Source organism: Barbatula barbatula (assembly GCF_947034865.1).
Source record: "Barbatula barbatula genome assembly, chromosome: 15".
Classification (NCBI taxonomy): Eukaryota; Metazoa; Chordata; class Actinopteri; order Cypriniformes; family Nemacheilidae; genus Barbatula; species Barbatula barbatula.
Window position 1 is genome coordinate 2,908,309 of NC_136778.1, and position 210,477 is coordinate 3,118,785.

General features: G+C 37.6%; 27 protein-coding genes and 1 long non-coding RNA gene across 36 annotated transcripts; 14 read left to right on the forward strand and 14 right to left on the reverse strand.

Moving 5' to 3' along the window:
* Nucleotides 1-9,524: 9,524 nt before the first annotated feature.
* Nucleotides 9,525-11,519, reverse strand: LOC306905054. Its single transcript, XR_013787690.1, has 5 exons — nt 11,497-11,519; nt 10,376-11,333; nt 10,128-10,273; nt 9,892-10,012; nt 9,525-9,784 (listed from the first exon to the last, which is right to left on the reverse strand). It is a non-coding gene; the product is annotated as an uncharacterized lncRNA (long non-coding RNA).
* Nucleotides 11,520-18,390: 6,871 nt separating this feature from the next.
* LOC306904612 (trace amine-associated receptor 4-like) lies at nt 18,391-19,425 on the reverse strand (the record flags this gene model as incomplete). The annotated part of the gene is made up of 1 exon (XM_079474603.1): nt 18,391-19,425. The coding sequence occupies one exon, from the start codon at nt 19,423-19,425 to the stop codon at nt 18,391-18,393; it is 1,035 nt and encodes a 344-aa protein (XP_079330729.1).
* A 2,108-nt stretch (nt 19,426-21,533) lies between these two features.
* On the reverse strand, nt 21,534-22,553 carry LOC306904613 (trace amine-associated receptor 4-like; the record flags this gene model as incomplete). The annotated part of the gene is made up of 1 exon (XM_079474604.1): nt 21,534-22,553. One exon carries the CDS (start codon nt 22,551-22,553, stop codon nt 21,534-21,536), a length of 1,020 nt encoding a protein of 339 aa, XP_079330730.1.
* A 2,628-nt stretch (nt 22,554-25,181) lies between these two features.
* Nucleotides 25,182-26,192, reverse strand: LOC306904552 (trace amine-associated receptor 4-like; the record flags this gene model as incomplete). The annotated part of the gene is made up of 1 exon (XM_079474540.1): nt 25,182-26,192. The coding sequence occupies one exon, from the start codon at nt 26,190-26,192 to the stop codon at nt 25,182-25,184; it is 1,011 nt and encodes a 336-aa protein (XP_079330666.1).
* A 1,926-nt stretch (nt 26,193-28,118) lies between these two features.
* Nucleotides 28,119-29,132, reverse strand: LOC306904553 (trace amine-associated receptor 4-like; the record flags this gene model as incomplete). The annotated part of the gene is made up of 1 exon (XM_079474541.1): nt 28,119-29,132. One exon carries the CDS (start codon nt 29,130-29,132, stop codon nt 28,119-28,121), a length of 1,014 nt encoding a protein of 337 aa, XP_079330667.1.
* Nucleotides 29,133-32,444: 3,312 nt separating this feature from the next.
* On the reverse strand, nt 32,445-33,452 carry LOC306904616 (trace amine-associated receptor 4-like; the record flags this gene model as incomplete). The annotated part of the gene is made up of 1 exon (XM_079474607.1): nt 32,445-33,452. The coding sequence occupies one exon, from the start codon at nt 33,450-33,452 to the stop codon at nt 32,445-32,447; it is 1,008 nt and encodes a 335-aa protein (XP_079330733.1).
* Nucleotides 33,453-37,180: 3,728 nt separating this feature from the next.
* On the reverse strand, nt 37,181-38,179 carry taar1b (trace amine associated receptor 1b; the record flags this gene model as incomplete). Its single annotated transcript, XM_079474542.1, has 1 exon — nt 37,181-38,179. One exon carries the CDS (start codon nt 38,177-38,179, stop codon nt 37,181-37,183), a length of 999 nt encoding a protein of 332 aa, XP_079330668.1.
* Nucleotides 38,180-40,538: 2,359 nt separating this feature from the next.
* taar11 (trace amine-associated receptor 11) lies at nt 40,539-41,534 on the forward strand (the record flags this gene model as incomplete). Its single annotated transcript, XM_079474543.1, has 1 exon — nt 40,539-41,534. The coding sequence occupies one exon, from the start codon at nt 40,539-40,541 to the stop codon at nt 41,532-41,534; it is 996 nt and encodes a 331-aa protein (XP_079330669.1).
* A 2,879-nt stretch (nt 41,535-44,413) lies between these two features.
* On the reverse strand, nt 44,414-45,421 carry LOC306904615 (trace amine-associated receptor 1-like; the record flags this gene model as incomplete). Its single annotated transcript, XM_079474606.1, has 2 exons — nt 44,414-45,024; nt 45,097-45,421. 2 exons carry the CDS (start codon nt 45,419-45,421, stop codon nt 44,414-44,416), a joined length of 936 nt encoding a protein of 311 aa, XP_079330732.1.
* A 3,458-nt stretch (nt 45,422-48,879) lies between these two features.
* On the reverse strand, nt 48,880-49,911 carry taar10 (trace amine-associated receptor 10; the record flags this gene model as incomplete). Its single annotated transcript, XM_079474544.1, has 1 exon — nt 48,880-49,911. The coding sequence occupies one exon, from the start codon at nt 49,909-49,911 to the stop codon at nt 48,880-48,882; it is 1,032 nt and encodes a 343-aa protein (XP_079330670.1).
* Nucleotides 49,912-52,791: 2,880 nt separating this feature from the next.
* Nucleotides 52,792-53,817, forward strand: LOC306904557 (trace amine-associated receptor 13c-like; the record flags this gene model as incomplete). Its single annotated transcript, XM_079474545.1, has 1 exon — nt 52,792-53,817. The coding sequence occupies one exon, from the start codon at nt 52,792-52,794 to the stop codon at nt 53,815-53,817; it is 1,026 nt and encodes a 341-aa protein (XP_079330671.1).
* A 1,866-nt stretch (nt 53,818-55,683) lies between these two features.
* Nucleotides 55,684-56,697, forward strand: LOC306904614 (trace amine-associated receptor 13c-like; the record flags this gene model as incomplete). Its single annotated transcript, XM_079474605.1, has 1 exon — nt 55,684-56,697. The coding sequence occupies one exon, from the start codon at nt 55,684-55,686 to the stop codon at nt 56,695-56,697; it is 1,014 nt and encodes a 337-aa protein (XP_079330731.1).
* A 2,618-nt stretch (nt 56,698-59,315) lies between these two features.
* Nucleotides 59,316-60,341, forward strand: LOC306904558 (trace amine-associated receptor 13c-like; the record flags this gene model as incomplete). The annotated part of the gene is made up of 1 exon (XM_079474546.1): nt 59,316-60,341. The coding sequence occupies one exon, from the start codon at nt 59,316-59,318 to the stop codon at nt 60,339-60,341; it is 1,026 nt and encodes a 341-aa protein (XP_079330672.1).
* A 4,527-nt stretch (nt 60,342-64,868) lies between these two features.
* LOC306904559 (trace amine-associated receptor 13c-like) lies at nt 64,869-65,888 on the forward strand (the record flags this gene model as incomplete). Its single annotated transcript, XM_079474547.1, has 1 exon — nt 64,869-65,888. The coding sequence occupies one exon, from the start codon at nt 64,869-64,871 to the stop codon at nt 65,886-65,888; it is 1,020 nt and encodes a 339-aa protein (XP_079330673.1).
* A 3,006-nt stretch (nt 65,889-68,894) lies between these two features.
* Nucleotides 68,895-80,887, forward strand: LOC306904560 (trace amine-associated receptor 13c-like; the record flags this gene model as incomplete). Its single annotated transcript, XM_079474548.1, has 2 exons — nt 68,895-69,655; nt 80,734-80,887. 2 exons carry the CDS (start codon nt 68,895-68,897, stop codon nt 80,885-80,887), a joined length of 915 nt encoding a protein of 304 aa, XP_079330674.1.
* stx7l (syntaxin 7-like) lies at nt 71,629-79,459 on the forward strand. 3 transcript variants are annotated; one of them, XM_079474609.1, is made up of 10 exons: nt 71,629-71,708; nt 72,398-72,508; nt 74,337-74,406; nt 74,577-74,667; nt 74,931-75,068; nt 75,147-75,196; nt 75,429-75,522; nt 75,636-75,708; nt 77,638-77,720; nt 78,014-79,459. In XM_079474609.1, the coding sequence occupies exons 2-10, from the start codon at nt 72,430-72,432 to the stop codon at nt 78,107-78,109; spliced, it is 774 nt and encodes a 257-aa protein (XP_079330735.1). In that variant the 5' UTR covers nt 71,629-71,708; nt 72,398-72,429; the 3' UTR covers nt 78,110-79,459. The 3 variants fall into 3 exon arrangements, with proteins under 3 accessions (XP_079330735.1, XP_079330736.1, XP_079330734.1); XM_079474610.1 differs by lacking the exon at nt 71,629-71,708 and adding an exon at nt 71,745-72,230; XM_079474608.1 differs by lacking the exon at nt 71,629-71,708 and adding an exon at nt 71,870-72,277.
* A 762-nt stretch (nt 80,888-81,649) lies between the features above and the next one.
* On the forward strand, nt 81,650-83,112 carry ttc32 (tetratricopeptide repeat domain 32). Its single transcript, XM_079474285.1, has 3 exons — nt 81,650-82,101; nt 82,244-82,410; nt 82,748-83,112. Exons 1-3 carry the CDS (start codon nt 81,989-81,991, stop codon nt 82,873-82,875), a joined length of 408 nt encoding a protein of 135 aa, XP_079330411.1. The 5' UTR covers nt 81,650-81,988; the 3' UTR covers nt 82,876-83,112.
* A 905-nt stretch (nt 83,113-84,017) lies between these two features.
* On the forward strand, nt 84,018-91,889 carry zpax1 (zona pellucida protein AX 1). 2 transcript variants are annotated; one of them, XM_079474066.1, is made up of 21 exons: nt 84,018-84,152; nt 84,465-84,568; nt 84,655-84,750; nt 84,833-84,957; nt 85,438-85,578; nt 85,651-85,755; nt 86,555-86,719; nt 86,852-86,948; nt 87,226-87,443; nt 87,506-87,659; nt 88,045-88,253; nt 88,319-88,436; nt 88,504-88,703; nt 89,191-89,305; nt 89,529-89,698; nt 89,768-89,874; nt 89,951-90,081; nt 90,195-90,384; nt 91,141-91,279; nt 91,400-91,496; nt 91,648-91,889. In XM_079474066.1, exons 1-21 carry the CDS (start codon nt 84,130-84,132, stop codon nt 91,722-91,724), a joined length of 2,781 nt encoding a protein of 926 aa, XP_079330192.1. In that variant the 5' UTR covers nt 84,018-84,129; the 3' UTR covers nt 91,725-91,889. The 2 variants fall into 2 exon arrangements, with proteins under 2 accessions (XP_079330192.1, XP_079330193.1); XM_079474067.1 differs by having other exon boundaries at nt 84,021-84,152; nt 84,449-84,568.
* A 2,444-nt stretch (nt 91,890-94,333) lies between these two features.
* Nucleotides 94,334-95,946, forward strand: mixl1 (Mix paired-like homeobox). The gene is made up of 3 exons (XM_079474520.1): nt 94,334-94,617; nt 94,706-94,920; nt 95,046-95,946. Exons 1-3 carry the CDS (start codon nt 94,518-94,520, stop codon nt 95,697-95,699), a joined length of 969 nt encoding a protein of 322 aa, XP_079330646.1. The 5' UTR covers nt 94,334-94,517; the 3' UTR covers nt 95,700-95,946.
* lin9 (lin-9 DREAM MuvB core complex component) lies at nt 95,748-101,258 on the reverse strand. The gene is made up of 15 exons (XM_079474519.1): nt 101,143-101,258; nt 100,046-100,078; nt 99,781-99,872; nt 99,347-99,451; nt 99,094-99,224; nt 98,874-98,999; nt 98,537-98,694; nt 98,231-98,364; nt 98,000-98,125; nt 97,743-97,844; nt 97,582-97,662; nt 97,367-97,492; nt 97,049-97,231; nt 96,848-96,945; nt 95,748-96,749 (listed from the first exon to the last, which is right to left on the reverse strand). The coding sequence occupies exons 1-15, from the start codon at nt 101,171-101,173 to the stop codon at nt 96,644-96,646; spliced, it is 1,632 nt and encodes a 543-aa protein (XP_079330645.1). The 5' UTR covers nt 101,174-101,258; the 3' UTR covers nt 95,748-96,643.
* A 916-nt stretch (nt 101,259-102,174) lies between these two features.
* On the reverse strand, nt 102,175-113,393 carry parp1 (poly (ADP-ribose) polymerase 1). Of its 4 annotated transcripts, XR_013787623.1 has the most exons (24): nt 113,288-113,393; nt 113,085-113,209; nt 112,227-112,389; nt 111,997-112,112; nt 111,300-111,514; nt 108,618-108,702; nt 108,430-108,546; nt 108,155-108,334; nt 107,895-108,072; nt 107,424-107,564; nt 106,477-106,719; nt 106,079-106,277; nt 105,382-105,577; nt 104,863-104,991; nt 104,676-104,759; nt 104,466-104,588; nt 104,266-104,394; nt 104,067-104,165; nt 103,797-103,949; nt 103,561-103,688; nt 103,425-103,486; nt 103,185-103,299; nt 102,790-103,034; nt 102,198-102,693 (listed from the first exon to the last, which is right to left on the reverse strand). XR_013787623.1 is itself a non-coding variant. In XM_079474184.1 (23 exons), the coding sequence occupies exons 2-23, from the start codon at nt 113,205-113,207 to the stop codon at nt 102,953-102,955; spliced, it is 3,060 nt and encodes a 1,019-aa protein (XP_079330310.1). In that variant the 5' UTR covers nt 113,208-113,209; nt 113,288-113,393; the 3' UTR covers nt 102,175-102,952. The 4 variants fall into 4 exon arrangements, 2 of the variants coding, with proteins under 2 accessions (XP_079330310.1, XP_079330309.1); XM_079474184.1 differs by having other exon boundaries at nt 102,175-103,034; XR_013787624.1 differs by having other exon boundaries at nt 113,085-113,331.
* Nucleotides 109,847-110,977, forward strand: adorb1a (adenosine receptor B1a; the record flags this gene model as incomplete). Its single annotated transcript, XM_079475643.1, has 1 exon — nt 109,847-110,977. One exon carries the CDS (start codon nt 109,847-109,849, stop codon nt 110,975-110,977), a length of 1,131 nt encoding a protein of 376 aa, XP_079331769.1.
* Nucleotides 113,394-113,666: 273 nt separating the features above from the next.
* On the reverse strand, nt 113,667-123,563 carry LOC306904265 (adenylate cyclase type 8; the record flags this gene model as incomplete). Its single annotated transcript, XM_079474063.1, has 18 exons — nt 113,667-115,283; nt 115,379-115,496; nt 115,600-115,689; nt 115,783-115,929; nt 116,226-116,384; nt 117,620-117,701; nt 117,787-117,959; nt 118,040-118,138; nt 118,785-118,989; nt 119,077-119,177; nt 119,325-119,510; nt 119,583-119,787; nt 120,288-120,446; nt 120,697-120,824; nt 120,904-121,015; nt 121,162-121,292; nt 121,420-121,569; nt 122,673-123,563. The coding sequence occupies 18 exons, from the start codon at nt 123,561-123,563 to the stop codon at nt 114,868-114,870; spliced, it is 3,552 nt and encodes a 1,183-aa protein (XP_079330189.1). The 3' UTR covers nt 113,667-114,867.
* A 3,877-nt stretch (nt 123,564-127,440) lies between these two features.
* Nucleotides 127,441-149,809, forward strand: efr3bb (EFR3 homolog Bb). Its single transcript, XM_079474521.1, has 24 exons — nt 127,441-127,577; nt 127,959-128,114; nt 138,317-138,393; nt 139,587-139,714; nt 139,937-140,087; nt 141,325-141,446; nt 141,789-141,938; nt 143,141-143,281; nt 143,538-143,616; nt 143,999-144,134; nt 144,454-144,612; nt 144,740-144,851; nt 145,145-145,196; nt 145,278-145,450; nt 145,725-145,800; nt 145,932-146,093; nt 146,215-146,346; nt 146,437-146,504; nt 146,585-146,712; nt 147,165-147,256; nt 147,425-147,473; nt 147,630-147,736; nt 147,840-147,889; nt 147,979-149,809. The coding sequence occupies exons 2-24, from the start codon at nt 128,108-128,110 to the stop codon at nt 148,082-148,084; spliced, it is 2,457 nt and encodes an 818-aa protein (XP_079330647.1). The 5' UTR covers nt 127,441-127,577; nt 127,959-128,107; the 3' UTR covers nt 148,085-149,809.
* A 1,177-nt stretch (nt 149,810-150,986) lies between these two features.
* On the reverse strand, nt 150,987-152,345 carry pomcb (proopiomelanocortin b; the record flags this gene model as incomplete). Its single annotated transcript, XM_079474549.1, has 2 exons — nt 150,987-151,502; nt 152,292-152,345. 2 exons carry the CDS (start codon nt 152,343-152,345, stop codon nt 150,987-150,989), a joined length of 570 nt encoding a protein of 189 aa, XP_079330675.1.
* Nucleotides 152,346-154,612: 2,267 nt separating this feature from the next.
* Nucleotides 154,613-165,549, forward strand: LOC306904478 (fibrinogen-like protein 1). Its single transcript, XM_079474420.1, has 7 exons — nt 154,613-154,828; nt 156,861-157,334; nt 159,721-159,955; nt 160,850-160,987; nt 162,181-162,397; nt 163,603-163,798; nt 164,899-165,549. Exons 2-7 carry the CDS (start codon nt 156,999-157,001, stop codon nt 165,043-165,045), a joined length of 1,269 nt encoding a protein of 422 aa, XP_079330546.1. The 5' UTR covers nt 154,613-154,828; nt 156,861-156,998; the 3' UTR covers nt 165,046-165,549.
* A 32-nt stretch (nt 165,550-165,581) lies between these two features.
* Nucleotides 165,582-183,565, reverse strand: snx9b (sorting nexin 9b). 3 transcript variants are annotated; one of them, XM_079474417.1, is made up of 19 exons: nt 182,938-183,552; nt 180,821-180,907; nt 180,638-180,712; nt 178,336-178,434; nt 176,876-177,013; nt 175,354-175,516; nt 172,955-173,093; nt 172,088-172,169; nt 171,854-171,979; nt 171,653-171,770; nt 171,436-171,566; nt 170,568-170,674; nt 170,387-170,490; nt 169,944-170,021; nt 169,483-169,559; nt 167,172-167,261; nt 166,946-167,060; nt 166,623-166,714; nt 165,582-166,534 (listed from the first exon to the last, which is right to left on the reverse strand). In XM_079474417.1, exons 1-19 carry the CDS (start codon nt 182,947-182,949, stop codon nt 166,487-166,489), a joined length of 1,881 nt encoding a protein of 626 aa, XP_079330543.1. In that variant the 5' UTR covers nt 182,950-183,552; the 3' UTR covers nt 165,582-166,486. The 3 variants fall into 3 exon arrangements, with proteins under 3 accessions (XP_079330543.1, XP_079330544.1, XP_079330545.1); XM_079474418.1 differs by having other exon boundaries at nt 176,951-177,013; nt 182,938-183,269; XM_079474419.1 differs by lacking the exon at nt 176,876-177,013 and having other exon boundaries at nt 182,938-183,565.
* Nucleotides 183,566-186,190: 2,625 nt separating this feature from the next.
* On the forward strand, nt 186,191-201,466 carry moxd1l (monooxygenase, DBH-like 1, like; the record flags this gene model as incomplete). The annotated part of the gene is made up of 24 exons (XM_079474550.1): nt 186,191-186,463; nt 186,807-186,953; nt 187,360-187,512; nt 187,807-187,890; nt 187,969-188,124; nt 188,279-188,381; nt 188,467-188,633; nt 188,767-188,858; nt 188,953-189,049; nt 189,192-189,251; nt 189,822-189,952; nt 190,042-190,150; nt 192,295-192,714; nt 194,739-194,885; nt 196,367-196,519; nt 197,215-197,298; nt 198,418-198,573; nt 198,660-199,001; nt 199,126-199,217; nt 199,938-200,034; nt 200,122-200,181; nt 200,304-200,434; nt 200,525-200,633; nt 201,452-201,466. 24 exons carry the CDS (start codon nt 186,191-186,193, stop codon nt 201,464-201,466), a joined length of 3,378 nt encoding a protein of 1,125 aa, XP_079330676.1.
* Nucleotides 201,467-210,477: the final 9,011 nt, after the last annotated feature.

Genomic DNA, 210,477 nt, shown 5'->3' on the forward strand with positions numbered 1-210,477 from the left:
ACTCACTCACTCACTCACTCATTCACTCACTCACTTACTCACTGACTTTCTCACTCACTCACTCACTCATTAACTATCACTCACTTACTCACTGACTTTCTCTCTCACTCACTCTCTCACTATCACTCACTTTCTCTCTCACTCTATCACTCTCTTTCTCTCTCACTCACTCTCTCTTTCTCTCTCAAAACCCCTCTGTTACTTTACATTACATAACATACATTTATTCACTGGGCAGATGCTTTTATCCAAAGCGACTTATAAGTAAAACATTGGTTACAGTTGGTAACTACCTGTAAATTGCTTTGGATAAAAGCGTCTGCCAAATGAATAAATGTAAATGTAGAGTTATTGGACAGTTATTGGTTAGTATATATGTGGAACAGGTATGTTTTGATGGGTTTTTGAAAGTTGTGGAGGATGCTGCAGCTCGGTTGGAGGTAGTTCATTCCACCACATGGGAACCGAATGAGTAAAGGTTTTTGCAACTGATATGGTTCCTCTGTTCTTTTTAATATACTGTACACAGGCACATGCACAGATAGGGCTTAACCTGTAAGCACATTGGTGGTTTGAATGTTTACAAATATTTAGCCAATAAACAATATTAAAAAGTGCTTGTGACTAAATCTTGTTGGATACGCGCAGACTGTTAATAAAATCTCATGACTCCACTTCCTCTATCTGGACTTAATGAAGTTCCACAGCAGCTGAACGTATTGCAAGGGTAAATAATTATCTCATTGTTTGAATAAGTACAGCATTTTCTAAACGCAAGAAACACTGTGTCTAAAATGTTCATATCTTATGCATTTAAGGTCTGAAAATGCAATGTGTTGTTATTAATTGTCAATTAATCTTAAACTTGTGAGACTATTATTTTGTTTTATTTGATTTGTCATTTAGATGTGACCACTTAAAAATAGGGGGGGGTGCCCCCTTTACAGTTTCAGCACAGGTCCTGGAAATAACTATTTCTGAAGAATTCCAAACAAAATCAATTTATTGTGTCAGGTAGGTTCAAACATCCATTCAGTTTCAATTCATAAAAAAAACAAAAAGTCATACCTGACAATATAGTCTAATAACAAAATCATGAAAACCAAATGCCAAAAAAGGAAAGAAAAGAAAACAGAATAAAAATTTTGTGAAGATTGCAGTGTACAATTGTGTTCCAAGATGCATTCCAAAACGAAACCTTCAGATCCAGGCGCGGACTAGGACTAAAAAGTCCCCCATCCATTCTGGTGGGGAGATGTGCCATTGGCAGGGGCAGTCCACATGAGCAGAGGTCTGCTGCAAAAAGCTCTAGGCTGCCTGAAGGCCAGTGTGTCCCTGTCCAGATCAACACCCGGCTTATAAGCAGAGGCTTGCTCGGAAAAGTCCACGTCATCCAGAATGCCAGTGTGCCCCTGTCCAGATCAACACACGGCATATAAGAAGAGGCATGCTGGGAAATGCTCTAGTCTTCCAGAATGCCAGTGTGCCCCTGTCCAGATCAACACACGGCATATAAGAAGAGGCATGCTGGGAAAAGCTCTAGTCTTCCAGAAGGCCAGTGTGCCCCTGTCCAGATCAACACACGGCAGATATAAACAGAGGCATGCTGGGAAAAGTCCACGTCATCCTGAAGGCCATGTGACCCTGTCCAGATCAACACACGGCACATTTGAAATGTAAATATGATTGTACTCTATACAGTTTATAGAACGATATTGTACATAAAGAATTTTGTAATATACATCTGCATATGGTGCTTTAGCAAGATTTATGCAAACTTACAAAATGGTGGGGCAGAAGGTCTCTCTTCGGAATGCTCCAGAAAATGGTCAGTTTTATGCAAACTTGCAAGCAGAACTGCAGAATTGAATTGCCTCAAATCAGCCTAATTTTGATGTGTTGCTGTCAGTTTATGAATAATACTAAAAGATTATGTTTATTTTGTATTATGAATTAAATATAATTTTTATTTTGAAAAAGTAAATATAATTTTTTATTTTGAAAAGTAAATGTAATTTTTATTTTGAAAAAGTAAATGTAATTTTTATTTTGAAAAAGTAGATGTAATTTTTATTTTGAAAAAGTCACAATCCGCCCATATATTTTGGATTGATATGTGTATGTCCTACGGTATATCCCAATATTCTGACAATTATGTTTATTTTTCAACATAACAGGGGTTCCAATGTCTACTTCAAACCCTGGTTCAGAAATCAGATATTCATTATCAAGCAAGTCAATACTGTTTGAAGGGCGTGGCAAAATTTTGCCCGTAATTACTTCAAAATCACCAGAGTACAGACTATAAAAATAAATGCTATCATTTTCGTCAAATTGATTTGTAAATGTTTTTACATTTATGAATTTAAGAGGATCAATGGAACCCTGCAGTTTAATTGTAGCCAAACCCTCGCTTGGAGTTGCTATGCATTGAGCTGAATACATCAGAGAATATTGATGCTTTAGAAAAATTACAAATATCTTACAACCATCAAGATTTTTTAAAAGATCACTTGTTGTAATTATGTTGCCACAGTCAACATAGCAACCTTGACCTATGCTTTGTACGTTTTCTTTTATTACTGACCAAATAATAATAACACATGGATTATTCCACATCAATGTTTGATTGTAAGGAGGTCTCATTTTTCCATTTTCAATACAAATTGGACCAGATTGAGATATTAACTGATAAATTACCTGTAACAACATTTCATAGCTTTTAAAATGTGAATTTAATCTATTAATAACAAATCCTAAACTAGTTGTTCTCTTTTTTTTAACAACACATGGACCGTTACATTTTGTTTCTATACGAGAATAGTTTTTCTTAACTTGAAAATATGTAGCAATTAGCTTACAAATTTTCATAAAAGTTATCATTTTCTAATTCATGAATGACAGAAAACAAAAAGAATTCACATTAGTATACATCACAGCAGTACCAGATATGGTAGGCAGCAGTCACAACTTTTATTCTAGTAAATAGTTTGTATGTAAAATGTATTGGTAATAATAGAAATACATTTAAAAAGTTATAAAGTCATACCTGGATCATCCTTGCTTTTTTTTATGGTTTAGCGACAGAAATCTGGGCAATTTATAGAAGCTATAGGTGTGGTGTGTGAGGGAGGTGCTGATACAGAGAAACGAAACCTGTATGCTTCTCCTTTACAAGAAAATAAATGAATATTCTTTTGCATTTAAGTATGATAGTAAAAATGCATGCTTTGTACAGATTAGTTTCTGTCCACACAATTTCTTGCAGTCCGGCAGGAGGAAGGGTTGGTTGGTTGGTTTCAATGTGTTGTGTTTTCATGTCATGTCACGTCAAGATTATCTATAAATGATAGAAACCACACGTTACAGTGATTTTATGACTTTTTTAATGTCAGAAATGAGAACAAATCAAAACTAGGACTTGTATTCAGATAAAAATTAAAGTCTGTCATATCTAAACTTAAATCAAATGAGGGGCTAGGGCCTGTGTCGATAACAGAATATCATTTATGTGAACAATGTACAGATTTGACCAGATAAAACAGGCATTTCTACAAACTCTGTTGAAAAGGCCATCATGTTTTCATAGAAGGGTAACTTGAAAATCTGAAAGTTCAACAGTGAAACAACAATAAACAAAAATAGAAAAAAATGAAATGAAATGAACTTGGAAGTCCGTGTATTGTATAGGCAAATTGTCGTTCTTGACATTTCACGTCTTTCAAACATGTCTGCAGCGTAAAAGCACATTTGGAACTCATTACAACGTCACTTTACAGTTTAGGGAAACTGAAATGGGCAAACAAGACACAAAAGAAAATAGGAAAAGATAATGGTTTTCCACATGAAAACCAATAAAAGACCACAAGACAACACAGACTGGGATCGTGACAGTGATCAAATTGGGACAACTGTACAACATTTTTTTTTATTAATAAAGAACAATTTGAACAAAATTATACAAATAAGAGTATATAAACCTAAAGTCAAGGATATCGAAAAAGGAATAAAACCTTAACTGAAAGGCATTTTACATAAAAAGCTTTGTATTTATTAAATAGCGCTATACTTTTCCTTGCTTTTACATTTACACTTGTTAGTATTGTTTGTCCAAATGTATTTTAACTTTATTTTTAAAATGCTCAAAGTGGGGTATTTTTTCTCACCGTTTAACTTTATGAATATGAAAAAGGGCAATTACAGTAATTAAATCAAATATAAACATCAAATCAACATCATCCTCCAATGAAAAACATTTAAGCAAAATATCAGATTCCACAAGTTTAACAAAACATATAGTTTTAATTTCAAAGTAATTATTGATTTCTGTCCAAAACATTTGTGTCAGGACACTCGCAAAAAAAATTATCTATAATCTCAGGGGATTTCTTGCAAAGATCTACAATATCCAATTTAAAACGTCACCAATGATTTAACTGGATAGACTCGATGGAACATTTTATATGACACTTTTTTGACCTTATTTGTGATGCAATAAAATGTAGGACAATTGCGTCCTGATGCATTAATTTTCACACTTTAAAAGCAAAGCATGTGTGGTATCATTATGTATCGGTCTTGCATTTGGTTGCAACACACAAAATGAAGAAAGGTTGTTGTCAATCATGTACATGTGACTTTATATACTGACAGAAAAAGTTTCATTATAGATTTAAAAGCATGGATGTTTATTACTTTATATTTACTTTTCAATAATTTACTGTATATGATTTTACAGTAGAAACTAAAAAATATGTGAATCAGAACAGAAGCAGGCGCAAAGACAAAATATATTTTTTATTAATTGGTTTGTGTGGTATTGTTAGTGGAAGCCTATGAATGTGTTTTGTTCTCATGTCAACTCATTCTTCATTGTCTGCGTTGGTAGAAATTCTGTTTGTTAGAAAACAAGGTTGTTTAAGAAAAAACTATTTACTGTGGATTTTAAATATAAATAAACAGCAAAAGTGAGTGTCAGAAATCTAGAAAACAGGAAAACCAAGGGATGTGTTCAGTTGAAAATCACATGAGGAAAGTAATTTTGCACTATAGGTCATGCAGAACAAAATGCTAAAAATGTTTATAATTTGCAGAAGAACTTGAAGAATAGGTTTGACAAGTTAAGACACAAGCGCTTCTCATACACAGATGAAAAAGTGACTCATGAACCTGTCAGTCTTCTCTGTTCTTTTCTATAAGTAGGTTCAGTGCTGCATATTTAAAATGTTTGGACTCTACATTCAATTTTCTTTTATGAATTAGTCCATTCATTGTTTTGTCTCAAGATGCACGCAGTAATGTTTGTTTGTAAAGTATGTTTTTTAAAACACCTTAAATATCCTTATTTAGTTAAAGCCTTGGCTAATCCCTGCGCAGGAAACCGCCCCGATATGTGATCAAATGAATCCATGTATGGTATTTGTACATTGTTGTTTCTTACATTGAAACTCTTTACAATCCTTTGGAACATTTAGAAACATACCACAAAGACACACACACAAAACTGTATCTACATTCACAAGGACAACAGGTGGGATTAATAGATGGGATTTTTAGTTGTCTATTAGATTTTGTTTGTGCTGTTTAGATAATATAAGACATAAAGCATTACACTTTTAACTTTAAATACATCCTATTTAAAATGTTTTGTTTATAAAAATGCTAAATGAATTTAAATACCTATAATAATATAAAGCCATATAATTTCATCAGACATGTAAAAGAAAATCTTTGTGATATCTAAAAGAGCAAATAATTCTGTAGGTTTGGTGTGAGGAAGATGCTCTTATAGAGAAATGAAACTCTTCAGCTTTCCATTTACAAGAACAGCATGAATGAAAATCTTTGGGTGGAGTGCCTGTTCATTTCTATCCACAGTCCTTCACATCTACTGTATATCAACGTATATGGAGTATATAGTGTTTCACTTTATGTTCCTTTTATATATTACTATTTTATTTGATCATTATATTACTCTAAACTACTTTATATTCAATCGTTTAAGGTTGTTACAGATTAAAGAAAATTATTTTATAGTATCGCCCTAGCGTGATTACTACAGTACAGAAACACACATACACGGACTGAGATTTTCTAACCGGATGAATCAGACAACAAGGCGGTACTGTAAAAGGTGCAAAGACATAGTCCAGATTAAACAAAATTTAGAAAACTATTTTTGTAACTAAAATGTTAAGAATTTGCAGAAGAACTTGAAGAACAGGTTTGACAAGTTAAGACACAAGTGCTTCTCATACACTGATGAAACAGTGACTCATGAACCTGTCAGTCTTCTCTGTTCTTTTCTATTAGTAGGTTCAGTACTGCATATTTAAAATGTTTGGACTGTACATTCAATTTGCTTTCATGAATTAGTCCATTTACTGTTCATTGAGAATGTTGTTGTTACTGACATTTAAAGATTTAAAGTGAAATGTACGGGAGGAAACATACAGCAAAGAAAAAAATCTAAATACACAAAGGGATCTATTAGGATTTATTTTTGTCAGATATATGTGAAGTTTTGCTTCTGGTGGTTTGTTGAATTTATTGGGTATATGCTATTTTCTGACAAATTTCTGTACAGTTATCTTTTCTTATCCTACCATGAGGTTATTGATTGACTTTCACAGTTGTCTTTTCAATAATGATCTACCACAGGGAGACACATTTTTTTGTCTTTTGTAAAGTTCATAGAAAGTGTTTTACAGTGGTCATTCTAAACAAACTCCATACAAATTAATAATTTATTGATTTCTTAATGTACTGATACTTAAAAAAACATCTTTAAAGGCACAGATAATACGTTTGACATACTGTATGTTTTTTAAATAGACGATGATCTCTAAGATTTTGATTAGAATTATGCTGTCCTGTTTCTCCAGTTCAAGGTAAAAATGCGAAGTTGTACAGCCTTGCATGAAGGTAATGTCATTGAAGCCACTTATATAAGTCACTAAAAAGTGCCTTGGTGGCCTTCTGAAACCAGCGTTTGGATTTAAGATCCAGAACAGATGGAATGTTTTCTGTAGATAAAGAGCAGCATGACAAATTTCTGTGACTCTGACTTTTAGTGAAATGTTGAATACAAATGCAATTACAGTATTTCGCAATTGCTAAAACACTAAACCCCATTCTCTGAACCCAATGCTCGGTAGCCTGAACCCATTTGTCGAATCAGTCACTTCGTAGGCAAAACCTTAAACAAGTTCAGGTAGTTAAGACACTGTTTGCAAATCTCATCCACTCTTTTTGCAAAACTCTAAAGACATTCTTACTCACTGAAACACATTTTGCACTGTGTTGCAAAATGGTAATTACATGTGGCAAAAGTTAAACACAACTACAACACAGCTGTCATCGTTTACACACAACAACTCAAAATGTTCACACTTCTTTCTAATGATGTGATCAAATCAGTTGTCTAGAATATAAGACAGTACAGGTGGCCCAGATACATTGAGTGTTGATACCACAATGGATGGAAACAATGTGAGAGGCAGAGGAGGAAGAGGATGAAGAGTTCATGGACAACGAAGAGCAAGATCAAGAATAGTAATTTCAGATCAAATTTGGGCAACAGTAATAGACCATCTTTTTGTTCATGGAATAACAATGAGGGAAGCAGGACAAAGCGTACAACCCAATTTGTCCAGATTCTCTGTGGCCACCATAATCAGGACATTCAGAGAAGAGAACAGGTAAATGTATTGTTTTTCTAATTTGTGCGATGTATGTACATACACTTTTGCAGAAATATGTCTTTTTGTAACACTTGCAAAACTATTTATTTATCTCTTTTATATATAGAGGGTGTTTGAAATGGATTCCATGAAAAGGCCCCATAATTATATTTTTGTAGATGAAGCAGGGTTCAATCTGGCGAAGAGGAGAAGGAGAGGCTGGAACATAATTGGCCAACGTGCCATTGTGGAAGTCCCTGGCCAGCGCGGTGGCAATGTCACCCTATGTGCAGCCGTAAGCAATGGGGGGGTTCTCCACCGTCATGCAACCCTGGGGCCATATAACACTGACCATCTTCTTACATTTCTGGGTGGTCTTCGGGATGCTTTGTTTGAACATGAGCAGGATCATCAGCAGGCAGTGCATCCTGTCTATGTTGTGGTTTGGGACACTGTCAGCTTTCACCGTGGTGTCCGAATACATGAGTGGTTCAACATCAAGCAGCGATTCGTGATTCTTTGCCTTCCACCATAAAGCCCTTTCCTCAACCCAATAGATTCTTTGCCTTCCACCATAAAGCCCTTTCCTCAACCCAATAGAAGAGTTTTTCTCTGCGTGGCGATGGAAGGTCTATGACTGTAACCCATATACAAGGGTAAATCTTTCGTGATGACAAAGGTGTGGAGTGTTGTCAATGCTGGATCCGACACACGAGAGGGTTCTTCCCCCATTGCCTAGGAAGGGACAACATTGCATGTGATGTGGACGAAGTCCTCTGGCCGGACCCAGCACGAAGACGGAATGCTGAGGCAGGAGGAGTCTCTCATTGACTTTGATTTTGCAATTGCACAATATTTTGTGTGATACGCTTTTCATTTAGAGTTGTCTTTGTTCTTTGGGCTTACTTTATTTTTATGCTGAAAATACAGAAATTCAATACTGTATTACTTGCAGTACTTACAGTATGCAATATATTTGTTAGAGTTGTTAATTATTTACTTTTATTTGTCAAAATTATTTTCTATATGCAATAAACATTTTTTATCTGTAACTACATTCCCTGGACGCTGTGTTGTCAATTTTTTGATGTAGTGTCTAATGAATGCTGATAAGTGTTTATATATTGACTGGCTGTGTTTGTTTTGAAAGCATTCTTTGATTTTTGAGCACCGATCAAATGGTTTTGAGGCAAGTGCTTGATTTTGCCAGAAGAGTCAGGGGTTTTGTGAATGTAGTTTAAAGACTGGGTTTTGTGTTAAAAGTTTTGAGAATATGGGTGAAGCTTTCAAGAAATGTGTTTTAGCAATTGTAAAATACTGTAATATGATCTGCTATCAAGAGAGTTCATTAAATAAGGCACTTTCACATTTCCATTCTGGCAAACGTCTTTAAATTAATCTAAATCTAACTCGATTCAGATATTATCTTGTTATCATATTTATATTTGGGTAACTATCCAATTGTCCTGTGTTAGTTGAGTACATCCTTGCAAACATGTAACCTTCATCCTACCACAGTAAACTTCAAATTGCTGCTGATTCAAGGCAAAAATTTAATCTAGATTATCTGTTTGAGTTTGTGAAAACTGTATCCAACAATGCAATGTGCTGAATGAGTGATCAATAATTTTAGTTTTTCAAGAACAGAAAATGTATCTAATATATCTACTTAAAAATAATTTAGTCAATGATGATAATTTTACTTGCATATACAGTCTCCAAGTGACTATAGACATAAATGACAAAAAGCCAAAAAGCATTTAAATTTCACATAAATTAAATATATTCAACTATATCTTTTTGTGGACGAGCATTGTGCAATAATGACTCAACTGTCAAGACATGTGTTCTTTGCTCTTTAATAACAACAACAACGTTCTTCAAAAACAAAGATTTTTATATTATATTATACGAAGAGAGAGGGAGAGGGAGACAGTACGCTTGACTGGTCCAAGGCTGGACCCGTAGTGCCATTCATAGTGCAGTGTGGAGGATTGGATTGGATTCAATTTTTTGTCATTACACACATACAAGTACAATGTAACGAAATGTATTGTAGGATGTTCGGCTGTAGGTGTTTTCAGCATGATGAGACGCATTTCCTACACAGAAAGACAATAATAAATATCAATTGAAACTTATTTCTATTTTATTGCTACCAAACTACAAGAAGAATAAGTTAGTTGACAGTGACCGTCATGTAACAAACCTTGAAACATTGATGTTTGTGTCCAAGATGCATTTCAGACCTACTTTTGTCCAAGATTAATTTCAATGTCACTTCCGCAAGGCTGCAACACACAAAACATCTCCAGACCAACACAAGACCCCTGTGACATTTGGAATATGAAAATTAGATCGTTTACACAACTAAAAAAAAAACTTAACACATAAGTATTCAAAGCATCTGCATATGGAGCATCAACAATATTTTGAAGAACTTACATGTTGTTTTGGGTAAGGCACAAGATCTCTCTTCGGGACACTGCCAGACATGGAGCGTTTTTACAAGTACTGACTTTTACAATTACAGAACTGCAACATTGTCATGTATTATGGGTGTCAAGCTCTGTTGCTGGAGGGCCGCTGTCCTGCAGAGTTTAGCCTTGACACCGCCTGAAAGTTTCTAGTTACCCTGAAGACTTGCATGCAGGTGTTTTGAGGCTGGTTGGAGCCAAACTCTGCAGGATTACGGCCCTCAGGAACGGAGTTTGACACTCCTGTTTTAAAGACTCCAATGAAAGTCAGATGATGGTGGTTTGGGGGACTATAGTGGTGTAGGAATTCTCATTTAAATTATACAAAAATCAGTAACTAATTATTTTTATATTCATTGATTTGTACTTTTTTTTGTTCAATATTTTTATTGCAAAATTTTTTTTAACTACAATTTTAAAAAAGACTCATCAAATTGAATAAAACGGCCAAATATGTCTAATTCGGATGTGGAAGCCCCTCTAAATAGCCCAGCCACCTGCAGTTTCCCGTCCTTTTCTAAATAAACAGGACCTCCACTGTCCCCTTCAATCCCTGCTTTAGAAATCAGAATTTCTTTTTTTAGCATGTCTTTTATGCCGGGATGATGCGGTTTAATTTTGGCGTGCATTTCTTTAAAGCCTTCTTTAAGGTTCAGAGTAAAAAATTTAACGCTGTCGTTTATGTCAATTTGATTTGATATTTGTATATTTTCGAATTGTATAGGATCCATACAACCTTGCAATTTAATTATAGCCAAATCCTTGTCTTGATTCGTTTTTATACATTGACCCACATAAGTGAGAGTATATTCACCATTAAGAAACACTACGTCTATACTACAATTATCAAGTTTCTCAAAAACATGATAAGTGGTTACTATTAATCCAGTACTATAATACAAACCAAGCCCTCGACTAGAGAATTTCTCTTCATTGTCGCGATAAATAAATATACCACATGGAAAATAACTATTAAATTTAACATTGTTGTATGGTATAATTTCTCTGTTTTTTTTAAATATTGGACTAGATCTATATTTTAACTCTGTTATAAAACATGTTATATCATACTCTCTAAATATCGAAAAGAACCATTTAAAATTATCTAAAAAAGTGAAACAATTATTTGCGGTTTCATCATTTGTAAAAGCCATACTTGTAAAATCGTCCTTGTCTGAATCGTATGTGGATCATAGGAAAACAAAAATATTTAACATTATTAGCAAATATTGCAGCATACCAAATATGGGAGGTAGCTCCAACTAGTGGATATTCGGTATTTAAAACATATTTAACTACAATAATAATTGTATTATTTAAATAATATAAAGCCATACCTTTTAATGCAGTCAACAGTGCCAAAGCACACCCGGAAATCTGGGCATTTTATAGAAGCTAATGAAGGTGTGGTCGAGGGAGGTGCTGTTAGAAATGAAACCTTTATGCTTCCCATTTCAAAGAACAGAAAACAGAATACGGGTATTGTTTCAACAAACACTCTAGACACAGACGAAAGTTTCATATTATATTATTTTAAATCCCGTACTTAATCATTTGACATGTTATAATATTACAACTTTGTGGTATGACAACTACACTGCAATTGTTACGATCCCAGTCCGTGTTTCCCCTGTGTTTGTGAACTTTTATGTTACTTCCTGTTCTGTGCCAAGTTTTTTCCTTTGTAATTTTTTAGTGTTAATACGTTACTCCAGGGGTGTATTCCAGAAAGCAGGTTATGTGACTTACCCGGGTAAGTTTAGGAGTAAGTACGCGTATAACCTCTGCTTTCGGTTCCAAAAACGGAGGTAATTTTCGGGTTAGGTAAGTAACCATAGCAACTGACTCTCTAAGGCTAACCTGCTCCGGAGCAGGTTATGTTGCAGGGTTAGTTTGTTTCAGAGAGGTTTCCGAGCATGGCGTGCCTTTTTGATGAGGATCCTGTGGACGTAGAGGCACATGTTATACGGGTTTTTTCTCGCCGTCTTTTCTTATCCTAAATGAAATATTGAAGTATGTAACGAACGAAACTGTGTATTTACATGCATTACATTATTGTGCGGTGTGCCCTTTAAGAGACTGATCACGTCATTCCTGACGCGCGCTATGCGTGATGACGTTGTTGAGTTGAGAGTGTAGATGCTAAGCGTGCTCTACCATCTTTCTATACTTTTTTTTTGTTAGTTTTTTTTTGTGACGCTGGGAAAGAGTAATCTCTCATGTATGAGAGGATTGCGTTGCTTGTGTTACCTGCCGTTAAATGTGCGTGATACAGCCTTTACGCCTCTAACCTCTTTCTTCTATTGACTTTGTGAGTGCTATCCTGGTCAAAGCGTTACAAGAAACAGGGTGGAGTGCCTGTTCAGTTGATCATTTTAAGGTTGTTAAAGAATATAATGTTACATTATTCCCCAAGACCACTAAAGATAGGCTATAACTGTCAGATAAGAGTTTTTTTGTATTTGATATCAGTTATGAAACAGTAACTTTATAACAGTGTCAAAAATGTGTTTTCTGATGAAAGTCGCAGTCTGTCATATCTACAACCAGCAATGCTTAGAAATATACAGGAGATGCAGGACCAATGAGAGATCTCATTTACGGGAACAACGTACAGGTTTAACAAGTTGGATCACGGGCGAGAGCAGTAAAAAATGCTGTCACACTTCTCATAAAGGTGACCTGAAAATTTGACACGGGATGAAACAAATACTAAAATCAAACAAGATGTCTAAAAACGAAACATAAAGGGGCGATTTCACAGACAGGGCTAACAGGTTGAATGTGTCTTGATCGAAAACAACTTACACTGACATATCTTAAAAAATATAATTGGCATTGTTTTGTCTCGAGATGCACACCAGTTATGTTTTTTGTAAGGTACGTTTTTTTAAAACAATCGAAAAATATTCCATTTTAACGAAACCCTAATCGAAGTCCATTCTTTGTTTTGTCTCAAGATGCACGCAGTAATGTTTGTTTGTAAAGTATGTTTTTAAAACGCCTTAAATATCCTTATTTAGTTAAAGCCTTGTCTAATCCCTGCGCAGGAAACCACCCCAAAATGTGATCATATGAATCCATGTATGGTATTAGTAGGCTACATTGTTGTAATTTACATTGAAACTCTTTACAATCCTTTGGAACATTTAGAAACATACCACAAAGACACACACACAAAACTGTATCTACATTCACAACGTTTATCAACATTAACGTTGATAAAATACTAATTGTCGGAGATTTTAATATCCACGTAGATAGCGCTAACAATGCATTAGTGGCGTTTACAGAACTACTAAAATCTTTTGGAGTAATAAAACACATTAAAGGACCCACTCATCGATTTAATCAGACACTAGACCTGATTATATCTCACGGAGCCGATCTAACCAATATAGATATTATGCCTCAAAGCGACGATCTCACCGAACACTATCTTAACAGGTAGCTACTTTGCGCACGTCAGGAATCAGCCCTTTAACTCGTTATCGACAGGATAGAACAATTACCTCCACTACTAAAGATAGTTTCGCAAAGAGCTTGCCAGATCTGACTCCTTATAACCATACCAATAAATAAAGAATCGCTCGATGACATGACCAGCAAATTGGGCACTATTTTCTCTAATACATTAGAAGCTGTCGCACATATGAAGTAAAAAAAGATCAATGAGAAAAATATTGCACCATGGTACAATAGCACCACTCGCGCCCTTAAAAGAGAAACTCGCAAACTAGAGCGCAAATGGATAAAATCGCAATTAGAGGTCTTTAAAATGGCGTGGAAAGAGAGTGCACAATGTTCAAAAGGGAGAGTGCAAAAAGGCACTAAAAGCAGCAAAGGCTGAGCACCTAAGTAACCTCATAGAAACCATCAAAAACAATCCAAGGTTTTTATTTAGCACAGTCGCTAAATTAACAAGTAAACAGACACCACCTGACCTGGCTATTCCGCCGCACCTCGGTAGCAATGAATTCATCATATTTTTTATGTCTAATGGTTAGAGCGTTGGTCTTGTGATCAGAAGGTTGCCGGTTCTAATCTCAGTACCAGCAGGTCATGACTGAAGGGCCCTTGAGCAAGGCACCTTACCCCTGATTGCTCTGCAGTAATGTGCCACTGTATAAAAAAAGACTACTTGTAAGTCGCTTTTAAAGCGTCTGCCAAATGAATACGTGTAAATGTAAGACCCAGGGCCCAGTTTTTCAAAAGTAATCCACTAGGATTTTGGATAACGGATTGGATCAAATCTTGAAAATGTGTTTTTCAAAAGAAAAAATGGATCACATAATCGGATTAGATCACGTAATCCAATCTTGGTTTTGATCCGGATCAAACCTTTAGTTTGGGTTTTTCTGAACTTTTTTGTAGGATTTGGATCACTTTGATCCAAAATATCTGGATTAAACTGATCCCATCAGAAGGGTGGATTCAGCGTGGATTTCATGCCCAAAATGTAATGAAAACTTAAAAAATGTATCAAATAATACTATATTTGGATCGTGCAGTATCTTACAAGATATCCTATTTAGTCATAAGGTTTTAATTGTATTTGTTCATCCGTCAGGCTACAGTGATTAAACTTATTCAGCCTTTCAGTATAGGCCTAAAGCAAAGTAGAAAAAGTTTGGCCTCATAAAATAATTATCCAAACCAAAAACAATACATTTTATTCTGTCACTAATTGATATATATATTCATCACAATCGAAAATATTTTTGATTTTAGAATATTTATTAGTGATGCATGCAAGGATTACAGAATAACCAAAAAAATGCAAAGAATGGCAATCACTGATGTTTGAAATCCGATACAAAACCAAATCAGAAATAGTGTCTAACTATTGTGTCCCTTGTTGCACGTCCTGTTTGCTCGTTCTGGCAGAGGAACAACTGACTCTGACCAAACTGCAGCAAACCAAGGCCAGACTTGAGATACGCCTCCTAAAGGCTACGCTCAGACAAGCTGGTCTCTCCACATCAGATGAGCAAGTCTGAAATTATTGTGGAGTATTTGACATTAACTCTTTTTTTAATTCAATATATCTATACTTGATGCTTATTATAAATATCCTCAATGTACAGTGTTTGTATTGTAGGTCTCAGATGAGCGGACTGCAGGAAGAGGATGGGGTGGGGTTTTTCTTCTTTTTAGTTTTTTTTAAATGTGTGTGTTTTCATTTCAAATAAAAATAAACTTATATTGACCCCACATTAGCTATTCCACTTGTTGCTCTTTACATATCTATAGTTCTACATTGTGATTTCCTATCCTGTTTGAGCACTGGTTATCCAGCACTGGTTATCCAGATTTAGTGATCCTGAAAAGTTCCTATCCGGATCAGATTGATCCAATCCGATGTTGCTTTAAAAAACTGGCTCCAAAAGTAAGATGGATTACGTGATCACGGATCGCAAAAAAAGGATTACTAAATCCGGATCAATTTTATCCGGATTAAACCTTTTGAAAATCCGGGCCCAGATGATTCCTCCCAGCTATCCAAATTGGCAGAGTGCATTGAAGATATAAAACATTGGAGGGCCTGTAATTTCCTTCTTTTAAATTCTAATAAAACAGAAATATTACTTATCGGACCAAAGACACACAAACCGAATATTTCGGATTATAAACTGCAAGTTGAAGGATGTAATGTTACTCTAACAAATACAGTAAAAGCCTAGGCGTTATATTAGACAGCAACCTATCATTTCGAAATCACATCTCAAATGTCACAAAAACAGCTTTTTCCACCTAAGAAATGTTGCCAAGTTACGAAATATTCTATGTGATTTTAGAAGTTTATTCATGCATTTAGGACCTCAAGACTTGACTGCTGTAATGATCTACTTAGTGGTTGTCCTGCATCATCAATAAACAAACTACAGTTAGTTCAGAATGCAGCTGCCAGAGTTCTAACCAGGTCCAGAAAATACGATCACATAACCCCAATTTTATCAACCCTTCACTGGCTAACCATTAAGTATCGTATTGACTTTAAAGTTCTTTTAATCACTTAGAAGCTCTGTTAGGTAGGTAGGGGCTAAACCCTTCAAGGCTTTATCCCCTACCTACCTAACAGAGCTTCTATCACACTACAACCCATCACGCTCTCTAAGATCTCAAAACTCAGGACTTTTGATAACACCTAGAATAACTAAATCCACCAAAGGGGGTCGAGCTTTCTCATACGTAGCACCTAAACTCTGGAATAGCCTTCCTGACACTATTCGAGGATCAGACACACTCGCCCAATTTAAATCTACATTAAAGACGCATCTTTTCAGCCAAACATTCACTTAATGCAAAATATGCAAAGTAAACCACCAGGAGATGCTGACATTAGATATTATTTACTAGGTCTTTTTTATAACAAGTTAAACTATTCATGTACTGTGTTTTACCCTTTTTTGGGGGGTTTTCCGTTTTTTCCCCTGTAAAGCTGCTTTGGAACATTGCAAATTGTGAAAAGCGCTATATAAATAAAATTGAATTGAATTGAAAGGACAACAGGTGGGATTACAGTTTTTCTCAATTGCTAAAACACAATTTCTGAAACCTTGCTCCATTTTCTGAAAACATTGAACACAAAACCTCATCTTCAAGCACTATTTACAAAACCTCTGACTCCTCTTGCAAAATGAAACTTTCGACTCAAAACAGTTTTACCTGTGTTCAAAATCAAACACTGCTCTCAAATCATAAACAAAGTGATCAAAATGAAATACACTATCAAGCAGTCAGTAAACAATTCACCAATAAATAGAAAATACATTGTTCAAAACATAGTTCTCAGGGAGAAGTACATTTTTTATCTCAAAACTATTTTTATCTTGAATGCTTTCTAGTTACAAGAAAAGAAAATCTCTGCTTGTATGAAAACATGATGGAGTGCCTGTTCATGTCTGTCCACATTCCTGTATTTTCATATTAATTTATGTACTGACTGAAGAAATTTCAACCATGTTTCTGTTTATATTACTTTAGGTTTTACATTCAAATTGCCCATGATCACTACAAAGAAATAGTTCAGATATGGGTGTAAAATGATCTCAAGTACGAAACATTTAAAAAATGTTTAATAGAAATCGTGATCATAGGAACTCTGTGTAGAAAGTCATAGTGTGAAAAGGCATAGTCATCTATCACAAGTTTTGCATACTGCACAACATGGTTATGCAAATAAAATGCAGACGTACTTTAAGAACAGGTTTGACAAGATAACACAAAAGCTTTTCTCATCAAACAAACGGGAATTATGAATTTGTCAATCTTTTTTGTTCACCTATCAGTGGGTTTAAACAGACAAAATGCACATGTGTCAGTCCTTATATTGTGGAGGCAGGTTTAGACAAACATTAACCTGCAATTATATAATTGCACATACATTTAGCATTTTAAAAAGTCACTGTCAGGCATTACCCTCTCTCTCTCTCTCTCTCTCTCTCTCTCTCTCTCTCTCTCTCTCTCAAACACACATACACAAAAACACAATCTCACTGTCATCTCCCTTTCTTTCTCATAAACATACTTCTCTAAATGAATAAATATATTATTGATATGGACATAAAGATCCTTTAATAATCACCATCTCAACAAAAGTGATTTCAGACCTGCAATGTTTTGTTGATTTATTATGCTATTTTATTATATGCAGTAGGCCAAAATATCTGTGTCCAATGCTCTTGCTCCCTGAGGCAATGGATTGATTTCTAAACAGTTCATTCATATGATTTTTACAATGATTTTACAGCAGTGATCCACCAGATGGAGACAAAAGTTTAGAGATTCTTTATAAAACAAAGGTCATTTTTATTTCTTAAAGTACTAGAGCTAATGGAGTTTGTGCTTACAAAACAAAAACATATTTTAAAGCTAAGCCATTGTATGTTTCTATACATGGATGATTATATTAATATACAATAGTTATTATTGAATCTTGCTGTCCTGTTTCTCCAGTACAAGTAAAACAGTTAAAACCCTTTAAATGAGACCATAGCAGTGTTATTTAAACATGAGAGACATCAGCAATGGTCATACTTTCATTTTAACATGTAAAGAGCAAACTGGAATTTCCATACATTTTCTGTCAGACATAAATGTATTAATAGTCTTGTCCTGATTCGCTGTTAAGACATTTAGGTAACCATGTCAACCATGCAGTCTAAATCTTCAGTTGGAAATGCATCCCTGATCAAATAATGTCTTACATAAAGGCAATGATATCATATTCATTCAAGTGTCAAGGTGTTAAAATCATCGAAGCCACAGATATAAGTGGATATGAGAATCTTAAAGGCCTTCTGGAAACGAGGATAGAAAAATCCATAGATTAAAGGATTACTAGTTGAATTAAAATAGCCAAACCAAACCAAAGCATCAAAAACATCCACCGGGGTTGAAAAATTAAGGAAAGGATCGACAGCCGTGGCAGTAAAAAAAGGCAGCCAGCAGACATAAAACACCCCCATCACAATGGCAAGAGTTTTAGCTGCTTTTCCTTCTCTCTGTACAGAGCTTTGAGTTTTTAACCCGCCTGTAGCCCCCACCGTGACACTTTCTGACATAACTCGTGCATGTTTTCTCGCCACATGGAAGATTTTCATATACAGAGAGCTCATGATAGTGCCGGGAAGAAAGAATGTGAAAAGTGAACAAATGAGACCCCACTCTTTGTTAAAAAACAGAACACAGCTTCCCACGCAATACACTTGCAAGATAAACGTTTCCAAACCCACTTTGTTGATCCCGGAAAACACAACAGAAAAGCTGTACATAAATGAAAAGATCCACGTGAAGGTGGTAAAAACAGTCACAGTGTTGTTTGTGATTCTCATTTTGTATCTTAGTGGGTCACAGATGGCCCAGTATCTGTCTATAGATATTAAACTGAGATGGATTAAGGAAGAGATACTGAAAGTCATGTCCAAACTAGAATGCACTTTACAAACAACATCTCCCAGAAACCAGCAGCCCTCGACAGATCGCACCATGCTGTAGGGCATGACAAGAGCCCCCAGCAGACAGTCACTGGCAGCCAAAGAACGAACGATCAGATGAGTCGGAGACTGAAGCTGTTTGAAGTGAGAGATGGAGATGATGATCAGCAGATTCCCAAAAATTGTGGTGAGGATCATGAGGGACATAAAAGCGTACATTGCCACTTTAACTACAGTGAGACGATGAGCTCTAGGACACGAGTCTGGCAGGAGCGGATAACAGAGGAGATTATTCTCATCATAAATCTCAGTCTCATTCGTAGACATGCCGAATCAAAACGCAGTAGACTACTTTTGTAAATGAAGAGAGAAACGTCTTGACTGAACTTTGAAGAGAACCAAGCACAGTAAATCAAATATTCAAAACAATATGAGCATTTATACACCGTTCACAAAATGACATCTAAATGGGTTTTGCGCGGCACATTTGGACATATATTTGCTCATGTTTGCCTAAAGGTAACGCCCCGACTCTCGTACAAACATTTGAATATGTAAATGCTTGTAAAACGGATGCTATGTGGCCTTCGCTTCTATAAAATAAATGACATTTTTACTCTGTGGAATTGTAATTCGATGATGCGCTTCTGGGGATGTCCGGGTGCGTGTAATTCTTTTAGTCCGCGCGCCTACTGTAAATAAGAGCGCTAGCTGAAAAAGTGTGTCATTTTATAATAACGAGATGAGATGTCCAACATATTATTTCGTTTTAACGACATATCATCTCGTTTTAACGACATATCATCTCGTTATTATGACGTGATTGAGAGGAAAAAACGAGTTGATCAACCAAATACCTAATTTGAGGCCAATATGGGCCTACATCACTGAAGTCTTTTGTATATTGTCAGTAGTCATTTTGCACCATATGGTTTATTTGATCTGAGGTGAAAGAGGTACTTCGTGTCAAACTTGGCCTGTGAACCGTCATAAATATTACCTGTGGAAAATGGTGTCTTGACCGGAGGATTTTTGTCTCGTATGATAAAGTGGTCCAACTGAATAAAGATTTTTATGAAAATTAGAACAATTATTCATAATTTATATTAGATAAAAAGACACAAATTTGAATGTTCATAGAAAATAAAAGTTGACATGTAGAGCCAAGTCTAAAGACAATAACATTTTAAATGTTTCACTTTTGAACACAAATTAATACTAAAATGTATATTTAGTTATAAATGTAACTCTTGTCATTGTTTGATCTTTCAACACCGTTACAAATGTCACTCATTCATACAAATAGCTCATGATGCAATGTCTCTGTTTATCACACACACACAGCAGCACTCAGGAGCCTTATTTTTTCACACTTTTAATGACTTCACTTCTCAAGTGTGATCTTGACTTATTCAGGTGTTGTAGTTGTGAAGTCCCACCGGGTCAGCTCTCACATCTCAGATCAAATATTTGTTAAGGATTATGTAGTTTTTCAAAAAAATCTTTAGTCATTAAAAATTCACATTTGACTATTTATATAATTTAATGTATAAAAAAATCAGACACTTATAATTTACTTGTAAACAAAAAGTTGTCTTTTCTCCTATAGACATTTGCATTGAACATATTTGGGGGATTTAAAATCTTCTATAACTGAAAGTACAGTATACTTAGGTCAGGACTTTAACAGACAACACAACATAAATAAAACCATTTGCCATACATTTCCCAACGAAAACTGTGTGAAACTTCCAATTCAAGATGTTGTTTGACCTCTGCTGTCTTATATATCAGATGTTCATATCAAGATGATTACATGCCTGCAGGCCTCTTTGGGTACATTATATTTGATATGTATTCAGCAAAAATGTATTAAAAATAAATTAATAATAACAATCATAAACTAGCATGTGTAACTATACTTAACTTGAAAACAAAGCAAAGGATAAACTCTAAACTATTAAAAGAATGAAATATTGACATTAAACACTATCGTTTTTTATTATATTCATTCTAATTTTAGAGTGATTGAAGTCGCAGTTAGGTATGAAATTCGTGGTTATATAAATATAAATATAACGGTAAACCATAATGTAAACTAATGCACACATATATGACTACTGTGTTTTTATATTTCTGGATTCAAATCAACTTTTTATTTTACAATAAAATCCAGGCGATACAATTTTATTTGGATGTATGAACAGATTCAGTAGAGACATATCTCTCGCACAATGGTTTAAGATTATAAAAACTATTCACAAAATTTAGTTTTTAGTTTCAAACCTGTATTAAGATATGGGTGAGTTAATGATAACAGATTTCTTTTTTTAAGGGGTCAAGTAGGTTTGTCTAACATTAGTACTACACATACAGTACTACATTATTAATATATGTGTGAGCAAATGAAAACTGTTCATTTATAGAAATCATATTTATTCAAATGTCAGGGTGTGTGAGTGACTGAAGCCACAGATAGTGGATATGAGAATCTTAAAGGCCTTCTGAAAGCGAGGATAGAAAAATCCATAGATTATAGGATTACATGTTGAATTCAAATAGCCAAACCAAACCAAGGCGTCAAAAACATCCGATGGAGTTACAAAATTGATGAAAGGATCGACGGCAGTGGCAATAAAGAACGGCAGCCAGCAGAGAAAGAAAACGCCCATCACAAGAGCCAGAGTTTTAGCTGCTTTTCTTTCTCTCTGTGCGGAGCTTTGAGTCTGAACACCTGCGGTGCCCTTCTCTGACAAAACCTTTGCATGCTTTTTTACGATATTGAATATGCTGATGTACAGACAGCTCATTATAGTTCCCGGAATAAGAAAGACCAAAATGACACAGGTCAAGCCCAATTCTTTGTTAAAAAGCAGAACACAGCCACCAGAACAAGATATCTGCATAATAAGAGTTTCCAAACCAACTGCATTCACCCCTGAAAACACAATGCTAAAGCTGTACGTAAATGAAAAGAGCCACGTGAGGACGATGAATACAGTCACTTTGTTGTTTGTGACTCTCATTTTGTATCTCAAAGGGTCACATATGGCCCAGTATCTGTCAATAGATATTAAACTGAGATGCAGTAATGAGGAGATGCTAAAAGTCATGTCCAAACTAGAATGCACTTTACAAAAATGATGTCCCAGAAACCAGCAGCCCTCGACAGATCGCATCATGCTGTAGGGCATGACCAAAGAGCCTAGCAGACAGTCACAAGCAGCCAATGACTGAACGATCAGATGAGTCGGAGACTGAAGCTGTTTGAAGTGAGAGATGGAGATGATGATCAGCAGGTTCCCAAAAACTGTTGTGAGGATCATAAGGGACATAAAAGCGTACATTGCCACTTTAACTACAGTGAGACGATTAGCTCTAGGACACGAGTCTGGCAGGAGCGGATAACAGAGGAGAAAATGCTCAGTGTAAATCTCAGTCTCATTTGACATCATCACGTCTGCCCGAAGCTCTGACTTAAATGCAGACTTGAAAAACGTGGTAAACGTAAAAGTCCACAAACTTGTGAACTGAATTATTTCATGAATTATAAAACAATGAAGACCAACATCAAAAGAAAGATGAATATACAAACAGTGCATGACCATTCAATACAACATTTCAAATAGACTCGTCTTTGTAGCTACGTCTCTTTGTTTATATACTCTCTGATTTAAGGTACCTCCCACTTAAATGTAACCCATAGTTACAAAAGTATCTCTCTTGGTATTGAATTCATTTCCTTTCTGCTAATTTTACTTTAATTTTAGAATGTATCCAAACAGAGATTGTTTCCTAGCTATATTAACCATGTGCTCACCTCCTTTTTTTCCATATTCTCCGCACTCACAAATGTTAAATGACAGAGGCTGTGATGTTGTACGGGGCATCTTACTGTCCAACATGATGCCTGTTGTCAGTGGTAATGAATGTTTTTGCAAAGTTATTATTCAAAGTTTATTTGTTATTCAATCATTTAAATGTGTAATGTATGGGACGCCTGATAACAAATAATTGTTAACTGTATCACAACAAAAACGAATGAAAAATGACGATTCCATGGACTTTTGTAACGGGCTGCCGCGCACTTTTAAAATATACAAACTGATGTTGCACAAATGACTTACTCATAAAAGCCAGAGAAAACTGTTACATCCATGATGTATTGTTGGGTTTACTCTAATTCCAGGTTTTACATAATAGCAAACACATGATGTGTTTTCCACGTGTGCCTGAAGGCAGTATAGCCTCAATGAACCGAAGAGAGCGCATGTAACTCCGCTCTTCAAAAGGCTACACTGGCTCCCTGTTGCCGCCCGCATAAAGTTCAAAGCTATGCTCCTCGCCTACAAGACCACCAACAGGTCCGCACCATCATATCTCCACTCGCTAATGCAGATCTATGTTCCTGACAGATCACTGCGGTCTGCAAAGGAACAACGACTAGAGGTACCATCCCAAAAAGGAAAAAAGTCACTCTCCCGTACCTTCTCTGGATCTGTTCCACATTGGTGGAACGATCTACCTGCTGCTACAAGATCAGCAGACTCTGTTGCCATCTTTAAAAAACGCCTAAAAACGCATCTCTTCCGTCAACACGTCTCTGATTGATTTATCCTAATTCTTTTCCCTTTCCTTCATAAAAAAAATACTAACCTCACTATTCTTAGCTTTGTATACTGTCCTAGGCTTTAATGGACTAGTTTGATGCACTTATATTTTGTTGCCTATGTTGTTATAATTGCTTCCAATGTTTCCTCATCTGTAAGTCGCTTTGGATAAAAGAGTCTGCCAAATGACTAAATGTAAATGTAAGTATAGAGCCAGCTGAATGCACACAGTTATGTCTTAGAGCACTGCCTGAAAGCACAATCTCACATATTCCATAACATGGGCTGTTGCGCAAAACTCTGGTTAATAAAGTTTCAAAAATTACATCTGTAAATCAAACCACACCATGTCTGGGAGACAGTTAAGCAGCTCTCACATAGTACAAAAACATATCTGTATATCAGCTTTCCATTGATGTATAGTTTATTAGGATAGGACAATATTCGACCAAAATACAACTATTTGAAAATGTGGAAGTGCTATAGCAGGCCGTTGCTAAGAAAAAAAGGGATTGTTTTAACACTTATTGGCTTACCGCTGAAATGACGTTGTGAAGAGTAGTTGAACTCGGTAGCAGAAATTCCAAACTTCATATATACCAAACTTGAATGGATATTTCCCAAAGAGTTTGTAGGATTGTTTCCGGCCATTTTTGTTTGAGATTTTGCTGCATCCACTCACAAAAATAAAGTTTATATAAATTTACAGTAGGAAATTTACAAGATATCTTCATGGAACATGATTTTTATTTAATATCCTATTGATTTTGGCATAAAATAAATGTCAATAAATTGACCCTGACACTGCAAATATACCCGTGTTACTTAAGACTTTTGTGGTCTAGGGTCACATTTGGAATCTGAAACTCTAGAAATTCGTGTAGGTATGAAATTACATTTGGCTTCTGACATATTTAAATGATGAGGCTAATAAATGACGTTTGGAAGGGTAAGTAACAATCCAATCAAAAAACTGTATCTAATCCTATGATAATTCCTGTGTTTTTATAGAATGACTATACGTAAAAAAAATGATAAATCTAGTTAATGGATGCATTTTTAAAGAAAAATTTAATATTGATAAAAAAAACGACAGGTTAAACTGGTGATATCGAAACTGATGAAATAAAAAATCCATACTGAGAATGATTTAAAGTCAAATCCGCGTATTCTTCTAAACATATAAAACACATATCAGCATTATTTTATTAAACAGTCAACTTGTATTAAAAACAGTCTTCTTTCCCCATAAAAGGCACATGAAAAACACTGTTAACCCCCCAAAAATGTCACAATTTGTTGCCTAAATTACATTAAAGACAAATTTGCTCAGATAAATAATGTTGTAAAGGTGTTAAAATAACTCGTTTTAACAGTGACATGCTACATTATTGTTTATACAAGAATTGGCAGATAAACATTTTCATTTAGAGCATACAAACTTCTAAAGAACAAATATAAAGCTGATCATTTTTATACGATCGAGCGGCCTGAATCTTGGAGGCCCCTGATGAAAGTGATAATCAAACTCTTAAAAGCTTTCTGAAAACAGGGATAGAACAAACCATAGATCAGAGGGTTACAGGTGGCATTAAAATATGCAAACCAAATCAGAGCCTCATAAACATCAGCTGGAGTTATAAAATTGAGAAACGGGTCGACAACAGTACAGATAAAAAAAGGCAACCAACAGAGATAAAACACCCCCATCACAATAGCAAGAGTTTTAGCAGCTTTTCCTTCTCTCTGTACAGAGTGTTGACTCTTCAAACCCCCTGTCACTCTTTCTGACATAACTCGTGCATGTTTTCTTGCCACATGGAAGATTTTTATATACAGAGAGCTCATGACAGTGCCGGGAAGAAAGACTGTGAGAAGTGAACAAATGAGACCCCACTCTTTGTTTAAAAACAGAACACAGCTTCCCACACAATACACTTGCATGATAAATGTTTCCAAACCAACTGCATTTACCCCTGAAAACACAATGCTAAAGCTGTACATAAATGAAAAGATCCACGTGAAGGTGATGAATACAGTCACAGTGTTGTTTGTGATTCTCATTTTGTATCTTAGTGGGTCACAGATGGCCCAGTATCTGTCTATAGATATTAAACTGAGATGTATTAAAGAAGATATACAGAAAGTCATGTCCAAACTAGAATTCACTTTACAAACAAAATCTCCCAGAAACCAGCAGCCCTCGACAGATCGCACCATGCTGTAGGGCATGACAAGAGCCCCCAGCAGACAGTCACTGGCAGCCAAAGAACGAACGATCAGATGAGTCGGAGACTGAAGCTCTTTAAAGTGAGAGATGGAGATGATGATCAGCAGGTTCCCAAAAATTGTGGCGAGAATCAAGAACAACATGAAAGCGTATATTGCCACTTTAACTACAGTGAGACGATGAGCTCTAGGACACGAGTCTGGCAGGAGCGGATAACAGAGGAGAATATTCTCATTAGTCTCATTTGATGACATCACGACGTTGGTAAATGTAAAAGGCCACACAAATATTGACCAAATTGTGAACAGAATTATTTTAAAAATGGTCAGATGATAAAAACTAATATCAAAAGAAATGCAAATATACAAACCATACATGCCAATACAATATTACATCATAAATGAACTTGTCTCTGTAGCTACGCCTCTATATGTACCCTAAGATTTAAGGTGCCTCCCATTTGTAACCAATGGTTACAAAAATGTCTGTTTCTGATCTGTAATATTTAATGCATTCAAATTTGTCCTCTATAGATATTTTTATAATTTAGTATTTTCAGAATCAGAAAGAGCTTTATTGCCAAGTATGTTTGCACATACTATAAAAATTATCATATTTGTTTCATTTATTTTAAATACTTTTTGTTTTAAAGGAAGTGATGCTTAATTTTCTCCATGTAGATGGCACAATAGCCTGTGCCAGGATGAAAAGAATACAAAAACGAGATTAATAAATGTATTTGCATTTGTTAATTTGGCAGACGCCTACAACCAGGTTTCAAGTAAAAAAGCATATAAACATTTTGTCAACACACTAAACAGTAGCGTTAGTTTACAGCGCCATGCTACTAGGAGGATTAAAGCTGGCGTAAGCAAAGGAAAGAAGAAACAATATTTTTATTTATTTAGACACAACACAGACAGTTATTGGTTAGTCACATAAATGCCGAACAGGTGTGCTTTGAGCTGTTTTTTTTAATTGTGAAGGATGCTGCAGTTCGGGTGGAGGCTGGCAGTTCATTCCATCAAAGGGGAATGAATAAAGGTTTTTGAAGCGATTTGGTGCCTCGCTGTGATGGAACACCCAGGCATCTCTCATTTTCATGACGTGATGGAGACCGAGAGCAGTTAGTTAGAACCCAGAAGTGTTGTTAGAAATGTTAGGAGGAGGATCCTTCGGGGTGTCATGGAGGGGCTCGCTGTCCACTGCTAACCACATGATCACTTGGGTCTCTCAGGGGTCGGTGTTTGGACCGCTGCTTTTTTCCATCTACACAACATCTTTGACATCCATCATACGGACATATGGCATCTCCTATCATAGTGACATATCTTAAAATACATCAGTACCTTTGATTTGTGTCATTTAGGCCATGTCCTAAATGGTGCACGTCATGTGAATTTGCGGTCTCGTGGAGTCCGTAGGGTGTCCCATTTCTCTTTTAAGCGTTCAGAAGTCAGCTGTTCAAGAACAAAAACTTTTAATGCTGTACATTTTCTTACTTAAGTTATAAGTTATGTTTTGTTATAGTTTTATATATGGTTGTCTCTGGACTCTGTAAAGCTGAACAACACAGCTTCTGTATTACAGAAATATATTAAATAACAACATATCTGCATATTAAGATCACATTTCGAATCTGAAACTCTAGAAATTCGTGTAGGTATGAAATTACATTTGGCATCTAACATATTTAAATGATGAGGCTAATAAATGACGTTTGGTAGGGTAAGTAACAAGCCAAACCAAAAACTGTATCTAATCCTATGATAATTCCTGTGTTTTTATAGAATGGGTATGAATAAAAATGAAAAATCTAGATTATGGATACATTTTTTTGAAGAAAAATTTAATATTATAAAAAAACTGACAGGTTAAACAAGTGAAATCGAAACTGTTGATATGAAAAATCCATACTGAGAATGAAATAAAGTCAAATCTGCCTATCCGTATTCTTAAAAACACATATCAGCATTATTTTATTAAGAAGTCAACTTGTATTCAAAAGAAGTAAAACTTTCTTTCCCCATAAAAGGGACATGAAACAAATTTTCACAGATAAGAAATGTTGTAAAGGTGTTCAAATAACACATTTTAACAATGACATGCTACATTATTGTTTATACATTTTCATTTAGAGCATACAAACTTCTAAAAAACAAATATAAAGCTGAACATTTTTATTCTACGATCGAGCGGCCTGAATCTTGGAAGCCCCTGATGAAAGTGATAATCAAACTCTTAAAAGCTTTCTGAAAACAGGGATAGAACAAACCATAGATCAGAGGGTTACAGGTGGCATTAAAATATGCAAACCAAATCAGAGCCTCATAAACATCAGCTGGAGTTATAAAATTAAGAAACGGGTCGACAACAGTACAGATAAAAAAAGGCAACCAACAGAGATAAAACACCCCCATCACAATAGCAAGAGTTTTAGCAGCTTTTCCTTCTCTCTGTACAGAGTGTTGACTCTTCAAACCCCCTGTCACTCTTTCTGACATAACTCGTGCATGTTTTCTTGCCACATGGAAGATTTTTATATACAGAGAGCTCATGATAGTGCCGGGAAGAAAGAATGTGAGAAGTGAACAAATGAGACCCCACTCTTTGTTGAAAAACAGAACACAGCTTCCCACACAATACACTTGCATGATAAATGTTTCCAAACCAACTGCATTTACCCCTGAAAACACAATGCTAAAGCTGTACATAAATGAAAAGATCCACGTGAAGGTGATGAATACAGTCACAGTGTTGTTTGTGATTCTCATTTTGTATCTTAGTGGGTCACAGATGGCCCAGTATCTGTCTATAGATATTAAACTGAGATGTATTAAAGAAGATATACAGAAAGTCATGTCCAAACTAGAATTCACTTTACAAACAAAATCTCCCAGAAACCAGCAGCCCTCGACAGATCGCACCATGCTGTAGGGCATGACAAGAGCCCCCAGCAGACAGTCACTGGCAGCCAAAGAACGAACGATCAGATGAGTCGGAGACTGAAGCTCTTTAAAGTGAGAGATGGAGATGATGATCAGCAGGTTCCCAAAAATTGTGGCGAGAATCAAGAACAACATGAAAGCGTATATTGCCACTTTAACTACAGTGAGACGATGAGCTCTAGGACACGAGTCTGGCAGGAGCGGATAACAGAGGAGAATATTCTCAATAGTCTCATTTGATGACATCACGACGTCGGTAAATGTAAAAGGCCACACAAATATTGACCAAATTGTGCACAGAATTATTTATAAACGTGTCAGATGATAAATACTAATATCAAAAGAAATGCAAATATACAAACCATACATGCCAATACAATATTACATCATAAATGAACTTGTCTCTGTAGCTACGCCTCTTTATGTACCCTAAGATTTAAGGTGCCTCCCATTTGTAACCAATGGTAACAAAAATATAATCTCTGATCTGTAATATTTAATGCATTAAAACTTTTCACCTATTGATATTTTTATATTTTGGAATACCAAATGAGATTATTGCATTTATTCACATTTGTTCATTTGGCAAACGCTTTAATCCCAGTTTTAAGTAGGAGAGCATATAAACATTTTGTCAACACGCTAAACAGTACCGTTAGTTTACAAGGCCATGCTTTGAGCGGTTTGTTGAAAGTTGTGAATCGTATGAGTATTTGGTGCCTCGCTGTGATGGAACAACCAGGCATCTAATTTTCAGACCAAAGATGACGGGAGGAGTTGTAGGCCGAAAGCAGTGAGTTAGAACCTAGAAGTGTTGTTAGAAATGTCAGGAGGAGGAATCTCAGGCCCTCCTCTCAGCTGTTTCACATCATACCTCTCCGGTAAAATGCTAAATGACTAAATGTTAATGTGAATCATGAACTGGTTTAGGACCAGTTTAAACCAGCTCAGGGCCATCTTAAACCAGCAAAAGGGTCCAGGAGATCTTACTCAGATGCATGGCATCACTGATTCTTTCAAATACCAACAGATAATTAATAATTTTGAGTTTAGCAACCTGCTGTACAGCAGTGAAAACACAGATTTCAGGAAAATTCTTTGTTTGGGAGTGAAGTGTTTTCTCATTTAACCTGGATTATTTGTTGTCAGCCGGGAAAGAGTCAAGAACAGTGAGACGATGAGCTCTAGGATACGAGTCTGACAGGAGCAGATAACAGAGGATCATAAATCTTATCTTAGTCTCATTTGATGTAATTATGTCTGCCAATGAGGCTAAGAGAACTTCCCTTGTGATTGTAAAACAGCAGACAATTATATCAAAAGCATAAAAATGTAAATTTGAAATATAGTTGAGGCCAACAAACTATAAATACAGTACATGCCCATTCAATCTAACTCCTTTAAATAAATCATTAATGATTTGAACATATATAATGTCAAATCTCACCCCCCCTCCTATGCATAACTAACATCGCACAAACATTGTGTCTCGTGAGAAAATAATAAAAAAATGTATACTTCAGCGATCTAATGAATTATAGGTCAATGGTTGAATAAGGCCTGATGGAGTCTACATTTTCATTTATGCATTTGACAGAAGCTTTTATCCAAAGCGACTTACATTGCATTATCCTATACATGTTACATAGGTATCTGCGTGCAATCCCCTGGGATCGAACCCACAAACTTGCGTTGTTAATGCAATTCTCTTACCACTGAGCTATAGGAAAACTACATGGTAACAATAATAAAAAAGGTTTTTGAATAAAGTCAAAGATTATGGGGCAGTTTCCTGGACAAAGCTTAACAATAGTCCTAGACTAAAATAAATGTTAGAGCTGTCTTAACTGAAAACAGTTAGCAGTGACATATCATAAAATACATCAGTGCCTTTTATTTGTGTCATTTAGGCCATGTCCCAAATGACGCACTTCATGTGGACTTAAATCTGTAGGGTGTCCCATTTCGCTTTTACGCATTCAGAAGTCAGCTATTCAAGAATAAAACTTTTAATGCAGTGCATTTTCTTACTTAAGGTAATAAGCCATGTTTTGTTATAGATTTATATATGGTTGTGGGCTCTGTTAAGCTGAACAACACAGCTTCTGTATTACAAATATATATATTAAATAACAACGTATATGCATATTAAGAACACATTATGCACATTAAGTATAGTGTATATACAAATAAAATAAAATACACATAAGCAGTTGCATTTACGTCATTTACGCGGCGCTGCGCAGACTGATCAGCGAATGACAACAAAGTATCGCAAGAGTGATTAGAAAGCACCGCTTGCTCTTTCTGGTGTGATGAGCTCAAGTTATCCATAAATGCACTCCCACGTGGACTTGTGCTGAGTGCCCTATAGGTCTGCACTTCATGAATTTACCAAGTGTGGACTCAGAGGAGGTCCACAAGAACAGAGTGCACCATTTAAGACAGGGTCTTAAAGTCCCCATGAACCGGAAGTTGTGATTGTTTTTACTTCCGTATTTTGATGCAATTTCCAAGTGAAATAGATGTAATGTATGGTCAAATAGTGGGGGTGGCGTTCTCTGCAATTTGAATAAAGATATAAAAATAGCTGTTGCATTTTGAAATGGAACTGGCAGCGGACTGACAGTTAAAAGGGAGGGGTTAACGGAAGCTCCACCCAAGCCATCTAACATATGTCATTTACAGTAAGATGTATAGTCAATATAGGAAGGAAGTGCATTTTTAGATTTGATCTAAAGATTATGAGAGCATATGAAAAGAGAATGACCCACGTTGCTAAACTATTTTCAATAAACACTGCAACATTAAAAGAAAACTTTTTTTATTTCACTGGGACTTTAAACATAGCAAACCAAATTTATGGTACAGTCTATGTCAGGTTTAATTACTAATCGGATATATGCTATTTTGATTGTGCTAATGTGCCAGACCGTTCAACAAACACAGACCGAAAGTTAACTTCGGGCAAGGAGCATGTGTTTGATGCCATCTACAGTATATATTCCGATCAAATCTTCCCTGGTAGTGTTGAGCATGTGTGTGTCAAATATGTAGGGCTGTGTTTTTATGGTGCATTTACACGAAACAGGTTAACTAAACATAAACAAGTTATTTATGCATTTTCCCTGCTCAATTACATGAGAATAGCATTTTGGGGGCCAAAAATCCAAATATTTGAAAACAGCTTTATAACATGCAGGTTTGCATAAACAATAAAATTGTCGTGCTCTAAAACTACAAAGGCGTGTATTTGTAACAATATCATGCATACGTTTTACATGTACAACCAAAATGTCAATGCTGTATTACACAAAAAAGCTTTAGCTGGGTTTTAAAGATCTGTGGAACAGGTGATTTTTTAACACTTTTGTTGTAATCTGCCGTATAGATGGATTTAGTCTGGAATGGTCTAAAACTTGTGTCTTGTTTTTATATAATATTTTGCCTGTTCTGTTCACTGTATTATGTGTGTACGGACAAGCAGAGAAATTGGATTATAAAAGCCTTTAAAATAAAAGCCAAAATTAAACATTGCTTCAAAGATTAGTGTTTCATTTATTCAAATGTTGCAGTGTTTGAGTCACTGATGCCGCAGGTATAAGAGAAAACAAGAATCTTGAAAGCCTTCTGAAAGCGAGAGTAGAAGTAGCCATAAATCATAGGATTACATGTAGAATTTAAATAACCAAACCAAATCAGAGCCTCAAAAACATCTGCTGGCGTCACAAAATTGAGAACGGAGTCAACAACAGTGGCCATAAAAATAGGCAGCCAGCAGAGCAAAAACACCCCCATCACAATGGCAAGAGTTTTAGCTGCTTTTCTTTCTCTCTGTGCAGAGATTTGACCTTTTTGATTGGCAATAACTCGTGCATGTTTTTTTGCGACATAAAAAATCCTCATATACAAAGAACTCATGATAGTGCCGGGAAGAAAGAATGTCAGAATTGGACAAATAATACCCCACTGTTTGTTAAAAAGCAGAACACAGCTTCCGACACAGTAAAAATGCATGATAAGAGTTTCCAAACCAATGTTGTTCACCCCTAAAAACACAATGCTAAAACTGTACATAAATGAGAAGATCCACGTAAAGGTGATGAATACAGTCACAGTGTTGTTTGTGATTCTCATTTTGTATCTTAGTGGGTCACAGATGGCCCAGTATCTGTCTATAGATATTAAACTAAGATGTAGTATAGAAGATATACAGAAAGTCATGTCCAAACTAGAATGCACTTTACAAACAAAATCTCCCAGAAACCAGCAGCCCTCGACAGATCGCACCATGCTGTAGGGCATGACAAGAGCCCCCAGAAGACAGTCACTGGCAGACAAAGAACTAACGATCAGATGAGTCGGAGACTGAAGCTGTTTGAAGTGAGAGATGGAGATGATGATCAGCAGGTTCCCAAAAATTGTTGTGAGGATCATGAGGGACATAAAAGCGTACATTGCCACTTTAACTACAGTGAGACGATGAGCTCTAGGACACGAGTCTGGCTGGAGCGGATAACACAGGAGGAAATTCTCAGTGTAAATCTCACTCGCATTTACAGTCATCCCGAGAAGCTGCGAGGACTTCCTTTGTCGCTGTGAAAAGACAGACAGAACAATTCATAAATGACAGTTTGGTAAAGATCAATACTCAGAGAATGCCAAGCATGTTTGTAGTATGATTTATATTCTCAGATTCAAGACCCCCTCCCACACACACCTGTAAATGTGACCCATGGCTACTGAAATATTTCATGTACACTCGAGAGATTTTAAGATTTGTGAAATAGACTGCACTGAATTTTGTAGTCTACTTAAAATAGCCTCAAAGTAACAATCCGTGGCATGCCGTCAATGACCATAAAGCAACAATTTTTTCATTAATAACTATTAAGAAGAATCATGCACATAGCAATTCTCTTACCATTAAAGCATCCGTGTGGCAAAAGTTTTGCATTGTGAAAAGAACATTTTCATTTCTCATGGTCACACAATTGTGGTTTAACTATAACATACCAATAGCACTCAAGTAAACAATGCCCCTCGTGGATATCCAAGACATAACAAAACAAAGTTGAAAAGGCATCTGCCAGCCTCCACACAACCAGTGTAAAAACACAATTGGTGCCTCTCTCAAGGCTGGGCATGGGACACTGACTGTCCCAACTTTCTGAAGGCCCTGGCACAACTTTAGGTTTATTAATAGAGCAAATCATGCTACACAGCATAAATTATCTTCTGTAATTAAAAAATATGAATGACGAATTTATCTTGTTTATCTGAAAAAACATTGCTTTTATAGTTTCGACTTTTCTGTCAATAACTCTGACAGACAAATGATACAACACAAAACTGTAAAAGATTGATATTCTACTGATCTATAGTTGTAAGTCAAACACAAATGAGTAATGATGAAATATTTGTGTCTTACACCCGTGAGACTCGTTATTAGTTCTCAATTTTATTGCAGTGACTCTCACAGGAATCTGACCAATCAAAGGTGTTAATATTAGCGTTCGCTCTCTTAGCACTTTTGAGCCCTATGTGCATTATTTAATCACACTCACTAGCTGTTTTTTCTCAAATTAGTATTACAGTCAACTTGTTTACTTAATGAGCCAAACAGAGATGAGCTTGACATCATTTGCTAAACCAACAATGCAGAGAACAATATAGAAATAATTTCTAATGCATTATTAAAATAAATAAATGAAGCTAACAAAAAGTAAAACAAAGATTTACCTGCTTTAAACAGCTTTGCTTAGTCTGTGAGCACAGCAGTGAAAGTCTGGGTTTGGGTAAATCTCTGTATCAAATAGCTGTAAAGATATAACCAATACAAGTATTTCTGAAAACGTATGACAATTTAATTGGGTGTGAAGATTCAGGTAAATATCTCATAATTGTATGACTACAGTATACAATGCAAAGCATCCGGTATCTGGTAAGCATCACCAACAAGGTTGTGAAGATGCAAAGAGTAATAATAAAGCTATAGTTTACTCTAAAATAAAATGTATGTCATTATTTATTCACCCTCATGTCATTCAAAACCTGTATGATTTTCTTTTTCTTGAGAAATGTTGCAGTGGTATAGTGTCCATATAAGGGAAGTCAATGGGGGTCAATGTTGGTTGGTTACCTGTTCGTCAGAATATATTTTTTGTGTTATCATAAATGTTTGGAATGGCATGAGGGTGCTTAAATGATGAATCATAATATAAATATAGTAGCCATTGTACTATGTGTGTTTTTTAATATCCCCAAACTCATTAAACAGCGTAGATTATTTAATTTGACCAATTTAGAAATGACTGCACATGTTCAAGACAACAGAACACTTGAGCTAAACTTTGTAAACAGTATCACAAGAATTTGTGAAAAATAAATTTAAAAAGCAGGAGTTGATCTGAAGACTTGAAAACAAATTGGGCCTACATTGAAAAATAAAGGCCTATGGCTGTTGGGGCTCTTATTATGTCTGTCACTGGATAGAAAGATGCTTTTACATGTCAGGTCATTTTGCACTTGAACATCCAAATGTAACTCATGTCAAAACTAAGAGAGATTGTTCCACTGTCTTCAACACAAACATTTACATTATGCTACGTACACAATTTCATAAAGACCCAACAAAACATTAAAAGAACCACTAAATATTTCAACATACAACGTGCATACTCCAATCCAAACTAAAGCCATATTTAAATAAAGTTTAGTCAGTTCAGACTCACTTTAGAAATGTTTATTTGATTTAACATTTACATTACATAATAATGCCTTCATACAAACAAACTACAGTAAAAGTACAAACACACTCCTCTATAATGATGTAATGTTTTTTGTCACGACCCTTGAGACCTTATGAAGTGCCTCTCAGAAGTGTGAAAATCGCAACTCCCAGTTTTAACACCATCAGTCATTAAAACAAACACAAGAAGGCTCCTTCAAGTAAATAATCCATCAGGTGCATCGTGACATCAGAGTGTTTACCCATAATTCCCTCCTGACATTTAAGACTGGTGTATGATGAGATTCCATTCATCCAGACCTTTGACCCTTGCAGATCAGAAAAACTCGTTAGTACAATAAACACATGTAAGTGATCTTTAAATGTCTTTAGATTTCTTGCAAAGTAGGAAATCATTTTTTTAAGCCAAACCCCATCATAACTCAATGCACTCGATGCACGGAGTGCTTGCCTACATATTTCTGGTAAAATCTCAAGGGGGCGAACATAATATAGATTAGTGAAATACATTGTTGTAAGGAAGATCCATAAATGGAGGGAAGGAGGCGGGAACCGGCAAATGTACAACAAACTTTGAACAAAATAAACAAACAATAACACGGAAGTAAAATGCCACAAGAACATAAAATCCCCATAATGATGAATTAAGTGAAGTCGTAAGCACACTTTGCAGCAGAACAATGCAAGCATTTGTGTTTATAAACTATATATATATTTTTTTAAATGGCTGATCGTTTCGCTAGATTAGACCCTTATTCATCATTGTTTAAAGCCCTTTGAATCTGCACTGAAACTGTAATTTTGACCTTCAACCATTTGGAGTCCATTGTAGTCCACTATATGGAGAATAATCCGGGAATGTTTTCACCAAAAACATTCATTTCTTTTCGACTAAAGAAAAATCTTGGATGTCAACAAGGGTGAGTAAATTATCATGAAAATGTATGTTGAAAGTGAACAATTCCTTTAACATTAAAAATCTTAAAAATTTAAGTTATTTTAATCAACATAAGGTGAATTATGTAACCGATTATAAACCAATTCAGTATTTAAATTATATTTATACCTTTTAAAAGCCAAGATATGTCTGTTTCTTTACAGCAATGAAGAGCCATATGACAGATGTAAACAAATGTGTCTTACCAGGAACTGTGTTATATCTGGTCAGATTCATACAAATTTGTTGTTTAAAGGTAAATGTATTTAAGGGCTGAAAAAAGTTGATAAACTCTGTGTAAAGATGATGTCATTCAGTGTTATCCCGCCTTAACGTTATGTGCTACATGCTAAAAGCAATAGCATCCAAGCTGTCCATGTAATTTTAAAAGAATAGTTAAAGTACTTCTCTATGACGGGGGGCAGCTGACAGTCTCACAATGCTGACAATGCAAACTTTATGTATGTAAACTACAATTATTAATCCTCTCCTCTGTCATGTTCACAGCTCTAGGTAGAGATGAATGGCTTCCAGTGGGGTAGCGAATGTGTTTTCGCACCTGAGCGTAAATGCAGAAGTGAACATGCATCGAATGCATTGGCCAATTTATAAATAGAGCTGTTCTCTACTACTGTTGTTCTGGAATATCTTTCCAGTTACTACTATTCTCACAGCCTTCCTGAACCAAGAATACAGAAATGCATAAATAAATGGATTTAACGTGGAATTGGCATACCCAAACCAAACAAGAGCATCAATCAGCATCGGAGGGATGGTGTACCAAATAAAAGGATCCATGATGTTACAAAAAAAAAATGGGGTCCAGCAAATAAGGAAAACACCAACCACGATAGCGATGGTTATCGTAGCCTTATGCGTTTTGTGTTGTACGTCTCCCAACGGATAATCTCTCCTCAACTGATTTAACAGACGACTAATGGATCTCGCTTGGTTCAAAGCAACCGCGTAGATTCTTGAATATATTCCAATTATGATCATGCCAGGAACGTAGAACGAAACCATGGAGGAGACCACCGCCGAACCACGTCCGAAGAAAACGTGACACCCTCCCACGCATTTCACATGTGCATCATAGAAGCCCCTGCTGCCCTTGAGATTGAGTTCACCAAAGATCATTGTAACGGCAAAAACGACAGGGACCAGCCAGCTGACGGCAATCATGAAAAGCACTGTCGAAAATCGAATGCAGGTACTGTATGTCAACGGCCGGCACACGGCAATGTAACGCTCGGTCGACACACACACGAGGTGGAAAATGGAAGCCGTGCTGAGTGTGATGTCACAGCATGTGTGTATCTTGCAGACGATGTCACCGAAGTACCAACAACCCTGCATCGAACGGATGGCACTCAATGGCATGACAAACAGTCCGAGAAGAAAGTCGCAAACTGCGAGAGATAGAATGAGCTGGTTTGTTGGCGTGTGGAGTTGCTTGAAATGTCCGATGGAGATAATGACCAGTAGATTCCCAACAACCGTTATGAAAGTGGTCAACATCATGGTGATAAACATTGGAACATAGACGTCAGAGGGTCGGCCGTACTTCCCACAGGATCCATTCAAAGTGTCATAACAGAGATCCATTTTAGTGTGGTTGGAGAGGTCTCGATAATCCATTTAGTTCAATGCTGATGAACGCCCATCGTTAGAGAAATCTGGAATTTGAAACAGACACAAACTTTCAGAGAATCTTGTATGGGCTGGTTTTGGTCAATAAAATACATGTTTTTAAAAACATTAGTATCATCTCTACAGCATTCCATAATGGCGAATTTTGTCCCTTGGGTGTTTTCCTCTGTCCTTGAATTGTCCTTTTAAGGAATTTGGATAGGAAGAGAAACTATAAACATAAGTCCCAAAGAAACAATAACAATGTTTCTCATACAGTAGCGCTAATTCAGCAGACCACACCGCAGAGTCTCAGGAAGAACTGAATAAATCCCACCAACTGCTATCAGTATATAAAACAGATTTATTCTGCATGCTTTAAACAAACCCAAAGGGCAAAGTTCCATCAATAGCATATATATCTATTTATCCACATGAGTCACGTAAAACAGGGAACAATGCAACTCATTTGTGTGCTTCTGAGGAATTGTTCATCATGTGGCAAACACAGAAAACAAACCAATAATATCACGGATGTCCTCCACCACCTCGACAAAATATGCAATTATGAACACATGCCCAATATTGACAATTACAGAGCAGATAAGAAATTCAAAAGCACAGGAACAATTGACTGGAAGCTGATGCTGTGTATCGTAGAGAACACCATCAATTATTTATATTTGATTTGCAGGAAGAAAAAGAGGAGGAAATTATTTTATAGATAGCACGGCTTGAAAATGCGTCATAAGCCTTTTTTTATCAGCCAACTGTAGAGGTTTAAAGCTGAATGAAGAGAATCTTACCGTGACTAAACACTGTAAACCTTCTCATGATTATAGTTATTATCGGAAGTTCTGTTTCACTCGGATATTTTGAATTTCCATCCACTTACTTGGAAAAGTAAAGGAGAATGCTACTAAAGTCTAATGTCCACCTAAAAACAAGCATATAAAAACAACGTTTACAAAGATGTGGAAGCTAAAAAAAATATGTACAAAGTAAAGCAATGGTGTTTGATAAGATTCTACAGTAAGTGGAAACCCAACATCGTATAGTAAAATAGGAAGCAAAATGTCATTAAATCTAACTGCAATCCATAACTTTTGCCTCTCTAGCGCCATCTATTGCGAATCGTGTTAAGGAGCCCATTTTTAAACACAGATTTATTATTTTTAACCCCCAAAAAGTTGAAGGATTAAGCATTAACACAAAAAATGAATACAGACAAAAATTGTTGTGCACATCCAAACCTCTAACTGGGCCAGATGTACCACAGAACAATCACTGGACTAAATGTTATAGAGTACCACAGAAACGACGTATTATTTTATGCAAAACCCGGAGGCGAGCAAGCATTGTAGTACTTTTGGTTCCATTGGGTTTTTCCGAGGCTTGATTGTGGTGACATTGATGTCGAGCGGCCAATCACGCAAGCTGAAAATACCATGTATTTTCCACTCCGGAGACAGGAAAAAAATGATGACATAGCTGATTGGCTGCATGATGTCACCATGTACAAACATAGTTACGGCAAAAAACACCGTTGCATCGATAGGTCAATGGCACTGGTGGCTTTCACAAACTTTAACTTGGAGAGGGAAGAGCCCCAGACTTAGTCCATTTCATACTTTTAAGAGCCCCCCCCAAAAGCCATTGGTTAGACATCCAATTAAAAATTTGGATTTATACATGGCAAATATTTGATTAGCATTAACCTGCAGGGGTTAACAATGTCAGAAAAAACTGTGGTTTATTCTTGAACATCCCTAGAGGAAAATAGCAACCAAGAATGCCTTGTGGTCACATGACAACAAGAGGTCCTGTTTGATTGGTTCAGAGAAACGTAAATTCCCTGTGAAAGCATTCAAATGGATAGAAAATTCACATGGCACAGGACAGACTGTAGGAAGTTTGTTTGTGGTAAGATGTGAAACATTTTAAATTATAAATTTAACACTCACTTCTGAAATACTAATGACATAGCATACAATATAATATGATATAATATTAATATAATGTACTGTGCAATGTTAAAATTTGGCAAAGATTAACAGTTTTACAAGATATTCTGTATATTAAATATATGAGTTCATATTTAGTTAATTCTTCCTGATAAAATGTTTCTGTAACAATATAAAGGTTGGTTTACATTTGACAAGAATCAGACTTGTTTTTTAAACCTCAATCTTACAAAACTATGTTAGATTTATAGGCAAAACAAGACAAGACTTTTTATCATAGGTTTTGCAGTGTTGGCCATATTCAATAGAAAACGGGGAAAATGTTGTCATTCATTTTGTTTTCTCATGCTAGGTTTTTACAGGCCTGCACAATGAACCCGAGTCAACCGTGGACACCAGTGGAGTCTCTCAGCCTCTGTTATGAATCTGTGAACGGTTCCTGTGTGAAGACTGTTTACTCCAATGTCTTGAAAGTCCCACTCTACCTCGTCTTTGCCATAACCATCATCCTGATCCTGTTCGGCAACCTACTGGTCATCTGCACCATCGTCAGTTTCCAGCAGTTACACACCCCTACCAACTACTTGATACTCTCCATGGCCATAGCAGACCTTCTCCTGGGCAGCTTTGTCATGCCCCCCAGCATGGTGAGGTCTTTAGAAACATGCTGGTACTTTGGAGACTTCTTCTGTAAATTCCACTCCAGCGCCGATTTTACCTTGTGTAACACCTCGGTAATGCATCTCATGTTCATCTCGATCGATCGATACTACGCCGTGTGTCAGCCGCTCCAGTACCACAGGAAAATGACCACGCGTGTGAGTGTCGCCATGATCCTGGTGAGCTGGGGCTTCTCTGCTCTTTTTGGATTTGGCATCACGTTCTCAGAGCTGAAAATCGAAAAATCAACAGCCGAGGAGGTGCACGTTATTTGCAAGGGAGGGTGTTTAGCATTGCACGGAAGAGAAATCGGAGTGACATATTCACTTGTTTTCTACTTCTTCCCCATGTTTCTAATTTTCAGCATTTATAGCAAGGTTTTCTTTATTACCCTGAAACATATTCGGGCCATAAATAACTACCCCACGGGCTCATCGGTTAATAAAATGGATATGAAGGCCACTAAGACGCTTGCCATTGTCATTGGAGTTTATATGTGCTGTTGGACGCCTTATTTCATGTGTAACATCATAGATCCTGTTGTTGGCCATACCATACCAGCTCTGTTATATGAGGTGCTTATGTGGGTGGCTTATTTAAATGCTGTGTTTAACCCCATGATTTATGCTTTATTTTACAGTTATTTTAGAGAAAAATCAAAACTCCTATATGAAAAACTATACAAGTTGTGTAAAAGGGCCTATTAATGTAGTCTAGATGTTGTGCTATTTGCTATACTTAAGACGATACTGTTATTTCATCCTTCACTGTAAATATTTATTGATAACTTTTTATAATTTGTTCTTAGAAAAACATAGGTTGGGCTGTTTTGTGGTTACATTGAATATTTCAGTGAGCCAAAACTGTAAAAAAGTCACATAATTGTTTCATATATTATACAATTTATTTCTGTTTGCCGTACGTTCTGTCTTGTGCATATGAAACTTGCAGTTCAGTTGTTTGGCCCCTGTTATTAAACTGGTAAAATGTGTATAATTTCATTTGTTTTCTTTGTACTATGTGTAATTTACATTGTAATGTCCATGTTGCACTTTCCATTTTTTCTAATTTTAAAACATCTTGAGCATTTTGTATGTCCTTGTATCATTGATGTCTGACAAACAAAACAGATATTTATAAATGAATGCAACATTCTTTTTATAGCACAGTATGCTTCCATGCTCCATCATAATAGTTAGTTTATACGTACAGTACATATATATAACGATATTAATAAATATCAAGCTTGTATTACAATGGCGGCCTCTCTAGCTACTGTCTTAAGAACAGCATTTCCCATAATGCACTAACTTATCAGAGCAGCTGGCCTCAGGAACTCTTGTGGTTAATCTGTTAGGAGGAGCAGTGCATAAACTGACTTCAAAACATCTAATAAAACACCTGAGACCAGCTGTACAGTCAGGTCTCCAAAAATGTCCTTTATATCAAAGAGACTATTAACACCGAAGTAGATTTATTCAGGCTATTCTTAAAGGTTATGTACTGACATTTTACGAGAGAGAATGATCATTTACGTTAAAACTAAAAAAAGAAAGATTCAATACGGGCTTGGGGCCCCACGACCATGCGAGGGGCCTCAAAGCTTAATTGAATTGTGCTATTGCACCAACCGCGCTGATCTTATTGATTAACAAAGGAATCAAAGGAAACGGTAAGTGAAAAACCCCACAGGAATTAAATAACAGAATAAACTCCAGACACGACAATCAACAGTAAATGAAAATAAATACAAAACATCAGTATAAATAAAGACAGAAAACATTCGAAAATAGGAGCAGAGTAGCAACCTGCATAATGTTTATGACGCAGGTGCGTTAGGTGATGTCAAATACGTCTTATTGCGCATGCATTCATTTAAAATATATAATAACCTATTCAAAATATTTTAATCTATATGGACATTTTTGAGCAGTTAATATATATCACTGTCTCTCATATGCTCTTACGTTTCCCTCCACAAAGCAGTAAAGTTTATGGGAGTAGAGTACACTCTACATTTATAGGCCAAGAGTTTCATAGCAACCATGGTAACCTCCTTAATAGTATCAATAATATTAGTTTTAATGCCCTCCCAGGTTAGAATAAACCGTCCAAGTTTAAGGTGTAAAGTACCAAAAAGACAACTTTAGACTTATTAGAGTTTAAAAATATCCATTTATATTTTAGGCGTAATTTTTGTATAAAAATATTTGGTTACTACAAGCTTTACGGGAATATGGCTTTTGTCGGTATATACAAAAATACCTGTAAAAAGAACAATCTTAAAGCACACTCCCTACAGTTTCACCCGTTATAGTCTTGACTTAATAAGCTTTTTTATGCATGTCGTTGAATAAGTTAAATTCTTAAAGCTTTTCAAAACTTACAGAGAGACATGGCACTATAACGTTCAGGGGTCAGGGTTTTCTGGTTAGCTGGTATGACAGAACTATGTCATTCTGTGAGCAAGCATCATGACTTTCCCAGATGCTTTAATCCAGAGAAACTATCAGTACATTCAATCCATACATTGCAATTTGCAGTTTTTTATACTGCAGGGACACTAGCGTTGTTATGACATAATTTTCCTGTAATTTAAGAGTGATATGCTACATGGCATTTACAACTCATGTGATTGCCTCAAAAACCTCTGTGCCCATGCTTGAGTTATGACCATAAACTATTGAAGAACAGTAAGCAGGTTGTGTACTTTGAGGGGTAGTATGCCAAGCGGCTGCTCTTGAGATTAATGTGAATGTTTTTTTATTTGAACAAGTAGTCTGTGGGTGCAACAGGGCTTAATTTGCTTGTATCATTTGTAATGATGGTACAATGACCAAAAGGTTCAAATTTGGCATAGCTGCAGGATGCACAGCCCTGCTGATGCACCTTTGGTCTTTTTTTATTAAGTTAAAAACATTCTTATAGTAAAACAGTACTTTGGGTTGTGTTCATGTTTAATTCATTTTGTATTGACATATTATTGAGCTGAACAAAATCTGCAATTATATAAAAAAGAAGCAATATGTGTCAATGGCAATGTCATCTTTTTTCGTATATTTTTTTAAACTGTACATATACTTGAGAGATACTCTATGTCTAGAAATGTAAAGAAATTATGGTTTTTATTGTGCATTCCAAGTAATAACAAAAAAAGCAAACTATTTCTATAAAACATAATAAAAATATGACAACGCAATACAAATATTATTAAAAAGTAATATACAGAGGTATCTATTTTTGCAAATTAATTCTTCACTTCTTTTTGAAAGAAAGATATATTTAGCACAGAAAATAAACATAATTAAAATGTAATTGATAAGGATCCTTTGGAGGGAAAAATAACCCAGAAGCAACACTGGTTATTCAGAGGCGCTCTGAATAAAATAAAAAGCACTCATTTATACAAGCATAAAAAGTTTAAATTGTCTTAAAAGTAGTTTAATCTTTCTCTTTATACAGTATAAGAAGACTTGGCTAAGAAAGCAAAAATAACATACACGATTGTTAAAATGATTAAAAAATATTTCAAATGAAGCCAGTGATGAACCCAACAAAGTCATAAAAACAAATATCCGTGTCATCATTACAACAGGATTGTTCTTGACGAATCATTCTGAAATACTTGTTTGGATAGAATGATTCTGAATGCTTGTCTGAACCAGCTGTAAAATAAAGCATAAACTATAGGATTACAGGTGGAATTGTAGTACCCAACCCATAGGAACAAATCAAACAACAGTGATGGTACAGCGTATCCAATGAAGGGATCAATAATATTACAAAGGAAAAAGGGAATCCAGCAGGTCAGAAACACACCCATGATGATCGCTAAAGTCTTAGTAGCCTTTCCTTCTTTTTTTTGTTGACTGTTAGTGCTCTGGATGGCCTGCACTTGCCTTTGAGCAACGTGTAATATTTTCAGGTACACGCAGAGCATAAGAAACGCAGGAATGTAAAAACAGATCATTGAGAATACAGACGCACCAGCTTTACTCTGAAATACCATACAGGCTCCATCACAGTAAATATTCTCATAGTAAAAATGTTCGATGCCTAGAATATTAAGCTCCAGAAATATCATGCCGAAGCCCAAAGCAGCTGAAACAGTCCAGCAAATGATAATCATCACCAGAGTAGCAAGTGAAGTCATTTTACTGTGATATTGTAGAGGATGACATATGGCATAATATCTGTCTAAAGCAATAATACAGAGATTAAGTATTGATGCTGTGCACAATGTCACATCGAGACTGCTGTGTATTTTACAGATCAGATCACCCAAATACCAGCAAGTCTCGATCGAGCGCAGCATGCTGGGCGGCATCACCAGTCCTCCTACAAGCAGATCGGCTACAGCCAGAGACAGGATGAGGTAGTTGGTTGGTGTGTGTAGCTGTTTGAAGTGAATTACAGTGATGATGACCAACAGGTTTCCTGTGATGGTGACAATTGAGCACAAACTGAAAAGAAAGTAGAGCAATATTCGGGTTTGCAGGGGGTAGACAAGCTTCTGACAAGAGCTGTTACTGAACTCAAAACAAAGAAATGGCTTTTCCGAAAGTCCATGACTGATGTTGATTTTGATGTCCATTTAAAATGTGTTGCTCTGTAATACAAGAGAGAAAGGGTTTTAAGATAATGTTTACAAAGTTCTTTGACATTAATTAAACAAAGCATTGTCTCTAAAAAATCAACAACTCAGTCACTAGTTAAGAAATTTTTAGAAATACCTTATAAAAATGAAAATAATGCCTGCTTATTTTACCATTACCGACTTCTCTTCTCTTCTTAAAATGGTAAAGACACCCTATTGCGCAGAGAGCTCAATTTATAGATGACAAACCCCCTGTAGAACCTCCCTTTCTTTAACCTGTCAGGTGGCCTTTTCTATCTGATGGACAAAGGCTGTCAAAAAAACTAAATGTATTTGTCATTTACATTTATGCATTTGGCAGACATTTTTATCCAAAGCGACTTACATAGCATTATACTATACATTTTTTCCTCGAACCCACAACTTTGGAGTTGTTAGCGCCACACTCTTACCACTGAGCTACAGGAAATTGGGTCATCCGCTTGTTTGTATCCTTCAAACTGGAGGGGCGCATGGTCCGAACAGAGATTGAACTCCAGTCCCAGGAGATAAAAGCGGAGAACGAGGATGGCCCACCATATTCTCTAGGCATTCTTTCTCAATGGTGCTGTACCTCGTCTCTCTCCTTGACAGCTTGCGACTGATGTACAGCACCAGACATTTTTCACTCTCTACCTCCTGGGACAAGACCGCCCCCCTCTGTCCAACGCCTTGGTCTGCAAAAGAAAGGGGAGAACAAAGTCAGGAGTGTACAATAACGGGCAAACACACAGAGCAGCCTTCACTTGGGTGAAAGCCTTCTGGATCTGGATCTGGTCTCCTTTTTAGTGAGGTCAGTTAGTGGGCTGGTGTGGTCCAAGTAATTAGGTACAAACCTCATACAACTCAGGACCGCCCTCAGGTGCTGCATATGCCGCTGCCAGTCAATACTATAGATGATGATGCCATCCAAAGAAGCAGCGGCAATAATCCACGTGCGGCTGAAGTATGCGGCCCATGAGACGCTGGAAGGTGGCCGGAGATCCAAATATGCTGAAAGGAAGGGTGGCAAATTGGTGCACGGCATGGTGAAGGCCATCTTTTCTTTAGATAAAGGAGATAAGGAGATCTTTCAATAGGTCTTTGTTTAGTCCAGTCTTGATTAAAAACAAGCTGAACAGAGCCAATCAAGCAATTCGTCAATCCACAGCATTGGATATGCATCAACGCAACATTCACCATGACCATGTGACCACAAAGGGCCCTTGCCACTTGACGAGTAATTTAGAACTCGATGTTGGGAGCAATACGAGAACTTTCTCTCCCGGTGCAAGTTGCGTAATCTGGCACCCCTGTTATATTGCAGGCTTTGTTTGTCCTAGGCCTGTAACAAATTCTCCATAGAGAGCCTCCCCAACGTGTGGAGTTTTGTTCTCAGGTCCATGACTTACTGAAGTAATTTTTTGCAGGCAGAATGTCCTTCCTACCTAGTTTCCCTTAGGATGTCCAGCAACCCACAAGGCTGATGTCCATAGAGAAGCTCAAAGAGAGAAAACCCTGTGACCCTGTGGACACGGGATAGCATTCCCGTGGCTTGCTCCCCTCGGGTAATCCAGCTCCAGAACAACTCAAGGTCTTCCTTCTGGGCCTGGACTAGGGCCTGGAACCACCTTTACTGCTCTTCGCGGAGGCCCAGAAGGGCTTGATGGTTTACCTGATGAAGACCAGCGAGAGATTGGATTACCTCCGCAAATGGTGATCTGGCAGAGACTGCATACTGGTGGTGGCGTTCTCCTCCCTTCCCAGGTTTCGGCAGTGTAGCAAGGTTCAAAGGAAGGACGGAAGGAGGGAGACAGGGTCAGCATGGCTAGGACTTAGAGATTTATTGAAAGAAAACACAAATAAAACACGGCACCAATGCGCTTTCACTCGACAATAACTCAGAATACTCTTCAGTGTCCGATTCTTGCACTTCGGTTCGCTCTGTAGCGCCAAATTTGCAGCCGCTCTTTTGTGAATTACATACATATTTAACTAAAGTTTTGAATGATTATTTAAAATTTTCAACCCGTGGAAATTAGGTCACATTTTGGGGCTGCTTTTGAAACAACCTTTGAACAGCCTTACCAGCCATCACTCGCATTGCTGTGACGCAATCATTCTTAAAATGCAGCCTTCAAAGGATGCAGCCCCCGAATTGGGACACAGTTTATGCTTCTGACACTCGTTTTTTCACTCGGAAGAAGGATTCATCCTGCCTCTTCCACTTCATTGGTGATATCAATGTGTGCTCGGCAAGACCGTTTTGTGCTTGAGTGCCACCAAGTCGTGTTTTACTGTAACCTCAGCAGCTCCAGGCAAGCAAACAAAAGCGTTAATCTCATTGGTTGGCCTGTCCTTAACAAGGTGCACCAAACCAAAAAAACGTGCCCAAGGCGTTTAAAAAAATACCTTAGAAATTATGTCTAGTGTTATAATTATGTTAGTGCTATATACTCTTTATATGGACTTTAAAACTAGACTGTCTATGTGTATTATATTTGTGTGTAATATATACATAAATGTACGTATATAAATATAAATTGAATGCAAAAATTTGACAAATATGCTGCTTCTTTGCTAGGGGGTTTCTTTTTACACATGGGCTAGTAACACTACACTATTGTGTTTCTTGGGTCTGCACTATTACCTTTAAAGCAAACATGCCAGTGCTCATTTTTATGTGCACTAGATGCTTCGCCAAAATGCTGTTCTTGTATCGGTGGGTAAATCAGTGTAGATTTCAAACCCTTAACTATAGCTGTAACAAACGATATGACCCACACGTACGTCTGATATCATTACCATCAGTCAAGGTTTATATAAAGAGACAGAAAAAACTGAGACCAAATCTAAAACTATAGTGGCAACATGCTTGAACCTACCTGCAAAGCTGCTTTTCAAACTTTAACAAAAGCTGCTTGAAGGTTAAGCATGGACAAATCAAATATTGATTTAATTTAGTTCAATAGCATTTAACTGACAACAAATATATAAAGTAAACCTACCTTTGGGCATATGTTTTGATGGTTACAATTTAGGTGGTATTTGTCAACGTTTGTAAATGCATTAGTTATGCTGTATAAGTATTTTTCATTGATAGTTCATGTTAGCTGATACAATAACTAGTTGTAAACAAAGAGAAAAATATAGTAAAGCATTACTGTTTTGATTCAATTTTTCTGTGGTGGAGTGTTACAGAACATTAGAGCGTCTCAGTATACACTAAAGTAGCATGAGAAAATGATGTCCATTCATATCACTTTCTGTGACAAAATGGGCTGAACCAAATTCTGTTAGCATTGAACAGGATGTTTTCATTTCAGTCAGTCAGAAACATACAAACATACATCGATTTATTAACATTTATTATGTTTGGGCATCCAGTTATTCTGATATTACACACGTATACAGATGTACATGGAATTCTGTCATTCCTAGGTATCTTTTACCATCAAGTCTAACTGTGAAGAATTAGCTTGGAATATTTTGGCCAAAAGAATGATTCTCAGAGCTTTTCTAAACCACCTATAGAAGAAGGCGTAGACAAAAGGATTACACAGAGAATTCAGATATCCAATCCACAAAAAAACATCAAACAAAGCCAGCGGTATTGCATGGTTAAGGAACGGACTTATTAGGTTGCAGAAAAAAAAGGGTGAAATGCTCACAAAAAATACCCCCATGATGATAGCCAGCGTTTTTGTGGCCTTTACCTCCGTTTTGTTTAAAGATGTGTTGGTTTTCTGGCTCACGTGTGCTGACTGTTGTATGGATTTGGATTGTTTTCGTGCAACAATGAGAATTTTTGTATAAATGCTAACAGCAATTATGCTGGGAAGGCCAAAGGCGATAAATGAGGAGATTGTGCTGGCGGCGGCCGTTTGAAAGATAATACACGCTCCCTTACAAGCAAAGTTATCAGAATAATACTCCTTGGCACCCAGAATGTTAAGTTCTAGAAATATCATAGCGAACCCAACAAAGGCTGCCAAACCCCAGCTTAAAACAATCATAAGGGTGGTAACAGGAGGTGTGATTTTGTTAAGGTACTGAAGCGGGTGACATACAGCATAATATCGATCTATAGAGATGAAGGATATGTGTAACAGAGATGTGATGCATAACATAACGTCAGCACTGCTGTGTATTTTACAAAACACATCCCCCAGATACCAGCAGGTCTCGACAGATCGTATCATGCTGGGGGGCATCACAAACCCCCCGATTAGCAGATCGGCCACGGCAAGAGACAAGATTAAATAGTTGGTTGGAGTGTGTAGCTGTTTGAAATGAATGATGGCGATGATGACCAGGAGGTTTCCACATACTGTTGTAAGCGCTATGGCGCTGAAGAACAAATAGAGCAAAATCTGAGTCTCGGAGGGGTAGACAAACTTCTCACACGAGTTGTTGTATGTTTCAAAGCAGAGCGCAGGCCCAGGTTCCGTTCTGTTCATTCGGTACATCTCCAGCTGGGCTGTCTGGAAATGGAAAATGGCCTATTCAAGAAAAATAATTTGAGTATTACATATGAGCACAGAACATTATTTCATAGCTGTTTTACCATAAAAACATTATTCACCTTTTACTGGAACAAGAATTGTACCGTTACTCATTCATGGCACCTGTCCACATTGAGGTCAGAGGAGCCGGAAGCACTCGTTTATATGTGCTACCCCTTCAGCATTGCGTCAGTACTACAACCATATACCAACTTTGTCAACACTGGATCTAACGTTTCTCAGGAGACCCTCTTGAGAACTTTCTTTCTGCTGCAAAACACAAAAGAAGATATTTTGAAAAAATTCTCAGTGGTTATCTGTCCATTCAAAGGAAGTCAATTGAGCACATTGTTATTTGTTAAACCACATAAAAAATCTGTGTGTTTCAGAGATACAAAGAGGATATACAAACATGCACAGTATAAGGAAAATACAGCGTTTTTTAACCTTAAATCTTGTATACACATTGCATTACATCCAAAACAAACAATAATATTTGTTTGAGCGTGTCAAATGACCCCTTTAACATCCGGAAGACCACCACAAAGAATAGAAAACTTAGGCCGTGTTCACACTTGACTTCTTTTTTGACAGGAAAAAGTTGACAATTTATTCGACCTTGAGCCTTCTCCACCGATCACATGCATGTTCTAAAGGAGACGACAGGTCTCTGTCAATGGGTGGCTGTGAAAAAGCTGCTTGACGTAGAGCGCTTTTATTAAGAAAAGTAGAATTCCTTTCAACCTCCCAACCTTCAAAAGACGCATGCGTTTAAAAAAGCTCAGGTCTTTTTTGATAACATGGTTTACACCATAGGATTATAATGTAAACAGACGCTAGCAGCTTCAAAAAAGAAGTCAATTAACTTCGAGAATTAACTTCGGGCCAGGCCGTGCCTCCAATGAAACCGCCTATAGATAAATAAATGTATAACTTGAACATAAGTAATTGTATTCTTATGAATGGTTTTATGTTTTAACTGTGAAACAAGACAAATCGAGGTCGAACTATAGGGGAACAAGTATTGAATGATACAGGAAACGTGCATCTGTCTAGCATTGAAACTGACGTGCATAATGTAAAATGGTTTATTTCTTGACACAAAACTCTTATAGATCATTGTTAAAATAAAGTCTTATTTAAATTATTGATGATACATTGCAATATGAAATCGTGGAAATATTCTTTGGGCCTTTCCAGAGCAACAATGACATAATAGCATTTAATTTCTGTTTGCAATAAGTATATGGAAATATATCAAGTGTTTGGTGTTATTGTCTCTTTGCAAGCAAAGGGACCAATTAAACGTGTTAAACATGTTTGCAAGTAATTCTGACATTTATAGATGCATTCACACCTTTCCTCATTAAACTGTGAAGGACTCACACTTCACATTGATTGATCCCTGCAGGAGAAAAAACAGAGATTATCTGGAGTTGCATCATTGCGATTGTGCAAATAAGATGCATTAAACAAACAAATGTGTTGTTAACTGACAGGGCAGTATGTCAACATGCACCTGCAGTGTTTAAACAATCACATTTAACCTTATTTCATACAAAATTTAGAAAAATTAATTACAGTTTATATTTTCTTACAGAAAAGTGTAAGGGGTTAAACTCCAGTGATTTGCAAACATTACATGCGTTCCTCACACAATGTCACCAGTAAGGTATCCAAACGGTTCTGTCAGGCTGCACGGTCTCATAAAGAATCCACAGAAGCTTTCAATTGCACAAAAGGTTATTTGTTGTGAATTGTTTTTCCAAAAATGTCTGACTTTGGTTTTCCAGTACAATCAAATTGGCTTTTTAAGTCATTTTGACTTACTTTATAGTGTACAGTGATTCTTTGGAGTCTTCTCTTAAAAATAAAACCATTTTTGGTTCTACAAAGAGTTAGTTCTTCAAAGAACCATTTCTTTATCTAAAGAACCCTTTATCACATCCAAAAACCTTATATGCCAATTCTACAAAAGGTTATTCAGATGTTTAATGTTATTGATCCCTAACGCCAAAAATAGAAGAGTTCAGTATATGATACTCAAATAATTTTGCTTCAAAACCTGCTAAATACCAAACTCGGCCTGGTCTGAAATATCTGATATTGCTAAAAATCAATATAAATGATGATATATAAACGGTGTCTGGATTTAGAGGGTTTTGCATCTGAACTGAAAGTTTTTTTGTGGCATCGCGAAGTGCCTTCATTTTTAAGTGTGCGTGTGAAAAGGTGATATACAGTATATTCTGGTGAGATATGGATGATGTGTAGTACACCCCAAAAGAAAAGGTGCTTCACCTGTCTAAATTATACAATAAAGAACCTTTAACATCCATATAACCTTTTTTTGTTTTACAAGCGGTTCTTTGTTGTGAAAAAAGGTTCTTCAGATAATAAGAAGTTAAGAAAGAGATGGTTCTGAATGGTTCTTTGTGGAAACAAAAATGCTTGTTACACGGGATCGCTGTGTATTGTTGGCTGTGACATTGCTATGGTGCAAAGTGTCAAAAGCAAAACACAGAAGTCTTTATTGCAAAAATATTTTTTTCTAATAGTAACTAAGAATTCAAGTTAACATGGTTTAACTTTTGTAATGCTAAAAAAATTTATCAAGATTTTTGAGCAATTGCTAAACCTGAAAGTTGCGATAATTTAATTCCAGTTTGCATAATTTAAATTTATGATTAATGAGGGCTTGATTGTTATTTGCTGCTTTGCCATGTGGGTGGGTCGGACAGGACAGTTAGGATTATTTAAGGGCCTGTTGATGTTAGTGTCACATAGTTGATGTCACCGCATTTATTTATTTAATTGTTTTGAGAATAAGGAACAAAATTCTGAATGGATTTCTCACTGCAAGAATATGATTCCACACAATTTTGTTTTCCTGCAATAAACAATTCTTGCATGGCAGGCACACACAGCATAGTCACACAGACAGTGTTGTATCTCATTTTGTTGTCAGCGATGATTGTGACCATTCTTGGAAACTCAGTGGTCATCATCTCCATAGCTCACTTCAGACAGCTCCAAACACCCACCAACATACTGGTGATGTCTCTGGCTCTTGCGGATCTGCTGCTGGGAGTGATGGTCATGCCGTTAAGTATCATTCGCTCTGTTACTGGCTGCTGGTATTACGGAGATGCCGTCTGTCTGCTCCACTCCAGTTTTGACTTGTTTCTCACATCTGTGTCTATTCTTCATCTTGTTTGTATTGCTTTTGACCGATATCAAGCTGTATGTCATCCACTTCAGTACCCTACACGAGTCACCATACCTATTGCGTGGATCATGATGCTGTTGAGCTGGTGTGTGATTGCTTTGTATTCTTACGGTCTATTGTACTCAAAAGCAAATTTGGAAGGAATGGATGAATTTCTAAAATCCCGATACTGTGTGGGAAGTTGTAGTTTGTATTTCAATGCATTGTGGTCAGTTTTAGACACATTAATAACTTTCTTCTTGCCCTGTTCTTTCATGATTGGACTGTATGTGAGGATTTTTGTAGTTGCCCAAAAGCATTTAAAAGAAATTGGTGAATCCAACCTGAAGGAACATGAGAGCAGGTTAAAGGGTTCTCGGCGATCTGAGCGCAAAGCTGCAAAAACTCTCGGTGTGGTCATGGGAGCTTTTATCCTTTGCTGGTCGCCATTTTTTGTTAACTCTTTGATTGACCCCTACATTAACTTTTCCACCCCACCTGTGCTCTTTGAAACATTTCTCTGGCTTGGTTACTTGAATTCAACCCTAAATCCCATTATATATGGGCTTTTTTATCCATGGTTTAGAAAAACCCTTTATCTTATTGTAACACTGCGGATATTTCAACCAAACTCTTCTGATATTCGTGTTTTTACTATTTGATTAAGCTGATTTCACTATGTGTGCAGAGTTTTTGTTTTGAACACTCTGAACAACATAGTGAGCAGTTTATTTATTGTTGACATTTTTTTAATAAGGTGCACAAATCGCATAACCGAAAATATTGTTAAATATATATTTCAGCATGCATATAATCAAAATGATTACATATAAACGAGCAAAACACATTATCTTTATCGATCAAAGGGGAAACAAAAATTATAAATCTGCCAAATAGTAAAGATAAAAAACAGTGTTAGTCCAGCTAGCCAGCAAAAAAAAAGAAATGTCCTCTAACATTAAACTGCTTTTATTTTCAGGAAATGTCTTTATTAAACTTAATTATTTTTATCATGTAAATGTATCTTTCCTCCCTGCAGCAGGCCTATGTAATGTTTATGCAGATGAGCATTTTATTCTGATGTTTTTGATGTTGTCAACCATAAATATTAAACATAATACCATATACATTATAAATCAGAATTATTTCTGTGAAACAAAAAAGTGTTTTTGTCTGGACTATAATTAAGCACTTAAATGAAGAAAGTGACATAAAAACATTCTTAAGAGCATTAAAAAGTCATTTTTCACTTTAATTGTTTCCTTCTTACCATACAATTGAAGTCAATTTTGACTGTGTGTATCAACTCCTTAAAGGGAACCCACTTTAAAGAGAGATGTGTGGCTTAACGCGTTGTAATAGCCTTACACTAATTGCATTTGTCGTTAGAACCACATTAAAAAATGTAATTATTAAAAAAAACGAATTGTAATACACATTTTAACCTAAGGGGGCAATGAGAGAGTCAATTACATAATACACCATTATAATTAAATACATGCATGAAGCAAAGTGCCGTATTGTACCAAATAAGCTCTTTCTCCTTTATGGAGGGTAGATGGGCTTAACAAGTTCTTTCTTTAGCAGTGTTGCAATATAGCACCTTAACCACCACAAAGAACCACAGAAGAACCATACAAGAGCTGAAGCAAAACTCTTTCTGTGTATTTACTCTTAAAAATAATTATTTTCAAAAGGTTTTTCACAGCGATGCCAAAGAAGAACTATTTCGGTTCCACAAAGAACCATTCAGTCAAAGGTTCTTTAAAGAACCACCTTTTGCTTACATTTTTATAATCTGTTTTTGGCCACAAAGTCTTTTTGTAAAACAGATAGGTTATTCAGATGTTAAAGTTTCTTTATGGAATCATTTAGAAAAAAAGGTTCATCTATAAAGCACCTTTATTTTAAAGAATGTAGATCTGGATCATTTTAGATATCCATGGAGACACATATCCGAAGATATCCAGATATCCGAAGATTAGCGACATGTGCATCAGCTCCATTTAGTCCACGGTGCGTTGCGCTGCCTGTGCTTGGCTGTTTTGCAATTTCTTGAATTGTTTAGACAGTAGGAAAGTATAGCTGCTCCCTGCTTTATTAAAGTGCACTGTAGTGGGTGTTGAATTATAGAGATATAGATAAGACTTAGTTAGTAGAAACATTTGTTTATAAAAATTCTACTGGTGCTGTGAGATAAAATTGCATAACTTTCATTATCACTGTCATAATTAGAGTTAAATCAAATAGGCACTTTAGATGCGTTTTATCCAAATCATGTAGAATTATTGAGACAAAATAGACAATAATTTCATATTAATCAGAATGATTTTAAATCTTAATTCTCAAAGAGGGCTTGACTGTTATTGGCTGCGTCTCTATGTGGGAGGGTCACAGAACACAATGAAGAATATTTAAGTTCAGCTTGGTCACTGTTAACATTACATCCTCACCAGGAAATCAAACTACGACAGCTTTAAATAGATTCTCATTTCTGAAACTGAGAAAAAGAAAACGCAACAAGCGGGATGGATTTATCACTGCAAGAATATGATTCCACTCAATTTTGTTTTCCTGCAGTGAACAATTCTTGCATTGAATACACATACAGTATATACACACAGACAGTGATTTATATCATATTGCTGTCAGGGATGATTTTGACCATTCTTGGAAACTCAGTGGTCATCATCTCCATAGCTCACTTCAAACAGCTCCAAACACCCACCAACATACTGGTGATGTCTCTGGCTCTGGCGGATCTGCTGCTGGGAGTGATGGTCTTCCCGTTAAGTATCATTCGCTCTGTGACTGGCTGCTGGTATTTTGGAGAAGCCGTCTGTCTGTTACACTCCAGTTTTGACTTGTTTCTCACGTCTGTGTCTATTTTTCATCTTATTTTTATTGCTTTTGATCGATATCAGGCCGTGTGTCATCCACTTCAATACCCTTCACGAATCACTATACCTGTGGCTTGGGTCATGGTGATGTTAAGCTGGAGCTTGGCTGCTTTGTATTCTTACGGCCTTGTGTACTCAAAGGCTAATATGGAAGGAATGGAAGTTGAATCTATGGACTGTATAGGAAGTTGCACTCTCTATTTCAATGCATTGTGGTCGGTTTTAGACACATTATTTACTTTCTTTGTGCCTTGTTCTTTCATGATTGGACTGTATGCCAGGATTTTTGTTGTGGCTAAAAAGCATGCAAGAAACATTGGTGACCAGCATGAACATGAAAACAAGTTCAAGACTTCTCGACGTTCTGAGCGCAAAGCTGCAAAAACTCTCGGGATCGTCGTGGGTACTTTTATCCTTTGCTGGTTGCCTTTTTTTCTAAACTCAATGTTGGACCCCTACATTAACTTTTCCACTCCATTTGAGCTTTTTGATGCATTTAGCTGGTTGGGCTACTTCAATTCTACCATAAACCCCGTCATATATGGACTTTTCTATCCATGGTTTAGAAAAACACTTTATCTTATTGTATCACTGCGAATATTTGAACCTAACTCTTGTGATATAATTGTTTTCAGTGTTTGATTTTTTATGGTTTTGATCTTTATTAAAAAAAATTCTTAGTTTTAGCTCTTTCACATGCTGTAACTATTCTGCTTTTTTAACTGTACAGACTCTCTTATGTTGTGATCTTTCTTGTGAAGCATATATTTTTCACATCACACATTAATTTAGTAAATGTTTGCGTATCTTAACATACATCAAATTAAAATTAAAAAGTATTTTTTCAAAATTTTGGTTCTATCACATGCAAACTGAAACTGTTCTGCTTTTTTAAATGTACAGACTCTTTTATGTGATCTGAATAAGGGAAATTGTTGATTTCATAAGAAAAAGAAAGCATGTAATATAAATTTACTGTTACATAAAGTTTTATTTTACATACAGTTATATAGCGTAAATTTGTATTGTTTATATTTATAGCAAATGTTTCCCTATAGAAATATTTTCTAAATAAAGTGCACAAATCACATAAACCAAAGTGAAAATCTTAATTTATACAGCACTTTTCACAATTTTGTGTTTTGTTTTACATGCAAAAAAGCAGTTGTCATGAAATCAATTCTATGTTGGATTGTCAACCCACTGATATTAACCTATTTACAAAATTCTATTTGATGTATGAACACGATATCAACATTTTGTTAGAATTTAGGTTTATTGTCAGTACTAGAAAAAAGTTTCCATTAACCTGAAAACATTCGAAAATTACCATAACGTGAAAATAGAATATATGTGTTTTTTTAATTTAAGTGCAGAATTAAAGTTAAATGTGGGATTTTTATGAGCTATAAAACCCAAGAAGCAATGTCAACAATCTCCCAGTGAGCCAGCCGCAAAACAACAGTCGCAAAGAACCAAAACTCTACTGGTGAATAAGGCCACGATTAAACGATAAAAGACCTGATCTCACAGGAATTCTATTTTATGAGGTGACTAATTCGTATGAATTTGTATGTGTAAATCGCACAAAAGCTTATGATTACTAAAAAAAGCAAAACTGAAGCCCCACCCCTAACCCAGCCTCGGAAGGGAACGTCAAAAATTCAAGAATGAGATTGTATGGAGGCGAACTAGGCAAAATTAGCCACCAATAGCCCCGTTTTTATGTGAGATTTTACGTCTGCATTGCCAGATTGATCTGCATATACACTGGGCAAACTAAATAAAAGGAGAAATGGGAAACTGATATTTGTTTTACATTTGGCAGATGCTGTACATTGCAGCACACCCGCCGCGTGCATATAGCACCATTGTTTCCCACGGTACTGGCACGTTTTTTTTTAATGTCAGCAGATATTGGTTTATTTCCCACTCTCAGTGCTGGCACCTGAGGTTTTTTTTCACGCTCATAGTTTCATAGTAACAAAACCACCTTGGTAAGATAAAATCCATGTTCCGGAGCCAGCATTTTCAGCATTTGCTTTTGTGTATCTGGAGCCTAAAGAATCAAGATGTTTCTGTGCGTGCACACAATTTTAAGCCAAAAGGGCTTTTTCAAACCCTTAGTCAAAGTATATTTGTGTTTAAAGTCTGGAGAATATAAATAATGTGTCTCCGCTGGTTTTAGTGGTGCAGTAAATCTGGCATTCAAATAAGGGTTAAATAAGTATTACGAGTATTTTCCCATTTTAACTGTAGCGACTTAAATGGTATAATGTGACTTCCTGCAGCAGGCCTATGGCATGTTTATGCAGATGAGCATTTTATTTTTAAGTTTAATGAATGGATGAGGCATTTAAATAGCGCGCTATTGTGTATTGCTGTACACTCAAACACAGTATGTACACTTTATAATCATATGGGGGTCTCTCCTCATCCACCACCACTGTGCACCATCCACCTGGATGATGTGACGGCAGCGTGCTCACCACACAACAGCTATAGGTGGAGAGGAGAGAGATATAGGACCAATTCAGAGGGTGGGGATTATTAGGAGGCCATGATTGAGGGAATCTGGCCAGGACACCAGGGTTACACCCCTACTCTTTACAAGAAGTGCTATGGTATCTTTAATGATCACAGGGAGTCAGGTCTTCAGTTTATCATCTGTGGGACGATGCTTTTTACAGTATTGTGTCCCCATCACTATACTGGGGCGTTAGGACCCATACAGACCACAGGGTGAGCACCAACCTAGCTTTTCCCAGGAGGTCTCCCATCCAGGTACTGACCAGGCTCACCCCTAGCTTAGCTTCAGTGGGCAACCAGTCTCGGGCTACATTGTGATATGGCTGCTAACTCTTTAAAAAGTTAAGAGTTAAAAATTGCATAACCTTCGACCTGACTTCAGATTCCAGTCTGTGGTCCATTCACGGCTCCTTTTCCCCTTTCATCCCGTAACTTCCTCTCTCTTGCTTTCTCCACTGTCCTATCAAAATAAAGCTATAAAGGCCAAAACAATTGCCAATAGATAATAATGTAATATTAATCAGTTTTTTTTTTACTTTTAATTTTTAAAGAGGGCTTGACTGTTATTTGTTGCTTCGCCACGTGGGAGTGTCAAAGGAGACCATGGAGAGTATTTAAGTGCTTGTTCTTTCACTTTTAACATTAGTTTAAAATTTTCTCAACGTAATCAAACTTAGATTAGAGTAGATTCTCTTTTCTGGAACTAAGAAAAGGAAAGCACAGCCGCCAGAATGGATTTATCACTGCAAAAATATGATTCCACACAATTTTGTTTTCCTGCACTGAACAACTCTTGCATTAAATTCACATACAGCATATTCTCACAGACAGTGTTGTATCTCATTTTGCTGTCGGCAATGGTTGTGACCATTCTAGGGAACTCTGTGGTCATCATCTCCATAGCTCACTTCAGACAGCTCCAAACACCCACCAACATACTGGTGATGTCTCTGGCTCTGGCGGATCTGCTGGTGGGAGTGATGGTCTTCCCGTTTAGTATGATTCGCTCTGTCGATGGCTGCTGGTATTTTGGAGAAGCCATCTGTTTTTTTCATTCCAGTTTTGACTTGTTTCTCACATCTGTTTCTATTTTTCATCTCATTTTTATTGCTATTGACCGATATCAGGCCGTGTGTCATCCGCTTCAGTACCCTACACGAGTCACTATACCTGTTGCGTGGGTCATGGTGCTGTTAAGCTGGAGCTTGGCTGCTTTGTATTCTTTCGGGGTTGTGTACTCAAAAGCCAACGTGAAAGGAATGGATGAATATTTTGCATCAATAGACTGTATAGGAGGTTGCAATCTCTATTTCAATGCACTGTGGTCGGTTTTAGACACATTATTTACTTTCTTTGTGCCTTGTTCTGTCATGGTCGGACTGTACGCTAGGATTTTTGTTGTGGCTAAAAAGCATGCAAGAAACATTGGTGATGGAAACCAGCCTGAACACGAGAACACGTTTAAGACTTCTCGACGGTCTGAGCGCAAAGCAGCAAAAACTCTCGGTATTGTCGTGGGTGCTTTTATCCTTTGCTGGTTGCCATATTTTATCAACTCCATGATGGACCCCTACCTGAACTTCTCCACTCCATTTGAGCTCTTTGATACATTTAGCTGGTTGGGCTACTTTAATTCTACCATTAACCCCATCATATATGGACTTTTCTATCCTTGGTTTAGAAAAACTCTTTATCTTATTGTAACGCTTCGAATAATTGAACCTAACTCTTCTGATATCAGTGTTTTCACTATTTGACTTTATTTGATGATCTTGATCTCTTTTTTCTTGTTGTTTAACCTTAATCAATTTTCTGCTTTTTTCACTGTGATTCTTATCTTGTGATCTTAGTTTGAAGCACCTATTTGACTTGATTTTGATAAGATCTCAACATGCAGCATTTTACTGTGTGTTTTTCTTGCAGATTGTCTCATATACATAAAGATCTTTCACATACGTAACATGTAAAAACGGCATACAGTTATGTATTTTTATCTAAATATGCTAAAGCTATTCTGTTCTTTTTACTGTACAGACTCTCCTAAGTTATGATCTGAATAAGGTACAAATTCTTGATTTAATTTAGTTTAGAAGAAAAAGAAAGCAGGGAATATAAATGTTATGTTGCTTCGAGTTTAATTTTACATATAGTTACATGCAGATTATTGTTTGATATTTAGTTAATGTTTCCCTACTGAATCTTTTTTAAATAAGGTGCACAAATCACATAGCCAAGTACAAATATTCTTAATTCATTTCAACTTTAATTATACAGCGCTTTTTTTCCATTTTGAATGGTTGCAAAGCAGCTGTAGGGTGTGATTATGAAATAAATACTATGGTGGATTGTCAACCCACTGACATTGGGCTATTTACAAAAAAGCAATGTTCAACACCATACCAGCATACATATAGTACTTAAAAAAATGCTATTATTGTCATGACTGGATACTTAAAATGACAAGAAACCTGAAAAATGTGCAATAATAACATATCGTGCGAATAGAATGTACATGTTAAAGTTTAATGCAGAATTAAAGTGAAATGTATGTCTATGAAGTATAAAACTCGAGACGCATTGTCAGCAGTCTCCCAGTGAGCAACCAGAGGCAACAGTGGAAAAGAACCAAAACTCCATTAGTGAATCAAATGTGGCAAGCTCGTCCACGAGCCACCATTCTTTTTTGTAAATAGCCCAATGTCATTGGGTTGACAATCCACCATATTAATTTATTTCATAATCACACCCTACAGCTGCTTTACATCTGTGGCTTTGTCTTGCGCAGATGAGCTGCGCCCAGAAGGCCCGCCTGCTGGATGCGCCCGTCTCGCAAGCAGGGCTGCTTGATGATACCGTAGAGGACGGCAGCAAGCTCTCCCCCGCACAGAGCACCTCTTACCTCAGTATGGAACTAGACTCTGTCCGTATGTCAGCACGTCTCACCAACGAAGGTGCACAGTCTGTGCTGAGCTTTGTGAGGTTGATCAGGCAGAATCCCTCGACGCCGCGGAAGAACTTTCAGCGGCTCCTGGGGCACATGGCATCCTCGACAGGGGTAATCCCTCTCGGGTTGATGCACATGCGCTATTTTAGCCTCCCTACTTTCCCTTCTCGCGGCGAAGTATAGGCATTCCATCCATCACTAAGCATTTGCACTTGGTAACAGACTGAGCAGAGCCGTCTGTTGGAACCAGGTCCAGTATAGGTAGAGTCATCCCTACTCAGGTAGACCCCTGTACTAGGGCTAGTCCCCTATACGTAGTGACTCCACTCTGGGTCATCCCGTGTGTTGAATTCCTCACTCATAATTTCCCGATTGGTGAATCTGTGACCTCCCCGCCGGTGGTTTCCCACCTGGATTTGTCCCCCTACTCGGGCTGACACCTTTTGTCGCATGTTGTTCTCCCCACCGGTGAGACCATGTTAGTGTCTCCACATGTAACCTCCACTCCGGGTAGGATGTGGCCTCCGTAACACACTCTTCAGAGGAGAGCAGTGTTTCCCCAGTATTCGGCTCCGGACAGCTCCTCGCTACTAGAGGCGTACGCCACTGTCTGTGATGCCGTCAGTACAGGGTTCTCAGTATGACCAATACTTTGTGACTGGAAGATTACATCTCGCGGTAGCACTCTTGTGACTCGCTAGACTAGTCAGGGTCGCTCCGCTGGAGGTCGTGATATCGGTGCAAGCGCTGTGGTCGAGAGACCGACTGAAGGGGAACGTCTCGGTTACGTCTGTAACCTCCGTTCCCTGATGGCCACAACACTGCGCCGAACCACTGCAGTGACCGGGAGTGCCCTCTCAGGTTCCTCAGTACAAAGGGTGAGTGAATGACCGCCGCCATCTTCCTTTATACCCGTTTGTACGGGGCGGAGACTGGTGTGCGCGTGCCATTCGCCAAGCCAATTGGCGTTTTATAATTAATTTTCTCGGGGAAGGTAGGTTCTCAAGATCAAACCCCAGTCAGTCTCTCAACACAACACAACGACGTAACCGAGACGTTCTCTTTTGGCACATTAACATAACACTGCCGCAACAAGAGAGATGTGCTGAACCGGTGATGTAGGCCAAGAGCAAAGCTTTGAATTTGATGCGAGCGACAATAGGGAGCCAATGTAACTTAATGAAGAGAGGAGTGACGTGTGCTCTCTTCGGTTCATTGAAGATCACTATTAAAATACTACATACACACATTTGTTTCATTTATATTAGGCTCAAATGGTTTAATGTGATTTATCATGCCTCCCTCCAGCAGGCCTATGGCATGTTTATGTATATGAGCATTTTTATTCTGATGATTTTTAGAGTCAGTAGAAAAGATATTATTATCACTGTTTTCAGTTGAATCAAATAGGCACTTTAGATGCTTCAACTAAATGATTATGGCCTAGTTTCACAGACACGGCTTATTAAGACATTTATGTCGCTTTTCTAAAAATGCATTAGAAGAATACATTACTGGCATGCATCTTGAAACAAAACAATGGCACTGATACAGTATATTTTCAGTTATATTCAGTTCAGACAGGTCACACATTCATTTTAGTCTGGGACTATCCTTAAGAGATATTGAGAGAAGCTTAAGAGAAGCTTTATCCTTAAGAGATATTGAGCTGTTGTGACAGTTGTTTTGCAACTGTATGTGTGTCATGAAACTGTAACCAAATTCACTAATTTTAACATTATATAAGGCATAAGTGAACATAAATTAACAAGAACCCATTACTGTCTAACATCACCCCCTTGGCACTTGTTATAGTAAATTACATCTTGTCCCTTCTGAGCACGTGATAATGGGTTAATTTGTACATAAAATATACATTGCCTTCCAAATGATGAAAGACAATTCTGTCTGAGCCGATGGCCTTTGGCGCTGGGCTTTGACATATGTGCCATGGTTGCTCTTCAGGCGATCTGAGTAAGAGTCTGTTTGTGGTCCTTTTCTGTCCCCTACTGTATTGTATAACTAAAGGCAAAAATAAATCTTCAAAAAATCAAATAATAAAGGATAAGATTAACTAGAGTTAAGTTTAAGGGTGCATTGCTTGTTTATTTCGTAAGTTTTCCAGTTTGCTCACAAAAAGACAAGATTTTTTGTGTTGCATTGTTTCAAAAGCAGCTTTTCAGAAAAGAGGTTGAATACAATACAATACATGGTATTATAGAAAGAGTTAGACCATTCTAATAAAGCAATGTTAATATATTTATTTGTAGAATTCTAGGCCAATATAATATCAGCTGTCTCCAGTGTCTCCTTGCCACCCATATCAGCAACCACTAAAAAACACCAGAAGCGTGTCAGAGCGACGTTACTGTTGATCTGATGTTAGGTTATATTAATATTAATATTGTATTGAATTGCGCATAATATTAGTGAAAAACAATTATGTACAGTCTGAACTGTATGATTGTGTTTAATCGTTCAGCCCCATGTTCATCATAGTGAATTTATTGCGTGTTGAATTTTAGAAAGTAGTAATATGAAAGCATAATTTTCATTATCACATTTACAGTTTAATTTCACATGCACATTAAATGCATTAACTAAATCATTAAGAACTACTGAGCCAAACTACACAATAATATTAAGTATGTTTTTACTCTTAGTCCCACTTTCACAGACAAGGTTTAAGGCTAGTCCCAGGCTAAAGTGTGATCTGCATGTCTTAACTGAATATAACTTGCCCAGAAATATCTTATATCAGTGCCATTGTTTTGTCTCGAGATGTACACCAGTAATGTATTCTTCTAAGGTATTTTTGAAAAAGCGACATAAATATCTTAATTAAACTTAGGCATAGTCCTGGTTTAAGCTAAGCCGTGTCTGTGAAACCGGGCCTTAATGCGATAGTTTACCCTAAAATCGATTCGCTTCACAAGATGTCAATCGTCACCAGAATTACGCTTGTGTTGGATATATGAGCTTTTAGAACTCTGAACCCTATAGACCCCATTCACATCCATTATATGAAAGACTAAGGGCTGCGGATTTACCTAAAAATCTTCTTTATTGTTCTACTCTACTCAGGTCATCCTACATCTCGGATGTCCTGAGGGTGAGTAAATAAACAACAAATTTGAATTCTAGGGTGAACTATCACTCTGATATTTTTTGAGGGCTTGACTATTATTGGCTGCTTCTCTATGTGGGAGTGTCAGATAACACAATGAAGAATATTTAAATGCTTGTTCAGTCTGTGTTAGCGGAACATAGTCACCAAGTAGTCAAACTTGTTATAGATTCTTGTTTCTGAAGCTGAGAGAAAGAAAACTCAATAGGCTGAATGGATTTATCACTGCAAGAATATGATTCCACACAATTTTGTTTTCCTGCCATGAACAATTCTTGCATGAAAGGCACACACAGCGTAGTCACACAGACAGTGTTGTATCTCATTTTGCTTTCAGCGACGATTGTGACCATTCTTGGAAACTCAGTGGTCATCATCTCCATAGCTCACTTCAAACAGCTCCAAACACCCACCAACATACTGGTGATGTCTCTGGCTCTTGCGGATCTGCTGCTGGGAGTGATGGTCATGCCGTTGGGTGTTGTTCGCTTTGTGTCTGGTTGCTGGTATTATGGTGATGCAATATGTTTGCTTCATTCAAGTTTTGACTTGTTTCTCACATCTGTTTCTATTTTTCATCTCATTTTTATTGCTATTGACCGATATCAGGCCGTGTGTCATCCGCTTCACTACCCTACACGAGTCACCATACCTGTGGCTTGGGTCATGGTGATGTTAAGCTGGAGCTTGGCTGCTTTGTATTCTTACGGCCTTTTGTACTCAAAAGCTAATATTAAGGGACTGGATGAATTCCTTGCATCTGTATACTGTATAGGAGGTTGCACTCTCTATTTCAATGCAATGTGGTCGGTTTTAGACACATTATTTACTTTCTTTGTGCCTTGTTCTGTCATGATTGGTCTGTACGCCAGGATTTTTGTTGTGGCTAAAAAGCATTTAAGAAACATTGGTGACCAGCATGAACATGAAAACAAGTTCAAGACTTCTCGACGTTCTGAGCGCAAAGCAGCAAAAACCCTTGGTATCGTTGTCGGTGCTTTTATTCTTTGCTGGCTGCCTTTTTTTATAAACTCCTTGATAGACCCCTACATTAACTTTTCCACTCCATTTGCGGTCTTTGAGGCATTTGTCTGGTTAGGCTACATCAACTCTACCATAAACCCCGTCATATATGGACTTTTTTATCCGTGGTTCAGAAAAACACTTTATCTTATGGTAACACTCCGAATATTGGAACCTAACTCTTCTGATATCAGAGTTTTCAATATTTGACTTCATTTCATTTTGATGTGATCTCAATGTGCAGCACTTTTCATGAGAAAGTTGTTTACTTACCATATTTTGTCACATGTAGAAAGATCTATCATGTATATTAAATGTGCATACAGCAAAACTACATTTAGGCTCTGTCACATGCTGAAACTTATTACTGTATGACTCTCTTAAGTTGTGATCTGTGTTGTGAAGCACTTATACTATTTTTACTGTATGACTGTATGTCATGGAATAAGTGTATGTCAGTGTCCTTATTCACTCATTTGTACTTTCTCTCCTTTCAATACAAAATGAATTATGTAGTGTTCATTGAAAAGTGAATGAGTACAGAAATACTGTACATATAGATGTGTAAATTACAGAAATCTTTATTCTTGTGTATTTACACTGTATTAATCTAAACACATCACATGCAGAAAAGAGTAAATAGTAAAAGTGGCTGATTTAGAAATAGCATACAGAATGTTCCAGAATTGCTTTTATAGTCAACCGTGTGGCTGCTATTGAGAATCACAAGTCAACATCAATGAATGAAGACCCATTGTTGTCTAACATCACCTACTGGTTGACTCATTAACTATATAATAAATGCCATGCAGTCCATTATAAGAGGTAAAAGTGTGCGATAATCAGTGAATTCGTACACAGGTGAACACTGTACGTTGTGAACAAAGATAAATACACATTGCTTTCCAAATGATAAAAATCAACCTCTGATCTTGCCGTTCAGATTAAAACACATTGACAATAAAGGCCTACGTGTGTGAAGCTTAAGAGTGTGTTTTTTCTGTGGGTTTGTTCATGTTCAGTTTGCTAAATGTCACATATGATATCACTGTTTTTCCCACAAGCCACCATGACATAAAGGAAAAAGGGCAAATACTAGAGAACAATGGTTTCAAAGACCAAACTTAAAATGTTCAAAATGTAAAAATTATCTTTTTTTATTTGTGATCTCAGTTGATCATTACAGTAATCAGTGTTGGCAGGAAATTAGTAATTAGTTATCAAGTAATAAGTAACTGTAATTTAATTCGTTTTAAAAGTAAATGAAGGGATTACTCAAATATTCCTCTGTAATTGAATTCCAGTTACTTCTGATGTAATGAAACTAAATATTTTGTGTAATATATGGGTGTGCAATAGTGGAATTGACATCAAAATGTAAAGTCTAACTTTAAAATCTGATGTTTTATTATATAATTCTCACATCCCTAGTACTTTGGTCAGTTAATGATAGTGCTTTATGTCTTTTTATAGTAGTTATTTGAGTGAATTAAAAGAGCCGTTTCATGTCTATGCTTGAATCACACAACTAATAAAGGTTGATATAGGATATGGAAAGTATAATTAGTAATATGTCATTAACAGTGTTGGGGAGTATCTAACTGTACCGACGCTACTAACTTAACTACATTTTCAGTAGCTTGACGGTAGCTCAATTACTTTTAATACAGTGTAGCTTATCCAGCATTTAAAAACGTTTTTAAGAAACTAGCGGAGTAGCGCGACCAAAAGCTACCCCGCGTGCCAATCCGCATACTATCCATCCTATTATTGAAAGTAGAATTAGTACGTCCCAAATCGTAGTATGTTGAAAATAGTATTCCAAAGATTTTCAGATGGTCTTCTACTTCCAGTAGAAAATCGAAGTGCAGAGGGATGCACACTCTGACGGCTGATCTTACCCACAACTCACCACGAGCAGGCGGAGTTTAGTTTCGTTTAGTTCTAACTATATTAAATTTATACACTTTAGAAATTCTGTAGTTTACTTTAATATTTACTAATAAAACGGTACTGTATATAGGAAATTTACTATACAGTTTGCTTTAATACATATTATACTCCTGTATTTTTAATGTGAGATTATATATTTTTTTAAAGTAGTTTCAAGGAAGCTAGCTACTTTTTTATAGTAACTTGTAGTGTAGCTAACTACTTTTTCAGATGGTTAGCTAAACTATAACTTAACTACTTTTACTAATGAGTAAGCTGAGCTTATCTTACAATTTCAAAGCAGCTTCCCCAACACTGGTAATTAAATACAATTTGGAGATAGTAATTTGTACAGTAACTAATTACACTATTGAATATGTAATTAGTAATTAGTAATTCATTACTTTTTCAGAGTAACTTGTTCAACACTTTTAATCAACTCTTCTAGCAACCATAGATAAGTTGAAGGGATAGTTTAGCCAAAAATGAAAATACTTCAATCATTTATTCACACTCATATCGTTCCAAGCTTGTATGACTTATTTGTTCTGCAGAACACAAATGATGAATAACATTGGTAACCGAATGACATTGACCCCCATAAACTTCCATTATTAACACAAAACCCCTGAGACATTCCCTTAAATATCTGCTTTTGTGATTAAAAAAAAGCGTCTCATTGCTGTCCCTCTGCCACCTTTATGTCCAAATTTCCGTTTTTTCAGGAAATTTAAAAAGCACTGAACTTTTTGCTGACAAGCACTTTTTTATACTTTTATTGATTAGATATTTGCAAAACCCAGTGACACACATAAAGGGCGACTTATTATAATGATTTATTATACAAAATATGAAGATACAAGGTTACAGAAGGACAGCAGCAATATGTTTTGATTAAAGTCCCTAAATTATGACATTTTTGGGTGATATCCAATTCACATTAATATTTGTATAAAATATATGAAAAAGTATTGAACCACAGCTAAGCAAGTAAGGAATGGGATTTCAGTATGTATTTTCAGTGTGTATTTAGACTGTTATTGGCTGCGTCGCCATGTGGGAGGGTCAGATAAGTCAATATTTAAGAACCAGTTCCCTCACAGTAAGACAGGATTTTTTAATTTTGCTTTTAAGAGAAGGATGAGCACAACAAGCAGGATGGATTTATCACTGCAAGAATATGATTCCACACAATTTTGTTTTCCTGCCATGAACAATTCTTGCATGAAAGGCACACACAGCGTAGTCACACAGACAGTGTTGTATCTCATTTTGTTGTCAGCGATGATTGTGACCATTCTTGGAAACTCAGTGGTCATCATCTCCATAGCTCACTTCAAACAGCTCCAAACACCCACCAACATACTGGTGATGTCTCTGGCTCTGGCGGATCTGCTGCTGGGAGTGATGGTCATGCCGTTAAGTATCATTCGCTCTGTTACTGGCTGCTGGTATTACGGAGAAGCCGTCTGTCTGCTCCACTCCAGTTTTGACATGTTTCTCACGTCTGTGTCTATTTTTCATCTCATTTTTATTGCTATTGACCGATATCAGGCCGTGTGTCATCCGCTTCGGTACCCTACACGAGTCACTGTACCTGTGGCTTGGGTCATGGTGTTGTTAAGCTGGAGCATAGCTGCAGGGTATTCTTACGGTCTACTGTACTCAAAAGCTAATGTCGAAGGACTGGATGAATTTCTTGCATCTGTATACTGTATGGGAAGTTGTAATCTATTTTTAAATGCATTGTGGGGAGCTATAGACACATTAATAGCTTTCTTTGTGCCTTGTTCTGTCATGACCGGACTGTACGCCAGGATTTTCATAATCGCGAGACAGCATGTAAGGAAAATTGGAGAATCAAACCAGCATGAAAAGCAAAGTATTGCAAAGAGTTCTCGTCGATCTGAGCACAAAGCTGCAAAAACTCTCGGTGTGGTTGTGGGTGCTTTTATTATTTGCTGGCTGCCGTATTTTGTTAACTCCTTGATAGATCCCTACATTAACTTTTCCACCCCACCTGCTCTCTTTGAAGTGTTTGTCTGGTTTGGTTACCTAAATTCAACCATAAATCCCATCATATATGGGCTTTTCTATCCATGGTTTAGGAAAACTCTTTTTCTTATTGTAACGATGAAAATATTTGAGCCTAACTCCTCTTATATCAATATTTTTACGGACTGACTATTTTTATTTTACTATATTTAACTTTGACTTAATCTCATTGTGCACATTGCTTGGGAAAATTTGTTGTCTTTTTATGCTGAAAAATGTATATTTTGCCCAATAAAAACTTGCGTTTTATGTTTATCAACAAATCTGGCAACCAAGATTACAATACTTGTGAGAAACCGTTTAGTTGTTTAGGGTTAATTGATTTCGCTTATTTGTGCATGAATTTATTTATGCCATAAGTGAGATTAAAGGAAAATATTAAGCTTGAAAGCTTTATGTAATTGTCAAAAATATGATCACTAACATATTTATGTCTATCACTATATAAAATCTACACTATACCAAGGACTGATATATTCTATGAATTATTTGTATAAATATATTTTTTTAGTTTATTAGGCCCTATTGGTTAACTTGACACACATATGAACATTAAAAAATCATGCAAAACGTTTGAATGAGCAAATAGGCCATTTTTAAGAACATGTCAAATCACGATATTTAGAAAATAAAGGGTGTACATACAGTGTCATCATTACTAAGAAAAGAAGAAATGTCTCTAAAGCGAGATCTGCCTAGGCAGGGCAATCTACACACATGTCAAGTTTCAATGAGCCACTTGTAGAAATGTCAATAAGAAGAAATCGCAGGTGCGGTACAGGTGTGACGCAAATCAGATTCTTTGTAAATAGGTGTGTTTGACTACAAGTGGTGCTCTGCAAACCGATCAGCGTATTATGTTCAAGTACTGTGAGAGCAATAAAGTAGGCATACACTATATAGAAACTTGAATAAAATACAAATAAACTTTACCGATAATGAATTTTACAAATAATTTTCATATTTGGTTGAACTGTTCGTTTGACATGTGCTAACATGCCAAAGGCCTGCCTCAGAGAGGTATGAGGAAGGCAGAACCTCATTTATATCCAGAGCAATAAAATGCAATCTACAGAAAGGATCGTCCGACCTGTGTCTTTTAGGACCATTCCTCAAGAAATGTCCAGGAGTTTCCACATACATTGCTGGAGAAATGGGTTAACATCTCCACACAAAAAACCTGCAAATAACGGCCATGTTCTCGAGATATATATATATATTATGAAAACAAATATAAAATGTTTATTTAACAATTTGTGTTTAAACAAACTGATGTAACTCATAATCAAGTAAGGATTTATTTGATTTATAAGTAAAAGAGAACCCTTAAATCCGCTCATTAGATCTGCTCTGGATTTTTGGTCCAGCAATGCTTTTCTAAACATCATGGGCATTGTAATCAGTGAAGACGTTCTCCATGGAGTTCATTGAGCATCACTGTCTACCCGCCTGGAATACACGCTGCTCTCCTAACTCTCATTCAAATGACGTCAACATATTGTTGTTTTTCTATATATCTGTAATGTCTGTGTTGACATACATTATTTCTCCATGTATAGTGATGGTAATTGTGTATGTCAAAATTCGCTCTGTCGCTTCAAGGCAAGCCGAATCAGTTTCCGACAAAACACAGGGTGACTGAATTATAAGCCATCGGGGATGAAGGCAACAAAGATACTTGCCTCAATAGTGCTTATGTGTTTAATTTGCTGGATTCCCTAGCTGGTACATGACCTCACCTAATTAGAAAAAATTAGAAAACTCAGAATTTCTGCTTTACTTTGTTTATATTGCACTAATGTGCCTCAACTCCATTATATATGCAATATCTTACCCCTCTATATCTATATTGCCAGTTTCTATAGACACATGAAAGCCCCAACGGGGTATGACATCAACGTATCGCGAGAGAGCAGATCTCTCGCGGTACTTGAGTCTCATACACCAACTGGTCTGCGCAGCTGACGATTGACGAGCGAAACCACGTGACAAATGCTTGGGGAAATCAGCTGAGAGCTCGGACTTTCACTCTGGGAAATCCAGGTAAACATATAGAAAGTCTAAATGCAGTTTGTCGTTAGACACACAGCAGTTCTGTACATTTATAACTCTGCGAAAAGTGTTAGTTGCGTCGTTAACGCAAGCGTTACTTTATTCACCGTCAAACACTTAACGATCAAGTTTGCTTGAGACAAACTTGCAGATTCAAACTCACGTTTTATAAGTGTTACTGTTTCACTTTCGGTGTTTTATTTGCTGTGTCAAAGAGAAATTAAAACATAAACGTTCTTATTTAATAAATGAATGTATTTGTCGGTCTGGTTTCCGCATTCTTGCTGCAGGTGCATTGGTGCGGAGGTTTGGTCACGTTGTTGAAAGACTACTGACTAGTTTCGCTAACTAATGAACTAGTTCGTGAAAGCTGATTATTTTGACGAATATTTTGCTTATTTACTTATCATTGGTGAACTGGGACGTAACGTATAACCGCCGGGGCAAGTTGTCACTCGGGGAAGCTGTCGTTTCAGCAACTGAGGCGTTTGCGTCAAAACTAAAATTGCAGAAGTGTGTGTTTATTTTTTGGCGTTTATGTTCGTATAATATGTATCTAGGTAAATGTATTTAGTGTCATATATTTGTCTTAAATGTCATGTTAGACTCGCGAGTTGTGAATGCATACTTCTGTTTTTACTTTTTGTTAGCCTGTGGTTTAACAGCTGTAATCTTTCTAGGTTCGGTTGGTTCTCCCTTGAAGATTTTCATCATGTCTGAATCAAGTAAAGTTGATGCAAATGCGCTGGCACAAACTATAAGTTCAAACATCCAGAGAATAACACTGCTAAGTAAGTGAAGACATTGTTTCATTCCTTATTCGTGTTATGAGGTCTCGGCCTTCAAATGTTTGCTGTAAATATTGTCAAATCACTGAATCGCTGGTATGACTGACAAGGACACATAATGCATTGCACCTCAAAATAATATTTTAAACAAACGGAATAAATCATTCATGATAATGAAATGCATGAACTGCACATATATATATTTTGTAGCTTTGCATTTGAAAATGGGCTTTTATGTACTATTACTGTAATCGTTTTGGACTCAAGCCCGTGGTATACTTGTTTTTGTACGTTTACACTTGCCTACGCACGTAAACTGCAATTCATTGACTAGCCGCTAGAGACCGGCTCCAAAAGTGAGCGGAATCTCCTTCGTTAAAATGCTTCTAGCGGAGAAAAAAATGTTTAACAGCCTAGTTTTGGTCTATATAGTTAAATGTGCTTTGAGGAGAATTCGTGTTTTTTAGAACACATCTATTTAAATTATATTGAGCCTTAAAATGATGCAGAATTAGGGGCGTGGCCACATGCGTGACACGTGGTTTAACCCATAGACATGTAGGCCTATATGAAGAGTTTGGTTCTAAAATGAGATAACTGATTTAGAAATCATGTTTTTATAATTTTATTTTGTAACATATAAATGTTATATATTATAATCATGGTGTAATGTTTTTATTGTGTTCGTTTTTTGTTATTATGGCTTACATAAAAACGAACCAACTGCAGTTTGATTGATATTAATTGGAATGCACAATATAAATCTTATCTCAGTTATCTCATTTTGGAACCAAACTCTTCATATATCACCTTGACGCGTCATTGTTTTCTGGATCGCACGTTAACGCCGCCGCCATATTGGTGAGGGCAAAAGCCGACTACAAATACATGCGAGTGAATGGTGGAGCTGCGGTGTTCTGGATAAAAACACAACATCATTTTCATTTCTCATCTAATTTCAATACTTCTCTTTTACGTGGCAGTTAAAGATTGTTAGAGACTTGAAAATGTATTTATTGTCATACGGAACTGTTAAAACTCAGGCCTGTCAAGCAATCATTTGGGTTTAATAATTGTGTACACATGGCTAATGTGAAATAATTTAAGGTAGATGATCAGAACACAGCTCGTTCACTTTAAAATTCTTGTATATAAAATATCACTGAACCATCTAGTGGATTCTCACGAATAACCAGCATAAATAGATTTCACATTTCCTTATGACAACCATTCATTTTAAAGTAAGCTATAACTATCGAGACATGAAGCAACTAGAGACATGATAAAGTTGTACTCTAGGTATATCGTAAACCATATGTTCAGAAATGTAAACGTGATTGTGCTTTCAATGCTGAAAAGCGAGGAACAACCTCCCAATGCATGCTAGATAAAAGGGGCGGATCAAGGACATATCCAGAGATTTTAACCGTTCTTGTCTAGATGTGAACTTTGAATTGGAAAACTATTTGAATTGATGACGATTCACAAGTCCACAAGAATGATATTAAGAAACTGCCACGGTCTTGAACATGGCAATACCGCATCGAAACAACTGACCGCTCGCTCCACACCACTGAAGTCTCTGTGCGAAGCTTAACTTAGTGGTTCCTAACTAGATTTTCACCATTCGCTATTTGCACTGTGTCAATCTTAAGTATTAAATTCATGCGGAAAGTTTAAAAAAGTGAGGGGGACATGCCCCCCGGGAATTGTGCCCCTGGGAACAACCAAATGCAAACCACAACATTCAAAAAAGTGTACTGTAAGTATGTAAATCCATAATGCTTGATATTACATCAAAAATCTTATCAGTTTCTTTTGTTTTCTTCAGCCAATGAAATCCAGCAAATTATAAATAATCTCGGAACGGAACAGGATACATATGAACTACGGCAGAGATTGTAAGTCTGAAACAAAGAACCAGTTCAATTCCAATAACTCTGTTTTAATTTGTCACAAACTGTCCATTTATGTTCACTATTTGCTGACAAAATGAAAACCAAACAGTTGTCAATGACACTTTGCAGTAAATCCAGCAAATATTTTTGTTTTCCTTTGTTTAAACATACAGACAGCAGAAACAGCAGAATGTCAATCAACTTGCAAAAGCAACAGATAAATGCTTGAAGGAGTTTAACTCTTTACCTGTGACCACAGAACAGGTACAGCATTATTTCACTGTCTCACAATATTACATCATATTACCAGACATGTAGTAATATATCGGCCGAAACTATCGGTTAACTGTTGCCTTTAATGGCTTCATCCCATTTGTCCATTTAGGGCATATTTAAGCAAATTGCGAAGCCAATGCTATATTAAATATACATAATAGCCTGTGAATAGAGGTGAGAGGTAGCAATCTCTATATCCACATTCATGTTTTGTGTGTTTAACTGTTTGATGTTCTTCTGTTCTTGAACAGCGTCAGAGGAAAATCCAGCGAGAACGTCTTATCAACGAGTTCTCAAACGCTCTGGGTGTCTTCCAGAGGACTCAGCGAGAAGCAGCAAAAAAAGAGAAGGAGTTTGTGGCACGTGTACGTGCGAGCTCAAGAGTTTCAGTAAGTCTTGTCATTCCTCATTGAGAAATGTAAGGGTTTTGTGTCACAACAAAAGTTTAAAACACTTTCTATTCACAGGCTGGCGGCACAGATGATCAATTTGGAGGAACCGCTTCCCCCTTTGGCAGGTCAGACACATAAAGAGAAAAGTTCACCCAGAAATTAAAATGAATGTTATAAAAGTAATGAAGCCTCATGTGCTTGAGGGTTTACTCGCCCTCATACCGTCCTGTCATGCCAGCTTAACACAAATGGAGTTCTTATCTAAGGAATATGCTGCATGGATTTGTGCATTTAAAATCCGTCCTGTTTTAAATGACAAAGGTTTATAGCTATTTCTGCTTCCCCGTGTGTTTCCAGTGAGGTTCAGGCTCAAACTCAGGGCTTAGTGGAGATCACAGAAGAAGATCTTCAGCTCATTCAGGAAAGAGAATCATCCATCAAACAACTGGAGGTAAGACATATTCAAACCCGAGACACCGAAGAACCAGAAGTACGTTACAAAATCTCAAGCATTGGATAGAAAACATAAAGGGCAAATGGTAAAGTTGTTTTCTTGTGTTTCAGTCGGACATTACAGACATAAATACAATATTTAAAGACTTGGCCGTGCTGGTGCATGAACAAGGAGACATGATTGGTAAGCTCTATTATTCTCAATGTGTTACTCTGGTCACACAGAAGTGTTTCTTTTTCGAAAAAGAATGAAAGTGATAAACACAACACACATCTTAACACACACAGGGCATTGCAACACATTTTAAAACATAATGTTTTTAATATTTTTACTTCTAAGACTGTGAAACGCAGTATGCCAAATGTAATCCAGGCCCGAGTTTCTACTGTTAACCAGTAAAAAACGGCCCATGAGTTTTGTGAAATTAGTAGATGTATTATGTGGGATTGTTTGTTTAGTGATGAAACCTCAGACGGAAAAGTGCAAAGGTGTTAAGCAGACGGTGATAATGAAGACCTGAGAGACATGCGCACACTCAGTGGAATTGTTTGATCAGTCTGTAAACTTTTAATGAGACAAACTTGTGTTGGTTAAAACATTTAACAGATAGCATCATTATCTGTCTATCAAATGAGTGTCATCAATAAAAAAAACATACCTGAATGCAGGCCCAGCTCCACAGGGGGGCCAGGGTGGGCTTTGCCCACCTCATAAAAAGCTTTGTCCACCCTGCCTTCACCCAGAACCGTTGAGAGAAAGGACCTGTGAACCGCCGTTGCTGTGAAAAACTGTTCCATTGCAGTGAACAGACTTGGCACGACTTTCTCTCTCAGCGACTCATCCTGCACGGGTCCTGTTGATGAACCCGCATTAATTTAAAGACTACTTTAATTCCATACCCGACCCTTCCCATTTGAACAAAAATTACACGCCCCGAACCGCACGTGAATAACATCAACATGATGTTGCGTGAGAAAATAAATGGTTTTGTCTACAAGTAGCAACATATTAGGAAGATCCTGGTTAATGCCTTTTTAAACATGTAGTTACTCAATATGGCAGAGCTTCGGGAGAGACAACCAAGAGTGAATCCACTTAAATATTGTCAGCTTATATTGGAGATATTCTACATTTGATTCGTGATTTATGAAATGTGTTTGATTTATGCAAAAAATAAAAATAGACTATATTGTTCATAGTTTCCATACCAAAGCCACTAAAGGCTAAGCTGCCATCAATGCTAAATAAAGCTTAACGCAGAAAAGGGACCAGGAGAATGATGAGCTAAAACGTTTATTTAAATTGTGATGATGTATCAAGTCCTCACTATAGCTGCACATCAGATGCACGCGATTGGCTACAATGCTTAACGCTGCAATTAGAAACAAGCTCTTCAGGCAAAGCTTGAACACAACTTTGCATTAGCTGAGATGAGTCGAGGTAGGTGCTGGTTCTGACACCATTCCACCGAACAATGATTCATGAGAGAGAAAAGCAATAACACAGACTGGACATTGATGAGTTTTTGACAGAATTCTCTAAAATGAGCTTAAGTTAATACTGTGAATATTATAGTGATCTAAATAGCTCTTATGTTTCATCAAATCAAAGGTTACTGGATTCAAAAACTTAAAATAAATGCAAATGTAACAAATATGTAGACATATACAATATTAATACTAGATGTAAGAATAATTCAAAAAGCTAAATAGTTATTTTGTAAATAGTTTGTTATAGTAAATAGTTTGGGGCAAAACATATATATTTAGATACCCGCCCATCTACGTGATCCACCTTTCGTCTCATATCTGGAGCCAGGCCTGCCTGAATGAATGATACATCTTTCCTGTAGCTCGGTGGTGAGAGCGTTGTGTTAACAACGCAAGGTTGTGGGTTCGATCCCAGGGCATTGCAAATACCTATATATAAATGTATAGGATAATGCAAAGTAAGTCGCTTTGGATAAAAGCGCTGCCAAAAGCCTAAATGTACAGTAATGCTTACTAAGGAAACCTTTAGATGCTCTGAATAAATTATATTTTAAAAGTAAAAATACATTTGTGGAACACGACTGCCTTTAATTTTTCTGTTTTATCTCAATCTTCTGGACAGACAGTATAGAGGCCAATGTAGAAAATGCAGATGTCAGCGTGCAGTCGGCCACACAGCAGCTGTCCAGAGCAGCGGACTACCAGGTACTTCCCTTATTTTAATATATATATTATTTATAACTAAACAGGTTTACTTAAAAGTGTATAGAACAATAATGATTATTTAAAGCTAATTGAATTTTTGGTCTAGAAGACATGCAACTTTATCTTTCACACTATAATAAACCCATTTAAAACATTACTAAATTGATTCTGTACTGTATGGCAGTAGAGTAGCTTTTATTTTCAGCGTTTGTAGAAACATGCACCCACACTGAATTCAGATATTATTATGATATTTTCTGGAGGCAATGATTTTTTTCTTTTCATCATTGCAGAGATCATCCCGCAAGAAGATTTGCATCTTGATCGGTATTGCAGTCGTGGTCGCCATCATTATTGGTTTGATTATCTGGGCTTCCGTCAAATCATGAGAACTCAGACTAACATCCCACTGAATCTCCACTTGAAAAAGTACTGGAGGTTTTCGACCATGTAAAGCCAAGATTTGTTTTCTAACTGTTGTACAATACAAGATTAGCTGTAGCATGCCGTCCGGTATCTTAGAAAATGATTTTTTATAGGTAATGGCACAGAACGCGCGAGGGTCCCCATTTCCAGATATCTGATATTGAGAATTTTTATAAACTGCCTAGAGAACATTTGTGCAAATTCTTGTCAAAAGGTGACAAAAACTACACTGAGGATGATCAAATGTAACAAGTTTTGATTTGTTTTGACATTTTTGTTAGTCTATGTTTTAATGAATTCCACTATAAAATGTGGTAAAGATCAATTAACTTTTAAATAGTGATGTATCATTTTAGGATTCAAATTAAATCAAAGTATTCATTATTATTTCACATAACAACTATATACTTGTAATTTCTGTCCGTAGAGAAAGATTCTTATAAAATATGATTTAGTTATCTATCAGTGGGGTTTAACTGGTTCATGCTAAATTCTAACCTCTTGGTTGCAAAGTGCCACAGATGCTTTTGAGATCTATATTGTATTTGAACTGGAACATTTGTTGGAATTTGTTATATTTCAGTTTACTGTAAACATATTACTCGTATATTATTCCTGATAGTAAAAGTGATTAAAGCAGAGAGTAGGTTAAAAATAGTCTTTAACAGTATAAAGTTGCTGCTAGAATGGTGTGTATAACGGACACGTTTCAAGCTGCTTGAATAAGAGAAGTAATAACTGGTATTTCTAGTTTTAGCTAGATTTAGGTTCAATGTGTAAATATTTTAATATATATTGCACTATATTTCTACAAATTTAACACTTAAACCAATGAACATAAACAAAGCAATAAAGCTGAATACAGCTCATGATGTTTATAGATGAAATCATAATTCTCAGGGTCAGTCTTTGTGTCAGTATTTATGTGCAAATGTGGTGTGCATGAGTTAAAGCTGTAATTATAGGTTTATTAATATATGACTAATACATATATTGGACATTTTAGTGCCATTATTTTTTTGACAATACTAAATGTTTGTCATCCTTCATGTGTACATGTCATGTGTATATCATATAACTTGATATGCTGTGTAACTTACCAAAGAAAATGGTTAATAACTTTTTATGAGAGACCGCTATGGAGACATACTCATATATACTGGAGCAATGAAAGTCAATTGTCATGCATTTTTTTATTTGTAACGTTCTTTGAAATCTGTAACTTCAGTAAACTTTTGTGACTAATGCTTACAAATCTTTTCCACAAAAAATGTAGAACTACTGTGAGGAGGAATAAAGACAAATGCTGTGTTTATTTGGTTCATGTGTGCTTTATATGTAATGTGTTCAGGGTAATAATGCCTTTCTTGGAAGACCATTTATTTGATCTTTTTGTTATAGGAAATGCTAATATTTGCTAGTTGGATGACTTTTATTAGAAACATAAAAATGATGAATGTGAAGTTTGAATGGCGGTGTAGTTTCAGCTGTAGCCGCATAATCCTATCACACTCAGAAGCACATTATAAGAATCTCATTTATGAGCATCTCCTGTAAAGGGGAGGGGCCGTTAACATCTATGCATAAACAAATCAATAAAAGCTCGATTTAACCTTTCACACGCAATCTGCAGGACACAATGCAGCCTGAAGGTCCAATCAAACTGCATGGCTGGAAACACAAATACTACATGAACAACCTTTGGCTTTGTTTATAAATCTACTTCGTAATCAAGTTTTGTTTGGATGCCTCTTCAAATTATGTCTCGTACAACAGAGAATCAAACTGCTGACTGTCTGGAATATTCCTGTCCAGAAAGATCACTTTCTTTTCCTGTCTATGTGTTTCTCTATGTGGCAGCAGCAGGTGTGGTTCTTCTGACCGTGTGTGGAAATCTTCTGGTCATCATCTCCATCGGTCACTTTAAACAGCTCCACACGCCTGCTAACATCCTGATCCTCTCTCTGGCCGTGTCCGATGTCCTTGTTGGAATGTTTGTAATGCCATTTCATTTGATCTGGCTGATCGAGTCGTGCTGGATTCCAGGGCCACTTTTCTGCTCTATTTTCAATTTTGTGACTTTTCAAGTGACGAGTGTTTCTGTTCACACTGTGGCTCTGATAGCAGTTGATCGGTTTTTGGCCTTAAATTATACTTTCATCTACACGGAAAAGATCACACTTACTGTTATCTACATAGCAACTTTTTTAAACTGGTTGTTTTCAGTCCTTTATAATTTCACTATTCTTTTTATAAATGGGAACTTCGTTGATTTTGTGTGTCCAGGAGAATGTCTTTATATTGTGGATGAGGTATCGTGCCTCATTGATCTCCTGGTTGTGTTTCTTTTGCCCTGTACTCTCATTATAATCTTATACTCGCATGTCTTTGTGATTGCTAAGAAACATGCCACTACTATAAGAGCACTTCAGAAACACAGAATCAGTGATTCTATGAAATCAGAGCGGAAAGCTGCATTAGTGCTGGGAATTCTGGTCTTTGTCTTTTTACTGTGTTTATTGCCATATTATATTTTCTCTTTGACTCGTTTCTTAAGGGGTGACTCGTTTCATAATGTCATCAACAGTGTTTTGATTCTGTTTTATCTTAATTCCTCGATAAATCCTCTTATTTATGCTTTGTTCTACCCTTGGTTTAAAAGAAGTTTAAAACTGATTGTAACTTTTAAAGTGTTTAACACAGATTCCTCACTCATAAATGTGCTCTCTTTGAGTTCTTGATAAGAAACCATGTCTGTTCGCTTTGTTTTATATTTTATGTGTAATTCCCCATTATTACAAATACACATTTTAAAATACATTTGTACGCTTTACTACTAATACAATATTATAACCTGCTTCACAAAGCATTTTTTGCATTTATCAATGGTAATCTGTTAGTTTTAGACATTTTAACACAACAATATATACCATGATGAGATAGGAGAGCTTCTATGCAGCTGTGTTTTATTATGTTAAAAATGTGTAGGACGTCATAAAACAAGCATCTGCCAAATACATGAATGTTAATTAAATATTACGTTGATAAATAGATTGGTTTAGAGTATTTTGATTTTAATTGCCGTGTCCCTAGAAACCTTGTAATACACAGTGTGTCCCAATAACAGGTTGTATTGTCAGGACCATCTCTCCACTGCGTCAGGAGTCAATCTGGCTAATCTATGGCTCCCTCTAGTGGATGTATGAGAGAGGCATTTGTCAAATGCCCACTTGACTCGAGGCTACTAATACAAACGCAAATGTAGTATTTAAAATACAACTTTGAGCAAATAACACTTTTTAAAATAACACTTTGAGCTAAATGTTCCAAAAAGTGTTAATTTGCAAGAACAACTCGGTTGTGTGCACAAAACTTCACCATTAACTGACGTTGACGAACCAGCAGAGGGCGCCGTCAGTAGCAATAGACACTCAATAGAAGCGCAAGAGGAAGTACAGCATCGCATTGGCCGCTGAATTGTAAGACAACGGTGCCGCCATATTGGGGAGGGCAACTATCCACAAACGCATGTGTAAGGAGAAGCTGAAGTTTTTCCCCCTTTTCTCTACGTGGAGTACAAACACGTTAAGTGTATATTTTCAAAATACGTTAATGATAATATTCCGAAAACTTGTTTGTCGAGCATTGAAATCGGTTTAGTAATGTAATCGTATTATAATTTTTTCCCGACATACAACAGCACCGCCGTTTAGTCATATTTGTTTAAGAGCAGTCCTGCCCTGTCCAATATGGCGGCGCGGTCCACAAGTGACAGCAAAGGTGCAAAGCGATCAATGCAGCGTCTGTTTACGCTTCTTGCGGGCAGCTGAAATACCCTCTTCATGGAGGACAGCGACCTTGTTTTGCAAAAAGCACACGATGAGTTCGACAATAAAAAATACAAGCGAGCGGAGGAATTATACACACAGTTCATCGAGTCCTGCGCTAAAACGAGGTATTTGTTTTATACACGCGAGAGTGTTAGCTGCCGGTAACACTAGCTGACAGCGACTGTGTGTCTATGTAATATATATAATGACGGTATCTTGTAACGGTGTTGATATACAACTCGTATAATGTGCTTTGTGTTTATCCAGAGAGTGCAATGCTCACAGTTTGGCCATCGCTTATAATAACCGCGGACAGATGAAGTATCTAAAGGTGGATTTCTATGAAGCTATGGACGATTACACTTCTGCCATTCGGATGAACAGTCAGTTTGAAGTTCCCTTTTATAACAGGGGATTAATACGTTACAGATTGGGTAGGTACAAAGTTTTAAAGCCCTTAAACTATATATATATGTGAATTTTTTAATAGTGTTTCTTTACATTTTCCTAATATTTCTTCAGATTTCGAAAGTTTTATAAAAGTAAAGTTTTGCCTCGTGTGTTGTATATTTATACACTTTGGAACTACAATGAAAGAATAATAAACAAGAACTAGTATGTACTACTGAGAGTAAGAAATAAAACATGTCAGCCTGTTGTGTTCCACAGGGTGGCGCTGTTTAGCACGAACAAAATCAACGTTAACTTGTTCTTTTGGTTGTGTCATTGCTTTATCACATACGTGTATTTTTGTTGTGTCTACATTCAAAGGCTTTTTCAAGGAGGCCGAGAGTGACTTTCGGAAAACTCTGGAGCTAAATCCTGATTTTCAAGACGCTAAAGAAAGTTTAAGACGGACACTGCTGGACAGCCAAGACAAATCAAACAGGGGCTACTGATGCACCTCTTATTTGGACGTCTTTATTAACAGTACAGTTAAACTGTACATGGTACATCATTTTGTGACTTGCTCTGTGTGGTTGTGTAGTTTCGAGTTGAACAATAAAATGGCAGACGTGATTACCTTTAAATGTGTTATTTTATCTATAAATACTTTTTAAATAGTATAAATTTACAAAACACTGTCGCGATGTGCTGTGCAGTCATTTTTCGTGTAATAATAAAAATTCTTAATCAATTCGTTTTTTTATTTGTGTTAGCTAAATTGTGCATCACATTCTTACTTGCAGACATTTCAAAAACGCTTTATTTAAAACCATATATTACAGTATAGAAATTATATTTTGTTTTAACGAAGAGCCATCTCATTTACTATATCATGTCTAAAGCACAACCTGTTCTCCCTGTATTAGGGTCTCTAGATCCATCAGTATATATAGGAGTAAATGCTCAATATTCAGTTTCTAGTCTATCCTCCAACACGGCCACAATGTTTCCAGGCTCTTTCATTTCCTCTAGCCTTTATGGCACTTTTTGGCATAACCTTTGAAAATTTACCCCTTAGTTCATCCTTAACTGCTAATCTTTTTACATTTAGTATCAATCTTTTGAATATGTTCATTCCATGTTAATTTTGCATGAAACCACACACCAAGAAACTTCAACTCTTTCTAGCGAACAGTATTGTTTTTGTTTTAATACCTGAATCTGCATGCCATTTTTCTACTACTTCAATTGCCTCTTGTATTTGTCTTGTAATATGATTTATATTCTTTCCTCTATTCCACAATACGCCATTGTCAGCAAATTATGATCGCCCAAGGTCTCTCTGAACTAGAGAAAAAGCATTATTTAACATAATGAAAAAGAGTATTGGATCTATGATGCTGCCATGTGGGGTGCCATTTTCTTCCAAATATCTACCAGATAATACTTTCCCAATTCTAACTTGAATACATCTGTTTATTGACAAAAACATATTTAATGCAATTATTTATTCTACCTGTAATTCCTATTTGATCATGTTTGATCATCAACCCCTCTCTACTCATTACACGAGCTATTCCAGTTAATAGGCCTAACTGCCATCAGCTGTGCAAACCAGCGTTTTCTCTATATTAGGCTACTTCTCAGGGAACACTTTCATTTATCTATCATTGCTTTGAGCTCTTGGGCTTGAAAGCTGGGCTTTTAGATTCTGGTGGTTTCTCTTGATCAGCACCATCTGGCCAGTTTTTTTTTTTTGAGGAAGGATGACTATGCTGCTTGGAATTTGGTGAGATGGGGTTGGTTTATTATCAGAGTGCAGTTATTTAGGGAAATTGATGCAATTTCTGCATACAATTTATATAATTTACATTGGAAACAACATAAATGTGGTTTTATCAAGGGTTTGGCTAGTAACCGAATACAAAAAAAGCTAGTAATTCTCTGCAGTAAGCCTATGTGACAACATGGTAGGACTTGATCATATTGGTTACATTTTGTAAAACAAAACTGTTATCCTCAAAGCATTCTACTTTATAAAACAAAAGTACTTTGGAAAAAATAAATTTCTTAATTTAATCCCAGGGCCTATTTCTTATAGGATTTCATGGTTGTTCATGCTTGTGGATTCAGCACAGAAGCAGTTTGACGTGGTGCCCGCTCCACAGATGTTAAATGTGGTACCGTCACAAAACATCAACCAAAGTGTGTAATCTTGCTGTATTGTCAAATTTGACCAGTCATTCCTGTTGCTTTGACGTGTCCCTCAATCTACACTTTTTTTTTTAAAGGATCAGGCCTGAAGACTGAGTGTCTGGGAAGTTTTTTCAAGCTGACTGTGGATAAATCTTTAGCTCTTGGAAGTCGGTTGGAATTTGATGCCATCAGTACGTTTCTGGCAATGTTATATCGTGTTTTGAGTACTGTTTTTTTTTTTGGCTCGTCTTGACCTTAAGCATTACTTTTCAGATGGCTCACAGATCGAAGCTTTGACTCCAAGCTTGTCAGTTAAATGTGGCTTTAGCGTTGACGCTGATCCCTGGGGTAACACCAAAGTCTATGCGTCTCTCCTGAACTGTTTTGCGGGGAATGAGGTATTGTTCAGTGCAAAAGAACTTTCGTAAGCTTTTTTGGTCTTGTTTTCTAAGATGTCAAATAAATGCATCTTGATTTAAAGAAACAAGCAAAGTCACAAAAGACATTTTAGTCGGTTTTGTGAGAAATTTTGCTTTGTTTAGAAGCAGAACATCTGCCAATGGAGTAACAAATGTACGCGGATTAGTTTTCCCATTTTCTTGTTTTAAAAACTTTCCTCCTGACCCCTAAACATATATTTTGATTTAAAATGTTTATTTATAATTTAGTTATTCAAAATAACTAGCTATATGCTTACTGATGATATTTGAGTTTGCAAACTCAATGAGGCAACTGCTTGGGTTTAGGCTGTATTTCATTAAACAAGACTATATGTATATTATATATCCTGATTTAGGCATTTAGATATTTGTACTACAAAACAGTCTTATGAATCCTATCTTGCTTTACAATGATTTAACGGCTGGTTTTGCTTTTAGAACGATGCTGTATTTGATATTGACATGCGTGTCCGGGTGCTTGGTGTCAAAGGAGGCCAAGATGTCTTTGAGGTGGAAAAGACCTGCAACTATGACAATTGGGCTCCTCGTGAAATTCTGTGCGATCGGAATTATATGGAGGTAATTTATTTCAGATTTCAAGGGCTCTGAAGTCTTCAAGTTGCTGAGAGAATTTATGGAATTTCTACCTAGGTTTCCGTTAACCGATTGCCTGGGGACATTACGGCCTTGCAAAGACAGGCTAAGCTTGGCCGTGGACCCATGTTTGATGACCAGTGGACCAACACAGTTTCAGAGGTATTGCGTCAACTATGCCTTTTAAGAACAGTTTACTCCTTTTTTTTCTCAAACCTGCGTAACTGATCTTTTGTGTTCTGCAAGATATTTAAGAAAGCTGGTTACCGAACAATGGGGTAACCATACTCTTCTATTGTATGACCTCAGAACCAATGCAAGTCAACACTGACATTGTTCGGTTAAAAGCAGAATACAATTTGTTCTGCAAAAGAAAAGCTTACAGGTTTAATATGACGAGGGTCAGTAAATAAGATTAGATTAGATTCAACTTTATTGTCATTACACATACAAGTACAGTGTAACGAAATGAAGTTTAGGTCTAACCAGAAGTGCAACTAGCAAGTGCAGAATATACAGTGAATAAATACAGAATACAATATTAGGAAAATACTATACAGTATGTATGTACTATATATACAGATGGCTATATACTATGAACATGTACAGCTAGCTATGAGCGGGTAATAAAACAGTAGTGCAAGTGGCTTAAGTGTGCATGAATTATAGACATCGGTATGAGTTAATGCAGTTAGTAAATGTGCAGCGCAGTAGATGAGTTAATGCAGCTATGAAAGTAGTCCATTAGTGCAAATGAGCATTCAGTATAATATTTCTGGTGTGCAAGAGAGTAGTATAGATACGTTTTCATATTTGTGTGAACTATCCCTTTTACTCTGACAGTAGACATTTTCAACACCACTTGTATTGACAACGGTAATGCTGTGTCATTTGTATGTTACTTAGCTTAAAATGGTCTGCTAAATGAATGTGTCCTAAAATTTGCACTGGTTCTTTACAGGCCATTACCTCCAGATACAACATCTGGAGGATTGTGTTCTTTACTCCTAACCAAAAACCAATGCTGTTGGAGGAAGCACTAAAGGCGGGATATGGAATAACAACGACAGGGTCTCGCTTGGTGATGCGAAGTGGCTATGACATGCCTGAGACCTATGTGGAAAATGTGATTGGTCAAACCCATTCGTTTGGTTTAAATGAACCAATGCTTATCCATATTGACCCAATTATTGGTTTGAGTACCATTTACAAGGTTAATGTATGCCAATTGTTTGACCACTTGTATTTGCCCTTACAGGTGAACGGTGTGCCGATGAAAATATTCAGGGTTACCACCTATTTCAAGAAACAGTGGTCCGTAACAATGTTGGACACCACCGCTGCATGTCCAACTGGTATTCTTGACTTTCATGAGTTCCACTCCATTCAACATGTACAACTTTCTTGAAGGGATAGTTCACCGAAAAATTAACTTGTGCACTCCAGACCTACATGACTGACCTTGGCAGATCACAAAAGATACTCATGAAAGCCGATTATCAAACATTATACAACTTTCATTGTATGGACATCCACTGACGTTTCAAGTGTTGCACAGCAGAAAGCATTCATGGTTTGAACCACATGAGGGTTAAGTGACAATTTGTTGTGAACTGTCCCTTTAACTTTCAGGTGGGCTTGTTTATACCGATGAAATGATCACCTGGAACTTCCCTCTGATTAACCCGCTCATGGATTCTACTGAAACTAAGATCCTCGGGATGTTCATGGGAATAGATGGGAAACAAATCGACTCCGCTCAAATGACTGCAAGAGGCTACTCCTTGATGATAAAAGATGCTGAAGTCGTAATGAAACTACCTGTGGGAGGGCCGGATGGATACTACAAGGTTTGTTTTCTTTGAAAAACGGCCAATAAACCATTCTTGGTCAAACTAATTCTGTGTTGCAGAGCCATGCTGTGAATGGCCAGTACCATATCAGATACAACATTGAGCCGATGCTGGAGTTATTGTGGAGCGAGGGTGGCAAGGATGCTACGAGATACAGGGTTCTCTTCCCGATCAAGACCCCGTTTATGCCTAGACCGCCCCAACTTGTTGACAGTGAGTTTCTTTTATAAAAGCCAAATATTCTGGAACTAGTTACTCTTCTGCTATTGGTTGGGCATGCAGCTTGACCCGCCCCCAAAGTTACCCTACTTAAAGGTGTATGACACTTAGTGGCACCCTGCAGTGAGGCTGTGACTTACAACCAGCAGTTAGCTGCACCCCGCTGCAGTGGCTGACACAGAACTAACATGTTTACGAAATCGTTCTGTGGTGTGTAGATAAAAATGGCTCATTCGAAGAACAAATGTACATAAGGGTCTTCAGAGATGTCCTTGCATAAAGCATCATGTTGAAATTGCACTTCTGTTGCTAGCGCCCAAAAATTACACTAAGCACCTTTAAAAATGCAATTCCTTGTCTTGCTGCTCTTCTTCCTCAGACACTGATGCACAACTGAAGATGTTTGATGTGCTCCTGGGTTCTTTTCTTTACGATGTCGATTTTGTGAACATCACCTTTTCCACCGGTGTTCTCACCGTGGCCGAAGCCACCGCAAGAGGCGTTATCATACAGGAACATCGCTTCCAAAATGGCTCCAAGGCCCTCAGGCTTCAAGTGCCCTTTTCAGATCTGTTTGTGATAAAAACTGTAAGTGTCTAATCATTAGTAGTTTGGTTTATCGACTTGATTGTTGATCCGAGGCCAACTTGCAGCAGGTGGATTTGATCATGACTGTCTATACACTCCCACTCGTCTTTGGTTTTATGATCCTGCCTGAAAACACTCCTTTCTCCTACTCTACCTCTGTTGAAGTGACTCTTCAAGATATCGGTAAGTGTTGCTCATTTGACTATTTCTTAATGAACTGCTTTAACATCCAGACTTGCTCCTCATTCAGTTCTCCCGACTATAAGTGGGAAATGCGATAAGGAAAAGTTCTACGTCCAGATTTCCTTTGGGAGTATGGGCAAGGATGTCACCGTTTTGCTGGGTAAAAGTGACCTGACTCCTGAGCGGAAGGTCGAGTATGGAGTGACGGAGAATGGCACACACATGAGTTTAGCTGTACCTTTCCTGGCCACTGAAGTTGCCTTTGAGGTCAGAATAATACAATTCTGCAAGACTATTTAAGTATAAAACTTTATCTAAATTCTCAAACCCTTGTCTGGCAATATTAGTATGCTTATGAAGAGAAATTTTGGGGTAACTTTGTTTTAGCTAGCAAATGCTTTAATCAAGTGACTTAAGTTGAAAGATTTTACCCATAGATTTTTATCGGCTATTCACATCTTGCGTCTTTTGCGCACGCAAGTTCGTTAATTTAAATGTATACACAAATGGGCTGCATGTACTGCTCCAGTTTTTTTAGGTGCATTTGTGCCACAGATGAAAATCGTTCAATTTCAGATAGCTGTATGACTACCGTGTGTTTTATAAGCGAAATGCGAATCGCCTTTTTTTACACTTGTACTGTTCATTTTAAGAAAACAAAATTTGCTTCAAATAAATGCAACTCTGCACATTTGTACTGGAGATTAAAATATGAATGTAGTGATTTTGCTTGTTATAACTTTGTACTTTGCAGCTGATGTACCCATCATCATTGAGGGCACGGCTTGACGTGTTTGTACAGGAGCCTGTCAACAACTGGAATCTTGGTGACTTTTCGCTGTCTTGCAACTTTCCCATGACAATGACTGGTATGTTTTGGGCTGTACATTTCTCACCAGTTTGCCCCATTGAGATTTTGGCACTTGAGCATGTTTCAGATTGCTTCTGCACCACAAAGTTGTGCTATTGGTTAACTGGTCATCCTAAATGGCTTGCTACACAAATAGCAATGATTCCAGTTTTATGTTTCTAGGGAATTGTTTAAATGAAACTACATCTTCACTTTTTTTCCCATCTAACCAACTTTTCCAGAGTGTTTCAGCAATGGTTCCATGTCAGCGCTGGCTGTAAAGGTTGAATCTGTGACCCAGCTCTCGCCCCGTCAGCTTACCCTCAGAGATCCCTCATGCAAACCCAAATTCAGCAATGACCGCTTTGCCTACTTCACATTTAACGCAAGCAGTTGCGGAACCACTAGAACGGTACATTGGTGACCCTTTGGCTTGTAGGCACATGTGAATGTGACTCTTCTGACGATGTCTTTCCATTAGTTTTATGATGGGGTAATGATGTATCAGAATGAAATCACGTTGAATGACCCACCAGCAGTGTACCAGCAGCCTAAAAAGGTGATGCCTACTCTGGATGCAGAATACCGGTGAGGTTTGTGCGTTTTTAAAATCCATCATGCCCACAGATTGACTTGTACGCTAATAGGCACCTTCTCTTTTTAGAGTGACTGTATCCTGCTTTTACACATTAAATGACACCCAGACGATTGCGTTCTTCACAAAGCCGCGAGAAAGCGAACCTCTTCCAGAAACTGGTTTTGGGGTGCTTAATGTTGTACTGCGACTTGCTTTGGGTATGTCAACTGTTTTGGCTAATAACTTCTGTAGCTCACTGGGTTTTGCAATGAAAATGTTATCCTCTAAAATGTAATGTCTCCCCTGTCACATTGCTTGTTTCTCTTTTCAGATGGCTCTTATAATGAGTTTTATGTAGAGGAGAATTACCCAGTTGTCCAGTACTTGAGGAGTCCTCTGTTCTTTGAGGTGGCGCTGCTTCAGTCCACTGACCCTCAGATAGAGCTCGTCTTGGAAAACTGTTGGGCTACTTTAAGAGATGACCGGAACTCTACTCCAAGATGGGACTTGCTTGTTGATGGGTAAATCTAAATTTGGTCGTGTGACTAATGACCTTTTGCTAAACTTTACCAATCTGAACTTTAAATACTTTAGGGATTTCAAAGCTAATATTTTGCCAGATCCAGCGTCCCAAAGTAAATGGGTTTTGGTTAAATGCCTAAATTAAGGTTTGTGGTTAACAAACCCTCTAAATAGTTACATTTTATTCTGACAAAATGCACCAGTTATATCCAGCTCATGGTTTAAGGCCATATTGTCTTAAAGTGCAGTTGCTAAGTGACTATGATTAATCGTAAGACTTATTTGCGATGCCATTTAAAGCAACATGGGCAAAACTTTGACTCAATCCACATCTTCAGTGTAATTACTTGCCAGGGAACACTATCTTAATAGTGTTTGATCTAGGTGTCAGTCTTGGTGGTGGCGACGTTGACAGCGCTACTGTAGTCTGTTTATAGCCTCATGTTAGCTTTTTACTTCTGCTGATTTTATTTAGGCTTCAGAGCTTACTGCTGATTTTATTTAGGCTTCAGAGATTATTGCATCTTCCTAAAGTCCATTGGAAAAATGCATAGGCTTTCGGTTAAGTGAACCATTGCGGTGTACAGCTAAAGGATGCTTTGCGGCATTACACCTCAATACAGGCAATGTGACTAATGCATCACTGCCCATAAGTAAACCAATGTCACTGGTGGGCTTGCTGTCTGTGTAACATCCTCTGACCAATGACCAGTTTCAAGTGTTTCTGCATCTCATTGACCAATTTGTCTTGACAGCTGCGTGAATCTGGCTGACCTACATGAAACAGTTCTCCATGCTGTGGCTTCTGACCATGTTCAGTTCCCATCTCACGTGAAGCGCTTTGAAATCCAGATGCTTGCTTTCGTGCAGCAGAACGTCATTCTCAAAGATCAGGTAATCCACTCATCCTGAAAGTACATTTAATACTTATCCTTTCACGCATTGTATTTTTCGTTAGCATGGTTCTCCCATGAATATACGTTGCTGCCATGCCCTAATGTGCTCTTTCTCCAGATTTTTGTCCACTGTGATGCTGTGCTTTGTGATATCAATCAGATTGATGCTATCTGCAAGAGACCATGTCCCATTCCATTAAAGACCAATCAAAAAGGTATTCACACCCCACACATTACGAGGCAACACTGCATTTTAAATCGCTTCATGACACTTTTGACGTCCCAATTTGCAACATTGTTGGCACTGTTCACAATTCCAAAACCTTTTTAATTCCTGCCTGTTTCTTGTTCTGTTTCTCCCACAAGTACGAAGAGATGCAGCAAGTGATCGATTGCAGAGAATGCAGCTGTCATCAGGAGAAATCGTACTCTCGCGCTCTTAGTCCATTTTGGTTTTGTCTTAATAAAATCTTTCAAAAAGCCTTCATCTTTCTGATCCTATTTGGCAATATAGCAGTCACTGCAGGTCTACCCCTACTTGGTTTAGTACAAAATCGCTGGTGGCTTATGAAACTTAGTTTATTGTATGTCTTGGACATAAGCAGTACTTTAGCTGTATTAAACTGTACCACTAGGTCATTACGGCAAATAAACAGTGACTTATTTCAGACTTTGGGGAAATATATAGTTCAGAGGACAGTAGCATTAAAGGGCCTAAGTCTGGTAGCTCAAAGCGCTCATTCAATCATGTCATGCGGCTTAGAACTTCAATTGAAATGGAAACCATTAGTTTTAAATCAATAACAATGCTTTACTTTGTTGTTTGGCTAATGTTACTGAATTTACGTTTTCATTGTTTCAAGCTCATTTGGAAAGGCTTGGTGTGTTCAGTGCAAAGGTTGAACTGTTTATTGCACTTGTGTATTGTAGTGTTTAATTTAGTTTGCCCTTCTACACTAGTTATGATGAGAAACGAGCATAAGATTTTTACTTTCTATTGCAGGTAACAAGACCTCTACACTTTATCTTTAGTGTTTATTTCTAATGACAACGGTTTAAATTGATAATCTTGAGCATTCAAAATCAAGCTGCAGTTGGTTCTTTTATTAAAGCCATAAATGCAGCTAAGTTCTTATTTTGGAAATAAACTCTTCATATGTGCTTTTCACGTTCAGCCTTCCAAACAGATGTCTTTGAAAAATCATATCCTAACTGTCAGAGGAAGTGATTGTTCACAAAAAAACAGATGTAGAGGAGATATTAGTCCTTGAAAAGGTGAAGTGTCTGTGTGTGGAGGGAGGAGTCCTTCACACCTGTCTTATCCTTAGTGAAGTGTGGTCTGGGTGTCTAGTCACTTCTACTTCCTATTGCAACTCGCTTAACTTATATTTTTGGCATTATGAACCTGAAAGTGTAAAGTACCGTGCTTTGTTTACATGTTTTTCTGGAACATGTTACTATAGTAGAAAAAGCTAGAAACTGAATGCAGTGACGTTTATGTAAAAAAATGCCACTCGAATACCTGAACGGTTGTTGGTCGGGTCGTATTTTGAATGGTTGCGTAAGTGAAATCATCTTGCATATAATGACCAATTGGAATTTTAGTACTTTCTTATAGGGTCAAGTAGGATAAGATTGTGGGGAGGTTTACAAAGGAAGTCATTAGTGAAAGCTGAATTGAACCCTTTATGTAGCCCGAGACACCCCAGACAACATTTGCCTCTATCGCTGCATGATCATTGCTAAAAGCTTTGGAGATTATACATGTTTTGTCTTAAAAATGCATTTTAAAGTTTGCAACATTTCTTGTTTTTGCTTTTTTGGAAAACTGAGTATTCATCCTGAATGACCCAAACGTTATTTGATATAATCATCTGATGCCGTTTTTTGACAAAGTATGTCTTTGGAATTTTATTGGTGATTATTTCTAAGATTGAAATATTAATATACCTATCTTAGAAATGGTAACATTAAGCTAGTGTTTGTGTCTTTGCATTAACATTGTTTTTCTTTAACACTTTTTTTACGACTAATGCAAAGATTGAATAACTTAGATGAACTACTACTTTTAAAATCTGTATTTATCACAAGTTTTTTTTTTTATCGACTTTTGCAATATAATGATTTCAGATGTAAAACGTTTTTTAATAGCGAGGGAGGAAAACCTGTAGACAAATGTCTAGACAAATGATGTCAACAATTCTGTACCATTAAGGGGAAAATGCCATTGACTAATCCCTCTGTCTATGGAGGTATATCAAGGTGAGAAAGCTTTGTCTATCAAAGATGGCATTTCATGTGTTAATGGCTGATCATTAGCTACAGCAGTTGTCTGCATCAAAAGACAAGACCTTATGTTTGATGTTTCCAGAAGGCTATTTTTGTGAATACGTGAGTTAATCATTGGGCCCATCGATCTGATCAAAGTAAAACTTTTTCATCTAGTGGATGCACTTAAAACCAAAATAATTTATCCACAGGGATTAGAGTACTGAATACATTTCAATTACTGCAAGAAGAGTTGTACATGCATTTCCTGAGAATTGATTCTGTTGCTATCTGACCACAAATGTGGAGTGAACTATTTCAAAACATCTGTAAAGTGATTGACAATGAACATTATAAATATCTGGGAAAAAACATTGCATCGCTGCATTTTTGGACTGTAGAATAGTTAGAAAAGTTTTGTTGTCCCAGACTTTTCATTGTTTAAAGCTCAACATATTGGAACGTAAATTGAACCATGTCTAACTGTCCTAAGGTCATCAAAAATAATCTATTCAATGCTGAAGATAAATACTGTTTCTAAACTCTCTTTTTGTAGTCTTTTCTTTGAAATCTTATATTCTTTGTAAATCTATTTTTTTAGAGGAAATTATTTTATTTTGCAAGGTTACAAACCAAGGGCGTTTTTCAGGATGCAAGGAAAACATCCCATCCAACAATACACGTAGATGTTTTTTCAAGTTATGTGTATTCGGGTGGAGATCCCATTAAACTCGCACACGAACCCTTAACAAATGCAAATGCTGCCCGAATGCCAAATATTCACACCTGAGCCCTACCTGACAGATCTGCGCTCGACGTCCTGCGTAAAGGCGCAGTGCCAGCCGGTGCACATTGACACCTTTCAGCTTTGATCACATCCACGCGAGGGCCGGGGAGGCTGGGTATAAAATGTCACTGGAAGGAAGTTCAAATCAGTCGTTGCTGAACGCCAGAAGGAATAAGTCACTATGGCAGTCGTGCACGGAAACCTCGGAGCATCACATTTAAAGCAATTCCAACTGTTTCCCACCACAGATTTGGAGAGAAGGATGCACATGCAAACAACAGGTGAGTGTTTCTTGCGTAATTGCTCTATTGAAATACATTTGAGAGTTACCTACTGATCAATAAAACGATTTTTTTTGTTTTCCATCAGATTACGCAGCACAGGTCAAATATATCGGCGGCGCGCATTCAGTCGGCACGAGAGTGGAAAGCATGTCCCTTTTTACGCACCGCAGAAAACGTACCAACTTTACACAGCAGCAGATCGACGTTTTGGAGAAAGTTTACTTGGACACCAAATACCCTGATATTTATCTAAGAGAGAAACTTGAGGCACTGACCGGCTTGCCAGAGTCAAGAATTCAGGTGAGACATTTGTTTGCAATTTTCTACTTAAATGTTCAAAACACCATTAATACCACATCAAAATATCTTTATGTATGCGAGACCATTATGACTGTTTTTGTAATGTATACGTTTATCCTCTACAGGTGTGGTTCCAGAATCGAAGAGCCAAGTCACGACGCCAGGTGGGCATCCCAGTGCCATGTAAAACCAGTGGAAACGTCCTGGCCTCCAACACTCACCTTATGAACCAGTTAATCACACATCCGAACCACACAACCCTGGAGACACAGAGAACTCCTAAGTTTGCCATGATGGACAATTTTAATCACCAAGTGATAAGCTCGAGAGATGAGAAGGGATGTACCTTAAAAGGGGATATTTACGATCCAACCATTCCATGCATGTTTGGTAGAACTGAGGAGATCCAGAACCATCTGAGCGTTGCGGTTCCACGCAGTTACGCACAACAGTATCCAAAAGGACCCGAACAGTTCACGGCTACAAGCCAGGCCAAATCTACAATGAAACAATTCTTGGTGGACTATGACAACTTTCCCCCAAACAAGACCATCGGGCCAGAGATGAAGGTTGTTATTCCTCCTCTCCCACCCCAGAATAACTTCATAATGTCTTCACCCGAACACGTCCCCTGCTCGATCCAGAGCGTGCCAGTCAGAGTCCAGCCGGGAAATTTTGGTACCTTCTCTCCCATCAGAGCAAGCGAAGCCGTAGAGTTTTCAGACTCCGATTCGGATTGGGAGAAAGAAGCCATGTGTGGTTTTAATGGGTTCATGTAGAGCTGTTTTTAAAATCTGCTCATGACTTTATCTGCAAGCCAAAACATTGACGGTTTGAAATTCAGATATTTATTGTATATTCCAGATATTATTGTATATAATGTACGTGTGATTTATCGCAATGTCTTTACCGGAAGGAGACATTTTACAGGCATAATAAAGATGTCTATTAAACATCAAAATGCAGACTCTGAGCCTTTATGAAGATAATAAAAATCAATTTATTTACAAACACTTTGTATCATGCATACACTTACAGGTTAAAAAAACTCCCACAAAACTCATTTAAAAACATACACCAGTGGGGCAGAATTAGTTTATTCTAAGGACAAGACAGACTGTTTTGATCCACAGTTGTCAATTTTAAGACTTGTTTAAACAGATTAGTGTCTTTGCAAAAATACCCAAATCTGGCAAGTCCACGTTACCCTATATATGATCATTTATTGATATATTTTGAATGAACTGTACAGTTATCTACAATGTACATATTTAAAACTTACAGGACATTTTGAAAACAAACAGAACAGCACCTCTGCTCCAAGTAGACTGAAAATTAAACAATCTTTTGAGAAAGTTCAGAGCGAGAGAATGAAATGTAATGCAAAAACAGTGACGAATGAGGAGTGTCGCTTGGTGTGCATCCTAGTTGAAAACGACTAAATAAAAACAAGGGAACTTGAAATTAATCATAAGTGTGAGCAACATTTGAAATGACAGTCAGAACAATTCTGTCTTCCCAAAACAAACATCACACTCTGTTTGCTAGCTAATCAAACATCACCCATGACACTCATGCCAGTGGACGTGGGATTGAAACGCTTTCGGTGCCGGAACGATTACAGAACAAATGTTGACCTCTTATAACATGAATATACATCAAGAACGATTGTTGGGAGAGATGAGCTGCTGATTGGATTCCCGGGTGTTGAGTTTTATTTCCGTCACGTTCCGTTAGTGTTGTTGGCAGAGAAAGCATGGAGGTTACCCAGCTGGCTCAGACCGCTCTGTATATGTGCTACATGGATCTCTACGTTATCCTGGAAACAGCTGTGGAAGACAGGGAGCGTTTTCATTTGAGTAAACCTGCATGTTCAATAGAAACCAGTGCAGGAAATGCATCAGAAAAAGAAGATAATATGTATTACCTCAGGTTGGAGTCGTCTATTGAACTCTTTATGTCATTCAGAGAGTCTGTCAACGATTTGAATTCAAATGAATTCAGGTCACTACCCTCAGCCAAACACTGTAAACCAAAGAAACAAGAATGAACTATATTTTTATTCATGTAATTGACACACACAAGCAAATAGGTTAGTATGATGTGTTTTAATGGATGTATCTCGCACCCTGATCTGCAAGAGCAGAGCTGTGAGACGGGAGACCAGCTGGGTGAGGCCCGGGCTCTGGACGCGCGGTTCTCCATCGGGCAATGTGTTAATCTGACGCACGACATCTTGAGACTCTTCTTCACATCGTCTTCTGAGCTCACTGGGCTGGTCTGCAGGCTGCATGCCCTGATCTGGAGCCAGCTGTACAAAAATCAGAGAAGAGTAAAGAAACATCAAGACCCTTTCAAATGATTTTGAGTGAATGTCTAGATTAATGGGCTGAGAATATTGTCAAATAGGCCTATAAACTCATTCCTGAATGTGGGTCACACATACCTCATAGCAAAACTGCTGGACTTCATGTAAGACCTTGTTGAGGTCCTTATTAAGCTGTTCCAGGTCCAGCACTGTCAAGGCATATCTCTTCTGTAAGTCCAACCCGATGGGCACTGAATAAGACTTCTGTAAAGGGAAAACAAAACCACTTTCAGTTCTGAATGGTTCTAGCTTAAACCTATTTGCCTTTTGAGTATAAATAATCAATATTTCACCAGTTTTTCCGCTTCTGCGTTCATCTCCTTCAAATGCTTTATGTGTTCTTTTTTAATCATGAGGATTTTGGACAAGCGAGTCTAGAGGGAAGGATACAACGACGTGTGAACCAAGATTCAGTCTGAGTTTAACGGCTTAAATCGGCAGACAAAATTCTCACCACTTGCACAAGAAATTTGACAGGAAATCCACCGAGCGTTTCTCCATCTGTTCCTGTTAGTTTACCTCTCCAGGGGGACTGACTGAACAGCGGGTCATTATCCTGGTGACGGAGCAAGAAGATCCTATAACTATGAATACTAATTATGTATAAAACATCTATCTTTGCTGGTTTTGTCGTTAGGACTGCAATTTTACATCAGACATAGTGGCAACCCAACACAGTTGACAATCAATAATTTACAGTGCAAATCCAACCATTAAGATGGACTGGGTCGAGCCGGGATAGGACCCACGTGGTGGGGTCAGAAAATTCTGGAAACGAGGCGGCCGCTGTTTCTGAGCAAAGGCAGATATGGGCATCGTCTCATGAGGTTCATTACTCTAGAGACAAAAAGAATAGGAGTTTTAGGGCTTGACATGTGAAAAATAAAAAAGATGTAGCAATGACTAGATTATGTGATTTTGACCGAATCATAAATTTCTTACAAGCACTTCATAGTCAGGAACCGTGTGTGTGCCGAGTCCGTTCCTGTCAAAGGTCACACGATACGTTGCTGCACTAGTATCTACTGCATCAATCTGACCGGTAAAAAGGCCATCATGAACCCCCCTCAGACGAGCTGCAGGCAAAACAAACAAAATGTTATTTATGCTAAAACTTGGCAATTGAATTTGAAACCTTTCTTGTACACAATAAATGAGTACACGTTATGGTTTTAAAGTGAAATTCAAAACCTGATCTTATCTGATCTTTTTAGATAAAGGCAGATATCAAAAGTGTACGATCTTCACCTGTAACTTTGGTGCCGATGACCAAGGGCAAAGGAATCTCATCTGGCAGGTCTTTGCATTGAGACATATCTGTGATTTTTCTCTGCTGCAGGTGACGCATCTTCTGTCTCTTCTGTTTAAGAGCCGTTCGCTCTTCGGCAAAGAACGCAGACGAACATCTGGAAACCAGAATAATTGTTAACACATTACTACAATACCACAATATTACAATTACGAATAAAAAATCAAGACATGATAATCTAGCAATACTGATTTAAACCTAGACGCTGCACTTTACATTTGTAAATACTAAATAATGCCAGTAATTGTATAAAGGCGAAAAGAGGCTTCAGTAAACCTTCGAGGTTTGCCCATAAGTCTTCTAATTGTTCCCCATTCCACTCTGGTCAACTTCCTGGTTTTTAAATTAGGGAAAGACTCCTTCAAACACAGGCAGAAGTCATTGTCACCTTCAAATAATGGCCTAAAAACAATAATAGGACAATAATATTAGACAAAAAATTCAATTACAAAATAATTTGTATACAATTACTGCACTTGCGTATAGGTACTCATACCTGTCGATATTTGAATAGAACCATTCGTAGATGCACCACTTGTGCGCTTTGGGTAATTTAAGCAGATTTCGTAATCTAAGCCCAATTTTCTGTGAAGCCTTTTTGTCTGGCGTTGCAACATTAGCAAGTTTCTGTACAGGCAAAACATTTTTATTTTGTAGTTCTTGTAACACAATTAGAATTCTGTGTCTAAATAGTTTTATGATTGGAATTGTATAAAACAAATGGGAAGATGTTTAGATGTCCATCGCACCTGAGGCACAGTGGTGACCCTCTGACTCCTCCTAGGAGATCTGGAGGCGAGCGGCCGCTCCTCATCCTCGCAGGACATCCGACTTCTCTTTGAGCTCCTTGTGGGCTGAAGAATAAACCAAACAGGAGACATTTAGGAAGAGTTGAGACATTTAGGAAGAGTTAAGGCATTAGGAAGCGAAACTGCAATCCCTTGTGTGAAGTGTTCCTCATTTCCCTAACCTTAAAATGGTAAAGCTAAACTTGAATGCATAATGAATAATATAACATACATATAACATAATGCAAATTGTGAAAAGCGCTATATAAATAAAATTGAATTGAACATAGTTTAAAATGAAAACAAAACACCAGAACAAGATCTGAAATGATGGCCAAGAACGAAAAATACTGAAAAACTAAAAGTGCAACGCATTATAAATAACATGGACTTACGGTTTCCATAGACGCGTAACTGCTCCTTCCCCTGGCAGTCTGAGATTTTGGTAAATTGTTCTTCTCATTTAGAGTATTAGACAAACTTCCCTCTGTGGAAAACAAATAATACAGCTTGTGTGAGAGGGATGTATGGAGAAACTGAAAACTACAATCAACACTATTTTAAAACCACTACATTTCAGATCTCATATCTTAAATTAAGCAACATATAAAGGGATTTATGTTTGCAGTGAAGATGCACAGTGCAACAAAAATGACCTACCTCTTAAACTTACAAGGGCTTTAGCTGATGAGCCTAAACGCACACAAAAAGAAATGATGATGAAGATATCTCTAAACATAACATTTACAAAGGTTACACATGGTTAAAACAGATTTAAAGAGAATAAAGCATGTAACAACCCAAGGGAAGTCACCGGTCACAAAAGCTATTTAGATTTTTAAAGTCAAACATTAATCTTTTAAAATCAAAGTCTTCCCACAGCCTCATTATTTGCTGTTTATATATACAACATGGTTAGACCTTTAAAATGGTCTTAAGGCCACTAAACAGGCTGATCCACTCAAACAATCTGATTTTAACCGTAAACTGCATATAGTACAGACACAATTACAATTCGACACAACTACAATTCATCAAATTACCTTTTATTTTAATTTAGTTAATATAGTTGTACCTTAAAACGATTTTAACAGTAATAACAACAGAATAATATAAAGAAAACACACATGCACAGTATACGTGAATAATGACTCTACTGCAATGAAAACAAAGCAGACGTTACGTTATATATGACAATGAAACAATAATAATTATTAATAATTATTATAAAGAACCAGACCAAACGTACACACGAATGCTGTATCATATGGACAGCGTATTGTTGTATAATTTAGACTGCGATTCCAGACATAAAATGTGTTTTAATCACATTAAGAGTGTTTCTACCACACAAACAAACTGACACTGACAAAAAACAACAAAACCCAGCAGCTGTCATCGGGTTGCGACCCTGTAAACGCCTGTATATGTTTCCACCATATCATTATTATTACCCCTGCACCACAGCATTGAACTAGAAGAGCAGTTTTGGTTCAACTTTAGCCATAAGAAATATCGTTGACCACGAAAATCTCCTCAGATATGATATTTGTTTATAGTAGTAGCCTTTCAAAGCTAACTATTAGCTCGTTAGCCTCACGGCTAATAACTTTACGTTTGTTTTAACTAACTTACAACTATTAAAAACAAATGAAATGTAGTGCGAATGACGTGCGTCGCAAAGCACTTTTAACGGCGCACGTCATCAAATGGGGAACGTTATAAGGATTTATTACGGAGTTAGTTTTATTACTCACTCTCGTCTAACAGCTGCTCGAGCTCCGCCATCTTGAATTAGCCGCGCCGGTTTTTCAAAGGCCGAGTGCCGCGCTGCATTGTGGGACGGAGAGGGCAGTTCAAACACTCCACACACACAGACAATCAAATATGTCGTATTTTATGCACAGTGCTTTACAAAAACGAAAATCCCACGACCAGTTTAGTGATCGGAGTATTCTTCTGATTCAGGCTTATTATTATGATAACCTTTTATTGAACCGGTCTTAATTACAGGTGATATTAGGGGATGCAGGTGGGTGAAACCATTCATGAATAGCTTTTCATGCCAGAAAAACATGGAAGGTGTAGTTCATTCAATTAGACATTTCTTTCATATTTTTATACTCACCCTCGTGAGTTTCTATACACAAAATAAGATGCGATCTTCTGTCCATACAATTGAAGTCAATGGATAACAATGAGGTTACCAAAAGAATACAAACATACAGATTTGGAATGACATGAACATTTCGTCATCTTCTCACCCTCATTTTTAGATAAACTATCCCTTTAAGATACCATTATAGCTTCAATAGAGATTACTATACGAATTAAATATGATATATTACAGTTGAGTGCGCTGTGGCTTTTTCCCCCGACATGTCAACGTACATTTTCTCCAAATGGTCAGCCAAACAAATTGGTCAAAACAATTGCAACCTGTACTTCATCATATGTTGTTAAGAAAAATGGCCCAATTCATAAATCCTTAAACTGGATCTCAAAATTGTAATTGTGGCGTATAAAATTATTTTGGGTAAGTAGCTTAACTAATAAAACAATATATAGAAATGTTGGTCTGGAACATCTTAAGTCAATATCTGTCATATATCTCTATCGTCAATCAACATGGTGACACAGGAACTAAGGAATACAAACTAGAAGTCCACAACAACAAGGCGAAACAGAAATGCATACACGACAATGTCAACTGACCTCTTATATCCCAAATGAATATATTGGTTAGTCATCTGCTTCTGTCGTAAACACATTCACAACATAATTATATAATAAACAAGTGCTCTACACACATTAACAAGCCAAAAAGGGTTTATTTATGATGCGAAGACGTTCCTTAGGACATAGTCAGCATCTTGCTAATGGAACATGTGGAGCGCAACATTTACGAAAAACAAACCAAAAACATCACAGGTGCATGAGAACAGCAGCAGCCATTGCGCATTGCCATTTTACTTGGCCAAAATAATTATAAAGAGAGACTGATAACTAAAAAGTAAACTGGGACAGTTCATATTTAACATACAAAACATTTGTCTATGTCAAAACATTGGTCAATATAGTAAAAGGTAACTCGTTTACAGGTCGTCTACATTCTAGCTTACAATTCTGAAACTGTACATTTTCTTATTTTAATACTGAAAGACAAACTAGATATAGCAGTCAACCTGACGCCAGGTTTAACAGAACCTATTAAGACAAAGGAAGTCTATAAATCCAAATGGAAGACGGTCTACCTAACATTGTTGGTAGCTTGCAAGAAAGATCTCCACAGGTCAGTTGAATGGTTTCTGTGAATGTGTCAAATAAACAATAAACATTTTTCCTCAGAAAGGGAAATAGAAATGATACATTTTGTGCCTGCAAGTAAACATTTGGCCACTTACTCCAAACTAACAGACAAGAGCATCTGGGACGGTGCTGCAGAAATGCTAAATAACCGATTTGCTTGTCAACCCATATGCTGCTTGGTCTCGGAGCTAAAGCTGTAGCAGTGAGCTCTAGTGGGGTTCAGCAGCCTGTCCAGATGGACAGAGATCATCCGTGGTCTCACCAGAGTGAGGTTTGGTAGTTAAAACGAATCTTCAGCAGGTATTTCAGGTTAACTTGATCAATATCGTACACAATGTACCTGGGGAAAACTGAGTTAAGGGCAACACAGTGGAAGTTTGAAAGTGAAGACAGACAGATATACCTGATACAAATGTTTATGTAAGATAATTGGTCTTTTATAAAGACAGCAAGGAGACAAATATTAAAATTTTGGAAATGTGAAGGATACTCGTTGTAGAGCAGACTTGTGTCATCAATGTTCGTATTGATGCCTTTGCCTAAGGGAACCTCCACGCCGTTGAAAGACGTAGTAGCCCTTGGGTCTGGAGCGGTTCTTCCCAAACCTTTAAACAGCCACAAATATACATTTAGACTCCTTTTATAGATTCTCATATCAGAACATGGAATGTGTTGCAAAGGATACATTTTATGTTTTTAAATCATTCCTCTCCATTTGCAGTTTGCTTACCTTTCACACTATGTTTACCCTTTGGAAGCTTTGAGATGTGTGATGCCTTCTTCAGTTCAAACCTGTTGACAAAAGTTGAGGTCAGAAAATATAAAAGAAGCACATAGCAGAAAAAAGATCTGCAAGAACCTCTTACATGTTTCCAAGCGCAACCTCTCCTAACAGAATCAACCCAACCGGATCAGCCTGGGAGGTGTGGCAGTAGTTTGCACTCTTCGACACCATGTCAGCAAAATAAACACCTTTGCCAAACATGTAACCTGTCTGTAACATAACACAGCAAGCTTCAATAAAACGCTCTTAAGAAATATTTCTGCACACTTATTTTTCCTCAAGGAGCAGCTCAAATCGGCAGAGGTTACAGGAACTCACCACAGGAGCCTCAGGTGGAGCGATTCGTAGACCCTGAGACATGATACCTGCGTAGTTGGTGGTGCGAGAGCCGTGCCACAACAGCTGCTTGTTAGGTAGCTCTTTAAACGGACGGTAACGCTGGTACTCGCCCTCCCTTTCGATTTTAAAGATCTGGTGGGGAAAAAACACGAAGATGGGAGAAACATCATTTCGCAGCAATGCTATACACATCTAAATGACAATCTACACTAGTTAATCTGGTGAAATAGTGGTGGGAAGAGATCTTACCTCCTCAACATCGAGCGTGTAGGTGTTATGGGTAGCTGCGTGTGTGTTCTTCACGTACTGCAGGATAAGCTGAGCCTCATCGGTAGACTTATCGACCACCTAGAAACACAAACAATTTGATAATAATAAAAATAGTAACAGCAGTTCGCATCACCTCAAAATCCTCGCAAAGATTTGTTAAAAAAAAAGCAGCCTTTACCTCAATTTTAGTTTTGAGTTTCTCATAATTAATGTCGATGGGATCTTTCTTATTGTCCTCGACTCCGCCCCGCAGCAGGCTGTATGCCACTTCGATGTCCAACAGGTTGTCCAGCATCTGCACCTTTTGCTACAATGTAAAGTACATTTAATAAGTGCAAGTTAGATGCAAACCCAGCGCTGGTTATGTTTAAGACGTACCTGTATGTAGTCCAGGTTACTTAACAGCGGCGGTTTCTTCATGCCGAAGTCGTGGGGTATCAGTGTGTAGAAACGATTGGACAGGTCTAAGATCATGGATTCGGAAGAGCTATCTGCCACAGCCTATAAAAATAAATATTTACATTGGTGTGAAAGAGGCCATTTAGAGCATAAATGCAGGTAAGATTGTGCACCAGAGACAACACCAACCTGCTGGACCTCATTCAGGAGGGAATAGGCACTCTGGATCTGTCGCTTACTCAGTTTTCCCAAAGGCATCTTCTGCAGGTCAATCTTAGGTAGGAAATAACATCATAGTTTTTATAGTTTGAAAACCAAATACACATGAGAGAGATTTCTCTCTATCTCTAGTGTTGTCGCTGAAAGTTCAACCCACCTCAAACTCAACCATGGCTTTCTTCATGCTCTCCACATCAAAGATCATTCGGATGAGGTCCTGGACGGGCTTGGCCAAATGGGACTTTGCACCTGCACTTGCAGTCAACTTCTTCACAGCCTCCTCGTCCTGTATTAATAAATATTCATAGGACTCATTTTTTTCAAACATTTTAACAACACTTTACGTTGTTATACTCTATAGACTTTTCAGTGGTAACAACAAACAAACGTTTCCTTCCCCAAGAATCAAGAACTGTTAAGTAGTTTTTATTTAACACAGTTAATATACGACAAAATGTTTTACGTTATATTATTAGCCACTAGCCAGACCATTAACCAAACAACGACCAGTAGTTAACTTTGGGTCAGGCGTCTGCGTCCGAATGAAACCCGTCTATAATAATGGAAATTTGTACATTGAAGCATTTATAGACAGCAAACAGAGATGTGATATAGAAGTTATTCTAATAATGCTTTTCCAATATACATTTTTCTAAAGAGTTCTTCCAGTTTTTACCTGTCCGTAGTCAATCTCCAGAGGGTAAAACTTATTGGGATATTTAGTGAAGCTGGTGGAGGCCCAGGCATTCCCCGTCTTCTCTTCATATACACTACAGAAGTTGTCCATAGCAGAGTTTCTGTCGTAAAATTTGTCCAGCTTGTTTCCTCCAATAGTTGTGCCGACTCGACCCCAAGACCTGAACACCCAGTACCTAGACGACCAAACAATAACATTGCAAACATCATTGTAAATAAAAAAAGTAGCCGTTCACTCTTAAAAATAAAGGTTTTTCACAGCGATGCCAAAGAAGAACGATTTATGGTTCCACAAAGAACCATTCAGTCAAAGGTTCTTTAAAGAACCATCGCTTTCTTACTTTTTTATAATCTGAAGAACCTTTTTTCGCAACAAAGAACGGTTTGTGAAACAGAAGAAGCTTTTGGTTTCATAAAGAACCTTTCTATGGCATCAAAAAACCTTTTGAAGCACCTTTTGTTTAAGGGTGTTGCATGGAATCATGGAACCCTGTTTCTACATTAGCCCTAAGGGGACAAACTGCTCTTCAGAACGTGTTTCGTAGATACGTTATCTCCTTCGTCGAAGAAGTGCAAAACGTGAGGACATCTTAGTCCTGTCTCAGCCACAGTAGTGCTTCGAAAGGGAATTTATATTGAGGGTGATTGGTATAGAAAGATGTGAGGTCAGATCTTACCGTTTCTGAACATCGTCTTCCAGTAGCTGTAGTTTGTAGTACGAGTTTGTGCCTCTGACGATGTCCACGAGTCCCAGTGTGGCGCTGTAAATCTTGCCGTTCTGATCCAGAACGTGAGCGCAGCTCTCCAGACCCGAGTCTGGATCAACCGCTGCTCCACCTTTCACTGTCAGCTTCATTGTCTTTGTTTTGCTTCCACCTGCATTATATACTAGTGTTATTTATTCACCAGGAGTGTGTGAATGTCGTTAAGGTATGAAGTGTCATTTTAAGGTCCAGTCGGTAATATCTAGCGGCAAGTTTGTGAATTGCAAAAAACCGTCGGACAAATATCAACATCGCAACTCTTGATCACATCACCATGATCAATGTCTCATTATAAATGTGATAAATATTACCTTCTTCCTCTTTGACTCTACCAGTGCTCTTTGAGGAATGAGCTCCGGTGGATTTGGAGGCCGCAGTTGCAGCCTGGGCCTCGACTTTAATTTCAGCCCCCCAGGGAGAGATAGCGTGCAAGGAGAGGAGCTCCTGAAGGGCCTTGCCAGACTCCTTGATGTCAGTGAGGAAGTCCTCGGCCACCACACGCACACCTGCGTCCCTCACCTCCTCCATCTTCTTAGTCATTTTTTCAATTTCCTCTGAGACACAAGAGGAACAGAGCAGGTTATTAATGACTTTCTCAGTAACACACGGCAACAAATAAACAGGCAGGTGAAAATTTAAAAGGGACATTTATTTTGACCAACAGGTCCAAGCAGAACTTTCATTCCTGTGAGAACATATTGATGCATATAGGACACCTAGTTAACATACAGCTACATAATTTTCGTATAAATGTAAAGTCAGCCAAAATAATCGTATAAAAATATACACAATGCAAATAAGACGAGACTTTTCAACCCTTAGGGAACAGAATTTTGATCAGCCCAACATCTAATCCAGATAATATTTATAATATTTTTAAGCGTAAAACTGCCTTCAGATTATAAGCGATTTTCTTGCTGCATGTCGCCAGGGGTGGTGGTTCACGTCACTAGTCTTTAATCTTTACGTCACTACAAGAGCTGTAGAGGCACCACGTCAGCTCTACCATATTCCTATTGGCTGTGGCTTCTGAAAGTCGCTCTTCATTTGAATGAATTTGAAGATTTCTTAACTTTGACGCGTCGCTGGACACACCCCATCCAGTCGCCAACAGTTGGGACTGCTGGTGTCGCCGGAAGTCGCCGACTCTCCATTGTAATGAATGGGATCATGACGCTTTACCACTTGTAATGGGAATGCAGCTTAAGGCATCCTAAATGGAGGACAGTACCAATAGAAAGCTCAGATTATCACTTACTTTTGGAGCTGAGGCAGAGAGTAGCTTTGTTGGCACTGCCTGTCATTTTTCCTCCAAGATCCTCTACGACAGCCTTCAGGTCATCTTTGTTCTTACGGAGTTTTCCCACTGCCAAAAGCTTTAGTCCTGTCAGAGGCTTATCTGCAGAATATACGTTAACACAACATCCTTCAGACCGCATTGCATATACTCTAGCATTGTTTCACTTCGGTTATTATTTTGTTAAAGAATTTACAACATTCTATGTTTGATTTAACAATTTTTATGTAAACTAATAAAACTGAAAAGATCGGTCACTGAAAAATAACACTAATAACATAATTTTATAAAAAATTATTTTTCCATAGCTCTACGATACATATCTCGATACATTTCCTAATGTTTTTGTATTGCGACATACGATACTTTGTTATATTGTAACACCCCTATTTTTGGGTGAATAATGTTTAAGAGCTTCTCTGAATCACTGACCTGCAGGCACCTCGGTAAGGTTATTGGTGGAAGCGGAGGACACATTGGGGGCAGCTGAGGTCGTAGCACCTGTAGAAGCGTTGGAGGGCGTCGGGGTCGCAGGAGGAGCGTCTTTGGGAAAGACACGGTCTTGCCGTTTAAACTTAAACTTCTTTAAAAAGGGGATCTCACAGAACTCCTGAGACAGATAATTATACAAGACATTGTGTTTAGAGTATTACACTTAATACACACTGAAATGGCTTCATTTATCTACTAACCTTAGGAGTGACCCAGTCTTTACGATCAGGCGTCTGGGTTTTGAATACACACTTGGTCCATGCAGAAATGTCTCCAGTGCAGTAGTATGCGTCGCTCTTGAACACAAGCTGACCTCCTTTGCACGTTTCGCAAGGTTTCAGCGACCCGAAAGCCATGCAGTCTGATAGACGATCCACTATCTGTTGACCACATTTGTCAATAACTCTTATAGAACAAAATGGGTAATTGGGAAAAGTAGACAAGGCGGTGCAATTTTTGCGGGCCGCAAACTTACATTCGACTCCCCGGAGGGAACTTCTTGATGGTTAGCAATGAGCAGTTCTTTCATGTCATTTACAGAGCAGTGTTTCTTCAGCTTGTCCTTAATGCTCCAGATCAGCTGGCTTTGCTCCTAGAACACAACAGATTATTTACAAAAGAATATATAATGACAGCGAATCACTAGAATGTTTGCGATCCCACCTTCAGCTTCATCTCCAGCTTCTCATCTTCTTTCTTCTGTTTCTTAGAAACAGATTCACCATCTACATCATCTGCCTTCCTCTTCCTGAGAAATGAAAACACACTATATCAACAAATTAAAAAACATTAACCAGTCTCAATCAACTCGAGCGTGGGAACCTCTCTGTGTCTTAACACAAAATAAACATACAAATATATATATATATATATATATATATATATATATATATCATATTTATTTACATTAATGCAGGTCTTAATTGTATACAGTGATATTTCTCTCGCAAATACAGTGATGAAATTATATCCACCCTGTGTATATGAGCTAATCCTAAAGAGAATGTGGTGACTCTACGGACATGTTTTAAACCCATCGGTTCACCGACAGCAGACCTCATTAGAAGACCATCGGTCCATCGAGTCCCCATCATGTCTGGACATGCTCCTCAATCCAGCGGTTGCCACAATACACGCATTAATTCATCACATTTATGACAGATGAGACACGTAAACTAATAACATCATCCTTCCCTTTGGCACCAATTTTTCCCACTAGAATGTAATTAAAGGCCATTCGGGTGCCGTAATGGACACCTGAGATCAAATCAATGACCTATAGTGAGGAAAACACACAAACAAGAACATCCCCCCCATTAGAATCAAAGGCTTATAAAAGCTCACATCAGAGCCACTAGTGGAAAAAAGAGGAGAGAGGCTAAGTAAATATGTCCCTCACTAATGGAATACATAACTTTAAGTAGATTTGGAGAAGCCAAATGCACTGGCAGAAAATAAGCAGAAGACGAGCGAGTGATCTCAAACAGCAATATTTCAGAAAGCACACGTCAGAGAATTGGTGAGTGCTTTGACAACTAATTCAAGCAAAAAGCATGAATATTATAATGATATATATCATACTTTTGAATTTATAAGCAAATTTTCAAATAATATAATATTAAATAAAATATTTTGTCTGTGCACTGTGCATTTTAATTTTGTGTTTATAGACATATGTAGACATACATGTAAAATTTGCATTTATATATTCATATATGATTTAAATTGTATATAAACATTTATTCATTTTATTCTGGATTCGATTAATTGTGATTAATCGTTGAACAGCCCAAATCACAGATGTGCTATTTTCTTGACAAAGTAATAATACATTAATTTACTTTTTATTATTATTAATTCCCTTTTCCTTGGTCTCTTACCCACAGCTCAAAATGAATGATTCCGTCGCCAACTTCACTTTTTCGCCATCTTTTATCTACACCAGCGCAACAACCTTCACAAACGTTACCTCATATGAAAACAGTACCTTCGTGCACTTCACCTCCGGTCGAACAACCAGCCCGACCACAACACAGACGCAAACGCAGATTAAACTAACCCAAGCCACCACTTCCACATCAGCTCCCGTGAGTATCCTGGCATCCATAAACCTGCCTTACATGATAGCCGAGCTGGTTATAGCCCTCTTGTCCATAGTGGGCAACCTGCTGGTGTGTGTCGCCGTGGGACTAAACAGAAAGCTCCAAACAGTTACAAACTACTTCCTGGTGTCACTGGCGATCGCAGACATCTGCGTCGGTTCCCTGGCGATCCCCTGCGCCATAATGACTGACCTCGGCATCCCACGACACAACCTCTACCTCTGTTTGCTCATGCTGTCTGTGCTCATCATGTTAACCCAAAGCTCCATCTTCAGTCTGCTAGCCGTTGCCGTGGAGCGCTACGTGGCCATATTCATGCCCTTCCAGTACCACAGGCTCATGACGCCTCGCAACGCATTGCTAGTTTTGTGCATCACCTGGACGCTGGCGTTCCTGATCGGTCTGGTACCGCTGATGGGCTGGCACAAGACTCCACCCGATTCAGGCTACTGCTTCTTCGTTCTGATTGTGGACATGACCTACATGGTGTACTTTAACTTCTTCGCGTGCGTGCTGACCCCGCTGGTGGTGATGTTCCTCATCTATGCGCAGATCTTTGTTACGGTCAAGAGGCAGATGAGAAGGATCGCGGCAGAACGGGGAGGCGCGGCCAACAATGAGGGAGCGGCAAAGATGAAGAAAGAGATGAAGATGGCCACGTCTCTCTTTCTGGTTCTATTTCTTTTCACGTCCTGCTGGATTCCGCTGCATATTATAAATTGCTTTCTGCTGCTGTGTCCGTCATGCCCCATGCCCCTCCCACTGCTGCTGACGGCCATCATTCTCTCTCATGCCAATTCGGCTGTGAACCCTTTTCTCTACGCCTACAAGATGAAAACTTTCAGGAAGGCTTTTAAAGCCATATTTATGTGTGGTAGAGGCATTACTGACATGGACGACCAACATGATGCTCATGCATAAAGACTGGACAAATTGATTTCTGATGAAAACATGTCATTTAAATGTAATTTTAAGATGACCTGGTGGGTGGGTGTAAAACATACCCTCTATTTTGTATATGATATTTTTGTCTAGATTTCGTGTAAGCATTCTACTGAACCTAAGACTACACCCGGTCATAATATGTGATTAATCTATAAGCAAATCTGCTGGTGGGTAAAAAGCTTCATACAGAGGCATCTACAATAACCGTGATTTTACGCAAGAAACGTGAATGTATAAATATACAATGGGTGGAATGTTTTCTGGTAAACAGTGAAACAGATTAAAATCCACCCCTCACCCTTCGTTCTTCACTGCAGGAAGTCTCTTCTTCAACTCTTCTTTGTCTTCATCTCGCAGAGCTGCGAAACCTTTGAGTTGGGCGGCACTGTACTCAGGTTTAAACAGCAGCTCCTCACGGCGACTCACGAAGCAGCTGGTGTGGTACCAGCGATCTATCAGACCCAGCTGAGGTTTCTCTGGGTCCACGGTCTTCTTTGACACACGGATGTGGTCCTGAACAATAATAGAAGAAAGATCTTAACAAAAATGTTTTTTTTAATTTTGCAGAAATGGAAAATCTATTCTAATTTAAATCTAAATTTGTGATTTGGTAACTGATCTGTGCTCAGATCACACAATGTTTCACACATCAAGCAGCAGGGCACATTTACTAAAAATATTGAGAAATTTTTTACATAGGCTATTATAAGACCACAAAAAAATGTGAGAACTATTTACCTGCTGTTTGGTGAAAAACACATGCAATGACAGAAGATTTCAATCCACACAAGGCATCTTATAGCTTAGGGGTTTGTGTAAATATTAACTATTTAAAATACCCTCTTCTTATTTCTTAATGCACATTGCTGATAACCATTGAATAGTTTAGGACCATTATTACGGAAACAATGTAATACCAAATAAACCATTTTACTTTAGGTAAACAGCCCCAGTGTTTACATGGCTGTGAAACATGCCAAATGTAATGCATGTACCTTTTCGATTTTCTGCTCGCACCCTTTACAGGTGCTTCTGTTGGATTTGGCGTACTCCACAGAAAAGTCATTGAGCGTCTTCTCGCCTTTAGCTGCTCCTTTCTGCCCACCTTTCCCTGTGAAGCAACATGGATTAATGAATTAGGACTTAATGACTTAAGACTAAATGCTTCGCAACCCACGTGACGCAGACTGCAAAGCAAATGCCTGCAATAAGGAAAACCAGTTACCTCCAGTAGCGCCTCCAGTTTCAATGGCCTTCTTGACCTTCTCCTGATCATCCCAGCGGAGGTCCGTAAATCCTGATATGTCAGCGGTTGATTGTACTGCCGCACGGAGCCAAAAGCAGGAGAAATGGTGCCAGTGTGGGACTTTTCCATCAAACATGGGTGACTGTGGTAAAAAGCAAAGATTAATATTTTGTTGTAGTGTGCAAACTCAACAATACATACGAAAAGAACAATTAATCATTGTGATCAAAACACTATCAAATGAAAAGTATGGAATTTGAAACTAAAAGTGCATCTGGACAGTTGAGAACTTGATTTAAAACATGACTTGTTTTGAATCTGCTGGCTGTTAAATCTACCTTCCACAATGTAAATATTTTTCCGGACTCAATAACAAAGCTATTAAATATGTGAAAATCTATGCAATTGGAATGGCATTTAAAGCGCAATTTAAAAACAGCCACGATTTAGACATTTTAAAACATGAACTTTGTGTGCAGATCACTTCACTACATTGAATACAATGTTTAATCAATAAAACAGTGCTTCTATTGTTTGTACATAGATTAAATAAACATTTATTTTGCACTTGTGCCTTCCTGTTTGTGTTCTTGTACATTTTTTTCCATGCACAGCTCAAAGTGAATGAAGGCTGATGCTCAGATGACTCGATCTATGGGAGTGCATTTAAACTCCTTCTAGGCCTTGGACACGTTTATATATTACGAAATAACAATCGCATTGGTTGCATTGTGCATCTAAGAGCACACATAGAACAAGAAATAAATGCTTTCCTTTTGCACAAAACGTAGATCTGATCAAGCTAACATGGGGACAAAGTTGCACAGAATTCCTGACCTGCACCATAATGGCCATCCTCAGCGAGTCCTTTGCAATGTTTTCTTTGCATTTCTTGCAAGAGGCGCGCCCACTTTTCGCATATTCGGCCTTGTAGAGCTTGTCGTCCTGTGAATCGGCCATTTCTGCGCAATTGGTAGTGAAAACCGTAAGTTTACTGAAAATTTAACGTCAAAATCTACAATGCAATGAGTTTAGCTCACAGTCCGCGTGCAGAAACCACCCGCGCAGAATACCAGACCAAACTAATCGAGTTTGGATGGAGCGCGGAGACCGGTAAGGACAATCTTTGCAGGCGGTTAATCGAGCTCAGAGTCATCCACCCTGCGTGTTTTACTAGATCAGTAGTTTTTTTTATGGCATTTATATGTGCACAGCTGTGGGCTAAAATTGTGGCAAGTCAATCTAGGCATTTTTTACTGTTAAATACCCTTTATTAAATAAATAGTTTAGGTTCAAACAAAGCATAAAAAGCTAATTTTTTATTTCCCTTAATTGTTGTTGTTTTATTTATTTATTTGGCATGTAAGTACAAAGTTAAACTGGATTTTTCGTAGACGGATCAGACAAAGGAGACAGATTCATGATAATTTGTTTATTAAATAGGCATATGTAGACAGTAAGCCTACTTATAAGTAAAAACCTTTGAACAAATGGTACCTTTGTAGACATAAATTGAATGCAGTAATTTAAGGAAGACCTTTACAAAGCTACTCTGGATGTACCATGGTCCTGATTAGATGGTATTGCATGACATTGATATCACCCATATTTACAATTATAAGGTAGGCCTACTCCAGGATACCATAGAGAAAAAAAGACCACGGTAATACTGTCATACTGTACATGATTTGACACAAGGCTACACTGGTTTATACAAATATGAGACTTCCTTTTTCAATAAACACGTCATGTGACGTGAGTCATATGAAAATATAATCTGGTAAATAATGGTGGTTTTATGTATTTACTTTAGCACACACTAGAAATGACAGGTCTGTTCCAAGGCAACATTAAATGGCTGTAATACATGAATTATGTTTATGGCATTTAACTTTAAGCTAAATAAACCACTGATTTGAATGCAGAAATTTAAACAAGAAAATATAGAACTTTATTTTAACTATTTCTATTTTAACCTTAAAAATATATATTGTCCATATACTGTACAAAATGTTTAAATCTCGGTTAAAAAACGTACAATGGAACTTACCAAGATATAATTTACACGATGTGAGGTATTCTGTTTAAGATGCCATGGTGTGAATGAGTAAGAATTTGCTTAAAGTAAAATGTAAACTGTGTCTATCTGAATAAGTTTATATTGGCTATACTGATGGAAAATATTTGTTGACTCACAAGATGTATTATTAAAGAACCGTTATTGAAGTCCCCTGAGTTAAAGGGAAAGTTGACCCAAAGATGAAAATGTGATCATCATTAACTCATCCTTAAGTCTTTTTAAAACCTGTATGACTTTCTTTTGCAGAATACAAAAGAGGATATTTTGATGAATGTTATTAACCAAACAACATTGGACCCTACTGACAGCCATTGTATGGATACAAAACCACTGAGACATTTCTTAAAATATCTTGTATTTGTATTACACAAACATGGGGGTGAATTAATGATAAAAAAATTTACTTCTTTTAAACCTTTAGTTCTCTTATTTGTATTCTGTAGTCCATATGATAAATCTATAAAGAGATTTGAGGTATCTTTTTGAATATGAAGGCATATTTGTTGTCTTGTCATCATCCAAGCTTGATATTTTATATCATCATGCAGTGAAGTTATTGCTTGGCAGAGTAAAACCTCCATTGGTGCCCCTTTGTTTCTCTCTATGAATGGCTTGCACCAGGCCGTAGACCACAGCGGCCAGAGTGGTTCTTCCATTGTGCCCATTCTTGTCCTGGACATTGCCATTATTTGTCATCTCACGCCTTTTGGTGCTTATGAAGTATGTCCGGACACCTCCCTGTTGCTCACTGACACCCTTTATGAATATCTCACCACGCAGTTCAAACACAAAGCCCCAGTCGGCCAGAATATTATGCGTGGCCTCGGGAACCTGAATCCTTCCATTGACCCCAGTGCTGTCCATCCGACTCGCTAGGTTTACTGTCATGCCCCAGATATCATACTGTGGTTTGGTGGCCCCTATGACACCCGCAACAATAGGACCGTGGGCAATACCTGTGGAGTCAAATTAAAAACGTGATGTACTTATATACACTGTTTGGAATGACAGTACTGCTGTGTCTTATGTGTCTGCTGTCCTTGAGACATACCGACACGGAGCTGGAAATTGTTTGATGAGTGTTTGTTGATCTCTCTCAGGGTCTCCTGCATTGCCAGAGCGAACAGAACCAACTCGCTGAGATGATGCCAGCCATTTCCAACATTTGACTAAAAGGTCAAAACATAGAAAATACATGAAACAAAGACTAAACCTTTCAGATCTGATTTAAATATTTACATTTACGCTAAATTAAATGTATTATTAGCTTACCTGTTTGGGCGATAGACCGGATGCAGCCATGTAGCAACTGCCAATAGTTTTGATTTTCTCAATGTCTGTAAAATATGTCTCCTCCAAAAGCTTTATCAAAGACAAACAAAAACAATGAAGGCCTTTATGCGACAGACTGAGAGAGAGAGAAACATTGACAAACGACTGAGACCATGTTTCTACCTCATCAAAGTCGGCAATGATATTATTGAGTAGTCGGAGACACTCAACGCCCTCATGTTTGATCTCTTTCTGCTCATAGTAATCATTGAAGCCAGCAATGGAGGCAAACATCACTCCCACCTCATCGTATGACTGAGAGTACAGCTCCTGAAAAAAAAAACACGGTAATGCTGTTTTGATATTTTGAAGAAGGTTGGTTACCAAACAACACTGAACTTCACTGACTTCAATTAAATGGGCACAAAACCACTGGGACATTTCTCAAAATATCTTCATGTCATGTGCAGGTTTTGAACAACAAATATGTCAATGATTGATCACAGAAATTGTATCTGAGTGAACAATCCATTAATGGAACTTATAGCTCATATCCAGGGGCGGACTGGCACATGGTGAGCCGCTAATGTATGGGTCCGGAACGGTGTCACATGACTCTGATTTACCTCATCATTTCTGTTCCTCTCCAGGAAGTGACGTGCGACGTGTGCGGGCAGGATGTTATGCAGCAGACACTCATTATGTTCCCTCAGCTCTCTCATCTCCTGAACTTCCTGCTGAGCCTGCAGACGCCACAGGAAGTCCAGCCGTGCTGTAGCTTCCCACTGAGCCAGAGTGAAACGGTACATAATAAGGAAAAAGACCAATGTGCATTCCACTTTCTTGAGTTTTCCCAGTCCTTCATGCAATAGTCTACATGCAATACCCTTATTGAAAAGAAGTTTATTCATGTTTTTGAATTATGACTGCATTTCAACTAAAAATACAAAATGTAGTTTCAGTCTAATGTTCATGTATTTCTCCGAAATACATTTTAAAATCACACTTAAACGTATGCTTCATGTCTTCTAACACAAAAGTATGTATTTGGCCTATACTTGGACTTAAAGGAATTGTTCACTTTCAACATACATTTTCATAATAAAAATGTTTATGTATTTTTTTCTTTAGTCGAAAGAAATAACGTTTTTTTATGAAAACATTCCAGGATTATCACCATTGAGTGGACTTCAATGGACTCCAAATGGTTGAAGGTCAAAATTACAGTTTCAGTGCATCTTCAAAGGGCTTTAAACGATACCAGACAATGAATAAGGGTCTTATCTAGCAAAAAGATCGGTCAAGCTTTACCTTTTCAACATAATTACGTAGTACTTGAAGTCGTGAACGCGCTTTGCAGAACAGAGCAAGGCGAGCATTTACGTTTATAAAGTATATACATTTTAATTTTTTCTAGAAAATGACAGATCGTTTCACTAGATAAGACCCTTATTTATCATCTGGTATTGTTTAAAGCACTGAAACTTTAATTTTGACCTGCAACCGTTTGAATTCCATTGAAGTCCACTATATGGAGAATAATCCTGGAATGTTTCCATCAAAAACCTTCATTTTTTTCGACTAAAGAGAAAAATACATAAACATCTTGGATGACAACAGGGGTGAGTAAATTTTCATGAAAATGTCGAAAGTGAACAATTCCTTTAACATCTTGATCACGATACAGTATAGTTACAAATACAATAGTATTCTAAGTATTCTTGGCCCGTTGTGTTTACTCTTCAATTAAGTAACCAATAAAATACAGTTTTACTAAGAGTAAACTTAAAAGTGTATATTCGTAAACTCAGAAATGTGCTACAAGAATTGTAGTAAACTATCAGTATATCTACAAGTTCACATATGTACAGGTACGTGTAGATGCAATACAAACAAAACCTTATGTATGTTTAAGTATACTTAAAAAATAAACTTGAAGTATTTATACTTTTGTGAGGGATATGTTGATTCAAAACAATGTTTAGGCAAACCTACGGAGTACTCAGTATAAAAAACATACCCGTCGACCATTGTAGAACACAGCAATGACGAACATTCCCATCAACAGAATCGAGACTCCTTTCCTTCTGAGGTAGTGAGACCTTTGCGTGTAAATGCAATCAACACTATATAAAAGCAGTACTTAAAAGGCAATTCTAAACAGAGCTCGAAAAAAGATACACTTACCTACTAAACTGTTCCTGCCCTGACTGATTTAAATACAGCATTTGAAATGACACTTCAATAAAGTATGCATAGATGGCCACCATCAGCAACAGAATAGTCAACTTTAATAGAGAGCTCATCCTCAGGAACACAGCACAGGTCACCATAGACACCACGCCACTCAGGACGAAGAACTGTATACATTTATGTTATAAACATGAAACATAGCTACCGGTGTATGAGGAGAAAATGAGTATACATTGGTTGTCCATACCTCTGGATAGGTGCACACAGTTAGTGGTATTTGGCTAATCTGATGTTCCTCTGTGTCATTGGTGGTGATGTTCCCTGTCTCAGTAGAACTGCACCATATCTGTGTAAGAACAAGATAAATGATTGCAATTGACAGAAAAAATGGTTAAAATGGTAATTACATTGTACCCTTTACCAAATAAAAGTGTAAGATGTGGTATAACCGTTTGAATAAGTTGACTTTGTAATTAAAGGGATAGTTCACCGCAAAATAAAAATTCTGTCATCGTTTATCACCATTACCATTTTGGAATTTTTAACCTGTTTGACTTTCATCCTTCTGCATAACACAAAATAATATATTTTAAAGAATGTCGGTATCCAAAACCGTTGGTCCCCATTGACCTCTATTGGGTGTTAAAACAATGCAAGCCGGTTTGAAATGTTAAGAGGGTGAGTAAATGATGACAAAATGATGAATTTTTTATGAATTATTTTAGGGAGAACTATCCCTTCAAATTTTAATTTAGAAACATAAATGAATTGTCTTCATTCATCAATGCCTTTTGATCATTTTGACTGCTTGGATGGGATGCAGGTTATAAAGCAATTTACCTCATTCCTAATATATATAATTAACATTCAACCAAATATCTTTCTTTGTGTTCAACAGCACAAAGACATTTATGCAACTTGAGGATGAGTATTTATGACGATTTATGATTTTTAGTTTAGGTAAACTATCCCTTTAACTACATGATTCTCACCATATCACAGGGGGCGATGCCAAAGTTGATAGCTATAGCCGTAACGGTGAGCAGATTGCGCATTTTATCGTTCTCATGGATCCAGCAGCAGAGCTGCTGAATGACACAGGGGCAATGTTTGAACTCCTCAGCCAAGGCCATTACCAGCAAAACCGTATAACCCAAGACGAACAGACAAAACTGTAATGCTGACCACTGATACAACCTGAAGACAGAGAACGAAAACAGCGGGGAATTTAAAATGTAAAATAGACATTAAAGTGCTAAACATTGATTGGACAGAACGTGTTACCTGGGCATAGGGATGAGGGCTTGGACAGCCAAGAGGAGGACAAACATGATGAAAGAGCAGACCAGATTGGTCTTAAACATCTCATCCCTCACCTGGGAGAACTGAACCACAGAATGAAACACAAAGAGTTTTACTGTGATTTGTTACAGTACTTATGGTGATAGTGTTAATCCTCACTTAAAAGCTTAGTTTTCATGTATAAAAACCAATCCCTTATCACCCCCTCTGTCATCTCCTTGCCCCTGTACCTTCTCCTCAATGTGCGTATCTTTAAACACCAACGTGGCCGGAGTGATGTGTTCCTGACGCATACGCTCACTGCTGCGGAGATCAATGGCATGCTCGATCCGTTTGTTGATCTCCTTGGATGTTGACCTAAACGCTGAGGAATTAGGGAGCTGTGTGTAAGAGGCATTGCTGAAGGATGCCAAGATCTGTAGGGTGAAAGATCACCAGACAGTCAGACACAGAACAGACAGAATACAAAACATTTTTCTCTTTTTTACAAGGACGTGATTGCCAAATGGAACCTTTTGTATGGGTTTTGGAGGTTCGGCTTCCACTCGATCCAGATGCTCTTCCTTGTGGCAGATTAGGAACGTGTCAATGTTGTGTTTACGAAGAAACTGATTGCGTTCATATCCACGCCCGTCTTCTGTCTGGTAGCTTCCATCCAGGCAGTCCAGGGTAGCACGTGAAATGTGGATGCGTCTGTTGACAAAGCCGGAGGAGAGGACACAAGAAGGTGCAAATATAAAACCCAATCTAAAACTGCATATGTGACCCTGCACCACAAAACCAGTCATAAGAAATTTAGAATAAATAAGCTTTCTATTGATGTATGGTTTGTTAGGATAGGACGATAACTGTTCGGGATATAACTATTTGAAAATCTAGAATCTGAGGGTGCAAAAAAATCTAAATATTGAGGAAAATCGCCATCAGAGGCACTGTGCTCTGCTAAGAAGAAACAGGTGTGTTGAATGCTCTCTAATCGATTACCATTGTAATGATGTTGTTATGATGAGAGTAGATGAACCCCAAAGTGGAAATTTTAATCTTTATAAAGATACCAAACTTTAATGGGTAATTCCCAAAGAACTAGCAGAAGCGAGTGAAGTTTGTAGGCGTGTTTCCGGCCCTTTTTGTCCGGCCTGACTGGTTTTGTGGCTCAGTTGTCTGATGATCCCTTTGTAGGTTTCATCACTCACCCAGGGATCCCTCCTGCTTCAAGCATGTTGGCGATGCCCACATCCCATGACCAAACATCAAACTGCCATTTCTGCAGGCCCAGAACACCACATAGAACCGAACCAGAGTGGATTCCAATCCGCATGTCCATGTCAAAGTTCAGTTGTTTCCTCAAAAATCTAAGAACACATCACCAGCAATCCTTACTTACTGTCACTTACTATATAATTAAATGGATAGCTCAACCATAAATAATATGTTGTCATATTTATTTACCCTCATTCTTTTAAATAATGAAAAACTATAGGTAAACTATCCTATGTAAACTAATGGTAGCTTTAACAAGAATTATTTATGAGTAAAATCAATAATTTTGCTTTTCCAAAACATAAATGTTTAACATGGAAATCTGATGCCACCGTGTTGTACCTGATGGTGCTGATCATGGCCAATCCCATCTGCACACAACAGTGGGCATGTGCCCGCTGAGGCTCTGGTACCCCGGACACACAGTAGTAACAGTCCCCCAAGATCTTTATTCTCAAGCAGTGATACTCCTATAAAATAACACGTTCTAAATGAAATACAAAACCCAACATTGAACTCAAGCTGCTTTAATTAAATCTGCACGCTTACCTCGGCCAGCCGATCAAAACGTCCGAAGAGCTCATTGAGTAAGCGCACTAACTCTTGAGCAGACATGTTCATGGATAACAGTGTGAAGCCTTTTAAATCAGCAAAGAGGATGCTGGGATGAAGAAAACAATACGAACAAGAAGTTTGCCAAATGTTTTCACATGGGCCTCAGCTGTTGAGCACACCTGACAAAAGATCTCATCAAGAAAACTGTCACAAACATTTTATAAGGACCAGAATGGCCTGACGGCTGTTTACCTCACATCTTTATACTGATGGATGTATATTTTGTGAAGTTCCTGTGGATCGAGCTCATCATCCATAGAGGTCATATCAGCGATCATTTCCAAGGCAACAAAGCGAGGCAGGATAGACAGGACCAAACGCTCCTGAGGAGAGAACACATGATGACCTCAGACATTCTCATTGCATATACACAAACTCAAGCGTTCTAATCAAAATCTGTGCATTTAAATTACTACTTTAGCTTGACATGCAGACTTCATATCCTCTTGCCTGTCTCTGGTTTTCAGTTTCCAGCTTCATGCGGCCTTCGATGCAGCGCCGCGTCTCGAGGAAAGCCTGTCTCTGGGATCGATCCGTCAGGTAATGGATAAACAAACCAGCCACGTTCATGCTGATGTACAGTAAAGCCTTGGCCAGAATCTGAAGATAAATCAACAGGGTAATTGGGGACCAACTGTGGAATTCAACTGTAAAAGGAAAATCATACAACACTACCAATTTAGTCATTCATTCATCCATAATCATGTATTATTTTCATTATTTTTGGGTGAACTGTTCCTTTAATATAGTAGCAATATAATATGTAATAGGCCTACCAATAAATGTATTAATAGTAAACTGCAAGTATGATGTTCAGGTCCTTTAAATAAAACTGACAAGTATACTTACAGTATAAAACTATTAAACAATAGTTTACTTACAGTATACTTCAAAGTGTACTTACATAAACAAAAAATGTGCTTTAAATTTTAAACTGCTAAAATATAAGTGTACCAATAAGATAACTTGTAGTGGTTGCAACTAGGTGTACAATTGTAAAAGTTTCCAATACATTTTTACGTAGAAGTACACATTTATCAATTAAAAAGTGGGCCAGTTTAGTCCCAAGTAGTATTGAAATTGCACACGTACGTGTATGCTACAAGTACATTGATTTTAGTATACTTACAACGTAAAGAATATTTAAAGTCCCCGTGAAATAAAAAATGACAATGTCTTTTTTTCATGAAATATTGCAGCGTTCACGGTAAAATGATAAATAGTTTATCGATGCGGGTTATGCCCTCATAATCTTAATGGACTTCCGTCCTGTAGTGACTATACAATGTATCCATCTTAAATGACGTATTTTGGACAGCTTGGGCGGAGCGTCTGTTAACTCCTCCCCTTCAAGTGTCAATCTGCTGTCAAAATGCAACAGCTGTGTTTATATATTTATTCAAAATGCAGTGAAAGACGAAAGCCACGCCCACTATTTTTCTCATTTTAAATTCCATTTCACTCGGAAATGCGACAAACTACTGAAGTAAAAACGATTGCAACTTCCAGTTCACAGGGACTTTACGTCAGAATACTTAAAATGAAGTATACTTATTTTGTGTTAGGGGTTTGCATGATAAACATGTTAGTTATGTGTTGGGTTGCTTTGACATTCTGCCAACAGAAAGCATTTGGGAACCACTGATCTAACCATCCATCACCAGATACTCTTATTACTCCACCCATCTATCCAAACCTTCTACCTTTCTCAGCAGTCCTACTTCACTGAAGTGCCGTATGGCCTCTGCAACAAGGTGCAATGTTGAGGTGAGTGTGCCAGCCCCAATAGCCCAAAGCAATGGTAGTGGTAGCAGAGTGTATGTAGCAAACAGGGTAAAAAGAACATACCAGGACTGGTCTCTCTCCAACCCGTATGCCAGTCCACCCAATACCTGAGTTGTCTGTGACAGCCAGCTAGCCATGCCAGCATAATGCAACCATCTCAGAGAATGCGAACGTTTGCAGGTGAGTACCAAAACGCACAGCGCAAGCGCGCAGACCATGAAGAACCCCGTGCACCATCCCAGCAGTGCGTCCAAGCCCCCCGGTGCAAAGGCCAGGTAGAGCAAAAGCAGATGCAGTTTGGCAGCTACATCAATGATGTTGGTGACAACCAATGAAGTTCTTCTAGTGTGTGAGGAATGGCGCTGGTAAAGTTTCTCAAGGTCTCTGGATTTGAAGGTGTGTCTCAATATAGGCACATACACCCCGTGGATGACGTGGCCCCAGTGCACAAAAAAGTCAGCATCGCTGATGTAGTCTGCAGATGTTCGAGACTGCGTGCCAGATGAGTCGCTACGCTCTCCGAAAAAAGATGGATGAACCCTGGCGACAGAGGAACGTCGTTTGGTCATACCCCGTGATGCTTTGCTGCGTATCTGTTGGTTGATTTCATCAATGTAGGCATCAGTGACGTGAATCTTCCTGGCCGGCGCCAAGCCAAACTGCTCCCTCAGGCTCCGTTGGCTGATGATGTGTTTGACGGCATTCTGCCACATAAGCTGTTTGCGACGCAGGCCTGGCGACTGTGTAGTGAGTATGCAGGATGGCGGCTGCATCTTGCGGGTGTCAGTTGAGTCGCTGAACGTAACCATGGCGGCCACAGTCTTAACACCAGTACCCATGAGATAAGGACCTGCTAAATCTCCCATCCAGAGAGGTGTTTAAATGGGGCATAGGGGGTTATCTAAAAACAAAATCAACACATTATGTATTATGCATTAAGTATGTATTAGAACAAAAACCACTGAACCCATCACAAAAAAGAGAGTTGCTGAATGCTTGAGCATAAAGATAAACTTGGCCAATCCATCTTCTAATCACTTCTTATTACGGTTAAATGTGTACTGTAATACTAAACAGATGTTTGAGCAAAATACATACATTTTCTTGGTAAATTCACTCTTGGCAAAGTATTCCTTCTGTAGTGTATTTACCAAGACAAAATTACCATGAAATACTTTGTTAATGTGAAGTTTTCTTCACTTTTTGAGCTGCACTGAAATTGTCATTGTCTTTTCTGTACTTTTTTATACATTTTGAAATGCACATAATCAATGCAATCTAAATAATTTGGTTTTTTTTAACATATAGCGTAGAATCAAAAAGGACAAACCGTTGGGTTAAATTAACAAGGAAAATTTTTATATTTGACAGAAATATGGGTTAAAACAACCCAGCATAGGTTAATTCATAACCAAACGTGCTAGGTTCATCCCTTTGTGACTCAATGCTGGGCTGAAAATAACCTAGCATTTTTTTAGATTGTGCTTTGTTGATGCCATCAGAACTGGACCTGTGATGTCACCACACGCCCTTAAAGAAGCTTGCCAGATTTAGCACTGAGCTCCATAATACTGTTAGCTGATAACAATCGCTGGTGTCGCGCTGTACACAACCCAACCCACACCTGTGATCCCAACTTACAGCACCTCACCCATAGAAAGCACAGATCAGTTTACAGGTCGCACCTGTACACAGATGACAGTAATGCCAGTCAGCAATCTTCACTTCCATTTTTTTATGGCAGTGTTTTTGGCATTTTATGAAATAAAATGCAACTAAAAAAAATGTCTGCAATTAAACTAAATAATTTATAATCCAGCATTGTATAATTGTTTATGTTTCAATTAAAAGTTTACGTTTACGATAATAAGTCTTTATTTGTACTCTGTACATATCTTATTGGTGACTTACTTGTAATCTCCATAAAACTTTATAAAGAATTCAGACAGATTAGCTGGTATTAAATGTGTAGTTATTTTGTAATGTTTACATTCTTATAATAAATAAACTAGCTGAAAAATATAGTAAACTATTGTTTAGGAATTATTTTGCTGTAAATACAATAGTTGACAGAAGTCTTGAGGGAATGTTCGCACAATATTTGCGTTTAATGGTCCTACAGCTTCAAGTAAAGGATCAAAATATAAGAAAAAACACAGTATTCTATAAGATATTAGGGAAAATAGACTTTATTCAAACACAAAAAAAGCATAACTACAAAAAACTCAGAGGAAATAAAGCATTTATTGACTAAAATTGAAGTTTCTTTTTTTTTGTCCTGCCTTGTTTTTGATGACAGCAGTCATTCTCTTGGGTCTTGACGTGAAGTTTGTGCATGTGCTATGCTATGCATCATTTTTGCCAAACCTCCTTAGACTTTTCATAAAGCTGAGCTTTTTATTACATTGAATAAAGGGCATCAATTGTCACTTGTGGCCACTATGGCATGTATGGGTTTATATATCACATTTTTTTTAATTTGCATATTAAAATAATAAAATGGAAACAAAAACAAATCTGCTTACCTGTACAATAATACACTTCTCAGAACTTCGGTGTACATGCTGTTTCTTTTCATCAAAAAGTATTTTCCTTGATTCTCTGCATCTTACTTATTATCATCCACAGCAATCTCCGGCAAAGTAAAAAAAATAAGTGGAAAAACCCAAGCAATCGATATTCTGCTTTGGCGATGAAAACATACATTAATTTTATGAGCGAGAAAAAGACGTTCTATGATTCACGAAGCTGAGGAGCAATCAACAGATTGCCAGGCTCAAAGAGAGACAGAAGCTCAGATGTCTCAAATAGGATTACTTACTCAGCACTGATGCCCTGGCCCTTCAGTGCATCCATCAATGACGTCACATGCTGCAGAATAGAGAACACCAGAACTGAGGGGATATCTATAGGGTCACTGGTCTCTACCTTAACAACACTCCTGAAATTCTGTCATTCTCTTTAGAAATACATTCATATTATAAATATATCAAATTTGGCAAAATGACATGTACACTTTATACATTATTGTTCAAAAATAAAAAAGGAGATGACAAAGAGGGTGGGAAGATAAAGTGATTGATAACTAAAGAAAGAAACAGACTGGCCGAACTGAGCAGGTCATTAGGATAAGATAATGATGGCTATAATCTGGATAAAGTGCTTGAGATTGAATTTACTGAATGTGGATAATGCACAAGACCTCAAACAGTGACCCGATGAGACAACCTAACTGAAGATTTGATTAAACATAGAATACCAAGGTGATCAAAACATATATTAAGATAACTACAAAGACACCTAATATAGACCTTAAAAAAGAAAAGACATAATATTTTAAAATATAATATGCTATGATTAATCATTTATTTTTCGTGTTATTTAAATTGCACTTGAAATTATACTTAAGCATTACTTCAGCACCTCATCAATAGAAGAAATATTATCACTTTTAATGCTACACGGCCAAGCGGCTTCATTACTGGGAGAGGATGATACTCTGGTCAGAAAGACTGCTGCGGTGGGCTCTACGGGGATTTAATCAGCATTAGCAATGGTAGCTTGGCTCTAATGGGATTCCCAGCACTCACTTATAAGTTAATACACACAATTCAATCCAGTCCTCCTTAAACAGATCTAAGTTCTATACCTGTAACCAGGAAACCTGGATTTAAGTGACTGCTATTTTTGACCCTGGCCAAACTCCATCTGTGATAATCTTAGCAGGAAAAAAGATCTGGCAAAGGAATTTTCGAAAATGCAGGCATTAAATGTTAATGACTTTTCCACTACATGTTTTGATGATGGATTCAGGTGAATTCATAATGTCAAAATGTGCCATGTATCATACGGTACAGTTGCATACATTTATATAGCAGACGATTTGTAACTAAAGGAGCATTTAATGTTTTCAAACAATAATAGCAAAGCAATAAACGAGAAATGTTTTTTAGATAATGGATCAAAGATAATGTCGATGAGAGTCAGGACTGGGAGACCGAGAACATTTTTCTTCTTTGCTGAAACATACGCAGTAAATATATCTCAGCCTTTACAGTAATGGCTTAATCTGACTGTATACATTAACGGAGTGCATCGATCTTGGATGAAATATAAAACAAAAAGAAGATAATGAACTGAAGAAGTCGAACGGGTTAAACAAGGTGAGATTGATGGTAAGCGAGATTATTAGCTCCATTTACCAATCCAGTCTTAAGACAAATTCCTTTAGAAACAGAAAGTCAGTTAAGGTTATAACTTCACGCATTGTAATTACATTGTAATTTATACAGAGCATTACATCTTTTATACAGAGCAAACAAAACCAGTAAGTAAAATGTAATATTGATCATATTTAATTCCGATTTTATATACATAAACATTTGGATCAAGACGTGACAACAAAAACTGGTGTAATGGTCCCTGTTGAGAAAAAACACAACATAAAAACACAAATTCTAATGGTTTACATTACAATCATCTGTCCCCCAATACAACCAAAGTACAAACAGTTGTAGAAACCCACAAAGCCATTACCATGCTTTCTGTTGTTTTTAATAATAAACTAATACATCGTTAAAAACAATGAATAAATAGGCTCAATGTTTTTTAAGTTACGAGCCTTTACTTAAGTGAAGTAACAAAACTATAGAAAAACAATAATAAAGACAAAACCCAACGCAACACGCGCGTGTGTGAATCAGCGCGTGTCCGAACAGTCATTCATGTGCGCTGCCGTGAGTCAGTCATCATGTTTATATATCAGATCTCTAACATAAGATGAGAAAAGCTTTATTTTCCGTCAGACTATGCGGCTAAACGAGGTGAGAGAACGCCGTTACATCTTATTTGTGATGTATATCGTGTGTATGTGTCGTACGAGCATGTTTAAACAATGTTTTTTTAAGATACGTGTAAATATTACACACCCTGCCCCTGTTTTCTTAAGACGGTCATTCATTTACTTCGTGCTTTTTAAGGCAGTCGGTTGACAAAAGGATGAGGATTTGTTTAGGTAAAGTTAAATATTTCCCTAAATATCTTTGGTTGGTTATCTCTGGTAGTCTATCTGACTAATAAACGACAGGAACAAATGCATTCATTGACGAAAACCTCAGTAATATAGGGAAATTCACATTAAATGTAAACTGTGATGTAGTGCTGCGGGATCTGTTTTGAATCTCACGTATGCGCTCTGCCCGCAGGCCTCACGTCAGCCTGGGGTTTTCCTACTTTGAGTGACCCAAAAGGAGCGTCCTCGTGTGGGGTTGCAGTTCAATTTTCCACGCTGGACGCCGGTGTTTCCTCGGCGGTTGGTTACGTGCAAGATTGACATCTGGTGGTGGAATCGATAATGTCAGGTACACTTTACTACAGTAATCCAAGTGTTTAAAGATCATGTGACATGCTATGTCAGGCATTCTGACTTCTTTACACTATTAAACGCGCTGGCTTCTCATGCTTAACATGTATGATGTAGTATTTCTGTGCTTGATACACTCCCCCGGCACTCCAACTAGTTTTGTATGAGTCTGGATCCCTGTTTGGTAACGGGGATGCTATTCCTTTTATGTGGCAATTCCAGGAAAAGCACGGCAAGGCGAAAAGGCTTGTTCTGCGTCAAGCTTGGCTATGCTGTGGGTCTACACTGTGACTCTTGGGATAGGGAGAGAAGTTTGAGGTGTGTTTGGTTGTTCACGTCATTTCAGTGTTCTATAAGCGGTAAGGGTGTAACTGTACGTGTATTCATACCGAACCGTCACAGGCAACATTCCAAGTCATCATTCCTATGTCCTACTCCTTCGAAGGGCAGAGCCCATGAGTTTAGACTTTGGAGTAGGGCTGGGATATGCATTTCAATTGTTTTGGCGATAATCGACATTGCGATATCCGATAATATCGGGTGTGTTCGACTTCATGCAACGATTAATCTGCGAATACAGACCGGGAGAGAATTTGTTCCGGACCCGCCGAGTGCCAAACAAATACGCACGCGGGCAGACACAGGCGCACAATCCAGTGTAGGGGGCCTATCACATAGACAGCGTTTATTGCTGTTAAACGCGCCACTTTTGAATTGTTTTCAGTTGGCAGAAAGCGTTTTGTGCGCTGCTTATGCGCACCGGGTGTTTTGGGGTGTGTTTACTGAATTCTTCATAAGTTTTATTGTGCATTCGAATTAATATCAATGACACTGCATTTTGATTAGTTAATACTTTAAGTAATAATATAAAATACAGCTAACTAACATAATAAAAACATGATTTAAATTAAAAAAAATGATCTGTTTTTCCAATAAACTCTTCATATAGAGTTGATTTGTTATTCAAAGATATTAAATGTTTATTAAGCAAATTTTGTAATAACAACTGTACCGTACCTTTGACGTTGACAAGAATTCAGACTTGGACCTTTGGTCTAAATGGTCAAAACTGTGCATAAAAATCCAGAATCCTAAATAGTTATGTGTCTATTGGTAAACGATATATGGTTTTTAATAAACACCACATGTGCTGATCTGTGTCAAAGTAACTGTCCTTGAAAGTTTTGGATTGTTGAGGTCCCATTACTTACAGTGCAATTCGCAGAATGGCCCCCTTAACATGTGCTTCTCTCTTTCTCATTAATAAACATCTCACTAACACAATGAGTTCCACTATTCCTCCCTCATTGTGTCAGAAAACTCTGAGAGAAAGAGAGAGTGTGGGAGTTTGGCCGCAGGAGGTGCTGTCAGTGTCTTCAGAAGCAGGGCAAAGGAATCTACCCAGAGCTGAAGGGATGCCATGCGCTAACATGAACATTCACAACTTTTTATTTTAAAAGTGGAAACTTAAAAGACAGAGAGAAATCAAGCTTTAGGAAACTTTAATGTAGAATTTTTGACAAGGGATTCTTTTTAATACAGCCTATTATCTACTTTTTAAGTTCATCAGTCGCTGCTATCAGTTCATTAAATTGTTTCGGTGGGTTTAGTTATTAGGTGATATTCTTGTAACTTTAAGAATTGTTTGTGAGTGTGGGAGCCGATATTATCAAGCCAATGGCTGTTTCTGAACCGGTTACCACCCGGAGGATGGCACTGAACTGCCGTACCCTGCTGGATCACCGCCCGAGCCATGGTAAGAAATCCCCATCTGTGCCAGGATACTGATAGATTCTTCTCACAGAATAAGATGCACTCAATAGAATGCTGTTGTGCTCATTGGGCACTGCAGGGATGTAAAGAAACAGGATTAAAGTGCACTTGCGATTGATTGAGACTAATGTGAATAATAAAGTGAATATTGTGTCTTTTTAAGGAGGGGATGTGTGTTAGATTTTCTGGGCTTGTAATGCAAAACTCGCCACCACGATACTAGTTTGTTGTTGGTAAATTGTCGGGCGATTGCTGTGCATTTGCAAATATGTCCTTTTCAGTACAAATTTATAGAGTTACTAATGTTTTGGATGCTGAGGTCACTTTTTTTTCCGCCAAATTGTCTAAATGTCACTTAGACATCAGGAGACCAATATTTTTTTCTGTAATATTTACAGATGGTAATTCTTACAGGCTGCTTTGATATTTTTAATCGGCTGAAATGTCAGTTCCACCTGGCATCATCCTTATCAGCTGATTCTATTTTTTTCACTGTTTGACATTTGTCAAAATGTCACATTTGTATTGACATTCAAAATCATTGCAGACTTGTTTTTACAGGCTGCAGACATGTTCTGTTTCTGACATGTGCAGTTCTTCTTTTCATACAGAATAATAACACGGATAAAGAGTTTCTGGAGTGATTTGTGTGTAATTGCATAGCTTTAATTGCAATCTGATGCCTGCAGAATTTTTGTCATGTGTGAAAGCCCACACAGTAGCTGTGCTGTTTGTTTGTGCTGTTTTACAGAGCACACACATGTGAGTGGAAGAGAGAAAGTGTAGGAGGGAGAATGTTGGATTGCAGGAGGAAAATAATGCAGTCGAGATCCAATATGTGGAATAGCATACTTCCATCCTTCTCAAACTATTGCTGTGATAAGACTCGCGGTCGTCACATGTACAAAAGTGACTGTTGTATTGCTTAAAAGTAAATATGAACTTGTTCTCTTTGCGGTATTTAAGGTCTGAAAAAACAGCATCTTTTCTGTTATTTTTGACCGGTTTCATGAGCGTCGCAAGTGGGGGGAAAAGGGTGACTGAGTACATAGGGCCTTAGCATTTGAGGGAAGTTCCTGAAATTATATTTATTTAACAAGTGTGCGCCTATAATGCGCGTCCGTCTGTGCAACTTCTTTTCGGCAGACATTCAGCACTGTATTATTTATGAGTAAATTGTCATATTTATGCCCCACACATTTTCTTTGCACATGGCCCGAGATTCTGTGTCCTATGCCCCTGCATACAGCATACTATTTTGCATGATATTTTGTACAGTGAGTGTATACTTCATAGTGTGTATGCTTTCTTTTTCCAACAATGAATGAGCACATCCCACTCTCTCCCGTTCGGTCTTTCTCTGGCTCCTCCCTCAAACGGTGATTGGTGAGCAGAAGTTGTGCGCTCGTGCGTGCGAAATGAGCATTATTCTTCTGAGACCTGCATGCGCAGGCTGGCGCAATAGCCAAGGTCATCAGAGCAAACTCGCATCATCTCTATCGCTGCCTCTGAGCGCGTGGGATAGCGGCACTTTAATGCATCACTTTTAGACATCAGACAGGCAAACCGCACTTGTGTGTCTCAGAAAATCTCAGAAATAGCTGCATCCAAGAAGCTGCAGGCAAGGATCTAGAAGTGAGAGAGGACCTCCACTGACGTCAAGTGAAATGTACGGTAAGCGCTGAGGTTTTGTGCATGTCTTACCAGGGTTTGTGCACACTGTATAGGAATCTACCCTGACTGCATTCTCTAGGTGTTCGTGCATGACTACTTTTAGTGCACTTCGTTAAACATGACCAAGCTGTGCATGCTGGATCTGTCAAACAGACGTTGTCATGAGACAGTTTTTGGTAGGTTTGTTTGGTCCCTCTTATGGTGATAGAGTTCTTAAGGACAAAGTTTTACTGCCCCGGTAACATTCTTTCTATGCATTGATTGTCATCTGATCTCAGATCATCTGGATTGGCACTGTGTGTATGTTGTTTAAAGGCAGTATCGGCTGCAAGTTGTCAGTTGTTGTGTTAACACAGATCACATTACTAGTGAATGTTTATTGATCGGAGCCAGCGTTTAGTTTTTATTGTCAAGGTGCATTGCACTTGCTGCTGAGATATGAATTCAACCTGCCAGCCAATCATGTCACAGTAAAACCAAGTGAGACAATCATAGATAACACTAGAGGTGTGCATTCCATTTGGCTGTAAGTGGACTGCGAAGTGGACTTCACAGGGTTTTCCGTCATCTTAAGTGAGATTCCAATCCAAAGGGAGTGAACATGTTCAGTTCGAAGTGCACTGCCATCGGCGTAGGGGGTCAGGGAACATCGACACATCACTTCGCCGAAAATATATCAAATATTGATCATTATTAAATACTTTGGTTTGCTTCACGTAAAGTTTATTTAACTTTTGTAGCGTTGTTATTATGCAGGCTACACACTCAAGACGATTAATGTTTTTATTTGCATTTATATTTTATTGTGCAGTTAAAAAGTAGTTTTAAGGATTCATCCATTTTGCTATTATTATACAAACTAATGTAAAAGTGGTAAGCAGCAGCTGTTCTTTCAATTATGTTATGTTATTTAACTCAGGAATGTTTATGGCTGCACCACATAGGGAAAAGGTGAGATGAGACCGACGTGACCATGGTTTAAGCGCACATCTTCACATAGTTGAACAAATAAAAATGTATTTTTATATTGCATAACATTAAGAGTTTCAAAAAATGAAAGATTTTTTTGAAACTCGGTCAGTATGAATGGACAATTTTCTCAACATTGTGAACTTGTTGCCTAGGAGGTTAAAACACTTAACTTACTGTTAACACACAGCAGTGGATTTCAGAATCGGATGTCATGTTGTTCATGATGGAAAGCTGATAATTGCATATTTCAATATGCGTGTGGAGGCAGCTCATCTGTCATGTAAAAATGGAAGAAGGTGGGTTTTTCACACCACAACCCCATTCACACAGACCACTGATTCCAGAAAATTGCAGTAAAATTGCCAGTGCCTTCTGTGCCAATGCAAACGCATCCTGGATTGATCCGAAAACTGATTCTGGAAAGGGGACCTAGTAACATTTACAGGATCAGTCCCGGAAAGCACCCTGTGTGAACAAAAGGGCAGAAACAATGCCGTAAAAGCCCTGTAGTGATGAGACACATCTTTAATAAATTGTAAATAATTTGGCTATGAAAACGAATACAGTTAAGCGAGTAATTTTTGTTCGTTATTAAATCAAAGACTATTTGTCTTTAGCTAAATCATGGATGAATGCAAGAGTCCTAATCACCAAACTTAAGGTCAGATGCGAGAATAGCGTTGTCTGCATCTAAACGCAATTTAAACTTGAAATTACTTTTAGCAAAACTTTTAGCACGAAAATACACAGCGCTTTAGTAAACTTGATCGCTCAACCTTTAAAACACGGCTGTGTGCACCTGCTGTGCTGCGCAGAAGCCACGAGTTTCTGTGCAGACACTGTTAACTGACTAACTCCAAACTTTCATCCCTGAATATTTATGTGTTGTTTTTCTAAACAAAAACATTTTAAACAATATAAGCGTGATGATCATATAACAAACAAAGTGTTTATTTGTGGTTTTTATAGCATTATGTGCAATATGCTTTATTATCGGGGTTTTCAGTTGATATGCGTGAGCTTGTTACGAAATGGTAACAAAATCGAAATGCTAAAAAAACTTTTCTCAAACTTGGTTTTAAAAAAGCCTTATTTTTAAACTCACATGTTTGTACATCATATTACTGAAAAATTACATTGCACCGAACAAGCCTGAACAATTTGCTTTTATTTGTTTCCAAATAATTTCTTTTATTTATCTTATATTTAGCTCAAGCCCGTTGGACTATAGTCCACCTTGCATTCTTGTGCCTTATTCCTCTTCGTTGTTCTGCATTTAGCAATCTTTGTTTTTAAATGTTTGTTTTAAAATTGACGCCTTTGTCATTTGCAAAAGGCAATAACATATGCTACAGAAAAATAACCAAAAAAGAGAGATTATGTACGCCTATCTGGCACTAAATAAAGGAAGGCAGTAATAATAACAAATTAGGCTATTTAGCAACCTAAAAACACAGCAAAGAAATATCTTTCACTGTGATCAACCCTACACGATGCACATTACATTGCTATATATTATGTCACATGTGTTTACGGGATCGTCACGGAATGTGTGTGAAAATCAAGTATTACATTTTATATTAAATCATTACATATAATGTAGTTTGTAGTTCACATTTTAAGTGAAAACTTGGTTCTGCATTGTCATGGATCGCAGACTTGTTTCTTTCAGTTCTGTTTTTATGCTTTTATTTTGTATTAACGAACATGCTTAGGGGAAATGTATCAGAGTAAAAGTATACATTTTGTAGTGGAGTAAAAGTCTGCAGAAATATAAAGACTCAAGAATTTTCTGGGAGTATCTGTTCTTTACTTAAGTACTGTACTTTACTCCGTTAGTTTCTAACACTGTATCTGCTGCATTCAAATTAGATTTCTCCATCATCTGTGTTGTATCAGTTTTTATTTTTGTGTTGATATTTTTGTTTCCACAAAAATCTGCATCTAGCAGGACCATAATATCTAGTTTTAGTGCTCAAGATGGTCCTCTCTGTTAAGGTCACTCTATAGTAGATAATATTAATCCAAGATTTGTTTCCTGGAATGCTTCGTAAAAATAAAAAGTCAATCATAAATTATATCAGCATTTAGTGCCCTAGTAGATTATTTGTGTACACCCCTAATACCTGAAGTGCACTGGGCAGGACTCGATGGTGTCTAGAGAATAAATACATCTAAACCAATGAATGAATATGTTTGCCCTCTGTAATCAAAGAATGGTCTCATAATCACGGCTCTCACGTGTCAGATGGGAATGCTGAGCTGATTGTGAATTAAACACAGGTGCTCCGGAGAGGAAGACTGTGTTCTTCCTCTTCTGAAATTTGTGGACTCTGATAACTCTTGTTTGCAGCAATGTTTTCTGATTAATTTAATTGAAATTGTGTGTGTCTTTGTGCGCACAACAATTTTCATGTGGCCACAGTTTCATTTTTATTCAAAATAATATTTTCCCCTGAAAATCATGTACCAAGCCTACTTTACACTAATTCAAGATTCTTTAACTTTTCTAGTGTAATGTTTAAAAAAACAAACAAATTATAGATGTTCTCCCAGAGCAACCCAGCAAGGTGTTCTCAATAGGCACAAGTCTAACACTGTTTCTACTCCGGACGCTACCAGTGCGATGCGACACATGATACGCCTTGGTCTAATGGGATAGTCATGCCGCATATGATGTGTACAAAGTTTTAATTTATAATGTGTTGTAATGCTTTCTATTGTTTTTTGTCATGCCGCGTCCACTGTAGAGACTGTGTGATTGGTCTCAAGACAGAAAGCATTCAGAAAGCAGTTGGCTTCAAACGATATGATTTCCCTAGAATTTGCACAAATCTACATACTACATCAACAATGTTTTGCTAATAGTAGTAAGTAAAGGATCATGACAGAAAGACAAGACTGTACTGTATTTTAACTGTGAGCAGCATGCAGCTAAAGAGATTTAACCAGAGAAGATTATTCAAGATTTATCGGCCTAAATTGCATTTTCGGACGTGACCGATAACCTTGAAAGTGATCATTTATCGGCCTATACCAATATGGCTGATCATTTATCGTGCATCCAATTTATAATCGGTCCAAAGTGAACACTCATAAGTGTGTGATGTGCTGCTTTTCAAACATAATCATAAGTGTGGAATATTGTCTTTGATCTAAATCCATCCAATCCCTCAATCTCAGTAAAGCCTCAGCCTGTCGGAAACCAAATCCACAGGGATTAACTATTAAAAGATTTTTTTTTCTTTACTTGTTTTGATTATCTTAAAAAGATCAATTTTGTTTTGTTGTTTTATGTAATATGTGGTTCATGCAGTGTCATTCAAAGTCATGCGACATGAAGAACAGATTTGACTCGACTGATGGAAGCAGCAGTCGGAGACGCTCCCTGCTGTTTGACTGACTGTCATTAACACCTTCTCATTCCTTCCTTCCCTCCCTAATCTCCTTCCTTCTGTCACTTTTTACCAGGCGTTTCCTCACTCTCGATACCTAGCTGTAGTGAATGGAACATATTAATTTCACAGTGAGTTTTGCTTTGGTGACAGTTTGGTTTGCCTCCAGACAGATAAATCGATGGGGCAATTCTCTGGCAACCTAAATGGCACAAAGTGTTCACTCGTGTCATCCGTGGCTGAACTCAGCATATCAGAGCACAGCTTAGCCTAGATATCATGTCGATATGATTAAACATGATGTCTCAGAATATAAGTGATGTTAGTAGTGCGCGAAATGCATCATTTATCAGTTTAAAAAAGACATGCGAGACAGTGAAGGAGAAATTGAGGAAACCCCAGCTGCTCTTTCAAGATTTATTAAATATGTTGGCAAACGTGACTGTGCTTTAGTGCTTTCGTCTCTACACGTTCTCATCGCTACATCTCTGACATTTATAGCATTATTGACAATAGTGAAAAGACTATAGCAGACTACATCTGAGCCTGGTGCTTTTAAAACAAAAATTATTATTCATTATAATTATTTTAAGCTGATGACTACTGCTGTATGTTGTCCACCTAGACCACAATTTGGGCAATTACAGGTGCGCCACAGAATGTGACCAGTGATAAATTGTAGAGCACAGGTTTATTTCCCCTCTAATGGTCTTTATTGGCATGACACTTAGCATCATTATTGGTAAACCAGTTAAAAAACAAACAGGAGCGAATGAGGGCAAATGAATTGCAGTGAAGTCTTTATGTGCTGTAATGAGTGGGAGAGGAACACAGCTGTTTATTTGAAAGGGGGTGGCAGGACGGGGTGGCAGGACTGGCTGTCAGGATACCGTAGTTTCATCTCTGTCTGTTCGTGTGGGGAAAAGAATCACGGCGCAGTGCAGCAGGGACCAGCCTCCAAATTAATTTATCATAAACATCCAAGAACCTTCAAAAAACAGTTTTGCTGAAAATGTACATTGTCATAATTTTTCACCTTCGTTGTTTCAAGCCTGACTTTTTCTTCGTCTCTGGTGACATTTTGTTTGCATTTGTGTTAAGGTTATAAATGGAAAGGTGCTGACCATGCTGCATGCCGAAGTGTCTAAATTTATTGTATTTTTTTGTGTGTGAAAATTTGATAAGATTTTGCTTAAGATTTAGTCTAAATAATCAATAATCAAATTAAAACCAATAAAACACAAGCTGTAACATAGGCAAAGGTTTCTGAAAAGTAAAATCATAAAACAATAGATCAAGGAATATTAAATGCCAAATAAAATATGTCTTTTAAGCGGTTCTGATGTGAAAATGGAGGCGATTCCATAGTTTCATCGAGTTTGAGAAAGACAGTTTTGTTTATTTGATATTCTTTAAAGTTATAGTTCACCAAAAAATGAAATTTCTGTTTTGTGTCCATAAAGAAGTGAATGGGTGCCGGCACTGTCCGGTTACCAGCATTTTCAAAATATCATCTTTTCTGTTCTGTAGAAGTTTGAATTGACACAAAGGTGAGTAAATGATGACCGAATTTTCATTTTAGGGTGAACTATCCTTTTAAGGATATTAAATGTCATACATGAAAAAGTTTCAACAACATGAAGACAAAATAATCATAATTTAAATTATTGGATGAACTAGTAGTTATGCAAGGGAAATAACTGAGGGATCAACGTTTGTGAAGGCTGAATGTTGTCAATGGTCTTTCTGTGCAGATAAAAGGCTATACGATAAATGGGGATATACTGTAGAGAGGCCGAGACGAGTTTGGAGTTAAAATGGAGCGGAAGCTATAAATAGAGATGCCTTGGCTCTTTGTCCTTTGCTACCCAACATTCTTAGTGGCACAGATCAGAACTTCCCTGCTTTGAGATTAAGGACATTCTCTTCTCAACACGATCAGATCTCAATGAAATCTTTCAGATAGTTTTTCTGAAGAGGAATTCACTTTCAGCAAGTTATGCATGCAGTCGCTGTTTGTCATGCCGGTCGGTGGGATGAGCGTGAGTCATCGCTGCTGAGATAGAAGGACTACGCAGGTCGCACGTTGGCAGCCAACTATGAGCATGTATTCTATATCACAAGATTTTCCTTTGGGTTGTCCGTGCATGATAACAATTTGAATTTGCATTTCATCATCGGAGGTGCAATTGCTGGACTGTTACATGAAGCAACGCCAAACTGTGTATTTGTGGATGCTAATAATGTCTTGTTCTCTGTGGTGTTGTTGATAATGGCCTAGAAATAATTTATAATGCCATTTGTGGCCAGTTATTGTCATTCCGAACCATGTGAAATCAATGGCACTTTGCTTTTTAAAAAAAAAATGTGTTCCTCTCTTTTGCAGGGGTATGCGGTTGCTGTGGGGCCTTGAGGCCACGCTACAAGAGGCTGGTGGATAACATCTTCCCAGAAGACCCAGAGGTGAGAATGTTCCGTCTCCATCAAAACCATCTTTCTCCATCCATTCACTCACACCCCGGACCATTACGGAGTATATTTACAACCCTCATTTTCCTCTCAAACTGCTTATTTACAGTTGCAGTTATCTTTTTGGCAACCGCTTATGTTTCGAAACCACTTAAAAGAAAGTGCATTTAAAACGGCAATTACTCAGGCAGGTGGTAAATGATCGGAACGGAAAGTCTCGCTGTTTTTGCTCAGCCGGAGATAACATAGTGTGATGTCATTTTCTCAGACGCTGTGCACCTGAAGGTGAGACGTATGAAATGTGTCTTTAGTTTGTATCAGTGAGCCTCTGCACTGCAGTAGGTCCGTCATTTGATTGTGTTCAGTGTAAATTGAAGAAAACAGGGCTGAGCTTATCTTTAATGATCCAGCGTCTCTCGTTTTGTGAATTAACTGTGATTTTTGAAGACTAGCTGTCCATGGAAATGGATGTTCACAGAAAAACACGATTTCAGTTTCTCCACTCGCTACCGGATTTTTCGGCACAAAAACAAAACCTAACTAAATATTACTTTCTTCTTGAAGAATAATGCAGTCAGAGTTATAATACCACAAATCCTTTTTCTTCCAAGCGGTAGAATGGGAGTGACTGGGGGCGATTTATTTTTTGAAGCTCCAAAAGTGGCATCCATCGATACTTTGAGAATACTTTGTACGAAAAATGAATGACTTTTATAGATATATTCTCCTCTGTCCTGCAGCAGGGTCAAGCTCTCCTGTCTTGTGCGTGTTCACGAGAGCATTTCGAAGCATTCGGTTTGAGAATATATTGATTTAAGTTATGTTTGGGTTTTTTTATTCTCGTCCCTTCAAAATGTTTTATTTGAGCCACTATGAGTGATGGACCAATTTAACGATGTCTTTAGTACATTTCTGGACATTGACATCAAATATATCATGATGTTATGCATGATGTCTATGAGGAGGCCTGGAAATCTTTTGGATGTCACCTAAAATGTCTTTATTTGTGCTCCGAAGATACCGGGAGGTCTTAAAAATGTTGAATGTCATGTGGATGAGTAAAAAAATAACTCAATTTAGATTTTGAGGTGAACTTTCATTTAAGACAAAGTAAATGTTCCCCATTCTGTTTCAGATTGTCTTTGCTAATATTGATATTGAAACTTTGAGTGTGTGTGTGTGTGTAGGATGGGTTGGTAAAGGCCAACATGGAGAAGTTGACCTTCTACGCTTTGTCAGCTCCAGAGAAGTTAGACCGGATCGGGGCATATCTGTCTGAGAGACTTTCACGAGATGTGGCCAGACACCGATATGGGTATTAAGGAATTGATCTGTATCTATAATGTTTTGTCCTACATACATTTTTTGAGGATTATTAAAACCTTTCAACATTTTTTTGAGAATTGATATAACCAGGATAATTTAAGAGAATAGCAGTGCATCTGTAATTCCCCCACCCCTGGATTTTTGTAATGCACATCTTGCATGTCTTCTGTTCCTCCCTCTGTCTATATTCAGACTGTGTTTGTTTCTTTAGGTACGTGTGTATTGCGATGGAAGCCCTCGACCAGCTGTTAATGGCCTGCCACTGTCAGAGTATCAACCTGTTTGTGGAGAGTTTTCTTAAGATGGTACGGAAACTCCTGGAAGCAGACAAGCCCAACCTGCAAATCCTGGGCACCAACTCGGTAAGTGTATGGTATAGCGCTACTGCCAAGGAATTCTGCACTTTGCTGATTTCAAAACAAAATAATCAAATGTACTGTATAGGCTACTGCATATAAATACAGAGTTAATGTAACGTTATCACTGCAAAGCTCATTGGTTAGGTTCCTAGGAGCACAACTACTGATTAAAAAGTGTCTGCCAAATGCAAAAATGTATGTATGTTCACTTCATAGGAACTATAAGTAAGTGGTCACCCACTGCAGGTCCACCATATTACTGTATTTAGGACATGGAAATGAAATCGGATTCAATTATAGATCAAAATGAGTGATCTAGGACATCATGCACTCACCCACACGGATGGCATATAAATGCAGCCTTACAATTCCAAGAGGCTGACCCGCTTTATTTATGCTGCCTTTGAAAGATAACTTTCTATGGCATTTCTTAATGACCTTATTTACCTCAAAAAGTTATTAAACACAGAGCAAACTATTTTGATCCGTCTGTTCTGGATGTTTTGATGAAGATGTAGGTTTATTGTATGTAAGGATTGAGTCAAAATGAGTCATTAAGTCATCTAGGGGGTCTCGTTCATCAGATTTACAAAAGACTTTTGTTTTATTCATGGCCTCATCCATCTTGACCTAAAATAGCTTGAATCTTTAAATAACCTAAAACCTGTCCAACGACAAATTCTGCTGAAGATGAGGTTTCTTTTTTAATCGGAAACAAATGATATTTTTATTTTTTTTATTTTTTGTAAGTCATTCCCAAACATACACATAAAAATTTAAATGGAAAAAATAAATCAACTTTATTCATGTACATTTTTTACTACACATAATAGATAGTTAGTTTAGCTCTTACTACACACTATACAATTATAACAATGTATTAAATGTTTTGTCATTTTAATAAATATATATATATATATTTAAATATAATTGTTCTCAACTAGGTTGTATATTGTTTGTCCATGCCGATTTATTTCTTGCTTATATGTGCCACAAAAGGTCATTTTAGTGATGATGATGATGTTGTTTATCATCAGTGCTGTCAGTTGGGGTTAAAGTAAAACTAAATAACATCATATTAAAATGTAATCTTTGATGATACAGTCTCACCTACTCAATGTCTGGGGCAGAAAAGCATTTGTTACCAGTTTTAGTTTAAGCTACGTGTTTTTAAGATTATTGGAATCAGGAGTTATGTCATAAATGTATTTATGTTTGTATGTTTTCTTTTGTTTTTCAGTTTGTGAAGTTTGCAAACATCGAAGAAGACACCCCGTCATACCATCGCAGTTACGATTTCTTTGTGTCACGATTTAGTGAGATGTGCCATTCCGGCTATGAGGACCCTGACATCCGCACAAAGTGAGATGAACACTATACGACCTGAACTCATTCTTATTCTTATATATCACTGCTGTTCTTCTGAAACCTCGTATCTCCATATTTCGTGATTTATTTTTTATTTAATACCATTATTGGTCACCCTTCATGTGTGACATTGGTTTTTGCAAATAGCTAACCAATAAAACGTAATAAATAGTGCTTTGTCAACTTTGACGACACAATATGCAATCATATTCCTGAAAAACAGTGAATCGGGACATTTGAGGTTTTCAGAAGGACGGCGATGATATACGTATATACAGTTCACAGTCTTGCAGACCATTTAAACAACACTGTACACATCTGATTTCCTCATCTTAGAATCCGAATGGCTGGCATCAAAGGTCTGCAGGGAGTCGTGAGGAAAACGGTGAACGATGAGTTACAAGCAAATATCTGGGACCCTCAGCACATGGATAAGATCGTCCCCTCTCTGCTCTTCAACCTGCAGTCTGGAGAAGGCACCGAGAGGTGAGAACCGCATAGAATCACATATTTTTAGAAACCCTAACTCGTGCTTATTGTAATTCTACAAGATTTATCTATTTCCGTTGGTGAGAACCAGCCTGTCCTATTGTCAAAGTAGAGCGCATCGAAACCAATGTCTTCAAAGTCAGACATCCACTGCAGTCCGGACATCTACAGACGAAACAGTTTGTCGCATTATTCAGCCTGTGGCTCATGATTATCCCTGGTGACTTAACTCAGAGTCGAGTAGATGGGGAAGAGAGAGATGGAAGAAAAATAATATGACTCCAGGCATGTGGCCACGCTCGCGTTACTTTGTGGTCATGTGACTATAAAGGGGCTCGAAAATGTAAATGTAGTCAATTCAAGGTCTCTTCTCTGTTCCTCTCCATCCCGCTGTGGCTATTTATTGATCCGTCCCCAGCGCAACCATAATTACCCCACAGGGGAGGACATTAATTACCCCTTTCTGCTGTTTGCTATGTGCTGATGGGCAGCTCATAATGAACTCTTCCTGTCAGCGGGGCACATTACAGACGGGCAGAACACAGCAGTGGGCTAAACACATGATGTGCTTTAGATAACGGTGCAGTACACGCTCTAGAAGCTTCTGGAAGTGTGAGGCTTTTAGTTGAGGGGAAGAGAGCTCCTGGAGGTACGGGCTGGCGTCATGCAGTTTCTGAATGTAACAAGCCGGAGGTTGACTGACTCTAGGGTGCAGGGGAACGTGTGATTTATTGATGAGATGCTCCCGGTGAGAGCCGTCATTCCCTTTCTGACACCGTGGAAGATTTTTGATGTACAGTACATACAGATGTGACCGTTTTTTTATCATGCTTAGCTAGAATTCGGAATTGAATGCCAATGATACAGATCCCATCTTTATCCCATCCTATGTGTTATATAAAGTGAATAAAAAAATTCTGTCATTTATTCAGCCTTATGTCATTCAAACCTGTGTCTCTTTCTTTCTGAGGTTGAACACAAAAAAATATATTCTGGGTGTGTTGTTTTGCGTCCATACAATGGAAGGCAATGGGGTCGATGTTATTTTATCATCAGCATTGTTCAAAACCTCTTCATACAGGACTGACAAGTCGTCTCGTGTATGACGCAAAAGTGAATGACAGCGTGAATAATGACAGTAGACAATATGTTTCTTGTTAATATTTTAAAGTCTCTCTTTCTCGCTCTCTCTCCTGCAGTCGCTCACCCTCCCCACTGCAGGCCAGTGAGGAGAAGAAGGAGAAGGAAAGCCCAGCCGAGCTGACAGAACGCTGCTTTCGGGAGCTGCTGGGCCGTGCCGCGTATGGCAACATCAAGAACGCCGTCACCCCTGTGCTCATGTAAGAGACTTGCCGCATACATTACAGAATGTTGTGAATCTGGGCAGGTATTGCTTTAGTTTGATGGTTTAAGTAAACTTATAGTATTTCTTTTGACTTCAGATTTGGTAACCGGAGATGTAACGTCTGCATAGTAATTCAGATCATCAGTAATCGTCTCCAGTTGGGGAGATTAACGGAGTTCACAAATGAACAACAAATACATTTAATTTTTATGTCGCATTTAGCTCGCGCGCTCTCTGTTCTCTCACCACAGGCATCTTGATAATCATTCACTGTGGGAAGGCAAAACATTTGCAGTGCGTTGCTTTAAGATCATCATGTACTCCATTCAGGTGAGTTCAGTAACAGTTCTATTTCCATCTTTTTAAACAAGCAGACGATCTGAACTACCTTGTCACAGCTAATAAAATAAACAAATGTTTTACTCAACGTTACAGCAGTTCAGAACCCTGCTGTGGTATTTATTCATCTTGTCTTGTGCGTGAACAAGTTTTAAAATGCAATTTTCAGAGGAGCTTAACACCATAGTTATCCTTGATGTCCTCCGCAGCAAATGTCTCCTTCCAAAACAATATTTTGGTGACACAGTGACGTCTGATTTAGCAGTCTTGTGCTATGTTTGGTCACATCAGACTTGTGAACTTTGTCTCTCTCTGTCTCAAAGTCAGACTCTACTTTAGTTTTTCCCTAACGTCTTAATGTTTTCTCTCGCAGTCCCAGCATTCTCATCTGGTCATCCAGCAGCTCTTGGGGCATCTGGATGCTAACAGTAAGAGCTCAGCCACAGTGCGTGCTGGGATAGTGGAGGTCCTATTGGAGGCGGCTGCCATCGCTGCCAGTGGATCCGTCGGTGAGTGTGGATTCCCAACCCACTATCTTAATTAAACGAAACGTTAAGCAATAGAAGTAGAGCTCATAGCACAGCGAACGGTGTGTGTATCTTCCGCCTTGTCTCTGTATCTGGGTCACTCTCCCCCAGACGCTCAGCCCCCTCCTTGGGCATAAGAGCGCTGTGACACTGCATCTGACCCAATCTAGATTTCAGCCCAAAATATATCATATCTCATAGCCTGACTGTTTGATTTGTAAGCAAGATTTGTTCAATATAAAAACAACTGAAGTCTATGGCAATGATAATAAAAACAAACAAACCTGTCTTTGTGTTGTAGGCCCTACAGTGCTAGAAGTTTTTAACACGCTGCTCAGGCACCTGAAGCTCAGCGTGGACTACGAGTTGACAGGATCTTACGACTGCACAAACATCGGCACCAAGATCATCAAAGAGCATGAGGAGAGACAACTTCAAGACGCTGTCATCAGGACTATCGGTATGTGTGTGTGTGTGTGTGTGTGTGTGTGTGTGTGTGTGTGTGTGTTAGCATAATTATATTTTAATATGTTTCCATTTTTTTCTGGATCACAGCTTTGTTACATTGGTTTGTCTTTTGGAAACAGGCTCTTTTGCGGACACACTACCCACGTATCAACGCTCTGAAGTGATGCTTTTTATTATGGGGAAGATCCCAATTCCAGGGATGCATATCACACTGTCCTCTGCAGGCTCAGGGTGAGTACTGCACTCAATATTGGTTTTAAATTGGAATACAGTTTATCTTAGTGGGTTTTTAAATGTAGGTCTGTTCACATTTGGTCACATAAATATATTCCTGCACAAGAGATATTAGTTTGCTGTGCCATTATGCAAGTGTAATGGCATGTACGTTCAGTGATGGTTATGGTGGGTTCTGAAAAATTGTTTAACCTGTTGTACCTGATAAAAAGGAAAGACTGGAGTCAGTTGATTCAATAAAAGCCATCGTTTTTCCTGGTGCTTAAAAAACGATTCTGTCTGTATTGCAGGCTTCAAGGCAACCGGATGATTCAAGTGATGTTGTTGAAGTCACTGAGACAGGTAAAGAACATTACAGTACATGGACACAAGACTAGATTTGGGACTGTAGTTATGTTTCTGTTACTTTGCTTTGCTGGCTAGGTTACATGTGGTTTCCAGACTACTAACATGTTGACAGCGCTGCCCAACTCCTTTCTGGACCCACTGCTGTCTTTTGGCCTGCTAGAAGATGCAGAAATTCGCCTGCTGGTGCTGGAAATTCTCGTCAGCCTCATCGATCGTCATGACAACCTTCCCAAGTTCTCCACCATCAGGTAAGTCCTGACTAGATTAAAGAACGACGAGGGAGTTTTGAACAAGGTCCACGTCACCACCTTCACCTCTGCTGCTGCTGCCCCCTGGTGGCAGACAATTTATCCTACAATATCTCATACTATTGGCTAAAAAGTAGAAAATGCATTTATTGTTTGCTATTATACAATGGCAAGATGAGCTGGTGATGGGCTGGTGTTTAGCATGGTACATGTATTATATCCTGAATACAGTGTTACTTGTAATATCATGCAGTGTCACTTTGTGCCCATGCAGTATCATCTCTGATATCTCTGTGCTCAAACTCAAAATGGACAAGTGCTCACGTCAAGACAACCTCTTCATGAAGAAGGTACTCATCAGTCTGTCTTACAACCCTATCCATCACTCACCTGCTTCTCGTCCTTATCCGCTGCCAGTCCCTCTGTTGGGTCTCTAGGGCTAATCCCGTGTCAGTGTTTCACGATGTTATCTTTGTTGCAGCATGCTCAGCACCTGTACAGACACATCTACCTGTGCTGCAAAGAAGAGAGCAGCACGCAGGCTCACTTTGAGAAGCTCTTCTCGCTATTGGCTCTCATCAGTATGGAGCTGGCCAATGAAGAGGTGGTGGTGGACCTCATCCGTGTGGCTCTCGCTCTGCAGGTGCACATGCTTTGTGTACACAGTCCTGAGGCCTAGTAAAACACATTGAGAAAAATATGTGCATGTTTTAAAAATTGTAGAGTATATAATATATAAAATGCATATGATCTTGTGTGTGCAGGACTTGGCTCTGAGCAACGAGGAGACGTTACCAGCGTGTAACCGCTGTGCTGTTCACGCCCTCTCCGCTGCATACCTCAACCTCATCAGCCAGCTCACCACTGTGCCGGCATTCTGCCAGCACGTCCATGAGGTCCAAAATAAAACCACACACATGCTGAGCAAGAGTCTGTGGTCACTGTTTTCTTTGTCATTGACGGATAAAATCTAATTTCCTTTGCAGGTGATTGAAATGAGATTAAAAGAAGTTCCTTACCTGTTACCTGAAGACGTCTTTGTTGAAAAGCCAAAGTAAGACAAACCTAAAGTCAGATGGGTTCTCCTGATGTTGTGATTGGTTGTGCTCTTCTGATGGACTTATTATTTCCCAGGATTCCTAAGACGATGGTCAGGTTGGAAGGGGACGTGCTTTTCCAGCAGGCTAAAATCGCAGAGGTTCTTGGAGGAAGCGGCTATAACACCGACAGATTAGCCACACTGTTTGTCCCACAATTCACAGGTACACCATGTGACATCATCATGAAATTATAATTCTGTTGGTAGAAATTTGGTTTCATTTTTACCTTTAGAGGCATAAAATGAATCTTATTTAGTTTCTAAATATAATTTTTGTTTTTTTTCTTACGTTCAGTTTTACTGACATTAGTGTATTGGTGGTGTGAAAATATCTTGTGCTGTAATAATATAATTAAAAAAACAATGTTTTTACAATTCACCTTTAAAAAGAAGACTCATCCAAAATGTTTTACACTTAATAAATTCTTTGATTTTGAATAACGCTGGAGCTTTCATGTTGTCTTACTCCATGTTTTCAAATTTGTATTGTGAATATGCCGCTAAAGCCAATGAAATCAAAGCATTTGCATTAGATAAGCTTTAATCTTTACTAAAACAGTTTCTGCTTATTAGCCGATTGATTGAACAAACCGTAATTTCACTCTCTTTCGTCAGATGAGGACCGGCTGTCAAAGAGAAAGAGTGTTGGAGAAACGATATCTCTTCAGGTGGAAGTTGATTCCAGAAACAGTCCAGAGAAAGAGGAGGTAGACAATCAGACACTGTTTTTTCAACAAACAAACAAATACATTTTATGAACAATTCAGAATATTACTATACTATACAATGAATCAAAGACGGTTTGATATCTCATGTAACAAATAAACATGTACAAGCATTCTTCAATTGTCAAATGTCCTTTTCTTTCCTATCAGAGAACGCCAGCTGAAGAAATCACATTTGAAACACTAAAAAATGCAATCGGTGGGTTCACTAAATTAGAATTGAACTTTCACTCATTGTCCCGGCAGAAACCTATAAAACCTTCATGTTATTGTCTCCGTCTTTATTGCTTGCTTAAGTCAAACTGTCTGTAAGCTGATAGGTGTGCATGTTTAAGTTTGTGTGTTTGTTTTTCAGTGGACAGTGTAGGTGTGGAGGAACAAGAGAAGGAACGCAGAAGGCAGGTGGTTGAGAAGTTTCAGAAGGCCCCCTTTGAAGAAATAGCTGCACACTGCGGTGCAAGAGTGAGTCAATAATCTTTTTAATGTATTGCTCTATACTTTTCCCACATCGATCAGCTCAGTGCTGTGATGTAGGGCTAACAATGCTGCTTCTGTTTTCTCTCAGGCTACGATGCTGCAGAGCAAACTTAATCAAATCTTTGAAATCACAATCAGGTAAGTCGCAGCACGGCTCATTTCAAGTCTCTACTACATTATTTGTTTTCGCTGATAAATCCTCTTATCTTTTCGCTGTTTGCTTCCAGGCCTCCTCCCAGTCCATCTGGAACCATCACATCAAGTTACGGCCAAACCCAGAGTCGCTCCGTCCCTGTTTATGAGATGAAGTTTCCGGACTTGTGCGTTTACTAGTGCAGCTTAACTCAGGATTCAGGAACTTTCAAGTTTGAAGTATTAAGCTATATTTTCATGTTTTGAATGAAGAAAAACTCATTGACGGGCCCTGTTCTATCCCTTGAGCATTAGTTGCTGTGTATCCTCAATTCTTCCCGTCGCTATGACTGCTGTAGACAGACAGACACTCAGCCGTCTCATTTACTGACGTTACAGTGTGTTTTCCTATTTGGGAATGTTATCGAGATATTCTTGATGATATTCTGGTTGTGAACATTAATACAAGCCAAACAATGTTGAATGACTTCCCTTGTTTTTTTACATTTTGAAATTGTTAAGACAAGTAAGCATGCCCCATAATTGCTGTAATGCAAAAAGATCTCATTTACATTACCGTAATGCGAAAATTGCATTATTTCAAAGGTCAAGTATTTATACATCATTGTTGTATTTGTTGTGCTGCCTTAAAATAATATTTTAAATGTACATACTTTTAAATAGTACTTACATACTTACCTAAATTAATGATATTGTTTATCAGTAATGAGAAACGCCATTGAGGGGAATTAAGACTCAATACATTTTAGTTACATTTAGATTTTTACTTTGATTTTTAAATGTTTTTGGTGACTTACCGTTTGTGCAGATATCTGGAGTTCTTTGTGTTTTGTATGTTCACCTCGAGCTTTGGTCAGATGTTGTTACTGAGTGGTGTTAACAAGCTCTTCTGCTGAAGGAGTTTGACTAGCACGTTTTTCTAATTTTATCTGAAAAAGAATGAGGGAGTTCGAGAGTCGATGTGTATGTATGTCCCCTAAAGGACTAACCAGCATGTCACCTTTATTATTTAAAAGGTTGCAACTAAACACCAAAACTTGCTAACGTGACTCGGAGCATCACTAAAAACACCCAAAAGCAACCCCAAGTACTCCAGATTTTAGCCTTGCAATCATTAGAAATGTCATCATATTTTTACAAAGCCTTATTGTCACTGTCTGTTAGGATCACTTATGATGAAAGCAGAAGTTTGGACATGCATAAATGTATTTATTAAAAGAGGTGTAAAACAAGCCAAAGTATTGATCCAAAATCGCAATTTTCTTTGTGGTTGTGCTTCCTCTCACTGTGTTTGATGGCTGTGGATGTGTTCTGTGCCATGGACTAAAAGGGTTCTGTCAACATGTACTTGTTTTTGGCATCACGTGGTTTGAAATGTGTTTTTTTTTGTAATGAACAGATAAAATAAGGCCAAGTGTAAATAGCAGTTTCCAACCTTAATTTCTACTTAGAGATGAAGTATCGTTTTCCAATGATTTCATTATTTAGATTTACACAAAGCAGTAGATTTTTTAAATACCTGACAAGAGTAATTGATGTGGTACCTCGCAATAGGAGTATGATATGAATTCTGTCCAAGATCAACATACAAACTGAAGACTGTAAATACATCGCATTTCTTCCGCAGTGTAGTTCAGATGTGTTTGTGTCAGTTTGTAAGAATGTGAATTTCTTTGACATGTTGAAGATGGTCATTCATTATAAAAATGGTGCAATTTAAGTCATTTCTAGTGGGAATCGTTTTTCAATGGAGAAAGTGGAGAACTTTAAAGCAAACTGTCTATTTAAAGAATTGGTCTGTCTTGGGGAAAATTCTTCCTGCATACAAACACGGCGATGATTTGTTCATTGTTCATGTGTTCAAACTGCAAATAAAAAGTTTTCAATATAGTAGTGTGCAAATGTAAAACACGCAAACTATTTTCTTTCAAACTGTAGTTTTTAGATGATGATGTTAAAGGAATTGTTCACTTTCAACATACATTTTCATGATAATTTATTCGCCCCTGTTGTCATCCAAGATGTTTGTGTTTTTTTCTTTAGCCGAAAAGAAATGAAGGTTTTTGATGAAAACATTCCAGGATTTCTTTCCATATAGTGGACTTAAATGGACTCCAAACGGTTGGAGGTCAAAATTAAAGTTTCAGTGCAGCTTCCAAGTTTAAACGATACCAGATGATGAATAAGGGTCTTATCTAGCGAAACGATCGGTCATTTAAAAAAAAAGTAAATGCTTTAAAAACACAAATGCTTGCGTGTTCTGCAAAGCGCGCTCACGACTTCACGTAATACGTTGTTTCGTTGAAAATGTGACCTCTGACCCTTATTCATCGTCTGGTATCGTTTAAAGCCTGTAATTTTGACCTTCAACCGTTTGGAGTCCATTTAAGTCCACTATATGGAGAATAATCCTGGAATATTTTCATCAAAAACCTTCATTTCTTTTCGACTAATGAAAAATATATATACATTTTGGATGACAACAGGGGCGAGTAAATTATCATGAAAATGTATGTTGAAAGTGAACAATTCCTTTAATGGCATTTACTCATCTGATGTTTGGATACTTAAAATGCTTGTGCATGCTTTAAATGACATCAGAAACACAATAAAAATAACAAGAATAATATAAAAATGATAATAACTTGTTTTATTTGCTTCTGACTGAAGCCAATAATTCAAACTAATGAAGCAATGATAGATTCCACAATACCATGCAAACACAGAAATCCACAATATGTATCAATGCAAATTCATTTTAATGTATTTCATGTACAGTATATAACATTAGAATCACTTAAGTAGATGAATCCCAAGCATGTCTGATAATCCTTTCTTTTTAAAGCCCCAGAAAAATTACAGTGCTGCTGGTGATCAGATAAATTGTGAATGTCAAGTAGCACTAAATAATGTTAAAAAACGCTGATGTTTAAAAATAAATGATTCGGCACGTGGTGAGTCAGATCTTTTATTGTTCTATGCTTTATTGATGTTTCATAGTACGCTGTATCGTTGTTCTAATGAAGCTTTTGAAAACAAGATGACATGTTAATGTATGAATATTCTGTCCATCTTTCCTCGCTTAATTTTTCAACTGCTGTCCATCTCTAACAATGACGTTACGTATCAGCGTGAGCAGGGGCTTGTGGGATTGCTCTGACGATGGCCTCATAAACCCCCCGTAGCGTTTCTCAGGCGGGGTGTTCCACCTGAAATGGGTCATGCGGTACTTGCCATTGCTCTTTATGTTATTCCTCTGTTGAACGTCCACGGTGGTTCCCTGGTCTCGCTCTACTCGAACAGCCTCCATGGACTCCTCTGGTTCCACCTCCAGAGCCCCGTTGGTGAATAGTTTGATTGGACGACGTTTACGGCCCATGGGTTTCCCCCAGCGGAAGTGCTCCATGGAGTAAGACCTCCTGTCCTCGCTGTGGACGGGTTCTTCAGTAGGGTCTTGGGCGTTGTTTAAGACAGGAGACAGAGCAGATAGGAGCAGGTCCAAACTGAGGCCCTCTTCCTCATCGCTTTGCTGTTCGGGTAAAGAAAGTCTTCCATAATTGAAGTATTCTTGTGCACTTGTGCATTGATTGATGCATTGCTGCAAATGAAAGTAAGTGTGAAAGTTTACTAAAACGTGTTAAGCATGAAAGTGTGTGGGTCATATTTTACAATCAGAATTTAATATGCCAACTGGCCTATAATCTTTCTTTTTGTGCATTTTGACATTTTTCCTTTAGCCTAATGCAAGAATCTCATTCTATGTATGATTTAAATTGTGAAAATACTACAATATCATGTAGCTTAGTTTTTCTTTAGATATTGGGGTAAAATGTTAGCAGTCCGTGTTTTTGATACACTGTGAACAAATTGTTGATTCAAGTCCAATTAACAAAATAATCTTTGTTTGAAACACGTTTAGACTAATTTAGTTTAGTATATGAAAAACAATAAGTTGAATCCTTTAACTAAAAATTCTATGTTCATGTTACTTATGTATCCTTTTGGAGAGAACATTTTGTGAGTTGGATATTTTTTTTTACTGTGTATTCAGTCCTTTTTAATGATTTACAAATAAGTGACTTATGCCAATTCATGTATCTTACCAATCTTTGTTCATTAGATTTAAGGTCCATGCAATCTGCCAAATCCAAGCAGTGCCCATCTACATAAAATTCATAAAAACACAGAATCGCTGTAGCCAAAATCCAGGAGGGACTGTGCATCTTTACTGAAAACACAAGAGAAGAGACATATCATCAGTTTCTACATCCTCAGGTAACATTCAAATGATTCAGAATGCAATGCCGGAAGGAGAAAAAAGGGTGATGCTGAGATGTTTTTAGTCAAGGACAAATTGTTTCTATATGCAGCAATTTTCTTCAATCACCTTTGGCTTTATGTAGTTGAATGGATCATATTGCTCCACCCACCATTTCTGCATCGAGTCTGGTGGTCCTCATTAGACAAATGAATGCGTGTGGGCAGTTTATATAAAGTTATGAGAAACAGATATCTTTTCAACAAACTTCAGAATCATTTTCTTTTAATATGATGAACATTAATGTGGGCAATCAAGAATGTAATGAAAGTAGACTTACGTCTGACCTCATCCATTTATTTGTGCTTAACTGAGGTGAAATCACGCCACACAGATTTGTGCCGCAGTGTTCTGGTAATATCAAATCCTGACGTCAACTGCAGTATTGTGTCGGTGATGAAATAACAGCGTCGAGATAAAAAAACTATTTTGCTAAAATCTTTCTGCTTTTATACACATTATCAGGATTGTTCATAAAGGCTCTTATGAAAAAACGATTTTGTTATTGGGGATGACACTTCATTCAAAAGTCTCTCATTATTTGAATCTATGATATTACACTATTTCACAGAACCAAATAAAACGTCAAAAAAATGTTGACTTGAATTCTGAAAACTCTCATTTACTGGAACTAACACAATTAATATGACTAAGTCAGTATATATTAAATATACATATTAATATATTTCGAATTTTACTATTTTACCTAATGACGTTTGTTTATACATAATATATATATATATATATATATATATTAATATATTATTAAAAATGCTCATTAAGATGCGCCATAATTTAACAAAATGTCTAATATCGATTTAAAACGATATTTATGTATTATGTAATATTTAACATACTTATAAATAATAAAATATATATGAGGAAAGTCTGTAGGATAGTCCATAGCTCTGTTACACACCGAAATCATATTTTAGGTGTCACAATACATAGTAACAATAATGAAAAGTTACTTCTAATTTGCCAACATGATCAAAACCAAAATCCTCTTACCTCTGTCAATTGGCAGAAGTCTCTCTGGTCTCGAATCTTGTTGCGGATCTCCAGGTCTTATCTCAGAAAAGCTCGGCTCCTCACCTCTGTTCTCTTATTTCTATCTCCGAGCACTTTTTTTCTGCTGTGTGTGAATGAATCACTCTCTTGCTGTGTTTTTCTGAATGAGCTCTGCTTTCTTATATACTCACAGGTGCACGTCCAGCCCTGAATGCTGCAGATGATCAGGTGGGTCTATGCTGAGGTGGGGTTACGCGGAGGGGGTGGGTCCAGGAGGAAAATTACTAATAGAGAAATCTTTTGACGTATGTCGGAAAAGACCGGAGGTGGCAGGTGGATTATCAATCAGATGTTGGGGTTTTGTTGCTGTGCATAACCCGAGACACCTGACAGCTGGTTTTACTGAGATCAGACAGGAAATTGATGTTAAATGTTGTTATTGCTTCATGGTTTTCTCATCATAGAGGGAAGCATATAAGCACCATGCAATCTATAAGCACGGCTGGATCCTTTTCGTATACGTATGATAAAGATATCTAGACGTTGCTTTCCATTCAACCTAAAAGTGACTTTTAAGAGATTGTTGTTTTGTTTCTTTACAATTGTGCCTCAAGATTCATCAATGGTTATTGTTATTACACCTGGAGGAAGTCTAGTGCCGCGTTGTCGTGGTAACTCCTGATAAATCAGTTACTCTCTCTATCACTAGTTTCATTGTCATTTTTATCAGGGTCATTCAGAAACAAAACAGATTCTGGTGTAAACAAAAAAAACGTCATCTCTGCGTAGTTTTTCAAGGTTTGGTGATGCTCTTACTTTTATAAGTGCAGGACAATTGAAGATTTTTATTTAAAAGATGAAGAGAAATGTAGCAAGCGGGTCCAATGGTACAGGTAGATTTTCTATTTTGAAGCTGTGCTCGTAATGCTAGATAATCTTTTGAAAAATTTGATTTGATTTTCATTATATATTCTTATGAGAGTTATGGACGTGACAATGCACTTAACTGACAACAAAAATGATGTTTTACTAACACAAAAAATGCTTTAAAGACTAACAGAGCGTTCACATGGATATTTAACCATCAAATATTGACATGTATTCCATTTTTTTATTTTAAAATATCTAAATAAATACATGCAAATATTTCCTAAATATTGTATTTGTATGTGTAGGTTTTTATAAATAAAAATATCTATGCAGTGCACAGACATATATTAGGCAAACACAAACTTTTATTCTGGATGCGATTAATCACGATTAATCGTCCAACAGCCTAGCAAACATTCTGCAAGTACAAACCATTTACCACGACACATTTTGGGACACCTGACCAAACATAATTTGGTGTATCGATTATTTTCCCATTGGATTTGATTGATCAGGCATCAGGATAAGGAGGAAAGTCTGAGCGGCTGTAATCCATCGACTGCAAATGTCCCTCTTCTATTTCTCCTGATCAGGAATCCAATTATACAGGATTACAAGGATAAGATGTCCACTGTACCCTGCAACACACGGGGAGAAAAGAGAGAGAATGTAAACACACATCTTTATTTTTTCACCGTCAAACAGGAATTCTGTCAGCATCACAGGTAAAGACGAACCCTTTCTAAGATTGTGGTAGCGGGAACTTATTCCTGATATAGCGCAAATGCAAATGGGGATCAAATCTCTGTTGACCCCACTGTGGAACATGTTGACGGTTACCGTTGTGGTTTGATCATATAATGCTTCAAAAGTGCGTCAACAGCTTTAAAACGGTTTGGGAAATCCTGTGATGCATGCGGTGTGGTGTCATCATGGGTAAACGCAACAGATCTCCAAACAACCATACAGACGCTCGTCTCATAAAAGTGTCACCGTTAGCATTAAATGTTGAGCTTTATTATGATCCAGTATAGTTTTTATTCAGACTGCAGGAGATGGATGTAGAGATTTGGCATACTCGGCAAATCTCTGGTGGATCTAGTGCACGAGCTTTGGGTCAGAGATGCATTTTTTGTTGGACGTGATGCTGTAATGTTGCGATCGTTTTCCAGTGCGACACATTTCTTGCATGCGACAGTTTCTTTTTAATGTTAATTAATTTACTAATAAATCTACTAAATAAGATTTAAAGCTAGTGCCAGAAAAAAATGAATGCGTCTTCACTCAATATAACTTGCCCAGAAATATCTTCAAATATCATTGCCTGCCATTGTTTTGTCTCAAGACGCACACCAGTAATGTATTCTTCTAAGGCATTTTTTATAAAAGCGACATAAATATCTTAGTTTAAGCCAGGACTATGCCTTAGTTGAATTAAGCCGTGTTTGTGAACCCGGACCTTCATTTAATCAGTTAATTTCAAGTCAAGTCAACAATTTTCATTTTTACAAATCAGCTGTACAAGAAAACATATTCACAATAAGCAAAACACATAAGATTATGCAAGTCAAAACAAAAAAGGTGAAAACACAGAACACAGAAGACAGACACAGAAACACAGATTCAGCCACACACAAAACACAAAACGCGCACACAGACAGAAACACACACACGCACATGGGCCATCACCTAGAACCACACACCCAAGAAAAGGAATAGGAAACACAGGTCAAATATCAAACAGACTATAAATTCCTATATGCGATATATGCGAAGGCAAAAACCAATTGCTGTCTGCAAGGAAATTTTAAAGATACGTAATCATTCCGAGTTATTTTTATTACTTTAAACGTTTCCTGATTTTCAACAGCTCATCGATTGTTTATCATTCAAAACCTAACAAACTTTTTGTTTGCTTGAAAACTCTGTTCGTAGTGTCAATACAACCGTGTTTCAATTGCAGTGTTTACAAAAGCATTGTGGTTTGAATTTTTGTCATGCAACACAGCCTTAAACTTGTGCCTTTGCATGGACATGTGTAGGTCTAAGGTCCTTGATCATGTGACACCTATCGCCAAATTTGTATTGTTTTTAGTCAGCTACTGGAATGCCATATTAACCCGAGTAAATGTCCAACTCATATTCTTTTTATTCTTAGTGGGCCCATCGCTGTTCTGGATCCCACATAAGCACATAAAAGTCACCAGAGCATCCTAATGTGTGTTATAGTGTACATGTGTGTGGTATTTATAAACAATATCAAGTTAACACTTTTTATCCAAAGCCATTAACAGTATGTTAAAGATATAACATTGTCAGTATGCGTGGTCCTTGGGAATTGAGCCCTTGCTCTACCAATCGAGCTACTGGGACACATTTTCTGATGCAAGATTTTTTCCGTATAAGATTAAACCCAAGAGACCCTCTTCCATACAGTGTAACATCTGACCTACACTCTTAAAAAAAGAAAGGGTCTTCGATGCCGTAGAAGAACCTTTTGGTTCCATAAAGCACCTTTAACATTTGAAGAACTTTTCTGTTTCACTAAAGGTTCTTTGTGGCAAAAAAAGGTTCTTCAGATTATAAAACAGTAAGAAAGCTCTGGTTCTTTAAAGAACCTCTGTCTGAATGGTTCTTTGTGGAATCAAAACTCGATCTTCCATCCCTGTGAAGAACCTTTTAAGCAACTTTATTTTTAAAAGTGCACAATATAGTTCCCTGACTATAGTAATAATAACGAGGATGTGTTCATTACAGGTGAAATTCTAATGAAAGCAGAGACGACTGTGTCTTTTGAGTCGTCCCAACACTTGAGACTGGAGGTCAGAGAGTTTGTACCCTCTCCCCCAGGGTCCCTCCAACAAGGTGGAAAGGGGGGTCTGCCAAGTCAAACACATGGAGGGAAGGCCTATCTTGGCCCTCTTGTTGGCCGTGCTGTTTTTGGTAACAAGTGCGAGCGACGATGACCACTCGCACCGCATCAGCACCTCTCAATGCGGAGAATACAGCAACCAGGTTTTGGAGGATGGCATGTGCCGTCTAATGGCCACGCTGCCCCAGCTGGATGACCAGCGCTGTCCGGACATGTTTCGCTGTACGGATGAGGTTTCTTACTGGCTTCATGAGAACGAGGAACGCAAGCAGCATATACTGGCCCTGCGGGAGACAGTGTCTGAACTTCAGGAGGAGCTTCGCAACCATCGTCATCGAGTTAAAGTGTTGGAGCTGCAGGTGAGTCAAAGAGAATTTAGTTGGGTTTTGGTGATTTAGTTCTTATGATGGATGGATAGATTTTCTTTCATTTTAGCAAAGAGTTATACAGTAGATGCCGTATATATCTGAGCATAATCTCGGGGACTGTCAACCTTGGGATACACATTGCACACAAAAATAGATGGATCTTTCCAATGCGCACTTTTGTTTAGCAGTGTATTCAAGAAGTTTCTGACACATTTTGATGGTATTTTCTGCCTTTTGTACAGAATAATTAATCAGCAATAATAAATAAAGTCATGTGCCAATATTTAAATATTTACCACCTACTTGCACACCAGCCTATTATTGCTTTTTTATTTCAGATTTATCCACAATTTATCAAACAGTAATCTTTGGTGGGCTGCACTAGGGTACAAAATCTTAGGTGGGCTGCACTAAAAATAAAACTGCAAGAATCAATGAAACTGCAGTATCAAAAGTCCGTATATTTGAGAATAGGTCAGGCCAGATGTGACCAATGCTTTTAAATGCTAAAAGTGACATTTAATCTGACAAACAGGAAACTGGTATCACAGGTAAATAAAGGAAAAATGAGTCAGACACAGGAGGACGAATCAGTCACAGAATCTGTGTCAGGGGTCTATATGCCACAGTTTAGTGCCAAACAAATCCTTATAAACAAGTCATAGCAGGTGACGTCTGAAATAATTTCTGAAAGTTTCCTTGTTGTTTTATCAAGAGCAAAAAGAGATGGCAAGTGATGTTCTTATTGACAAAGAAAATAATACATTGAGGAATTCAATATCTTTTCAACATTTCCTTATAGAAGTTTAATGTTAAAAAAGGAAGTTTTTTAACCAATTTCCTAAATACTTGTACAAATGATGTATTGCTTAAAAGTAAATACAGTTTGAACTTATTTGAGGTCTGCAAAAATACAGAGCATCTTTCTCAAGTTTTTATTTTCTGCAAATAAATGTAAATGGAAAGAATATTTGTAATTGTAGTTTGGTAGAAATATTGTTCGTTTTTGACAGAATGGTAGAAGAAATACACATAAACATACCAATAAATATTAAATTTTTAAAACCGGAAAAACCATACAGTATATATAGACCACTTTGGAAAACGTAAGCAACGCTGGACCAGAAGATCTTTCTCTAACACTACACAAAATGCACCAACATAACATTTAAATCCGAATCAAAATCTTAAACAAATATTTTTACCATTTAATTATTTGCAAATGAAAAATTTAAAATTGAAAACTGGAAGTGCTTCTAATCTGGACTTAGTATATATATACATATACCTTGTTTTAAATTTGCTTCAGAAATTTGCCCTACGCCGTAACCTGACGCGCACCTATCCGAAAATGTAACAAGTCGTCAACTCAACGCGGCGCATTTCTGAATTAATTATCGAAGTAAATTATAAATTTTTCTGTATTTAACATCTCAAGCTGCAACAAAAGTGACCGTTTACTTGCCGCTATCACTGCTAATGCTTCTCAAAGGAGCCGACTCTTCTTCGGCTCTTGTCTTTGGTTAACAAGCAACACGCGCGTGAGCACTGACACCTAGTGGTCATTGCCTGTCGACGCGGACAACGACGCAGAAGTGAAAACCGACACGTAGCCTACGGCGTATGTACGACGCACAAGTAAAAATTGAGCTTTACCTTGAGTATGCACTAGATTTAATAAGTCGACACACTGTAAAACCAGATGAGTTGTATGAAAATAACGGCTATACCCCAAATAAAATAAACCATAATATAAATTTGTATTCGATCTATCCAATCATTGCATGACGTAACTATGATGTAAATACCACAGTACATGGGTTTAGAAATAATTACTTTTCAAAGGACCATCAGATGCCATCAATTTACCACGGTACACATACAGTATATACTTTTCAGAAAGTGTCCCTCCTTTAAATTCGTGACACTGTAGCTCCGGCCAACTCGGCTCAGTTTTCAGACTTAAGTCTCCTTGACCTGAGGGCTAATGAGATTAACACAGGAGTGCTTACCTCTCTGCACCTGCCCTTATTAGTATGCACCCTTAAACTCCTCATGCAGGGTTATACGAGGGAATGATTCACAGCTGCACTGCAAGAAATGACTTTCTTACTAAGTATTTTGGTCTTTTTTTTCAGTACAAATGCCTAAACATTCTTGAATCTAGATGCATTTTCTTGATGATCAAAATCTTGTTTTAAGAAAAGAAATATGAAATTTCAGTGGATTTGTGATGTAAACAAGCTTGTTTGGCCCTTTCATGCCAATACAAACGATAACCTCAAGCTTTGTGTGAGCCTCTTGACAATATAGCGTAGTGTTCTTTAAAACTTACCTAAAACATTCATGTTAATGGTGTTTGGCTGTCTCTCAACAGAGCGAAGAAAAGCACAGAAATAACTCATCCGTGGAACAGCGTCTGCATGAACTGGAGGATCATTACGCGGAGGCCACAACACTGTTGCACATTCAGGGTTCATTGATCTCTGACCTTCAGGCCCAGATTCATAACCTTTCACTGCTGGTGGAAAAAGTGAGACGCAACCCCGGTTGCATGATCAACATCGTCCGCACCAGCCCACTGCTTAGTGGACAAGAAGCCCTGCATCCTGGTAACATATTCATAAGAGACCAATATACGTGATTTTCAAACCTTTTTCAATGCCTGAACTCAATTCTAAAGTCCCTGTTTATACCCACAAATACACATAAACATACAGTGTGGCCATCACAGCACATAAAGAAACTCAGGGAAGGTCATGACCCCAGGAACACCAGCTTTGCTGTGTGTTGTGAAGATATAGATTTGTTTTCAGTTTTATTGTAGTCTTTAAAATTGCTTTTATGTTAATTTTCCGTGTTACAGAAATTTTAACAATTGTGTTTGTACATTTCTATTCTTTTATTTGTTAAAAATGAAACCGCTATATAAGTTTAATTGTTTTCTTTTTTTTTTCAGTTGTATTTTTAATTTAGCTTGTATTAAATTATTTAGTTTAGTTCATAATTTTAGTGTCGCATTTCTCGTTTGTCATTTTCGGTTTCAATTAACAGTGTTTTAATAGTTGTAATTGTAGTAAACCGGTGTCCGCGAACCCCTGGTGGTTTATGACGGAATTGCAGGGTGCAAATTACAGTAGTTTCCATGACTTGAAAAAAAATAAAATTCAAAGAAAGGTTTAGGAATAACAATAGTTGTTTAAAATACTACTAGTTTAAAACTAAAAACTGATAAAAATAAATGCAAATGTAGTATTAAATTATTGAAATATTTCGCACTTCGTAAATGATTTGGTCAAAGGGGTTGAGCTGAACAAAAAAGTTTGAAAAGCCCTGTAGTAAACTATGATAACCAAACATTGGTACGTTGACCCCTAACATTGAGTCCACATATAGAACCATGATCAGTACTTGGTGTTGACCAACAGAGAGTGACAAATCATTCTGTCAAAATTATTTTAGTTAATAGTTTGAGAGAACTTTAATGTTTTTGCTTATCATTCCAGAAGTACAGCATGTCAAGAATTGTCCTATCGACTGCGCCTCCCTCTACTACAATGGAGTACGTCGATCTGGAATCTACACTGTGGTGCCCTCGCTAGGGGCCATGCCTGTGGAAGTCTGCTGTGATATGGACAAAGACGGTAAAAAACCCCACAGAATACATACAGCAGTGCTCAGTGATCAACTGCCAATATAACTGATGGATCTAGAACTGGCCACCTAGTAAAAGTGACAAATTCACGTACATTCAAGCTATACATTTCACGAGTATGTGTTTTTTCAGGTATCTCCCTGCTCAAAAAAACCCAATGACCAAACACAAAAGAAAATGTAATGGATTTAATGGTTATAATGGGAACAGTACTGGCTTTAATGGAAACTAATAACTCTATTGGTTGGGATTATCTGGCAGATGAATCCTGTTGGAATGATGTTCAAAACACACTACAAATCCATTTTCTCATTGTCTCAATGGAAAGCGCTGATGGTTTATAGTTAATATTTCTGTGATGGTTTCTATTGGATTTCTTTTTTTTTCAGCCACTTTTGCAGATGGAATAATGACGTTAGAGTTGCCAATTTAAAGGACAGTTACTTAGAATAAATTGGTTACATTTGACATTAAGGTTAATTTTGTTAACAACAGTAAACACATTAACATAATGTAACAATGAGCAATGTGGTCTGTAGCATTTATTTCCAGTTGTTATTGTGAAGTAATGCCAATACAATTGTTCATGTTAGTTCATTCTGCATTGTAAACAAGGTTTGACTTTTAGGATATTAGTAAATGTTGAAATTAACATGAACAAAGATTATTGTTACATGTATTGTTCATTATAGTTCATGTAAGATAATGCATTAACCTATAAAAAAAGAAATAAAAACATTTAATGAAGAATATACGTATGTTGTACCAACACTTATAAAACTATGCACTATTTCTATAGTGCTGGTGAAGCCCACAGTATATCTACTGTTGATAAGTCCTTGTTTTTTATATTGTTTAGGAGGAACTTTACAAAAACACAGCAAAACAAACTCTTATAATGAAGATCTGAATGACTTCTCCAATTTGACTATAATTTTGTGCTGAAATTGCACCGGCGGGACACATGAGGTTCCTGTTTTGAGGCTGAAAATAGGATATGCAAATATCTTTTTGATGACCTGCAAAACGCTCTCTGATCATAAGTATAATTGTGATGATCATAATCTGAACACCGAATTACTCGTCCATTAAACTCATAAAAACAGATTTGAATGATGAATCTTAGGATCTCTAATGCGTGTCTGGTCGTGTGTTTTGATGACGTAATGTGTTTTTTGGCAGGTGGTGGTTGGACTGTGATCCAGCGTAGGCAAGACGGTTCTGTGAACTTTGACCGAAGCTGGAAAGAGTATAAAGAGGGTTTTGGGGACCTCCATACAGAATATTGGCTGGGTAATGAACACATCCATGATCTGACCCGTCAGGGTGACTATACGCTCCGTATCGACATGGAGGACTGGAGCGGGAAGCACAAACATGCGGTTTATCAGAGCTTCAGGTCAGGACATCATCATCTCAGTGACTCTCGCTGTAGTCCTTCAGATGGGAGGGAGGTGATACGGGGTGTAGCATCTTGGTTTACAGTTTTTCTCAATTGTTTACACACATTTTCTGAAAGCATGCCTCATACTCTCAGAACTCTACACACAAATCAAAAAACACAAACACAATTGGCAAAACCCCTCAATTCTCCTGCAAAATGAAACTTCACATTCAAAACAATGTTCTTTCTTCTCAAAATGGTATTTTGTTTTCAAATGACACACACAAACCATCATGTGAATAAACATTTATAAGAACCAGTTGAACACTGATGTGCTCTATATAAAACACTATGATGAATGGAAAACACTTCTCCATTCATCATAATGACTTTGCTCTTTATATGGTTCAGTGTTACACTTACTACAGACAGTACATAAGTGTGTTGTAAAATATTTTTTGTATATATATATAAAATAGTTTTTATAGTCAGAACACACAAATACACGATAACAAATATATTTTATTTTTGTGGATGTACACAATGTGCAGTGTGCATCCCAACCAACGCAAAGTTGCACATACAGTGGTCTACATACAAAACAACAGAAGAATTTACTGTATACAGTTACAGTAAAAAAACGATGCTGCATCTTCTCTTGGGTTTGGGTCTGGCCACAGCAACTCATCCACATCACAAGCAATGTTTTTCAGTCCAGCCATGAAAAGCATCAACTGCTATATCTCCACATGCGTGTTCCATAGCTTGGAGAAGGGGTATAAGCGTTTGTGACAGGTGTTTACACATGTGATGAGTCAGTGTTCATATTTGAATGGCAGTGTGTTCCTTGTGAAAACAAGAGATTTTTCTGCCCGAAAATTGTGCCAAATGCAGAGAATTGTGTGTAGTGTTTTGAAAAAAGTGTGTTTTAGATCTGCAATGTGAGTGTAAAGCAGGAATTGTGCTTGTAGTTTAGCAGAATTGGTTCAGTGGGTTGGTGAATGAGTTACATGTTGTGGTCATTGTGTCTCAAGTACCAATATTTGTGTGTAAACAATCGAGAAAAACTGTAAGATGAAGTGGTGGAACCAAGTTGGCCAAGAACATCTACGCTGATGTAGTTAACAGTCGCCTTTGGTTTGCTTAATGTTTTGCATTATTCCCCTAATCTTATTTCTTTGTGGGGGAAGTAAAGATGTTCTTTCATCCGTGTGTTTCAGTGTTGAGGATGAGAACACGCAGTATCGTCTCCATGTGTCTGGGTTCAGTGGAACGGTGGACGATTCCTTCAGCTGGTACCATGACAAACAAGGCTTCAGCACACCAGACACGGGCAACATCTGTGCAGTGATCTCCCACGCAGGCTGGTGGTATAACCAGTGTTTCTACGCAAACCTCAATGGCATCTACTACAAGGTACAGTGGTAGATTGAATGTAGTCTTGAAGGGACAGTTCACCCAAAAATTCTGTCATTTTACCTGGAGATGTTCACACAGAATGATATTTGGAAGAATGTAGGAAAGCCAGTATTGACAACCATAGTAGGAAAATTTGCTTTGTTCTGTTGAACACAAAATAAGATATTTTGAAGAATGTAGGAAAGCAAATAGTTCTGGGGAACTTTTGACTACCATTGTCATTTTTCCTACCATGGTAGTCGATGGACAAGAACTGTTTAGTTGCAAACATTCTCTTACAAAAATCCTCCTCTGTGTTCATCAAAACAAAGACATTTATATAATACAGACTGAATTGCCATTTTTCTGTGAACTGTTCCTTTAAGGTCCTGATATCTGAATGTAATTCCAGTTCTTTAAAAAACTATTCTGCCTGACGCTGGTTAGTTTTTTTAACCTGTCCAAGTACAATTGAATATCCAAACGTATACTTGTGTTTTATTCATTTAGTCAAATTTGTGTAATAGGGGACATTCACAAAATCTTTTAATTTTCAAATACACAGTCCAAATAATGAATAAACTATTCATTTTACGTGCACCACATATTGCAGGTTTTACATTTGAAGGACTCATACACTGCAAAGTTATGTGTCACCTCACACAAACCTTTCTTAATAATAGCCTCAAAAGTATTTGCGTATAAGTGTCTTGTTTTTTATGGTTGAAAACTCTTTCATCTTTTCTTTATTTGAAATTGGAACAGATTGTTCTCATTAACTGAGAAATGTATTCGCTTATTTAATACAATAAAGTTTGTGCCCTTCCATCTTCACGTCATACGTGCCTTTGCAGCACATGGAAACGCTGCTATGTGGACCACAGTTTTGCTTTGACTGATAAACGTATTGAAATCGTTGTTTCGTTTAACAATTTTTTTAAATAATTTCTACCATCTTGCATTATTCAAGAATCTTTGATTTTTAGACCCATGGAGTTATATTCTAAAGCCTTTATTACGGCTCATGAAACATGAAAGATGTGCATTGATAACAAGATCTTGTTCACATATGTGTCTACACCTGTATGTCAAATTGATGCTCTTGCTATCATAAACAGGGTGGGCGCTATTCTCTGAAGGGTAAGAACCCGCTTGGGCCCGATGGCATCGTGTGGTACACCTGGAAAGACTCGGACTACTATTCTCTGAGGAAGGTGAGCATGATGATCCGACCCAGAACCTTCAGACCGCATCTATCGCCCTGAATCAGGGTGAACCATGAGCCCAAACGTCGACCAGCCAATAAGTTCTCAGAGCCGACGATGGTTTAGGTCAATAGACGGCAGACGAGAGGAAAGTGTTGATGGACTTTGGTTTATACCGAAGATACCCAAGATTATAAGATTTAAAAACTTGGCTAACTTTATAAATGTGCATTATAAATATATTTAATTCCTATTCTTTTCTGTAATTTATTTACACTGTGAATGATCTAATGTGAAATTGAGACAATAAACACATGCACAATTACTCATTTGGTGTATCGTACACTTTCACAAATAAAACAACACGTCTTTGAGATCGACTCATTCATATGCACCGTAAGCCATCACAGCTGCTCGTAGGTCTTCAAATACTAGAACGACGACCTGCCGTCCACTGCGTTCAGAGCAAGTATTAACAAAAATGTGTCCAATGCAAATAAAAGCTAAATAATTAAAAACACAATAACACAATATAATATTATTGTGACTAGACACTACTAATTCACACCCTCAATCTGAACCAAGAAATAGTCACATTAAAGTACAAATCGAGATTTATTAATTCACAATCTTATATTTTTATCATCTGTGTGCAAAAGTTTTGCAAACACTGCTATACATAAAAAATATACGAACATGCATCGAGAGTATAAATTCATTCTTACAGAATTTGTGATAATTGAGGTGAAGGTACACATTTTATAACAAGCTAAGCAAGATCTCCGTTTGTCTTTTGGCTTCGGGACGTGAGAGAAAAATGTGTTAAATGTAGTCTGTAATGAGATAAAGGACCAGCCCTCCTGTCTCTCCATAAACTTTCAATGAAAACCATCTTCATGTTTTGGCCATTACGAACCACACACAGCAAACTGAAGCGCCGTAGTAAAGTGCAGTGAATAAAAAGCGCTTTCTTGTATACGACATAGAAAACAAGGCACAGTGAATGTAGGCTCGGCCTCGGTTCAAACGCTGTGAAACAGGCAGATATTTAGGCCACTTGCTTATAACTAACTTACCATGGTTTTATACGGTTATGTCTCGCCGAGAGATAAATCATCTCTTGATTTTATCTTCCCCACAACAAAACGGCACAGACACGAAACTGACAAACGGAAAAGAACAAGAAACATTCAAACAAAGTGATGAGTTCATAAATCAACACCAGATTATTAAGAATTTTAAGCCATCACCAACATTTTCTGATTCATTACAGAAAATCCGTAGCTGCTTATTTTAAAAACACTTGCGCTTCGGCCACTGCTCACGTACATACAATAGCGCTTTTACCAAACTCTATCTTTGGCCTGAGATTGACGGATCTTTGTATGGCATTGACATCGTGATACAAGTAACACGAACAGAACAGAACCGACAGACAAATCATAAGAGAAACAGTGAAACATCAGAGACGTGAGGCAGTTTCCAAAAGCTGAATCCATCCTCACATAGTAGTGAACTGACTGTGAGCGTGTCGAAGCTTCTCAGCGATCTGCAAAGATGGACGACAATTATTAAAGTTGAACTTTTTAACAATTTATTTTACTCTCATTCACTTATTATCTGTGTAAAAAATTCACCGTCTCGTAAAATTTTACTTGTTCCTCCAAGTACTGCTGCATCACATGATTGTAGTCATAGATACGGTTGCTATGGAAGTGGTTCATCTCCGCTGTAAAGAGTAAAAATGTCAAATTCATTAAGTATCTGGCAGACTTCACAGAGATGGTATACTTTGTTAAGTGACCCCAAAAATGTTAGAAAACATAACGCTACTTCATATCCACAAAACATTCGACATTATGTCAAGAATCCTTTAAGGCGCCATTTTAGGATGCAATGACATCTAATGTGATGATGTTCGCATTTAACTGTCAAAAACTCTTTGGGTGCGTTCCAGTACCTTGCAAAGCGTAAGACATAACGCTGACACGTTTAGTCATGGCGGTTTTATCCGTAGGGTTGATTTTACTAGCAGCCACTAGTTTATCTCCTTCTTTTACTTTCTCAATAGCAGCCTGTTAAGATAGAAAATAGAAATAAACATACAACCCACACGTTTTCCCATAAGCCCTGTGCGTAATTTCGGTCTATATGGACTGTCGGAGTGAATATGGTCTTGGGTTCACCTTGTGAACTCCTATAGTGTCAGGGAAGCATCCCAGCAGACCTTTGTACTCATTGTTGGTTTCCATGAGGGAATGAAGGTCTTTCCTGGGCTACGGAAACAGAAAGAGACAAAACAGCATGATTGCATCAGGTAGACACGCAGTCAATCTCAAACATTTGTAAATCGATGTGTGCACGTAGAAACACACGCACACACAAGCTAAGAAAAAGGACGACATATGAAAACACACACACACTTAGAGAGAATTTACTGTATATAAAATATATATTTATTAAAATGTACATTATTCATACATAAAAATGAGGACACGCACTCGTGAGACTCATTTATACTCCAGCGAGTGCGCAGAATGGTATCCCAGGCAGAGGCTTTGATGAGAGGGCACGTAATTCTCTCTGTCCTCTCGCATCCGCTTCCTCGTCGAGTTGACCTTTGAGACTTTTGAGGCGGGACAATGGCAGACTTGACTATTTTCATTAAATTTTTGCTGACAATAAAATTTTACTCATTTCTGTTATTCTCCATCTATGATCTTTGAAGTCTTTGGACACTAAACTTCTTCTCCTCGCTGTGCATTGAGACAATATAGACAGACATCCTGTTTAAAGCGGATTTGCGACATCTCCAGTCATCCAAACGTCTTAATTGTTGCCCTGATGTTGGAAATGGGAATTTTTATTGTTTCAAACGTTTCCTTTGAAATCTACTTTCTATTTTGTGTAGCTCAACAATCGTTTGCTGTACATCAGAACTATATGCTTTGGTTTTTCCCATTGTGATGAATGATTAAGTGGCGTTGGGCTTTGTGTTACTTAATATTATTCTCCGGTGTAACAAGAAATCATGACTGGACGACATCGTGTTTCTAGTTGCCTTGGTGTGCTCATTAGAATTTAATGGGAATATACTTGGTATATATTTTCCTCAAAATAATTTCTAGGGGTGCCAATAACTGTGGCCTGTTTGTATTAGATACAAAAATCAGAATGTGATATTCTCCACTTCAATTTGTTTTGCTTCAATGAAATGTTTGAATTTTGTAGATCTTTTTAATAAAAGATCAAAATGAGAAACAATGCAGATTTATTTGTACAGCCTTTTTTGCTCATATGTACCAAGGGTGCCAATAATAGTGGAGGGCACTCTATGTGTATTTTCAAAAGTGGCATTTTGATTTCTTACATCTGTTAACATGTTTGCTATATAATATAGTTTAACCTACATGTCATGTATGTATGACCTATTTAAAAAGTACTAAAATAATAGAATGAAATGTCTCCTGTAGTTATTTAATTTGAGTTATCTAATAAAACTGGTAATGCCTACTGGAATAACCCATTTTAATATTTTCTAAACAAATAAAGCAAAACAAAAAAATATTTTAATGACATTTTAGAGATTACATCATATTGTAACTTTAACAATATATTGTGCCTTGAGTTATTAATGCTCATTTTGTAAAGATTTTGTGAAAATTATAAACAATACAAAAGCAATTGTGTATACACATTACCGAACTATACAATTTTTAACTTCCTGTTAAGATGCCAAATATGTAGATCCATGAAGCCAAGGGCATACATAAAACTGTAACCTAAGTTTAAATACTGTTATGCCAAATTATGACGTTTCTGTACAACGTGTGAGATACAGGCCGGAGACTGTATGTGAGTGCATGTTAAAAGTGACCAATCAAAGGAGCGGAGAAGTCTGCCATTGTCCCGCCCCAAAGTCTCAGATGTCAACTCGACGAGCGAATAAGTGTTGAGCAGTTGCGAGAGCACGCATATAAAATATATTTTCTATATGTTTTATATACAGTCGTAAATAAAACATCTATATATGTGTGTTTTGTACTCTGAATGCTCTATACAATAATTAGGATGTTATAACTATAATATTTCACAAATAAAAAATCTGTAAAGACAGGCCCGTTTCACCGCCCCACACACAGCTCTAAAAATGTTTAAGGTTACACTGGTGCCAGAAGAACTTTCACCCGACAAGTGCGCGGTGGCCAAACAGCCCGGTTTTCCTTTACAGCAAGTTTCATTGATAAGAACGCAGCTGAATAATGCACACGACTAAATAAATGTGTAGGCACATCAAAAAGAGGCTGAAAAAAGCATCCCAAACACAAAAGGGTTAGGTCTAGAGAGTCTGATGTACAAGAGATGATATCAACGGAAGGTTACGGAGTCAGGAATGAATACACCGCGAACAGGTTTAAAACATAATGATCGTGAGTGACTATGTTCGTATTTATCGGGTGAAATATTCCTTTGAACAGTTCACAGGGTCATCTGTACCTGTTCTGCTACCATCTGAGCGATCTCCTCGTAGGTCTTTCCTGCAGCCGTCAGAGCATCAGTGAGTGTGGCCTCACCTGCGATTCACAACAACCAGAATACAAAAATGCTCGATCATCAAGATTCTTAAATATTTATAAACTCAAAATGTAAAGCGTATCGTTTCACTTAAGAAAACATTCGATAACAATGATTGGTGTGCTTTTTAGATCCCATATCATATACTGTACATCCGGGATGTGATTTCGTATTTCAAACTATTCCTTTAATCAATCATAGGGCAGTATCTGCATAGAATAAACAGACTTGCTTGAGATAAAAAATAAGATAAGTAGTAGTTTAAGGAACGAGATGATGTCTTTCACCGTTTTTCAGTACCATACCGGATGTTAAAAAGAGAAGAAACCATATTAACCCTCATCAAATTGAATTAGTAAGAGGAAGTGTATAGTTTCTGATACCTTCAAATCCACTGCTGTTAAACACGGAGGACAGATTCTGAAAAGCTTTGCCAATGCGCTGATACTCCTTCGGCAGGGCTGAAAGAGACAAACGCAGAAAATAAAACTTACCAGTCAGAGAATCTAAAAACTCTTGTTTTATAGACCACATGAGAATCAGACTTAATATGACAAGGACAGAGAATAATAAACACATACAATGTACTATAGCTAACCCAGGAACTTCTTATAGATACAGCAATGTATGGCATAGATGTGTTACGATACACTTAACTCACGATTGAATGATTATAAAATAGTCAGTTTAAACTCTGTTAAGGGAGATCTCCTTCACTGAAGTCTGATTTAATCTGGGGACGGTCCCTTTCACCATGTACACTAGCTCACTTTGCATAAAGACTCTCACTCCAAGACAAGCAAACACCACACAGGCGGATACTCACGGCCAGTACAACGTTTCCAGTGTTCATTCCCCACATTCAGCAAATCTTTTACCCCGTCATCCATGGCTTTGGTGAACCGGCTATACTGCTCACACTTCTGCTCTCTGAAGAAAACAGAAAACACAAGTGAGTTTCCCTCTTCAGGGTCACATAAAGTCATGAGGTGATCTGCAGGACTTACACCTCAACGAGGTCCAGGTCCGGCACTCCCTGAGGCTCAATCGTAGAGAAGATCATCACACCAACCGTCTCGTCTTTTTCTGCTCGCCTCTTGCCCGTCTTCCAGTCCTAAAACCAACCATTTTGATTATAATCTTCTGCGCTTTAACAACAGAGGATATGAAACATGGTGAGGTGTTTATCAATGAAGTTATTACAGAAAGAAGTACAATGCAATTTTAATATATACTATGGTACTGGATTTTATTATACATATTTGGGTCATTCTCACGAAACGTCATGGCAGAAAGATTCGGTAACATAAAATGATCATAAACATATGTATAATTGTAAAATATTTGTATTGCTTTTTCTATTCAATTTATGTGTATTTTATTCACATTATTAAGCAATTTGAACCGAATAAAACAATTGGATATTCTTCTAGACGTAGCGGTGTACAAAACGCTCATTACCGATATAGGTAGTTTCCACCATTCAAATGTATAGTTTTCTATTAAAATATACTCCATTCATGTCTTATTATGTATGATTGATAAAAAACTGCTTATGCTTAATGGCTTGACCGTTTTAAATGATTACACCAATGAGAATTTTTAAGGCTTTTCTTGTTAAAAAAAAGGAAATGTTCAAAATTGCGTAAAAACTTTAAGGATAGGGTATTTCTTTGCTTATTTTAAAGTAATAAAAAGGAAGAAAATCATGTTTGACATCTTGGAACCAAGATATAGTGAGAATCACCCATTTATGAATCATCGCATTTATTAATGTAATTCTTATTTGACCAAAACTTTAAATATATCAAGATGAACAAAACACAGAACAAAGAAAAAAACGTCCAGCATTTGAACTGACAACCAAATGTGTACCTTTTCATCTTTGTACGAGACAAACAGTTGAAAGACGTCACTGGATGAGACAATAGGATGCCGGCACATTCGCGTCATCCATCCCTGAAGCCTTTCCATACGCATTTTAATAAACTCCTCCTCAAATCGCCCTTAGAGGCAAACAAGGCACAATATTGACCAACCACAAACTATTTCAATTCCTCAGCAGCGGTTGTGTGTAATTGAAAGTGCTCACCTGTCACCTGCTTGTCAGGCAGGCAGGGAATCGGTATAGCCGAGCCGAATTTATCCACAAGTCTTTCATATAACCAATCGAAATGCTTGTATCTGTGATTGACAGGCTTGTTTGTGGTCTGTAGAAACACGTTATACCATGAACGCTGCTTTGAGAAAATAATAACAGCTCTGCAGTATTCAAACACGTTCCCGTACTTACGTTGGGTGTGACTTGGTACTCTATGTAGCTCTTCAGGCCGTACAATTTAGTGCCCTTTTTGGGGTCGGCTACAACACAGTCCAACTGAGCCTCTGGATATGACCACAGCGGACCCATGTCTCCCGTCTGAACACATTGTATATCGTTCATGGATTACAAACAATTCCCAAGAAACATACCGTATAGACTGATAAAATGTACAGCCGGATGTACAGTAACAGCTACATGGCTTACATAAATGGGCAACTTGGTTCCTTTGGCAGGCTGTTTGGACAGAAGGTACAACTCCGGACCTGATTTGGAGAAGCCAGGAAATCTACAAAGAAGGAAACACTTAAATTAAAAACGTATATGGGTCAAAGACCAAAAAGGGTTTGGGCATAAAAAGAATTGGTCTCGTTCATGAAACACGAGCAGAACAAGTTTTTAGGTAAATCGTTCGTAAAGTCATTCTAACATCAATTTTCAGATTCATGAAAATGTTTGTATTTTCAAAATGTTAGTTTTGCTCCCTGCCAAGTGTAAAACCGCACGGTACGTTCTGTATTCGTGATGCACTGTGTACCATAATGATATTTCACGAGTCTTTCATAATTTTTTACTTTGGGTCAAACGCAGAGTTCGTCATTATCCTTTTTTACACAGCGGTCCAATCACAGTGGAGAAGAGGCGGGACAAACATGTCATTGACCCACCCTCATACACAACAATGGAGAAGTTATATTAACGGTAACTCCGCTTTCATATTAAGTACTATTCTTCAAAATAAGATACTAGTAACAAGTAGGCTAACTGTCAAGGATATTCTAAATCACACCAACCAACGCATCTACTTAAACGCGTAGTGCCTCCAATGCATTCTCAAGCACCACCAGCTGATGGTTTTCAGAAGAGCACCAGGTATTATTATGTTAACTGGCTAAAAACGCTTTGGTGGACACAGTTTAATTGATTCATTTATTGGTAGGCGTACAGCCTTTGAGTATTTTATCAATTTATGCAATCTAATGTAGCCGTGACTAATGTAGTCATACAACATACTTGCATACATAACAGCACCAAAATGTTAAATTCTAAACTTATTTGACCTATTCAACTTACTTATTAAGAGCAATTTTCATGGATGTGCCATGAGCTCCGCCCCTATTGATGGCCCCGCCCTCTCCAGCCTCCGACTCAGAGTAGCCCCCCGATGACTTCACGTCATCCCATTCCTCATCCCAGTCGTCGTCTTCTGCACCTGTAAACGGATATCACACATTGCTTTTAAATACAGAACCGAAAGTGCCAGAATTGCGTTAGTCAACCAAACACAGGATGCAATCTCACATGGCAAACTCAGATTGTCCGAAAATATCTTCATCTGAAAATGCAGTCAAAACCATTTCATGTTGACACCCAGGCACATAAATGACATTAAATCAGTTAAATGAACATTAAAATACACAACAAAACACTCTCACGCATTCTTGTGAGTTTCTGGCTTTGTTCTCATGCATCTTGTTATTAAAACCACATCAACGTTCTCACAACGTCTGTACCTGAGAGATCGATAAGACACGGGTAGGGATAAATATCTTAAAGAAAGAGGAGAAGATTTGTTATGTTATGTTGAAATTTCTGTTTTTTAGTTAGCATTATTGACTATTTGGTCAATGCGTTTGGCCTACTTATAGCTGTCCATACAAATTAGGCTAGGTTAATTTTTCCAAACATATCTTCTCTACATACTCTCATGTTCGGTGGATTCCAGCCTCAAACCTTTAGAGAAACAGTTCAACCGAAAATGTATCTTCTGTCATCATTTCCTCACCCTCAGGTTGTGTATAAATCTCTTTGTTCTGCTAAACACAAAGGACGATATTTCAAAGAATCTCAGTAGGCAAACAGATCACATCAGCCGTTGACTCACTTAGTGTGTATTTTCCCTACTATGGCAATAAATAGAGACAAAATCTGTTTGGTTACTAACATTCTTCCAAATATCTTCTTTTGTGTTAAGCAGAACAGAGACACTTATATACGTTTGCAACACTATGACGGTGAGTTAAGGATGTCAGAGTCTTAATTTTTGGGTGAACGATCCCTTTAAGACGCCACAGACATAAATTGCTGAAGAGGTTTAAGAGATGACATGATCTTCGTTGGCAAACTTTAATCCATCACATGACTCAAATTCAGAGCGACATTTAATCACACCCACATGTTCACGATGTGTCATAAAATCACAACAACATTTAACCCTCGCTATTACAACTCTTTGATCAGACTGACAAAAGCGAGCATGTTTAATGTTTATGAAATGCAAATTAACTTAAAAATGTCACAACAATGTACCGTACTGCCACACACCATATAAAGTTTCACATATTACAGTACATTTAAAAATACTATATAAAGATAAAGACTATTTCAAAATCACTTCTTCGGGTAAAATTATCATTTAGTTTCATTCTGTGAACTACTAACAATATTTCTCTCAAATCTAAATTTTATATGACAACCTTGATTTTTATCATAGTGTTCATGTGTCTTGTCATGTTGTCAGTCTTTCACATTGCTCAAGTCACTCCTGAGGTTTGGTTTTGTTGAAATATTGTTTGCATACAGTTTTTCACTGTTTGACTGACCAGGAGGGGTGCTGATATCAGCTTCAGAATTTAAAGTTTTCGTATATATTAATATAACTTTAAAATGTAACATTATGCTTATTTATTTACTACATACATGTATGTGTTTCTCTTTTATCTTAAATGTGTGCTTCTCTGAGATAACTACGCTGTGTGTGTGCGTGTCATTGCGTGTGTATATTGTGCTCTGTGCGTGTTTATGAACATGTGTGTTCACTTCTTTTGTGTTTACTTGTAAAACTCTGAAAGTTTTGCTTATAGTCATTTAGTTTCATTGACAGCTACTTTGTAACAATGAAAATTATAAAATGCACTATATAAATAAAGTGGACTTGACTTGAAATTCAACAGACTACAAATGCATCTACTAATGCCGATTTGATGGACATTTGGAATGGTCTCTAAATTGTTTCTGCAGGTGTATAGTGTACACTGTGAAGTTTGCAGTAAGCTAGTATTACATTTTGAACCCTAGCTTCTATTATTATTTTTTGCTTTTTGAAAAGCTGGCATGAAATCTCTCAAACAAATATCATCTGCTAGTAAGACAATACAAAATGTTAATGACTTGAATACTTGTTCAGTTCCTTTCACACAACTGTTTTCTATTTGAGACATAAGGTTCAGGTTTCAATTGTTTCATGAAAAATCTACCGAAACCTAAAAAAAAAACCAATTTATGAATGTTTTGCAAAAAGAAAACCAAAAGAAAACCCTCTGACCAATGAATTTCTATTAGTTTTCACCATTACAACATTATAGTTTGGATATAGACTGAGTCACCATTGAATTTATTGCCTCTAATAAAAATCAAGATATTGATGACTTATCGTCATTGAAGATTCCCACACCGCTTTAATATAAATTTACCTGGGCCCTGGTAGGCCTGTGGGTGGCCATGTCCTCCAGAATGCCAGGCGTTGCTGCTGTTTTTGCCCGTCTCTGTGCCCTCTGGCTGAGCTGCCCAGTCATTGGAAAATCCCCCAGAGGCGTTATTGTCAAACGCTGCCCATGGGTCATTTCCATTACTCGTCTAAAAGACACAATAACACTGTGTTACAGAATAACATATTGGATGACTTGATGGTCAAACATATTCCAACAATGCAAAACCGACAAACACAAAAAATCTTGAAAGTCTCGAAATGTAGAGTAAAATACTTGAAACATGCAACTCATGTTAAGCAGGTTCTTTCAGCCTTGAGCATAAGCCTTATGAGTAAAACATGCCGTTTTGATCCTTCGCACCTTCATACGACTCTTTCTACTTTTCAAAGAAAGCAACAGCCCACTCACATCCGAGGACGGGCGCCGGATGACCTTTATTTTGAAAAGCTGTTCGAGAGGTTATTTAAGACGTTCAAGGACTAACGAAATCCCATGAAGCGTGAATAGATGGACATGTTGAATGGACTTGGACACCTACCCGTCTCCGCTTCTCAATGTCTGTCTAACAGCATTTAATAACACAAACCAAACAAATGACTCTACCAATGGATCTTTGGCCCTGATGACACAAAAAGCTCAGAGCGACAATGCCAGAACACAAGCCACCATCTGGCCACCCACACACGTGTCATTCATATACCATTAGAACCATCATCACATCTGGTGAACTCGGACCTTTCGCTCTGACAACCCATTTCTGCTCATCAAGCTTTTCTGTAGCTCAGAGGTTAGAGCATGGCACTACCAATGCCAAGGTCGTGGGTTTGATCCCAGGGGATTGCACATACTTAGAAACAAATGTGTGGTATGATGCAACGTATAATTATCACTTTTGATAAAAGCGTCTGCCAAATGCATTAATGTAAATGATAAAAGCAAATATTGTTTTGTTATTTAACACGCAGCTGACGGTTGGACAAACATGCATCTGAAAGTCCAAAAGTGTCCGCATTTCGACTCGTGCAAAAACTGCATGTCATGCATTCAATGCGGGCACCATGCGGCATGAAAGCGTTTGAAATGCTTTCCTGTGGCTCAGCGGCTAGATCATGGTGCTAGCAATGCCAAGGTCTTGGGTTCGATCCCAGGGGATAGCACATACAACATATAGTATAATGCAATGTAAGTAGCTTTGGATAAAAGTGCTGGCCGATACAAACTATTTATAGAATAATTGGCGGCATTAATGATGAGAGCCACTTAAAATATAATTTATTTCAAAAAGCTTAAATCAAGAGAAGCTATCCACTAGATAGTAATGTGCTCATTCAGTTTCAAAGTGACTGAATCAATGCAAAGATGTCGTGAAAATCTGCTAGTTTGGTCAATTTCTGATGTGACCCTCCAGTAAAAACAGTGCTGATAAGTATGATTGATCTCGTGTTTTACATCAATGGGGACTGATTGAATGATTTTGGTCGTGTTAGTGACAGAAAGCTAGGACCTCCAGAATCGGGCTTTTGTAAAGGGCCCCATGCGTGGCCTCTGAATCCATCATGCTGTTTGGCATTCCGGGTACCTCATCGGGGGAGGTGGAAGAAAAGGCCGGGGTAACCGGGGTTTCCGCCTGAGCTAATTCCACCTTGGAAGAAACAGGGCACATCATAAAGCATCTGAAAAGAAAGGGTTACCCTGACATCCTATAGAAAAGACCTTTTACAGTTAGACTCGCTTGTTGCTATTACAAACTATTCCCCACCGTACAAGACATTACAGAATCCGCAAATACTGAAATCATGCATCAGATGAATCTGTCAAATTTACCTCACCGTACAAATTTATTTTTAATTGTTAATCTAAAATAATTCACAAAATGAAAATCTGTCTTCATTTACTAATCCTCATGTCTTTAAAGACCCTCTATGCCTTCTGCATGATGAGCTTTTACAAATTTCTTCAAAAAATGATGTCATGAGCTGGAGGACTTGGAATTCAGTCCACATATAATTTGCAGTGATGATATATAAACGCTCATATTATGTTTTTGAAGCATCTCCTGCATTACAGAGAGCAATCTGAGCTTTTTTCTCTTCATGGGATTTGTTTGACTGTGACCGGCCAAGCAGGTTCATTCTTTTGAATGACATCACGTGCCATTAGAGGATGATACTGCTTTATTAGTTCTGACAATTATGACAAATGGAAACGAAAACATGAAAGGGATACCAATAATGATAATTCTGTCCCGAATTACTCACTCTTTGGGAGCTTTGGTTGAACACCAAGAAAATTACATTTTAAAGCATCATTGACTACCATAGCAGAAACAATTTAAGCACTTTCCCTTTAACCCGCTTTGTTTTTTGTAAGAAATGTTTCTGGCCTTATTTTGCATGACGTAATCTGTGATATTAAAGAAAAAAGTGCTTGTTGTCAATCTTTAACCAAAGGGAAGGTTGGCGGTTTTAATCCGTCTTTAACTAGCAGTAAGTCAAGTGGAGGCCCTGTTGAAAACAAAGGTTCCGCAATTGAAAGCAAGTGTCAACCACAGCTTCCTCCTCTTCAACATATGTTGACCGCTTCACAGTTTCTCTACAAAAAGAATTGAAATGAAAAGAATTCTTTCCACTCAAAAGACAGCGTCTGTACCGAAGCACACACCCACAGTTATCACAAACACACACTGTACAGGACAATGTGAACATTTAATCCTGTTATAATTATGATATTAACACTGCCCTCGCTGACTCGTCTTAATAAGCAACACAGGATGTTTCATGTACAGAGTCTGCACATTTTTAAAGTAAGGGTCATTTGAAACTGGAATCTCTCTTCCTGTGCACTTCCTCTGAGGAAGAACATGGAGAACGACAGAACAGAGGTACAAATATACACCCTTCCTATAGTTTCTTCCAGTTTAGGATGGATTAGTAAACAACATTAACCTTATCATCGATTTCTCACCTGTGTTGTGCTGGCTGAGGTGGGCATGTGACTGTCAAAAAACGAGAGATCGAGAGGTGCTGCATTTCCTCCAGAGGTCACAGGTTGAGCCTGCTTGAACTAACGTGAAATACAGAGAGACAAAGAAATGCAATTTAATAACTTGTCGTTATAACAAAATATAAAAACTACAGTAATTGTTCCCAATTATGAAATTAAAATACAGTAATGCAAGTCTCTTTGGATAAAAGCGTCTAGCAATTGCATAAATGTTAAATGAAAATGACACTTCACCAATGTGTTTGCAAAAAATCACATTAAATAAAATGTATACATGTATTCATTATTAAAAAAATCAAGAATGCATTTATTTTTTGTACTGAAAGTGAAAAATAAATAAAATGCATTTAGTATGCAGCTTCTTTAGAAAGAAAACAACATTATGTCTGACTTATGTCATCATCTTTATAATGCATTCCAGACGTTGGCCTCAGCAAAATCAAATACATGTACGCTTGCCATTTGAACTCTGCGCTTTAACTTTGCATAACTTAGATAGGAAAATGTAGTTTTATTCTGATTTATGTTAATTGTTTGTTTGTCTTTCATACGATGCTTTAGAAAAATAGTGACCCTATAGACAATAAAAGGGTAAAGAAAAGTAAAGCAATATTCACAATGTTGAAGCAATGTGGATATGTTAGCGGGATCTAGAGGTGAGGTTGCGGATTGCAAATCCCCCCTTCCTTTCGAAACCCTCTCACAGGACAAAGATGTTGTCATGTTTTTGCTTCTTCTTTATACTCCTTTGACGTGTGTATAATCCTTAGTGTTTCAATTCTGTATATCGGACAGCTCTCGAAACACAACACCAAAAACAAAACCGCTGTGTTTATGCACAAAAAGTTAATCCAGGAAAGTGTAACCATCAGATCAGTGTTTGGTTCTTTGACCAGAGAAATGAAGGAAGCGTGTGTGCAGCTGTGAGTTATAATAGGCCAGAGGGGACAGGACACAGCCTATTTATACAGAGACTGAACTGTTTATGAAGACTGTGTGCACTGCCGAAGCAAGATGTCTAGTGTTTTTATAATACCATTACATCAGGCTTTAAAACAGACTAATGCATTTAAACATAAACAAACAGCTGTATCATTCTTCATCAACATCTAAAGGCAACATTTTGATTTCTTATTTTAGCACTCATAGATTTTACATGCAACAAAATGCTACAAACGTACATGTTCCAGTGATAAAGTGGGACATTCATTCAAGGATAACACGCTCAGACCTTCACCCGTCCACCCCCCAAACACTAACACACTGTGACTGGCCACAGGAAAAGAAAACACTTCCTGTTCAACAAACAGGTCACATACTAACAGCACAGATCTCTTTATGGAGACTCTTAATGGGTCAAACACACTGTTAATCTCCATGTGTATGTGTGTGATAGCATTATACTGTACATATACTGTACAAAAACACAAGGATATCTCATCTGCTGTCATAAATACTGCACTTATGATACATGGTACAAAGATCAAATTATATACAACTTTTAAGAAAATTATCTGAATTAGCTACTGTAAGATCCATTCTAAACATAAACCTCCAATTGTCCCCTTAGATATTGAACCTTTTCAATCTTATAAATCATAAGTGTATACGTAGATGCAACATTCAACTGCACCAGATACAGACACGTCCGCCATTTTGGAACAGTCCACTTTTTTGTCGCTTTCATTACCCAGTATTCCTAGATGCCACAACGTTAGCCAAGATTTAAATTCCCGAAGAAATGGGAAAATGTTTCACAGGGAAGATTATGTTTTTATTATGCGTTGAAGGCATAGTTCATCCAAAAATTGTAAAGTTCCGGGACAAAATCCACTACCATCGTAGGAAACGTTGTGTTCATCGTAACAAAGTCATTTATACAGGCATGAAATGATATGAGCGCGAGTAATGATGACATTTTTTATATAATGGTAACTTTTTGATATTGTCTTATAACGTCTTTGTCTTTTTGTATTATGTAAATTTTGGCAATTATAATGTTTGGGTTTACAAAACAGCACAAATCATTTTGCATATATCGAGTATTGGTAATACCAATATGGCGGACAACCTTCATACAGCATCCCATAGAAACATCTGCAAATGAGCCATCTATGTATTCATATCTACATTTGGCAGACGCTTTTATCCAAAGCGACTTTGATCTATGTGATCAAAGTTATTAAAAAATCAGTTTTCACATTTTGCGTGCAGTAAGTTTGTATTAACGTCATTGTGTATATATTGGTCAACTGCTATTTACCTCAACATAGTCCTCTGGCACCAACCCGGCCTCTCCTCTGGAATTTCGAGCCTCGAACCATCCTCCCCCTATGGTCTGGGAACAGAAAGGAATTGATTATCTTTACAGGAAAGATTCTTATTCAAACACACGCAATAACACAGACACAGGTGTCATGAAATGTTATTTAAGTGTTTAACTCACCTGGTTTGTAATGGTGATGGTCTCACCCTCTCGCACCGACAGCTCATTATTTCCAGGCTCGGCCGTGAAATCATATAACACATTTGCCTGTAAGTAGAATTGAAACCCACATCAACACGGAACGTGTATACACACATCAGATTTGCTAGGACATGTTAGTAATTGCTAATTATTTATTGATTTGAACCAGATCGACAAGTTCGCCCAGACACCGCTGAAAGCACACGAGCTCAGCATAACTCTGCTTAATATTTAACTCTCACTGTTTCTGGGAGATTTTTATACGTATTGTTGTAATAGCAGTTGCGGAGGGTGTTTTATGTTGACTGTCGCTTTTGAAAATTATTGTGTAAACGGAAGAGTTCAGAAACTACCCAACCATAACAAGCAAGTATAATTCACAGTTATGTCGTAGTTACATTTTGCAAAGGAAAAATTTTATTTTTGTAATGTAATGTCATTTTTTACGAAAAATAAATCACTACTTTGGAATAAAAATACGATTTTAATAATCGGTAAGTAAACAGGAAGATATGTACATATCAAGTCACTATTTGTGGTATTATCTAGGGATGCACAATAAATTATCGGCATCTTCCGATAAATGGACATTTTTAATAAATATACTATAGCCGATATACTATAGCCGATAAATACTGTACAGTAATGTCTTTCTGTCGTGATCATTCATTTACTGCTATAAGCAAAACATTGTTGATGTAGGTTCATTATATATAGATAGTGTATTTATGAATGTGTAAATTATGGGAACAAAAGCAGACTGTTGTCTGAATGCTTTGTGTCTTGAGACCTGTTAGACTTCTGGCTATTGAGAACATTTTACTGGGTAGGTTGGGCAGAACATCTATCATTAATTTGCTGAATAAAAAAATATACCAGGAAAGTTTGAAGATTAAATAATGTTTAACTAGTGTAAAGTAGGCTAGGTACATGATTTGTAGGGGAAAAAAGAGAACTAACGGCAGTGAATGTTTTAATACGAAAGCAATTGTCCACTTTTTGCCTCTTAGGAAATGTTATATTATTATCTAGATACTGTATATAGGCCTGGCCAACAAATCGGTTACCGGCGTCCAATGTTAAAGAATCATCGGTTATCGGCCAAAATTGACGTATCGGTGCATCGCTAGTATTATCATTTACGCTGTCAAAACAATCTTTCTGTCTAGACAGCATGATAGCCATTATTTACTATAGTAATCACATTGCAGTTATACAAATCTGCTTAATCGACAAAGAAAATTGTCCCAAAAAACTATTTTCCTTAATGTAAAATATGTAAATATAATATAACTTTCACGCACAAGCTACAAGTATGGCATTTACGGCAGAAGTTGCATTAGTTATAATGGAACTATTATGGTTTCTGTGGGTCTCTGCTGGTTATCTGTTGGTGAGATGTTGACCGGCAGATGGGAACTGATAGAAACCCATTCAATCCTTATAGAACAAGGCCCCAAAAACACCACGTAAATGACTTCAGTCAGTGGTCTAACGGTATTTGTACTGAAAATACATTGCTTTTTACCAAGGAAATGGTGGTAAAATGAATAATTTACTACGTTGTGATGACAAGCTAAAAGGAGGAACTGAGATTAAATGTGTATGGGCAGGATATGGACATCTCCTCATATAGACATCGAAGAGAGCATACAATTAAAACTGAAACTACACTAAAAATACTGTATTAAAATAAAAGTTTAACACTGGTCTTCAAGCAAGACTTTCTCACAACTGTACTAGCACGCTAACGTTTTCGGTTAGCGAGCGTAACTAACTTTTGGCGGACCACAGTTCCCAGGAAGCATCGCGGGTGACGTCACGGTGCCACTAAAATGTCACAAGACTACCAATGATCCATATTTTCCTACGCTTACAAGGAAGCCTTAAAACGTCGCTTGGACAACAAAATGCGACATATGGCAACATGTCGGAAACGTTTAGACCGTTTAACGATTCGGTTGTGAGACCAGTGACGGTCGTGAGCGTAAACGAGCAGAGCTATCTGCGTGTGTTTGGAGACGTCTTGATTTAAAAGTGATTAAAAACACACTGATCACGAGCTCGAACCGAAAACACAGAAAACAAGTCCTTACCTTCGTTTCCATTATTCACACAAGAACCAATCATTACAGAAGCGTGTAGTTTAATGGCGATAAACTCCCCCTCTCTCTGTTCTTCATCCACACATTTCTTAGCTGCGAAAACGATCCTTCTAGACGCAGTTAATTTCGGTCCATTACTTAATAGTCAAGTCGTTAACACTTTATCGTCTAAACACAACAGTTTCAAACTAAGCGGCCGAGTAACGTGTGATAATCTAAACTCGTCGTTTCTACCTCACGGACCGATCGAGCGTCTCACATACGAGTTACGAGACCGGAAACAAACTCAAGTCTGCCTGCTCTGCACAAAACTCAACCTGGCTGCTGTTTGTCTACGAAGGAGACGCATTTATTCATAGAAACGACAATAATAGGACGAGTAACAGTTATACAATGCATACATCTAATATCATATCGACGTTATATAATATAAAATAAACTTATATTGTGTTTTATATGTGCGATATTTATATTGTTCTGCATAGAACGTGCTCAAGAATGAAGCTGTTTAAGAACATCTGAACAACAAAGGGAGAATATAACACAATAACGAAACGAAATACAAAATAAAAGTTGCATATGTGTCGCGTGTGCGTAAGTTGCGTCAGCGTTTTGAACTGACAGGGTGAAGAAATAGTGCGTGTACACAGAGCGCCATCTAGCGACACAAAACATGTACTCGCAGCAGCCGCCACTTTCAAAATAACATTTCTGAAACAACGTAGGCCTAATATTCATCGTATTGTTAAACAAACGATCATTTATAAGGAAGTAAAACACGAATGAACAAGACATTTGTGGTTTTTAGAAGCATTTTATTGGCCAAGTGTAAAAATAATAAAGAATCGATTACTTTTAATGTGAGCAGATCGCTGTAACGTTTTAAGGATTTTAAATCATTAGTAACGTTGATGTAACGTTGTTTTAATGTTACTAAATCCAGATATTCCCGCGTAGATTTGGAACTATTATATAACTTCAGAGAGCACGTGATCAGTGGTCAAAATGTAGTTCAAATGTCGTCACGTGATTCGTGAGCGTTTGAAAACCACTTTACAGAAGATGCTGTGGATGTTTTGTATATTACTTTACAAGCTTTATAATTACGATTAGCCTTCATGCGAAGCTTCACATTCGCCAATTAAAAAGAAAACATTAGAGATGGATGTAAGTAACACAAGCACCGTAATTATACAATAGAAACAAAGAAATATATAAAATTAGAGAGAGGTGAATAACAAAAAAAACATGATAATACAAAATGCAAAATAAATAATAATGCAAACAAAAACTAAAATAAAAAGGGCATTCAATTACAAATTTGAAAAGCTTCAAAACTTTTTTCGTTTTTTCACGTTTCTTATTCTGTGTTTTTATATTTAATATGTTTTTTAAATAAAAAATCAAGATCAGCATGGCAGAAAGTAATATATGAGGGTTTTGAATGTGTTATTTTGGTTTTATTCACATTCGCTAAGGTCTCTGCAAACGTCATGACGTTTTTCGTAAATAAATTAGACGTAAATAGAGCGCCATCTACCGGTGGGTATTTTTTATATATTTTTTTCTTAATGTATTTTATTATGTCACAATGCTTTACAAAACACAATTTATAAAATCTCTCGTTGGGAGACTAAAGTGCAGAACATAGTTAAACACAGTTAAGTAGAGCAAAATACAATAAAGAAAGTAAAATAAATATAAAATTAATATAAAATAAAAGAAATTGAGCGAAGGCATCACGCCTTATTATATACTGTGAGGCGTGTCAAAGGTGTTCACATACATATATTGTCCTCAGTCTTCAAATATTCTTCAAATAAAGTTACATGGAAGCTTAACAAATTATAATGACAAATATTTTCATACATCTTCACATAGAGAGTAAATATTATCACTGGAATCTTTCAGGAGTTTCAAAGAAGCAAAGTGATCCCTCAATTCAATTATAAACACCACTAGGGAAGGATTTTTATTTTGCCTTTTACATTTATGGATATGTTATTTATCCACTATTTTTTTGATATTGTAAATTCTAAAGAGTTCTTTCGGAAGGTTTTCATTACCAAAAATAATTTGCTCTAAATTTAATTGTGTAATTCTCTTCATTTTTGTTTCCAACCAATTCATGACATCTTGCCAGAATCTTTTTTATCACTGGACAAGAGAAAAACAAATGTTCAATAGGAACCTAGGAACAAAACACACATGGCTCCACTTGAAAACCAAATCTCTTTTGAAGCATTGCTGCTGCTGGGTAATAAGGTATTTCTGATCTGCGCACAAGAAGACTAAAATGCGTTTAGTAATCCCAAGTGTCATTTGATTCTGCTAACGTTGTGTTTTATTGAAAAACATATACTCTGTAAAAGATTATGCTATCTTAAGTTATCAAATACAATCAAATCAACTTCACAAGTCATTGCAACTCACTATTAAACTTTTAAAATGTTTTATCATAACTTAAGGTTAAGAATTTCAATTTCTTTTTTTAAATCCACATCACAATCCACAATACCAAAATTTAAAATAGAAAGTTAAAATGCCTTTTAAAGCGAATTTGATTGCACTTAAAACATTTTTCCTGTCTCCGGAAAATAATGTCGGATCGCAAGGTCATTGTAGTGAATATGGGCTGGATAGAAACTCCACAACAAAATAACCAGAAAGGTTTCATATGCAATATCCTGAATGCATGCATTGCATGAGAAGTACGTCTACAGTTACACAGCAGTGCAACATGAACACACCCTACATCATAAAGAAAATCTTTGGTTTTCTTTTTTTCTTGACATCTCTTTTGTTTATGTTTTAGTGAATACATAATGGTCCTTGATATTTCTGTGTCTAAATCAAACAGTTTTTTTAAAAGTAAAAAATCATCAATGTTTGAAGACATTATTGTAATGAATAAGTTCATCTTTGCCCTGGATATGAATGCTATTCAGTGGTCACAAGTCATCAACATTTTATAATAAACATTTATTTAATAAAAAAGTGTAATTTTGTGGACTTATAAACTTCAAACATTTCTGTTTGACTTATGTGCCACTTATGAGAGTTTAGCACAAACGCCTTTGTCAATACATTAATGACCAAACTGCAACCTGAGATGAGCAGTGAGTCAGTATGGGGGGTTGATACGGAAATTTGCACTATTATCCACTTCAGTTTCAAGCACACACTGCCCACATAAACATCCCAGAAAGAGAGAGATTGACTGTCTGTCTGTTTAGAGGGTGATATGGGTCTGTTATCCGTTGTTCTGCTTCTGGTCTTGAATTCAGTCCAGTCATGCTGGGCTCAAGATGATCCTCTTCTTCCCTTCTCTGAAAACCTGGATCCCCAGAACAAGGTACGACTGAAGTGGGGATTCGATGAGGTCCAGGACACCATCATATTCCAGATCACCGTCAACACCAGCGGTTGGGTCGGTTTTGGCTTCAGCCCCAATGGAGGAATGACCGGAGCTGATGTTGTCATCGGAGGAGTTGAACAGGATGGACATTACTTTACGGTAAAAGACTCTTCAACTGTCATGTTCAGTGGTTTTAAAACATCATAATTTTTTTCAATTTGATTTTTTTTTTATATACTGTATAATTTGATGTTTCTTAGGGTAAATATTTCTTTATAAATCCCCCGAACTGTTCTTTTTTTTCATCTGTAGAACACAAAACTTAATATTTTGAAGAACTTTGTCGACCAAATAACACCGGCCCCCATTGACTTATGATTGACATAGTCAAACCATAAATAGCTCAGTTTACCGGACTGGGAACTAGATTTTGTTACCACAATTTTGTAGTATAAAACACGTAATTGCACGATGGATTTTACTTTGTGTTTTCCGTGTTAAGGACCGTCATGCTTTGGGTAATTCCATGCCTGTGGTTGACCAGCAAGTAGACTACAAACTCCTCTCTCTAACCGAGTCTGATGGACAAACAGTCATGAAGTTTCAAAGGTCCATCAAGTCCTGTGATGAATATGATTTACCCATCACCGTGAGTCTGTTCAGTCATTCCATATGCTTTGGTCTCTGAGGAGTTAACAAAGAAAGTAGTTAAACACTGACCTTTTTTGGGCATATATTCAAACAATGAGTCTGGAACAAAAGCGTTTACAGGACAAAAACAGGTATTAACAGGGAATCTACACAATGAGACTCACCGGCTCCAGGAACTCCCTTTTTCGTGAAAACTGCTGATCCTGTTTGTTAAGAATTTCTTAGAGTAAATATTTGTAGTCATCAATGTAATGTTCACATTAAACTGATCTGTAGGAAGATTCAGATTCATTTTTTCAAAGTAAACACATTTACCTACTAACCTTACAGGTAGGCCTACCTTATTCTTTCTGAATGAAATGTTTGGAAACAGGTTTAATCTTTTTTCGTCTTTCATTGCATAGACTGATCCTATCAAGCTCATCTATGCGTACGGACAGACTGATGACATCACGTACCACGGTAGTCGAAGGGGCACCAAGGAAGTGAACCTGTTGAGATACATGCCTAAGGTCACCCCTGCAGACAGCAAGTATTTCGACATGACCATGGTCAATGTAAGAGCAATTTGTTTTTCTGTTAGCTGTTAAAGATGATTTTCACCATTAAATCAACTTTAATAAAGTAAACAACATCGATTCAGTAAACAAAATATTCTATACTTAAAGGCACAGTTCACCCGCCCAAAAACTTCTGTCATCATTTTCTCACCGTCGAGTTTGTTCTGACGAATAAAGAAATGTATACAGATTTGGAACAACTTAAGGATGAGTAAATAAGGACAGCATTTTCATAGTTGGGTGAACTGTTCCTTTAATTCGGTAATAAATCAAGATTTACACTTGTTTCAGGTGACGGTGCCTGCCGTCCAAACCTACTATCACTGCAAGATCATGAGAACTCCAGCTCTCGATCAGAAGCATCACATTTATCGGGTGAGTCTCTGAACTCTGATCGGTCCATCATCTGTCACACGTTCATCTTCATCTCTGATCGTCTCTCACCATCTCCAGATTGAGCCGTTGATCCAAAACGAGGATCTGGTGCATCACCTGCTGCTGTATCGCTGCCCGCCGGGTGTGACAGAAATCTATGAATCACAATGTTACTCAGAAATGAGTGATGAAAAATGCATGGAGGTCGTGGCGACGTGGGGAATTGGCGGAGGGGTCAGTCTCTCTTTTGTAACTTTGAAGCATTTAGATTTTTATTTCATGGTTTGTTTGTCTACTATTAAGGATCTTTGATATTTTGGAGTAGACAACTGCAAAATTGCACAGCAATCTCCTGTTGAACAGAAAATATAAGTATGTTTTTTTGAAGGCTTTTGAACTTCCTGAAGTGGCGGGTCTTCCAATTGGAGTGAATGATGGTGACGTCCTCTACAGGCTTGAAGTGCATTACAACAACCTAAATAAAACCGCAGGTACTTTTGATTAGTTTTTTCTGCGAAAATAGATGAGGATTTCGTCTACTTGCTATTGTTATAAACCAATACTTTATCTATACAGGTCGAGTTGATCACTCAGGTCTACGGCTCTATTACACATCCGCACTCCGTCAGCACGATGCAGCCGCACTCATGACGGGGCTGGCGGTCGCCCCCGGATACGCCATCCCACCCCGGGCAAAGGCTTTCCTCACGTATGGCCTGTGTGACACTGCTCATTTTACACAGGTATTTATGTGCAGTTTTCTAACGTCATAAAACAGAGTTAGCTGATGATTGGAAAATCCCGTTGTCAATCCAACAATTTAAAATGGCAAATGAAAAAAATGATTTAAAAATGTTGGACAAATCTGTTCTGCAGGTTCTGTCTCAGACTCCACAAGATCTTCAGGTGTTCTCTGTAATGTTACACACACACTTGGCTGGACGGAAGGTGCGAGTCGGCCATTTCAGGTAAACCTCTCAGCGTGACTGTTGGTTAAACCTTCAACATGGTGAGGTGTAATACGCTTTTGTTATATATTTAATAATATCATATGCACTTCAGAGATGGAAAACAGATTGATCTTCTAGCAGTGGATGAACATTACAATTTTGAATACCAGGAGGCGATAAACCTGGGTAAAACTAAGACAGTGAAGATGGTAAGTGCAAAATGATTTGATAAAGTGTCTAAAACTTTTTATGATACAATTATCTTAAGCGTACAAATAAAATGTATACTATTTTTGTATTGTAAAGAATTATTATTGTTTGGTCAAATAAAGCATTATCTTTCTCTAACAGGGTGACAAATTACTGGTGCAGTGTACCTATAATACAGAAAACCGCACAGAACTCACATGGGTGAGTACATTTGATCAAGCTTCATATTGTACCATATCTATATTAAACTTATAATATTACAACTATGACAAGGATGCAACTTATTGTTTTTAAATACACATTTCAAAATATATACAGAATATGATGTGATAAAACAAAACAAGAAAATCTCTCTGAATGAAACACAGACGTGATAGTTCGCCCAAAAATAAAAATTCTGTCGTCATTTATTCACCTTTTGTCATTTTAAACCTGTACGACTTTCTTTCTTCTGCAGAAAACTAAGGAAGATAGTGTCATGCATCAATTCACCTGCATTGGCTTTGTGTTCTTACAATAAAAGTGAATGGTTGGCGGCGCTGTTCGGTTTCCAACTTTCAGTAAAATATCTTCTTTTGTGTTCTGCGGAAAAATGAAAGTCATACAGGTTTGAAATGACAAGAGGACGGGTAAAGGATGACAGAATTTTTCCAGAACGATAACTTTAACTATACCGTGCTGTTTTGTATGAAACATTAAGACCAAAAGAGCTCTATAGACTACTTAGTAAAGTAAACAATACGGATGTGTAAAATCTTGCTTTGTCTGCAGGGGGGTCTCTCGACTTCAAGCGAAATGTGCTTGGCGTTCCTTTACTACTACCCCGCTATGAATATGAGTAATTGTCTGAGCATCCCCGATTCGAACGCTTTAAAAGCTGAAATGGGGGCAACAGATAATTTGTAATTCATTTGTACATTTATTTTTTTTATCTTGAGAGGTGCCTTAAGACATTCTTGCCTAATGTGACTTTTATTTGATAACTTCACAGTGACTTGTTCAAAATGATGTTATCGAAGACATGGAACGACACGTCTATCTATGAATACCAACAAATGCTGAAGAGGATCAATCAGACACTCATAGTTTCTAATACAAACGTAAGTGTCAACAATAGGACAATATGCATTTATTATTAATGTTAAATGGAACTTTTGGATATTGCTGTTTTAACATTATTTGTTAGATTCTTTGCTATTTCTTTAACTAAATACATCTATTAAAAAACTCAATAAATTGCTTCATTATGTGTATGTGTATTTGTATCTATGTATTTTCAATTTCTCATTTATTATTATTTATTTCACTTATTTCTGTACTGTTTTTGTCTTAAGTCGGCGTACTGTACTTGTTTTGATAAGGGCAGGATGTGTTTTGGATATAATTACCCGACAAACTTTTCCATATGCATCTCCAGCAGAACCAGTCATACAACATGGGCACGATTCCTGATCTCAGAGTCACTCCTCCTGCACCCTGTGTAAGCGGCTGTCCCACTGAACGTCTTGCTTGGATGTTGCTGTTTCTCTGCTTGGCGGTGCAATGGATCTCTTCATGAGACATTTTTATTAGCAACATATTTTGGCAACTTCAACCTCACTTAATCCTGCAGTCTGTAAAAATATTTAACGCAAACCCTTTACTGTCTTAAAGTGATAGTTCATCGAAAATGCTTTATTCACCCACTTGTCATTTCAAACCTTTATGACTTTTTTTCTTCCGCAGAACACAAAAAAGGTTGGTAACCGGACAGCACTGGCCTCCATTCACTTCGATTGTATGGACACAAAACCAATGCAAGTGAATGGGGTCCAGTTTCCAATATTCTTCAAAATATCTTCTTTTGTGTTCTGCGGAAGAAAGGAAGCCATACAGGTTTTAAGAGGGTGAGTAAACGATGACAGGTTTATTCTTTTTTGGGTAAACTATCCCTTTAACAAAACATAATATGATTTTCTTGTACAATAAGCATACAGTGTTGCACAAAATGGGGTAATATGAAGAAATTATAGCCGTATAGCCTATATGCAATATCTAGTGTTCTAGTGGTTTGATGATAAATGCATCTTTCAATAATACAAATGATTTATTTTTGGCTGAAGTACTAGAGTTCATGTCTTACATTTTACTATCAACTGTTTAAAATAAATAAAACTGGCGGTAACATGGTCGTCCTCCTTCTTTACTGCGGTAGATTGCAAACATGATATGTACTCTTTGAGTCTGTTTGAAAATGAACCAAACCAAAATGTACAACATCTCTCATATCATCACAGTTTATTCGCTTTAGAGAATGGTAATAAAATATGACAAGAACTGTGTCGGAACAAATTCATCTTGATAATAACAGATAACTTTGACAGAACGGTAATGGATAAGGTTGAACATTTGTCAGCTGTTAACTTAAAGCACACGATAAGATAATACCAATATAGGGCAAGCAATGCTTCATTTTTCTTGGGGTGTCACAGTTTTTGTTTCGCTATCCTCACTTATGCACATTTACCAAAAATGGTATCTGGTGTCTGAATATGTTGTGGTTTGACTGTTTATATATCAGTGGCAATGTTGTCATCCTTAAACTTTAACAGAAGTTTAATTCATTGTAATACAGAACCATAGGAGACGGGCAGGTTTGAGCTTGTTGTTGCTATAACATGAATGAACAATGTGTGTTGATGTTAGTTAATACCAGCAAAGTTCTTCATTGTTTGTTCGACCTTAGTTTATTGTGCACTGACTAATGTTAAGAGAGCAGCAGTTTGCCAGTAACTTATTTCACATTTATGTCATTTACTGGCAACTGTTTGTTAAAAGATAATTGATCATAAACATTAACCAGCCTTAATCCTTACAGGAATAAATGCTAAGCATTAATCGTATTATTACCTGTAAATATAAAGACTTGTTAATGTTTAATATTCATTCATCTTTGAACAAACTGTTGCCGATAAAAAAAACTAAGTTAACAAATGAGACCCAAAATAAACTATATTTTTATTATTTTCTCTGTAAAATACAAACAATATTGCAGAAAATAAAATGATGGGACAAAGTTGATGGTGTTTATCGGACAATGTGGGCAGACTCTCCTGATCAACATACATTCGATTTGTGTGTAATATACAATTGTTCAAAATCACATCCATTAGACATTTATATGTTTTTGTCGAACCTTTTTAATACACGTTAAAGTGAACATTTTCTGTTTGTTGTTGAGTCACAGTAATACTGTAATGTCCAGGTGATCTGGAACCTGAGAGCTGTGGGATCATGTGAGGTTAAGAGGGTGGGAGCTAGACCGAGCTTAAGAAGAATCCCGCTGAAGTGCACTACAGACTTGTTTCTTAAACATCTCAGAACGAGAAAGATTGTTGTTTTAGAGGGTGATATGGGTCCGTCATCCGTTGTTCTGCTTCTGGTCTTGAATTCAGTCCAGTCATGCTGGGCTCAAGATGATCCTCTTCTTCCCTTCTCTGAAAACCTGGATCCCCAGAACAAGGTACGACTGAAGTGGGGATTCGATGAGGTCCAGGACACCATCATATTCCAGCTCACCGTCAACACCAGCGGTTGGGTCGGTTTTGGCTTCAGCCCCAATGGAGGAATGACCGGAGCTGATATTGTCATCGGAGGAGTTAAACAGGGCGGACATTACTTTACGGTAGAAAATATAAAGACTCATCTTTGACTATCAGTAAATCACTTGTTGTTTATAAACCTCATTACCATAATTGAATGATATATTTCTATATGTGACCCTGGACAACAAAACCAGGTTCATGGGTCAATTTTCAGAAATTGAGATTTGGACATCATCCGAAAGCTGAATAAATAAGATTTCCATTGATGTATGGTGTGTTAAAACCAAAAAGACATAAATATTGAGAAAATTGCCTTTAAAGTTGTCAATCAGAGGCTAAGTAGCAGGCCGTTGCTAAGAAGAAACAGGTTTATTTTAACCATCTCTATTAGCTCACCACTGTAATGACGATGTGGAGAGAAGATGAACCCCAAAACTGACATTCTAATCTTTACATAGACGCGGGCAAAGTTTGTAAGCCTGTTTCCGGCCTTTTTGTTGGCAACTTTGCTGTATCCATTCACAAAATAAAGATTTATGAACTTACAGTAGGAGATAAACAAACTATCATTAAACAATGTTGTTTAGGACATGTTCATTGAACACGATCTTTACTTCACATAAATGCTACATTTGCGGCAAACAAGACCGCGATTCTAAATGACATTTTTATATCTCGGAAATTAGACATTCTATGTATCACTGAAACATGGCTGCATATCGGAGATATAAATCCTTTCCCTGAACTTTTACCTGCGGACTCCAACTATTTTAATACTCTGCGTAAAAAAACATTATTTTTAGGGATATACAAAAATGAAGTTAAACTATCAAGAGAGAAGAAAATGTCACAGAATATTCACTGTCCACGGGTATTATTTAAAAGCATAAACACTTTAATTAAACCAGATTGCAGCACTAGTCTTGATCCATCAGCAGATATTTGTGAAATGTTTAAAAAAAGAATGAGTTAAAAAAATGTAGGATATAAGGCTACTGATTCCACCCTCTATATCTGATGGTATTTTTCTAACAACTCCACTGTCTCATAGTTTATTTCGCCAGTCTCTCTCTCATTTATTAAGGATATTGTCAAACATTAACCCACTACCTCTTATAATTGTGTACTTCCTCCTAAGTTGTTTATTAACCTTATAGATGCTATTGGGAAAAACATTCTCCCTATCATCCCTATGATACCCCATGGTAATTTGACTAATGGCTCGAGTTTGAAGCGTGCCGTTGTTCAACTTCTCCTTAAAAGCAGAGCCTAGAGCCAACAGATCAAAGCAATTTTTATCTAAATTATGAGATTTTTTTTAATCAACTTACTTTCTTTTTGGCAAAACATAAGATGGTATACTTCTTATCTTCGAAATAGAACCTTCTGTGTTAAAATTCGAAATTGTTTCTCATCAAAGGCTATTAAATATAGGATCCCTCAGGGCTCCATTTTGGGACCCGTATTATTTTCATTGTACATGCTTCCTCTAGGATAATTTTTTAAGAAACATGGCATCTAAGACGTATTTGCCTATAAAGTTTGGGAATGATACATCATTTAGCTCTCTTTTTGACGGTCTAAGGTTAAAACCTGGATGAACAATGACTTTCTCCAGTTAAATGAGAAAAAGACGGAAATGACTACATTTAGTCCTAGTGGGCAAACAATAAGATAGCAATGAATCTAGGTCAGTTGGCCTCAAAATCGAATAACCATGTTTGGAATTTAGGTTTCATTTTTGAAACAGAGTTAAAGTTTGATAAGCAAATTCATATGGTAGTAAAACTGCTTTTTCCAGGTGTAAAATATTGCTAAACTCAAATCTGTATTATCTTTCTGTGGTCTGGAGAACGTAATTCATGCATTTATTTACTTTAATACCTTGTAACTGGTGGTCAGCCTGTCCTCATTATTGCCACAAAAATGTCCATGCTACTAAAGACTGGTTTTGTGGTCCAGAGTCACATATAGATTTTCACAATTGTGTGATGGTATTTTTGGGATAATTCACCCGAAAATATTCTCTGCTTTTCTAAATAGCACATGTCAAAGTCTGAGAACATGTTTCGTGCATTAAACATGCTTGATATATCACGTTAAGGATCAACATGCTTTGGGGAATTCCATGCCTGTGATTGACAAGCAACAAGACTACAAACTCCTCTCTCTAACCGAGTCTGATGGACAAACACTTATGAAGTTTCAGAGGTCCACGAAGTCCTGTGATGAATATGATTTACCCATCACTGTGAGTCTGATCATTATGTTATCATGTGTTATATGTTTTAAGTATCAAATTACTATTTTAAAGGCCCCAAATGTAGCTCTTTCACAAAATGTAAGAGTCTCCACAGAATGTGTCTGTGAAGTTTCAACTCAAAACGCACCTAAGATCTTTCATGGTACTGTGCCCTACATGTCCATTTTTGCCTGTGAGGGAAAACAGGCTGTTTCGTTGTGTCTCCTTTATTGAAATGAGCTGCTGGTTTCCGCCTCCCTTCCAGCACAAAGCTCCGGCTGTGTGAGCCGGTGTTTCCAGTAACAACAAAACTGAAGAGAACGGTCACTAAGACAAGGGGAAACACAGTCTCATTTTGAAAACCAAACACATTGTTTTGCATAAGTAAGACAAACATGTTATTTGATTGAGAACTAAGCACGCTGTTTTTTGAGTGAATGTACATTTCTCTATTAAGTGGAAGTAAACGATAAATTCATCACATCTATAAAAACGGAAAGCATGCTCTCAATGAATGAATGCACAAATGCGTTATGTTTTTACAGCGTGCACATTGTTTTATAAGTGACAATAGATGGGACAAACGCGTATGTTTAAAAACTGAAAACATGAGCCATTATGAATCCAGCATTCGTTTGTGAAGCATCCCGGTGTAAAGTGACTTCACCTGTCTTCTGCACATTCCGTTGACAAATAAAACTAATTCCCAGTGTCTTCAGAGGCTCAGATGTAGGGAGTAACAACAACAAAACACCTTGTTTGTTTACAAAACATTCTTTGAGCAAACTGTAAGTAGTCCAGCGTGAAAACAATGGTGCACGGTGTATAACTCGACGAGGGCGGAGACAGCAGGCCATCAGCAGTCATGGACAGGGCTCAACTAATGTGACATCAGGAGAAAGACGACAGTTGAGGTTTATTTGGGAGTGTTTTTTCATCATTGTAGGGTGGTTCTGTTCACACACTCTTGACACAAAGATATGTTCAAACCACATTTAAAAGTGCATTTTTGGGCAATTAATAACAAATTTACAATAAAACCAAAGCTTGTCACGAAACCGTTTGTACCGTATTCTAAAGATAAGCGAAACGTACGTATTACTCTCACTTTTCCCGTAAAATCACACCTGACATGTGTGTGAACTGGATATCTATGATGAAGGTGTAAAGCAGTATTTGACAATAGATCAGTCAGACCCTCCTCTTTCATTGTGTGTCAGATTTAAACGGTATGCAGAACACGGTGTGTTGCAGGATGAAACCAACAATTTAGACTTGTGTGTGTCCTCTTTCAAGAACCATTCACTGCAGTGCTGAAATCAATACATTGACACACAAACACAGGGCCCTGGGCTCTTAAGCCTTCCTTAAACTGTTCAGATCAAACGCACGAATGACATCAGAAACCCTTGCGTGTGTTATCGAAGAGTTTTTCTTTTTTGAAAGTCTAGAAATAAAAAGGGTTAAAGATCTTTTATGTTTTAAATTAGACGTTGCCCATCAAGCTCATCTATGCGTACGGACGGACCGATGACATCTCGTATCACAGTACCCAAAGAGGCACGAAGGAAGTTAACCTGTTGAGGTACATGCCTCGGTTAACTCCTCCAGACAGCAAGTATTTCGACATGATCATGGTCAATGTAAGAGATTTCATTCTTTTTTCGTTATTAAGTTAATCATTTTAATGCTGTATCACGTGTTACAGAAGGCATGACATGTTTAAATTTGTACTTTTCCCTAAAACACTATCGGGATGAAATATAGCCGTGAAAAAATTTTTTAGAGACAACTTTAGTTTTGTCTTAATCAGATGTATAATGGCAATTCCAGTCCAGTGTCTGTTGAATTTCCATAAAAAAAAAACGTCAGAAATGACTCAAAATCACTCAACAGCAATGTGACCGACTGAGAGAATGCAAAGATGCACATCAAATCTGGCTTGTTTCATCGAATTTTAAGCGATACCAAAAGACGTGAATATGGACTTGTTTTCTTTGCAGTATTAAAGATCTGCAAGCATTGCGTCTGTTTTGTTAGTTTGACCAGTTTGTTCGGTATCAATCTTTTTAAAAGAAGTGCAAATATTCAATATTCTCATTTGGATTCTTGTCCCCTGTTCACCAGTTCACAGAATGAAAGAAAAAATCTCACAGCTGTAAGTAGGCAGGTTGATCTATTGCAACAAAAATGCAAACAACACTATTCTAGACAAAGTCATGCAGAAAAATATTTGGAGTGACGTCTCTCTTCAGAAGTACTTCTGTGACTAAGTGATACTTATAATACTTAAAAAGCAAGAATCTGTGCGCTGTCAACAATCTTACAATCTTTCCAGGTCACGGTGCCAACCAACCAAACCTACTATCACTGCAAGATCATGAGAACTCCAGCTTTCAATCAGAAGCATCACATTTATCGGGTGAGTCTCTGAACTCTGTTGTTCCTTATTTGTCCAATAGGTGAACGACAAAATAAAACACGCGAAACCGAATCAAACTGTCAAAAAAATATTTGTAGATATCTACAAATGGTTTTCATACAAAGCTTACAGGAGACAATTGATTTGCAATTGCAACTGCAATTTAGTGCTCCCGCTCACTTATAAAAGAAAGTTTAAAGTTGTAGACTATTTGTTATTGGAAACAATGGCAGGATGCCATGCTTGACCCTTTCTCCTTTATAGCATCCTTACATACCTAATGTCAATGACAGGGCATTAGTATCATTTCAGTATCAAAATGATTTTTAATAGGCAATGAGGCGAGGTTTGGCTCCACTCCTGTATCTCTCCCCATTGTTTATGAATGCTGGAAACTATGGAAAATCTGGCGATGCCTATCAGTGATTTCCGGGTAAGGTCACGCGACAAGAGTTGCACAGTCGGAATTCACATAGACATGATCATGTTCTCCTACCTAGACCAATATCTGATCAATTATTTTTGTCATTTTAAAATGCTAACATGAGTGGGGTGGCCATGCTTATGTCCATGGTGGCCACGGCTACCCCCAGCTCCACCACTGAGTACATGTGTAGCAAAATTGAAATGGTTTACATACGTATAAGCTTACTGTAGTGAGAAGAATATCTTATCAGAAAAGGCCATCTCACATAGTCTAGAGACAGCCAACGAAATAAAATTAAAAATAAAATAATTATGAAATTGAATGAGATATCGAGTAAGTATACACGTGGTTAGCTAACGTTGATCCAGACGGAACATCGACCTGCCCGAGAAGTGGTCAATAAGTATTCATTTTATTGTCTTTGAGTATAAATTACACATACATTTCTGTTAATACATGTATTTAACCGACATGTTTAAAAACTCTACATGTTAAACGATTGCTTACCAACAAAAACCGCGATGGATGATGAAGTTACCTGTTATTAGGTCTGATCTGGTGGTTCATAATGTAAAGCGTCCCCCTCATGGACAAATAAGTACAAACAGGTCTGCAGCCTCGCCTCCCCCTTCTCCTGAACTGATCTGTCCATCATCTGTCACACATTCATCTTCGTCTCTCACCATCTCCAGATTGAGCCGTTGATCCAAAACTTGGAACTTGTGCATCACCTGCTGCTGTATCGCTGCCCGCCGGGTGTGACAGAAATCTATGAATCACAATGTTACACAGGGGTGAATAATGATGAATGTATGGAAGTCGTGGCGGTGTGGGGAGTTGGCGGAGGGGTCAGTATCCGTTTACAGGATTCAAGCATTGTATTTCACTTACGTGGGCTCTGTGATTAAATTAAACGTGCTATGTTTGGTAACAGGCTTTTGAGTTCCCTACAGTGGCGGGTCTTCCGATTGGAGGGAATGTTGCCGACGTTCTCTACAGGCTAGAAGTGCATTACAACAACCCAAATAAAACCCAAGGTAGTGTTTTAAAAAGTGAAATATCACCGAGTTGTTTGAGCAAGATAATACTTTTTCGTTTTCGCTACACAGGTCGAGTTGACAACTCAGGTCTACGATTCTATTATACATCTGAACTCCGTCAGCATGATGCAGCGATTTTGGGGACGGGGCTTGTTCTGGCCCCCGGGTACGCCATCCCACCTAAGGCGAAGGACTTTTTAACATATGGCTTGTGTGACACTGCTTTTATTCCACAGGTACATGTCAGGCTTTCTATATACACAAAAGACAAATACATAATACACATTTACATATAGGCTATAAGTGACTATGCATTTACATAAACTGTACATTTTACGTACATATTTTTGCGTTCTGCAGGTTCTGTCTCAGACTCCACAAGATCTTCAGGTGTTCTCTGTAATGTTACACACACACTTGGCTGGACGGAAGGTGCGAGTCGGCCATTTCAGGTAAATTTCTCAATGTGGTGGACAGTTCAGCAATGATGTTAATGTAAACTAATCAATGACAAATACCTTAAAAGGAACAAATGACAAGAATATGTCATTTCTATCATCATTTATTCACCCTCATATTGATCCTAACTGTAAGAAAGTCTTATTCCCACGAAACACAAATAGAGAGACAGGTAATTATTCTTTCTATAGGAACAGTTCACCCAAAAATGAAAATTCTGTCTTCATTTAATCACCATCAAGTTTATTAATTTTCAGAAATCCATAAAAAAAAAGATATGGAATAACTCGAGGGTGAGCAAATGGTGTGGGTGAACTGTGTCTTCAAATGGGAGTTGTTGAGATTAAAAAGCACCATGAAACTATCATAAAGCCCAGAGTATAGTTCCCTTTTTACGCGTTCGCGAGGGACAGCTTACAGTACGTGTGATGCAAATCAGAATAGTACGCGCATACTGTACGCGCACAGCTGCATTGGTTACCTCGCATACAAAGTACGTGAAGGCGTCAAAACCTGTGTGTACGCGTATGAGTCAAAAGCAGTATACTTTGCAAGGCTGTGCGTTCGGTTGTACGCGTACGCTTGCGTACACGTAAAAAAACTAAGTATGCCACAGGCTTATGAGTTCAAGTGTATTCTATTACAAATCTACAAAAAATTTATTAACATTTTGGCATGAAATTCTTGACACGATTTTTTAAAATGTTTTTCAGAGGCGGAAAACAAATCGATCTGCTAGCTGTGGATGAAAACTATAATTTTGAATATCAGGGAGTGACAAATTTGGGTAAAACTAAGACAGTGAAGCTGGTACGTATATAAATGCGCAATTTAACAACTTCTAATCTGCTCCGATAACAAAGATTTCAGGCATATTTCTATATTTTTCTCCAACAGGGTGACAAATTGCTGGTGGAATGCACCTATAACACTGCCTCTCGCACAAAACTCACATGGGTTTGTACTTTCACAAATTATTCCTTTATTCTATAGAATAAGATTCAGAGTAAAATTGGTAGCGCATGAAACTACTATATACTGTATATACTGAAATGCGTAAATGTAAATGTTTTCTGCAGGGTGGTCTCTCAACTACCGATGAGATGTGCTTGGCTTTTCTTTTCTATTATCCTGCCATGAGTCTGACCGGTTGTATGAGCTTCCCTAATTTAACTGCTTTAAGTACTGAAATGGGAAAACCAGATCTGAAGTAAACATGTTATTCAGACCATTCTGATTTATGTATTTTGCGTTTCTGGAATTTGCCCGTGTAATTACTCAGGTTTTTATTCTTTTGTAGTAACTGGCTCTTTATGATGTCTACAAAGACTTGGAATGACACGTCTATCAATCAATACCAACAAACGCTAAAAAGAATCGACCAGTTTGTCATTGTTTCTGACTCGCATGTAGGTGTCCACACCCCAGCAGAAATTCACCATAGTTTCTGCCAGACACAACAGTTTCGTTCACTATCAGCATCGACTATGTTTTATATAATAACTAACTACATTGAAGTTGTCTAATGGCCTCGTTCACATGTCTTTTCAGAAAAACTTCTCACGTAACATTGGGAAGATTCCTGATCTCAAAGTGGTTCCATCGGCACCCTGCACGAGTCACGGATGTGACTCTGAACGTCTTGCTTGGATATTGTTGCTTGTTTCTTTGGCCGTACTATGGGCCTACTAAACTTTAAAAGAGTAGTTCACCATCAAATAAACATTTCACGATAATACACTCGAAAACAAATTGAGGCCTATGAGGAAAGCTTTCCAGGGTTCTTATCCATACAATGGACTTCAAGTTTCATTTTCATCGCTTCATAAGGCTCTACACGACACAAGCTGATGAATAAGGGTGTTGTTTATCGAAATGTTTAGTCATTTTTTCAAGAAAACGAAAAAATGCAACTGCATGACATGTTAGTGAGTGAATTATCATGAAATTTTTATTTAATAATGAAGCACTTCCTTAAAAACCCATTCTTTATTTAAAATGACAAGTTACCAATGAAAAATTTAAACAAAATATGGTAAAATATGACAAAATATCTACATTGCTTAATATAAAAAAATGTAATACATAAAAGTGATGCAGTACATTATGATTTAGAATGACATTGAAACATACAGAATAGTGTTTGATGGCTTATTGTTATTTTGACTGTGATTTTCTCACTTGCGATTAAATGTTAGTTCTGATTATGGCGCTCTCCATTTTGTAGGAAGTTGTACTGTGACCAACCACTTAAAATATTTAAATAATTTAAGTACATGTGCAGCGGACAGAAAATAGATAGTCAGACACTCAGATAGATGTATAGTTAAATTGATATTACATATTAAACAAGAATATATTAGCCGTGTCTCGTTTCGTACGGCCTCTAAAGTATGCGGTCTACAGAGGATCCTCAACTTAGAGACTGCCTTCGTAGGGCATACAGCCAGGAAAGGAAACAGGAAGTACCACGTTGCTATATCAACACGTTGCAATAGCACACCTGTCAAATCTATTCAAATTATTTCTACATTAAAAGGTAAAAAGTTGGTTACTTTCAAACGCTTATAAACCTAATTATTACACATGTCTGCTAAGATTAAAAAACGTGACACAAATTGTAAACTGTTAACATTTAAGCACCACATTTTTGATGGACTGTGCAGCTGCTGCCGACGTTGGCCACCGCAAAGAATCGTGGGTTATCTCTAGCAACGAAGTATACACCTCACGTGTAGGTCGCAGGTTAAACTGCAACTTAAGGGTCATAATAGTTTTTTGACAAGTTGGGAGATACCTTTCCCAGACCCGGCTGACGCACATGTAGGCAGGAAATGTTTTAAATAGAGATATTCGTCTTCTTTTTCTCAATGATTGTGTTTCCACCCCTCATGTTGTTACAAAATGGAACATTCATTCATTCATTCATTCATTCATTTTCTACCGCTTATCCGGGTCGCGGGGGCAGCAGTCTAAGCAGAGATGCCCAGACATCCCTCACCCTAGACACTTCCTCCAGCTCTTCCGGGGGGACACCGAGGCGTTCCCAGGCCAGCCGGGAGACATAGTCCCACCAGCGTGTCCTAGGTCTTCCCCGGGGTCTCCTCCCGGTCGGACGGGCCCGGAGCACCTTCCGGGGAAGGTGTCCAGTAGGCATCCGGAACAGATGCCCAAGCGAACTCAGCTGACCCCTCTCGATGAGGAGGAGCAGCGGCTCTACTCCGAGCTCCTCCCGGGTGACCGAGCTTCTCACCCTATCTCTAAGGGATCGCCCAGCCACCCTGCGGAGGAAGCTCATTTCAGCCGCCTGTATCCGGGATCTTGTCCTTTCGGTCATGACCCAAAGCTCATGACCATAGGTGAGAGTAGGAACGTAGATTGACCGGTAAATTGAGAGCTTCGCCTTGCGGCTCAGCTCTTTCTTCACCACGACGGACCGGTACATCGACCGCATTACTGCAGAAGCTGCACTGATCCGTCTGTCAATCTCCCGTTCCATCCTTCCCTCACTCGTGAACAAGACCCCGAGATACTTAAACTCCTCCACTTGAGGAAGGAACTCTCCACCAACCTGAAGCGGGCAAGCCACCCTTTTCCGACTGAGGACCATGGCCTCGGATTTGGAGGTACTGATTTTCATTCCAGCCGCTTCACACTCTGCTGTAAAACGTCCCAGTGCATGCTGAAGGTCCTGGTTTGAAGGGGCCAACACGACAACATCATCCGCAAATAGCCCAAACCTGACACCCTCCGGCCCCTGGCTGCGCCTAGAAATTCTGTCCATAAAAATTACGAACAGAACCGGTGACAAAGGGCAGCCCTGCCGGAGTCCGACATGCACTGGGAACAAGTCCGACTTACTGCCGGCAATTGCGAACCAAGCTCCTGCTTCGGCCGTACAGGGACCTGACAGCCCTTAGTAAAGGACCACAGAACCCATACTCCCGAAGCACCCTCCACAGGATGCCACGAGGGACACAGTCGAATGCCTTCTCCAAATCCACAAAACACATGTGGATTGGTTGAGCAAACTTCCATGAACCCTCCAGCACCCTGTAGAGGGTGTAGAGCTGGTCCAGCGTTCCACGGCCTGGACGAAAACCACACTGTTCCTCCTGAATCCGAGGTTCTACTATCGGCCGTATTCTCCTCTCCAGTACCCTGGCATAGACTTTCCCGGGAATGGAACACATCAGTGGAAAATATTTCATGGACGGTTTGGACTCTCCCCAAGTACCTGTTAGTAAAAAAGGGCAAAGAGATTTATTTTAAGCGTATTCATCGATATTATCCTGTCAAAACTTTCATGGTTTCAAAGTTTAAATAAAAGTATAGACACAAATCTTTTTCGGCATCATACAAGAATTTTTTTTTTAGTGTTTGTATAATTTATTTTACTTTGCTTCCTTTATTATTATTGATTATTATCACTTCATGTTTCGACTTTGAATTCCATTGTGATGTATTAGATATCAGTCCACGAACCTCTGGCTTTTCTGTATGGCCTATGGCTTTTCGCTTATTTACTGTGTAAGTAAATGTCTATTAATAATAATAATTAAAAAGCTATAAAAGGTTAAACTTCCGCGTTTTACAGACTTAAGGCAGGTAGAAACGGTATAATCTGGTTACATTTATCAGATGATGTAGGCCTACATATGCTACACACAGCAGTGGTATATAGAAGTGCTGTTTTTGAATATTATAACAAAATGCATTCATAAGTTAACATTTTGTACAACTAAATCGGACTATTTTAAATATTTCCCATTTCTCTCTCATTTAGTCTCCCCAAGCGGAAACTGGCGCGGGTCTTGACGCAGAAACGCGGAAGTCACGCACGCATATATTGCCCATTGACGATCCAGAACGCCGAACAGTCTCTCCCTCTCTGCTTCTAATTGGTTGATACGCCGAGAGACCGCTTCCTGATTGGCCGACATCCACAAAGCCCGCCTCTCCAGCCAACTCTTAACATTTCTATTTTGAATGCTTTACTGAACATCTTGTTATAACAAAACAATGTTACAACAGAAACACTTAGATTAATGAAAAGAGAGAAAATAAAACATTACCATGGCTCGAAACAGACAAGACAAAAACATTAAGAATAATAAAACAAAACAAATATAGGAGAGGGAGTTAAATTAAATAAGGTTGAAAAGCTTATAAGCAGAGCAAATTTTCAAAAAAAGTCCTTTGTGCTTTCATATTAGAAGAACCAACTCTAACTATGTGTTCACATAGAGCGCGAATGAGGCGTCAAAAACGCGCTATTCCCGTATGGAAGGCCAATAGGGTCAAAAACGCGCGAATTTTAACACGTCAACAACGTGTACTTTACGCGTGAAAAATTAAGGTGTACTTAACGTGTATTTAACACGTACTCAACGTGGTAAATACACGTCAAGTACACGTAGAATACACGTAAACAACGCGTGATTCAGACGCCGGTTTCCAGTTGAAACGGGTCAATAGGCTTGTTTGAGATGAGCAAAATCTGCGCAGAACCGATCACCGGTGATCACCGCGAGATGCATGCCGGTTAGAAAAGTGTCCGAGTTACGTCCGCCTTGCTCTGATGTCATCCTGACGTGTGCCAAAAAACTCTCGCGACGGCGAGGCGGCTGTGTCGGATTGAGCAGTCGAGCGCAGTTGCTCTCCTCCGACTGCGCTGTTCAAAAGCATGATGGGAAGCGACTGACTGACGACACAGCTTCAAGCTCATTGGCTGAGAATGTCAACTGATACATTTTCTCTTCATTCTAAGAATTAGATTACGCATCTGTTAATTTATATTTACATGCAAACTAAACAAAAACAAAACACGCCTAGTGAAGTTAAGAATTAGGACATGCGTTTATTTTATATTTCTCTTCATTAGAATTCTTCCTTGTTTTAATTTTCACTTTATTCTATTGTATGTTTGTGTGAATTAATAAATCAATACATATCTAATACATATCTAAATACACATCTAAATGGACTGTTTAGTCATTATGCCTCATCTTTGTGTGGTTTCATCTGAGAAGTGTCTGGGTCTTAAAACAAGGGAAGAAATTCTGAAGAATGTTTGTTACAATACAGCTTTGACTTGCATAGTATGGAAAAATACTATGGACGTGAAATGGTGGCAGAAACCTGCGTGTTATTAAATATGATAAACATTTGTTATGACCTCTGTCTCTCAAAAGCAACTTGCTTTTTACTTCATTTACCATTTGTTTATACAATCCTTGAAAATGTCTTACATGTTGTTGTGTTGTTTATTTGTGAGCTGTTTATTTGTACATTATTTCACAGTACATTCTGTGATTATTATTGTAACCATCTTCATGTAAAAACAGTGGTATTTGGATTACATCCACTTCGTCTGCGATAAAAAACGCGAACGCGATCTCCTCCACTGTTCACGTTTACAAGCGACAAAACAGCGAGATTCACGAAGTGTCCGACTTCAAAGGTCTTTTTTGACTCCTCCCCTTACTGCAGCCGCCTACTCTCAACTACATTTCAGGCGAGGCAAGGCGCATCTCAAACAAGCCTAATATCATTGGCTGCCTACGAATTGGGTCAAACCATTTCTGCATACCTGGGGGGTCCTATAGACTCTGTGCTACCAACATTAAACATGCTATGGATACTTCTATTTATTTGTCTTTTCTTGTCTCTTATTTATTATTGTTATGTAGATAAACTAATATGATTGCTGTACAAAATGAAAATGACCTGCTTTTACTCCACTCAAGCTTTTTTCTTAAATAAACACAGTAGTAGAAATACTAGCTTTACCATTTATCAAACTTTGGTAAGCATAAAACAATTATATATTTGTGTGGGAAAACAGTTACAGCAGAGGTACTTAATTAAGATAGTTATATGATAAAGCGTATTGTAGTACATATAGGTCTTTGTAAAACAAGGTGAGCTTTTTGTGCCAACAATTATAACCAGCAGGTGGTGCTTGTTAAAACATTTCTGTTTCAGAGATTTTGCACTTAAACACATGTGATATAATTTAAATTAATTAAAAGACTTTCAGGATTAGGATGAGCGCTTGTACCTAATTTTATCAAACAATTATTTGTGAAATGGGTGAATAATAACATGAAAGAGTGACATCTGCGCCCAACAACCAAATCGTATAGTAGTACTGGCAGCTGATGAAGACCAAATATAATTAAAAGTTTTTTTAACCTTTATAAGGGTGAAACAAATAAAGAAAAGACACTTTCTGTGTGCATTGATAGAAACTTAGAATTTAGAAACTTAGCATGGAGGTAAATGCACAGAGCTATTCTTTATTGCATATATTTGAATGTGAACATAAATTACTGTCCCCTTCTTGAGGAAACTGAAGCCTCTACATTCAGTTTCTACAAGAGAAATATAAACAAAAAATCTTCAATTCCTGTATATAAATTAAAGTCAGTCCTATGCTACGAACGAATGCCACGTTCTCAGAATTAAATGACGTATCTAAACTAACAGATAACATTTGTTTGTAAAACTTTGTCAGGGCCTTTTAAGAACCCTGTAACCCTCTCAGTGCCCTTTTAAGGTGCTGGATTGTTAATTAATTAAACAACATTAAGACGTAACAGGTGGAAAACAGATGTCAGTATGTAAACTCATATAATTAAGCAGCCATATGAACACTATACATATTTATTCATGTATACTTTACTTCCTGTATTTAGCCATTTAACAAACAATATAAAAATTGGAGCGTCAGTATGCATTTAAAGTGACAAAGTATATTGATGTCAATGATGGCTGGTCCCAGCTGAATGGTCAGCTGAATCATACAATTTTAATACTTTAGGTCATAACCATCCTGACACTGGTTTGAGTGAGGCCACACTAAAGTGGCTATCTGCCACCAACCGGCCATTAATCGCCGTGTCTTAGTACAAAAAGGGAAAATTGTATATAGGGTTTCTTTGCCACAATCCAAGTGTTCTGTTTTGTTCCCATACTTTACCTCTCAAGCACTGACAGAACAGAGATTCATGCACTGAGCCAGGCAAGTTGACATCCACGCTTAAGTTGGTCATCAATATAACTATTCTTTACAATTTTGGTGTCACTGAGAAGATAGCTCACATGCATAATAGACTTGTTATTGTCATGGTTTTACAGGTTTGGTTCTACTATTTTTGTCTTATTTCGTTAGTTAATTAGTCCCTCAACTGATTCTGTTTTAACTGATTATGTTCCCCTATTAAGTCTGTTCATTTAGTTCATTGTCCAGTATTGTTTTTGTGTGTTAATGGATGGCTGTCTGTGTCTATCATTTTTCAATAATTACTTAAATATCTTTGGAATTCTACTTTGTCATACTGTCGTGATCGTGGAGGAGGAGGAAGAAGAACCCAAGTGCAGACAACCCTGATGAAGGGGTTAAACAGAATGCAAGTCCCAGAATGTTAATGGATTATGTCCAAAGGCAGAGAGCAGGCGGTGTCTTGTGGCTGTTTGAGTGCATTCAACCACATGAGTATCTTTACCACGAACACAATCCGGTCAAATGCAATTAGACTATCTCTTAAATTGGCCAAAAGTGGTTTCATATGTTACCATAGCAAATTGGGGTCTCTAACTTAAACCCTCTTGCGCTACAACAGTCCAAAATTTCTAAACTTTTTTGCTCATAAAATTTACCCTGGAATCATTGGCTCTTGACATCATTATCTCTCATTAATAAAGTGTCACACCATCAAGCTGCCATCCTCAGGATCTCGGGGACAATCGCTAGGAGTTATGTGGAGATGTTATCCTTCTGTCTGTTGGACACTAGTCTGCACTTCAAACACAAATTATAGTGGTGATATACATTATTTGCCAAATTCTATACTTATGGACATTTCGGCAGGGTTAGGATTTAACAGCAGTTTTCATGTTTGTTTCTGATATTCAACTGAAGCTGACACATATTGTCTTGTCTTTTTTCTTTATAGTTATTTTACATTTTATGTCATTTTTGTCCTGCTTAAACTCGAACTTAATTCTTACATGTCCTGTAAGGTCAGGGGAGAGCAGGTTGTGCATTCAGCTAAAATTATTTGCACACACAACCTTCAGGTGGATGCTGTATACGTAGAAACTAAATTTTGAAGTCCACCTTATTGTATCTTACAGTCTTCCTGTAGCGCTGAATCTCTCCCCTACAAGTTGGTAGCATTATCCCATTGTCACAGTTTCTGCAGCTATATTTTTTATTGTAATTTGGAGATAAAACTATATATTCTTATTGGTTTGTTGACTGTTTTTCTTACAGGTAAAACTGTTAAGGTGGTATTGTTTTGTTACAGACTTAACATAACATAGCCTTATATTTATATTTAAGCCTTATCATAACATAGACTATATCTATTTTTAAACCAGTTAATGTATTTATATCATATATCTATTTTGTTGTACATTTGTCCACGGTACCATTTCTCAAGAAATAAAAGCATATCTCAGAAATAAGATTACTTGTAAACATATTCTACTGTTAAAACTATACAGTTGAAAACGTGGAGTATAGCTGAGCATTGCAGTTTAATGTATTGCAGTGATATTAGTGTCTTATTAAAGTATGGTATGCCTTAAGATATAAATCATGAGTATGACCTGGGATGGGCTATTACAGAAAAAAACATGTGTCAGTATCTTATTTCATTGATATCTATTGTGATTTGATTTCGATCCTGTAATATGGCACTTCTGTGGTATTTTGGGTGCACCCTGCTGGTCATAGCAGCAACTTTATCTCAGTCTTTAAAAGTTTGTTGTTTACCAAAAAATCGAAATTCATTACAATGGATTGTATCAGAATTATAAAGAACCACATTTGTAACTTTTTGTTAGAAAGCTGAATTTCTAGATAACTTTTATCTTATCCTAATAAACTTAATTTCCACTAACTACTTATAGACATTTATACGTGTGGGCTTCACAAGAAAATTACAAATAAACAAAAGGATCTTTCATGGCGGTAGCATGTAGCCTATGAGCAGCAGGCAACCCCCGAAGTGTGCAGAAATGGTTTGACCCAATTCGTAGGCAGCCAATGATATTGACCCGTTTAAACTGGAAACCGGCGTCTGAATCACGCGTTGTTTACGTGTATTCTAGGTGTACTTGACGTGTATTTAACACGTTGAGTACGTGTTAAATACACGTAAAGTACACGTACTTAACGTGTTGTTGACGTGTTAAAATTCGCGCGTTTTTGACCCTATTGGCCTTCCATAATCATGTAAATCACTCGCGCTTGACGCCTCATTCGCGTTCTATGTGAACACACCTTTACTCCAACATAAAGACCCTGTTTTACTTCATTCAAGAAAGAAACTGAACTGTATATTGATTCAATCCGGTTTTCTATGAAGCAAAAAGCAATTAAAACATTAAAAAATTGTAAATTCTTTAATATCTTAATATAAATTAACATTAACCCCCTAATGTACATTTTATGTTATATTTGTATAAATATATGTTGTATTTCACTGTATGCACGAATGTATGTAAAGATTTTTTCTTGTTGTTAAAAAAAAAAAAAAAAATCTTTCATTGAAAAAAAAAAAAAAACCTTTACTCCAACATGACGCACTGAACGCCCCCCCCCAACTTACTTGACGCACTGAACGTGGAATATTTTAGTTAGACATACATCAAGTCCCATTGCGCAATACTCTGACAGTCGCACTCCTCCCTCCGGCGAGTTTGACTCCAGGACAGTCGCTATATATCGAGGACGCAGTGTTGCCAACTTAGCGCCTTTGTCGCTATATTTAGCGATTATTCAGGCCCCTCTAGCGACACATTTTCAAAAAAGCGACTAGCGACAAATCTAACGACTTTTTCTGATGTTATTGGAGACTTTTGGAGACTCTGAAGTGAAAGCACATATCGTTCTTACTCTTCACAACGAGCAGCGGGTGCTTCCCTGAGCCGAAAGCCCACACCAAAGCACTCACAGGCGGCTCAGTCCTCGCGAAGCAGACGCTCCCCCGGCTGCAGTCAGAGCAGGAGATCGCGCGCATGCGCAGAAAGCCGCCGCCGGCTGATCCTGCCCGGGTTTACAATTCAGCATGAAATATAAAATGTTCTTTGTCTAAACTAATTAAATCACTGCAGAAAAATACATCTCACACAACCTCAGTCACTTTACTCTCGTCCACTGTGTGTGTGCCTCTCTGTGAAATAAGATCAATTAGCTTGCTAGCTCATCATGTCTCAGTATAAATTTTGTCAATCTAGATT

Coding starts and splice junctions, on each gene's coding strand:
- snx9b (XM_079474417.1), bottom strand. Junction 177,014..178,335: donor CCTCAGCCAGCACAACACAG/GTGAGAAATCGA, acceptor GTTTCTTCCAAG/GTGGAATTAGCTCAGGCGGA. Junction 170,022..170,386: donor CTGGAAACGTTGTACTGGCC/GTGAGTATCCGC, acceptor TGTCTCTTTCAG/CCCTGCCGAAGGAGTATCAG.
- zpax1 (XM_079474066.1), top strand. CDS start 84,130: ATGACTATGCTGCTTGGAATTTG. Junction 85,579..85,650: donor GCGATCGGAATTATATGGAG/GTAATTTATTTC, acceptor ATTTCTACCTAG/GTTTCCGTTAACCGATTGCC. Junction 86,949..87,225: donor CACCGCTGCATGTCCAACTG/GTATTCTTGACT, acceptor TTTAACTTTCAG/GTGGGCTTGTTTATACCGAT.
- efr3bb (XM_079474521.1), top strand. Junction 143,617..143,998: donor TCATCATGTACTCCATTCAG/GTGAGTTCAGTA, acceptor TTTCTCTCGCAG/TCCCAGCATTCTCATCTGGT. Junction 147,474..147,629: donor AACACTAAAAAATGCAATCG/GTGGGTTCACTA, acceptor TTTGTTTTTCAG/TGGACAGTGTAGGTGTGGAG.
- LOC306904478 (XM_079474420.1), top strand. CDS start 156,999: ATGGAGGGAAGGCCTATCTTGGCCCTCTTGTTGGCCGTGCTGTTTTTG. Junction 159,956..160,849: donor ACAAGAAGCCCTGCATCCTG/GTAACATATTCA, acceptor TTATCATTCCAG/AAGTACAGCATGTCAAGAAT. Junction 160,988..162,180: donor CTGTGATATGGACAAAGACG/GTAAAAAACCCC, acceptor GTTTTTTGGCAG/GTGGTGGTTGGACTGTGATC.
- ttc32 (XM_079474285.1), top strand. CDS start 81,989: ATGGAGGACAGCGACCTTGTTTTGCAAAAAGCACACGATGAGTTCGAC. Junction 82,102..82,243: donor GAGTCCTGCGCTAAAACGAG/GTATTTGTTTTA, acceptor GTGTTTATCCAG/AGAGTGCAATGCTCACAGTT. Junction 82,411..82,747: donor ATTAATACGTTACAGATTGG/GTAGGTACAAAG, acceptor CTACATTCAAAG/GCTTTTTCAAGGAGGCCGAG.
- stx7l (XM_079474608.1), top strand. Junction 74,668..74,930: donor TACCTGTGACCACAGAACAG/GTACAGCATTAT, acceptor GTTCTTGAACAG/CGTCAGAGGAAAATCCAGCG. Junction 75,197..75,428: donor ACCGCTTCCCCCTTTGGCAG/GTCAGACACATA, acceptor GTGTGTTTCCAG/TGAGGTTCAGGCTCAAACTC.
- lin9 (XM_079474519.1), bottom strand. CDS start 101,173: ATGGCGGAGCTCGAGCAGCTGTTAGACGAGA. Junction 100,079..101,142: donor CGAGCAGCTGTTAGACGAGA/GTGAGTAATAAA, acceptor GTGTGCGTTTAG/GCTCATCAGCTAAAGCCCTT. Junction 99,873..100,045: donor AGCCCTTGTAAGTTTAAGAG/GTAGGTCATTTT, acceptor TGTTTTCCACAG/AGGGAAGTTTGTCTAATACT.
- mixl1 (XM_079474520.1), top strand. CDS start 94,518: ATGGCAGTCGTGCACGGAAACCTCGGAGCATCACATTTAAAGCAATTC. Junction 94,618..94,705: donor GATGCACATGCAAACAACAG/GTGAGTGTTTCT, acceptor GTTTTCCATCAG/ATTACGCAGCACAGGTCAAA. Junction 94,921..95,045: donor TGCCAGAGTCAAGAATTCAG/GTGAGACATTTG, acceptor TATCCTCTACAG/GTGTGGTTCCAGAATCGAAG.
- parp1 (XM_079474184.1), bottom strand. CDS start 113,207: ATGGCCGATTCACAGGACGACAAGCTCTACAAGGCCGAATATGCGAAA. Junction 107,565..107,894: donor CCTTACCGAGGTGCCTGCAG/GTCAGTGATTCA, acceptor TATATTCTGCAG/ATAAGCCTCTGACAGGACTA. Junction 103,300..103,424: donor GGGTAAACATAGTGTGAAAG/GTAAGCAAACTG, acceptor GGCTGTTTAAAG/GTTTGGGAAGAACCGCTCCA.